At 59.7% G+C, this 242,060-nt stretch overlaps 12 protein-coding genes, 2 long non-coding RNA genes and 1 pseudogene across 22 annotated transcripts; 12 read left to right on the top strand and 3 right to left on the bottom strand.

The window, feature by feature from the left end:
• The first annotated feature begins 11,778 nt into the window (after positions 1-11,778).
• Positions 11,779-43,869, top strand: LOC112061468 (immunoglobulin superfamily member 1-like). The gene is made up of 9 exons (XM_065570962.1): positions 11,779-12,643; positions 12,818-12,853; positions 13,197-13,490; positions 32,519-32,803; positions 34,034-34,324; positions 36,824-36,952; positions 38,218-38,255; positions 39,203-39,390; positions 43,794-43,869. Exons 1-9 carry the CDS (start codon positions 12,328-12,330, stop codon positions 43,867-43,869), a joined length of 1,653 nt encoding a protein of 550 aa, XP_065427034.1. The 5' UTR covers positions 11,779-12,327.
• LOC135976380 (uncharacterized) lies at positions 18,322-20,395 on the top strand. The gene is made up of 4 exons (XR_010593524.1): positions 18,322-18,349; positions 18,669-18,694; positions 19,012-19,049; positions 19,933-20,395. It is a non-coding gene; the product is annotated as an uncharacterized LOC135976380 (long non-coding RNA).
• LOC135976217 (immunoglobulin superfamily member 1-like) lies at positions 34,734-86,047 on the top strand. Its single transcript, XM_065570961.1, has 11 exons — positions 34,734-36,952; positions 37,526-37,553; positions 37,873-37,898; positions 38,218-38,255; positions 70,358-72,061; positions 72,402-72,752; positions 73,604-73,888; positions 74,833-74,895; positions 76,504-76,623; positions 84,372-84,485; positions 85,905-86,047. The coding sequence occupies exons 5-11, from the start codon at positions 71,569-71,571 to the stop codon at positions 86,045-86,047; spliced, it is 1,569 nt and encodes a 522-aa protein (XP_065427033.1). The 5' UTR covers positions 34,734-36,952; positions 37,526-37,553; positions 37,873-37,898; positions 38,218-38,255; positions 70,358-71,568.
• On the top strand, positions 58,277-63,143 carry LOC135976378 (uncharacterized). The gene is made up of 4 exons (XM_065571713.1): positions 58,277-58,402; positions 58,709-58,752; positions 59,275-59,312; positions 59,630-63,143. Exon 4 carries the CDS (start codon positions 61,539-61,541, stop codon positions 62,817-62,819), a length of 1,281 nt encoding a protein of 426 aa, XP_065427785.1. The 5' UTR covers positions 58,277-58,402; positions 58,709-58,752; positions 59,275-59,312; positions 59,630-61,538; the 3' UTR covers positions 62,820-63,143.
• On the top strand, positions 76,903-84,061 carry LOC135976379 (uncharacterized). Of its 2 annotated transcripts, XR_010593523.1 has the most exons (4): positions 76,903-77,142; positions 77,462-77,487; positions 77,807-77,844; positions 78,779-84,061. It is a non-coding gene; the product is annotated as an uncharacterized LOC135976379 (long non-coding RNA). The 2 variants fall into 2 exon arrangements; XR_010593522.1 differs by having other exon boundaries at positions 76,903-77,487.
• A 10,989-nt stretch (positions 86,048-97,036) lies between the features above and the next one.
• On the top strand, positions 97,037-99,654 carry LOC101940455 (immunoglobulin superfamily member 1-like). Its single transcript, XM_065570960.1, has 5 exons — positions 97,037-97,336; positions 97,511-97,546; positions 97,880-98,170; positions 98,928-99,212; positions 99,503-99,654. Exons 1-5 carry the CDS (start codon positions 97,039-97,041, stop codon positions 99,652-99,654), a joined length of 1,062 nt encoding a protein of 353 aa, XP_065427032.1. The 5' UTR covers positions 97,037-97,038.
• Positions 99,655-99,824: 170 nt separating this feature from the next.
• Positions 99,825-111,089, top strand: LOC135976177 (leukocyte immunoglobulin-like receptor subfamily B member 2). Its single transcript, XM_065570808.1, has 6 exons — positions 99,825-100,538; positions 102,843-102,965; positions 103,548-103,575; positions 103,897-103,922; positions 104,233-104,270; positions 105,226-111,089. Exons 1-6 carry the CDS (start codon positions 100,190-100,192, stop codon positions 105,415-105,417), a joined length of 756 nt encoding a protein of 251 aa, XP_065426880.1. The 5' UTR covers positions 99,825-100,189; the 3' UTR covers positions 105,418-111,089.
• A 5,885-nt stretch (positions 111,090-116,974) lies between these two features.
• LOC101940632 (leukocyte immunoglobulin-like receptor subfamily B member 1) lies at positions 116,975-154,135 on the top strand. The gene is made up of 19 exons (XM_065570959.1): positions 116,975-117,140; positions 117,482-117,772; positions 123,510-123,620; positions 124,083-124,110; positions 124,418-124,461; positions 124,961-124,998; positions 125,316-125,408; positions 140,954-141,062; positions 141,172-141,207; positions 142,277-142,567; positions 145,295-145,588; positions 146,620-146,733; positions 148,031-148,144; positions 150,197-150,262; positions 151,091-151,219; positions 152,047-152,074; positions 152,387-152,412; positions 152,729-152,766; positions 153,676-154,135. The coding sequence occupies exons 1-19, from the start codon at positions 117,038-117,040 to the stop codon at positions 153,820-153,822; spliced, it is 2,100 nt and encodes a 699-aa protein (XP_065427031.1). The 5' UTR covers positions 116,975-117,037; the 3' UTR covers positions 153,823-154,135.
• A 5,032-nt stretch (positions 154,136-159,167) lies between these two features.
• Positions 159,168-165,035, top strand: LOC112060870 (suppressor of cytokine signaling 3-like; annotated as a pseudogene).
• Positions 165,036-167,379: 2,344 nt separating this feature from the next.
• On the bottom strand, positions 167,380-170,782 carry RPS9 (ribosomal protein S9). 2 transcript variants are annotated; one of them, XM_024112930.2, is made up of 5 exons: positions 170,659-170,782; positions 169,646-169,762; positions 169,043-169,165; positions 168,710-168,896; positions 167,380-167,626 (listed from the first exon to the last, which is right to left on the bottom strand). In XM_024112930.2, exons 2-5 carry the CDS (start codon positions 169,740-169,742, stop codon positions 167,449-167,451), a joined length of 585 nt encoding a protein of 194 aa, XP_023968698.1. In that variant the 5' UTR covers positions 169,743-169,762; positions 170,659-170,782; the 3' UTR covers positions 167,380-167,448. The 2 variants fall into 2 exon arrangements, with proteins under 2 accessions (XP_023968698.1, XP_065427942.1); XM_065571870.1 differs by having other exon boundaries at positions 170,664-170,765.
• Positions 170,783-177,684: 6,902 nt separating this feature from the next.
• Positions 177,685-194,302, top strand: LMTK3 (lemur tyrosine kinase 3). Of its 2 annotated transcripts, none has more exons than XM_065571678.1 (15): positions 177,685-178,620; positions 180,934-181,067; positions 181,201-181,351; positions 182,794-182,870; positions 183,340-183,458; positions 184,215-184,299; positions 184,782-184,930; positions 185,259-185,343; positions 185,585-185,706; positions 186,065-186,214; positions 187,301-189,717; positions 190,440-190,762; positions 191,225-191,339; positions 191,686-191,919; positions 192,364-194,302. In XM_065571678.1, the coding sequence occupies exons 1-15, from the start codon at positions 178,533-178,535 to the stop codon at positions 192,378-192,380; spliced, it is 4,266 nt and encodes a 1,421-aa protein (XP_065427750.1). In that variant the 5' UTR covers positions 177,685-178,532; the 3' UTR covers positions 192,381-194,302. The 2 variants fall into 2 exon arrangements, with proteins under 2 accessions (XP_065427750.1, XP_065427749.1); XM_065571677.1 differs by having other exon boundaries at positions 184,212-184,299.
• On the bottom strand, positions 194,159-211,198 carry LOC101944090 (brain-specific angiogenesis inhibitor 1-associated protein 2-like). Of its 5 annotated transcripts, none has more exons than XM_065571681.1 (14): positions 210,917-211,198; positions 207,883-207,958; positions 206,751-206,837; positions 205,595-205,656; positions 205,137-205,208; positions 204,480-204,617; positions 202,876-203,028; positions 202,095-202,307; positions 201,475-201,712; positions 200,372-200,552; positions 199,857-199,928; positions 199,357-199,531; positions 198,761-198,804; positions 194,159-198,542 (listed from the first exon to the last, which is right to left on the bottom strand). In XM_065571681.1, the coding sequence occupies exons 1-14, from the start codon at positions 210,962-210,964 to the stop codon at positions 198,470-198,472; spliced, it is 1,632 nt and encodes a 543-aa protein (XP_065427753.1). In that variant the 5' UTR covers positions 210,965-211,198; the 3' UTR covers positions 194,159-198,469. The 5 variants fall into 5 exon arrangements, with proteins under 5 accessions (XP_065427753.1, XP_065427752.1, XP_005312660.1 ...); XM_065571680.1 differs by having other exon boundaries at positions 200,372-200,555; positions 210,917-211,195; XM_005312603.5 differs by lacking the exon at positions 210,917-211,198 and adding an exon at positions 208,370-208,389 and having other exon boundaries at positions 200,372-200,555.
• Positions 211,199-212,607: 1,409 nt separating this feature from the next.
• Positions 212,608-220,300, top strand: LOC101948658 (toll-like receptor 13). 2 transcript variants are annotated; one of them, XM_065570790.1, is made up of 4 exons: positions 212,608-212,771; positions 213,164-213,288; positions 215,138-218,153; positions 219,056-220,300. In XM_065570790.1, the coding sequence occupies exons 3-4, from the start codon at positions 215,470-215,472 to the stop codon at positions 219,216-219,218; spliced, it is 2,847 nt and encodes a 948-aa protein (XP_065426862.1). In that variant the 5' UTR covers positions 212,608-212,771; positions 213,164-213,288; positions 215,138-215,469; the 3' UTR covers positions 219,219-220,300. The 2 variants fall into 2 exon arrangements, with proteins under 2 accessions (XP_065426862.1, XP_065426861.1); XM_065570789.1 differs by having other exon boundaries at positions 213,161-213,288.
• On the top strand, positions 220,110-229,155 carry LOC101948940 (neuronal pentraxin-1-like). The gene is made up of 5 exons (XM_065570958.1): positions 220,110-220,661; positions 226,293-226,479; positions 228,203-228,450; positions 228,650-228,829; positions 228,946-229,155. The coding sequence occupies exons 1-5, from the start codon at positions 220,110-220,112 to the stop codon at positions 229,153-229,155; spliced, it is 1,377 nt and encodes a 458-aa protein (XP_065427030.1).
• Positions 229,156-231,178: 2,023 nt separating this feature from the next.
• LOC135976170 (cytohesin-2-like) lies at positions 231,179-241,477 on the bottom strand. The gene is made up of 11 exons (XM_065570788.1): positions 241,061-241,477; positions 240,844-240,910; positions 240,473-240,591; positions 240,095-240,175; positions 237,273-237,385; positions 236,946-237,094; positions 236,613-236,724; positions 234,349-234,425; positions 233,940-234,011; positions 233,118-233,272; positions 231,179-232,802 (listed from the first exon to the last, which is right to left on the bottom strand). Exons 1-11 carry the CDS (start codon positions 241,096-241,098, stop codon positions 232,715-232,717), a joined length of 1,071 nt encoding a protein of 356 aa, XP_065426860.1. The 5' UTR covers positions 241,099-241,477; the 3' UTR covers positions 231,179-232,714.
• Positions 241,478-242,060: the final 583 nt, after the last annotated feature.

The following is a 242,060-nucleotide window of genomic DNA, read 5'->3' as shown; positions in this document are numbered from 1 at the left end:
GTGTAGATACCATTCTCATAGGTGACACTAGCGGTAGAATGGCTGTGCCTAATCGGGTTAAGAAAGTGAGCGAAGCCGAACAGCAAAAATTAAGATGTTTGTACACTAATGTGAGGAGCCTAGGTAACAAAATGGAGGAACTAGAGCTATTGGTGCAGGAAGTGAAACCAGATATTATAGGGATAACGGAAACATGGTGGAATAGTAGTCATGACTGGAGTATAGGTATTGAAGGCTATGTGCTGTTTAGGAAAGACAGAAATAAAGGCAAAGGTGGTGGAGTAGCATTGTATATCAATGATGAGGTAGACTGTAAAGAAATAAGAAGGGATGGAATGGATAAGACAGAGTCTGTCTGGGCAAAAATCACATTGGGGGAGAAAGCTACTAGAGACTCCCCTGGGATAGTGCTTGGGTTGTACTATAGACCACCGGGATCCGATTTGGATATGGATAGAGACCTCTTTAATGTTTTTAATGAAGTAAACACTAATGGGAATTGTGTGATCATGGGAGACTTTAACTTCCCAGATATAGACTGGAGGACAAGTGCTAGTAATAATAATAGGCCTCAGATTTTCCTAGATGCGATAGCTGATGGATTCCTTCACCAAGTAGTTGCTGAACCAACAAGAGGGGATGCCATTTTAGATTTGGTTTTGGTGAGTAGTGAGGACCTCATAGAAGAAATGGCTGTGGGGGACAACCTTGGTTCGAGTGATCATGAGCCAATACAGTTTAAACTTAATGGAAGGATAAACAAAAATAGATCCGCAAAAAGAAGAACAGGAGTACTTGTGGCACCTTAGAGACTAACAAATTTATTAGAGCATAAGCTTTCGTGGACTACAGCCCACTTAGAAGTGCTTATGCTCTAATAAATTTGTTAGTCTCTAAGGTGCCACAAGTACTCCTGTTCTTCTTTTTGCGGATACAGACTAACACGGCTGCTACTCTGAAACCTGTCAAAAATAGATCCGTGACTAGGGTTTTTGATTTCAAAAGAGCTACGTTTAAAGAATTAAGGAAATTAGTTAGGGAAGTGGATTGGACTGAAGAACTTGGGGATCTAAAGGTGGAGGAGGCCTGGAATGACTTCAAGTCAAAGTTGCAGAAACTATCAGAAGCCTGCATCCCAAGAAAAGGGGGGGGAATCATAGGCAGGAGTTGTAGACCAAGCTGGATGAGCAAGCATCTCAGAGAGGTGATTAAGAAAAAGCAGAAAGCCTGCAAGGTGTGGAAGATGTGAGGGATCAGCAAGGAAAGCTACCTTACTGAGGTCAGAACATGTAGGGATAAAGTGAGAAAGGCCAAAAGCCATGTAGAGTTGGACCTTGCAAAGGGAATTAAAACCAATAGTAAAAGGTTCTATAGCCATATAAATGAGAAGAAAACAAAGAAAGAAGAAGTGGGACCGTTAAACACTGAGGATGGAGTGGAGGTTAAGGATAATCTAGGCCCAATATCTAAACAAATACTTTGCCTCAGTCTTTAATGAGACTAATGAGGAGCTTAGGGATAATGGTAGAATGACAAATGGGAATGAGGATATGGAGGTAGATATTACTACATCCAAGGTAGAAGCCAAACTCGAACAGCTTAATGGGACTAAATCAGGGGACCAAGATAATCTTCATCTAAGAATATTAAAGGGACTGGCACATGAAATTTGAAGCCCATTAGCAAGAATTTTTAATTAATCTGTAAACTCAGGGTTTGTACCATATGACTGGGGAATTGCTAACATAATTCCTATCTTTAAGAAAGGGAAAAAAAGTGACCTGGGCACCTACAGGGCTGTTAGTTTGATATCTCTAGTATGCAAGGTCTTGGAAAAAAAATTGAAAGAATAAATAGTTAACGCCATTGAGGTCAATGGTAATTGGGACAAATTACAACATGGTTTTACAAAAGGTAGATCGTGCCAAACCAACCTGATCTCCTCCTTTGAGAAGATAACAGATTTTTAGACAAAGGAAACGCAGTGGATCTAATTTACCTCGATTTCAGTAAGGCATTCAATACGGTTCCACATGGGGAATTATTAGCTAAATTAGAAAAGATGGGAATCAATATGAAAATTGAAAGGTGGATAAGGAACTGGTTAAAGGAGAGACTACAACGGGTCATACTGAAATGCGAACTTTCAGGCTGTAGGGAGGTTACTAGTGGAGTTCCTCAGGGATCGGTTTGGGGACCAATCTTATTTAATCTTTTTATTACTGACCTTGGCACAAAAAGTGGGAATGTGCTAATAAAGTTTGCAGATGACACACAGCTAGGAGGTATTGCCAATACAGAGAAGGACCGGGATATCATACAGGAAAATCTGGATGACTTTGTAAACTGGAGTAATAGTAATAGGATGAAATTTAATAGTGAAAAGTGCAAGGTCTTGCATTGAGGGATTAATAACAAGAATTATTGTTATAAGCTGGGGATACATCAGTTGGAAGTAACAGAGGAGGGAAAGGACCTTGGAGTATTGGTTGATCACAGGATGACTATGAGCTGCCAATGTGATATGGCCGTGAAAAAAAGCTAATGCGGTCTTGGGATGCATCAGGCGAGGTATTTCCAGTAGAGATAAGGAGGTGTTAGTACTGTTATACAAGGCACTGGTGAGACCTCATCTGGAATATTGTGTGCAGTTCTGGTCTCCCATGTTTAAGAAGGATGAATTCAAACTGGAACAGATACAGAGAAGGGCTACTAGGATGATCCGAGGAATGGAAAACCTGTCTCATGAAAGGAGACTCAAAGAGCTTTGCTTGTTTAGCCTAACCAAAAAAAGGCTGAGGAGAGATATGATTGCTCTCTACAAATATATCAGAAGAATAAAAACTGTTAGGGGGCTTCTTCCTTCACCCTCTCACTTCCCTGGTCCTTCTCGCATGAACAGAGAGCAACAATACCAGAAGTCCAAAGGCGCAAACAATTCGATGTTTATTGGTGTGAACTTCCAGCAAGCATGATTCCAGTTTCCTTCCTCAGTGTCCCCCTTCCCAGCTCTGACACCACAGAGCCATCCCTGTTCCCATTCCCTGTTCCCATTCCCCCCTTAGCAAAACATGATTCCAATTTCCCCACCCCCATTCCCTGTTCCCATTCCCCCCCTTACTTCCTGATTGACTACGGACTATATAGTAAAACTTGAGTTCTGCTTAGCTATACCTTAACCAATCATTTTACTGAAATTTAACTAACCAATCCTAACATACTGTAACATGGTTATTTAACCAATTATATCCCACCACCTTAATTGGTTTACACCCAGCAAAATTAACTATACGGCAGACAGAAACAATCACAGAACCAGACAGAGACTATGCAAATAAACATACAAAACAATACAGAAGTCAGGATTTCACAACTACATCTATACAGACATAAGGGTTTTCCAGCTTTGTCTATTGATAAGTGAGTTCTTATCAGACAGAAAACTATCAAACTTAATTTCCTTTTACATCTTCTAGGCTCTTTCCTTTCTCTGGAGGTGATAGGAATATCAGGACAGGATTGTATTCCTAACAGCCCCTTAGCACCTTATTGCCATGTGACCAGTTTGGAATGTGAGGATGCGACCATTCACTTCTCAGCCCATGGCTGCCTCTGCTGCTTTGCCAAAGGCCTTACTTAGCCTAAGATCAGAGCCTCAGATTGTCCCTTACACAGCCAGAGAGTGATTTTGATTCTTTCTTTTATACCTCTATAACTAGCTACGTGATAAGAATATACCTACATTCTTAAAGTCTAGGCCTTTACAGACAGGCCTGAATATCTATATCCTAACAAATACCAGGGAGGGAGAGAAATTATTTAAGCTCAGTACCAATGTGGACACAAGAACAAATGGATATAAACTGGCCATCAGGAAGTTTAGTATTGAAATTAGATGAAGGTTTCTAACCATCAGAGGAGTGAAGTTCTGGAACAGCCTTCCAAGGGGAGCAGTGGGGGCAAAAGACATATCTGGCTTCAAGACTAAGCTTGAGAAGTTTATGGAGGGGATGGTATGATGAGATTGGTCTTTGACTATTAGCGGTAAATGTGCCCAATGGCCTGTGATGGGATGTTAGATGGGGGGGATCTGAGTTACTGCAGAGAATTCTTTCCTGGTGTCTGGCTGGTGAGTCTTGCCCACATGCTCAGGGTTTAGCTGATCACCATATTTGGGGTCAGGAAGGAATTTTTCTCCAGGGCAGATTGGCAGAGACCTTTGGGGGGGGGGGTTCGCCTTCCTCTGCAGCGTGGGGCACGGGTCACTTGCTGGAAGATTCTCTGCATCTTGAAGTCTTTAAAGCATGTTTTGAGGACTTCAGTGGCTGAGACCCAGGTTTGTTACAGGAGTGGGTGGGTGAGATTCTGTGGCCTGCGTTGTGCAGGAGGTCAGACTAGATGATCATAATGGTCCCTTCTGACCATAAAGTCTATGAATCTATTATTCTAACTCCGAGGAGCCACAGGGTGGTTCCGGCTGCTACTGGGAGCGGCGCGGGGCAGGAGCAGACAGGGAGCCTGCCTGAGCCCCACTGCACCGACGACCAGGAGCCACTTGAAGTAAGCACCGCCAGGCCAGAGTCAGCACTCCTCACTCCCTCCTGCACCCCAACCCCCTGCCCCAGGCTGGTGAAAGTGAGAGAGGGTGGGGGAGAGCAAGCAACGGAGGGAGGGGGGATGGAGTGAGCAGGGCAGCGCCTCAGATAAGGGGCGGGGCCTTGGGGAAGGGGCAGGGTAAAGGTGTTTGGATTTGTGTGATTAGACAGGTGGCAACCCTATCTGGGGGAAGCTGGACCAATCAGTGGCCATGGCGGGAGGGGGGGGCTCTGAAGCTCCCAGCCCACCCACGGGGATAGCTAATTAGCAGCTCCACAAAGGCCCTGGAGATCCTTTTCCCTTCCCTAGTTGGGTTATTTTCTGCCCCACTGTCTCATTCCTCCTCTCCTAGCTCACTCTCCTGGCTTGCCATCGGATGCTGCAGTCGGGTGTGTGGCACCCACCCCACCTGCCCTGCCTAAGGAGAACGGACCCAATGCGGGGCCGGCCCTGCCCGGATTGTAACTGCCCAGGATCTGAGCCTCAGAGGTCGGGGTCACCTCACAGCCAACGCAACCGTTGGTCACTAATCCGCTTCCCGCTCCCACTACCATCCCCAGAAGCTGCATTTCACCCCCATTTCCATACTGTCTCTTCCCCACCTTCTGTCTGTCCATTTGCTCATGTGAGGGGAGTGTTGGCCCCTCACTGACACTTAGTGGGGTTTTTGGTTGGCCAGATCCCAGTGCCAAAGAATGGTACTGAGCTGAGATTTCCCAAGGACTTCAACCAAAACACACTGTTTTAGGTCAAATATAAAACAGGTTTATTAACTGCAGGAGAGATTTGAAGTGGTTATCAGAAGCAGGCGCAGAGATCAGAGTTGGTTACTTAAGAAACAAAAATATATTTGCAGTCTAAGTTCTACAAATGAAACAGGATTTGAATCAGGCCGTGTCTCCCCCTGAGAGATGGTACAAGCAGGTTACAGATCCTCAATACCCAGACTGGACTCCATCCCAGCCTGGGACCACCCTTCCCCAATTCAAAGTCTTTGTCCTCCACATGTTCCTCCAGGTGTTGAGTTGTGGGGAAGAGAAGCCCAGAGATTATGTCCCTTCCTCTCTTTTATATTTTCTTCCAGTTTGCTGGAAAGATCTTTTCTGTGACGCGGGGATCAGGGATGCCCCATTGGTCCAGCAATCTCCATTGTACACAGTCTCTGGGATAGTGGATTCTTTCCTTGATGGGTGTTGATGAGCGATTAACAGTGTCTGCCTGATCCTCTGTTGCAGTTGAAGGGTTAGCTGTGGGCATCTGCCAACCTCGCAACATATTTCACTAGCACACAGAGCGATGCTTCATAACGTCCCACACAATGATAGCACATACAATGCAACAGGACATGTATGTCCAAGGAGGGGAGGGATAGCTCAGTGGTTTGAGCATTGGCCTGTTAAACCCAAGGTTATGAGTTCAATCCTTGAGGGAGCCACTTAGGGATGTGGGGCAAAATCAGTAGTTGGTCCTGCTACTGAAGGCAGGGGGCTGGACTCGATGACCTTTCAGGATCCCTTCCAGTTCTATGACATAGGTATAGCTCCATATATATATCAAGACTTTAAAATGATGCCACACAAGGCAACTTTGTACCCAACCGATCATAATTCTATCATAGAGGTCAATAGCAGGGCTCCATGGTGCTACTTTGAGGTACAGATTGTCACTCTGTGATATCAGCCTGGTGTGACCAGGGCCTGGGAAAGAGACCTGGAACACATGAGAAACAGACTGTGAACTTCTTTTCCCGTGCAGAGGCGGCTGTTTGTGGTGTCCCCGTGCCCACAGGATGGGTGACTTGTTTCCTGTAACCTTCCCCATTTTTACTTATTTTTTTATAAACAGTTGCTGTTTAATAAATTGTATGTGCTCTGAACTCTATGTACTGATCAGTGAACCAGGGAAGCAGCTGGTGCAAAGAGAGTGCCCCGGAGTGGGGAACCCTCACCCCTGTCCTAAGTGACCATGGCAAGACTGGGGATCAAGCCTGCAGGGATCCGGGGCCCAGCCTTGTGGGGGGTTAGGAGGACTCTGCTGCATGGGAGAGAGGAAGGGGAGCCCTCGAGGTCAGGCAGGCCTCTGGGTAAAGGGAGTGGGAGTGAGGACTCAGATACTTTCACTAGCCAATCCCACCGGGGCGTGTATAAGAAAGGAAAGTTCCCCACAATAGCAGGACCATTCCCCCGCTTACACTAGGAGCGGGGACAGCGGCTGGCCTGCCCGTCCGTCCGGAGAGTGAAATGAACCGGTTCCTCCCCAAAGCCTGGCTGGTCTGGAAACAAGCGGCTCTGCTCCGGTGACTCCCGAAGGAGCGAGACTTGGAGCCAATTTGACTCCGGCTGTTGGCCGCAGTTGCTCAGCCCCCGTTTCAATAGACAGGCTGGGTTTGATTCCTTGTCCGTGGGGTTAACCCGAAAGCTTTGCCTTTGAACGGCTGCTGCTGGGGGTTTGCCCAGGAGCCGAGTTGAACCAGGGACTCGGTTTGAAATGAGCCCCTGCCCTAGGCCTGTGTAACGCTGGGGAAGGAGAGAGTTTCCAACCCCCCTGAGCCCTCTGGGCCTGTGAGATGCTCTGGAAAGAGTAGGGTGACCAAATGTCCCAATTTTGGGAGGGGGGGGTTGTCTTATATAGGTGCCTATTACCCCCCACCCTCTGTCCCGATTTTTCACACTTGCTGTCTGGTCATCCTAGCAAAGAGCAGCAGGGCTACGGGAGTTTGCGGGGGCAGGCCAAGGTCGGGGCGGGGGAGGGATTAGATGGGAGACGGGCTGAGATTGGGAAGGAAGTGCAGAAAGGAATTTGAGGGGAGACAGAAAGGGGGTGGGTGGGTGGGTGCTGGAGGGGCGACAGGACGGCTGTTTGAGGGGAGACGGGAGAGGGGGAGGAGGTGGAAGAGGAATGGGGTTGAGCAGGATGGGGGAATGGGGATTGGCTCCCCCCTCACAGAGTTTGGGTCGGTGGATGGGGTGTGTGGAGGGATTTGTTTTTCACCCAAAACTCCAGCTGTGGCATCTCTGGCCAGCTTGGGGGAGGTGGGGAGCCAGGGGCAACCGATGCCCCCCCAGTGTCCCCCACAGCGATGGGGAAGATTCACCCTTAAATTCTCACGGGGGGGAACCCAGGCACCCCTCAACCGTGGAGGGCAACTTCCATTGTCCCTGTTTCCCCACCATTACCCTGCCCCCCAGCTCCTACCCCTCATCCCCCACCCCCCAATTTTCCCCCACATTCTCCCTCACCCCATATTCCACTGCCTGGCGCCAAGCCCACTGGGGACAATGCAAGAGCTCCTGTTGGGGTGGGAAGCTGAGAAGCTAAGTCAGCCTGACAGGGATTTGGGTCCTGGGAGTCAAGGCCATTTCCAACCTGAATCTTCGCTTCACTGAGCCACGCCTCTGGTGAATCCTGCAGCTAAGTTTGGCTACAGACACAAGTCCTGCCTCTCTGGCCCAGGACATGGCCTCAGAGCCGATGAGCACACAGCACCAACTAAAAAACACAGGCTCCTTTTGGGCAGGTGCCGCTGTGATTTCGAGAATTCCATGTGCCGCGAGGAGTGGGACGTACACGTCTCTGAGCGCTACTCTCTGCAGAAGAGCCACCCTCGTTTCATTAGTTCTCAGCTGATTTTCAGCAGCCCAGTTACCCAGTTTCACCCCAACCCCCCAGTGACTCACACAGTGAGGGCAGCTTCACTTGCCCTCCGGTGCTTTCTCCAGCTCAGGATCCAGGCAGACGAGGTGATAGGCACGAGGACAAGTGTCCCACAGGATAATCTCCCCTCCCTGCTGGCAGACTTTGCCGTAATCCTGGTGGTCGGTTTCATATCCATCCCCTTCTTCAGCTAAGAACAAGGGACACACGGGACAGACAGAGAAGCAGCAGCCACCACCTACAGTCCTCAGCTTAAACCTCTCCAACGCTTCATCAGTGATCTACAACCCCTCGTGGACAATGATCCCTCGCTTTCACAGACCTTGGGAGGCAGGCCAGTCCTCGCCCACGGACAACCTGCCAACCTGAAGCATATTCTCACCAGCAACCACACACCGCACCATAACAACTCTAACTCAGGAACCAACCCATGCAACAAACCTCGATGCCAACTCCGCCCACATATCTACACCAGCAACACCATCACAGGACCTAACCAGATCAGCTACAACATCACCGGTTCATTCACCTGCACGTCCACCAATGTGATATATGCCATCATGTGCCAGCAATGCCCCTCTGCTATGTACATTGGCCAAAGTGGACAGTCACTACGTAAAAGAATAAATGGACACAAGTCAGATATCAGGAATGGCAATATACAAAAACCTGTAGGAGAACACTTCAACCTCCCTGGCCACACAATAGCAGATGTAAAGGTGGCCATCTTACAGCAAAAAAACTTCAGGACCAGACTTCAAAGAGAAACTACTCAGCTTCAGATCATTTGCAAATTTGACACCATCAGATCAGGATTAAACAAAGACTGAATGGCTAGCCAACTACAGAAGCAGTTTCTCCTCCCTTGGTGTTCACACCTCAACTGCTAGCAGAGGACCTCACCCTCCCTGATTGAACTAACTTCGTTATCTCCAGACTGATTCTTGCCTGCATATTTATACCTGCCCCTGGAAATTTCCATTACATGCGTCTGACAAAGTGGGTATTCACCCACAAAAGCTTATGCTCCAATACATCTGTTAGTCTTAAAGGTGCCACAGGACACTCTGTTGCTTTTTACAGATCCAGACTAACACGGCTACCACTCTGATACATAGCCATCACATGCTTTCCCAGGAGGAAACGAGACAATTTCTCTTGTAAAAGGATTAATTATATTTAAGGAAACAAAGAGAACATTCCACCTTAGTCCCCGTCGATTACATTCCCCTGCCTCTCTGTCCCTCAGCATCAGTTTATCTGGGTCTTTGCACCCAGCATCCTCTCACTTCTGTCTCTCTTTCTCTCTCCACACTGTATCCTCCTTTGGCTTCCTTTAGGCTCTCAATGGAGAATGCCAGAACCTGGAGAGATTGCAAAGGAGATCAGAACCCGGCCCTGCCCCCAGTGCAGTCAGGGCTGACTACGGATTGACCCCGGGGGGGGCTGAGATCAGAACCCGGCCCTGCCCCCAGTGCAGTCAGGGCTGACTACGGATTGACCCCGGGGGGGGCTGAGATCAGAACCCGGCCCTGCCCCCAGTGCAGTCAGGGCTAGGGTTATCATACATCCGGATTTTCCCGGACATATCCGGCTTTTTGGGCCTCAAATCCCCGTCTGGGGGAAATCCCAAAAAGCCGGACATGTCCGGGAAAATAGGGAGCTAGGGCCCGGCGGTGCGGGGCCAGCGCGGTGCTCGGCAGGGGCTGGGGCCGGGGGCACGGGGCCGTTACGGTGCTGGGCCGCCTCGGGAGCTGGGCCGGGGACGCGGGCACTTGGCCGGGGCCGGGGCCGGGACCGGGGTCGGCGCAGTGCTCGGCCGGGGCTGGGGCCGGGAGCGCGGGGCCGGCGCGGTGCTGGGCTGGGGCCGGCTGGGGGCCGGCGCGGGCACTTGGCCGGGGGCCGGGGCTGGGACGGTGCTTGGCCGGGGCTGGGGCCGGGGGCGCGGGGTCGGCATGGTACTGGGCCGGGGGCCGGCGCGGTGCTGGGCTGGGCCGGGAGCGTGGGCACTTGGCAGGGGGCCGGCGCGGTGCTCGCCTGGGGGCTGGCATGGTGCTCGGCCAGGGGTGTGGGCACTTGGCCGGGGGCCGGGGCCCCAGCCAGGCGGGAGACGCCGAGTCCAGAGCCTCTTGGAGAGAGCCGCTCGGCCAGGGGGGCCGGACTGAGCCGCGCCACGCCGCTCCCCGCCCCAGCTTACCTGCTGCCTCCCTGTTTCAGGGGAGGGGGGAGGAGCAGTGGGCGGAGCGTTCATGGGGAGGGGGCGGAGTTGGGGAGGGGCTGGGGGCGGGGCGGATTTGGGGCGGGGCCGGGGCCCCATGGAGTGTCCTCCTTTTTAAAAATTAAAATATGGTAACCCTAAATAATAATAAAGCCAATACAGAACAATTCTGTGTTAAACAAAGTTCTATAAAATTAAGGGAAAGTTTAAAAACAGATTTGGCAAGGGAAGGAAACTGTTTCTGTGCTTGTGTCATTTAAATGAAGATTGTTCAAAGGAGAATTTTAATTCAGGCAAAGTCAGCAATAGTTCCCAGTGTGACCCTGCACAGCAGTTCCTGCTAAACCAGCAAACTCTGATTCTCCTTCCCCACCTGATGGAGATAAAACGCAATTGGCCTCTAGGTCCGGTCGGCTTCTCCTTGCCCTGGCCCAGACACCCCCCCATGGGCTCCTTGCAGATGGATCCGCGCCGTTCCCCTGCTGAGGGGTGGGGGGGCCCCGTGTCTCTTGTGTCACTAGCCCAGCTCTCTCAATCTTGGATTTAGGGGAAAAGCATCCAGGACACTTTCCCTGCAGGCCCCTGTATCAGTCTTGTCACTGGGGCCGGGCTGTGTGGACAGGGCGCAGTGACCAGCCTGTCTCCTTCTGCCTGCAGAGCCCAAACCCAGCATCTCCCTGTACCCCAGTGTGGAGGTCGCCCTGGGGAGAGCCGTGACCGTCTGGTGTGAGTGTCGGTGTCTCGGAGCGAGGGTCCTTCTGAGTAAAGTTGGAGACCCGGCTGCACGGCGCTCGATGGACTTAACGTGGGGGACGTGGCTGAGTTTCCCATCCTCAACATGAGCTAGAGAGACACAGGGATCTACAGCTGCCAATATAGCACCAAGTGGGACCCGCCCGTCCCCGCTCCCAGCCCCACACCCAGCTGGGCCTTCAGGGGCTCCTGGCCCCAGTGGGACGCTCAGAGCCAGGCTCTGCCCTGAGCCCTGGGCCCAGCAGAGGGGAAGCCTGCAAGGGGACCGGGAAGGGTCACTGGAGGTTCCCCAGCCAAGGGAGAGCAGCAGCCGCTGGAGGTTCTGGGCTGAGGGCGGGGGGAACTTGGCTCAGCCATCGACCCCTGTGAGCTCTGCCCTGGGCTCTGAGCTGTGCAGAACCACTGCCCCGGGGATGGGCTGGGGAAGAGACACGGGGCCTTTCACCTCTAGGGGGCTGGCTCTAATCTGTGTCCTTTTCTCTAACCACTAGACTCCACCCCTGGTGCCCCAATCAGAGCTAGGAGAGAACCCAGGAGTCCTAGCTCCAGGGCCCCCCCCCCCAACAATACCTCCGAGAACTGGGGTATATAAACAGGGTAGATGCCGGGCATCAGGTTTACAGAGTTTCACTGGCAGTAGCAGAAACAGGAAGTGAGCGCCGGCTCTGGGCAGACTTCCTCTTTCGCGGATTTTACGGCTGTTCCTTTAACAACTCAGGATCTACATTTACCCATTTCTCGCACCCTCACGGGGGCCAGAAACCACCACTCTCCCAGGCCCCAGTCCTGTCTCTGTGCCACGTCACTTGGCTAAAAATAGATTCTGCAGCAACACTACCTGGGAAGGAGATTGGCCAGGTCCCTCCACCCTCATGCTCCAGGGCAGGCGCTGGGCCCAACCGGGTCAGGAAGGAATCTCTGTCCCACTTCATGGGAGAGGGATGCTACTTTAGGGAGCGGGGAGGAGAGAGAGCCCTCCTCTACTCTGAGCTGCTGCTCCAGGGAGGCTAGACGGGCCTTTTGGAAAAAGTCAGGGCAGCTGGGCACCTCTTGAGGCCTCCTGAGATTGCCTCATTCCCAGCTAGTCCCCGGACTGGGCAGCTCCCATGTGGGGCTCGGAGGTGATGGGGAGCGGGCTGGGCAGCTGCAGGAGGGGATGTGGTTTGCTGTGCATTGCAGGGAGCTGGCTTTGCTCTGACCACAGTAGATTTGGCCTGGAGATTGCAGAGAAACCATCTGATGGGGCGGAAAGGGGCCGAGTGCATCACGGGCTTCCTGGGGTTGCAGCCCCCAGCGCAGTTCCTCATTCCGCTTGCACTCGGGCCTCAGGCTGGGTGGAGCTCGGCACTGGGGTGTTAGTGGCAGCGCTGAGGGGCCCCCACTGCCCCATCATGGCGTCTGCTCTCACCGTCCTCCTCCTCGGTGAGTATCGGAGACAGCCAGGGCGTGTGCCCATAAGGTGGGATCTGAGACCAGGACGTGTGTCCATAAGGTGGGATCTGAGACCAGGGCTTGTGTCCATTGGGGGGATGTGGGACCAGGGTGTAGGATCCAGGTGCTCTGGGATCTGGTCCTTAACACCAATTTCCTTTTCAGGCTGCTCTCTGGCCGGGCAGAGCTGGGTGTTGGGAGGTGAGTATCAGTCTGTGGGGAGGATATTAACATCAGGAAGGGGCCGGGATCCGGTGGAGGAAGAGAAACTGAGCCCTGAACCTTCCCCAAAACTCAACCCAAACTCCCCCTGTGAGCTCAGACCCGGCCCCGTTCTTTTGTGCCCCCCCCCATCCCCCACGCATGGAGTAACTAGGAGTCGAATCTGGCTCCCGGGGTCTGACGAAGCAGAGAGGAACCGTCCCCTGGTTCAATGTCCTGGTTCAATGAGCCCCCCCAAGGCCAAATGACGGATGGACTGAATTGAGGTGGGGGAAGTGAGGGGCTGTGTCTCCCTTGTTTAACTCCTGTCTCTTGTTCAAAGCAGGGCGAGAATTTCCCAAACCCCCCATCTCGGTGAGCCCCAGCAGGGTGGTGGCGCTCGCGGGAAACGTCACCATCCGCTGTGAGGGTTTGTACCCGGGCATGGAGTTCTTTCTGCATAAAGCTGGACACCCGAACCCGCAGGTGCGGACGGTGCCTGATGGGACCGTGGCTGAATTTCCCATCGCCAGTGTCAGCCGGGAAGATGGAGGGAGCTACACCTGCGACTATCGCTCCAAAACGGATCAGAGTCGCTCATCGCATCCCAGTGACTCCATTGAGATCATTGTAGGAGGTGAGGGAGGGGCCCGGCTCAGTGCCCGGCTCCCAGTCCCCCACCTAGCCAGCCCCACATGGGGTCTCTGCACCAATGGGATGCTCAGAGCCAGGCTCTGCCCTGAGCCCTGACCCCGCAGAGGGGATGCCCGGCCGGGGAGCAGGGACGGAGTCACTGGGGGGTTCTCCAGCCAGTGGGGAGAAGCAGCAACTGGAGACTCAGGGCTGAGGGAGGGGGGATCCCTGCCCCCAGGGGGAGCTGCAGAGTGGGGGGGCCTTTCTCAAGTAACACATCAGTTACGGGGTGATGGGCGGAGCTGAAACTTATAAACCTCAGTGTATAGTAGAGACTTGCACAGTCCCCTACAAGTCAGGGGTGGTGCTCTGCATAGAACCCAGGAGTCCTGGCCCCCATCCCCCTGCTCTCCCCACTAGACCTCACTCCCCTCCCAGAGCCAGGGAGAGAACCCAGGAATCCTGGCCCCAAGCCAGCCCCTCCGCTGCTCTAACCACTACCTCCCACTCCCCCCCAGAGCCAGGGACAGAACCCAGGAGTCCTGGCTCCCAGCCCCCTCCCAGCAGAGAAGCCAGGGAGTGAAGGGACCCTGGAGACTGTCCTGGCCTGTCACCCACGAGGGAGCAGAGTTCTGGGCCCCCAGGGGCTGGGGTTGCTCCGTGTCTCATGCTGTTAGCCCAGGGCTCAGAGGAAACTCTGGCCCCTGTGGAAAGGCATCCAGGAGCCCGTCCCCAGGGCCGCCGGGTCTGACCCACCCCTGAGGCCACGTGGTGAGGACGGGCCCCAGGACTGAGTGATGGGGCCTGCGTCTCACGGCCTGTCTGCTTCCCACTGCAGAGCCCAGCTTCCCCAAACCCAGCATCTACCTAAGACCCAGCGGGGGGGTCTCCCTGGGGGGAAACGTGAGCGTCTGGTGTCGGGGGCAGCGCCGGGGCATGCGGTTCGTGCTGAATAAAGAGCGACGCCATTTCCCACCTGTGGATACGGACGAGTTTGAGGTTGTGTTTCCCATCAGCAACGTGAGCTGGGAGCACGGCGGGAGCTACAGCTGCTCCTATCACAGCAGATCTAAGCTGTTCAACGTGTCGTACCCCAGCGACCCCGTGGAGCTGGTGGTGAGAGGTGAGGGGCCCGGCTCGGCGTCCCCATTCCCAGCCCCACCCCCAGCCAGACCCTCACGGGGGCTCGGGGCCAATGAGATACTCAGAGCCAGGCTCTGCCCTGAGCCCTGATCCAGCAGAGGGGACGCCCGGCCAGGGAGCGGGGAGAGAGTTACTGGAGGGTTCCCCAGCCACGGGGGAGCAGCAGCCCCTGGAGACTCGGGGCAGGGAGGCGACTTTAACGCTGCCCCTTGTGCGTAGGAACCGAGAGTCACTATTTAATCCCGCGATCCCATCCCCCCCCCATTCTCCAGGCCCTGCCCCAGGCCGGAGCTGAATGAGGCAGGGGCTGCAGGAGAAGCGGTGGCTTGGTGGACACGGTGCTGGTCTGGGACCCAGGAGATCTGGCCCAGCTCCTGGCGCAGCCACAGACAGTGTGTGATGGGAGCACGTCGCAGTTTTCAAAAGTGTCCTTCATAGTGGGGGCCTCAATCTTGGGGGATCTCAGGTCGAGCGCCCACAAACCCAGATGCCCACAGTTAGTGGAGAGCTCTGCAAACGCTGGCCTCAATAGCACTGGATCCCTTGTGTTGCGGGTGCATGTAGGGCCCCCGCCATGATCAGGGCCCTGTTGTGCCAGGCGCTGCATAAACACAGAGTGAAGAGACAGTCCCTGCCCCTGGGAGCTCACTGAGGAAAGTGACTATGTCTGTGCCTCAGTTTCCCTCTGTGTAGAATGGGGATAAAGACCCCTGTCTGCCTCCCAGGGGGCTGACTCCCTTCCTGTGTGGAGCTCGGGCCCTGCGGTGCCGGGAGCCAGAGACAAGCCCGTGACTCGGGCATATGAGGATCCCTAGAACTAGGGAGCTGCGGCTCGGTGTCTGTGGGGCTGGGAGCCCAGCTCGCAGGGCCGGGATTCTGGGTGGGGGAAACTCTGGGATCTGGGAGAGAATCCCTGCCCGGGGCCCCTGGATCTGTGCATGACTGCAGCCGGCCGGGGAGGAGGGGTCTGGGTGGGTGTCCGCCCGGGACTGACTCTCACAGCCTGTCTCCTGTGCGCAGATCCCAACTTACCCAGACCCTCCATCTCTCTGAGCCCCACTGGGGTCACTGCCCCAGGGGCAGACGCCACCATCCGGTGTCAGGGGCAGCGCCGGGACGTGACGTTCTTCCTGCACAAGGCTGGAGACCTGAACCCGCCGCGATACATGGACCCTGCTGGGGATGGGGCCGAGTTCCGCATCCCCACCGTGGGCCGGCAGCACGGAGGGAACTACAGCTGCAGCTACCGGAACCGATCAGAGCCCTTCGTCTCCTCAGAGCCCAGCGACCCCTTGCAGCTGGTGGTAGCAGGTGAGGGGCCCGGCTCCACGTCCCCGCTCCCAACCCCACACCCAGCCGGACCCTCGCGGGGGGCTCCATGCTGATGGGATGCTCAGAGCCAGGCTGTGTCCTGAGCTCTGGGCCCAGCAGAGGGACGCCCGGCTGCGGAGCGGAGACGGCACAGGTGACCGGTATAATATGGAGCTGCTGCTGAGAGACGCTGGGCTGGTGTCGGGGGCTGGGGGCTGCTCAGGCCTAGCACAGGGCTGGGGTCGCTCGGCATAGCATGGCTGGGGCTCAGGTCAGTTGGCTAATGGGGCTGACCCGGGACTGGGTCCGGACTGGGGTTGCTCTGGTGGCAGGGGTTGGGCTCGGGGTTCTAGCTGGCCTGGGGGCAGGGAAGGGGGCCCCCTCAGCCAGTTAAACAGGCTCATTCTGCTCAAGGAGCCGCTTCCATGGGGAGACACAAAGGGCTGGGGCTGGGTGGGGAGAATGGCTGGTGTTACTAGGGGTATGTGGGGCCCAGACACCGGGAGAGAGACACCAGCAGCCAGCGAGGTAGAAACCTGCACCAGCAATGCAGGGATCCTGCGAGCGGGAGCCAGTGGAAAGGGACCCGGTGGCCTAGTTGTGTCATCGAAGGGGCCAGGCAGAGAACGGCAGGGAGAAAGTCCCGCTGAGAAGGGACAGAGATGGCAGGAACAGGAGGAGGCAGACAGAGGACAGACAGAGGCATGAGGGGGAAAGTTAGAGGAAGAACCAGGCTGTGAAACACAAAGAAAAAAGAGTCTCTAAGTTACAAAGCAATTGTTAGAAAACCGCAGGAGAAGTAAAGCGCGAATGAAATGTGACAGAAACCAGCTGTGAGCAAAGAGAAACGGGCTGAAGAAATGAGGAGGAAGTGAGCTGTAGTGAAAGTAAAACTAATAGTGCGGACAAAACGTCTGCCCAGCACCTCAGGGGCAGCGACAGGAGGAAAGAAATTGTCCGAGAGCAAAGGGGCTGTAAAAAAAGCAGTGGAGGGACAGTAGTTCAGTTGAGAAGCCGACCCATTGCCTGGAGAAATAGCTGCAGGTATCTGAGCTGGAACTCAGAGCAGCAAACAGAGACGGCGCAAGGGGATGGCTCAAGACACAACAAACCAGCCTAAGAACAGAGAAGCCGCGAAGGGACCGTAGAGCGGTGGGTTCTGGCCTAGTGCCTTGGACGTTCTAACGCCAGATCCTGGTGCTCCAGGAATGTAAATTGTTGCCCAGGAAGTGGGTTGAATTCAGCCAATGTCAGTTACTGGCCAGGCGAGCTCAGCAATAGTTCCCAGCGTGACCCTACCCAGCAGTTCCTGCTACACCAGCGAACTCTGATTCACTTGTGATCATTCCCCACTCAACTGATTTCTCCTTCCCCAGCTGATGGAGATAAAACGCAATTGGCCTCTAGGTCCCCTCGGCCTCTCCTTGCCCTGTCCCAGCCACCCCTCCATGGGCTCCTTGCAGATGGATCCGCGCCATTGCCCTGCTGAGGGGTGGGGGACCCCGTGTCTCTTGTGTCACTAGCCCAGCTCTCTCGGTCTTGGATTCGAGGGAAAAGCATCCAGGAGACTCTCCCTGCAGGCCCCTGTATCGGCCTCATCACTGGGGCCGGGCTGTGGGGACGGGGCGCAGTGACCGTGCCAGGGTCTGTGTTCTCCCAGTGTTCATGGCCTGGTGCTGCTTCCCAGGTGGACCTGTATCAAACGCAGCATCGGTTCTGACCTGCAGCATCATCGCTGGGGTGAGCGCGGCGGCTGTCGGCCTCCTCCTCCTCCTGGCCTTTATCTGCTACAGAAGAACCCGAGGAAGTGAGTGCCCCGCCCAGCGAGGGAAGGGTTAAACCCACCACTGGGAGGGGTCATGGCTTGGATGGGAGACAGGGAAGGAAACCCAGGGGGTGGGGCAGGGGCCCAGCAGGGGGCGCTCTTCCCTGGCAGTGAGAGCTGGTCCCAAAGCCCCTGGGCAGCACTAGAGGGCGCTGGGCTGCAAAGGGTATGGGCTCAGCAGGGGGCACGGTGCTGCAGGGGGTGGGGCAGAGGGCTCACTAGGGGGCACGGTGCTGCAGGGGGTGGGGCAGAGGGCTCACTAGGGGGCACTGTGGTGCAGGGGGTGGGGCAGAGGGCTCACTAGGGGGTGCTGTGCTGCAGGGGGTGGGGCAGAGGGCTCACTAGGGGGCGCTGTGGTGCAGGGCGCTGGGCTCAGTCTGTCTCTAGGGTATCCAGGTTCAGCAGCTGGAGGGTGAGGTGCTCCCCAGGCAGAGCGGCGCGGGGGGGGGGCTCTCTCCTGGGACCCCCATCCCAGATGCCCTGTAGGGCTGAGGGGCAGGACTGGTACACGGGATCTGGGTCGACTCATGGACGATTCTGCTTTGTGTCTTCACAGGGAAAGGACCAGCCCCGAGACAGAGCAGGTGAGACCCCAGCTCCGCTCCCCACCCCCGATCTACCTGCCCCAGGACACAGGACTCCTGGGTTCTCTCCCCGGCTCAGAGAAGCGACTAGGATCTAATGGTTAGATCAAGAGGTCTGGGAGGCAGAACTCCTGGGTTCTCTCCCTAGCTCTGGGAAGGGAGTGGGGTCTAATGGTTAGATTGGAATCGGCTGGGAGCCAGGACTCCTGGGTTCTCTCTCTGGCTCTGGGAGGGGAGTGAGGCCTAATGGATAGATGAGGGGGGCTGGGAGCCAGGACTCCTGGGTTCTGTGACTATCTCTCTCTCTTTCTCCCCATAGGGAGTCCGAGGCTGCAGCCACAGTCTGTAAGTCACACATGAGGGGGCAGCCATGGAGCAGGGGGGAGGGGCGGGTGCCCCTGGCAGGGGCCACATCCTGTGGGGGGGGCATGCTGATGTGGGGTGCAGCCTTGATTCACTGTGTGCCTTTGGGGGTGCCCCTGCCCCCCTTTGTGCCTCAGTTTCCCCCGCTGCACCATGGGGCTTGTGACCCTGCCCCACCCCAGTATGCCGGGGGGCAGGCAGGCCAGTCTGCAAACGGCTCAGATGTGGGATGGGGGCCTGGGCCCGGGGCCCTGATCTGGGCCCAGCCGCTCACTGATCTGGGTGTCTCTATTCCACAGACGCCCTTGTGGCTGAAGGGAAGCAGATGGATGTCCTGGTAAGTGCCCCCCACTCCTCCACCACCCCCAGCACCAGTACAGCATCCAGCCTCCCCCACACACACACCATCCAGCCCTGCACAGGTCCCACTAGAGCCATGTTCAGACGCCGGCCCCCCCGACTCTGCCTGCCCCCCCCGTTCCCCCTCAGGGCAGACACCGGATCTGGGGATCAACAACGGGCTCCCCCCTGAGAGGGGCGGGAGACCCAGAGCACAGAGAATAAGAGCCTGACCCTGCACCCCCCAAACTCACCTTGACCCCCTCAAAACATCCTCCAAACGTTTGCATTTGGCTGAGATTTGGGGAGGGTCGGCGGAATTCCATGGGGGGCAGGTGCCGGGGGAGAGGAGGGGGAATTTCCCTGATCTCTGCCCCATGGGGCTTTGTGGGCTGGAGTCGGGGGGGGGAAGGGGGTGTTGCTGGATTCTCTGCTGGGGGGAAGAGCAGCTCTCCGGAGCTGGACAGGACAGAGCGTGTCAGAGCAACTGTGCATGGGGTGGGGTTTGGGGGGCACTGCCAGGGCCGGCTCTGGCTTTTTTGCCGCCCTAGGCAAAAAAGCCACCCGCCCCCCCCCAGCCCCCACCCCCAGCGTGGCAGGGGAGGGTGCTGAGCCCGGCCGTGGGCCCACAATCCCCGACCGGCCGGAACACCGGGGGGGCACTGAGCCCAGTCACGGCCCCACTCTCGGACCGGAGCGCCCCGCTGCGCCGCCCCCCTCCAGGCGCTGCCCCAAGCACATGCTTGGTGGGCTGGTGCCTGGAGCCAGCCCGGGGCATCGCTGCCCCCTGGTGTCTGGGATCAGAACTGTCTGGTGTGTGTGTTGGCGCGCACACACACACACACACACACACACACTCCGGTGTCTCTCTCCCCTCCCAGCCCCAGGAGACCGACCCCGGCGCCGAGGGACTCACCTACGCCAAGCTGGATGGCCAGGTGCTGCAGGCCAAGCGGGGGGGCCCGGCCCCTGCCCCCGAGCCCGTCCTGTATGCCACCATCAACGTGAGCAAGGGCCTGACGGGTACACCCCCCAGGGTGCAGAAGCGCCCCCCACCCACCCCCATGGCGTGAACCCAGGGGCAGGGCCGGCTTTAGGAAGTGCGGGGCCCAATTCGAACAGTTTCGACGGGGCCCCAGCAGGGATGACTAAAAAAAAAGCCACTTAAAAAGAACCCTTTCATTTCTTCCATGTATTATTTACTCTCCATGACTATATAAATAATAACAAAATTATTTATTAATTAGCTGATTTTCACTTTCATATTAGGAAAATAATTCACGTTTTGATAGTTGTACAAACTGATTTTCTTCAATAATGTTTATTTTATTAAAATTTATAAAATATTTCCTTAATATAAAATTGTGCCCTCCCCCCCACACACACCCCAGCGCCTCCCAGCCCACGGAAACAAACTCTGCTTCCTCAGTGCCGCCCCGCCGAAACAGCTGTGGGCCAAAAAAGAAGAAAAGGAAGGTTTGGGGAGGGGGGTGACATAGGGTGACCAGATCACAGCAGTAAAATAGGACCCGACCCCTCCCCGCTCGGCCCCACCATCACACCCCTCTTCACCCCCTAGCCCCCCGCTGGCTTGCTGTGTCCCTCCTAGTCAGTCGCCCACCCACCACTTGCCTCCTTTCACCTTCTCCCTCCCCTGCCAGAAACCCCCATGCCCGCCCCTAGAACCCCTGCTGGCTCACTGCTTGCCTCTTTGCCCACCTGCCGCTTGCCCACCCGCTCGCGGCTCGCCCCCCCCAAGTATAAAGCCTCATTCAAAGACCCAGGGGTCACTATATTACTGCACCAGTGCACTTGAAGATAAATCTCTGCATTATGCATTGTTGTATAACTTTTCTATGACTTTGTATTGAACTTGGTAATGTTATAGCTGGCCCCTAAGGTAGTATAATTAAGGTAAAAGAAAAATGTCTTTTTGCTAGAAGTAGAATAAGTTCTTCCCCCACTTTGTAATCAATTGCCCTGTTGAATGAATGAGGTGTGAATGAGGAAGGTGTGGAAGGCAGGCACTTCCAGACAGCTGCAATCCTTGGAGAGGGGCTGGGAGCCAGCCAAGGAGAGCTTTGCCCAGGGCTGAGTGGGACAGAGTTTGGGTGCAGGCTCCAGGCTGGGGAACAGTGTGGGGTGCAGGATGGGTGGAGGGGTGCAGGCTCTGGGAGGGAGTGCGGAGGGGTGGGTTCAGGCTCCGGGCTGGGGCACAGTGTGGGGTGCAGGATGGGTGGAGGGGTGCAGGCTCTGGGAGGGAGTGCGGAGGGGTGGGTTCAGGCTCCGGGCTGGGGCACAGTGTGGGGTGCAGGATGGGTGGAGGGGTGCAGGCTCTGGGAGGGAGTGTGGAGGGGTGGGTGCAGGCTCCGGGCTGGGGCACGGTGTGGGGTGCAGGATAGGTGGAGGGGTGCAGGCTCTGGGAGGGAGTGCGGAGGGGTGGGTGCAGGCTCTGGGACAGAGTTTGGGGGCCGGAGAGGGGGTGGTGGGTGCTGGGGGGGGAGGGGACTGCCATCACATGTGGCTTCCATCCTCCCCTGCTGCCCCTCATCATAGCCTCGGTGGGGGATGGGGCTGCCCCTTGCCCAGTGTTTGCAGGAGTGGTGGCTGGGGGGAAACCCAGTCAAACTCTGGTTTTACTCTTTCATTGATGGGTCACTTTAACCCCTTACAAGCCCCTTCCTGCCTCTCACCCCCCTTTTCTACTGGGCTTGTTTGATCTTTTCGGTGGAGCCAGATGAAAACCACAAACCCCAGCGAGAGCAACAGGCTGGAAGACTAGACTGAACCCACCACCCACCCAGTCTAGTCCATCCCAGAGCCCAGGACTGAGGGCAAATGTCCCCCCACCCCCGGGCCACCTGCTTCCACTCCTGGCCTCTCCTAGTGCCGCCAGAGATTCTGTGTGGCTGAATCGGATGGGATTTCAACCGGACACACACCCCCCCTCGCTAAATTCACCCCTGTTTTGCGATCGCTCTGCACCAAGAGCACCTTCCTTCCCTGCCCTAGAGCTGCTGGATGGCTAGAAAGCTGAGCTGCGTGTTTGATCGATCCGGAATATTATCGTGCCCCCCCTCCAAAAAAAAACCTTCATGTCCACACAGCTTTGGGGGGGGGATATTCCTCCCCCCAAGCCGGTCTATTTTATTGTTGCAGGGCAAACAAAGGAGCCAGAGTTTAATGGAAATATTCAGCCCCTACAGTGGTCTTGCAGCAGGGGAAGCAGAGTTGATGGAAAGGGAACTGGTTTGGATAGGAGCCCCCCGTCCCCCTCCTTTGCAAAATAATTTGGGGAGGGGAATCAGATCACTCCGTGCCTCAGTTTCCCCTCTCTCGGGGGAGAAGGGAGAGATAAAAGTCTCCGCCTGCCGTGTTGCAGACCTTTCGCATTCTCCCCTCTTGATGTATTTGATTTCCTCCTCCAAACCTCCCTGTCTCTCTCACCTGGAATTCACAGCACTAAGTACCGGCTCGGGGCTTTCTTCCTGGGTTACATGATCCCGAGTTTAGTTTTGAAACAGACGCAGGCAGGCACAACTCACCCTCAAACAGCAACACCACCGAAAACCACAAAACCAACCCAATATTACACACCTAGGGGGAGTCACGGGGTCAAACTCTCACCGACTGAAGCCCCAGCAGCTGCTAAGGTGAGTGAGGTCCACACTGCAGAGATTCCTGTCTCCCACCGGACCGGAAGCCCCCTAGGGGTCTTCTCCAGGTGAGTGCTGGGGGGAGGGGAGGGGAAGGCTGCAAAGCACACCTGCCTTCTCCTCCCCTCCCCCCTCCTGACCTGCAACAGTCCCCATTGCCTCTGCCTCAGCTCCCCCCCCCCCACGGCCAGCGTCTCTCGTTGCCTAGCAGCAACAGCTGCTGCTTCCCGGAGAGCCCCAGAGCTTTGCTTTAGGCAGGGACGCTGCGCGGGGCCCTCTTAGGGCCGGGGCCCAATTCAGGGGAATCGGTGGAATCGGCCTAAAGCCGGCCCTGCTCCAGAGTCCATACATGGTCCCTGAGGGCCAGGAGCTCCTTGCACCGAATGCACACATACGCCCCCCGCCCACGGGACAGGTAATCATACATGCTACACTCAGTGCAATAAACTGGATACCCCCCCTCTGCAGCTGGGCTTCTGCCTGCATTTTCTCCTAGTTCATGAAGAAGACCAGACCCCGTGGTCGCCTGGCTCTCAGCCAGATGCACGTTCCTCAAGGCTGCAGGGTAGGTTTAGGGTGACAAGCTGTGAGCTGTATGATGCTTCGCAAGGTTGACAGTCCCTGGGTTTCTTTCATTTTGCAAAGCCCTCTGCTTACTTTGACCGCACTAGATTTCACCTGCAGATTAGAGACAACGTGTGATGGATATTACAGGGTTGCTGCCGGGGAATCAGGTTTACGCTGAGTTTCACTGGCAGGAGCAGAATCAGCAAGCGAGCACCTGTTCTGCTCACACTTCCCCTTTTCATGCATTTTTCGGCTGCTGCTTTAGCAACTTAGGATCTAAATTTATCCCTCCCCATCCCATTATGGGGGACCAGAAACCACAACTCCCCCACCCCTCTGTCCCGTCTCTGTCTCACACCACTGCGCTAAGAATAGCGTCTGCAGCGACGCTACCTGCGAAGGAGGTTGGCCAGGCCCCTCCACCCTGTTCCCTATCAGCTCTGTGTTCTTGGGGAACCAGGGCGCAGTACCCAGCCTGTCTGACTCACCAAAGACCCCGCCCGCCCCCCGCAGCCTCTGCTTGCACCAAAGCCGATCAGACGACAGACTTACAAACACCAATGGAAAGGCCGTGGGAGACCCACCAAAACCCCTGGGACAAGGGAGACAGGATAAGGAAACTCCCCTGGCCTCATCTGCATGGGAGATGGGACAAGGAGGCATCTCCATCAGCTACAGACTGGAGACCAGAGATTCCAAGGCAAGAACCGCAGGGAACTCTGGGACCAGCGAAGCAGGGAAGCAGTGCATGATGGGGGATCTCTTCTCCAGATGTTAATGAGCCCACGCCTGCCCACCCGCAGCTCAGCAGTTATCAGACCAATTCTAGTAATAAATCCTTGATTGGTATCCAAAATACTAAAGCTCCCTAATTGCACTGTGAGCTCCCTCCAAGGAGCACCGTCCATGGCCAGGAATGACCAGCTCCTGTTGTGTAGCCTGAACAAAACAACTTTGGTCTTTTCCCTTGAGCCATCAATTTACCCACAAACACACCTAGTGTCTCCCCTGAACCATTGTTCTTGCCCTACAAAAACCCCTTCCCACACTCAAGTCAGTGCTCTGATGCCTGGACCCAAAATCTCCATCAGTTCCATTGGGACGTCATCTTCTCCTGACTGATCGTGCTGGGGGCTCTGTCTGTCTCCAGCACTCCGGACCCTCAGCTACCACCACCACCTGGGACCCCCGATCGAGTCAAGCTTCACGGAGTGGTGAGAACCCATCTCTCTCTCTCTCTCTCTCTAGGTGTAGCCTTCTGACCCTGACGTGTGTGATCAGTTCTAGTTTTCTAAACCTTTTATAATCAACTTGAAGTTAGATTTAATATTATAACTGTTTTGTTTGTTTGGCTCCCCTATGGTGATGTGAGGAAGTGGGGAATTTTCTTGTGTTTTCCTTGTTTTTCCAGATCGGAGAGGGAACTTGGGACCCCAGCCAAAGGCCTGGATGATGGATACCCCAGCGACTGGAGACCTGACGCCTGACGACCCAGCTCAGGAATCGCAGCCGGTTCTGGACGGTGGGAGGACAATAGGCTGCGACAAGAGGACCCCAGTGATCTAACCAGGTGGTTCCAGCCAGAGAGGCCAGAGGAGGGCGGAGAGGAGAGGCGGCCCAGATGACCTTGTTTACGACCCTGTTTACCTGGAGAGAAGACGTGGACAGAGGCGGGACTTGGGACCAGTGATATCAGATGTCCATCTGGGAAGCAGGGGGGCTCTGGGCTGGAGAGGGGGAGCAGGCAGAGCCCACTTGGATGCAGAGAGCCTGGGGTGTGCTGGGCTGAGGGAGGCCAGGCCTGAGGCCCTGAGAGTTTCCTGTGCTGGGTTCAACTCTCAATAACCCTCCTGTTTTACACTGGCTGAGAGTGGCACCGGTCTAGAGAACAGGGTTGCATTATTCCCTCTGGGAGTGGAGGCCTGGGAGATCCAGAGCGAGGGGACTCCCTGAGGGGGCCCACTGCAAGAGACAGACGTGCTAAGGCTCAGAGAGGTGCCATCCCAGGAGGTGGAGGGGCTTAACCCCCGCGAGAGAGTGGACCCCCGAGAAGGGCTGTCTCACTGAAGGGGGTTTCCCCATGGACCGTACGGGGCCAAGAGTGGGCGCGATCTGTGAGTCCATGACAGGTTATTATCTGGTGTAGTAAGTAAAGGCCCTGAGGCTTGAACTAAAGTAATGGTCAAGACTTTGCTAGCATAAAAGCAAAGTTAAGCTGTGAGCAAGAGGCAGGCCCTGCTCACAGAAGCTGGCAAGGAAAGGGCTGATGTTGCATAGTTACAGTATAAACATGGTACCAAGACACACTATACTGGAACAGGCCGACCCATCCCAATGACAGGGGCAAAAGGGTAAAATGATGGATAGAGTTGTTTTGATCGAACCAACAGGTACAAGGTGCGAGGCGGCACCTTACTGCATAGAGGGGTTGTACCTTGCTACGTAGAGGGGTTGCACCTCAATACGTCAGGAGTGATGTGTAACTTGTTTGTACCTGTGTATGAAAATGTATCCCTGGGGTGGTGTCTTTGTCCGGCTGAGGGGGCAGTGGAAAGTCCCGCCACTGAGCTGAGTCCATTGCCAAGCGGCACTTTCTAGCAGTATGCCCGGTAGACTAAGTAATCTACGGGGAACTGAAATTGTGTCAGGGTCGCAATAAACCTGGCCGAGGTGCCTTTGTACCTTCCTAGACTCTGTGGTTATTGGGGGTTCTCGTCGGGTTTGCTGTGTCAGCTATCTGCAGAGCTGGGGCAGCACACAGAGGGAACACACGCACGCAGCTGAGTGATATCAACAGGAGAAAGCAGAAGCACCACACCGGTAGCCTCTCACAACATCTGGCAATAAATAACTTTTGTGGTTAAGCTGGTTGCTTCTCTCTCTCTCTCTCTCCCCGTTGAGGGTGTTTTTTGGCTTCCCCATTAGCTCTGCAGCAACACTCCTCATACCTAAGCTACAGATCCCGGCAGCGCCCAAAACTCCTGTGGGGTTTGCTCATCACTTGGGTTACTACCAGAAAAACTGTAACGGGAAAGTGGGGACAGGGACGTGCTGAACCTGGGACATAAGTGTGGCAGTTTGGAAGTGTTGTTTGACCCAGTCTGCTGAGTCCTGCAGTTCCTCATTCCCCTCACACTCGGGCCTCAGGCGGGTGGAGCTGGGTTCTAGGGCATTGGTGGCAGCGGTGAGGGGTCCCCACTGCCCCGTCATGGCATCTGCTCTCACCATCCTCCTCCTCAGTGAGTATCGGAGACAGCCAAGGCATGTGCTCATAATGGGGGATCTGAGACCAGGGTGTGTGCCCATGGGGGGGGGGGGTCTGGCTGATCTGATACCAGGGTGTAGGACCCAGTCATTCTAGGATCTGGTCCGTAACAATCCGTCTCCTTTCCAAACTTCTGGCTGGCCGGGTGGAGCGGAGTGTGAGTAAAGGATGGGGGTTGGAGAAGGGACGGGAGAGAGGAAAAGAGGAGCTGAGCCCTGAGCCTTCACCCGAAAACTCAGTTCAACCTCCTTGCTTTGACCCCGGGGGGCTGAGATCAGAACCCGGCACTGCCCCCAGTGCAGTCAGGGCTGACTCCGGATTGACCCCATGGGGCTGAGATCAGAACACAGCCCATAGGTTTCTTGTAGATGCAGTGAGGTGCCTGCAGGGTCTATTTATACTCAGGGCTCTGCTTTAGGGCCGGGGCTGTTTCTCACTGCATGTTTGTGCAGCACCAAGCACCTCTGATCCCAACCCCCACCCCCTGCTCTAATCACTAGGCCCCACTCTCCTCCCGGAGCCAGGGAGAGAACCCAGGAGTCCTGGTGTCCAGCATCCCCTTCTGTAACCTACTAGACCCCACTCCCCTAGTTCTGGCTCCCAGCCCCCTTCATTCTAACCCACAAGACCCCACTCTCCTCCTGGAGCTGGGGATATTACTCCAGATCTCAGTCCTTTGCTGTAGCCACTAGCCGGCCAATTCTCTAAGGCCCTGAGCCAGGCTGACACTGCCTGGGTGGCCGTGTGGCCTAGTGGGGAGAGCGCTGGGACTGGGACTCAGGACAGCTGGCTGCCATTCCTGGTATGGTTGTCATTTCCTGGGGGACCTTGGCCGAGTCCCTGCCCGCCTCTTTGCCTCAGTTTCCCCCCCTGTAAAATGGGGCTGATGCCCTGCCCCCCTCTGCGAAGTGCTGTGAGATCTGCGGGTGCGAGGCGCTGGGGAGGAGCTGGGCATTGTACCAGACACAATCTGGCCCAATCCGGTGCCGCCAGCCTGAGAGCGGTGGGTTTCCAGCCCCTGCCAGAGACGCAGGAGCTACTGGTGGCTGCTGGGTACAAGACAGCGGCTGTGAGGGCCTGTGGGTCTGATCTGGGGGGTGGGGGGACGATACTGGCTGGATGGGACCATGGATCTGATCCCATGGGGCAGGGATGAGGAGGGGGACACCGGGCTGGGGGACCCATTAAGTAGATAGACGGGTACAGAGGGGTGCTCTGGATTTAGGTTCTTGGAAGTTTTGGGCGTAGCTCCCAGGAATCTCGAGGATCTCGGAGAGGTTCCTCTGGCTGGTTTTCTCCCAGGGACCCCGTCTCTGGGACCGTGCGGAGAGGACGGGACGCAGTGACTGTGCCGGGGTCTGTCTCACGGCCTGTCTCCTTCTCACTGCTGAGCTCAGCTCCCCCAAACCCTCCATCTCCCTGAGTCCCAGCAGGTGGGTGACCCTGGGGGAGCTGTGACCATCCGGTGTCCGGGTCGGCACCAGAACATGAGGTTCCTTCTGTACAAAGATGGGAACCCGAATGTGCTGGAGGACACGGACCCCGCTGGGGACGTCGCTGAGTTTCCCATCTGCAATGTGAACCAGAGAACCTGAGGAAGCTCCCGCTGCCAATACAGCACCCAATTGGACCCGCCCATCTGGTCGCATCCCAGTGACTCTGTGGAGCTGGTGGTAGCAGGCGAGCGGCCCGGCTTGGTGTCCCCGCTCCCAGCCCCACCCCCAGTCAGTCTCTGCACTGATGGTACGTTCAGCGCCAGGCTCTGCCCTGAGCCCTGGGACTCAGCAGAGGGGACGCCCAGCCTGTGACTGGGGACGGAGTCACTGAGGGTTCCCCGCCTGGGGGAGCAGCAGCCGCTGGAGATTCGGGGCCGAGGGAGGGGGGAATCCCTGCTCCCAGGGGAGCTGCAAAGCAGGGGCCTTTCCACGGGGGATGCTCCCCCAGTTGCCCCAGGTCTGGTGACACACAGAGGAGTCGGGGCCCAGGGGCTGCCCAGCCGGCCCCGCCCCCAGCCTGTGACTGCATTCCAGGGCTGGCTGTGTGATGCCCACCGGGGCTGGGGGCTGTCGGGTTAAAGAGCAGTGGGAGCTGCACATGTTGGCTGCTCAGAAACAGCCTGGGAACAACAGCTGTGGGGAGAACCCCAAGGATTCCCGGGCAGCGGCAGTGTGGGGAGCTCGAGCCCGGGATGGTATTTTTTTTTCTGGTAGGAGAAAGAAAACAGCAGGGGACAGCAGCTCCCCTTCCCCCACCCCTTCCTCCTCCACGTCCCCGCGCACCCCGGACCCTCCTGGCAGAAATGTCTGATAGAGTTTGGAGGGAGGCTGCCCAGTGCTGCAAGAGACACACCAGCAGCCAGCGAGGTAACAACCAGCACCAGAAATGCAGGGCCCCAGCGAGTGGGAGCCAGTGGAAAGGGACCTGGTGGCTGAGTTGTGTCATCGAAGGGGCCAGGCACGGAGCTGTCAGGGAGAAAGTCCCCTTCAGAAGGGACAGAGATGGCAGGATCAGGAGGAGGCAGACAGAGGAAAGACAGAGGCATGAGGGGGAAAGTTAAAGGAAGAACCGGGCAGTGAAACACGAAGAAAAAAGAGTCTCTAAGTACCTAAGCCATTGTTAGAAAACTGCAAGAGAAGTAAAACACGAAAGAAACATGACAGAAACCAGCTGTGAGCAAAGAGAAACGGGCTGGAGAAATGAGGAGGAAGTGAGCTGGAGCGAAAGTAAAGCAAATAGTGCGGACAAAACGTCCGCAGGACCGCACAGCACCTTGAGGTGCAGCAACAGAAATATCGGGACTGTCCCTATAAAAGCGGGACATCTGGTCACTCTGCTCAGAACAGCAAACAAAGATGCCACAAGAGGATGGCTCAAGACAGAATGAACCATCCTAAGAAATTTGCCTGCAAAGTCAGGACGTACAGAAGCTGAAAACAGAGAAACCGCGAAGGGAACCTAGAGCAGTGGGGTTCTGGTCTAGTTCACTTTACTTTCTAACTCTACATTCTGCGATTGCATGAACGTAAAACTGACTTGATAGGGAACAATTAATTCTGATGATGGTACAGTGGAAGCTCAGAGTTACTAACTGACCGGTAACCACACACCTCATCTGGAACCGGAAGTGCACAATCAGGCAACAGAAGAGACCAAAATAATAATAATAATAATAAAGCCAATACAGGACAATTCTGTGTTAAACAAAGTTCTACAAAATCAAGGGAAAGTTTAAAAACAGCTTTGGCAAGGGAAGGAAACTGTTTCTGTGCTTGTTTCATTTAAATGAAGATTGTTCAAAGCAGCATTTTAATTCAGGCTAGGTCAGCAATAGTTCCCAGTGTGACCCTGCACAGCAGTTCCTGCTAAACCAACAAACTCTGATTCTCCTTCCCCACCTGATGGAGATTAAATGCAATTGGCCTCTAGGTCCCCTCGGCCTCTCCTTGCCCTGCCCCAGCCACCCCTCCATGGGCTCCTTGCAGATGGATCTGCGCCGTTGCCCTGCTGAGGGGTGGGGGACCCCGTGTCTCTTGTGTCGCTAGCCCAGCTCTCTCGATCTTGGATTCAGGGGGAAAAGCATCCAGGAGGCTCTCTCCCTGCAGGCCCCTGTATCAGCCTTGTCACTGGGGCTGGGCTGTGTGGACGGGACGCAGTGACCAGCCTGTCTCCTTCTGCCTGCAGAGCCCAAACCCAGCATCTCCCTGCACCCAGTGGGAGAGCCGTGACCGTCCAGTGTGAGTGTCAGTGTCACGGAGCGAGGGTCCTTCTGAGTAAAGTTGGAGACCCGGCTGCACGGCGCTCGATGGACTTAACGTGGGGGATGTGGCTGAGTTTCCCATCCTCAACATGAGCTGGAGAGACACAGGGATCTACAGCTGCCAATATAGCACCAAGTGGGACCCGCCCGTCCCCGCTCCCAGCCCCACACCCAGCTAGGCCCTCAGGGGGTCCTGGCCCCAGTGGGACACTCAGAGCCAGGCTCTGCCCTGAGCCCTGGGCCCAGCAGAGGGGAAGCCTGCAAAGGGACCGGGAAGGAGTCACTGGAGGTTCCCCAGCCAAGGGAGAGCAGCAGCCGCTGGAGGTTCTGGGCTGAGGGAGGGGGGAACTTGGCTCAGCCATCGACCCCTGTGAGCTCTGCCCCGGGCCCTGAGCTGCGCAGTCCCACGGCCCCGGCGATGGGATGGGGAAGGGACACGGGGCCTTTCACCACTAGGGGGCTGGCTCTAAACTGTGTCCTTTTCTCTAACCACTAGACCCCACCCCCCGGGGCCCCAATCAGAGCTAGGAGAGAACCCAGGAGTCCTGGCTCCAGGCCCCCGCCCAACAATCAGTAGACCCCATTCCCCTCTGAGAACTGGGGTATATAAACAGGGTAGGTGCCGGGCATCAGGTTTACAGAGTTTCACTGGCAGTAGCAGAAACAGGAAGTGAGCGCCGGCTCTGGGCAGACTTCCTCTTTCGTGGATTTTACGGCTGTTCCTTTAACAACTCAGGATCTAAATTTACCCATTTCTCGCACCCTCACGGGGGCCAGAAACCACCACTCTCCCAGGCCCCAGTCCTGTCCCTGTGCCACGTCACTTGGCTAAAAATAGATTCTGCAGCAACACTACCTGGGAAGGAGGTTGGCCAGGTCCCTCCACCCTCATGCTCCACGGCCGGCACTGGGCCCAACCGGGTCAGGAAGGAATCTCTGTCCCACTTCATGGGAGAGGGATGCTACTTTAGGGAGCGGGGAGGAGAGAGAGCCCTCCTCTACTCTGAGCTGCTGCTCCAGGGAGGCTAGACGGGCCTGTTGGAAAAGGTCAGGGCAGCTGGGCACCTCTTGAGGCCTCCTGAGATTGCGTCATTCCCAGCTAGTCCCCGGACTGGGCAGCTCCCATGTGGGGCTCGGAGGTGATGGGGAGGGGGCTGGGCAGCTGCAGGAGGGGATGTGGTTTGCTGGGCTCTGCAGGGAGCTGGCTTTGCTCTGACCACAGTAGATTTGGGCTGGAGATTGCAGATAAACCATCTGATGGGGCGGAAAGGGGCCGAGTGCATCACGGGCTTCCTGGGGCTGCAGCCCCCGGTGCAGTTCCTCATTCCGCTCACATTCGGGCCTCAGGCTGGGTGGAGCTCGGCACTGGGGTGTTAGTGGCAGCCCTGAGGGGTCCCCACTGTCCCATCATGGCATCTGCTCTCAGCGTCCTCCTCCTCGGTGAGTATCGGAGATAGCCAGGGCGTGTGCCCATAAGGTGGGATCTGAGACCAGGGCTTGTGTCCATGCGGGGGATGTGGGACCAGGATGTAGGATCCAGGTGCTCTGGGATCTGGTCCCTAACACCAATTTCCTTTTCAGGCTGCTCTCTGGCCGGGCACAGCTGGGTGTTGGGAGGTGAGTATCAGTCTGTGGGGAGGATATTAACATCAGAAAGGGTCCGGGATCCGGTGGAGGAAGAGAAACTGAGCCCTGAACCTTCCCAAAAACTCCACCCAAACTCCCCCTGTGAGCTACAAGTCAGGGGTGGTGCTGTGCACAGAACACAGCAGTCCTGGCCCCATCCTCCCTGCTCTCCCCACTAGACCTCACTCCCCTCCCAGAGCCAGGGACAGAACCCAGGAATCCTGGCCCCAAGCCAGCCCCTCCCCTGCTCTAACCACTACCTCCCACTCCCCCCCAGAGCCAGGGACAGAACCCAGGAGTCCTGGCTCCCAGCCCCCTCCCAGCAGAGGAGCCAGGGAGTGAAGGGACCCTGGAGACTGTCCTGGCCTGTCACCCACGAGGGAGCAGAGCTCTGGGCCACCAGGGGCTGGGGTTGCTCCGTGTCTCATGCTGTTAGCCCAGGGCTCAGAGGAAACTCTGGCCCCTGTGGAAAGGCATCCAGGAGCCCGTCCCAAGGCCGCCGGGTCTGACCCACCACTGAGGCCGCGTGGTGAAGACAGGCCCCAGGACTGAGTGACGGGGCCTGCGTCTCACGGCCTGTCTGCTTCCCACTGCAGAGCCCAGCTACCCCAAACCCAGCATCTACCTGAGACCCAGCGGGGGGGTCTCCCTGGGGGGAGTCGTGAGCGTCTGGTGTCGGGGGCAGCACCGGGGCATGCGGTTCGTGCTGAATAAAGAGCGACGCCATTTCCCACCTGTGGATACGGACGAGTTTGAGGTTGTGTTTCCCATCAGCAACGTGAGCCGGGAGGACGGCGGGAGCTACAGCTGCTCCTATCACAGCAGATCGGAGCCGTTCAACGTGTCGTACCCCAGCGACCCGGTGGAGCTGGTGGTGAGAGGCCCGGCTCGGCGTCCCCGTTCCCAGCCCCACCCCCAGCCAGACCCTCCCGGGGGCTCAGTGCCAATGGGACGCTCAGAGCCAGGCTCTGCCCTGAGCCCTGATCCAGCAGAGGGGACACCTGGCCGGGGAGATATCCCATCTCCTAGAACTGGAAGGGACCTTGAAAGGTCATCGAGTCCAGCCCCCTGCCTTCAGGACCAAGTACTGATTTTGCCCCAGATCCCCAAGTGGCCCCCTCAAGGATTGAACTAACAACCCTGGGTTTAGCAGGCCAATGCTCAAACCATTGAGCTATCCCTCCCCCCCCGGGGAGCGGGGATGGAGTCACTGGGGGGTTCCCCAGCCAGGGGGGAGCAGCAGCCCCTGGAGACTTGGGGCAGGGAGCTGACTTTAACGCTGCCCCTTGTGCGTAGGAACCGTGAGTCGCTATTTAATCCCGTGATCCCCTCCCCTCTGTGCTCCAGGCCCCGCCCCAGGCAGTGCTCCAGCCAGGGCTGAATGAGTCTTGGGCTGCAGGAGAAGCGGTGCCTTGGTGGACACAGCGCTGGGCTGGGACCCAGGAGATCTGGCCTAGCTCCTGGCGCAGCCACAGAGTCTGTGTAATGGGAGCACATCGCAGTTTTCAAAAGTGTCCTTCCTCGTGGGGGGGCCTCAATATTTGTGGGGGATCTCAGATCGAGTGCCCACAAACACAGATGCCCACAGTTATCGGAGATCTCTGCAAACGCTAGCCTCAATAGCGCTGGATCCCTTGTGTTGGGGGAGCATTTAGGGCCCCCGCCATGATCAGGGCCCCGTTGTGCCAGGCGCTGCATAAACACAGAGTGAAGAGACAATCCCTGCCCCCAGGAGCTCACTAAGGAAAGTGAATCTGTCTGTGCCTCAGTTTCCCTCTGTGTAGAATGGGGATAAAGACCCCTGTCTGCCTCCCAGGGGGCTGACTCCCTTCCTGTGTGGAGCTCGGGCACTGCGGTGCCGGGGGCCAGAGACAAGCCCGTGACTCGGGCATATGAGGATCCCAAGAACTAGGGAGCATCGGCTCGGTGTCTGTGGGGCTGGGAGCCCAGCTCGCAGGGCCGGGATTCTGGGTGGGGGAAACTCTGGGATCTGGGAGAGAATCCCTGCCCGGGGCCCTTGGATCTGTCCATGACTGCAGCCGGCCAGGGAGGAGGGGTCTGGGTGGGTGTCCGCCCGGGACTGGCTCTCACAGCCTGTCTCCTGTGCGCAGATCCCAACTTACCCAGACCCTCCATCTCTCTGAGCCCCACTGGGGTCACCGCCCCAGGGGCAAACGTCACCATCCGGTGTCAGGGGCAGTGCCAGGACGTGACGTTCTTCCTGCACAAGGCTGGAGACCTGAACCCGCCGCGACACATGGACCCTGCTGGGGACGGGGCTGAGTTCCGCATCCCCACCGTGGGCCGGCAGCACGCAGGGAGCTACAGCTGCAGCTACCGGAACCGATCAGAGCCCTTCATCTCCTCGCAGCCCAGCGACCCCGTGCAGCTGGTGGTAGCAGGTAAGGGGCTCGGCTCGGTGTCCCCGCTCCCAGCCCCACACCCAGCCGGACCCTCGCAGGGGCTCCATGCTGATGGGATGCTCAGAGCCAGGCTGTGTCCTGAGCTCTGGGCCCAGCAGAGGGACGCCCGGCTGCGGAGCGGAGACGGCACAGGTGACCGGTATAATATGGAGCTGCTGCTGAGGGATGCTGGGCTGGTGTCGGGGGCTGGGGGCTGCTCAGGCCTAGCACAGGGCTGGGGTCACTCGGCATAGCATGGCTGGGGCCTGGTCAGTTGGCTGGTGGGGCTGACCCGGGACTGGGGCCGGACTGGGGTTGCTCTGGTGGCAGGGGTTGGGCTCGGGGTTCTAGCTGGCCTGGGGGCAGGGAAGGGGGCCTCCTCGGCCAGTTAAACATTCTGCTCAAGGAGCCGCTTCCATGGGAGAGCCACAAAGGGCTGGGGCTGGGTGGGGAGAATGGCTGGTGTTACTAGGGGTATGTGGGGCCCAGACACCGGGAGAGAGACACCAGCAGCCAGCGAGGTAGAAACCTGCACCAGCAATGCAGGGATCCTGCGAGTGGGGAGCCAGTGGAAAGGGACCAGGTGGCCTAGTTGTGTCATCGAAGGGGCCAGGCAGAGAGCTGTCAGGGAGAAAGTCCCGTTGAGAAGGGACAGAGATGGCAGGAACAGGAGGAGGCAGACAGAGGACAGACAGAGGTGTGAGGGGGAAAGTTAGAGGAAGAACCAGGCTGTGAAACACAAAGAAAAAAGAGTCTCTAAGTTACAAAGCAATTGTTAGAAAACCGCAGGAGAAGTAAAGCACGAATGAAACGTGACAGAAACTAGCTGTGAGCAAAGAGAAACGGGCTGAAGAAATGAGGAGGAAGTGAGCTGTAGTGAAAGTAAAACTAATAGTACAGATAAAACGTCCCCCCAGCACCTTCAGGGGAAGCGACATGAGGAAAGAAATTGTCCGAGAGCAAAGGGACTCTAGAAAAAGCAGCGGAGGGACAGTTGTTCGATTGAGAAGCCGACCCATCGCCTGGAGAAATAGCTGCAGGTATCTGAGCTGGAACTCAGAGCAGCAAACAGAGACGGCGCAAGGGGATGGCTCAAGACACAACAAACCAGCCTAAGGACAGAGAAGCCGCGAAGGGACCGTAGAGCGGTGGGTTCTGGCCTAGTGCCTTGGACGTTCTAACGCCAGATCCTGGTGCTCCAGGAATGTAAATTGTTGCCCAGGAAGTGGGTTGAATTCAGCCAATGGCAGTTACTGTCCAGGCGAGCTCAGCAATAGTTCCCAGTGTGACCCTACCCAGCAGTTCCTGCTACACCAGCCAACTCTGATTCACTTGTGATCATTCCCCTCTCAACTGATTTCTCCTTCCCCAGCTGATGGAGATAAAACGCAATTGGCCTCTAGGTCCCCTCGGCGTCTCCTTGCCCTGCCCCAGCCACCCCTCCACAGGATCCTGGCAGATGGATCCGCGCCATTGCCCTGCTGAGGGGTGGGGGACCCCATGTCTCTTGTGTCGCTATCCCAGCTCTCTCGGTCTTGGATTTGGGGGAAAAGCATCCAGGAGACTCTCCCTGCAGGCCCCTGTATCAGCCTCATCACTGGGGCCGGGCTGTGGGGACGGGGCGCAGTGACCGTGCCAGGGTCTGTGTCTCACAGCCTGTCTCCGCCTGCCCCTTGGAGCTGGTGATAGCAGGTGAGGGGCCTGGCTCAGCATCCCTGCTCCCAGCCCCACACCCAGCCAGACCACAAACCGGGATGCTGTGCTGCTCACTGGCACCACAAAGCCACCTGTGTGGGGCACAGCTCAGTGTGTATTCCCCTGGGAGAACGGCGCTGGGGCCAGAGAGCCATGGATAATGATCCCGTGTATCCCATCTGTCTGCCTGAGTCTGCAGACAGACTGGGTGAATGGCTCAGAAGCAGGGCTCCCCCTTCGCTGGGGTGCTGCCCAGTGCGGCATTAACTCTGGAACCTCTCAATCCAGATAGACATGGTGTTAACACTTGAACCCACCGATCCAGAGTGACATGTTGACTCTGGAACCTAATGATGGTTGTTGCAATGACAGCACTGTTACTTCACTTCAGCAGGGCATGGCTCTAGCAATGATCTCAAAGCACCCTCCCTGCCAGAAGCCCTCTCCACTGCCATCCCCCACCCATATGATTCCTACGCAGAAGTGAGATGAAGCTGCTGAGAAATTCCCAGGACAGGGGTAGGACCCAAGTGGGGGTTTGCTGCGGGATCTGGGCCCAGCTGGCTTCCCAGGGGCCTGAGGTACAGCCCCCACACACACCCTGCCCCCACCCCAGTACAGCCCTCTGCTATTGGGAGTGACCCCCCCATATCACCATTGCCCAGAATCCCCTCTGCTCCTGCCCCCCCACTAGCCCCATAGAATGTTCTGCTGTGGGTCCCTGGGTCCTCGAGGGGGAGGGGCTGAGGTAACAGGTAACGAACCAGCCACTCCCAGTGTTCACGGCCTGGTGCTGCTTCCCAGGTGGACCTGTATCAAACGCAGCATCGGTTCTGACCTGCAGCATCATTGCCGGGGTGAGCGCGGCGGCTGTCGGCCTCCTCCTCCTCCTCCTCCTCCTGGCCTTTGTCTGCTACAGAAGAACCCGAGGAAGTGAGTGCCCTGCCCAGCGAGGGAAGGGTTAAACCCACCACTGGGAGGGGTCATGGCTTGGATGGGAGACAGGGAAGGAAACCCAGGGGGTGGGGCAGGGGCCCAGCAGGAGGTGCTCTCCCCTGGCAGTGAGAGCTGGCCCCAAAGCCCCTGGGCAGCACTAGGGGGCGCTGGGCTGCAAAGGGTATAGGCTCACTAGGGGACACGATGCTGCAGGGGGTGGGGCAGCGGGCTCACTAGGGGGTGCTGTGCTGCAGGGGGTGGGGCAGCGGGCTCACTAGGGGACACGGTGCTGCAGGGGGTGGGGCAGAGGGCTCACTAGGGGGTGCTGTGCTGCAGGGGGTGGGGCAGAGGGCTCACTACTGGGCGCTGTGGTCCAGGGAGCTGGGCTCAGTCTGTCTCTAGGGTATCCAGGTTCAGCAGCTGGAGGGTGAGGTGCTCCCCAGGCAGAGCAGCGGGGGGGGGGCTCTCTCCTGAACCCCCCCATCCCAGATGCCCTGTAGGGCTGAGGGGCAGGGCTGGTACACGGGATCTGGGTCGACTCATGGACGATTCTGCTTTGTGTCTCCGCAGAGAAAGGACCAGCCCCGAGACAGAGCAGGTGAGACCCCAGCTCCGCTCCCCACCCCCGATCTACCTGCCCCAGGACACAGGACTCCTGGGTTCTCTCCCCGGCTCAGAGTGACGACTAGGATCTAATGGTTAGATCAAGAGGTCTGGGAGGCAGAACTCCTGGGTTGTCTCCCTAGCTCTGGGAAGGGAGTGGGGTCTAATGGTTAGATTGGAGTCGGCTGGGAGCCAGGACTCCTGGGTTCTCTCTCTGGCTCTGGGAGGGGAGTGAGGCCTAATGGATAGATGAGGGGGGCTGGGAGCCAGGACTCCTGGGTTCTGTTACTATCTCTCTCTCTTTCTCCCCGTAGGGAGTCCGAGGCTGCAGCCACAGTCTGTAAGTCACACATGAGGGGGCAGCCATGGAGCAGGGGGGAGGGGCGGGTGCCCCTGGCAGGGGCCACATCCTGTGTGGGGGGGGCATGCTGATGTGGGGTGCAGCCTTGATTCACTGTGCTCCTTTGGGGGCGCCCCTGCCCCCCTTTGTGCCTCAGTTTCCCCCACTGCACCATGGGGCTTGTGACCCTGCCCCACCCCAGTATGCCGGGGGGCAGGCAGGCCAGTCTGCGAACGGCTCAGAGGTGGGGTGGGGGCCTGGGCCCGGGGCCCTGATCTGGGCCCAGCCGCTCACTGATCTGGGTGTCTCTATTCCACAGACGCCCTTGTGGCTGAAGGGAAGCAGATGGATGTCCTGGTAAGTGCCCCCCACTCCTCCACCACCCCCAGCACCAATGCAGCATCCAGCCTCCCCCCCCACACACACCATCCAGCCCTGCACAGGTCTCACTAGAGCCATGTTCAGACGCCGGCCCCCCCGACTCTGCCTGCCCCCCCCCGTTCCCCCTCAGGGCAGACACCGGAGCTGGGGATCAACAACGGGCTCCCCCCTGAGAGGGGCGGGAGACCCAGAGCACAGAGAATAAGAGCCTGACCCTGCACCCCCAAAACACACCTTGACCCCCTCAAACCTTCCTCCAAACGTTTGCATTTGTCTGAGATTTGGGGAGGGTCAGTGGAATTCCATGGAGGGTAGGTGCCGGGGGAGGGGAGGGGGAATTTCCCTGATCTCTGCCCCATGGGGCTTTGTGGGCTGGAGTTGGGGGGGGAAGGGGGTGTTGCTGGATTCCCTGCTGGGGGGAAGAGCAGCTCTCCGGAGCTGGACAGGACAGCGTGTCAGAGCAACTGTGCATGGGGTGGGGTTTGGGGGGCACTGCCAGGGCTGGCTCTGGCTTTTTTGCCGCCCTAGGCGAAAAAGCCATCCGCCGCCCCCCCTCTCCCGCCCTCCACAGCGCGGCAGGGGAAGGTGCCGAGCCCGGCCGTGGGCCTGCAATCCCCGACCGGCCGGAACACCGGGGGGAGGGCAGCGAGCCCGGACGGGGCCCCGCTCTCCCGGACCGGAGCGCTGCGGGGAGGGCGGCGAGCCCAGTCACGGTCCCATTCTCGGGCCGGAGCGCCCCGCTGCGCCGCCCCCCTCCAGGCGCTGCCCCAAGCACATGCTTGGTGGGCTGGTGCCTGGAGCCAGCCCTGGGCATCGCTGCCCCCTGGTGTCTGGGATCAGAACTGTCTGGTGTGTGTGTTGGCGCATGCACACACACACACACACACACACACACACACTCCGGTGTCTCTCTCCCCTCCCAGCCCCAGGAGACCGACCCCGGCGCCGAGGGACTCACCTACGCCGAGCTGGACGGCCAGGTGCTGCAGGCCAAGCGGGGGGGCCCGGCCCCTGCCCCCGAGCCCGTCCTGTATGCCACCATCAACATGAGCAAGGGCCTGACGGGTAGAGCCCCCAGGGTGCAGAAGCGCCCCCCACCCACCCCCATGGCGTGAACCCAGGGGCAGGGCCGGCATTAGGAAGTGCGGGGCCCAATTCGAACAGTTTCGACGGGGCCCCAGCAGGGATGACTAAAAAAAAAGCCACTTAAAAAGAACCCTTTCATTTCTTCCATGTATTATTTACTTTCCATGACTATATAAATAATAACAAAATTATTTATTAATTAGCTGATTTTCACTTTCATATTAGGAAAATAATTCATGTTTTGATAGTTGTACAAACTGATTTTCTTCAATAATGTTTATTTTATTAAAATTTATAAAATATTTCCTTAATATAAAATTGTGCCCTCCTCCCCTCCCCCCAGCGCCTCCCGGCCCACGGAAACAAACTCTGCTTCCCCAGCGCCGCCCCGCCGAAACAGCTGTGGGCCCAAAAGGAAGAAAAGGAAGGTTTGGGGAGGGGGGTGACATAGGGTGACCAGATCACAGCAGTAAAATAGGACCCGACCCCTCCCCGCTCGGCCCCACCATCACACCCCTCTTCACCCCCTAGCCCCCCGCTGGCTTGCTGTGTCCCTCCTAGTCAGTCGCCCACCCACCACTTGCCTCCTTTCACCTTCTCCCTCCCCTGCCAGAAACCCCCATGCCCGCCCCTAGAACCCCTGCTGGCTCACTGCTTGCCTCTTTGCCCACCGGCCGCTTGCCCACCCGCTCGCAGCTCGCCCCCCCCAAGTATAAAGCCTCATTCAAAGACCCAGGGGTCACTATCTTACTGCACACAGCAGTCAATCAGTGCAGTTGTAGATAAATCTCTGCATTATGCATTGTTGTATAACTTTTATATGACTTTGTATTGAACTTGGTAATGTTATAGCTGGCCCCTAAGGTAGTATAATTAAGGTAAAAGAAAAATGTCTTTTTGCTAGAAGTAGACTAAGTTCTTCCCCAACTTTGTAATCAATTGTCCTGTTGAATGAATGAGGTGTGAATGAGGAAGGTGTGGAAGGCAGGCACTTCCAGACAGCTGCAATCCTTGGAGAGGGGCTGGGAGCCAGCCAAGGAGAGCTTTGCCCAGGGCTGAGTGGGACAGAGTTTGGGTGCAGGCTCCGGGCTGGGGCACGGTGTGGGGTGCAGGATGGGTGGAGGGGTGCAGGCTCTGGGAAGGAGTGTGGAGGGGTGGGTGCAGGCTCCGGGCTGGGGCACAGTGTGGGGTGCAGGATGGGTGGAGGGGTGCAGGCTCTGGGAGGGAGTGCGGAGGGGTGGGTGCAGGCTCTGGGACAGAGTTTGGGGGCCGGAGAGGGGGTGGTGGGTGCTGGGGGGGAGGGGACTGCCATCACATGTGGCTTCCTTCCTCCCCTGCTGCCCCTCACCATAGCCTCGGTGGGGGTTGGGGCTGCCCCTTGCCCAGTGTTTGCAAGAGTGGTGGGTGGGGGGAAACCCAGTCAAACTCTGGTTTTACTCTTTCATTGATGGGTCACTTTAACCCCTTACAAGCCCCTTCCCGCCTCTCACCCCCCTTTTCTACTGGGCTTGTTTGAACTTTTCGGTGGAGCCAGATGAAAACCACAAACCCCAGCGAGAGCAACAGGCTGGAAGACTAGACTGAACCCACCACCCACCCAGTCTAGTCCATCCCAGAGCCCAGGACTGAGGGCAAATGTCCCCCCACCCCATGGCCACCTGCTTGCACTCCTGGCCTCTTCTAGCGCCGCCAGAGATTCTGTGTGGCTGCATCAGGTGGGATTTCAACTGGACCCCTCCCCGCTAAATTCACCCCTGTTTTGCGATCGCTCTGCACCAAGAGCACCTTCCTTCCCTGCCCTAGAGCTGCTGGACGGCTAGAAAGCTGAGCTGGGTGTTTGATCGATCCGGAATATTATCGTGCCCCCCCCTCCAAAAAAAAAACTTACTGTCCACACAGCTTTGGGGGGGGAATATTCCTCCCCCCAAGCCGGTCTATTTTATTGTTGCAGGGCAAACAAAGGAGCCAGAGTTTAATGGAAATATTCAGCCCCTACAGTGGTCTTGCAGCAGGGGAAGCAGAGCTGATGGGAAGGGAACTGGTTTGGATAGGAGCCCCCCGTCCCCCTCCTTTGCAAAATGATTTGGGGAGGGGAATCAGATCACTCCGTGCCTCAGTTTCCCCTCTCTCGGGGGAGAAGGGAGAGATAAAAGTCTCCGCCTGCCGTGTTGCAGACCTTTCGCATTCTCCCCTCTTGATGTATTTGATTTCCTCCTCCAAACCCCCCTCTCTCTCTCACCTGGAATTCACAGCACTAAGTACCGGCTCGGGGCTTTCTTCCTGGGTTACATGATCCCGAGTTTAGTTTTGAAACAGACACAGGCACAAACTCACCCTCAAACAGCAACACCACCGAAAACCACAAAACCAAACCAATATTACACACCTAGAGGGAATCACAGGGTCAAACTCTCACCGACCGAAGCCCCAGCAGCTGCTCAGGTGAGTGAGGTCCACATTGCAGAGATTCCTGTCTCCCACCCGGACCGGAAGCCCCCTAGGGGTCTCCCCCAGGTGAGTGCCGGGGGGAGGGGAGGGGAAGGCTGCAAAGCACATGTGCCTTCTCCCCCCTCCCCCCTCCTGACCTGCAACAGTCCCCATTGCCTCTGCCTCAGCTCCCCCCCCCCCACGGCCAGCGTCTCTCGTTGCCTAGCAGCAACAGCTGCTGCTTCCCGGAGAGCCCCAGAGCTTTGCTTTAGGCAGGGACGCTGCGCGGGGCCCTCTTAGGGCCGGGGCCCAATTCAGGGGAATCGGTGGAATCCGCCTAAAGCCGGCTCTCCTCCAGAGTCCATACGTGGTCCCTGAGGGCCAGGAGCTCCTTGCACCGAATGCACACATACGCCCCCCGCCCACGGGACAGGTAATCATACATGCTACACTCAGTGCAATAAACTGGATACCCCCACTCTGCAGCTGGGCTTCTGCCTGCATTTTCTCCTAGTTCATGAAGAAGACCAGACCCCGTGGTCGCCTGGCTCTCAGCCAGATGCACGTTCCTCAAGGCTGCAGGGTAGGTTTAGGGTGACAAGCTGTGAGCTGTATGATGCTTCGCAAGGTTGACAGTCCCTGGGTTTCTTTCATTTTGCAAAGCCCTCTGCTTACTTTGACCGCACTAGATTTCACCTGCAGATTAGAGACAACGTGTGATGGATATTACAGGGTCGCTGCCAGGGAATCAGGTTTACGCTGAGTTTCACTGGCAGGAGCAGAATCAGCAAGCGAGCACCTGCTCTGCTCACACTTCCCCTTTTCATGCATTTTTCGGGTGCTGCTTTAGCAACTTAGGATCTAAATTTATCCCTCCCCATCCCATTATGGGGGACCAGAAACCACAACCCCCCCACCCCTCTGTCCCGTCTCTGTCTCACACCACTGCGCTAAGAATAGCGTCTGCAGTGACGCTACCTGCGAAGGAGGTTGGCCAGGTCCCTCCACCCTGTTCCCTATCAGCTCTGTGTTCTTGGGGAACCAGGGCGCAGTACCCAGCCTGTCTGGCTCACGAAAGACCTCGACCTCCCCACCCCCAGCCTCTGCTTGCACCAAAGCCGATCAGACGACAGACTTACAAACACCAATGGAAAGGCCGTGGGAGACCCACCGAAACCCCTGGGACAAGGGTGACAGGATTAAGGAACCTCCCCTGGCCTCATTTGCATGGGAGATGAGACAAGGAGGCATCTCCATCAGCTACAGAGTGGAGACCAGAGATTCCACGGCAAGAACCGCAGGGAACTCTGGGACCAGTGAAGCAGGGAAGCACGGCATGATGGGGGATCTCTGCTCCAGATGTTAATGAGCCCATCCCTGCCCACCCCCAGCTCAGCAGTTATCAGACCAATTCTAGTAATAAATCCTTTATTGGTATCCAAAATACTAAAGTTCCCTAATTGCATTCTGAACTCCCTCCAAGGAACACCGTCCATGGCCAGGAATGATCAGCTCCTATTGTCTAGCCTGAACAAAACAACTTTGGTCTTCTCCCTTGAGCCATCAGTTTACTCACAAACACACCTAGTGTTCTCCCTCGAACCATTGTTCTTGCCCTAAAAAAATCCCTTCCCATGCTCAAGTCAGTGCTCTGATGCCTGGATCCAAAACCTGCATCAGTTCCATTGGGACGTTATCTTCTCCTGACCGATCGTGCTGGGGGCTCTGCCTGTCTCCAGCACTCCGGATCCTCAGCTACCACCACCACCTGGACCCCCAATCGATTCAAGCTTCACGGAGTGGTGAGAACCCAGCTCTCTCTCTATCTCTCTCTCTAGGTGTAGCCTTCTGACCCTGATGTGTGTGATCAGTTCTAGTTTTCTAAACCTTTTATAATCAAATTTAAGTTAGATTTACTATTATAGCTGTTTTGTTTGTTTGGCTCCCCTATGGTGATGTGACGAAGTGGGGGATTTTCTTGTGTTTTCCTTGTTTTTCCAGATCGGAGAGCGAACTTGGGACCCCAGCCAATGGCCTGGATTACGGATACCCCAGCGACTGGAGACCTGACGCCTGACGATCCAGCTCAGGAGTCGCAGCCGGTTCTGGACAGAGGGAGGACAATGGGCTGTGAAGAGAGGACCCCAGTGATCTAACCAGCTGGTTCCAGCCAGAGAGGCCAGAGGGGGACGGAGAGGAGAGGCGGCCCAGGTGACCCTGTTTACGACCCTGTTTACCTGGAGAGAAGACATGGACAGAGGCAGGGCCTGGAGCCGGTGATATCAGCTGTCCAGCTGGGAAGCAGGGGGGCTCTGGGCTAGAGAGGGGGAGCAGGCAGATCCCACTTGGATGCAGAGAGACTGGGGTGTGCTGGGCTGAGGGAGGCCAGGCCTGAGGCCCTGAGAGTTTCCTGTGCTGGGTTCAACACTCAATAAACCCTCCTGTTTTACGCTGGCTGAGAGTCGCTCCGGTCTAGAGAACAGGGTTGCATCATCCCCTTCGGGAGTGGAGGCCTGGGATATCCAGAGCGAGGGGACTCCCTGAGGGGACCCACGGCAAGAGACAGGCGTGCTAAGGCTTAGAGAGGTGCAGTGCCAGGAGGTGGAGGGACTTAACCCCCGCGAGAGAGTGGACCCCCAAGAAGGGCTGTCGCACTGAAAGGGGCACCCCCCACAGACCGCACGGGGCCAAGAGTGGGCACGATCTGTGAGTCCATGAGAGGTTATTATCTGGCAATAAATAACTTTTGTGGTTAAGCTGGTTGCATCTCTCTCTCTCTCTCTCTCTCCCCGTTGAGGGTGTTTTTTGGCTTCCCCATTAGCTCTGCAGCAACGCTCCTCATACCTAAGCTAAAGATCCCTGCAGTGCCCAAAAATCCTGTGGGGTTTGCTCATCACGTGGGTTACTACCAGAACAACTGTAACGGGAAAGTGGGGATAGGGACGTGCTGAACCTAGGACATAAGGTGTGACGAACTGGGACTGTTCTTACTGTGGTCTGTGAATGCTGAGAGGGGAGTGTGGCTAGGATGGTCTGCATTGGAGGATGGGAGACTGACCAACGGAGAATACCTGAGCATGTAACATGAGAACCCAGGAAGGGGTTGGAGGCCAGGTGACACCTTTGTCCGAGAAACTGAACAAAGGCTGTGGGAGGGGTCGCTGAAGGGAGATTTGGAGGAGCTGGCTGAGAGGCAGACGAGGCTCTGATCTCCCAAGGGGGGCTGGGATGCCCTGGAACCCCAAGATGTACCCAACTGTGGGGGGTCCTGTTGTCTGTGCCTGCAAGACCTGTCTTGGACTGTGTTCCTGTCGTCTAAATAAACCTTCTGCTTTACTGGCTGGCTGAGAGTCATGGTGAATCGCAGGACGCCGGGGGTGCAGGGCCCTGACTCCCCCACACTCCGTGACATAAGTGTGGCAGCTTGGAAGTACTGTTTGACCCAGCCTGCTGAGTCCTGCAGTTCCTCATTCTGCTCACACTTGGGCCTCAGGCGGGTGGAGCTCGGCACTAGGGCATTGGTGGCCGCGGTGAGGGGCCCCCACTGCCCCGTCATGGCATCTGCTCTCATCGTCCTCCTCCTTGGTGAGTATCGGAGACAGTCAGGGTGTTTGCCCATAATGGGGGACCTGAGACCAGGGTGTGTGCCCATGGGGGGCGGGGGGTCTGGCTGATCTGATACCAGGGTGTAGGACCCAGTCATTCTAGGATCTGGTCCGTAACAATCCGTCTCCTTTCCAAACTTCTGGCTGGCCGGGTGGAGCGGGGTGTTGGGATGTGAGTAAAGGACAGGGGTTGGAGAGGGGACGGGGGAGAGGAAAAGAGCTGAGCCCTGAACCTTCACCCCAAAACTCAGTTCAACCTCCTTGCTTTGACCCCAGCAGGATGAGATCAGCACTCCGCCCTGCCCCCAGTGCAGTCAGGGGTGACTCCGGATTGACCCTGGAGGCTGAGATCAGAACCCGGCCCACAGGTTTCCTGTGTAGCTGCAGTGAGGTGCCTGCAGGGTCTATTTATACTCAGGGCTCTGCTTTAGGGCGTTTCTCACTGCATGTTTGTGCAGCACCAAGCACCTCTGATCCCAACCCCCACCCCCTGCTCTAATCACTAGGCCCCACTCTCCTCCCAGAGCCAGGGAGAGAACCCAGGAGTCCTGGTGTCCAGCATCCCCTGCTGTAACCTACTAGACCCCACTCCCCTAGTCCTGTCTCCAAGCCCCCTTCTTTATAACCCACAGGACCCCACTCTCCTCCCGGAGCTGGGGATATTACCCCAGATCTCAGTCCTTTGCTGTAGCCACTAGCCGGCCAATCCTCTAAGGCCCTGAGCCAGGCTGACACTGCCTGAGTGGCCGTGTGGCGTAGTGGGGAGAGCGCTGGGACTGGGACTCAGGAGAGCTGACTGCCATTCCTGGTACAGCTGTCATTTCCAGGGGGACCTTGGCCGAGTCCCTGCCTCCCTCTTTGCCTCAGTTTCCCCCCTGTAAAATGGGGCTGATGCCCTTCCCCCTTCTGCGAAGCTCTGTGAGATCTGTGGGTGCGAAGTGCTGGGGAGGAGCTGGGCATTGTACCAGACACAATCTGGCCCAATCCGGTGCCGCCAGCCTGAGAGCGGTGGGTTTCCAGCCCCTGCCAGAGACGCAGCTACTGGCGGCCGCTGGGTACAAGACAGCGGCTGTGAGGGCCTGTGGGTCTGATCTGGGGGGTGGGGGGACAATACTGGCTGGATGGGACCATGGGTCTGATCCCATGGGGCAGGGATGAGGAGGGGGACACCGGGCTGGGGGACCCATTAAGTAGATAGACGGGTACAGAGGGGTGCTCTGGATTTAGGTTCTTGGAAGTTTTGGGCGTAGCTCCCAGGAATCTCGAGGATCTCGGAGAGGTTCCTCTGGCTGGTTTTCTCCCAGGGACCCCGTCTCTGGGACCGTGCGGAGAGGACGGGACGCAGTGACTGTGCCGGGGTCTGTCTCACGGCCTGTCTCCTTCTCACTGCTGAGCTCAGCTCCCCCAAACCCTCCATCTCCCTGAGTCCCAGCAGGTGGGTGACCCTGGGGGAGCTGTGACCATCCGGTGTCCGGGTCGGCACCAGAACATGAGGTTCCTTCTGTACAAAGATGGGAACCCGAATGTGCTGGAGGACACGGACCCCACTGGGGACGTCGCTGAGTTTCCCATCTGCAATGTGAACCAGAGAACCTGAGGAAGCTCCCACTGCCAATACAGCACCCAATTGGACCCGCCCATCTGGTCGCATCCCAGTGACTCCGTGGAGCTGGTGGTAGCAGGCGAGCGGCCCGGCTTGGTGTCCCCGCTCCCAGCCCCACCCCCAGTCAGTCTCTGCACTGATGGTACGTTCAGCGCCAGGCTCTGCCCTGAGCCCTGGGACTCAGCAGAGGGGACGCCCAGCCTGTGACTGGGGACGGAGTGACTGAGGGTTCCCCGCCTGGGGGAGCAGCAGCCGCTGGAGATTCGGGGCCGAGGGAGGGGGGAATCCCTGCTCCCAGGGGAGCTGCAAAGCAGGGGCTTTTCCACGGGGGATGCTCCCCCAGTTGCCCCAGGTCTGGTGACATACAGAGGAGTCGGGGCCCAGGGGCTGCCCAGCCAGCCCCGCCCCCAGCCTGTGACTGCATTCCAGGGCTGGCTGTGTGATGCCCACCGGGGCTGGGGGCTGTCGGGTTCAAGAGCAGTGGGAGCTGCACATGTTGGCTGCTCAGAAACAGCCTGGGAACAACAGCTGTGGGGAGACCCCCAAGGATTCCCGGGCAGCGGCAGTGTGGGGAGCTCGAGCCCGGGATGGTATTTTTTTTTCTGGTAGGAGAAAGAAAACAGCAGGGGACAGCAGCTCCCCTTCCCCCACCCCTTCCTCCTCCACGTCCCCGCGCACCCCGGACCCTCCTGGCAGAAATGTCTGATAGAGTTTGGAGGGAGGCTGCCCAGTGCTGCAAGAGACACACCAGCAGCCAGCGAGGTAACAACCAGCACCAGAAATGCAGGGCCCCAGCGAGTGGGAGCCAGTGGAAAGGGACCTGGTGGCCGAGCTGTGTCATCGAAGGGGCCAGGCACGGAGCTGTCAGGGAGAAAGTCCCCTTCAGAAGGGACAGAGATGACAGGAACAGGGGAAGGCAGACAGAGGAAAGACAGAGGCATGAGGGGGAAAGTTAAAGGAAGAACCGGGCAGTGAAACATGAAGAAAAAAGAGTCTCTAAGTACCTAAGCCATTGTTAGAAAACTGCAAGAGAAGTAAAACACGAAAGAAACATGACAGAAACCAGCTGTGAGCAAAGAGAAACGGGCTGGAGAAATGAGGAGGAAGTGAGCTGGAGCGAAAGTAAAGCAAATAGTGCAGACAAAACATCCGCAGGACTGCACAGCACCTTGAGGTGCAGCAACAGAAATATCGGGACTGTCCCTATAAAAGCGGGACATCTGGTCACTCTGCTCAGAACAGCAAACAAAGATGCCACAAAAGGATGGCTCAAGACAGAATGAACCAGCTTAAGAAATTTGCCTGCAAAGTCGGCACGTACAGAGGCTGAAAACAGAGAAACCGCGAAGGGAACCTAGAGCAGTGGGGTTCTGGTCTAGTTCACTTTACTTTCTAACTCTACATTCTGCGATTGCATGAACGTAAAACTGACTTGATGGGGAACAATTAATTCTGATGATGGTACAGTAGAAGCTCAGAGTTACTAACTGACCGGTAACCACACACCTTATCTGGAACCGGAAGTGCACAATCAGGCAACAGAAGAGACCAAAATAATAATAATAATAATAAAGCCAATACAGGACAATTCTGTGTTAAACAAAGTTCTACAAAATCAAGGGAAAGTTTAAAAACAGCTTTGGCAAGGGAAGGAAACTGTTTCTGTGCTTGTGTCATTTAAATGAAGATTGTTCAAAACAGCATTTTAATTCAGGCGAGGTCAGCAATAGTTCCCAGTGTGACCCTGCACAGCAGTTCCTGCTAAACCAGCAAACTCTGATTCTCCTTCCCCACCTGATGGAGATAAAATGCAATTGGCCTCTAGGTCCCCTCGGCCTCTCCTTGCCCTGCCCCAGCCACCCCTCCATGGGCTCCTTGCAGATGGATCTGCACCATTGCCCTTTTGAGGGGTGGGGGGCCCCAGTGTCTCTTGTGTCACTAGCCCAGCTCTCTCAGTCTTGGATTCGGGGGAAAAGCATCCAGGAGACTCTCCCTGCAGGCCCCTGTATCGGCCTTGTCACTGGAGCCGGGCTGTGGGGACGGGGCGCAGTGACCAGCCTGTCTCCTCCTGCCTGCAGAGCCCAAACCCAGCATCTCCCTGCACCCCAGTGGGAGAGCCGTGACCATCCGGTGTGAGTGTCGGTGTCTCGGAGTGAGGGTCCTTCTGAGTAAAGTTGGAGACTCGGCTGCACGGCGCTCGATGGACCTAACACAGGGGACGTGGCTGAGTTTCCCATCCTCAACATGAGCTAGAGAGACACAGGGATCTACAGCTGCCAATATAGCACCAAGTGGGACCCGCCCATCCCCACTTCCAGCCCCACACCCAGCTGGGCCCTCAGGGGGTCCTGGCCCCAGTGGGATGCTCAGAGCCAGGCTCTGCCCTGAGCCCTGGGCCCAGCAGAGGGGAAGCCTGCAAGGGGACCGGGAAGGAGTCACTGGAGGTTCCCCAGCCACGGGAGAGCAGCAGCCGCTGGAGGTTCTGGGCTGAGGGAGGGGGGAACTTGGCTCAGCCATCGACCCCTGTGATCTCTGCCCCGGGCCCTGAGCTGCGCAGACCCATGGCCCCGGGCATGGGCTGGGGAAGGCACACGGGGCCTTTCACCTCTAGGGGGCTGGCTCTAATCTGTGTCCTTTTCTCTAACCACTAGACCCCACCCCCGGGGCCCCAATCAGAGCTAGGAGAGAACCCAGGAGTCCTGGCTCCAGGCCCCCCCCCCAACAATCAGTAGACCCCATTCCCCTCCCAGAACTGGGGTATATAAACAGGGTAGATTCCGGGCATCAGGTTTACAGAGTTTCACTGGCAGTAGCAGAAACAGGAAGTGAGCGCTGGCTCTGGGCAGACTTCCCCTTTTGCGGATTACACGGCTGTTCCTTTAACAACTCAGGATCTAAATTTACCCATTTCTCGCACCCTCATGGGGGCCAGAAACCACCACTCTCCCAGGCCCCAGTCCTGTCTCTGTGCCACGTCACTTGGCTAAAAATAGATTGTGCAGCAACACTACCTGGGAAGGAGGTTGGCCAGGTCCCTCTCTGTCCCACTTCATAGAATATCAGAGTTGGAAGGGACCTCAAGAGGTCATCTAGTCTATGGGAGAGGGATGCTACTTTAGGGAGCGGGGAGGAGAAAGAGCCCTCCTCTACTCTGAGCTGCTGCTCCAGGGAGGCTAGACGGGACTGTTGGAAAAGGTCAGGGCAGCTGGGCACCTCTTGAGGCCTCCTGAGATTGCCTCATTCCCAGCTAGTCCCTGGACTGGGCAGCTCCCGTGTGGGGCTCGGAGGTGATGGGGAGGGGGCTGGGCAGCTGCAGGAGGGGATGTGGTTTGCTGGGTGTTGCAGGGATCTGGCTTTGCTCTGACCACAGTAGATTTTGCTGGAGATTGCAGAGAAACCATCTGATGGCGCGGAAAGGGGCCGAGTGCATCACGTGCTTCCTGGGGCTGCAGCCCCCGGTGCAGTTCTTCATTCCGCTCGCACTCGGGCCTCAGGCTGGGTGGAGCTGGGCACCGGGGTGTTAGTGGCAGCCCTGAGGGGTCCCCACTGCACCATCATGGCGTCTGCTCTCACCGTCCTCCTCCTCGGTGAGTATCGGAGACAGCCAGGGCGTGTGCCCATAAGGTGGGATCTGAGACCAGGGCTGGTGTCCATGGGGGGGATGTGGGACCAGGGTGTAGGATCCAGGTGCTCTGGGATCTGGTCCCTAACACCAATTTCCTTTTCAGGCTGCTCTCTGCCCGTGCACAGCTGGGTGTTGGGAGGTGAGTATCAGTCTGTGGGGAGGATATTAACATCAGGAAGGGGCCGGGATCAGGGGGAGGAAGAGAAACTGAGCCCTGAACCTTCCCCGGAACTCAACCCAAACTCCCCCTGTGAGCTCAGACCCGGCCCCGTTCTTTTGTGCCCCCCCAACCCCCCCGCATGGAGTAACTTGGAGTCGAATCTGGCTCCCGGGGTCTGAAAAAGCAGAGAGGAACTGTCCCCTGGTTCAATGTCCTGGTTCAATGAGCCCCCGCAAGGCCAAATGATGGATGGACTGAATTAGGGTGACGGGAGGCGGGGGCTGTGTCTCCCCTGTTTAACTCGTGTCTGTTTTTGGAAGCAGGGCATGAATTTCTCAAACCCACCATCTGGGTGAGCCCCAGCAGGGTGGTGGCTGTCGGGGGAAACGTCACCATCCGCTGTGAGGGTCGGTACCCGGGCATGGAGTTCTTTCTGCGTAAAGCTGGACACCCGAACCTGCAGAGGCAGATGGTGCCTGATGGGACCGTGGCTGAATTTCCCATCCCCAGTGTCAGCCGGGAAGATGGAGGGAGCTACACCTGCGACTATCGCTCCATAATGGATCAGAGTCGCTGGTCGTATCTCAGTGACCCCGTCAGGATCATTGTAGGAGGTGAGGGGCCCAGCTCAGGGGCCCGGCTCCCAGCCCCACACCCAGCCAGACCCACAGGGGGTCTCTGCACAAATGGGAGGCTCAGAGCCAGGCTCTGCCCTGAGCCCTGGGCCCAGCAGTGGGGACGCCCGGCCGGGAAGTGGGGACGGAGTCACTGGGGGGTTCTCCAGCCAGTGGGGAGAAGCAGCAACTGGAGACTCAGGGCTGAGGGAGGGGGGATCCCTGCCTCCAGGGGGAGCTGCAGAGTGGGGGGGCCTTTCCCAAGCAACACATCAGTTACGGGGTGATGGGCGGAGCTGAAACTTATAAACCTCAGTGTATAGTAGAGACTTGCACAGTCCCCTACAAGTCAGGGGTGGTGCTGTGCACAGAACCCAGCAGTCCTGGCCCCCATTCTCCCTGCTCGCCCCACTAGACCCCACACCCCTCCCAGAGCCAGGGACAGAACCCAGGAATCCTGGCCCCAAGCCAGCCCCTCCCCTGCTCTAACCACTACCTCCCACTCCCCCCCAGAGCCAGGGATAGAACCCAGGAGTCCTGGCTCCCAGCCCCCTCCCAGCAGAGAAGCCAGGGAGTGAATGGACCCTGGAGTCTGGACTGGCCTGTCACCCGCTAGGGAGCAGAGCTCTGGGCTCCCAGGGGCTGGGGTTGCTCCGTGTCTCATGCTATTAGCCCAGGGCTCAGAGGAAACTCTGGCCCCTGTGGAAAGGCATCCAGGAGCCTGTCCCCAGGGCCGCCGGGTCTGACCCGCCACTGACGCCGTGTGGTGAGGTTGGGCCCCAGGACTGAGTGACGGGGCCCGCGTCTCACGGCCTGTCTGCTTCCCACTGCAGAGCCCAGCTACCCCAAACCCAGCATCTCCCTGAGCCCCAGCGGGGGGGTCTCCCTGGGGGGAGTCGTGAGGGTCTGGTGTCGGGGGCAGCGCCGGGGCATGCGGTTCGTGCTGAATAAAGAGCGACGCCATTTCCCACCTGTGGATTCGGACGGGTTTGAGGTTGTGTTTCCCATCAGCAATGTGAGCCGGGAGGAAAACGGGAGCTACAGCTGCTCCTATCACAGCAGATCGGAGCCGTTCAACGTGTCGTACCCCAGCGATCCCGTGGAGCTGGTGGTGAGAGGTGAGGGGCCCGGCTCGGCGTCCCCGTTCCCAGCACCACCCCCAGCCAGACCCTCACAGGGGCTCGGTGCCAATGGGATACTCAGAGCCAGGCTCTGCCCTGAACCCTGACCCCGCAGAGGGGACTCCTGGCCGGGGAGCGGGACGGAGTCACTGGGCGGTTCCCCAGCCAGGGGGGAGCAGCAGCCCCTGGAGACTCAGGGGAGGGAGGCGACTTTAACGCTGCCCCTTGTGCGTAGGAACCGTGAGTCGCTATTTAATCCCGTGATCCCATCCCCTCTGTTCTCCAGGACCCGCCCCAGGCAGAGATGAATGAGGCAGGGGCTGCAGGAGAAGCGGTGGCTTGGTGGACACAGTGCTGGGCTGGGACCCAGGAGATCTGGCCCAGCTCCTGGCGTGGCCACAGACTCTGTGTGGTGGGAGCACGTCGCAGTTTTCAAAAGTGTCCTTCATAGTGGGGGCCTCAATATTTGTGGGGATCTCAGGCCGAGCTCCCACAAACCGAGACGCCCACAGTTAGTGGAGAACTCTGCAAACACTGGCCTCAATAGCGCTGGATCCCTTGTGTTGCAGGTTCATGTAGGGGGTCTGGGTGGGTGCCCGGGTCTGGCTCTCACAGCCTGTCTCCTGTGCCCAGATCCCAACTTACCCAGACCCTCCATCTCTCTGAGCCCCACTGGGGTCACCGCCCCAGGGGCAGATGCCACCATCCGGTGTCAGGGGCAGCGCCGGGACGTGAGGTTCTTCCTGCACAAGGCTGGAGACCTGAACCCGCCGCGACACATGGACCCTGCTGGGGACGGGGCCGAGTTCCGCATCCCCACCGTGGGCCGGCAGCACAGAGGGAACTACAGCTGCAGCTACCGGCTCCAATCAGAGCCCTTCGTCTCCTCGCAGCCCAGCGACCCCGTGCAGCTGGTGGTAGCAGGTGAGGGGCCCGGCTCGATGTCCCCGCTCCCAGCCCCATCCCCAGCCGGACCCTCGCGGGGGCTCCATGCTGATGGGATGCTCAGAGCCAGGCTGTGTCCTGAGCTCTGGGCCCAGCAGAGGGACGCCCGGCTGCAGAGCGGAGACGGCACAGGTGACCGGTATAATATGGAGCTGCTGCCGAGAGACGCTGGGCTGGTGTCGGGGGCTGGGGGCTGCTCAGGCCTAGCACAGGGCTGGGGTCACTCGGCATAGCATGGCTGGGACTCAGGTCAGTTGGCTGGTGGGGCTGACCCGGGACTGGGGTTGCTCCGGTGTCAGGGGTGGGGCTCGGGGTTCTAGCTGGCCCGGGGGCAGGGGAGGGGGCCCCATTGGCCAGTTAAACAGGCTCATTCTGCCCAAGGAGCCGCTTCAATGGGGGAGCCACAAAGGGCTGGGGCTGGGTGGGGAGAATGGCTGGTGTTATAGGGGTATGTGGGGCCCAGACACCGGGAGAGAGACACCAGCAGCCAGCGAGGTAGAAACCTGCACCAGCAATGCAGGGACCCAGCGAGTGGGGAGCCAGTGGAAAGGGACCCGGTGGCCGAGCTGTGTCATCGAAGGGGCCAGGCAGAGAGCTGGCAGGGAGAAAGTCCCATTAAGAAGGGACAGAGATGACAGGAACAGGAAGAAGCAGACAGAGGAAAGACAGAGGCATGAGGGGGAAAGTTAGAGGAAGAACCGGGCAGTGAAACACAAAGGAAAAAGAGTCTCTACGTTACAAAGCAATTGTTAGAAAACTGCAGGAGAAGTAAAGCGCGAATGAAACGTGACAGAAACCAGCTGTGAGCAAAGAGAAACGGGCTTAAGAAATGAGGAGGAAGTGAGCTGTAGCGAATAGTACGGACAAAACGTCCACACAGCACCTTCAGGTGCAGCGACAGGAGGAAAGAAATTGCCCGAGAGCAAAGGGACTCTAGAAAAAGCAGCGGAGGGACAGTTGTTCGATGGAGAAGCCGACCCATCGCCTGGAGAAATAGCTGCAGGTATCTGAGCTGGAACTCAGAGCAGCAAACAGAGACGGCGCAAGGGGATGGCTCCAGACACAACAAAGCAGCCTAAGGACAGAGAAGCCGCGAAGGGACCGTAGAGCGGTGGGTTCTGGCCTAGTGCCTTGGACGTTCTAACGCCAGATCCTGGTGCTCCAGGAATGTAAATTGTTGCCCAGGAAGTGGGTTGAATTCAGCCAATGGCAGTTACTGTCCAGGCGAGCTCGGCAATAGTTCCCAGTGTGACCCTACCCAGCAGTTCCTGCTACACCAGCCAACTCTGATTCACTTGTGATCATTCCCCACTCAACTGATTTCTCCTTCCCCAGCTGATGGAGATAAAACACAATTGGCCTCTAGGTCCCCTCGGCCTCTCCTTGCCCTGCCCCAGCCACCCCTCCATGGGCTCCGTGCAGATGGATCTGCGCCGTTGCCCTGCTGAGGGGTGGGGGACCCCGTGTCTCTTGTGTCACTAGCCCAGCTCTCTCGGTCTTGGATTCCGGGGAAAAGCATCCAGGAGACTCTCCCTGCAGGCCCCTGTATCAGCCTCATCACTGGGGCCGGGCTGTGGGGACGGGGCGCAGTGACCGTGCCGGGGTCTGTGTCTTACGGCCTGTCTCCGCCTGCCCTGTGGAGCTGATGATAGCAGGTGAGGGGCCTGACTCAGCATCCCTGCTCCCAGCCCCACACCCAGCCGGACCACAAACCGGGGTGCTGTGCTGCTCACTGGCACCACAAAGCCACCTGTGTGGGGCACAGCTCAGTGTGTATTCCCCTGGGAGAACGGTGCTGGGGCCGGAGAGCCATGGATAATGATCCCGTGTATCCCATCTGTCTGCCTGAGTCTGCAGACAGACTGGGTGAATGGCTCAGAAGCAGGGCTCCCCCTTCGCTGGGGTGCTGCCCAGTGCGGCATTAACTCTGGAACTTCTCAATCCAGATAGACATGGTGTTAACACTTGAACCCACCGATCCAGAGTGACATGTTGTTGACTCTGGAACCTAATGATGGTTGTTGCAATGACAGCACTGTTACTTCACTTCAGCAGGGCATGGCTCTCGCAATGATCTCAAAGCCCCCTCCCCGCCAGAATCCCACTCCACTGCCATCCCCCCACCCATATGATTCCTACGCAGATGTGAAATGAAGCTGCTGAGAAATTCCCAGGACAGGGGCAGGACCCGAGGGTGGGGGTGCTGCGGGATCTGGGCCCAGCTGGCTTCACAGGGGCCTGAGGTACATCCCCCCACACACACCCTGCCCCCACCCCAGTACAGCCCTCTGCTATTGGAAGTGAGCCCCCTGACCACTATTACCCAGAATCCCCTCTGCTTTTGTCCCCCCACTAGCCCCATAGAATGTTCTGCTGTGGGTCCCTGGGTCCTCGAGGGGGAGGGGCTGGGGCAGCAGGTAACGAACCAGCCACTCCCAGTGTTCACGGCCTGGTGCTGCTTCCCAGGTGGATCGGTACCAAGCGCAGAACCGGTTCTGACCTGCACCATCATCGCCGGGGTGAGCACGGTGGCCGCCGTCCTCCTCCTCCTCCTTCTGGCCTTTGTCTGCTACAGAAGAACCCGAGGAAGTGAGTGCCCTGCCCAGCGAGGGAAGGGTTAAACCCACCACTGGGAGGGGTCATGGCTTGGATGGGAGACAGGGATGGAAACCCAGGGGGTGGGGCAGGGGCCCAGCAGGGGGCGCTCTTCCCTGGCAGTGAGAGCTGGCCCCAAAGCCCCTGGGCAGCAGTAGGGGGCGCTGTGCTGCAAAGGGTATAGGCTCAGCAGGGGGCACGGTGCTGCAGGGGGTGGGGCAGAGGGCTCACTAGGGGGCGCTGTGGTGCAGGGGGTGGGGCAGAGGGCTCACTAGGGGGCGCTATGGTGCAGGGAGCCGGGCTCAGTCTGTCTCTAGGGTATCCAGGTTCAGCAGCTGGAGGGTGAGGTGCTCCCCAGGCAGAGCGGTGGGGGGCGGGGGCTCTCTCCTGGGCCCCCCATCCCAGATGCCCTGTAGGGCTGAGGGGCAGGGCTGGTACACGGGATCCGGGTTGACTCATGGACGATTCTGCTTTGTGTCTCCGCAGGGAAAGGACCAGCCCCGAGACAGAGCAGGTGAGACCCCAGCTCCGCTCCCCACCCCCGATCTACCTGCCCCAGGACACAGGACTCCTGGGTTCTCTCCCCGGCTCAGAGAAGCGACTAGGATCTAATGGTTAGATCAAGAGGTCTGGGAGGCAGAACTCCTGGGTTCTCTCCCTAGCTCTGGGAAGGGAGTGTGATCTAATGGTTAAATTGGAGTCGGCTGGGAGCCAGGACTCCTGGGTTCTCTCTCTGGCTCTGGGAGGGGAGTGAGGCTTAATGGATAGATGAGGGGGGCTGGGAGCCAGGACTCCTGGGTTCTGTTACTATCTCTCTCTCTCTTTCTCCCCGTAGGGAGTCCGAGGCTGCAGCCACAGTCTGTAAGTCACACATGAGGGGGCAGCTATGGAGCAGGGGGGAGGGGCGGCTGAAAAAAGAGTCTCTACATTACCTAAGCAATTGTTAGAAAACCACAAGAGAAGTAAAACACGAATGAAACGTGACAGAAACCAGCTGTGAGCAAAGAGAAACGGGCTGGAGAAATGAGGAGGAAGTGAGCTGGAGTGAAAGTAAAACCAGTCGTACGGCCAAAACGTCCACCCAGCACCTTCAGGGGCAGCGACAGGAAGGGGAAAATAGCCAGAGATCAAAGGGACTCTAGAAAAAGCAGCGGAGGGACAGTTGTTCGATTGAGAAGCCGACCCATCGCCTGGAGAAATAGCTGCAGGTATCTGAGCTGGAACTCAGAGCAGCAAACAGAGACGGCGCAAGGGGATGGCTCCAGACACAACAAACCAGCCTAAGAACAGAGAAGCCGCGAAGGGACCGTAGAGCGGTGGGTTCTGGCCTAGTGCCTTGGACGTTCTAACGCCAGATCCTGGTGCTCCAGGAATGTAAATTGTTGCCCAGGAAGTGGGTTGAATTCAGCCAATGGTAGTTACTGTCCAGGCGAGCTCAGCAATAGTTCCCAGTGTGACCCTACCCAGCAGTTCCTGCTACACCAGCGAACTCTGATTCACTTGTGATCATTCCCCACTCAACTGATTTCTCCTTCCCCAGCTGATGGAGATAAAACGCAATTGGCCTCTAGGTCCCCTCGGCCTCTCCTTGCCCTGCCCCTGCCACCCCCCCATGGGCTCCTTGCAGATGGATCTGAGCCGTTGCCCTGGTAAGGGGTGGGGGACCCTATTTCTCTTGTGTCACTAGCCCAGCTCTCTCGGTCTTGGATTCGGGGGCTCAACAGTGACCGTGTCAGGGTCTGTGTCTCACGGCCTGTCTCCGCCTGCCCCATGGAGCTGGTGATAGCAAGTGAAGGGCCTGGCTCAGCAACCCTGCTTCCAGCCCCACACCCAGCTGGGCGCTCAGGGGGTTTCAGAGCAAGTCTGGGATGTCAGGAATTTACCCCCCCCCCACCCCCGGTTTGATTCAGCCCCGTTTGGCAGACAAGCTCCCCTGTAGCTCTATAGACACAGGGACGTTCCTCCCCCGAAATAGGGACAGCCGCGCCCAGACCTGCTCCGCAGTGACTCCAGGTGTGAATGGCACCTGGCTGGGGCAGGGACCGTCTCTGTGCCATGTGTCTGTACAGCTCCAAGCACACAGCGGGGCTGGCCCACAACAAGGGCTCTTGGTAATTAGTACTAGTCAGGAATGATTTTGGTTCCAGTTTCCATGAAGCCAGGCAGGGGCTGTATCTGCGCTCAGTGTTTCGCTGGGCCGATCCTCCCCGTTCTGGGATCCCGGGGGCGCTGAGCCAGCCCGAATCCCTGGGTCCCACCTTCTCCCCAGTGACACCGGTTGACTCATGGACGATTCTACTTCATGTCTCTGCAGGTAAAGGAGCAGCCCCAAGACAGAGCAGGTGAGACCCCAACTCCACTCCCCACCCCCGATCTACCTGACACAGGACACAGGACTCCTGGGTTCTCTCCCTCCCTCTGGGAGGCGAGTGGGGTCTAGTGGTTAGAGCAGGGGGGCTGGGAGCCAGGACACCTGGGTTGCTCCCTGGTCTGGGAGGGAAGTGGGGTCTAGTGGTTGTGGTGGGGGGGGTTAGGGAACAGGGTTCAGTGTGAGGCACAATGGGAGGATCTCTGGGTGTGCTGTGGAATCTCCCTGTGGGTGGGGGTCTATGACATTTATAAAGGGATTTTCTCTCTTTTAATGCCAGCCCTTTGGGGGTGTTGAAGGCACCGGCTCAGGAAGACCCTGTCTGTGAGTAACACACACAAGGGGTACTGGGATGGGGCAGAACCCCTGGGGAAGAGAGAGGCTTTTGGGGGCTCCCCTCCCCCTCTAGTTCAGGGACTCTCTCTGTGGGCCCCCCATGCTCCCCTCCCAGTCCTGGGGCTTTTGTGTCCCCCTTCACTTCTCCATCAGACCTTCCCAGCCAGTGACCTGCAGGGAATCCCCATCCACTCCTGGCCCCCAGCCCCCTGCTCTAACCACTAGACCCCATTCCCCTCCCAGAGCCAGGGTGAGAACCCAGGAGTCCTGGGTCCGAGCCCCCCCCCCCCTCGCCCTGCCGTAACCCCTTAGACTCTGCTGCCGTCTCTGTGCCTCTGTTTTCCTCTCTGTAACACGGAGCTAATGACCCTGACCCATGCTCTGGGGTGGGGGAGGGGTGGCTGTGCCAGGCTCTGAGTCCCCTGACTGGACAGAGGGGTCGGAGCTGGGTGTGGGGTTCTGCTCTGGGCCGGCCGGGGGTGCAGCTCAGCGGGTGTCTCTGTTCCGCAGACACCTCCATTAACGAAGGGAAAGAGCCGCAGACCCTGGTAAGTGTCCCCTGTTCCCCCATAGGGCCGGACCCCAACCTTGACCTGCATGGGCCCAGCAGCCCCCTCATAGCCCCCCCCCCAGCCTTTCCTGACACACTCAGTGGTTTGGGGTGGGGGTCGGGCTATTGGGAGAGGGGTGGGCTTATGGGATCTCCAGATGGGATTGCAGGGTGTATGTGTGTGTCCCTGTCGCCCCCTGCTGGAGGGGATGGGCCCTGCTCTGTGTGTGGGGGGGATGTTTGGTGCATGTGCACGCGCAGGCACACACACACACACACACACACACAAGTGACTCTCTCCCCTCCCACCCCAAGGAGCCTGACCCCGGAACCTACGCCAAGCTGGACCGCAAGATGCTGCAGCCCAGCATGTATGCCGTGATCAACGTGAGCCAGGAAGTCCCTCAGTGAGAGCCGCCTGCAGCCATGGGGCGCCATCCCCCGGGGGGCAACAGACTCACCCCCTACAGCACCAGACCCAGAGAAATCTGCTTCCAGGGAAATTTTAGGGGAGACACTGCCCTCTCCCCGCTGCAGCCCCATCTCATCAAGCTGCTGTCCCCCTGCCCCGCCCAGACCCACATATGGGGGTATAGGGGACTCAGCACCAGGAGGGGGAGAGGAAGGGGGAGGGGACACATAAAGGCAGCTTTGATGTTATTTTGCATATTGTTAACCTCCAGATTTTTAATAAACACAGAACCACAAACCCGCCCGCCTGGGCAGCCCTCACCCCCCTCTCCTGGCGCCAGGAGAGTGTGTCGCACCTGGGGGAGATGGGATTGCTGTGGGGAGGGGAGGGGTGCATAGGTGCTGTCAGGGTTCTCTCCCCACTCTGAACTCTGGGGTACAGATGTGGGGACCCACAGGAAAGACCCCCTAAGTTTATTTCTACCAGTTTAAGATTAAAACTTTACCAAGGCACATATTCCTTTCCTTGTCCTTGGACAGTATTGCTGCCACCACCAAGTGATTTAAACAAACATTCAGGGAGGGGCCACTTGGAGCCCTATCCCCCCAAAATATCCCCACAATCCCCTTCACCCCCTTTCCTGTTGGGGGAGACTTGAGAATAATATACAAACGGATAGGTTAACAAAGTGAGCACAGACCAGATCCTTGGGTTTTTAAGACACTAAAAACCAATCGGGTTCTTAAAAGAACTTTATTATAAAGAAAAATAAAATAAAAAGTAAAAGAAGCACCTCTGTAAAATCAAGATGGAAGGTAATTCTACAGGGTAGTAAAAAGATATAAAACACAGAGGATTCCCCTCTAGGCTCAACTTCAAAGTTACAAAACAGGAATAAACCTCCCTCTTGGCATAGAGAAAATTCAGGAGCTAAAACAAAAGATAATCTAATGCATTTCCTTGCCTTTACTTACAATTTCTGTAATTTTAGATGCATCATTGTGACGAACTGGGACTGTTCTTGCTGGGGTGTGTGAATGCTGACAGGGGAGTGTGACTAGGATGGTCTGCATCGGGGGATGGGAGCCGGCCCAAGGGAACATACCTGAGCTTGTAACATGAGAACCCAGGAGGGGGTTGGAGGTCAGATGACTCCGGGGCCCGGGAAACTGAACAAAGGCTGTGGGAGGGGTCGCTGAAGGCAGAGTGCTGGAAGCAGGCTGGAAGGAGGCGGGAGAGATGGCTGGGAGGCAGAGATGGCTCTGACCCCCCAAAGGGGGGGGGCTGGGATGCCCTGGGACCCCAAGCTGGACCTAACTGAGGGGGGCCCTGTTGTCTGTGCCTGCAAGACCTGTCTTGGACTGTGTTCCTGTCATCCAAATAAACCTTCTGCTTTACTGGCTGGCTGAGAGTCATGGTGAATCGCAGGAAGCCGGGGGTGCAGGCCCCTGAGTTCCCCAATACTCCGTGACAACTGGTGGCAGAGGTGGGATCTACTGCACCCCGTGGACGGCGCTTCCTGCAGTAAGTGACTGGGGAGCAGTAAAACGAAGGGGGATTGACGGGGACCAGGCCTGCTGAAGAGTGGGAGAGAGACGGTTATTACCCCTGGGAGTGTGTGACCAGCGAGAAGGACTTTTGCAGTAACAGGGTCCCCCGTGGGATCACAGCGAGTGGTCCCAGGGGCGGAGGAGTCTGCAGCTCGACCCTGGCAGAGAGGTGGTGACCTCGAGAAGGGCTGGCACACTAGGGGGCCCCCTGCAAACTGTGGGGAGCTGTGAGCACACAGGCCGGTGAGTGGCCAGCAGGAAGATGTATGCCAAGCGGCTTAAGAGCGACCTGGTGGAGCTGTGCAAGCAGAGGCGGCTGCGCATTGGGAGGCTCACCAAAGAACAGCTCATCGCCCAGCTGGAGGCGGAAGATCGCGCGAATGAACTGATCCCTGTGTCTCAGGGAAGCAGCCTGGCAAATGCAGCGCAGGCACCAGTGTCTGTCCCAGCTGGGAGTGGTCAGCCGGCTGCTGAGGGCTTCCCGAGACCCCTCCTTCCTATGCCTAGGGGAAGGGTGGGGAGGAGCCCAGCAAATACCGAAGGCGCCGTGATCCCCCCGGCCAGCAGGGGATCCTCCCGGCGACGTTCGGCATCCGGGGAGCGGAATTGGCTGGAATGGGAGAAAGAGCTAAAACTGAGAGAGCTGGAGGATCGTGAACAACAGAGACAGCATGAAGAGAGACAGCATCAGCGTGAAGAGAGACAGAGACAGCATGAACGGGAGGAGAATGAGAGACAGCGTCAGCATGACCTGGAACTGGCGAGATTGAAGGGCAGCGAACCCCCGGCTGCGGTGAGTGAGGGGGGACCCAGGACTGCACGGAGCTTTGATAAGTGCATCATGGCCCCATACAAGGAGGGGGAGGACATGGATGACTTCCTGGAGGCCTTTGAGACGGCCTGCGAGCTGCACCGGGTTGATCCCGCGGACAGACTCCGGGTCCTTACCCCCTTACTGGACCCCAAATCCGTGGCATTGTACCGCCAACTGGGAGAGGCAGAGAAAGGGGACTACGAACTATTCAAAAAGGCCCTGCTACGTGAGTTTGGGCTGACTCCTGAGATGTACCGGGGAAGGTTCCGGAGTCAAGATAAAACCCCTGAGATCTCATATCTGCAACTAGCCGTCCGCATGGAAAGATACGCCAGCAAGTGGGCTGGTGGGGCCCAGACGAAGGAGGACCTGATTAAACTGCTGGTACTGGAGCAACTGTATGAGCGGTGCCCATCCGACCTGAGGCTGTGGTTGGTGGACAGAAAGCCAGAGAACCCGCGACACGCCGGGCAGCTGGCTGATGAGTTTGTAAAGAGCCGGTCAGGGGGTGGCAGGGAGGAGCCCCAAAGGAACAGGCCCGCCGTGATGCAGAGAGAGAGTCACCCTGGGACCTCCCAAAGAGGGAATATGGGGAATCCCCTCCCACGGGGAATGCCCAGCGTCAGGGACAACCGACCAGCTCGAGGGGACCCACAGGACATGAGCTGCTATTACTGCGGCCGAAGAGGCCACGTTCGGGCCCAGTGCCCAAGCTCAAGGACAGACTGAGCAGACCGAACCCGCATAGGGTTAACTTGGTAGAGGCCCAGACGGACGAGGGGCAGGCTTCTCACGCAAGAGGGGCTGGCAGCTTATCAACTGCTCAAGAGAGAGAAGGGCCCCAGGCCAGCTCCTCTAGGGGGCTGGATGCCCCAGACTCAGGGTTTTTGGTTTATACGGTGGGCGCGGGGCTGTCCCTCCGGAGAGAGTACCTTGTTCCCCTGGAGGTGGATGGGAGGAAGGTCAATGGATACTGGGATACGGGCGCAGAGGTGACGCTGGCCCGGCCCGAGGTGGTGGCCCCAGATCAGGTGGTGCCCAACTCCTACCTGACCCTGACGGGGGTGGGCGGAACACCAGTCAAAGTGCCCGTGGCAAGGGTACACCTGAAGTGGGGGGCCAAGGAGGGCCCCAAGGATGTGGGGGTACACCCGTATCTGCCCACTCAGGTATTGATGGGGGGGGACCTGGAGAACTGGCCAAGCAACCCCCAAAAGGCACTGGTTGTGACCCGCAGTCAGAGCCGGCGAGGGGCCCTGCGCCCTGGCCTTGGGGGGGGTGCCTTGCCTGAGGCGCAGGACCCTAACCTGGTGGGGAGGGAACGCCCAGGGACGCGGCTCAGGGAGGCTGCAGCTTCGGACCCAGCGGGCGAGAAAGAGCAGGTGGCCATCCCTGTCCCAGCTGCTGAGTTCCAGGCCGAGTTACAGAGAGACCCCTCCTTGCGGAAGATAAGGTACCTGGCTGACCTCAATGCGGTACAGACCATGGAACGAGGTGGCCGGAAAAGGTTCCTGTGGGAGAAGGGGTTCCTGTACCGAGAATGGGCTCCCCCAGGGAAAATGGAGTCAGGGGGGATCAGGAGGCAGCTGGTGGTACCCCAGAAGTATCGCCGCCAGCTGCTGTGCCGGGCCCATGACATTCCCCTCTCAGGGCACCAGGGAACCTGGCGTACCCAGCAGAGGCTGCTACGGAGCTTTTACTGGCCTGGGGTCTTTGTTACTGTCCGACAGTACTGCGGATCCTGTGACCCCTGTCAGAGGGGGAGGAAGGCCTGGGACAAGGGGAAAAGAGCTTTAGGACCCTTGCCCAGCATAAAGGATCCTTTCCAGAGGGTGGCCAAGGTTAAAAGGGCGGCTCTAAACCAAGAGAGCCCAAAGCACAGACCTCCAGACTGGAGCGCTGGGAGAAGACCACAGCCCAGTTGGAACCCCAGAGGTATGGGGGTGGGAAAAGGGCACAGGCCGCATAAACCTTCCCACATGCGAACTGCGAGTGCCATCAAGCACCCCCGACCTAAGGGGGGGCGTGGAACGGAAGGGGCCTGGTGTAATTCTCACCAAGGAACTGGAGGGATGCGGGGGCATCCATGGGAACGGGGGTAGGTTCGAACTTCCCCGGGTCACTGGCTAAAGTGACCCTGCTCAGTTCGGTCTCGAAGGGGGGAGAGATGTGACGAACTGGGACTGTTCTTGCTGGGGTGTGTGAATGCTGACAGGGGAATGTGACTAGGATGGTCTGCATCGGGGGATGGGAGCCGGCCCAAGGGAACATACCTGAGCTTGTAACATGAGAACCCAGGAGGGGGTTGGAGGTCAGATGACTCCGGGGCCCGGGAAACTGAACAAAGGCTGTGGGAGGGGTCGCTGAAGGCAGAGTGCTGGAAGCAGGCTGGAAGGAGGCGGGAGAGATGGCTGGGAGGCAGAGATGGCTCTGACCCCCCAAAGGGGGGGGCTGGGATGCCCTGGGACCCCAAGCTGGACCTAACTGAGGGGGGCCCTGTTGTCTGTGCCTGCAAGACCTGTCTTGGACTGTGTTCCTGTCATCCAAATAAACCTTCTGCTTTACTGGCTGGCTGAGAGTCATGGTGAATCGCAGGAAGCCGGGGGTGCAGGGCCCTGAGTTCCCCAATACTCCGTGACAATCATTTCAGTAGGAGCTGGGTTGTCTGCTTGGTCCCGCTCTTTGTCTCAAGAGCGAACACACACACAAGAGGACAAACAAGTACATCATGGGCTTCCTGGGGCTGCAGCCCCTGGCACAGTTCCGCATTCTGCTCGCACTCAGGCCCCAGGCTCGGTGGAGCTCAGCACCGGGGTGTTTTACCTCCAGGGGTGCTGTGATGAAGTGAGGAGAGTTCTTTTTTTTCTTGTTTTTTTTAATGGTTTGCATGCAGAGGGAATGGGACTCAGTTTCCCTGTTTGTGACTAGTTTAACGAGGTGGTTAGTATTGGTTAGTTAAATTTCAGCAAAATGATTGGTTAAGGTACAGCTGAGAATATCACTATATAAACTGGGGTCAAACAGGAAGTAGGAAGCGAAACTGGAATCATGTTTGCTAATGGAAAAGGGGGTGGAATGGGAACAGAATATAGGGAATGGGGTACAGGGACGCAGGCAAGGCTCTGCGGCGTCAGAGCTGGGAAGGGGGACGCAGGGTAAACGCTCTGCGGCGTCAGAGCCGGGAAGGGGACACTGGGGAACAGACTCTATCGGCATATAGAGATAAGCTCGACTGGTGTGAAGGGCTTCAGAATATGCTTGCTTGGAAACTAACCCCACTAAACATCACATTGGCTGCGCTTTGGACGTCTGGTGTTTTGCTGCTCGCTGTCTGCGTGACAAGAACCAGGGAAGTGGGAGGGTTGGGAGGGTTGAGGGTTCTAACAGATACCCCAGTGACTGGTGACCCGGAGGCCGAGTGGGAGGACAATGGGCTGCAGAGAGAGGACGCTGGTGACCTGACCAGCCGGTTCCAGCCAGTGGGGGCCAGAGGACAGAAGAGAGGAGAGGAGACCCAGGCGACCTGTTTACCTGGGACAGAAGACAATGGACAGGGGAGGAGCTGTTGGGACCGGTGATATCGGATGCCCAGCTGGGAGGAGGGGTTCTGGCTGGCAGGGGAGAGCAGGCAGAGCCCACCTGGATACAGGGAGATTTAGATGTCCTGTGCTGAGGACGTGCTGAAGGCTCAGAGAGGTGCGGTTTCAGGTGGCGGAGGAGCCTATGGCTTAACCCCTAGGAGAGAGTGGACCCCAGAGAAGGGCTGTCGCTCTGAAGGGGGTTCCTCCCAGGGACCGTACGGAGCTGAGAGAGAGCACGAGTCCTGTGAGTCTGTGACAACCCCCAGTGCCCCATCATGGCATCTGCTCTCACCGTCCTCTTCCTTGGTGAGTATCGGATACAGCCTGTGCCCAGGGGCAGGGGGATCTGAGCCCAGGGCGTAGGATCCAGTTGCTTTGGGATCTGGTCCCTAAAGATCCATCTGCTTTCCAGGCTGCTGGCTGGCTGGGCGGAGCGGGGTGTTGGGATGTGAGAATCTGTGGGGAATGGGGGCAGCTGGGGGAATATCTACAGTAAGGACGAGGGACATGGGTAGGGGGTGATCCCCCAAAGGGATGATCCTATCAAACCCCTGCTCCCTCCCACACCCAGAGGTGGGGACTGAGATCTTGCCCCACTCATTAGAGGGATGAGCACCACACAGGGTGAATTCACCTGCACTCAAAGCAGGAAATACAGAGTGAAGGCACCAGCCACCCCACAGCGCCCCTGAACTGTGCCTGGGGAGCTGGCAGGAGCCCGGGGAGCGGGTCAGGCAGAGCAGAGCTGTAAGACGTGGACACGCAGAGGGACTGGAGCAAGGCACCGTTGTGTCTCACCCTCGGCTTCCTGCACTCATGCGTGTCACTGTTTTGCTCGTGTGTCCGGCTCAGCCCGACCAGGCATTTGTAATGTCCTCTGAACAGCTTTGGAAATATCCCATCCCCAGAGGGGCCGCCAGCGCCGTGCAAAGCGGAGTTTCTTGGGGGGCCTGTCCAGGGAGCCGCCTGCTCAAAAGACTCAGATTTGTCCCACAAACCCCTCCAGGGTAGATCCCAATTCACCTCCAACTGCAGTGGGGCCAGGGCTGGGTTCTAATCTCAGCCCCCAGGATCAATCTGGAGTCACCCTTGACTGCAACAGGGTCAGGGATGAATTGATGCTGAAGAACTGAAGGAATCCGAGATTGGAAATCCCCCTTTTCCCCCTGCTGTGTCTCTCCCCGGCTGTGATCTGCGGGGCCGGGCTTGCACCCCAGGGATGGGAGGGGGGTAAAACGGTGGAGCGACAGATGGGCAGAGGATTGAATGAGACGGACGTGGTTTGTGTCACCCCCACTTACTGCCTGTTAGTTTGTGAATCCAGAGGGGTCCTACCCCAAACCCTCCATCTCCGTCAGCCCCGGTGGGGTGATCCCCGTGGGGGGAAATGTCACCATCCGGTGTCGGAATCAGCACCAGGGCCTCAGGTTCCTTCTCTACAAGGCTGGAGATGGGAACTATCTGACTTACACAGACCCTGCTGGCTCTGAGGCTGAATTTCCCATCACCAGCACTAGATGTCAAGTATAAGGGGGTAGCCGTGTTAGTCTGTATCTACAAAAACAACAAGGAGTCTGGTGGCACCTTAAAGACTAACAGATTTATTTGGGCATAAGCTTTCGTGAGTAAAAACGGGAACACAGTGGCAGCTACACCTGTCGTTATAGCAACAGAACAGACCCAGCTACCTACTCGGAGCCCAGCGACCCTGTGCAGATCATTGTAGCAGGTGAGGGGCTCAGCCCGGCACCTCAGCTCCCAGCCCCATGCCCAGCCAGACCCCAGGGAGTCTCCGCAACCTCTGGTGCTCAGTAGATGGGACGTCCAGCCAGTGAAGGTTGCGTGTGTGGAAGAGATCTCAGCCCCCTGGTGGTGGGAGCACAGATGGGGGAGATCTTCAATGGTGCCCTGGATCCCTGACCCTGTCTCTGCCCCGTCACAGTGCCGGTAACTGTGGCCAATGGGAACTGTGGAGCCAGCAGTCTGGGCAGGGGCAGCGGCCATTCCCAACCTGAATCTTAGCTTCACTGAGCCACCCCTCTGGTGAATCCTGCAGCTAAGTTTGGCTACAGACACAAGTCCTGCCTCTCTGGCCCAGGACATGGCCTCAGAGCCGATGAGCACACGGCACCAACTAAAAAACACAGGCTCCTTTTGGGCAGGTGCCGCGGTGATTTCGAGAATTCCATGTGCCGCGAGGAGTGGGACGTACGCGTCTCTGAGCGCTACTCTCTGCAGAAGAGCCACCCTCGTTTCATTAGTTCTCAGCTGATTTTCAGCAGCCCAGTTACCCCTTTTCAAATCAACCCCCCAGTGACTCACACAGTGAGGGCAGCTTCACTTGCCCTCCGGTGCTTTCTCCAGCTCAGGAACCAGGCAGATGAGGTGATAGACGCAAGGACAAGTGTCTAGGGTTACCATATTTTGAATAGGGTTATCATATTTAAAAAATACAAAAAGAGGAGGACACTCCACGGGGCCCTGGCCCCGCCCCTTTCCCAACCCTGGCCCCGCCACTACTCCGCCCATTCCCCAAAGTCCCTGCCCTAACTCCCCCTCCTCCCTCCCAGCCACGCGAAAAGGGCTGCCCAAGCGCTACCAGCTTCACAATTTGCCGGGCAGCCTCCAGACCCTGCGCCCCCGGCCGGCGCTTCCCCAGCGCAGCTGGAGCCCGGGAGGGGAAGCGCCCAGCTGGGGGCGCAGGGTCTGGAGGCTGCCCGGCAAACCCGTGAAGCCGGTAGCGCTCGGGCTTTGGGCAGCCCCTATGCCTCCGGACCCTGCGCCCCCGGCCAGGCACTTTCCCTCCCAGGCTCCAGCTGCTCTGCTCCTCCCCTGAATCTTCGGCTCTGTTTAAGAGCCAAGTTGCCCGAGCCAGCGCTACCGGCTTCGGACAGCCCCCTTGCCTCCGGACCCCGAGCCGCCGGAGCAGAGCAGCTGGAGCCTGGGAGGGGAAGTGCCCGGCCGGCGGCTCGGGGTCCGGAGGCAAGGGGCTGCCCGAAGCCGGTAGCGCTCGGGCAGCTTGGCTCTTAAACAGAGCCGAAGTCTGAGTCAGGGGACGAGCAGAGCAGCCGCGGGAGGGGAAGTGCCCGTCCGTATTTTTCCCAGATATGTTCGGCTTTTTGGCAATTCCCCCTGGATGGGGATTTGGGGACCAAAAAGCCGGACATGTCCGGGGAAATCCGGACGTATGGTAACCCTAACCTGAGCCCTGGGACTCAGCAGAGGGGACACCCAGCCTGTGACTGGGGACGGAGTCACTGAGGGTTCCCAGCCTGGGGGAGCAGCAGCTGCTGGAGATTCGGGGCCGAGGGAGGGGGGATCCCTGCCCCCAGGAGAGCTGCAAAGCAGGGGCCTTTCCACGGGGGATGCTCCCCCAGTTGCCCCAGGTCTGGTGACACACGGAGAAGTCGGGGTCCAGGGGCTGCCCAGCCGGCCCCGCCCCCAGCCTGTGCCTGCATTCCAGGGCTGGCTGTGTGATGCCCACCGGGGCTGGGGGCTGTCGGGTTAAAGAGCAGTGGGAGCTGCACACGTTGGCTGCTCAGAAGCAGCCTGGAAACAACAGCTGTGGGGAGACCCCCAGGATTCCCGGGCAGCGGCAGTGGGGGGAGCTCGAGCCCAGGATGGTATATTTACTAGTTACTAACTGACCGGTAACCACACACCTCATCGGGAACCAGAAGTGCACAATCAGGCAACAGAAGAGACCAAAATAATAATAATAATAATAAAGCCAATACAGAACAGTTCTGTGTTAAACAAAGTTCTATAAAATCAAGGGAAAGTTTGAAAACAGCTTTGGCAAGGGAAGGAAACTGTTTCTGTGCTTGTGTCATTTAAATGAAGATTGTTCAAAGGAGAATTTTAATTCAGGCAAAGTCAGCAATAGTTCCCAGTGTGACCCTGCACAGCAGTTCCTGCTAAACCAGCAAACTCTGATTTCTCCTTCCCCAGCTGATGGAGATAAAACGCAATTGGCCTCTAGGTCCCCTCGGCCTCTCCTTGCCCTGGCCCAGCCACCCCTCCATGGGCTCCTTGCAGATGGATCCGCGCCGTTGCCCAGCTGAGAGGTGGGGGCAGGGCCGTGTCTCTTGTGTCACTAGCCCAGCTCTCTCGGTCTTGGATTCAGGGGAAAAGCATCCAGGAGACTCTCCCTTGTCGGAGAAAAACAGAGTTCTCACTATTTGTTTAGGTATAGCAAGTCAGATGCTTTATTAACTCTCACAATTGCGCAGAGGGAGAGAGCTAAGCAGGTCTCTCTGCAGGTAAACAATTACAGCAAGCATTTATACCTTTTGTTACAGACAATAATGAGCAACAGTTGCATTTTGTTTATACATAGGCCATCTTGTTATCTCATTTCCTCACTTGTTTTGACTCTTGCCAACATACAATATTTTCTATACCTTATCTACACAAGGTCTTCTACACCTTATCTATACCAGGTCATAATGACTTCTTACACAGTTCTTTCTCACCCGCCTCACACATTCCTCGCTTCTACAAATCTCGTGTTATCAGGGTTACAGTTAGCCTGACTCTTGCTAACGAACTGTCATGTATTGCAATCCCCTTCCTGTCAGTTCTTTCTCTGCTTCCACACCCTGCAGGCCCCTGTATCGGCCTTGTCACTCGGGCCGGGCTGTGTGGACAGTGCGCAGTGACCTGCCTGTCTCCTTCTGCCTGTAGAGCCCAAACCCAACATCTCCCTGTTCCCAGTGTGGAGGTCACCCTGGGGAGAGCCGTGACCGTCCGGTGTGAGTGTCGGTGTCTCGGAGCGAGGGTCCTTCTGAGTAAAGCTGGAGACCTGGCTGCACGGCACTCGATGGACCTAACGCAGGGGACGTGGCTGAGTTTCCCATCCTCAACATGAGCTGGAGAGACACAGGGATCTACAGCTGCCAATATAGCACCAAGTGGGACCCGCCCGTCCCCGCTCCCAGCCCCACACCCTGCTGGGCCCTCAGGGTGTCCTGGCCCCAGTGGGACGTTCAGAGCCAGGCTCTGCCCTCAGCCCTGGGCCCAGCAGAGGGGAAGCCTGCAAGGGGACCGGGAAGGAGTCACTGGAGGTTCCCCAGCCAAGAGAGCAGCAGCCGCTGGAGGTTCTGGGCTGAGGGAGGGGGGAACTTGGCTCAGCCATCGACCCCTGTGAGCTCTGCCCCGGGCCCTGAGCTGCGCAGACCCACTGCCCCGGGGATGGGCTGGGGAAGGGACACGGGGCCTTTCACCTCTAGGGGGCTGGCTCTAATCTGTGTCCTTTTCTCTAACCACTAGACCCCACCCCCGGGGCCCCAATCAGAGCTAGGAGAGAACCCAGGAGTCCTGGCTCCCAGCCCCCCCCAACAATCAGTAGACCCCCTTCCCCTCCCAGAACTGGGGTATATAAACAGGGTAGATGCCGGGCATCAGGTTTACAGAGTTTCACTGGCAGTAGCAGAAACAGGAAGTGAGCGCCGGCTCTGGGCAGACTTCCCCTTTCGTGGATTTTACGGCTGTTCCTTTAACAACTCAGGATCTAAATTTACCCATTTCTCGCACCCTCATGGGGGCCAGAAACCACCACTCTCCCAGGCCCCAGTCCTGTCTCTGTGCCACGTCACTTGGCTAAAAATAGATTCTGCAGCAACACTACCTGGGAAGGAGGTTGGCCAGGTCCCTCCACCCTCATGCTCCAGGGCAGGCACTGGGCCCAACCGAGTCAGGAAGGAATCTCTGTCCCACTTCATGGGAGAGGGATGCTACTTTAGGGAGCGGGGAGGAGAGAGAGCCCTCCTCTACTCTGAGCTGCTGCTCCAGGGAGGCTAGACGGGCCTGTTGGAAAAGGGCAGGGCAGCTGGACACCTCTTGAGGCCTCCTGAGATTGCCTCATTCCCAGCTAGTCCCCGGACTGGGCAGCTCCCATGTGGGGCTCGGAGGTGATGGGGAGGGGGCTGGGCAGCTGCAGGAGGGGATGTGGTTTGCAGGGCGTTGCAGGGAGCTGGCTTTGCTCTGACCACAGTAGATTTGGCCTGGAGATTGCAGAGAAACCATCTGATGGGGCGGAAAGGGGCCGAGTGCATCACAGGCTTCCTGGGGCTGCAGCCCCCAGTACAGTTCCTCATTCCGCTCGCACTCGGGCCTCAGGCTGGGTGGAGCTCGGCACTGGGGTGTTAGTGGCAGTGCTGAGGGGCCCCCACTGTCCCATCATGGCATCTGCTCTCACCGTCCTCCTCCTCGGTGAGTATCGGAGACAGCCAGGGCGTGTGCCCATAAGGTGGGATCTGAGACCAGGGCTTGTGTCCATGGGGGGGATGTGGGACCAGGGTGTAGGATCCAGGTGCTCTGGGATCTGGTCCCTAACACCAATTTCCTTTTCAGGCTGCTCTCTGGCCGGGCACAGCTGGGTGTTGGGAGGTGAGTATCAGTCTGTGGGGAGGATATTAACATCAGGAAGGGGCCGGGATCGGGGGGAGGAAGAGAAACTGAGCCCTGAACCTTCCCCAAAACTCAACCAAAACTCCCCCTGTGAGCTCAGACCTGGCCTCATTCTTCTGTGCCCACCCCCCACACCATGGAGTAACTAGGAGCCGAATCTGGCTCCCGGGGTCTGACGAAGCAGAGAGGAACCGTCCCCTGGTTCAATGTCCTGGTTCAATGAGCCCCCCAAGGCCAAATGATGGATGGACTTAATTGAGGTGGGGGGAAGCGGGGGCTGTGTCTCCCCTGTTTAACTCCTGTCTCTTGTTGAAAGCAGGGCGAGAATTTCCCAAACCCACCATTTGGGTGAGCCCCAGCAGGGTGGTGGCACTTGGGAGAAACGTCACCATCCGCTGTGAGGGTTTGTACCGATCCATGGAGTTCTTCCTGCATAAAGCTGGACACCCGAACCTGCAGGTGCGGACGGTGCCTGATGGGACCGTGGCTGAATTTCCCATCCCCAGTGTCGGCCGGGAAGATGGAGGGAGCTACACCTGCGACTATCGCTCCATAGTGGATCAGAATCGCTCGTCGTATCTCAGCGACCCCGTCGAGATCATTGTAGCAGGTGAGGGAGGGGCCCGGCTCAGGGGCCCAGCTCTCAGTCCCCCACCTAGCCAGACCCACAGTGGGTCTCTGCACCGTTGGGACGCTCAGAGCCAGGCTCTGCCCTGAGCCCTGGGCCCAGCAGAGGGGACGCCCGGCCGGGGAGCGGGGACGGAGTCACTGGGGGGTTCTCCAGCCAGTGGGGAGAAGCAGCAACTGGAGACTCAGGGCTGAGGAAGGGGGGATCCCTGCCCCCAGGGGGAGCTGCAGAGCAGGGGGGCCTTTCCCAAGCAACACATCAGTTACGGGGTGATGGGCGGAGCTGAAACTTATAAACCTCAGTGTATAGTAGAGACTTGCACAGTCCCCTACAAGTCAGTGGTGGTGCTGTGCACAGAACCCAGGAGTCCTGGCCCCCAATCCTCCCTGCTCGCCCCACTAGACCCCACACCCCCGCAGAGCCAGGGACAGAACCCAGGAGTCCTGGCTCCCATCCACCCTGCTGTCCCCACTAGACCTCACTCCCCTCCCAGAGCCAAAGACAGAACCCAGGAATCCTGGCCCCAAGCCAGGCCCTCCCCTGCTCTAACCACTACCTCCCACTCCCCCCCAGAGCCAGGGACAGAACCCAGGAGTCCTGGCTCCCAGCCCCCTCCCAGCAGAGAAGCCAGGGAGTGAATGGACCCTGGAGACTGTCCTGGCCTGTCACCCACGAGGGAGCAGAGCTCTGGGCCCCCAGGGGCTGGGGTTGCTCCGTGTCTCATGCTGTTAGCCCAGGGCTCAGAGGAAACTCTGGCCCCTGTGGAAAGGCATCCAGGAGCCCGTCCCCAGGTCTGCCAGGTCTGACCCACCACTGACGCCGTGTGGTGAGGACGGGCCCCAGGACTGAGTGACGGGGCCTGCGTCTCACGGCCTGACTGCTTCCCACTGCAGAGCCCAGCTACCCCAAACCCAGCATCTCCCTGAGCCCCAGCGGGGGGGTCTCCCTGGGGGGAGTCGTGAGCGTCTGGTGTCGGGGGCAGCGCCGGGGCATGCGGTTCGTGCTGAATAAAGAGCGACGCCATTTCCCACCTGTGGATTCGGACGAGTTTGAGGTTGTGTTTCCCATCAGCAATGTGCGCTGGGAGGACGGCGGGAGCTACAGCTGCTCCTATCACAGCGGATCGGAGCCGTTCACCGTGTCATACCCCAGTGACCCCGTGGAGCTGGTGATGAGAGGTGAGGGGCCCGGCTCGGCGTCCCCGTTCCCAGCCCCACCCCCAGCCAGACCCTCACTGGGGCTCGGTGCCAATGGGATGCTCAGAGCCAGGCTCTGCCCTGAGCCCTGACCTCGCAGAGGGGACTCCTGGCCGGGGAGCGGGGACGGAGTCACTGGGGGGTTCCCCAGCCAGCGGGGAGCAGCAGCCCCTGGAGACTCGGGGCAGGGAGGCGACTTTAACGCTGCCCCTTGTGCATAGGAACTGTGAGTCGCTATTTAATCCCATGATCCCATCCCCTCTGTTCTCCAGGCCCCGCCCCAGGCAGTGACCCGGCCCGGGCTGAATGAGGCAGGGGCTGCAGGAGAAGCGGTGGCTCGGTGGACATGGCGCTGGGCTGGGACCCAGGAGATCTGGCCCAGCTCCTGGCACAGCCACAGACTCTGTGTGGTGGGAGCACGTCGCAGTTTTCAAGTGTCCTTCCTTGTGGGGGGGGCCTCAATCTTGGGGGATCTCAGGCCGAGCGCCCACAAACCGAGACGCCCACAGTTAGTGGAGACCTCTGCAAACGCTGGCCTCAATAGCGCTGGATCCCTTGTGTTGCGGGTGCATGTAGGGGGTCTGGGTGGGTGCCGTGGAATGACTCTCACAGCCTGTCTCCTGTGCGCAGATCCCAACTTACCCAGACCCTCCATCTCTCTGAGCCCCACTGGGGTCACTGCCCCAGGGGCAGACGTCACCATCCGGTGTCAGGGGCAGCGCCGGGAAGTGAGGTTCTTCCTGCACAAGACTGGAGACCTGAACCCGCAGCGACACATGGACCCTGCTGGGGACAGGGCCGAGTTCCGCACCCCCACCGAGGGCCGGCAGCACAGAGGGAACTACAGCTGCAGCTACCGGAACCGATCAGAGCCCTTCGTCTCCTCAGAGCCCAGCGACTCCGTGCAGCTGGTGGTAGCAGGTGAGGGGCCCGGCTCGACGTCCCCGCTCCCAGCCCCACCCCCAGCCTGACCCTCACGGGGGCTCCATGCTGATGGGATGCTCAGAGCCAGGCTGTGTCCTGAGCTCTGGGCCCAGCAGAGGGACGCCCGGCTGCGGAGCGGAGATGGCACAGGTGACCGGTATAATATGGAGCTGCTGCCGAGAGACGCTGGGCTGGTGTCAGGGGCTGGGGGTTGCTCAGGCCTAGCACAGGGCTGGGGTCGCTCAGCATAGCATGGCTGGGACTCAGGTCAGTTGGCTGGTGGGGCTGACCCCGGACTGGGGTTGCTCCGGTGGCAGGGGTGGGGCTCGGGGTTCTAGCTGGCCCGGGGGCATGAGTGGGCCCCCTCGGCCAGTTAAACAGGCTCATTCTGCTCAAGGAGCCGCTTCCATGGGGAGACACAAAGGGCTGGGGCTGGGTGGGGAGAATGGCAGGTGTTACTATGGGTATGTGGGGCCCAGACGCCGGGAGAGAGACACCAGCAGCCAGCGAGGTAGAAACCTGCACCAGCAATGCAGGGACCCTGCGAGCGGGAGCCAGTGGAAAGGGACCTGGTGGCCTAGTTGTGTCATCGAAGGGACCAGGCAGAGAGCTGTCCGGGAGAAAGTCCCGTTGAGAGGGGACAGAGATGGCAGGAACAGGGGGAGGCAGACAGAGGAAAGACAGAGGCATGAGGGGGGAAGTTAGAGGAAGAACCTGGCAGTGAAACACAAAGAAAAAAGAGTCTCTAAGTCACCTAAGCAATTGTTAGAAAACCGCAGGAGAAGTAAAGCACGAATGAAACGTGACAGAAACCAGCTGTGAGCAAAGAGAAACGGGCTGGAGAAATGAGGAGGAAGTGAGCTGTAGCGAAAGTAAAACCAATAGTGCGGACAAAACATCCGCCCAGAACCTTCAGGGGAAGCGACAGGAGGAAAGAAATTGCCCGAGAGCAAAGGGACTCTAGATAAAGCAGCGGAGGGACAGTTGTTCGATGGAGAAGCCGACCCATCGCCTGGAGAAATAGCTGCAGGTATCTGAGCTGGAACTCAGAGCAGCAAACAGAGACGGCGCAAGGGGATGGCTCAAGATACAACAAACCAGCCTAAGAACAGAGAAGCCGCGAAGGGACCGTAGAGCGGTGGGTTCTGGCCTAGTGCCTTGGACGTTCTAACGCCAGATCCTGGTGCTCCAGGAATGTAAATTGTTGCCCAGGAAGTGGGTTGAATTCAGCCAATGGCAGTTACTGTCCGGGCGAGCTCAGCAATAGTTCCCAGTGTGACCCTACCCAGCAGTTCCTGCTACACCAGCGAACTCTGATTCACTTGTGATCATTCCCCACTGAACTGATTTCTCCTTCCCCAGCTGATGGAGATAAAACGCAATTGGCCTCTAGGTCCCCTCGGCCTCTCCTTGCCCTGCCCCAGCCACCCCTCCATGGGCTCCTTGCAGATGGATCCGCGCCATTGCCCTGCTGAGGGGTGGGGGACCCCGTGTCTCTTGTGTCGCTAGCCCAGCTCTCTCCGTCTTGGATTCGGGGGAAAAGCATCCAGGAGACTCTCCCTGCAGGCCCCTGTATCGGCCTCATCACTGGGGCCGGGCTGTGGGGACGGGGCGCAGTGACCGTGCCGGGGTCTGTGTTCTCCCAGTGTTCACGGCCTGGTGCTGCTTCCCAGGTGGACCTGTATCAAGCGCAGCACCGGTTCTGACCTGCAGCATCATCGCTGGGGTGAGCGCGGCGGCTGTCGGCCTCCTCCTCCTCCTGGCCTTTATCTGCTACAGAAGAACCCGAGGAAGTGAGTGCCCCGCCCAGCGAGGGAAGGGTTAAACCCACCACTGGGAGGGGTCATGGCTTGGATGGGAGACAGGGAAGGAAACCCAGGGGGTGGGGCAGGGGCCCAGCAGGGGGCGCTCTCCCCTGGCAGTGAGAGCTGGCCCCAAAGCCCCTGGGCAGCACTAGGGGGCGCTGGGCTGCAAAGGGTATAGGCTCAGCAGGGGGCACGGTGCTGCAGGGGGTGGGGCAGAGGGCCCACTAGGGGACACGGTGCTGCAGGGGGTGGGGCAGAGGGCTCACTAGGGGGCGCTGTGGTGCAGGGAGCTGGGCTCAGTCTGTCTCTAGGGTATCCAGGTTCAGCAGCTGGAGGGTGAGGTGCTCCCCAGGCAGAGCGGTGGGGGGGGGGGCTCTCTCCTGGGCCCCCCATCCCAGATGCCCTGTAGGGCTGAGGGGCAGGGCTGGTACACGGGATCTGGGTCGACTCATGGACGATTCTGCTTTGTGTCTCCGCAGGGAAAGGACCAGCCCCGAGACAGAGCAGGTGAGACCCCAGCTCCGCTCCCCACCCCCGATCTACCTGACACAGGACACAGGACTCCTGGGTTCTCTCCCCGGCTCAGAGAAGCGACTAGGATCTAATGGTTAGATCAAGAGGTCTGGGAGGCAGAACTCCTGGGTTGTCTCCCTAGCTCTGGGAAGGGAGTGGGGTCTAATGGTTAGATTGGAGTCGGCTGGGAGCCAGGACTCCTGGGTTCTCTCTCTGGCTCTGGGAGGGGAGTGAGGCCTAATGGATAGATGAGGGGGGCTGGGAGCCAGGACTCCTGGGTTCTGTGACTATCTCTCTCTCTTTCTCCCCGTAGGGAGTCCGAGGCTGCAGCCACAGTCTGTAAGTCACACATGAGGGGGCAGCCATGGAGCAGGGGGGAGGGGCGGGTGCCCCTGGCAGGGGCCACATCCTGTGTGGGGGGGGCATGCTGATGTGGGGTGCAGCCTTGATTCACTGTGCTCCTTTGGGGGCGCCCCTGCCCCCCTTTGTGCCTCAGTTTCCCCCACTGCACCATGGGGCTTGTGACCCTGCCCCACCCCAGTATGCCGGGGGGCAGGCAGGCCAGTCTGCGAACGGCTCAGATGTGGGGTGGGGGCCTGGGCCCGGGGCCCTGATCTGGGCCCAGCCGCTCACTGATCTGGGTGTCTCTATTCCACAGACGCCCTTGTGGCTGAAGGGAAGCAGATGGATGTCCTGGTAAGTGCCCCCCACTCCTCCACCACCCCCAGCACCAATGCAGCATCCAGCCTCCCCCCCCCACACACCATCCAGCCCTGCACAGGTCCCACTAGAGCCATGTTCAGACGCCGGCCCCCCCGACTCTGCCTGCCCCCCCCCGTTCCCCCTCAGGGCAGACACCGGAGCTGGGGATCAACAACGGGCTCCCCCCTGAGAGGGGCGGGAGACCCAGAGCACAGAGAATAAGAGCCTGACCCTGCACCCCCAAAACACACCTTGACCCCCTCAAACCTTCCTCCAAACGTTTGCATTTGGCTGAGATTTGGGGAGGGTCAGTGGAATTCCATGGAGGGTAGGTGCCGGGGGAGGGGAGGGGGAATTTCCCTGATCTCTGCCCCATGGGGCTTTGTGGGCTGGAGTGGGGGGGGGAAGGGGGTGTTGCTGGATTCCCTGCTGGGGGGAAGAGCAGCTCTCCGGAGCTGGACAGGACAGCGTGTCAGAGCAACTGTGCATGGGGTGGGGTTTGGGGGGCACTGCCAGGGCCGGCTCTGGCTTTTTTGCCGCCCTAGGCGAAAAAGCCATCCGCCGCCCCCCCTCTCCCGCCCTCCACAGCGCGGCAGGGGAAGGTGCCGAGCCCGGCCGTGGGCCTGCAATCCCCGACCGGCCGGAACACCGGAGGGAGGGCAGCGAGCCCGGACGGGGCCCCGCTCTCCCGGACCGGAGCGCTGCGGGGAGGGCGGCGAGCCCAGTCACGGTCCCATTCTCGGGCCGGAGCGCCCCGCTGCGCCGCCCCCCTCCAGGCGCTGCCCCAAGCACATGCTTGGTGGGCTGGTGCCTGGAGCCACCCCTGGGCATCGCTGCCCCCTGGTGTCTGGGATCAGAACTGTCTGGTGTGTGTGTTGGCGCATGCACACACACACACACACACTCCGGTGTCTCTCTCCCCTCCCAGCCCCAGGAGACCGACCCCGGCGCCGAGGGACTCACCTACGCCGAGCTGGACGGCCAGGTGCTGCAGGCCAAGCGGGGGGGCCCGGCCCCTGCCCCCGAGCCCGTCCTGTATGCCACCATCAACATGAGCAAGGGCCTGACGGGTAGAGCCCCCAGGGTGCAGAAGCGCCCCCCACCCACCCCCATGGCGTGAACCCAGGGGCAGGGCCGGCATTAGGAAGTGCGGGGCCCAATTCGAACAGTTTCGACGGGGCCCCAGCAGGGAGGACTAAAAAAAAAGCCACTTAAAAAGAACCCTTTCATTTCTTCCATGTATTATTTACTTTCCATGACTATATAAATAATAACAAAATTATTTATTAATTAGCTGATTTTCACTTTCATATTAGGAAAATAATTCATGTTTTGATAGTTGTACAACTGATTTTCTTCAATAATGTTTATTTTATTAAAATTTATAAAATATTTCCTTATTAATATAAAATTGTGCCCTCCTCCCCTCCCCCCAGCGCCTCCCGGCCCACGGAAACAAACTCTGCTTCCCCAGCGCCGCCCCGCCGAAACAGCTGTGGGCCCAAAAGGAAGAAAAGGAAGGTTTGGGGGAGGGGGGTGACATAGGGTGACCAGATCACAGCAGTAAAATAGGACCCGACCCCTCCCCGCTCGGCCCCACCATCACACCCCTCTTCACCCCCTAGCCCCCCGCTGGCTTGCTGTGTCCCTCCTAGTCAGTCGCCCACCCACCACTTGCCTCCTTTCACCTTCTCCCTCCCCTGCCAGAAACCCCCATACCCGCCCCTAGAACCCCTGCTGGCTCACTGCGTGCCTCTTTGCCCACCCGCCGCTTGCCCACCCGCTCGCGGCTCGCCCCCCCCAAGTATAAAGCCTCATTCAAAGACCCAGGGGTCACTATATTACTGCACACAGCAGTCAATCAGTGCAGTTGTAGATAAATCTCTGCATTATACATTGTTGTATAACTTTTCTATGACTTTGTATTGAACCTTGGTAATGTTATAGCTGGCCCCTAAGGCAGTATAATTAAGGTAAAAGAAAAATGTCTTTTTGCTAGAAGTAGACTAAGTTCTTCCCCAACTTTGTAATCAATTGTCCTGTTGAATGAATGAGGTGTGAATGAGGAAGGTGTGGAAGGCAGGCACTTCCAGACAGCTGCAATCCTTGGAGAGGGGCTGGGAGCCAGCCAAGGAGAGCTTTGCCCAGGGCTGAGTGGGACAGAGTTTGGGTGCAGGCTCCGGGCTGGGGCACGGTGTGGGGTGCAGGATGGGTGGAGGGGTGCAGGCTCAGGGAGGGAGTGCGGAGGGGTGGGTTCAGGCTCCGGGCTGGGGCACGGTGTGGGGTGCAGGATGGGTGGAGGGGTGCAGGCTCTGGGAGGGAGTGTGGAGGGGTGGGTTCAGGCTCTGGGACAGAGTTTGGGGGCCGGAGAGGGGGTGGTGGGTGCTGGGGGGGAGGGGACTGCCATCACATGTGGCTTCCTTCCTCCCCTGCTGCCCCTCACCATAGCCTCGGGGGGGGTTGGGGCTGCCCCTTGCCCAGTGTTTGCAGGAGTGGTGGCTGGGGGGAAACCCAGTCAAACTCTGGTTTTACTCTTTCATTGATGGGTCACTTTAACCCCTTACAAACCCCTTCCCGCCTCTCTCACCCCCCTTTTCTACTGGGCTTGTTTGATCTTTTCGGTGGAGCCAGATGAAAACCACAAACCCCAGCGAGAGCAACAGGCTGGAAGACTAGACTGAACCCACCACCCACCCAGCCTAGTCCATCCCAGAGCCCAGGACTGAGGGCAAATGTCCCCCCACCCCCGGGCCACCTGCTTCCACTCCTGGCCTCTCCTAGCGCCGCCAGAGATTCTGTGTGGCTGCATCAGGTGGGATTTCAACCGGACCCCTCCCCGCTAAATTCACTCCTGTTTTGCGATCGCTCTGCACCAAGAGCACCTTCCTTCCATGCCCTAGAGCTGCTGGATGGCTAGAAAGCTGAGCTGGGTGTTTGATCGATCCGGAATATTATCGTGCCCCCCTCCAAAAAAAACCCTTAATGTCCCCACAGCTTTGGGGGGGGATATTCCTCCCCCCCCAAGCCGGTCTATTTTATTGTTGAAGGGCAAACAAAGGAGCCAGAGTTTAATGGAAATATTCAGCCCCTACAGTGGTCTTGCAGCAGGGGAAGCAGAGTTGATGGGAAGGGAACTGGTTTGGATAGGAGCCCCCCGTCCCCCTCCTTTGCAAAATAATTTGGGGAGGGGAATCAGATCACTCCGTGCCTCAGTTTCCCCTCTCTCGGGGGAGAAGGGAGAGATAAAAGTCTCAGCCTGCCATGTTGCAGACCTTTCGCATTCTCCCCTCCTGATGTATTTGATTTCCTCCTCCAAACCTCCCTCTCTCTCTCACCTGGAATTCACAGCACTAAGTACCGGCTCGGGGCTTCCTTCCTGGGTTACATGATCCCGAGTTTAGTTTTGAAACAGACACAGGCACAAACTCACCCTCAAACAGCAACACCACCGAAAACCACAAAACCAACCCAATATTACAAATCTATGGGGCGTCACGGGGTCAAACTCTCACCGACCGAAGCCCCAGCAGCTGCTCAGGTGAGTGAGGTCCACATTGCAGAGATTCCTGTCTCCCACCGGACCGGAAGCCCCCTAGGGGTCTCCCCCAGGTGAGTGCCGGGGGGAGGGGAGGGGAAGGTTGCAAAGCACATGTGCCTTCTCCCCCCTGCCCCCTCCTGACCTGCAACAGTCCCCATTGCCTCTGCCTCAGCTCCCCCCCCCCCCCCCGCCCCACGGCCAGCGTCTCTCGTTGCCTAGCAGCAACAGCTGCTGCTTCCCGGAGAGCCCCAGAGCTTTGCTTTAGGCAGGGACCCTGCGCGGGGCCCTCTTAGGGCCGGGGCCCAATTCAGGGGAATCGGTGGAATCGGCCTAAAGCCGGCCCTGCTCCAGAGTCCATACGTGGTCCCTGAGGGCCAGGAGCTCCTTGCACCGAATGCACACATACGCCCCCCGCCCACGGGGCAGGTAATCATACATGCTACACTCAGTGCAATAAACTGGATACCCCCACTCTGCAGCTGGGCTTCTGCCTGCATTTTCTCCTAGTTCATGAAGAAGACCAGACCCCGTGGTCGCCTGGCTCTCAGCCAGATGCACGTTCCTCAAGGCTGCAGGGTAGGTTTAGGGTGACAAGCTGGGAGCTGTATGATGCTTCGCAAGGTTGACAGTCCCTGGGTTTCTTTCATTTTGCAAAGCCGTCTGCTTACTTTGACTGCACTAGATTTCACCTGCAGATTAGAGACAGGGTGTGATGGATATTACAGGGTCACTGCCGGGGAATCAGGTTTACGCTGAGTTTCACTGGCAGTAGCAGAAACAGGAAGCGAGCGCCTGCTCTGCTCACACTTCCCCTTCTCATGCATTTTTTGGGTGCTGCTTTAGCAACTTAGGATCTAAATTTATCCCTCCCCATCCCATTATGGGGGACCAGAAACCACACCCCCCCCACCCCTCTGTCCCGTCTCTGTCTCACACCACTGCGCTAAGAATAGCATCTGCAATGACGCTACCTGCGAAGGAGGTTGGCCAGGCCCCTCCATCCTGTTCCCTATCAGCTCTGTGTTCTCAGGGAACCAGGGCGCAGTATTCAGCCTGTCTGGCTCACGAAAGACCTTCACCCCCCCCCCCCAGCCTCTGCTTGCACCAAAACCGATCAGACGACAGACTTACAAACACCAATGGAAAGGCCGTGGGAGACCCACCGAAACTCGTGGGACAAGGGTGACAAGATAAGGAAACTCCCCAGGCCTCATCTGCATGGGAGATGGGACAAGGAGGCATCTCCATCAGCTACAGACTGAAGACCAGAGATTCCAAGGCAAGAACCGCAGGGAACTCTGGGACGAAGCGAAGCAGTGCATGATGGGGGATCTCTGCTCCAGATGTTAATGAGCCCACACCTGCCCACCCCCAGCTCAGCAGTTATCAGACCAATTCTAGTAATAAATCCTTGATTGGTATCCAAAATACTAAAGCTGCCTAATTGCATTCTGAACTCCCTCCAAGGAGCACCGTCCATGGCCAGGAATGATCAGCTCCTATTGTCTAGCCTGAACAAAACAACTTTGGTCTTCTCCTTTGAGCCATCAATTTACCCATAAATAAATCTAGTGTCTCCCTTGAACCATTGTTCTTGCCCTAAAAAAACCCCTTCCCATGCTCAAGTCAGTGCTCTGATGCCTGGATCCAAAACCTGCATCAGTTCCATTGGGACGTCATCTTCTCCTGACTGATCGTGCTGGGGGCTCTGCCTGTCTCCAGCACTCCGGACCCTCAACTACCACCACCACCTGGGACCCCCGATCGAGTCAAGCTTCACGGAGTGGTGAGAACCCTGCTCTCTCTCTCTCTCTCTCTCTAGGTGAAGCCTTCTGACCCTGACGTGTGTGATCAGTTCTAGTTTTCTAAACCTTTTATAATCAACTTGAAGTTAGATTTAATATTATAACTGTTTTGTTTGTTTAGCTCCCCTATGGTGATGTGAGGAAGTGGGGGATTTTCTTGTGTTTTCCTTGTTTTTCCAGATCGGAGAGGGAACTTGGGACCCCAGCCAATGGCCTGGAGGACGGATACCCCAGCGACTGGAGACCTGACGCCTGACGACCCAGCTCAGGAGTCGCAGCCGGTTCTGGACAGTGGGAGGACAATAGGCTGCGACAAGAGGACCCCAGTGATCTAACCAGCTGGTTCCAGCCAGAGAGGCCAGAGGAGGGCGGAGAGGAGAGGCGGCCCAGATGACCCTGTTTACGACCCTGTTTACCTGGAGAGAAGACGTGGACAGAGGCGGGACTTGGGACCAGTGATATCAGATGCCCAGCTGGGAAGCAGGGGGGCTCTGGGCTAGAGAGGGGGAGCAGGAAGAGCCCACTTGGATGCAGAGAGACCGGGGTATGCTGGGCTGAGGGAGGCCAGGCCTGAGGCCCTGAGAGTTTCCTGTGCTGGGTTCAACACTCAATAAACCCTCCTGTTTTACACTGGCTGAGAGTCGCTCCGGTCTAGAGAACAGGGGGGCATTATTCCCTCTGGGAGTGGAGGCCTGGGAGATCCAGAACGAGGGGACTCCCTGAGGGGGCCCACGGCAAGAGACAGGCATGCTAAGGCTTAGAGAGGTGCAGTGCCAGGAGGTGGAGGGGCTTAACCCCTGAGAAGGGCTGTTGCACTGAAAGGGGCACCCCCCACGGACCACACGGGGCCAAGAGTGGGCACGATCTGTGAGTCCGTGACAGATTATTATCTGGCAATAAATAACTTTTGTGGTTAAGCTGGTTGCTTCTCTCTCTCTCTCTCTCCCCGTTGAGGGTGTTTTTTGGCTTCCCCATTAGCTCTGCAGCAACACTCCTCATACCTAACCTAAAGATCCCGGCAGTGCCCAAAACTCCTGTGGGGTTTGCTCATCACTTGGGTTACTACCAGGACAATTGTGACGGGAAAGTGGGGACAGGGACGTGCTGAACCTGGGACATAAGGGTGGCAGCTTGGAAGTGCTGTTTGACCCAGTCTGCTGAGTCCTGCAGTTCCTCAGTCCCCTCGCACTCGGGCCTCAGGCGGGTGGAGCTGGGCATTGGGGTGTTGGTGGCAGCGGTGAGGGGCCCCCACTGCCCCGTCATGGCGTCTGCTCTCACCATCCTCCTCCTCGGTGAGTATCGGAGCCAGCCAAGGCATGTGCCCATAATGGGGGATCTGAGACCAGAGTGTGTGCCCATGGGGGGCGGGGGGTCTGGCTGATCTGATACCAGGGTGTAGGACCCAGTCATTCTGGGATCTGGTCCATAACAACCCACCTCCTTTCCAAACTTCTGGCTGGCCGGGTGGAGCGGGGTGTTGGGATGTGAGTAAAGGACGGGGGTTGGAGAAGGGACGGGAGAGAGGAAAAGAGGAGCTGAGCCCTGAACCTTCACCCCAAAACTCAGTTCAACCTCCTTGCATTGACCCCGGGGGGCTGAGATCAGAACCCGGCCCTGCCCCCAGTGCAGTCAGGGCTGACTCCGGATTGACCCCATGGGGCTGAGATCAGAACCCAGTTTCTTGTAGATGCAGTGAGGTGCCTGCAGGGTCTGTTTATACTCAGGGCTCTGCTTTAGGGCGGGGGCTGTTTCTCACTGCATGTTTGTGCAGCACCCAGCACCTCTGATCCCAACCCCCAACCCCTGCTCTAATCACTAGGCCCCACTTTCCTCCCAGAGCCAGGGAAAGAACCCAGGAGTCCTGGTGTCCAGCATCCCCTGCTGTAACCTACTAGACCCCACTCCCCTAGTCCTGGCTCCCAGCCCCCTTCATTCTAACCCACAGGACCCCACTCTCCTCCTGGAGCTGGGGATATATTACCCCAGATCTCAGTCCTTTGCTGTAGCCACTAGCCGGCCAATTCTCTAAGGCCCTGAGCCTGGCTGACACTGCCTGAGTGGCCGTGTGGCCTAGTGGGGAGAGCGCTGGGACTGGGACCCAGGAGAGCTGACTGCCATTCCTGGTATGGCTGTCATTTCCTGGGGGACCTTGGCCGAGTCCCTGCCCCCCTCTTTGCCTCAGTTTCCCCCCTGTAAAATGGGGCTGATGCCCTTCCCTCTTCTGTGAAGCGCTGTGAGTTCTGCGGGTGCGAAGTGCTGGGGAGGAGCTGGGCATTGTACCAGACACAATCTGGCCCAATCCGGTGCTGCCAGCCTGAGAGCGGCGGGTTTCCAGCCCCTGCCAGAGACGCAGGAGCTACTGGTGGCTGCTGGGTACGAGACAGCGGCTGTGAGGGCCTGTGGGTCTGATCTGGGGGGTGGGGGGACGATACTGGCTGGATGGGTCCATGGGTCTGATCCCATGGGGCAGGGATGGGGAGGGGGGACACCGGGCTGGGGGACCCATTAAGTAGATAGATGGGTACAGAGGGGTGCTCTGGATTTAGGTTCTTGGAAGTTTCGGGCGTAGCTCCCAGGAATCTCTGGGATCTCGGAGAGATTCCTCTGGCTGGTTTTCTCCCAAGGACCCCGTCTCTGGGACCGTGCGGTGAGGACAGGGCGCAGTGACTGTGCCGGAGTCTGTCTCACGGCCTGTCTCCTTCTCACTGCAGAGCTCAGCTTCCCCAAACCCTCCATCTCCCTGCGTCCCAGCAGGTGGGTGACCCTGGGGGGAGCTGTGACCATCCGGTGTCGGGGTCGGCACCAGAACATGAGGTTTCTTCTGTACAAAGATGGGAACCCGAATGTGCTGTAGGAGACGGACCCCGCTGGGGACGTCGCTGAGTTTCCCATCTGCAATGCGAGCCAGAGAACCTGAGGAATCTCCCGCTGCCAATACAGCACCCAATTGGACCCGCCCGTCTGGTCGCATCCCAGCGACTCCGTGGAGCTGGTGGTAGGAGGTGAGGGACCCGGCTCGGTGTCCCCGTTCCCAACCCCTCCCCCAGTCAGTCTCTGCACTGATGGTACATTCAGCGCCAGGCTCTGCCCTGAGCCCTGGGACTCAGCAGAGGGGACGCCCAGCCTGTGACTGGGGACGGAGTCACTGAGGGTTCCCAGCCTGGGGGAGCAGCAGCCGCTGGAGATTCGGGGCTGAGAGAGGGGGGATCCCTGCCCCCAGGGGAGCTGCAAAGCAGGGGCCTTTCCACGGGGGATGCTCCCCCAGTTGCCCCAAGTCTGGTGACACACAGAGGAGTCAGGGTCCAGGGGCTGCCCAGCCGGCCCCGCCCCCAGCCTGTGCCTGCATTCCAGGGCTGGCTGTGTGATGCCCACCGGGGCTGGGGGCTATCGGGTTCAAGAGCAGTGGGAGCTGCACACGTTGGCTGATCAGAAGCAGCCTGGAAACAACAGCGGTGGGGAGACCCCCAAGGATTCCCGGGCAGCGGAAGTGGGGGGAGCTCGAGCCTGGGGTGGGATTTTTTTTTCTGGTAGGAGAAAGAAAACAGCAGGGGACAGCAGCTCCCCTTCCCCCCACCTCTTCCTCCACGTCCCCGCGCACCCCGGACCCTCCCGGTGGAAATGTCTGATACAGTTTGGAGGGAGGCTGCCCAGCGCTGCAAGAGAGACACCAGCAGCCAGAGAGGTAGGAACATGCACCAAAAATGCAGGGACCCAGCGAGCGGGAGCCAGTAGATAAGGACCCAGTGGCCGAGCTGTGTCATCGAAGGGCACCAGTAGGGTTACCATATTTTGTGCCTCCAAATGGAGGACACTCCACGGGGCCCTGGCCCCGCCCCCAGCCCCGCCCATGCCCACGCCCCAACTCTGCCTCTTCGCCAAAGTCTCCGCCCCCTCCCCTGCTTCCCGCGAACATTTGATTCACGGGAAGCCTGAAGCAGGTAAGGGGTGTGTGTGGGGGGAGGAGGCACGGCCCAGGCTGGCCCCCCCGGCGGCTCCAGACTGGGTCGGCTCGGGACCTGGGGTGCCGACCCCCAGCCGACCACCCCCGGCCCGCCCAGCACTGCCGGCCCCCGGAGCCCGGGCCGAGCACCCCCGGCCCGCCCAGCACCCCCGGTCCCCGGCCCGCCCAGCAGCCCCGGTCCCCGGTGGCCCAGCACCGCCGGTGCACCCCCCGGCGGCCCAGCACCGCCGGCCCCTGGCGGCCCGGCGCACCGCCCGGCACTGCCGGTCCCTGGCGGCCCGGCGCACCGCCCGGCACTGCCGGCCCGGCGCACCCCCCGGCCGCCCGGCACCGCCGGCCCGGCGCACCCCCTGGCGGCCCAGCACCGCCGGCCCCCGGCGCACCGCCCGGCACTGCCGGTCCCTGGCAGCCCGGCGCACTGTTGTACTTAAAGTACTGCACAGGATCTTTTTAGGGGGAATAAGACAAAACGCCACATTTATTAGCAATACATGTATTCATTAACACTGTATTATATGCATATAATATATTACACTTACACTCACACACACACACAAACACACTCCGTCTTGTTGTTACCAATTAGTTGCTCCCCTTAACTTCACTGGCCAGGTGAGTTAGATGGGGGAGGGGGTGGAGCCGGGCTTCTGCCGATCCGGATCGATGCTCCCATGTTGACAAGACGAGACCCGGGGTCCTCTGCAAGACACCTCACTTTTATAGCAGCTTTTCTCTTATGCAAATCTAGACCAGATTCAAACTCTGTGTCTGTGTCCATTGGTCCTTTGTGCTGCTTTCTTTTGAGTGTTGTCCCAATGCTGCAAAAAGGGTGTTTCCAAAAGAAGGTGCTTGCTTCTAACCCCCAGGCGTCGGTATGTCTGCTTGTTTTTAATGAGCCCACTTGACACGTTTTATTGTCCTTGGGTCTGGCTCCCAGCCCCTCTCCAACAGTTGAGGCTGTCTGGAGGTGCTGCCTTTCATGCCTTGCTCATCCACACCTCATTCATTCAACAGGGCAATTGATTAAGAGTGGGGGAAGGGGAGAGCTCTTGTTCTAGCTAGCAAAAAGAAATTATTCTTCTATCTTATTCTATCCTTAGGGGCTATAATATTATACCAAGGGCAATGCAAAGTTTCTAAATGAGGCTTTGATACAAAGTCCCATGAAAACAGAGGTCACACGTGGGTAGAACCACCACAAGGTTATATAAAGAGGCACAATGTCAAGTCATATGAAAATTATCAGAAATTTATCTACAGCACCCCCCCGCCCGCCCGGCACCACCGGTCCCCGGCGGCCCGGCGCACCCCCCGCCCGCCCAGCACTGCCGGCCCAGGGCCCAGCGGCGCCGGATTTTCCCGGACATGTTCGGCTTTTTGGGATTTCCCCCCTGTGACGGAGCAGGGAGCAGGGCAGATTTGACCTGGGAATGTTGCAGGGGGATTGCAGTGAGGAGGGGGAACTTCCCTTGAATGAAGCTACCTGAGCTGTAACGTGAGCCAGGAACGGGGGTGGGGAGAATTAACACCTTCTGCCCGGGAGACTGAACAAAGGAGAGGAGCAGCGGGAGGAGTTTTGAGTTTAGTTTCAGTTTGGGCTGGGTGGTGCAACGCAGGGAACCCCAAGCTGGGGTCTAAGCTCCCTGAACCTCCCAGAGGGACCTAACTGAGGGGGTCTGGTCGTACCTACACGCTCTGCTTGAGACTGTGTTCCTGTCCTTAAATAAACCTTCTGCTTTACTGGCTGGTTGAGAGTCGCAGTGAATCTTGGGAAGAGGGGTGCAGGGCCCTGACTCCCCCACACTCCGCAACAACTGGTGGCAGCGGCGGGATCTACTGCACCCCGTGGACGGCGCTTCCTGCAGTAAGTGACTGGGGAGCAGTAAAACGAAGGGGGATTGACGGGGACCAGGCGTGCTGAAGAGTGAGAGAGAGACGGTTATTACCCCTGGGAGTGTGTGACCAGCGAGAAGGACTTTTGCAGTAACAGGGTCCCCCGGGGGGATCGCAGCGAGTGGTCCCAGGGGCGGAGGAGTCTGCAGCTCGACCCTGGCAGAGAGGTGGTGACCTCGAGAAGGGCTGGCACACTAGGGGGCCCCCTGGGAACTGTGGGGAGCTGTGAGCACACAGGCCGGTGAGTGGCCAGCAGGAAGATGTATGCCAAGCGGCTTAAGAGTGACCTGGTGGAGCTGTGCAAGCAGAGGGGGCTGTGCATTGGGAGGCTCACCAAAGCACAGCTCATTGCCCGGCTGGAGGCAGAAGATCGCGCGAATGAACTGATCCCTGTGTCTCAGGGAAGCAGCCTGGCAAATGCAGCGCAGGCACCAGTGTCTGTCCCAGCTGGGAGTGGTCAGCCGGCTGCTGAGGGCTTCCCGAGACCCCTCCTTCCTATGCCTAGGGGAAGGGTGGGGAGGAGCCCAGCAAATACCGAAGGCGCCGTGACCATCCCAGCCAGCAGGGGATCCTCCCGGCGACGTTCGGCATCCGTGGAGCGGAATTGGCTGGAATGGGAGAAAGAGCTAAAACTGAGAGAGCTGGAGGATCGTGAACAACAGAGACAGCATGAAGAGAGACAGCGTCAGCATGAACGGGAGGAGAAAGAGAGACAGCATCAGCGTGAATGGGAGGAGAAAGAGAGACAGAGACAGGAGAATGAGAGACAGCGTCAGCATGAACTGGAACTGGCGAGATTGAAGGGCAGCGAACCCCCGGCTGCGGTGAGTGAGGGGGGACCCAGGACTGCACGGAGCTTTGATAAGTGCATCCTGGCCCCACGCAAGGAGGGGGAGGACATGGATGACTTCCTGGAGGCCTTTGAGACGGCCTGCGAGCTGCACCGGGTTGATCCCGCGGACAGACTCCGGGTCCTTACCGCCTTACTGGACCCCAAAGCCGTGGCATTGTACCGCCAACTGGGAGAGGCAGAGAAAGGGGACTACGAACTATTCAAAAAGGCCCTGCTACGTGAGTTTGGGCTGACTCCTGAGATGTACCGGGAAAGGTTCCGGAGTCAAGATAAAACCCCTGAGATCTCATATCTGCAACTAGCCGTCCGCATGGAAAGATACGCCAGCAAGTGGGCTGGTGGGGCCCAGACGAAGGAGGACCTGATTAAACTGCTGGTACTGGAGCAACTGTATGAGCGGTGCCCATCCGACCTGAGGCTGTGGTTGGTGGACAGAAAGCCGGAGAACCCGCGACTCGCAGGGCAGCTGGCCGATGAGTTTGTAAAGAGCCGGTCAGGGGGTGGCAGGGAGGAGCCCCAAAGGAACAGGCCCGCCGCGATGCAGAGAGAGAGTCACCCTGGGACCTCCCAAAGGGGGAATATGGGGAATCCCCTCCCACGGGGAATGCCCAGCATCAGGGACAACCGACCGGCTCGAGGGGACCCACGGGACATGAGCTGCTATTACTGTGGCCGAAGAGGCCACGTTCGGGCCCAGTGCCCCAAGCTCAAGGACAGACTGAGCAGACCGAACCCGCACCGGGTTAACTGGGTAGAGGCCCAGATGGACGAGGGGCAGGCTTCTCACGCAAGAGGGGCTGGCAGCTTATCAACTGCTCAAGAGAGAGAAGGGCCCCAGGCCAGCTTCTCTGGGGGGCCAGATGCTCCGGATTCAAAGTTCTCCGTTTACAGGGTTGGCGCGGGGCTGTCCCTGCGGAGCGAGTGCCTTGTTCCCCTGGAGGTGGATGGGAAGAAAGTTTATGGATACTGGGACACGGGCGCAGAGGTGACACTGGCCCGGCCCGAGGTGGTGGCCCCAGATCGGGTGGTGCCCAACACCTTCCTGACCCTGACCGGGGTGGGCGGGACCCCATTCAAGGTTCCCGTAGCGAGGGTACACCTGAAATGGGGGGCCAAGGAGGGCCCCAAGGACGTGGGAGTGCACCACCATTTGCCCACTGAGGTGTTGATGGGGGGGGGACCTAGAGGACTGGCCAAGCAGCCCCCAGACTGCCTTAGTCGTGACCCGTAGCCAGAGCCGGCGAGGGGCACTACGCCCTGACCTTGGGAAGGATGTCCCACTGGAGGCACCGAACCCTTCCCGAGTGGGAAGGGAACACCCAAGGACAGGCCTCGGGGTGGCTGGGGCTTCCGACCCAGCCGACGAGAGGGAGCAGGTCCCCATCCCTTCCCCAGCCGCCGAGTTCCAGGCCGAGTTGCAGAAGGACCCCTCCCTGCGGAAGCTAAGGGGCCTGGCTGACCTCAGTGTGGTACAGACCATGAGGAGAGGATGCAAGGAGAGGTTCCTGTGGGAGAAGGGGTTCCTGTACTGAGAGTGGGCTCCCCCAGGGGAAGTGGAGTCGTGGGGGATCAGGAGGCAGCTGGTGGTTCCCCAGAAGTTTCGCCACAAGCTACTGTACCTGGCCCATGACATCCCTCTCGCAGGGCACCAGGGGATCTGGCGCACCAGGCAGAGGCTGCTACAGAACTTTTACTGGCCCGGGGTCTTCACCAACGTCCGGCAGTACTGCCGATCCTGTGACCCCTGCCAGAGGGTGGGGAAAGCCCGGGACAAGGGGAAGGCAGCATTGAGACCTTTGCCCATCATAGAGGAGCCTTTCCAGAAGGTGGCCATGGACATAGTGGGACCTCTCAGCAAGACGACCCGGTCTGGGAAGAAATACATCCTGGTGGTGGTAGATTTCGCCACCCGCTACCCCGAGGCAGTGCCCTTATCGTCCATCGAAGCAGACACTGTGGCGGATGCGCTGCTGACCATTTTCAGCCGAGTGGGGTTCCCCAAGGAAGTCTTGACGGACCAAGGGTCCAACTTCATGTCGGCCCTACTCCGGTGCTTGTGGGAGAGATGTGGGGTCCGGCACAACTGGGCCTCAGCATATCACCCCCAATCCAACGGGCTGGTGGAGAGGTTCAATGGGACGCTAAAAATGATGCTGAAAACATTTATGAATCAGCACCCGCAGGACTGGGACAAGTACTTACCTCACCTGCTGTTTGCGTACAGGGAGGTACCCCAGGAGTCTACCGGGTTTTCGCCTTTCGAACTGCTATATGGAAGGCGGGTAAGGGGGCCCCTGGACCTGATGAGAGACGAATGGGAGGGGAAGGCCACTCCTGATGGAGAGTCGGTGGTGGAGTATGTCCTGACCTTCCGGGAACGACTTGCCGAGCTCATGGGCCTGGCCAGGGAGAATCTGGCCAGAGCCCAGAGGAAGCAGAAGGTCTGGGATGACCGCACAGCACGGGCCCGCGCCTTCGCCACTGGGGATCAGGTGATGGTCCTCATCCCCGTGAGGAAAAACAAACTCCAGGCCGCTTGGGAAGGGCCCTTCAGGGTTGTCAAGCAACTAAACGAGGTAAACTATGTGGTGGAGCTGTCGAACCGGGCACACCACCACCGGGTGTACCATGTGAATATGATGAAGCCATATTATGACAGGGGGAATATGGTGTTGGCCGTGTGTGGACATTGGGAGGGGCAGGGAGATGACCCTTTAGTAGATCTATTCCCTGGGACAAGAGTTGGCTTCCCCCGGGAAGCAATTCCCCTCTCTGATCGGCTAACCCCTGCCCAGCGAGCTGAGATCGGAGGGGTGCTGCATCTGTACCAACAGCTGTTTTCCAACCAGCCTGGACGCACTAATCTGACTGTCCACCGGGTGCAGACAGGATCGCACCCGCCTATAAAATGCTCCCCCTTCCGAGCCACAGGGAAAACTGCTCAGGACCTGGAAAGAGAGGTCAATGACATGCTGGCTTTGGGGGTGATCCAGCCGTCTTCCAGCCCTTGGGCCTCGCCGGTGGTGCTGGTCCCCAAAAAAGACGGGTCGATCCGGTTCTGTGTGGACTATCGGAAGCTCAATGCCATCCTTGTAGCCGATGCCTACCCCATGCCCAGGCCGGACGAGCTCCTAGACAAGCTGGGAGGTGCTCGGTACCTTACCACCATGGATCTTACAAAGGGCTATTGGCAAGTGCCGCTGGATGCAGATGCCAGGCTGAAATCGGCCTTTGTCACCCCTCTGGGGCTCTATGAGTTCCTGACCCTGCCCTTCGGCCTCAAGGGAGCGCCGGCCACCTTCCAGCGCCTGGTGGATCAGCTACTGAGGGGGATGGAGAGTTTTGCCGTGGCGTATATCGATGACATCTGTGTCTTTAGCCAGACCTGGGAGGACCACATATCCCAGGTTAGACAAGTGCTGGACCAACTCCAGAAGGCTGGGCTGACCGTAAAACCGGAGAAGTGCAAGGTGGGGATGGCTGAGGTATCCTACCTAGGCCACCGGGTGGGAAGCGGCTGCCTAAAGCCGGAACCAGCCAAAGTGGAGGTGATCAGAGACTGGCCCGCTCCTCAAACCAAAAAGCAGGTCCAAGCCTTTATTGGGATGGCGGGGTACTATCGGAGGTTCGTGCCCCACTTTAGCGCCATAGCCGCCCCCATCACTGAGCTGTGCAAGAAGGGGAAGCCAGACAAAGTGGTCTGGACCGAGGAGTGCCAGGAGGCTCTCCGGGCGCTGAAGGAGGCTCTGGTCAGTGGCCCAGTTCTGGCAAACCCAGACTTTGACAAGCCCTTTATGGTGTTCACCGACGCCTCAGACACAGGACTGGGGGTGGTGTTAATGCAGGAGGATGAAAAGGGGGAGAGACACCCCATCGTGTACCTGAGCAAGAAGTTGCTACCCCGGGAGCAGAACTACGCGGCCATCGAGAAGGAATGCCTGGCCATGGTGTGGGCCCTCAAGAAACTAGAGCCATATCTCTTTGGGCGTCACTTCACCGTGCACACCGACCACTCTCCCCTGACCTGGCTGCACCAGATGAAAGGAGCCAACGCCAAGCTCCTGAGATGGAGCCTGCTCCTGCAGGATTATGACATGGACGTGGTCCATGTGAAGGGACGTGACAACCTGATAGCGGACGCATTGTCCCGGAGAGGGAGCCCTGAACTTCCCCAGGTCACTGGTCAGAGTGACCCCGCTCAGTTCAGTCTCGAAGGGGGGAGAGATGTGACGGAGCAGGGAGCAGGGCAGATTTGACCTGGGAATGTTGCAGGGGGATTGCAGTGAGGAGGGGGAACTTCCCTTGAAGGAAGCTACCTGAGCTGTAACCTGAGCCAGGAACGGGGGTGGGGAGAATTAACACCTTCTGCCCGGGAGACTGAACAAAGGAGAGGAGCAGCGGGAGGAGTTTTGAGTTTAGTTTCAGTTTGGGCTGGGTGGTGCAACGCAGGGAACCCCAAGCTGGGGTCTAAGCTCCCTGAACCTCCCAGAGGGACCTAACTGAGGGGGTCTGGTCGTACCTACACGCTCTGCTTGAGACTGTGTTCCTGTCCTTAAATAAACCTTCTGCTTTACTGGCTGGTTGAGAGTCGCAGTGAATCTTGGGAAGAGGGGTGCAGGGCCCTGACTCCCCCACACTCCGCAACACCCCCGGACGGGGATTTGAGTCCCAAAAAGCTGGACATCTCCGGGAAAATCCGGACGTATGGTAACCCTAGGCACCAGGCAGAGAGCTGGCAGGGAGACAGTCCAGTTGAGAAGGGACAGAGATGACAGGAACAGGAGGAGGCAGACAGAGGAAAGACAGAGGCATGAGGGGGAAAGTTACAGGAAGAACCAGGCAGTGAAACACGAAGAAAAAAGAGTCTCTACGTTACCTAAGCAATTGTTAGAAAGCTGCAGGAGAAGTAAAGCACGAATGAAACGTGACAGAAACCAGCTGTGAGCAAAGAGAAACAGGCTGGAGAAATGAGGAGGAAGTGAGCTGTAGTGAAAGTGAAGAAAATAGTGCGGACAAAACGTCTGCAGGACCGCACAGCACTTTCAGGTGCAGCAACAGAAATATCGGGACATCTGGTCACTATAAAATCGGGATATCTGGTCACTCTGCTCAGAACAGCAAACAAAGATGTCACAGAATGAACCATCCTAAGAAATTTGCCTGCAAAGTTGGGACGTACAGAGGCTGAAAACAGAGAAACCGCGAAGGGAACGTAGAGCAGTGGGGTTCTGGTCTAGTTCACTTTACTTTCTAACTCTACATTCTGGGATTGCATGAACGTAAAACTGACTTGACAGGGAACAATTAATTCTGATGATGGTTCAGTAGAAGCTCAGAGTTACTAACTGACCGGTAACCACACACCTCATCTGGAACCGGAAGTGCACAATCAGGCAACAGAAGAGACCAAAATAATAATAATAATAAAGCCAATACAGAACAATTCTGTGTTAAACAAAGTTCTATAAAATCAAGGGAAAGTTTGAAAACAGCTTTGGCAAGGGAAGGAAACTGTTTCTGTGCTTGTGTCATTTAAATGAAGATTGTTCAAAGGAGAATTTTAATTCAGGCAAAGTCAGCAATAGTTTCCAGTGTGACCCTGCACAGCAGTTCCTGCTAAACCAGCAAACTCTGATTCTCCTTCCCCAGCTGATGGAGATAAAACGCAATTGGCCTCTAGGTCCCCTCGGCCTCTCCTTGTCCTGCCCCAGCCACCCCTCCACGGGCTCCTTGCAGATGGATCCGCACCATTGCCCTGCTGAGGGGTGGGGGACCCCGTGTCTCTTGTGTCAGTAGCCCAGCTCTCTCGGTCTTGGATTCAGGGGAAAAGCATCCAGGAGACTCTCCCTGCAGGCCCCTGTATCAGACTCGTCACTGGGGCCGGGCTGTGTGGATGGGACGCAGTGACCAGCCTGTCTCCTTCTGCCTGCAGAGCCCAAACCCAGCATCTCCCTGCACCCAGTGGGAGAGCCGTGACCGTCCGGTGTGAGTGTCGGTGTCACGGAGCGAGGGTCCTTCTGAGTAAAGTTGGAGACCCGGCTGCACGGCGCTCGATGGACTTAACGTGGGGGACGTGGCTGAGTTTCCCATCCTCAACATGAGCTAGAGAGACACAGGGATCTACAGCTGCCAATATAGCACCAAGTGGGACCCGCCCGTTCCCGCTCCCAGCCCCACACCCAGCTGGGCCCTCAGTGGGTCCTGGCCCCAGTGGGACGCTCAGAGCCAGGCTCTGCCCTCAGCCCTGGGCCCAGCAGAGGGGAAGCCTGCAAGGGGACCGGGAAGGAGTCACTAGAGGTTCCCCAACCATGGCAGAGCAGCAGCCGCTGGAGGTTCTGGGCTTAGGGAGGGGGGAACTTGGCTCAGCCGTTGACCCCTGTGAGCTCTGTCCCGGGCCCTGTGCTGCGCAAACCCGATGGGCTGGGGAAGGGACATGGGGCCTTTCACCTCTAGGGGGCTGGTTCTAATCTGTGTCCTTTTCTCTAACCACTAGACCCCACCCCCGGGGCCCCAATCAGAGCTAGGAGAGAACCCAGGCGTCCTGGCTCCCAGCCCCACCCAACAATCAGTAGACCCCCTTCCCCTCCCAGAACTGGGGTATATAAACAGGGTAGATGCCGGGCATCAGGTTTACAGAGTTTCACTGGCAGTAGCAGAAACAGGAAGTGAGCGCCGGCTTTGGGCAGACTTCCCCTTTCGCGGATTTTACGGCTGTTCCTTTAACAACTCAGGATCTAAATTTACCCATTTCTCGCACCCTCATGGGGGCCAGAAACCACCACTCTCCCAGGCCCCAGTCCTGTCTCTGTGCCACGTCACTTGGCTAAAAATAGATTCTGCAGCAACACTACCTGGGAAGGAGGTTGGCCAGGTCCCTCCACCCTCATGCTCCAGGGCATGCACTGGGCCCAACCGGGTCAGGAAGGAATCTCTGTCCCACTTCATGGGAGAGTGATGCTACCTTAGAGAGCGGGGAGGAGAAAGAGCCCTCCTGTACTCTGAGCTGCTGCTCCAGGGAGGCTAGACCGGCCTGTTGGAAAAAGTCAGGGCAGCTGGGCACCTCTTGAGGCCTCCTGAGATTGTCTCATTCCCAGCTAGTCCCTGGACTGGGCAGCTCCCGTGTAAGGGCTCGGAGGTGATGGGGAGGGGGCTGGGCAGCTGCAGGAGGGGATGTGGTTTGCTGGGCGTTGCAGGGAGCTGGCTTTGCTCTGACCACAGTAGATTTGGCCTGGAGATTGCAGAGAAACCATCTGATGGGGCGGAAAGGGGCCGAGTGCATCACGGGCTTCCTGGGGCTGCAGCCCCCGGTGCAGTTCCTCATTCCGCTCGCACTCGGGCCTCAGGCTGGGTGGAGCTCGGCACCGGGGTGTTAGTGGCAGCCCTGAGGGGTCCCCACTGCCCCATCATGGCATCTGCTCTCACCGTCCTCCTCCTCGGTGAGTATCGGAGACAGCCAGGGTGTGTGCCCATAAGGTGGGATCTGAGACCAGGACGTGTGTCCATAAGGTGGGATCTGAGACCAGGGCTGGTGTCCATGGGGGGGATGTGGGACCAGGGTGTAGGATCCAGGTGCTCTGGGATCTGGTCCCTAACACCAATTTCCTTTTCAGGCTGCTCTCTGGCCGGGCACAGCTGGGTGTTGGGAGGTGAGTATCAGTCTGTGGGGAGGATATTAACATCAGAAAGGGGCCGGGATCGGGGCGAGGAAGAGAAACTGAGCCCTGAACCTTCCCCAAAACTCCCCCTGTGAGCTCAGACCCGGCCCCGTTCTTTTGTGCCCCCCCAACCCCCCCGCATGGAGTAACTAGGAGTCGAATCTGGCTCCCGGGGTCTGACGAAGCAGAGAGGAACCGTCCCCTGGTTCAACGTCCTGGTTCAATGAGCCCCCCCAAGGCCAAATGACGGATGGACTGAATTGGGGTGGCGGGAGGCAGGGGCTGTGTCTCCCCTGTTTAACTCCTGTCTCTTGTTGAAAGCAGGGCAAGAATTTCCCAAACCCACCATCTGGGTGAGCCCCAGCAGGGCGGTGGCGCTCGGGGGAAACGTCACCATCCGCTGTGCGGGTTTGTACCCGGGCATGGAGTTCTTTCTGCGTAAAGCTGGAGACCCAAATCCACAGGTGCGGACGGTGCCTGATGGGACCGTGGCTGAATTTCCCATCGCCAATGTCAGCCGGGAAGATCGAGGGAGCTACACCTGCGACTATCACTCCATAGTGGAACAGAATCGCACATCGCATCCCAGTGACTCCATTGAGGTCATTGTAGGAGGTGAGGGAGGGGCCCGGCTCAGTGTCCCGGCTCCCAGCCCCACACCCAGCCAGACCCACAGGGGGTCTCTGCACAATGGGATGCTCAGAGCCAGGCTCTGCCCTGAGCCCTGGGCCCAGCAGAGGGGACGCCCGGCCGGGGAGCAGGGACGGAGTCACTGGGGGGTTCTCCAGCCAGTGGGGAGAAGCAGCAACTGGAGACTCAGGGCTGAGGAAGGGGGGATCCCTGCTCCCAGGGGGAGCTGCAGTGCAGGGGGGGCCTTTCCCAAGCAACACATCAGTTAGGGGGTGATGGGCGGAGCTGAAGGTTATAAACCTCAGTGTATAGTAGAGACTTGCACAGTCCCCTACAAGTCAGGGGTGGTGCTGTGCACAGAACCCAGCAGTCCTGGCCCCCATCCTCCCTGCTCTCCCCACTAGACCTCAGTCCCCTCCCAGAGCCAGGGACAGAACCCAGGAGTCCTGGCTCCCAGCCCCTTCCCAGCAGAGAAGCCAGGGAGTGAAGGGACCCTGGAGACTGTCCTGGCCTGTCACCCACGAGCGAGCAGAGCTCTGGGCCCCCAGGGGCTGGGGTTGCTCCGTGTCTCATGCTGTTAGCCCAGGGCTCAGAGGAAACTCTGGCCCCTGTGGAAAGGCATCCAGGAACCCGTCCCCAGGGCCGCCGGGACTGACCCATCACTGAGGCCGCGTGGTGAGGTCGGGCCCCAGGACTGAGTGACGGGGCCTGTGTCCCACGGCCTGTCTGCTTCCCACTGCAGAGCCCAGCTACCCCAAACCCAGCATCTACCTGAGACCCAGCAGGGCGCTCTCCCTGGGGGGAGTCGTGACCGTCTGGTGTCGGGGGCAGCACCGGGGCGTGCGGTTCGTGCTGAATAAAGAGCGACACCATTTCCCACCTGTGGATTCGGACGACAATGAGGCTGTGTTTCCCATCAGCAACGTGCGCCGGGAGGACGGCAGGAGCTACAGCTGCTCCTATCACAGCAGATCGGAGCCGTTCAACGTGTCGTACCCCAGCGACCCCGTGGAGCTGGTGGTGAGAGGTGAGGGGCCCGGCTCGGCGTCCCCGTTCCCAGCCCCACCCCCAGCCAGACCCTCACGGGGGCTCGGTGCCAATGGGACGCTCAGAGCGAGGCTCTGCCCTGAGCCCTGACCCCGCAGAGGGGACCTCCAGCTTGGGAGCGGGGTCGGAGTCACTGGGGGGTTCCCCAGCCAGGGGGGAGCAGCAGTGACTGGAGACTCGGGGCAGGGAGGCGACTTTAACGCTGCCCCTTGTGCGTAGGAACCGTGAGTCGCTATTTAATCCCGTGATCCCTTCCCCTCTGTTCTCCAGGCCCCGCCCCAGACAGAGATGAATGGGGCCGGGGCTGCAGGAGAAGCGGTGGCTTGGTGGACATGGCGCTGGGCTGGGACCCAGGAGATCTGGTCCAGCTCCTGGCGTGGCCACAGACTCTGTGTGATGGGAGCACGTCGCAGTTTTCATAAGTGTCCTTCCTTGTGAAGGAGCCTCAATCTTGGGGGATCTCAGGCCGAGCGCCCACAAACCAAGACGCTCACAGTTAGTGGAGACCTCTGCAAATGCTGACCTCAATAGTGCTGGATCCCTTGTGTTGGGGGAGCATGTAGGGCCCCCGCCATGATCAGGGCCCTGTTGTGCCAGGCGCTGCATAAACACAGAGTGAAGAGACAGTCCTGGCCCCTGGGAGCTCACTAAGGAAAGTGAATCTGTCTGTGCCTCAGTTTCCCTCTGTGTAGAATGGGGATAAAGACCCCTCTCTGCCTCCCAGGGGTCTGACTCCCTTCCTGTGTGGAGCTCGGGCCCTGTGGTGCCGGGCGCCAGAGACAAGCCTGTGACTCGGGCATATGAGGATCCCAAGAACTAGGGAGCTGCGGCTCGGTGTCTGTGGGGCTGGGAGCCCAGCTCGCAGGGCCGGGATTCTGGGTGGGGGGACTCTGGGATCTGGGAGAGAATCTCTGCCCGGGGGCCCCTGGATCTGTCCATGGCTGCGGCTGGCCGGGGATGCCGGGGCTGGGGGGGTGTCCAGGACTGACTCTCACAGCCTGTCTCCTGTGCGCAGATCCCAGCTTACCCAGACCCTCCATCTCTCTGAGCCCCACTGGGGTCACCGCCCCAGGGGCAGACGTCACCATCCGGTGTCAGGGGCAGCGCCGTGACGTGACGTTCTTCCTGCACAAGGCTGGAGACCTGAACCCACCGCGACAGATGGACCCTGCTGAAGCCGGGGCCGAGTTCCTCATCCCCACCGTGGGCCGGCAGCACGGAGGGAACTACAGGTGCAGCTACCGGCTCCAATCAGAGCCCTTCGTCTCCTCGCAGCCCAGTGACCCCGTGCAGCTGGTGGTAGCAGGTGAGGGGCCCGGCTTGACGTCCCCGCTCCCAGCCCCATCCCCAGCCAGACCCTCGTGGGGGCTCCATGCTGATGGGATGCTCAGAGCCAGGCTGTGTCCTGAGCTCTGGGCCCAGCAGAGGGACGCCCGGCTGCGGAGCGGAGACGGCACAGGTGACCGGTATAATATGGAGCTGCTGCCGAGGGACGCTGGGCTGGTGTCGGGGGCTGGGGGCTGCTCAGGCCTAGCACAGTGCTGGGGTCACTCGGCATAGCATGGCTGGGGCTCAGGTCAGTTGGCTGGTGGGGCTGACCCAGGACTGGGGCCAGACTGGGATTGCTCTGGTGGCAGGGATGGGGCTCGGGGTTCTAGCTGGCCCGGGGGCAGGGAAGGGGGCCCCCTCGGCCAGTTAAACAGGCTCATTCTGCCCAAGGAGCCGCTTCCATGGGGGAGCCACAAAGGGCTGGGGCTGGGTGGGGAGAATGGCTGGTGTTACTAGGGGTATGTGGGGCCCAGACGCCGGGAGAGAGAGACCAGCAGCCAGCGAGGTAGAAACCTGCACCAGCAATGCAGGGATCCTGCGAGTGGGGAGCCAGTGGAAAGGGACCTGGTGGCCTAGTTGTGTCATCGAAGGAGCCAGGCAGAGAGCTGGCAGGGAGAAAGTCCCGTTGAGAAGGGACAGAGATGGCAGGAACAGGAGGAGGCAGACAGAGGAAAGACAGAGGCATGAGGGGGAAAGTTAAAGGAAGAACCGGGCAGTGAAACACAAAGAAAAAAGAGTCTCTAAGTTACAAAGCAATTGTTAGAAAACCACAAGAGAAGTAAAGCACGAATGAAACGTGACAGAAACCAGCTGTGAGCAAAGAGAAACGGGCTGGAGAAATGAGGAGGAAGTGAGCTGTAGCGAAAGTAAAACTAATAGTACGGACAAAACGTCCACTCAGCACCTTCAGGGGCAGCGACAGGAAGGGAAAAATTGCCAGAGAGCGAAGGGACTCTAGAAAAAGCAGCGGAGGGACAGTTGTTCGATTGAGAAGCCGACCCATCGCCTGGAGAAATAGCTGCAGGTATCTGAGCTGGAACTCAGAGCAGCAAACAGAGACGGCGCCAGGGGATGGCTCCAGACACAACAAACCAGCCTAAGGACAGAGAAGCCGCGAAGGGACCGTAGAGCGGTGGGTTCTGGCCTAGTGCCTTGGACGTTCTAACGCCAGATCCTGGTGCTCCAGGAATGTAACTTGTTGCCCAGGAAGTGGGTTGAATTCAGCCAATGGCAGTTACTGTCCAGGCGAGCTCAGCAATAGTTCCCAGTGTGACCCTACCCAGCAGTTCCTGCTACACCAGCGAACTCTGATTCACTTGTGATCATTCCCCACTCAACTGATTTCTCCTTCCCCAGCTGATGGAGATAAAACGCAATTGGCCTCTAGGTCCCCTCGGCCTCTTCTTGCCCTGCCCCAGCCACCTCTCCACGGGCTCCTTGCAGATGGATCCGCGTGTTGCCCCGCTGAGGGGTGGGGGACCCCGTGTCTCTTGTGTCACTAGCCCAGCTCTCTCGGTCTTGGATTTGGGGGAAAAGCATCCAGGAGACTCTCCCAGCAGGCCCCTGTATCAGCCTCATCACTGGGGCCGGGCTGTGGGGACGGGGCGCAGTGACCGTGCCGGGGTCTGTGTCTCACAGCCTGTCTCCGCCTGCCCCGTGGAACTGGTGATAGCAGGTGAGGGGCCTGACTCAGCATCCCTGCTCCCAGCCCCACACCCAGCCAGACCACAAACCGGGGTGCTGTGCTGCTCACTGGCACCACAAAGCCACCTGTGTGGGGCACAGCTCAGTGTGTATTCCCCTGGGAGAACAGCACTGGGGCCAGAGAGCCATGGATAATGATCCCGTGTATCCCATCTGTCTGCCTGAGTCTGCAGACAGACTGGGTGAATGGCTCAGAAGCAGGGCTCCCCCTTCGCTGGGGTGCTGCCCAGTACGGCATTAACTCTGGAACCTCTCAATCCAGATAGACATGGTGTTAACACTTGAACCCACCGATCCAGAGTGACATGTTGTTGACTCTGGAACCTAATGATGGTTGTTGCGATGACAGCACTGTTACGTCTTCCACACACACCCTGCCCCCACCCCAGTACAGCCCTCTGCTATTGGGAGTGAAGCCCCCTGACCACTATTGCCCAGAATCCCCTCTGCTTCTGCCCCCCCACTAGCCCCATAGAAAGTTCTGCTGTGGGTCCCTGGGTCCTTGTGGGGGAGGGGCTGGGGCAGGAGGTAATGAACCAGCCGCTCACAGTGTTCACGGCCTGGTGCTGCTTCCCAGGTGGATCGGAACCAAGCGTACCACCATTTCTGACTTGCACCATCATCGCCGGGGTGAGCACGGCAGCCGCCGTCCTCCTCCTCCTCCTCCTGGCCTTTGTCTGCTACAGAAGAACCCGAGGAAGTGAGTGTCCCGGCCAGCGAGGGAAGGGTTAAACCCGCTGCTAAGCCGGGCTGGGAAGGGATCATGGCTTGGATGGGAGACAGGGATGGAAACCCAGGGGGTGGGGCAGGGGCCCAGCAGGGGGCGCTCTCCCCTGGCAGTGAGAGCTGGCCCCAAAGCCCCTGGGCAGCACTAGGGGGCGCTGGGCTGCAAAGGGTATAGGCTCAGCAGGGGGCGCTGTGGTGCAGGGGGTGGGGCAGAGGGCTCACTAGGGGGCGCTGTGGTGCAGGGGGTGGGGCAGAGGGCTCACTAGGGGGCGCTGTGGTGCAGGGGGTGGGGCAGAGGGCTCAATAGGGGGTGCTGTGCTGCAGGGGGTGGGGCAGAGGGCTCACTAGGGGGCGCTGTGGTGCAGGGAGCTGGGCTCAGTCTGTCTCTAGGGTATCCAGGTTCAGCAGCTGGAGGGTGAGGTGCTCCCCAGGCAGAGCGGTGGGGGGGGGCTTTCTCCTGGGCCCCCCATCCCAGATGCCCTGTAGGGCTGAGGGGCAGGGCTGGTACACGGGATCTGGGTCGACTCATGGACGATTCTGCTTCGTGTCTCCGCAGGGAAAGGACCAGCCCCGAGACAGAGCAGGTGAGACCCCAGCTCCGCTCCCCACCCCCGATCTACCTGCCCCAGGACACAGGACTCCTGGGTTCTCTCCCCGGCTCAGAGAAGTGACTAGGATCTAATGGTTAGATCAAGAGGTCTGGGAGGCAGAACTCCTGGGTTCTCTCCCTAGCTCTGGGAAGGGAGTGTGATCTAATGGTTAGATTGGAATCGGCTGGGAGCCAGGACTCCTGGGTTCTCTCTCTGGCTCTGGGAGGGGAGTGAGGCTTAATGGATAGATGAGCGGAGCTGGGAGCCAGGACTCCTGGGTTCTGTGACTATCTCTCTCTCTCTTTCTCCCCATAGGGAGTCCGAGGCTGCAGCCACAGTCTGTAAGTCACACATGAGGGGGCAGCCATGGAGCAGGGGGGAGGGGCGGGTGCCCCTGGCAGGGGCCACATCCTGTGGGGGGGGGCATGCTGATGTGGGGTGCAGCCTTGATTAACTGTGCGCCTTTGGGGGCGCCCCTGCCCCCCTCAGTTTCCCCCGCTGCACCATGGGGCTTGTGAACCTGCCCCACCCCAGTATGCCGGGGGGCAGGCAGGCCAGTCTGCGAACGGCTCAGATGTGGGGTGGGGGCCTGGGCCCAGGGCCCTGATCTGGGCCCAGCCGCTCACTGATCTGGGTGTCTCTATTCCACAGACGCCCTTGTGGCTGAAGGGAAGCAGATGGATGTCCTGGTAAGTGCCCCCCACTCCTCCACCACCCCCAGCACCAGTTCACCATCCAGCCTCCCCCCCCACACACACCATCCAGCCCTGCACAGGTCCCACTAGAGCCATGTTCAGACGCCGGCCCCCCTGACTCTGCCTGCCCCCCCCCGTTCCCCCTCAGGGCAGACACCGGATCTGGAGATCAACAACGGGCTCCCCCCTGAGAGGGGCGGGAGACCCAGAGCACAGAGAATAAGAGCCTGACCCTGCACCCCCAAAACACACCTTGACCCCCTCAAACCTTCCTCCAAACGTTTGCATTTGGCTGAGATTTGGGGAGGGTCAGTGGAATTCCATGGGGGGCAGGTGCCAGGGGAGGGGAGGGGGAATTTCCCTGATCTCTGCCCCATGGGGCTTTGTGGGCTGGAGTGTATGGGGGGGAAGGGGGTGTTGCTGGATTCCCTGCTGGGGGGAAGAGCAGCTCTCCGGAGCTGGACAGGACAGAGCGTGTCAGAGCAACTGTGCATGGGGTGGGGTTTGGGGGGCACTGCCAGGGCCGGCTCTGGCTTTTTTGCCACCCTAGGCAAAAAAGCCACCCGCCGCCCGCCCTCTCCCACCCCCCCCAGCGCGGCAGGGGAGGGTGCCGAGCCCGGCCGCGGGCCCGCAATCCCCGACCAACCGGAACACCGGGGGGAGGGCAGCGAGCCCGGACGGGGCCCCGCTCTCCCTGACCGGAGCGCTGCGGGGAGGGCGGCGAGCCCAGTCACGGCCCCACTCTCGGACCGGAGCGCCCCGCTGCGCCGCCCCCCTCCAGGCGCTGCCCCAAGCACATGCTTGGTGGGCTGGTGCCTGGAGCCAGCCCTGGGCATCGCTGCCCCCTGGTGTCTGGGATCAGAACTGTCTGGTGTGTGTGTTGGCGCGCGCACACACACACACACACACACACACACACACACACTCCGGTGTCTCTCTCCCCTCCCAGCCCCAGGAGACCGACCCCGGCGCCGAGGGACTCACCTACGCCAAGCTGGACGGCCAGGTGCTGCAGGCCAAGCGGGGGGACCCAGCCCCTGCCCCCGAGCCCGTCCTGTATGCCACCATCAACGTGAGCAAGGGCCTGACGGGTACAGCCCCCAGGGTGCAGAAGCGCCCCCCACCCACCCCCATGGCGTGAACCCAGGGGCAGGGCTTGCTTTAGGAAGTGCGGGGCCCAATTCGAACAGTTTCGACGGGGCCCCAGCAGGGATGACTAAAAAAAAAAGCCACTTAAAAAGAACCCTTTCATTTCTTCCATGTATTATTTACTTTCCATGACTATATAAATAATAACAAAATTATTTATTAATTAGCTGATTTTCACTTTCATATTAGGAAAATAATTCATGTTTTGATAGTTGTACAACTGATTTTCTTCAATAATGTTTATTTTATTAAAATTTATAAAATATTTCCTTATTAATATAAAATTGTGCCCTCCACCCCCCAGCGCCTCCCGGCCCACGGAAACAAACTCTGCTTCCCCAGCGCCGCCCCGCCGAAACAGCTGTGGGCCCAAAAGGAAGAAAAGGAAGGTTTGTGGGAGGGGGGTGACATAGGGTGACCAGATCACAGCAGTAAAATAGGACCCGACCCCTCCCCGCTCGGCCCCACCATCACACCCCTCTTCACCCCCTAGCCCCCCGCTGGCTTGCTGTGTCCCTCCTAGTCAGTCGCCCACCCACCACTTGCCTCCTTTCACCTTCTCCCTCCCCTGCCAGAAACCCCCATACCCGCCCCTAGAACCCCTGCTGGCTCACTGCGTGCCTCTTTGCCCACCGGCCGCTTGCCCACCCGCTCGCAGCTCGCCCCCCCCAAGTATAAAGCCTCATTCAAAGACCCAGGGGTCACTATATTACTGCACACAGCAGTCAATCAGTGCAGTTGTAGATAAATCTCTGCATTATGCATTGTTGTATAACTTTTCTATGACTTTGTATTGAACCTTGGTAATGTTATAGCTGGCCCCTAAGGCAGTATAATTAAGGTAAAAGAAAAATGTCTTTTTGCTAGAAGTTGAATAAGATCTTCCCCCACTTTGTAATCAATTGACCTGTTGAATGAATGAGGTGTGAATGAGGAAGGTGTGGAAGGCAGGCACTTCCAGACAGCTGCAATCCTTGGAGAGGGGCTGGGAGCCAGCCAAGGGGAGCTTTGCCCAGGGCTGAGTGGGACAGAGTTTGGGTGCAGGCTCCGGGCTGGGGCACGGTGTGGGGTGCAGGATGGGTGGAGGGGTGCAGGCTCTGGGAGGGAGTGCGGAGGGGTGGGTTCAGGCTCCGGGCTGGGGCACAGTGTGGGGTGCAGGATGGGTGGAGGGGTGCAGGCTCTGGGAGGGAGTGCGGAGGGGTGGGTGCAGGCTCTGGGACAGAGTTTGGGGGCCGGAGAGGGGGTGGTGGGTGCTGGGGGGGAGGGGACTGCCATCACATGTGGCTTCCTTCCTCCCCTGCTGCCCCTCACCATAGCCTCGGTGGGGGTTGGGGCTGCCCCTTGCCCAGTGTTTGCAGGAGGGGTGGCTGGGGGGAAACCCAGTCAAACTCTGGTTTTACTCTTTCATTGATGGGTCACTTTAACCCCTTACAAGCCCCTTCCCGCCTCTCTCATCCCCCTTTTCTACTGAGCTTGTTTGATCTTTTCGGTGGAGCCAGATGAAAACCACAAACCCCAGAGAGAGCAACAGACTGAAAGACTAGACTGAACCCACCACCCACCCAGCCTAGTCCATCCCAGAGCCCAGGACTGAGGGCAAATGTCCCCCCACCCCCGGGCCACCTGCTTCCACTCCTGGCCTCTCCCAGCGCCGCCAGCGATTCTGTGTGGCTGCATCGGGTGGGATTTCAACTGGACCCCCCCTCACTAAATTCACCCCTGTTTTGCGATCGCTCTGCACCAAGAGCACCTTCCTTCCCTTCCCTAGAGCTGCTGGATGGCTAGAAAGCTGAGCTGGGTGTTTGATCGATCCGGAATATTATCGTGCCCCCCCTCCAAAAAAAAACCTTAATGTCCACACAGCTTTGGGGGGGGATATTCCTCCCCCCCAAGCCGGTCTATTTTATTGTTGCAGGGCAAACAAAGGAGCCAGAGTTTAATGGGAATATTCAGCCCCTACAGTGGTCTTGCAGCAGGGGAAGCAGAGCTGATGGGAAGGGAACTGGTTTGGATAGGAGCCCCCCGTCCCCCTCCTTTGCAAAATAATTTGGGGAGGGGAATCAGATCACTCCGTGCCTCAGTTTCCCCTCTCTCGGGGGAGAAGGGAGAGATAAAAGTCTCCACCTGCCGTGTTGCAGACCTTTCGCATTCTCCCCTCTTGATGTATTTGATTTCCTCCTCCAAACCTCCCTCTCTCTCTCATCTGGAGTTCACAGCACTAAGTACTGGCTCGGGGCTTTCTTCCTGGGTTACATGATCCCGAGTTTAGTTTTGAAACAGACACAGGCACAAACTCACCCTCAAACAGCAACACCACCGAAAACCACAAAACCAACCCAATATTACAAATCTATGGGGAGTCACGGGGTCAAACTCTCACTGACCGAAGCCCCAGCAGCTGCTCAGGTGAGTGAGGTCCACTGCCGAGATTCCTGTCTCCCACCGGACCAGAATCCCCCTAGGGGTCTCCTCCAGGTGAGTGCTGGGGGGAGGGGAGGGGAAGGCTGCAAAGCACATGTGCCTTCTCCCCCCTGCCCCCTCCTGACCTGCAACAGTCCCCATTGCCTCTGCCTCAGCTCCCCCCCCCCCCCCGCCCCACGGCCAGCGTCTCTCGTTGCCTAGCAGCAACAGCTGCTGCTTCCCGGAGAGCCCCAGAGCTTTGCTTTAGGCAGGGACGCTGCGCGGGGCCCTCTTAGGGCCGGGGCCCAATTCAGGGGAATCGGTGGAATCGGCCTAAAGCCGGCCCTGCTCCAGAGTCCATACGTGGTCCCTGAGGGCCAGGAGCTCCTTGCACCGAATGCACACATACGCCCCCCGCCCACGGGACAGGTAATCATACATGCTACACTCAGTGCAATAAACTGGATACCCCCACTCTGCAGCTGGGCTTCTGCCTGCATTTTCTCCTAGTTCATGAAGAAGACCAGACCCCGTGGTCGCCTGGCTCTCAGCCAGATGCACGTTCCTCAAGGCTGCAGGGTAGGTTTAGGGTGACAAGCTGTGAGCTGTATGATGCTTCGCAAGGTTGACAGTCCCTGGGTTTCTTTCATTTTGCAAAGCCCTCTGCTTACTTTGACCGCACTAGATTTCACCTGCAGATTAGAGACAACGTGTGATGGATATTACAGGGTCACTGCCGGGGAATCAGGTTTACGCTGAGTTTCACTGGCAGGAGCAGAATCAGCAAGCGAGCACCTGCTCTGCTCACACTTCCCCTTTTCATGCATTTTTCGGGTGCTGCTTTAGCAACTTAGGATCTAAATTTATCCCTCCCCCGTCCCATTGTGGGGGACCAGAAACCACAACCCCCCCACCCCTCTGTCCCGTCTCTGTCTCACACCACTGCGCTAAGAATAGCGTCTGCAGTGACGCTACCTGCGAAGGAGGTTGGCCAGGTCCCTCCACCCTGTTCCCTATCAGCTCTGTGTTCTCAGGGAACCAGGGCGCAGTACCCAGCCTGTCTGACTCACAAAAGACCTCCCCCCGGCAGCCTCTGCTTGCACCAAAGCCGATCAGACAACAGACTTACAAACACCAATGGAAAGTCCGTGGGAGACCCACCAAAACGCCTGGGACAAGGGTGACAAGATTAAGGAAACTCCCCAGGCCTCATTTGCATGGGAGATGAGACAAGGAGGCATCTCCATCAGCTACAGACTGAAGACCATAGATTCCAAGGCAAGAACCGCACTGAACTCTGGGACCAGCGAAGCAGGGAAGCAGTGCATGATGGGGGATCTCTTCTCCAGATGTTAATGAGCCCATGCCTGCACACCCCCAGCTCAGCAGTTATCAGACCAATTCTAGTAATAAATCCTTGATTGGTATCCAAAATACTGAAGCTCCCTAATTGCATTGTGAGCTCCCTCCAAGGAGCACCGTCCATGGCCAGGAATGATCAGCTCCTGTTGTCTAGCCTGAACAAAACAACTTTGGTCTTCTCCCTTGAGCCATCAGTTTACCCATAAACCAATCTAGTGTCTCCCTCGAACCATTGTTCTTGCCCCTACACAAACCCCTTCCCACGCTCAAGTAAGTGTTCTGATGCCTGGATCCAAACTCTGCATCAGTTCCATTGGGACGACATCTTCTCCTGACTGATTGTGCTGGGGGCTCTGCCTGTCTCCAGCACTCCGGTCCCTCAGCTACCACCACCACCTGGGACCCCCGATCGATTCAAGCTTCACGGAGTGGTGAGAACCCATCTCTCTCTCTCTCTCTCTCTCTCTCTCTCTCTCTCTAGGTGTAGCCTTCTGACCCTGACTTGTGTGATCAGTTCTAGTTTTCTAAACCTTTTATAATCAATATTATAACTGTTTTGTTTGTTTGGCTCCCCTATGGTGATGTGAGGAAGTGGGGGATTTTCTTGTGTTTTCCTTGTTTTTCCAGATCGGAGAGAGAACTTGGGACCCCAGCCAAAGGCCTGGATGATGGATACCCCAGCGACTGGAGACCTGACGCCTGACGACCCAGCTCAGGAGTCGCAGCCGGTTCTGGCCAGTGGGAGGACAATAGGCTGCGACAAGAGGACCCCAGTGACCTAACCAGCTGGTTCCAGCCAGAGAGGCCAGAGGAGGGCAGAGAGGAGAGGCGGCCCAGATGACCTTGTTTACGACCCTGTTTACCTGGAGAGAAGACGTGGACAGAGGCGGGACTTGGGACCAGTGATATCAGATGTCCATCTGGGAAGCAGGGGGGCTCTGGGCTGGAGTGGGGGAGCAGGCAGAGCCCACTTGGATGCAGAGAGCCTGGGGTGTGCTGGGCTGAGGGAGGCCAGGCCTGAGGCACTGAGAGTTTCCTGTGCTGGGTTCAACTCTCAATAACCCTCCTGTTTTACACTGGCTGAGAGTCACTCTGGTCTAGAGAACAGGGTTGCATTATTCCCTCTGGGAGTGGAGGCCTGGGAGATCCAGAGCGAGCGGACTCCCTGAGGGGGCCCACTCAAGAGACAGACGTGCTAAGGCTCAGAGAGGTGCCATCCCAGGAGGTGGAGGGGCTTAACCCCCGCAAGAGAGTGGACCCCCAAGAACGGCTGTCGCACTGAAAGGGGCACCCCCCACGGACCGCACGGGGCCAAGAGTGGGCACAATCTGTGAGTCCATGACAGGTTATTATCTGGTGTAGTAAGTAAAGGCCCTGAGGCTTGAACTAAAGTAATGGTCAAGACTTTGCTAGCATAAAAGCAAAGTTAAGCTGTGAGCAAGAGGCAGGCCCTGCTCACAGAAGCTGGCAAGGAAAGGGCTGATGTTGCATAGTTACAGTATAAACATGGTACCAAGACACACTATACCGGAACAGGCCGACCCATCCCAATGATAGGGGCAAAAGGGTAAAATGATGGATAGAGATGTTTTGATCGAACCAACAGGTACAAGGTGCGAGGCGGCACCTTACTGCATAGAGGGGTTGTACCTTGCTACGTAGAGGGGTTGCACCTCAATACGTCAGGAGTGATGTGTAACTTGTTTGTACCTGTGTATGAAAATGTATCCCTGGGGTGGTGTCTTTGTCCGGCTGAGGGGGCAGTGGAAAGTCCCGCCACTGAGCTGAGTCCATTGCCAAGCGGCACTTTCTAGCAGTATGCCCGGTAGACTAAGTAATCTACGGGGAACTGAAATTGTGTCAGGGTCGCAATAAACCTGGCCGAGGGGCCTTTGTACCTTCCTAGACTCTGTGGTTATTGGGGGTTCTCGTCGGGTTTGCTGTGTCAGCTATCTGCAGAGCTGGGGCAGCACACAGAGGGAACACATGCACGCAGCTGAGTGATATCAACAGGAGAAAGCAGAAGCACCACACCGGTAGCCTCTCACAACATCTGGCAATAAATAACTTTTGTGGTTAAGCTGGTTGCTTCTCTCTCTCTCTCTCTCCCCGTTGAGGGTGTTTTTTGGCTTCCCCATTAGCTCTGCAGCAACACTCCTCATACCTAAGCTACAGATCCCGGCAGCGCCCAAAACTCCTGTGGGGTTTGCTCATCACGTGGGTTACTACCAGAACAACTGTAACGGGAAAGTGGGGATAGGGATGTGCTGAACCTGGGACATAAGTGTGGCAGTTTGGAAGTGTTGTTTGACCCAGTCTGCTGAGTCCTGCAGTTCCTCATTCCCCTCGCACTCGGGCCTCAGGCGGGTGGAGCTGGGTTCTAGGGCATTGGTGGCAGCGGTGAGGGGTCCCCACTGCCCCGTCATGGCGTCTGCTCTCACCATCCTCCTCCTCAGTGAGTATCGGAGACAGCCAAGGCATGTGCTCATAATGGGGGATCTGAGACCAGGGTGTGTGCCCATGGCGGGGGTGTCTGGCTGATCTGATACCAGGGTGTAGGACCCAGTCATTCTAGGATCTGGTCCGTAACAATCCATCTCCTTTCCAAACTTCTGGCTGGCCGGGTGGAGCGGAGTGTGAGTAAAGGATGGGGGTTGGAGAAGGGACGGGAGAGAGGAAAAGAGGAGCTGAGCCCTGAGCCTTCACCCGAAAACTCAGTTCAACCTCCTTGCTTTGACCCCGGGGGGGCTGAGATCAGAACCCGGCACTGCCCCCAGTGCAGTCAGAGCTGACTCCGGATTAACCCCCATGGGGCTGAGATCAGAACCCGGACCTGCCCCCAGTGCAGTCAGGGCTGACTCCGGATTGACCCCATGGGGCTGAGATCAGAACACAGCCCATAGGTTTCTTGTAGATGCAGTGAGGTGCCTGCAGGGTCTATTTATACTCAGGGCTCTGCTTTAGGGCCGGGGCTGTTTCTCACTGCATGTTTGTGCAGCACCAAGCACCTCTGATCCCAACCCCCACCCCCTGCTCTAATCACTAGGCCCCACTCTCCTCCCGGAGCCAGGGAGAGAACCCAGGAGTCCTGGTGTCCAGCATCCCCTTCTGTAACCTACTAGACCCCACTCCCCTAGTTCTGGCTCCCAGCCCCCTTCATTCTAACCCACAAGACCCCACTCTCCTCCTGGAGCTGGGGATATTACTCCAGATCTCAGTCCTTTGCTGTAGCCACTAGACGGCCAATTCTCTAAGGCCCTGAGCCAGGCTGACACTGCCTGGGTGGCCGTGTGGCCTAGTGGGGAGAGCGCTGGGACTGGGACTCAGGACAGCTGGCTGCCATTCCTGGTATGGTTGTCATTTCCTGGGGGACCTTGGCCGAGTCCCTGCCCGCCTCTTTGCCTCAGTTTCCCCCCTGTAAAATGGGGCTGATGCCCTTCCCCCTTCTGTGAAACGCTGTGAGATCTGTGGGTGCGAAGTGCTGGGGAGGAGCTGGGCATTGTACCAGACACAATCTGGCCCAATCCGGTGCCGCCAGCCTGAGAGCGGTGGGTTTCCAGCCCCTGCCAGAGACGCAGGAGCTACTGGTGGCTGCTGGGTACAAGACAGCGGCTGTGAGGGCCTGTGGGTCTGATCTGGGGGGTGGGGGGACGATACTGGCTGGATGGGACCATGGATCTGATCCCATGGGGCAGGGATGAGGAGGGGGACACCGGGCTGGGGGACCCATTAAGTAGATAGACGGGTACAGAGGGGTGCTCTGGATTTAGGTTCTTGGAAGTTTTGGGCGTAGCTCCCAGGAATCTTGAGGATCTCGGAGAGGTTCCTCTGGCTGGTTTTCTCCCAGGGACCCCGTCTCTGGGACCGTGCGGAGAGGACGGGACGCAGTGACTGTGCCGGGGTCTGTCTCACGGCCTGTCTCCTTCTCACTACAGAGCTCAGCTCCCCCAAACCCTCCATCTCCCTGAGTCCCAGCAGGTGGGTGACCCTGGGGGAGCTGTGACTATCCGGTGTCCGGGTCGGCACCAGAACATGAGGTTCCTTCTGTACAAAGATGGGAACCCGAATGTGCTGGAGGACACGGACCCCGCTGGGGACGTCGCTGAGTTTCCCATCTGCAATGTGAACCAGAGAACCTGAGGAAGCTACCGCTGCCAATACAGCACCCAATTGGACCCGCCCATCTGGTCGCATCCCAGTGACTCCGTGGAGCTGGTGGTAGCAGGCGAGCGGCCCGGCTTGGTGTCCCCGCTCCCAGCCCCACCCCCAGTCAGTCTCTGCACTGATGGTACGTTCAGCGCCAGGCTCTGCCCTGAGCCCTGGGACTCAGCAGAGGGGACGCCCAGCCTGTGACTGGGGACGGAGTCACTGAGGGTTCCCCGCCTGGGGGAGCAGCAGCCGCTGGAGATTCGGGGCCGAGGGAGGGGGGAATCCCTGCTCCCAGGGGAGCTGCAAAGCAGGGGCCTTTCCACGGGGGATGCTCCCCCAGTTGCCCCAGGTCTGGTGACACACAGAGGAGTCGGGGCCCAGGGGCTGCCCAGCCGGCCCCGCCCCCCGCCTGTGACTGCATTCCAGGGCTGGCTGTGTGATGCCCACCGGGGCTGGGGGCTGTCGGGTTCAAGAGCAGTGGGAGCTGCACATGTTGGCTGCTCAGAAACAGCCTGGGAACAACAGCTGTGGGGAGACCCCCAAGGATTCCCGGGCAGCGGCAGTGTGGGGAGCTCGAGCCCGGGATGGTATTTTTTTTTCTGGTAGGAGAAAGAAAACAGCAGGGGACAGCAGCTCCCCTTCCCCCACCCCTTCCTCCTCCACGTCCCCGCGCACCCCGGACCCTCCTGGCAGAAATGTCTGATAGAGTTTGGAGGGAGGCTGCCCAGTGCTGCAAGAGACACACCAGCAGCCAGCGAGGTAACAACCAGCACCAGAAATGCAGGGCCCCAGCGAGTGGGAGCCAGTGGAAAGGGACCCGGTGGCTGAACTGTGTCATCGAAGGGGCCAGGCACGGAGCTGTCAGGGAGAAAGTCCCCTTCAGAAGGGACAGAGATGGCAGGATCAGGAGGAGGCAGACAGAGGAAAGACAGAGGCCTGAGGGGGAAAGTTAAAGGAAGAACCGGGCAGTGAAACACGAAGAAAAAAGAGTCTCTAAGTACCTAAGCCATTGTTAGAAAACTGCAAGAGAAGTAAAACACGAAAGAAACATGACAGAAACCAGCTGTGAGCAAAGAGAAACGGGCTGGAGAAATGAGGAGGAAGTGAGCTGGAGCGAAAGTAAAGCAAATAGTGCGGACAAAACGTCCGCAGGACCGCACAGCACCTTGAGGTGCAGCAACAGAAATATCGGGACTGTCCCTATAAAATCAGGACATCTGGTCACTCTGCTCAGAACAGCAAACAAAGATGCCACAAGAGGATGGCTCAAGACAGAATGAACCAGCTTAAGAAATTTGCCTGCAAAGTCAGGACGTACAGAGGCTGAAAACAGAGAAACCGCGAAGGGAACCTAGAGCAGTGGGGTTCTGGTCTAGTTCACTTTACTTTCTAACTCTACATTCTGCGATTGCATGAACGTAAAACTGACTTGATAGGGAACAATTAATTCTGATGATGGTACAGTAGAAGCTCAGAGTTACTAACTGACCGGTAACCACACACCTCATCTGGAACTGGAAGTGCACAATCAGGCAACAGAAGAGACCAAAATAATAATAATAATAATAATAAAGCCAATACAGGACAATTCTGTGTTAAACAAAGTTCTACAAAATCAAGGGAAAGTTTAAAAACAGCTTTGGCAAGGGAAGGAAACTGTTTCTGTGCTTGTGTCATTTAAATGAAGATTGTTCAAAGCAGCATTTTAATTCAGGCAAAGTCAGCAACAGTTCCCAGTGTGACCCTACACAGCAGTTCCTGCTAAACCAGCAAACTCTGATTCTCCTTCCCCACCTGATGGAGATAAAATGCAATTGGCCTCTAGGTCCCCTCGGCCTCTCCTTGCCCTGCCCCAGCCACCCCTCCATGGGCTCCTTGCAGGTGGATCTGCACCATTGCCCTTTTGAGGGGTGGGGGGCCCCAGTGTCTCTTGTGTCACTAGCCCAGCTCTCTCGGTCTTGGATTCAGGGGAAAAGCATCCAGGAGACTCTCCCTGCAGCCCCCTGTATCGGCCTTGTCACTGGGGCCGGGCTGTGGGGACGGGGCGCAGTGACCAGCCTGTCTCCTCCTGCCTGCAGAGCCCAAACACAGCATCTCCCTGCACCCAGTGGGAGAGCCGTGACCGTCCGGTGTGAGTGTCGGTGTCTCGGAGCGAGGGTCCTTCTGAGTAAAGTTGGAGACCCGGCTGCACGGCGCTCGATGGACCTAACGCAGGGGACGTGGCTGAGTTTCCCATCCTCAACATGAGCTAGAGAGACACAGGGATCTACAGCTGCCAATATAGCACCAAGTGGGACCCGCCCGTCCCCGCTCCCAGCCCCACACCCTGCTGGACCCTCAGGCTGTCCTGGCCCCAGTGGGACGCTCAGAGCCAGGCTCTGCCCTCAGCCCTGGGCCCAGCAGAGGGGAAGCCTGCAAGGGGACCGGGAAGGAGTCACTGGAGGTTCCCCAGCCAAGGGAGAGCAGCAGCCGCTGGAGGTTCTGGGCTGAGGGAGGGCGGAACTTGGCTCAGCCATCGACCCCTGTGAGCTCTGCCCCAGACCCTGAGCTGCGCAGACCCACTGCCCCGGGGATGGGCTGGGGAAGGGACACGGGGCCTTTCACCTCTAGGGGGCTGGCTCTAAACTGTGTCCTTTTCTCTAACCACTAGACCCCACCCCCGGGGCCCCAATCAGAGCTAGGAGAGAACCCAGGAGTCCTGGCTCCAGGCCCCCCCCCAACAATCAATAAACCCCATTCCCCTCCGAGAACTGGGGTATATAAACAGGGTAGATTCCGGGCATCAGGTTTACAGAGTTTCACTGGCAGTAGCAGAAACAGGAAGTGAGCGCCGGCTCTGGGCAGACTTCCCCTTTCCTGGATTTTACGGTTGTTCCTTTAACAACTCAGGATCTAAATTTACCCATTTCTCGCACCCTCACGGGGGCCAGAAACCACCACTCTCCCAGGCCCCAGTCCTGTCTCTGTGCCATGTCACTTGGCTAAAAATAGATTCTGCAGCAACACTACCTGGGAAGGAGGTTGGCCAGGTCCCTCCACCCTCATGCTCCAGGGCAGGCACTGGGCCCAACCGTGTCAGGAAGGAATCTCTGTCCCACTTCATGGGAGAGGGATGATACTTTAGGGAGCGGGGAGGAGAGAGAGCCCTCCTCTACTCTGAGCTGCTGCTCCAGGGAGGCTAGACGGGCCTGTTGGAAAAGGTCAGGGCAGCCTGGGCACCTCTTGAGGCCTCCTGAGATTGCCTCATTCCCAGCTAGTCCCCGGACTGGGCAGCTCCCATGTGGGGCTTGGAGGTGATGGGGAGGGGGCTGGGCAGCTGCAGGAGGGGATGTGGTTTGCTGGGCGTTGCAGGGAGCTGGCTTTCCTCTGACCACAGTAGATTTGGCCTGGAGATTTCAGAGAAACCATCTGATGGGGCGGAAAGGGGCCGAGTGCATCACGGGCTTCCTGGGGCTGCAGCCCCCAGCGCAGTTCCTCATTCCGCTCGCACTCGGGCCTCAGACTGGGTGGAGCTGGGCACCGGGGTGTTAGTGGCAGCCCTGAGGGGTCCCCACTGCCCCATCATGGCATCTGCTCTCACCGTCCTCCTCCTCGGTGAGTATCGGAGACAGCCAGGGCGTGTGTCCATAAGGTGGGATCTGAGACCAGGACGTGTGTCCATAAGGTGGGATCTGAGACCAGGGCTTGTGTCCATTGGGGGGATGTGGGACCAGGGTGTAGGATCCAGGTGCTCTGGGATCTGGTCCCTAACACCAATTTCCTTTTCAGGCTGCTTTCTGGCCGGGCACAGCTGGGTGTTGGGAGGTGAGTATCAGTCTGTGGGGAGGATATTAACATCAGGAAGGGGCCGGGATCAGGGGGAGGAAGAGAAACTGAGCCCTGAACCTTCCCCAAAACTCAACCAAAACTCCCCCTGTGAGCTCAAACCCGGCCCCGTTCTTCTGTGCCCACCCCCCACACCATGGAGTAATTAGGAGCCGAATCTGGCTCCCGTGGTCTGACGAAGCAGCCAGGAACTGTACCCTGGTTCAATGTCCTGATTCAATGAGCCCCCCCAAGGCCGAATGACGGATGGACTGAATTGAGGTGGGGGGAGGTGGGGGCTGTGTCTCCCCTGTTTAAGTCCTGTCTCTTGTTGAAAGCAGGGCGAGAATTTCCCAAACCCACCATCTGGGTGAGCCCCAGCAGGGTGGTGGCGCTCGGGGGAAGCGTCACCATCCGCTGTGAGGGTCGGTACCCGGGCATGGAGTTCTTTCTGCGTAAAGCTGAACACCCGAACCGGCAGGTGTGGATGGTGCCTGATGGGACCGTGGCTGAATTTCCCATCGCCAGTGTCGGCTGGGAAGATGGAGGGAGCTACACCTGCGGCTATCGCTCCATAACGGATCAGAGTCGCTGGTCGTATCCCAGTGACCCCGTCGAGATCATTGTAGGAGGTGAGGGAGGGGCCTGGCTCAGTGTCCCGGCTCCCAGCCCGACACCCAGCCAGCCCCACAGAGGGTCTGCATGATGGGACCTCAGAGCCAGGCTCTGCCCTGAGCCCTGGGCCCAGCAGAGGGGATGCTGGGCCGGGGAGTGGGGACAGAGTCACTGGGGGATCCCCAACCAGGGGATTTGGGACAGAGGAAGGGGGGATCCCTGCCCCCAGGGGGAGCTGCAGAGCAGGGGGGGCCTTTCCCAGACAACACATCAGTTACGGGGTGATGGGCGGAGCTGAAGGTTATAAACCTCAGTGTATAGTAGAGACTTGCACAGTCCCCTTCAAGTCAGTGGTGGTGCTGTGCACAGAACCCAGGAGTCCTGGCCCCAATCCTCCCTGCTCCCCCCTCAGAGTCGGGGATAGGACCCAGGTGTCTTGGCTCCCAGCCCTCCCAGCAGAGAAGCCAGGGAGTGAAGGGACCCTGGAGACTGGACTGGCCTGTCACCCACTAGTGAGCAGAGCTCTGGGCCCCCAGGGGCTGGGGTTGCTCCGTGTCTCATGCTGTTAGCTAGGGTTACCATTCGTCCAGATTTACCCGGACATGTCCTCCTTTTTGTGCTAAAAATAGCGTCCGGGGGGAATTTGTAAAGCACTCACAATGTCCGGGATTTCCCCCCTCCCCTGGCAGAGCAGAGCGAGCGGCTGGGAGGGCTGCAGGAAAGTCCCGGGCTGGACTCCGGAGCAGCTGTAGAGGAGCCGGATCCGCCCTGCATTCTGAGCAAGTGTCTCAGCACAAAGTGCAGCCCTCCCCTTTTGCAACTGGGAGCGGTTTCTGCCATGCAGCGTAGCAAAACGGGAGCGAGAGCACTTTGTGCTGATACAAGGGCAGCTCTCCCCTGCAGCCCGCTCCGGCAGCACGGTGCAGGGCCAGGGACCGGGTTTTGCTGTGCTGGGGAGCGCAGCCACGTGTCCGGCTCGCACAGAGCCCAACACCCTGTTCTGAGCAGCAGGGTAAGGGGGCCAGGGGGCAGGAGAAGGGGCAGGGAGGTTCTGGAGGGGGCAGTCAAGAAACGGGGGGGGGCTTTTTGGGGGGAGTGGAGAAAGTTTTGGGCAGTCAGGGTACAGGTAGGGGGTAGGGTCCTGGTGGGCAGTTGGGGGGGTCTTAGGAGGGGGCAGTTAGGGGACAAGGAACAGGGAGTCTTAGGTAGGGGGTGGGGTTCTGGAGGGCAGTTAGGAGCAGGGGTCCCAGGAGGGGGCAGTCAGGGGACAAGGAGCGGGGGGGTGGGGGGCTGGGAGTTCTGGGGGGGCTGTCAGGGGGCAGGAGTGGGGAGAGGGATCGGAGCAGTCAGGGGACAGGGAGCAGAGGGGTTTAGATGGGTTGGGAGTTCTGGGGGGGGCTGTCAGGGGGCAGGAGTGCGGAGAGGGATCGGAGCAGTCAGGGGACAGGGAGCAGAGGGGTTTAGATGGGTTGGGAGTTCTGGGGGGGCTGTCAGGGGGTGGGGAGTGGTTGGATGGGACGTGGGAGTCCCAGGGGTCTGTCTGGGGGTGGAGGTGTGGATAAGGGTTGGGGCAGTCAGGGGACAAGAGGCAGGGAGGCTTAGATAGGGAGTGGAGTCCTGGGGGGCAGTTAGGGGCAGGGGTCCAAGGAGGGGGCAGTCAGGGGACAAGGAACGGGGGGAGGGTTGGGGGTTCTGGGGGGGCGGGAAGTGGGAGGGGCAGGGGCAGGGCTAGGGCGGGGCTCCTCCCGTCCTCTTTTTTGCTTGCTGAAATATGGTAACCCTACCAGGGACAGAACCCAGGTGCCCTGGCTCCCAGCCCCCTCCCAGCAGAGAAGCCAGGGAGTGAATGGACCCTGGAGACTGGACTGTGTCACTGGCCTGTCACCCGCTATGGAGCAGAGCTCTGGGCCCCCAGGGGCTGGGGTTGCTCCGTGTCTCGTGCTGTGGAGCTTGTGGTAGCAGGTGAGGGGCCCGGCTTGGTGTCCCCGCTCCCAGCCCCACCCCCAGACAGACCCTCGCGGGGGCTCCATGCTGATGGGATGCTCAGAGCCAGGCTCTGTCCTGAGCTCTGAGCCCAGCAGAGGGACGCCCGGCTGCGGAGCGGAGACGGCACAGGTGACCGGTATAATATGGAGCTGCTGCCGAGAGACGCTGGGCTGGTGTCGGGGGCTGGGGGTTGCTCAGGCCTAGCACAGGGCTGGGGTCGCTCGGCATAGCATGGCTGGGGCCTGGTCAGTTGGCTGGTGGGGCTGACCCGGGACTGGGGCCGGATTGGGGTTGCTCTGGTGGCAGGGGTGGGGCTCAGGGTTCTAGCTGGCCTGGGGGCAGGGAAGGGGGCCCCCTCAGCCAGTTAAACAGGCTCATTCTGCTCAAGGAGCTGCTTCCATGGGGGAGACACAAAGGGCTGGGGCTGGGTAGGGAGAATGGCTGGTGTTACTAGGGGTATGTGGGGCCCAGACACCGGGAGAGAGACACCAGCAGCCAGCGAGGTAGAAACCTGCACCAGCAATGCAGGGACCCAGCGAGTGGGGAGCCAGTGGAAAGGGACCCGGTGGCCGAGCTGTGTCATCGAAGGGGCCAGGCAGAGAGCTGGCAGGGAGAAAGTCCCGCTGAGAAGGGACAGAGATGGCAGGAACAGGAGGAGGCAGACAGAGGAAAGACAGAGGCATGTGGGGGAAAGTTAAAGGAAGAACCAGGCAGTGAAACACAAAGAAAAAGAGTTTCTACGTTACCAAAGCAATTGTTAGAAAACCGCTGGAGAAGTAAAGCACGAATGAAAAGTGACAGAAACCAGCTGTGAGCAAAGAGAAACGGGCTGGAGAAATGAGGAGGAAGTGAGCTGTAGCGAAAGTAAAGCAAATAGTACGGACAAAACATCCGCCCAGAACCTTCAGGGGCAGCGAGAGGAAGGGAAAAGTTGTCCGAGAGCAAAGGGACTCTAGATAAAGCAGCGGAGGGACAGTTGTTCGATTGAGAAGCCGACCCATCGCCTGGAGAAATAGCTGCAGGTATCTGAGCTGGAACTCAGAGCAGCAAACAGAGACGGCGCAAGGGGATGGCTCCAGACACAACAAACCAGCCTAAGAACAGAGAAGCCGCGAAGGGACCGTAGAGCGGTGGGTTCTGGCCTAGTGCCTTGGACGTTCTAACGCCAGATCCTGGTGCTCCAGGAATGTAAATTGTTGCCATGAAGTGGGTTGAATTCAGCCAATGGCAGTTACTGTCCAGGCGAGCTCAGCAATAGTTCCCAGTGTGACCCTACCCAGCAGTTCCTGCTACACCAGCGAACTCTGATTCACTTGTGATCATTTCCCACTGAACTGATTTCTCCTTCCCCAGCTGATGGAGATAAAATGCAATTGGCCTCTAGGTCCCCTCGGCCTCTCCTTGCCCTGTCCCAGCCACCCCTCCAGGGGTTCCTTGCAGATGGATCCGCGCCGTTGCCCTGCTGAGGGGTGGGGGGCCCTGTGCCTCATGTGTCACTAGCCCAGCCCTCTTGTTCTTGGATTTGGGGGCTCAACAGTGACTCTGCTGGGGTCTGTGTCTCACGGCCTGTCTCCGCCTGCCCCATGGAGCTGGTATAGCAAGTGAGGGGTGTCACGGACTCACAGATCGTGCCCACTCTTGGCCCCGTGCAGTCCGTGGTGGGTTCCCCTTTCAGTGCGATAGCCCTTCTCGGGGGTCCAGTCTCTCTCGGGGTCATGCCCCTCCACCTCCTGGAGCCGCACCTCTCTGAGCCTTAGCACGTCTGTCTCTGCCATGGGCCCCCTCAGGGAGTCCACTCGCTCTGGACACCCGGGGCCTCCACCCCCGAAGGGGTTGATGCAACCCTGTTCTCTAGACCGGAGTGACTCTCAGCCAGCATAAAACAGGAGGATTTATTGAGAGTTGAACACAGCACAGGAAACTCTCAGGGCCTCAGGCCTGGCCTCCCTCAGCCCAGCACATCCCAGTCTCCCTGCACCCAGGTGGGCTCTGCCTGCTCCCCCTCTCCAGCCCCGAGCCCCCCTGCTTCCCAGCTGGGCATCTGATATCACTGGCTCCAGGTCCCGCCTCTGTCCATTGTCTTCTCTCCAGGTAAACAGGGTTGTAAACCGGGGCCTCCTCTCCTCGCTTCTGTCCTCTGGTTGGAACCGGCTGGTTAGGTCACTGGGTCCTCACTCTGCAACCCATTGTCCGCCCACTGGCCAGAATCATCTGCATCTCCTCAGCTGGGCCTCCGGGTCACCAGGTTGCCAGGTCACTGGTTGCTGGGGTGTCCATCCTCCTGGCCATTGGCTGCATCCCCAAGTCCTCTCTCCGGTCCTCTGCAAAACACACTCCCTCTCCCCTCACCTCGTTAAACCAGTGACACCCAGGGAAACTGAGTCCCACCCCCTCCGCATACAAACCATTGAAAACTCCACAGAAAACAAGAAAACCCCCCACTTCATCACATCGGGCCTGGCTCAGCATCCCTGGTCCCAGCCCCACACCCAGCTGGGCACTCAGGGGGTCTCAGAGTGAGTCTGGGCTGTCGGTATTAGCACCCCCTGGTTTGATACAGCCCCGGTTGGCAGACAAGCTCCCCTGTAGCTCTATAGACACACGGACCTTCCTCCCCCAAAATAGGGACAGCCGCACCCAGACCTGCTCCGCAGTGACTCCAGGTGTGAATGGCACCTGGCTGGGGCAGGGACCGTCTCTGTGTCATGTGTCTGTACAGCTCCGAGCACACGGTGGAGATGGCCCAGGACAGGGGCTCCTGTTAATTACTACTAGTTAGGAATGATTTTGGTTCTGGTTTCTGTGGAGCCAGACAGGGGCTGTATCTGCGCTCAGGGTCTCGCTGGGCCGATCCTCCCCGTTCTGGGATCCCGGGGGCGCTGAGCCGGCCCGAATCCCTTGGTCCTGTCTTCTCCCCAGGGACGCCGGCTCAGCCCGGGGAAGAGCCACCATTGCCGGTTGGGGGAGGAGACGTTCCCTGTGTAACTAACCACAGACACCAGGATACCAGCTTTCCCACCCCCATTCCCCCCGACTGACGCTGGTTCTATTCCCAACTCAGTCAGGAATGACGCCGACTTCCACACATCCCAGGCAGCACGAGGCCAGGTACCGGGGCTGGCCGGGGGGAATGACCATCAAACCAGCCTTGGAAACAGCCCCACCACAGGGGCCCCACAAACTGGGTTGCTTTGCTGTCCACCGGCACCACAAAGCCACCCTTGTGGGGCACAGTTTGGTGCATATCTCCCTGGGAGAACGGCGCTGGGGATAATGACCACGTGTATCCTGAGTTTACAGCCAGCTCAGCAGAACGGCTCAGAAGCAGAGCTCCCCTTTCGCTGGGGTGTGCCCAGTGTGGCATTAACCCTGGAACCTCTCAGTCCAGATAGACATGGTGTTAACACTTGAACCCACTGATTCAGAGTGACATGTCATTGACTCTGGAACCTAATGACATCTGTTGCAATTACAGCACCATTACATCTTCTGCTGCTGATCACTTCAGCAGGGCTTGGTTCTCCCAATGATCTCAAAGCGCCCTCCCCAGACACAAGTTCCCTCCCAAGTGCCCACCCCAGTACAGCCCTCTGCCATTGGGAGTGAACCCCCTGACCACTAATACTCAGAATCCCCTCTGATCCTGCCCCACCACTAGCCCCATAGAATGTTCTGCTGAGGGTCCCTGGGTCCTCGTGGGGGAGGGGCTGGGGCAGCAGGTAACGAACCAGCCACTCACGGTGCTCACCACCTGGTGCTGCTTCCCAGGGACATTGGAACCAAGTTCAGCACCGGATGTGACCCGTGCCATCATCGCCGGGGTGAGTGTAGCGGCCGTCGGCCTCCTTCCCCTCCTCCTCATCTTCCTCTGCTACAGAAGTGAGTGCCCTGCCCAGCAAGGAAAGTGTTAAACCCGCTGCTAAGCCGGGCTGGGAAGGGGTCAAGGTTTGGATGGGAGATGGGGAAGGAAACCCAGGGGGTGGGGCAGGGGACCAGCAGGGGGTGCTCTCCCCTGGCAGTGAGAGCTGGCCCCAAAACCCCTGGGCAGATCTAAGGGGCGCTATGGTTCAGGGAGAAGGGTAGGGGGCTGAGCAGAGAGCACTGGGCTGCAGTGGGTGGGGCAGGGACTCACTAGGGGGTGCTGGGCTGCAGGGGCCTTGGACCTGTCTCTAGGGTATCCACTCTCAGCAGCTGGAGGGGTCAGGGCTCCCCCCAGCAGAGCGGGGGGGTGGGAAATCTGTACTGGGCCTCCCATCCCGGCTGCCCTATAGGGCTGAGGGGCAGGGCTGGTACATGGGATCAAGGTCGACTCAGGGACGATTCTGCTTCATGTCTCTGCAGGGAAAGGACCAGCCCCGAGACAGAGCAGGTGAGACCCCAGCTCCGCTCCCCACCACTGATCTACCTGACACAGGACACAGGACTCCTGGGTTCTCTCCCTGCTCAGGGAGGCAAGTGGGATCTAATGGTTAGATCAGGGAGGCTGGGAGCCAGGACACCTGGGTTGCTCCCTGGTCTGGGAGGGAAGTGGCGTCTAGTGGTTGTGGTGGGGGGCGGGTTAGGGAACAGGATTCAGTGTGAGGCACAATGGGGGGCTCTCTGGGTGTGTTGTGGAATCTCCCTGCGGGTGGGGGGCTATGACATTTACAAAGGGATTTTCTCTCTTTTAATGCCAGCCGTTTTGGGGTGTTAAAGATCCCGGCTCATGAAGACCCCGTCTGTGAGTAACACACACAAAGGGTACTGGGGTGGAGCAAGACAGCTGGGGAAGGGAGGGGCTTTTGGGGGCTCCCCTCCCCCTCTGGTTCAGGGACTCTCCCATCCCAGGCCTGGTGCTTTGGTGTCCCCCCTTCACTTCTCCATCAGACCTTCCCAGCCAGTGACCTGCAAGGAATCCCCATCCACTCCTGGCCCCCAGCCTCCTGCTCTAACCACTAGACCCCACTCCCTCCCACAGCCGGCGTGAGAACCCAGGAGTCCTGGCTTCGAGTGCCCCCCCTCGCCCTGCCGTAACCCCCTAGACTCTGCCGCCGTCTCTGTGCCTCTGTTTTCCTCTTTGTAACACGGAGCTAATGACCCTGGCCCATGCTCTGGGGTGGGGGATGGGTGGCTGTGCCAGGCTCTGAGCCCCCTTGCTGGACAGAGGGGTCGGAGCTGGGTGTGGGGTTCTGCTCTGGGCCGGCCGGGGGTGCACCTCAGTGGGTGTCTCTGTTCCGCAGACGCCTCCAATAACGAAGGGAAAGAGCCGCAGACCCTGGTAAGTCTTCCCTGTTCCCCCATAGGGCCTGACCCCAACCTTGACCTGCATGGACCCCAGCAGCCCCCTCATAGCTCCCTCCCCCAGAGCCTTTCCTGGCACACTCAGTGGTTTGGGGTGGAGGTCGGGCTATTGGGAGAGGGGTGGGCTTATGGGATTGCCAGATGGGGTTGCAGGGTGTATGTGTATGTTCCTGTCACCCCCTGCTGGAGGGGATGGTCCCTGCTCTGTGTCTGTGTGTGGGGGCGATGTTTGGTGCATGTGCGTGCATGCACACACACACACACACGAGTGACTCTCTCCCCTCCCACCCTAAGGAGCCTGACCCCGGCACCTACGCCGAGCTGGACCTCCAGACGCTGCAGCCCAGTGTGTACGCCGTGATCAACGTGAGCCAGGGAGTCCCGCAGTGAGAGCCCCCCACAGCCATGGGGCGCCATCCCCCCGGGGGCAATAGACTCACCCCCTACAGCACCTGCCCCAGAGAACTCTGCTTCTAGGGAAGATTTAGGGGGGACACTGCCCTCCCCCTGCTGCAGCCCCATCTCATCAAGCTGCTGTCCCCCTGCCCCACCCAGATGCACATATGCGGGTAGGGGGGACTCAGCACCGGGAGGGGGAGGGGAAGGGGACACAGCAAGGCAGCTTTGATGTTATTTTGCATATTGTTAACCTCCAGATTTGTAATAAACACAGAACCACAAACCAGCACCCCTGGGCAGCCCCCACCCCCCTGTCCTGATGCCAGGAGAGTGTGTCGCACCTGGGGGAGATGGGATTGCTGTGGGGAGGGGAGGGGTGCATAGGTGCTGTCAGGGTTCTCTCCCCACTCTGAACTCTGGGGTACAGATGTGGGGACCCACATGAAAGACCCCCTAAGATTATTTCTACCAATTTAGGATTAAAACTTCCCCAAGGCACAAATTCCTTTCCTTGTCCTTGGACAGTATTGCTGCCACCACCAAGTGATTTAAACAAACATTCAGGGAGGGGCCACTTGAAGCCCTATCCCCCCCCCAAAAATATCCCCACAATCCCCTTCACCCCCTTTCCTGGGGGGGGAGGCTTGAGAATAATATACAAACGGATAGGTTAACAAAGTGAGCACAGACCAGATCCTTGGGTTTTTGGGACACTAAAAACCAATCGGGTTCTTAAAAGAACTTTATTATAAAGAAAAATAAAATAAAAAGTAAAAGAAGCACCTCTGTAAAATCAGGATGGAAGGTAATTTTACAGGGTACTAAAAAGATATAAAACACAGAGGATTCCCCTCTAGGCTCAACTTCAAAGTTACAAAACAGGAATAAACCTCCCTCTTGGCATAGGGAAAATTCACAAGCTAAAACAAAAGATAATCTAATGCATTTCCTCGCCTTTACTTACAATTTCTGTAATTTTAGATGTACCATTTCAGTAGGAGCTGGGTTACCTGCTTGGTCCCACTCTTTGTCTCAAGAGCGAACACACACACAAGAGAACAAACAAAGTTTCCCCTCCCCCCCACCCCATTTGAAAGTATCTTCCTTCCCTATCCGTCCTTCTGGTCAGGTGCCGACTAGATTAATTGAACTAATTAACCCCTTACAGGTAAGTGATTCTGTACCCCAAGAGGGATCTTGTATTACTGCATACATAAAGGCTGTTACCCTTCCCTTTATATTTATGACAGGCGCCTTCTCCATGGGGAAAAATTAGTGGGTGCTCTGCACCCACCGGCAGCCAAGCTCCCAGCCCCACCCCAGCTCCTCATCCTCCCCCCCTTCCCTGAGCGCGCCGCATCCCAGCTCCTGTGCCTACTTCCCAGCGCTTGCCACCGCCAAACAGCTGTAGCAAGCTCTGGGAGGGAGGGGGGAGGAGCGGGAATGTGGCATGCTCAGGGGAGGAGGCGGGGAAGAGGTGGGGCCGGGGCAGGGATTTCGGGAAGGAGTCAGAATAGGGGCAGAGAGGGGACGGAGTTAGTGCAGGGACTTTGGGGAAGCGGTTGAAATGGGGGTGGGGTAGGGGTGGAGTCGGGGTTGTTGTACTTAAAGTACTGCACAGGATCTTTTCAGGAAGAATAAGGCAGAACGCCACATTTATTAGTAATACATGTATTCATTAACACTGTATTATATGCATATAATATATTACACTTACACTCACACACACACACAAACACACTCCGTCTTGTTGTTACCAATTAGTTGCTTCCCTTAACTTTACTGACCAGGTGAGTTAGATGGGGGAGGGGGTGGAGCCGGGCTTCTGCCGATCCGGATCGATGCTCCCATGTTGACAAGACGAGACCCGGGGTCCTCTGCAAGACACCTCACTTTTATAGCAGCTTTCCTCTTATGCAAATTTATACAAGATTCAAACTTTGTGTCTGTGTCCATTGGTCCTTTGTGCTGCTTTCTTTTGAGTGTTGTCCCAATACTGCAAAGAGGGTGTTTCCAAAAGAAGGTGCTTGCTTTTAACCCCCGAGGCCGTCGGTATGTCTGCTTGTCTTTAATGAGCCCACTTGACACGTTTTATTGTCCTTGGGTCTGGCTCCCAGCCCCTCTCCAACAGTTGAGGCTGTCTGGAGGTGCTGCCTTCCATGCCTTGCTCATCCACACCTTATTCATTTAACAGGGCAATTGATTAAGAGTGGGGGGGGGGGAGAGCTCTTGTTCTACTGCTAGCAAAAAGAATTTTTTTTTCTATCTTATTCTATCCTTAGGGGCTATAATATTATACCAAGGGCAATGCAAAGTTTCTAAATGAGGCTTTGATACAAAGTCCCAGGATACAGAGGTCACACGTGGGTAGACCCACCACAAGGTTATATGAAGAGGCACAATGTAAAGTTATATGAAAATTATCAGAGATTGATCTACATTGTCCCCCTTTTGACCTCTCAAGAACAATTCTTGAGTGGTCACCATATAAATCTTTTGTATTTGTTGCAAACAAACCAAACAATTATAACCAGGTGAATATAACTAAAACTATTAGAATTGACTAAACACCAGATATAACATAAACACAAATGCGAACCATTATAATTATAATAATTGGAAATACAAAAAAAAACATTACCATTACAATAATTGGGTACATTGACAAACAAAATGAGGCCCAAGTTTGATTCTGCAATAGCCATCAAACAATAAAAGTCACTGAGGTCAGGACCTTCTTAAGCACACACAACAAATAAGATTTTGTAGGAGTACCACAGTTGTTATGCAAGGTTAAGCTGATTTGGACTTAAACTAACATTTAGTTGCTAAAATGTTGTAGAATTTCCTATTTTTAACAGTTGTTCTCAGAGGTTTCTGGGGACCTGAAAGATGGGGCCATACAATTATGGGCCAAGGTTTTACAGGTTATGGGGGCTCAAGAACTACCCTTCAGGGCTTGGGGAAATAGAACCAGAGTGCATAGAGGAAAGTGTGGAATTAATAATAATACAAGCAAATGTAACTAACAATACAAATGTATCAAGAACAAAAATTAACAACAAAATGATTTTAGAGAACCTAACAAAACAAAACAAAATAACCCTGATGCACTGGGGACCCAAGTCTTTTGGACACAAGGGGTGATTGATAAGTTGGATGGAGATGGGGGAAGTAGAGAGAGGAAAAGACATTTACCATGTCTAGTGTAGTATTCCCTCTTTTTCTGGACCCAATGCTAGCACAGGACACCACTAGAGACAGACACAGAACATGCAACACAGAACACTGAACACAGACTTTGTCATGACACTATAACCATGGTATTTTATAACTCTTTAGCTGGTACCAGCTCTCCTGATGTTCCGGTTCAGAGCCTGAAAGATAGAAGCTTGGAAACAAATTAGCACAGTGCTTTTACCCTGGCAGAACCTGCTTGGTCTCTGCCACAGTGTGTTTGGTACTTGGGGCTGCACAAATGCTAATTAAGTGGTGCATTTTTTGTGAGTGTAAATTCTCCCTTTCTCTCAGTAAAAGGGCGTTAACACTCCATCTAGAAAAAAATGTCTGTTTTAAAATCTCCAGCCATTTTGCCATGGCCTGGAGATCTGAGGCAGAAGCAGGCACTGTTGTTAACTGTTTCAATGGCATTTCGGCCCTGGGAGGAGGAATTTACTCAAATATTCCAAATATCCCCCTTCCCAATCTCCAGAGGGGTCCCAAAGGTCTGCCCCCTTCTGGAGTCTCAAATGTTTCTTCTCTTGATGTTACTGCTGCTGTAAGATTTGAGAGTGCTGTATTAACTCTTTGTACCCAACCTGTTTTTTAGTTTTGTTTATCTGTTGCTTGCCTGGGCCCAATTCTGCTTTTTTCAATAAACAGTTTCTTTTCATGGGCACAAGCCTTGTTCCACTACCAATTTAGCAAGGAGGGTGGGCTTTTCAACTAGCCCCCACCCTTCCTGGTCCCGTTCCTTAAACATTTTCTTCAAAATTGTGAAATTACCACAATATTACTTACAAAAAACAAAACAAAACAAAAAAACAAACAAACATAAACCACACTACACTGCCCAAACTCCTATATCCTTCAGAGTTTGGCTTAACAGAACAAGATCTGTATCTTATGTTTTTAACCCACTCTGGGCCAGAGGGAGAGACACTAAGCCTCCCTCTGTATTACTCGGTCTGCTACCACCGAAGGTTCATACACCAATTATACAAATCCTTCCCCGGATTAGATCCTTCCCCGGATCAGAGTGAGAAACACTAAGTTTTCCTCTTTAGCTCCGCCTTGCTACGGCTGAGGGTGTATGTACCTCTATAACACAATTTAAACCTAAACTCCTATATCCTTCAGAGTTTGGTTAATTCTTCCCCGGATCAGAGTGAGAAACACTAAGTTTTCCTCTTTAGCTCAGTCATGAACACAATTTAAACCTAAACTCCTATATCCTTCACAGTTTGGTTAATTAACTGAAAGTTTACACTCTTTTTCCTCTAGTGCCAGGCTTGCTAAAACTGGCGGTGTGCACACCAGTTTTATAATAACTGTGGATTCTATGCTTGCTCCCCCTTTCGCATTCTCCACCAAAATGTTGTACTTAAAGTACTGCACAGGATCTTTTCAGGGGGAATAAGGCAGAATGCCACATTTATTAGCAATACATGTATTCATTAACACTGTATTATATGCATATAATATATTACACTTACACTCACACACACACACAAACACACTCCGTCTTGTTGTTACCAATTAGTTGCTCCCCTTAACTTCACTGGCCAGGTGAGTTAGATGGGGGAGGGGGTGGAGCCGGGCTTCTGCCGATCTGGATCGATGCTCCCATGTTGACAAGACGAGACCCGGGGTCCTCTGCAAGACACCTCACTTTTATAGCAGCTTTCCTCTTATGCAAATCTAGACCAGATTCAAACTCTGTGTCTGTGTCCATTGGTCCTTTGTGCTGCTTTCTTTTGAGTGTTGTCCCAATACTGCAAAGAGGGTGTTTCCAAAAGAAGGTGCTTGCTTTTAACCCCCGAGGCCATCGGTATGTCTGCTTGTTTTTAATGAGCCCACTTGACACGTTTTATTGTCTTTGGGTCTGGCTCCCAGCCCCTCTCCAACAGTTGAGGCTGTCTGGAGGTGCTGCCTTCCATGCCTTGCTCATCCACACCTTATTCATTTAACAGGGCAATTGATTAAGAGTGGGGGGGGGAGAGCTCTTGTTCTACTGCTAGCAAAAAGATTTTTTTTTTCTATCTTATTCTATCCTTAGGGGCTATAATATTATACCAAGGGCAATGCAAAGTTTCTAAATGAGGCTTTAATACAAAGTCCCAGGATACAGAGGTCACACGTGGGTAGACCCACCACAAGGTTATATGAAGAGGCACAATGTAAAGTTATATGAAAATTATCAGAGATTGATCTACAGGGTGGGGCCATGGGCAGACAGGGGTCGAGCACCCAACGGCACCAGTAGAAGTCAGCGCCTATGGTGGGAGGGGCCCTCCTGCTCTAACCACTAGACCCCACTCCCGTCCCAAAACCAGGGTATATTACACAGTCACTGATGTGGCTTCAGGTTTACGCTGAGTTTCACTGGCAGTAGCAGAAACAGGAAGCGGGCGCCGGCTCTGGACACACTTCCCCTTTTCATGGATTTTTTGGCTGCTGCTTTAGCAACTTAGGATCTAAATTTATCCCTCCCCTGTCCGATTACGGGGGCCGGAAACCACAACCTCCCACCCCTCTGTTCAGTCTCTGTCTCACGGTACTTGGCTACGAACAGCATCTACAGCGACACTACCTGAGAAGGAGGTTGGCCAGGTCCCTCCACCCTCATGCTCCAAGATGAGTGCTGGGCCCAGCCGGGTCTGGAAGGAATCTCTGCCCCGCTCCCTGGGAGAGGGTTGCTCTGTGGTGGGCACTGTGTGTGGGGGGGAGCCCTCCTCTGCTCTGAGCTGCTAAACGGAGGCTAGACGGGCCTGTTGGGAAAGGTCAGGGCAGCCTGGACACCTCTTGACACCTCCTGAGATTCCCCCATTCCCAGCTGGTCCCTGGACCGGGCAGCTCCCATGTGGGGCTGGGAGGTGATGGGAGGGGGGCTGAGCAGCTGCAGGAGGGGATGTGGTTTGCTGGGCATTGCAGGGATCTGGCTTTGCTCTGACCATGGTAGATTTGGCTCGAGATTGCAGAGAAACCATCTGATGGGAAGAAAGGGGCCGAGCGCATCATGGGCCTCCTGGGGCTGCAGCCCCCGGCACAGTTCCTCATTCGGCTCGCACTCAGGCCCCAGGCTCGGTGGAGCTCGGCACTGGGGTGTTTTACCTCCAGGGGGTGCTGTGATGAAGTGAGGAGAGTTCTTTTTTTTTTCTTGTTTTTTTCAATGGTTTGCATGCAGAGGGGATGGGACTCAGTTTCCCTGGGTGTTACTGGTTTAATGAGGTGGTTAGTATTGGTCAGTTAAATTTCAGTAAAATGATTGGTTAAGGTATAGCTGAGAATATTACTATATAAACTGGGGTCAAACAGGAAGTAGGAAGCGAAACTGGAATCATGTTTGCTAATGGGAAAGGGGGTGGAATGGGAACAGAATATAGGGAACGGGGTACAGGGACACAGGCACGGCTCTGCGGCGTCAGAGCTGGGAAGGGGGACGCAGGGTAAATGCTCTGCGGTGTCAGAGCCGGGAAGGGGACATTGGGGAACAGACTCTATCGACGTATAGAGATAAGCTCGACTGGTGTGAAGGGCTTCAGAATATCCTTGCTTGGAAACTAACCCCACTAAACATCACATTGGCTGCGCTTCGGACGTCTGGTCTTTTGCTGCTCACTGTCTGCGTGACAAGAACCAGGGAAGTGGGAGGGTTGAGGGTTCTAACAGATACCCCAGTGACGGGTGACCCGGAGGCCGAGTGGGAGGACAATGGGCTGTGAAGAGAGGACGCCGGTGACCTGACCAGCCGGTTCCAGCCAGAGGGGGCCAGAGGACAGAATAGAGGAGAGGAGTCCCAGGCGACCTGTTTACCTGGGACAGAAGACAAAGGACAGGGGAGGAGCTGTTGGGACCGGTGATATCGGATGCCCAGCTGGGAGGAGGGGTTCTGGCTGGCAGGGGAGAGCAGGCAGAGCCCACCTGGATACAGGGAGATTTAGATGTACTGTGCTGAGGACGTGCTGAAGGCTCAGAGAGGTGCGGTTCCAGGCGACGGAGGAGTCTATGGCTTAACCCCAGGAGAGAGTGGACCCCAGAGAAGGACTCTCGCACTGAAGGGGGTTCCTCCCAGGGACCGTACGGAGCCGAGAGAGGGCACGAGTCCTGTTAGGCCTTGGCTACACTGGTAATTCACAGCGCAGCACTTGCTGCGCTCAGGGGTGTGAAAAAACACCCCCCTGAGCGCAGCGAATGCAGCGCTGTAAAGCACCAGTGTAATCAGCGCCTGCAGCGCTGAACGCTCGCTCGCATGCTTGTGGGGAGTTTGTTTTGCTGTGGGTGGTTTGTTCTGGTTTGGTTTGCGTTTCCCAGATGTACAGGATTTAGGTGGGAAGCCTATGACAGATACAGAGGCAGCAGTGGTAGTGACCCAAGCAGTGGAAGACACAATGAACATGACTGGATGTGGAAGCTGCGGCATGTACATGATCCTGGAGGGGGTACCTGAGAAGAGTTTCGTCTGCATGAAGTGCCGCCTGATAGAGCTGATGGAAGAAAAGATCCGAGGATTGGAGATGGAGGTGGAAACTCTGGTCGAGTTTAGAAGGGGCTTCGAGCAGATGATGGAGCAAAGCCATGAGGAGGCTGAAGGGAAAAGCTCAGATTTGCAGATGGAAGCAGGACCAAAGGACTCTGAGGGGAGACTGCTGGTGAGGAAAGTGGACGGTGGAAGCATGTGACTAAGAGAACCAGGCAGAGGAAAAGACGGGCTAGTGAAGGAGAAATAGAGCTCAGGAACAGGTTTGCGGAGTTGGAAAATGAAGAAGGGGCACAGCAGGTGGTCGCTGAAGGTGAGAGGGTGAAGAAGAAGAGAAGAGCAGCCAGTCCTATAGGAAGAGGGGAAGAGTCAATGGAGATAACACCAAACATGAGCCCCAGGAGGATACAGGATGGGTTGCGGAGGATTGCAAGGGAGAATAGGAATCAAGAGGACTTGCAGCCAGAGGGAACAGGGAAGAGACTGGAGAATCGCACCGTCACCAGGAAAAGGCAGATCTACGTGATTGGGGATTCCTTACTGAGAAGAATAGACAGGCATGTAACCAGAGCTGATGCAGAGAACAGAAGGGTGTGCTGTCTGCCGGGTGCTAAGATACGGGATGTGGACCTGAGGCTGAAGAGAATCCTAACGGGAGCAGAAAAGAATCCCCTGATTGTCCTTCATGTGGGAACGAATGATACTGCTAGATTCTCGCTGGAACGTATCAAGGGAGACTATGCCAGGCTGGGGAGATGCTTAAGGAAATCGAGGCTCAGGTGATCTTCAGTGGGATTCTGCCTGTTCCTAGAGAAGGGCAACAAAGGTGTGACAAGATTATGACGATCAACATATGGCTCAGACAGTGGTGCTATAAGGAGGGCTTTGGGAGGTATGGCTGCTCGGAGGCATTCATGGACAGAGGACTGTTCTCTCGGGATGGACTTCACCTGAGTAGGGAGGGAAATAGATTTCTAGGATGGAGGCTGGCACAACTGATTAAGAGAGCTTTAAACTAGGAATTGTGGGGAGATGGTTGGGAGATGTCCAGGTAATCTCCACGCTGGATTTTAACATTGAGAGGGAAGAAAACAAAGAAAGAAAGGATACGGCCGTGGGTAGGAGAATGGACATACAGAGGAAGGGTAGTGTAGATACCATTCTCATAGGTGATAGTGGTGGTAGAATGTCTGGGCCTAATCGGGTTAAGAATGTGAGCAAAGCCAAACAGCAAGAATTAAGATGTTTGTACACCAATGAGAGGAGCCTAGGTAACAAAATGGAGGTTTGTTACAGGAGTGGGTGGGTGAGATTCTGTGGCCTGCGTTGTGCAGAAGGTCAGACTAGATGATCATAATGGTCCCTTCTGACCTTAAAGTCTAACTGGAGTTACTGGTGCAGGAAATGAAACTGGATCTTATAGGGATAACAGAAACATGGTGGAATAGTAGTCATGACTGGAGTACAGGTATTGAAGGCTATGTGCTGTTTATGACAGACAGAAATAAAGGCAAAGGTGGTGGAGTAGCATTGTATATCAATGATGAGGTAGACTGTAAAGAAATAAGAAGGGATGGAATGGATAAAACAGAGTCTGTCTGGGCAAAAATCACATTGGGGAAGAAAGCTACTAGAGTCTCCACTGGGATAGCGCTTGGGGTGTGCTACAGACCGCCGGGATCCAATTTGGATATGGATAGAAATCTCTTTAATGTTTTTAATGAAGTAAATACTAATGGGAATTGTGTGATCATGGGGAGACTTTAACTTCCCAGATATAGACTGGAGGACAAGTGCTAGTAATAATAATAGGGCTCAGATTTTCCTAGATGCGATAGCTGATGGATTCCTTCACCCAATAATTGCTAAACCAACAAGAGGGGATGCCATTTTAGATTTGGTTTGGTGAGTAGTGAGGACCTCATAGAAGAAATGGTTGTAGGGGACAACCTTGGTTCGAGTGATCATGAGCTAATTCAGTTTAAACTAAATGGAAGGATAAACAAAAATAGATCCGTGACTAGGGTTTTTTATTTCAAAAGAGCTAAGTTTAAAGAATTAAGGAAATTAGTTAGGGAAGTGGATTGGACTGAAGAACTTGGGGATCTGAAGGTGGAGGAGGCCTGGAATGACTTCAAGTCAAAGTTGCAGAAACTATCAGAAGCCTGCATCCCAAGAAAGGGGGGAAGACTCATAGGCAGGAGTTGTAGACCAAGCTGGATGAGCAAGCATCTCAGAGAGGTGATTAAGAAAAAGCAGAAAGCCTGCAAGTTGTGGAAGATGGAAGGGATCAGCAAGGAAAGCTACCTTATTGTGGTCAGAACATGTAGGGATAAAGTGAGAAAGGCCAAAAGCCATGTAGAGTTGGACCTTGCAAGGGGAATTAAAACCAATAATAAAAGGTTCTATAGCCATATAAATAAGAAGAAAACAAAGAAAGAAGAAGTGGGACCGTTAAACACTGAGGATGGAGTGGAGGTTAAGGATAATCTAGGCATGGCCCAATATCTAAACAAATACTTTGCCTCAGTCTTTAATGAGGCTAATGAGGAGCTTATGGATAATGGTAGAATGACAAATGGGAATGAGGATATGGAGGTAGATATTACTACATCCGAGGTAGAAGCCAAACTCGAACAGCTTAATGGGACTAAATCAGGGGACCAAGATAATCTTCATGCAAGAATATTAAAAGAACTGGCACATGAAATTGCAAGCCCATTAGCAAGAATTTTTAATGAATCTGTAAACTCAGGGGTTGTACCATATGACTGGAGAATTGCTAACATAGTTCCTATCTTTAAGAAAGCGGGAAAAAGTGATCCAGGCAACTACAGACCTATTAAAAGCAACAGAGGGTCCTGTGGCACCTTTGAGACTAACAGAAGTATTGGGAACATAAGCTTCCGTGGGTAAGAACTTCACTTCTTCAGATGCAAGACCTGTTCGTTTGATATCTTTAGTATGTAAGGTCTTGGGAAAAATTTTGAAGGAGGAAGTAGTTAAGGACATTGAGGTCAATGGTAATTGGGACAAATTACAACATGGTTTTACAAAAGGTAGATCGTGCCAAACCAACCTGATCTCCTCCTTTGAGAAGGTAACAGATTTTTTAGACAAAGGAAACGCAGTGGATCTAATTTACCTCGATTTCAGTAAGGCCTTCGATATGGTTCCACATGGGGAATTATTAGCTAAGTTGGAAAAGATGGGGATCAGTATGAAAATTGAAAGGTGGATAAGGAACTGGTTAAAGGGGAGACTACAACGGGTCGTACCGAAATGTGAACTGTCAGGCTGGAGGGAGGTTACTAGTGGAGTTCCTCAGGGATCGGTTTTGGGACCAATCTTATTTAATCTTTTTATTACTGACCTTGGCACAAAAAGTGGGGGTTTTGGTTGGCCAGCTCCCAGTGCCAAAGAAAGGTACTGAGCTGAGTTTTCCCAAGGACTTCAACCAAAACATACCATTTTAGGTCAAATATAAAACAGATTTATTAACTGCAGAAGGAGAGATTTGAAGTGGTTATAAGGAGCAGGCGCAGAGATCAGAGTTGGCTACTTAAGAAACAAAAATATATTCGCAGTCTAAGTTCTACAAATGAAATAGGATTTGAATCAGGCAGTGTCTCCCCCTGACAGATGGGATAAACAGGTTACAGATCCTTAGTACACAGACTGGACTTGATTCCAGCCTGGGGCCACCCTTCCCCAGTGCAAAGTCCTTGTCCTCCAGATGTTCCTCCAGGTGTTGTGTTGTGGGGAAGAGAAGCCCAGGGATTATGTCCCTTCCCCTCTTTTATATTTTCTGCCAGTTTGCTGGAAAGATCTTTGCTGTGACCCGGGGATCAGCCAGTCCCCATTGGTCAAGCAATCTCCATTGTACACAGTCTCTGGGATAGTGGATTCTTTCCTTGATGGGTGTTGAAGAGCCATTAACAGTGTCTGCCTGATCCTCTGTTGCAGTTGAAAGGTTGCTGTGGGCATCTCCCAAGCTCAAAACATATTTCAGTAGCACACAGAGCAATGCTTCAGAACGTCCCACACAAGGACAGCAGATACAATACAACAGGACATGAATGTTCAAGATATCAAGACTTTAAAATGATGCCTCACAAGGCAACTTTGTACCCAACCTATCATAATTCTATCGTGGTGGTGAATACAGGGGCTCCACGGTGCTACTTTGAGATATAGATTGTCACTCTGTGGTATCACCCTGCTGTGACTAGGGCCTGGGAAAGAGATGTAGAACATTTGAAGAACAGACTGTGAACTTCCTTTCCCATGCAGAGACTTCTGTTTGTGGTGTCCCTGTGCCCAGAGGGTGGGTGACTTGTTTCCTTTAACCTTCCCCATTCTTACTTGTTTTTTATGAGTTGCTGTTTAATAAATTGTATGTGCTCTGAACTCAACGTAATGATCAGTCAGGGAAGCAGCCAGTGCAAAGAGAGTGCCCAGAGTGAGGACACCCTCGCCCCTTTCCTAAATGACCATGACAAGACTGGGGGTGGAGCACCAGGGATCCGGGCCCAGCCTTGACGGGGTTACAAGGACTCTGCCTGATGGGAGGGAGGAAGGGGAGCCCTCGAGGTCAGGCAGGCCTCTGGGTAAAGGGAGTGGGAGCAAGGACTCAGATCCTTTCACTAGCCAATCCCACCGGGGCGGGTATAACCCAGGAAAGTTCCCCACAATAGCGGGATCATTCCCCCGCTTACACTAGGAGCGGGGTCAGCAGCCGCCCTGCCCGTCCGTCCGGCGAGTGAAATGAACAAGTTCCTCCCCCCAAAGCCCGGCTGTTCTGGAAACAAGCGGCTCTGCTCCGGTGACTCCCGAAGGAGCGAGACTTGGAGCTGGTCTGACTCCGGCTGTTGGCCGCGGTCGCTCAGCCCCCATTTCAATAGACAGGCCGGTTTTGATTCCTTGTCCAGGGGTTTAACCCGAAAGCTTTGCCTTTGAATGGCTGCTGCTGGGGGTTTGCCCAGGAGCCGAGTAGAACTAGGGGCTCGGTTTGAAACGAGCCCCGGCCTATGTAACGCTGGCGACGGAGAGAGTTTCTAACCCCCCTGAGCCCTCTGGGCCTGTGAGACCCTCTGCAAAGAGCAGCAGGGAATGGGAGTTTGGGGGGACAGGCCGAAGTTGGGGGATGTAGGGATTAGGGAGAGACGGACTGAGATCAGGGAGGGAGTGGGGAAAGGAATTTGAGGGGAGACAGAGAGGGGGTGGGTGGGTGGGTGCCAGAAGTGTGACAGGTTGGGCATTTGAGGGGAAACAGGAGATGGGGAGGAGGTGGAAAGGGAATGGTGGTGAGCGGGATGGGGGGATGGGGATGGGCTCCCCCCTCACAGAGTCGTGGTCGGCGGATGGGGTGTGTGTGGAGGGATTTGTTTTTCGGCCAAAACTCCAGCTGAGCTGGGGCACCTCTGGCCGGCTGGGGGAAGGTGGAGAGCCAGAGGCAGGCGATGACATCCTCCCGCCCCATGCTCCCCATGGCCATGGGGAAGATTCACTCTGAAATGCTCACAAGCGGGGAACCCAGGCACCCCCCAACCGTAGGGGGCAACTTTAGGGTTACCATATTTGAACTTTCAAAAAAGAGGACACTCCATGTGGGGGGGGTAGTCCCGCCCCCTATCAACTCCCTCCCACTTCCTGCCTCCTGACTGCCCCCCACAGACCCCCAACCCATCCAACCCCCCCGCTGCTTGTCCCCTGATTGCCCCCTCCAGGACCCCTGCCCCTAACTGCTCCCCCCCAGATCCCACCCCCTATCTAAGCTTCCTTTCTCCTTGTCCCTGACTGCCCCCTCCTGAGACCCTCCCACCCTAACTGCCCCCCCTAGGATTCCACCCCCACCTGTCCCCTGACTGCCCTGACTCCTATCCACACCCCCGCCCCCTGACAGGCCCCCCCAGAACCCCAACCCCTCCTTCTTCCTGTCCCCTGACTGCCCCCCGGAACCCCCTGCCCGTTCTCCAACCCCCCCAGCCCCCTAACCGTGCCGCTCAGACCACACGGAGCCAGACATGCTGCCGCACTCTCCCGCGGAGCGCACAGCCCCGCCCCCCCCCCCCCGAGTGCTGCCGGCGCGGGGCGCTGAGGCTGCAGGGGAGGGGGGTGAAGCAAGGGAGGGGCTCTCGCTGCCAGAGCCCCATGCGAGCGGCTCAATCCGGCCTGGCTTTAGATTTTTACAAAGTCCTCCTGGACGGCTATTTAAAACCCCAAAATCCGGACATGTCCGGGATAATCCAGACGTATGGTAACCCTAGGCAACTTCCATTGTCCCCCCTTCCCCGCCACTGCCCTGCCCCCCATAGCTCCTACCCCTCAGCCCCCACCCCCAATGTTCCCCCACATTCTGCCACCCCCCATATTCTCCTGCCCCCCTCCCAGTCACAGGTAGGTGCCATTTTCCATAGGGCAGCCTGGCTCCAAGTCCACTGGGGACACTGGGAGATGGCGGCCATCTGAACTGGAGGGGGGGATGGGCATTTGAGGGGAAATAGGGCATGGGACGGGGGTGTGAGGAGGGAGGGGCCATGGGGGGGCAGGGTGTGCGGGGAGCAGGATAGAGGGGGATTCGAAGGGGGATAGGCCAGGGCGGGGGCAGGATGGGAGATAGGGGGGCAGGCAGAGTTTGAGGGGTGTTAGCTGTGGGCGAATCTGTTGCTCATCCCCCTCCTGCTCCGTGGGACCAAGAACTGAGGCTTCCAGGTGGTTGAGGGGCAGCTGGTGAGCAGGGGGGTGGCGGAGTTAAGGCCCAATGGGACCATCCAGCCGGGCTCCTGCAGCACCTTTAACGCTGCCCCCGGCGTTACCCAGCGCTGGGTGAGAACGGACGGGCGACGGCGCAACCATCACACCTGGGTCCTGTCTCCCAGCTCCCCTGCTCTAACCACTAGACCCCACTCCCCTCCTGGAGCTGGGAATGGAGCCCCCTGACCCCCAGCTTTCTGCTGCCCTCTAGCCAATGGCATATAAACAAAGCCTGTGTCACGTGTCTCTCTAGGGGCCTGGCCACATGACCACTGACAGTGTCTCCTCCAGCTCGGGGGCAGGGTCTCTGCGGGGGCATTAGAAGGTCCCTGGGTCTCTCCCGGCTGGTGACCCGTTGGGGGCCCGGGATGGAATTTCTCTTCACGTTTTCTTTTGAACCTGGTTTATTTAATTCACACACTGAGAAAAGCCCCTTAGAACCAGTCATTACAGTGTAAAGCCGCCGTCACCGCTCAGCTATGGCACAAGGGGCAGCAAACCCAGGCGTCCCACATCGCGCCCGCTCCTCACACGGTGCCACGGCTCGTGTCGCAGGTGGGCAGGTTTGCAGGCTGAGAGGGAAGACTGCAGAGTCAAACCCTCCAGCACCAGGAAATACCCCAGTTATGGCATTCTGAACGACCTTAACTCTCCCCCTCATGCAGGACCATTACAACGCCAGCCTTTAATTGCATAATCACTTATTAAAGTTACCGACATGGGTCATCAGGCAGGCTTGAACCCAGAATGAAAAGGGGATGGATTTTTCATGGAAATTGTGGTCAGTGGAAGGTCGAAGACCAGACCCCCGTGGTCACCTGCTCTCAGCCTGATGCACCTTCCTCAAGGCTGCAGGGTACGTTGAGGTGACCTGTCCCCCCTCTCCACAGAGACACAGACAAGCTGGGAGCTGCATGACGCTTGGCCAGGCTGACGATCACCGGGTTTCTTTCGTTTTGCAAAGACCTCTGCTTACTTTGACCGCATTAGATTTCACCTGCAGATTTGAGAGAATGTATGATGGACACAGGAAGAGACGAGACATCGTCAACTTCCTGTAGAGGCAGCCAGCAGTTGAGTTCCTTATTTGCGGCTCGGTGGAGCTGGAGACCGGGGTGTTGGTGGCAGCGGTGAGGGGTCCCTCCCTGACCCCGTCATGGCGTCTGCTCTCACCGTCCTCTTCCTCGGTGAGTATCGGAGACAGCCAGGGCATGTGTCCATGGGGGGGATCTGAGACCAGGGTGTAGGATCCAGTTGCTCTGGTATCTGGTCCTTAACGGCCCTTCTCCTTTCCAGGCTGCTGGTTTGCCGGGCAGAGCGGGCTGTCGGGAGGTGAGTATTTGTGGGGAATGGGGCAGCTGAGGGAATTTCCACATAAAGGATCAGGGACATGGGTAGGGGGAGAAGGCGCAGATCCCCCAAAGGGATGATCCTATCAGATCTCTGCTCTCTCCCACACCCAGAGGTGGGGACTGAGATCTCGCTCCACTCATTACAGGGATGGGCACCACACAGGGTGAATTCACCTGCACTCAAAGCTCTGCCCCCAGAAAATACAGAGTGAAGGCACCAGCCACCCCACAGCGCCCCCGAACTATGCCTGAGGAGCTGGCAGGAGTCCCAGGGAATGGGTCAGTCAGAGCAGGGCTGTAAGACATGGACATGCAGGGGAACTGAAGCAAGGCACCGTTGTGTCTCACCCTCGGCTTGCTGCACACACGCATGTCACTGCTTTGCTTGTGGGTCCGGCTCAGCCCGGCCCGGCGTTCGGAACGTCCCCTGAACAGCTTTGGGAATATCCCGTCCCCAGAGGGGCCCCCGGCACCGTGCAGAGCGGAGCTCAATCCCCAGTGGCTGGGAGCAGTTTGGGGTGTCGGAGCAGAGCCAGAGTTTGAGCCCCAGGGGTGGGCAGGAAATGTCAGAACAACCGGGGGATTTTGCTCAAAGGACTCAGATTTGTCCCACGAACTCCCCCCCCCCCCGCCGCCGCACTCCTGTGCATACAGCACATTGCCGGACAATTGCAATAAATGTGGTTTTTAGAATATTTTAAACAATAATCCATGTTCAACCCAACTACAGCAGAACGGCAGCTCTGCTACAGCGTTAGAAAAACAGAAGGAGGGTGACTCTGATCTCAGCCCCCCAGAGTCAATCCAGAGTCACTCCTGACTGCAGCGGGGGCAGGGCTGAATTGACCCTGGAGAACTGAAGGAATCTGAGACTGGAAATCTCCTTTCCCCCTCCTGTGTCTCTCCCCGGCTGTGAGCCGCGGGGCCAGGCCTGCACCCCAGGGAGGGGCGGGGGGTAAAACACTGAAGTGACAGATGGGCAGAGGATTGAACCAGACAGACACGATTTGTGTCACCCCCACTTACTGCCTGTTTGTTTGTGCATCCAGAGGGGTCCTACCCCAAACCCTCCATCTCCGTCAGCCCCAGTGGGGTGATCCCCATGGGGGGAAATGTCACCATCCAGTGTTGGCATCAGCGCCTGGGCATGAGGATCCTCCTCTACAAGGCTGGAAATGAGACCCAGCTGACTTACACAGACCCTGCTGGCTCTGAGGCTGAATTTCCCATCACCAGCGCCAGACGGGAACACGGTGGCAGCTACAGCTGTCGTTATAGCAACAGAACAGGACCAGCTGCCTACTCGGAGCCCAGCGACCCTGTGCAGATCATTGTAGCAGGTGAGGGGCCCAGCCCAGCATCTCCTGCCCCACACCCAGCTAGATCCCTGGGGGGCTCGCACTGATGGGCCACTCAGAGCCAGGCTCTGCCCTGGGCCCAGCAGAGGGGACGCCCGGCTGGGCAGCGGGGACAGTAACTGGGGGGATCCCAGCCAGTGGGAGCAGCCTTCTACCCTGCACATGGTCTGATGCTGCCCTGGTCACTGCGGTGTCGGGCGCTTGCCAGTCGAGCATTAAGCGACGTGGCCCCGTCTGTCACGGGCGGGTCGTTCTCTCTCGTCCTCTCCCCAGGGGAGGTCTGTGCCCACCGCGGAGGGTCTTGGAGCCGGAGATGGGGAGGTCGGGGGGCCCTTGGCTGCTGGGGGAGCTCATTCTGCAGCCTGGGCCCAGCCCCGGAGGAAGTTCTGTCCCCTGCCCAGAAGAGCGTGACGCTGATGGTGGCCGGGCCGGAGGCAGGGAGCCATCACCGGGTGGTCACCCCAGAGCTGTGGGCTGTTATCGGGTGTCTGCCCTGCAGCTGGGGGCTGGCGGGAGGCACCCCGGCTAGCTCTGATGGAGCTGAAAATAGCAATGGAGCCATGGCCGAGGAGGACTAGCCACTCGCGTGTGCACCCAGCACCCTGGGCAGCTTGTCCTCGAGCAACCAGTCTGGGCCCACGCACCCGGCACTCGCAGCACCCTGCAGCCGGAGCCGGGAATACACTGGGCTCAGCCCTCGGGCACCTCGGAGATCAGAGCAGAGACCTCGCACTTGACTCCGTCTGCGGGAAACCGATGCAGGGGTCAGCTCCAGCTGTGCACTGCGCCAGAGAACAGCCCCATCACTCTGTGTCCAGGACAGGCCGGACGCAGTGAACGAGGCAGGGGCCACACACGGGCATATGAGGACCCAAGAACTAGGGAGCGGCGGCTCAGTGTCTGTGGGGCTGGGAGCCCAGCTCGCAGGGCGGGATTCTGGGTGGGGGGGACTCTGGGATCTGGGAGAGAATCTCTGCCTGCAGTCCCCTGGATCTGCCCATGGCTGGGGCAGGCTGGGGAGGCCGGGGCTGGGTGGGTGCCCGGGTCTGGCTCTCACAGCCTGTCTCCTGTGCGCAGATCCCAGCTTACCCAGACCCTCCATCTCTCTGAGCCCCACTGGGGTCACCGCCCCAGGGGCAGATGTCACCGCCCCAGGGGCAGACGCCACCATCTGGTGTCAGGGGCAGCGCCAGGACATGAGTCACTGAGGGGTTCCTCAGCCATGGGGGAGCAGCAGCCGCTGAAGATTCGGGGCTGAGGCTGTGCAGATCTCTGCCCCTAAATTCCCTCTAAGCTGCCGCGGTCAGGGAGAGGAACTTCTCCCCTGGCCCTGGGCTGTTGCAGTGAGAGAGGGCTGAGGGAAGTCCTCACTCCCTGCCACAGCTCTGGGGCAGCCTGCAACCCAAATCCCTCATCCCCAGACCCACCCCAGAGCCCCCACCCCCAGCCGGAGCCCTCACTCCCCCCACACCCCAACCCTCTGCCCCAGCCCTGAGCCCCCTCCCGCACTTCGAACCCCTCGGCCCCACCCCCGCCACACATCACCTCTCTGTGCACATAACAAAACTGATTCCGCACATGGATGTAAAAAATTAGTGGGAACACGGCCCTGCCCCCCAGGGGGAGCTGCAGAGCAGGGGGTTTTCCCAGGAGATGCTCCCCCGGCTGCCCCAGGTCTGGGGACACACAGAGGAGTCGGGGCCCAGGTGCTGCCCAGCCGGCCCCGCCCCCAGCCTGTGACTGCATTCCCTCGCTGGCTGTGTGAGGCCCACCTAGGGTGACCAGATGTCCCGATTTTATAGGGACAGTCCCGATATTTGGGGCTTTTTCTTATATAGGCTCCTATTACCTAGGGTTACCATATCTCATAAATAAAAAAAGAGGACCCTCCACGGGCCATGGCCCCGCCCCTAGCCCCGCCCCAACTCCGCCCCCTCCCCACCCTAACTCCGCCCCCTCCTCCCTCCCACTCCCAGCCAGGGGGAAAGGGCTGCCCCAGTGCTACCAGCTCCATGGTTTGCCGGGCAGCCCCCAGACCCTGTGCCCCCGGCCGGCGCTTCCCCAGCGCAGCTGGAGCCCGGGAGGGGAAGCACCCAGCCGGGGGCGCAGGGTCTGGAGGCTGCCCAGCAAACCCGTGAAGCCAGTAGCGCTCGGGCTTTGGGCAGCCCCTATGCCTCCGGACCCTGCGCCCCCAGCCGGGCACTTCCCCTCCGGGGCTCCGGCGGCTCTGCGTAACTTACACTGTATAAGTTACACAGAGCCGAAGAGGAGCAGAGCCTCCGCAGCTGGAGGCTCTGCTCCTCTTAGGCTCTGTTTAAGAGCTGGGCTGCCCCAGCGCTACCGGCTTCGGGCAGCCCCCCTGCCTCCAGACCCTGCGCCCCCAGCCGGGCACTTCCCCTCCCCGGTTCCCGCGGCGCAGGGTCTGGAGGCATGGGGCTGCCCGAAGCCGGTAACGTTCAGGCAGCCCGGCTCTTAAACAGAGCCGCCATTTTCCCGGACATGTTCCGCTTTTTGGCAATTCCCCCCGGACGGGGGTTTGATTGCCGAAAAGCCGGACATGTCCGGGAAAAAGAGGACGTATGGTAACCCTACTATTACCCCCCACCCCCGTCCCGATTTTTCACGCTTGCTGTCTGATCACCCTAGGCCCCCACCAGTGCGGTGACTCTGCCAGGATCTGTCTCACAGCCTGTCCCCTTCTCACTGCAGAGCTCAGCTACCCCAAACCCTCCATCTCCCTGCGCCCCAGCGGGGGGGTCGCCCCAGGGGGAGCTGTGACCATCCGATGTCGGGGTTCACAGCAGAATGTGAGGTTCCATCTGGGCAAATATGGGAACCCGACCACGCTGCAGGACGCGAAGCCTGCTGCTGGGAACGTGGCTGAGTTTCTCATTTGCAACGTGAGCCAGGGAGATGGAGGGAGCTACAGCTGCTATTATCAGCACAAATCGGACCCAGCCACCTGGTCACATCCCAGCGACCCTGTGGAGCTGGTGGTAGCAGGTGAGTTGCCCGGCTCAGGATCCCCACTCCCAGCCAGATCCTCAGGGGCAGGGCCATGTGCAAGGGGGGCAAGCAGTGCAGGGCCCCCCGAATCAGTGGGGCCGGAGCACAGAACTCCTCCGGGGAGCAGAGCCAGCTCCTCTGGCTGCGGGGGGCACACAAAGTGCCCCTCCAAAAGCGGCCACATTTTTATTCCTGTTCTCGCCCCTGATCAGGGGGTCTCTGCACCAATGGGACGCTCAGAGCCAGGCTCTGCCCTGAACCCTGGGCCCAGCAGAGGGGACGCCCGGCTTGGGGGCAAGGACAGAATCACTGGGGGTTTCCCCAGCAAGGGGAGAGCAGCAGCTGCTGGAGGTTTGAGGCAGAAGGAGGGGGGATCCCGGCCCCAGGGGGAGCTGCAGAGCAAGGGGCTTTCCGAGGGGGATGCTCCCCTGGCTGCCCCGGCTCTGGGGATGCACAGAGGAGTTGGGGCCCAGGGGCTGCCCAGGGAGTCTCGGAGCGAGTCTGGGCTGTCGGTTTGATTCAGCCCCGGTTGGCAGACAAGCTCTCCTTCAGCTCTGTAGACACAGGGATGTTCCTCCTCCCAAATAGGGAGAGCCGCACCCAGACCTGTTCCGCAGTGACTCCAGGTGTGAATGGCACCTGGCTGGAGCAGGGATTGTCTGTGCGTCGTGTGTCTGTACAGCTCCGAGCACACAGCGGGGCTGGCCCACGACAGGGGCTCCTGGTAATTAATACGAGTCAGTAATGATTTTGGTTCCGGTTTCCGTGGAGCCAGGCAGGGGCTGTATCTGCGCTCAGGGTCTCGCTGGGCCGATCCTCCCCACTCTGGGATCCCGGGGGCGCTGAGCCGGCCCGAATCCCTGGGTCCCGTCCTCTCCCCAGGGACACTGGCTCAGCCCGGGGAAGAGCCGCCATTGCTGGTTGTGGGTGGGGGTGTGTGTCCCTGTATAACTAACCACACACACCAGGGCTCCAGCTTTCTCACCCCCACACCCCACCCCTGACAGATGCTGGTTCTATTCCCGCAGTGGGAAACGACCAGACTCAGCCGGCAAAGACACTGGCTCCCACCTGCCCAGGCAGCACGGGGCCAGGTACCAGGGCTGGGAGCACGAAATCACCATCAACCCCCACAGAAACAGGTTTGTGCTGCCCAAGGAGCTGCCCCCGGGGGGGAGCCACGAAGGGCTGGGTGGGTGGGATGGGGACAGATCCCCAGCGAATGCCCCATCTGAACACACCCCAGACTCATTCCATATGCGGGGGGGGGGGGAGGGGCGGTCACTGGACAGATGCCAGATTGGCTTGGTGGGGACAGGGCCTGGGAGAGCTTCCCCCCAAGGCACAGCCCCACCCCGGGGGTCCCACAGACTGGGGAGATGCAGGGAGCTACAGCTGCCAATATAGCACCAAGTGAGACCTGCCTGTCTGGTCGGAGCCCAACGACCTCGTGGAGCTGGTGGTAGCAGGTGAGGGGCCTGACTTGGTGTCCCCGTTCCCAGCCCCACCCAGAGCTGGACCCTCAGGGGGTCTTGGCCCCAATGGGACACTCAGTGCCAGGCTCTGCCCTGACCCCTGGGCCCAGTAGAGGGGACGCCCAAACGGGGAGCGGGGATGGAGTCACTGGGGGGTTCCCCAGCCAGGGGGCATCAGTATCCGCTGGAGTTTCAGGGCCGATGGCTGGGTGCCCAGTTCCCTCCCTCCCCCATCCCAGCCGATGCTCATTTTCATCCCATTGAGGGAACCGACCCACCTGGGTCCCAGCAGACAGAACTGATGGATTCAATTCTTCTATCGAGAGGGTGATGGATAGATCCATGGGGATGGCTGGCCATGGGTCAGTGGGAATGTGGGTCCTTGGGAACGTAGGGCAGTGGACAGATGGGAGCACGTCTGGTGACAGATACGAAGATGGACTAAGACTTTGTCTATATGAAAACGACCCGAAACGACGAATCCCGTGTGGTTTCCAACCCCCACTGGTGATCTCAGAGCGAGTCGGGGCTGTCGGTATTAGCGCCCCCTGGTTTGATACAGCCCCGTTTGGCAGACAAGCTCCCCTGTAGCTCTAGAGACACAGGGACGTTCCTCCCCCGAAATAGGGACAGCCGCACCCAGACCTGCTCCGCAGTGACTCCAGGTGTGAATGGCACCTGTCTGGGGCAGGGACCATCTCCGTGTCGTGTGTCTGTACAGCTCCGAGCACACGGGGGAACTGGCCCCAGTAATTAATACGAGTCAGTAATGATTTTGGTTCTGGTAACTGTGGAGCCAGGCAGGGGCTGTATCTGCGCTCAGGGTCTTGCTGTGCCGGGGAAGAGCCGCCATTGCCGGTTGGTGGGAGGAGAGGTTCCCTGTGTAACTAACCACAGACACCAGGGCTCCAGTTTTCTCACCCCTGCGCCCCACCCCTGACAGACACTGGTTCTATTCCCACAGGGGGAACCGACCCGACTCAGATGGGAACGACACCAGCTTCCACCCACCCAAGCAGCCCAGGACCAGATACCAGTACGGGGGGCAGGAACTCGCCATCAACGACCCGAGACACAGGTTTGTGCCGCCCCCCGGGGGAGCCACGAAGGGCTGGCTGGGTGGGACAGGGGCAGATCCCCACAGCGAATGCCCTGTCTGAACCCCCCCCCCCCCAGATTCATTTCATATGCTGTGTGGGTGTCACTGGAAAGATGCCAGATTGGCTTGGTGGGGACAGGGCCTGGGAGAGCTTCCCCCCAACGCACAGCCCCACCACGGGGGTCCCACAGACCGGGGAAATGGAGGGAGCTACAGCTGCCAATATAGCACCAAGCAGGACCCGCCGTCTGGTCGAAGGCCAGTGACCTCGTGCAGCTGGTGGTAGCAGGTGAGGGGCCTGGCTCGGCGTCCCCGCTCCCAACACCACACCCAGCTGGGCCCTCAGGGGGTCTTGGCCCCAGTGGGATGCTCAGAGCCAGGCTCTGCCCTGAGCTCTGGGCCCAGCAGAGGGGACACACAAACGGGGAGCGGGGACGGAGTCACTGGGGTGTTCCCCAGCCAGGGGGCAGCAGCAGCCACTGGAGTTTCAGGGACGATGTCTAGGTGCTTGGCTCCCTCCCTCCCCCATCCCAGCCGATGCTCATTTTCATCCTATTGAGGGAACTGACACAGGTGGGCCCAAGCAGCCCCCCCAGCCCACCCCATCCCCCGACACAGCCGGCAGGAGAAGGTGAGTGGGAGAAATGGAACAATTCATCCCCCAGGGAACCGGGCTCCCCGCTCAGACGCCCACGGGGCCATTTGGGCCGTTTGAAGGGGGATGTCCCTGCAGACACAACTGATGGGTTCAGTTCTTCTAGCTAGAGGGTGATGGACAGATCCATGGGAACGGACGGCCATGGGGCGATGGGAATATGGGGCGGTGGACAGATGGGAGCATGTCTGGTGACAGATAGAAAGATGGACTAAGACCTTGTCTACATGAAAACTGGACCTGAAATGATGAATCCCGTGTGGTTCCCAACTAGGGTGACCAGATAGCAAGTGTGAAAAATCGGGATGGGGGTGGTGGGTAATAGAAGCCCATATAAAAAAAAGCCCCAAATATCAGGACTGTCCCTATAAAATCGGGACATCTGGTCACCCTATTCCCAACCCCCACTGGTGATCTCAGAGCCAGTCTGGGCTGTCGGAATTAGCGCCCCCTGGTTTGATACAGCCCCGTTTGGCAGACAAGCTCCCCTGTAGCTCTATAGACACAGGGACGTTCCTCCCCCGAAATAGGGGCAGCCGCACCCAGACCTGCTCCGCAGTGACTCCAGGTGTGAATGGCACCTGGCTGGGGCAGGGACCGTCTCTGTGTCGTGTGTCTGTACAGCTCCAAGCACACGGGGGAGCTGGCCCAGGACAGGGGCTCCTGGTAATTAATACTAATCAGTAATGATTTTATCTCCGGTTTCCGTGGAGCCAGGCAGGGGCTGTATCTGCGCTCAGGGTCTCGCTGGGTCGATCCTCCCCGTTCTGGGATCCCAGGGGCGCTGAGCCGGCCCGAATCCCTGGGTCCCGTCTTCTCCCCAGGGACACCGGCTCAGCCCGGGGAAGATACGCCATTGCCGGTTGGGGGGAGGAGAGATTCCCTGTATAACTAACCACAGACACCAGGTATCAGAGGGGTAGCCGTGTTAGTCTGAATCTGTAAAAAGCAGCAGAGGGTCCTGTGGCACCATTAAGACTAACAGAAGTATTGGGAGCATAAGCTTTCGTGGGTAAGAACCTCACTTCTTCAGATGCAAGTAATGGAAATCTCCAGAGGCAGGTATAAATCAGTGTGGAGATAACGAGGTTAGTTCAATCAGGGAGGGTGAGGTGCTCTGCTAGCAGTTGAGGTGTGAACACCAAGGGAGGAGAAACTGCTTCTTGTAGTTGGCTAGCCATTCACAGTCTTTGTTTAATCCTGATCTGATGGTGTCAAATTTGCAAATGAACTGGAGCTCAGCGGTGTCTCTTATGCTCCCAATACTTCTGTTAGTCTTAATGGTGCCACAGGACCCTCTGTTGCTTTTCACAGACACCAGGGCTCCAGCTTCCTCACCCCCGCGCCCCTGACATATGCTGGTTCTATTCCCGCAGGGAGAACTGACACAACTCAGTCAGGAACAACACCGGCTTCCACCCGCCCAGGCAGCGCGAGGCCAGGTACCAGGGCTCGCGGGGGGGGGGAAATCACCATCAAACCAGCCCTGGAAACAGCCCCACCCTGGGGACCCCACAAACCGGGGTGCTGTGCTGCCCACTGGCACCACAACGCCACCCATGTGGGGCACAGTTCGGTGCTTTTCCCCTTAAGAGAACGGCACCAGGGATAATGATCCTGTGTATCCCGTCTGCCTGAGTTTACAGACAGCCCAGCGGAACGGCTCGGAAGCAGGGCTCCCCCTTCGCTGGGGTGCTGCCCAGTGTGGCATTAACCCTGGAACCTCTCAATCCAGATAGACATGGTGTAACACTTGAACCCACCGATCCAGAGTGACATGTTGTTGACTCTGGAACCTAATGATGGATGTTGCGATGACAGCACCGTTACCTCTTCCGCTGCTGATCACTTCAGCAGGGCATGGTTCTCCCAATGATCTCAAGGCCCCCACCCTGGCCAGAAGCCCCCTCCACTGCCATCCCCCCACCCATATGATTCCTACGCAGAAGTGAGCTGAAGCTGCTGAGAAATTCCCAGGACAGGGGTAGGACCCAATTCGGGGGTTGCTGCAGGATCTGGGCCCAGCTGGCTTCCCAGGGGCCAGAGGTACATCCCCACACACACACCCTGCCCCCACCCCAGTACAGCCCTCTGCCATTGGGAATGATCCCCCTGACCACCATTGCCCAGAATCCCCTCTGCTTCTGCCCCCCCACTAGCCCTATAGAATGTTCTGCTGTGGGTCCCTGGGTCCTCGCGGTGGGAGGGGCTGGGGCAGCAGGTAAGGAACCAGCCACTCACGGTGCTCACGGCCTGGTGCTGCTTCCCAGGGGGATCGGAAGCAAGCGCAGCACCGGTTCTGACCCGCACCATCATCGCCGGGGTGAGCGCGGCAGCCGCCGTCCTCCTCCTCCTGCTCCTCCTCCTGGCCTTCGTCTGCTACAGAAGAACCCGAGGAAGTGAGTGCCCTGCCAGCGAGGGAAGGGTTAAACCCGCTGCGAAGCCGGGCTGGGAAGGGGTCATGGCTGGGACGGGAGACAGGGAAGGAAACCCAGGGGGTGGGGCAGGGGCCCAGCAGGGGGCGCTCTCCCCTGGCAGTCAGAGCCGGCCCCAAAGCCCCTGGGCAGCACAAGGGGGCGCTGGGCTGCAAAGGGTATAGGCTCAGCAGGGGGCACGGTGCTGCAGGGGGTGGGGCAGAGGGCTCACTAGGGGGCGCTGTGGTGCAGGGGGTGGGGCAGAGGGCTCACTAGGGGGCGCTGTGGTGCAGGGGGTGGGGCAGAGGGCTCACTAGGGGGCGCTGTGGTGCAGGGGGTGGGGCAGAGGGCTCACTAGGGGGCGCTGTGGTGCAGGGGGTGGGGCAGAGGGCTCACTAGCGGGCGCTGTGCTGCAGGGGGTGGGGCAGAGGGCTCACTAGGGGGTGCTGTGCTGCAGGGGGTGGGGCAGAGGGCTCACTAGGGGGTGCTGTGGTGCAGGGGGTGGGGCAGAGGGCTCACTAGGGGGCACTGTGGTGCAGGGGGTGGGGCAGAGGGCTCACTAGGGGGTGCTGTGCTGCAGGGGGTGGGGCAGAGGGCTCACTAGGGGGCGCTGTGGTGCAGGGCGCTGGGCTCAATCTGTCTCTAGGGTATCCAGGTTCAGCAGCTAGAGGGTGAGGTGCTCCCCAGGCAGAGCGGCGGGGGGGGGCTCTCTCCTGGGCCCCCCATCCCAGATGCCCTGTAGAGCTGAGGGGCAGGGTTGGTACACGGGATCTGGGTCGACTCATGGACGATTCTGCTTCGTGTCTCCGCAGGGAAAGGACCAGCCCCGAGACAGAGCAGGTGAGACCCCAGCTCCGCTCCCCACCCCCCATCTACCTGACACAGGACTCCTGGGTTCTCTCCCCGGCTCAGAGTGGCGACTAGGATCTAATGGTTAGATCAAGAGGTCTGGGAGGCAGAACTCCTGGGTTCTCTCCCTAGCTCTGGGAAGGGAGTGGGGTCTAATAGTTAGATTGGAGTCGGCTGGGAGCCAGGACTCCTGGGATCTCTTCCTGGCTCTGGGAGGGGAGTGAGGCCTAATGGATAGATGAGGGGGGCTGGGAGCCAGGACTCCTGGGTTCTGTTACTATCTCTCTCTCTTTCTCCCCGTAGGGAGTCCGAGGCTGCAGCCACAGTCTGTAAGTCACACATGAGGGGGCAGCCATGGAGCAGGGGGGAGCGGCGGGTGCCCCTGGCAGGGGCCACATCCTGTGTGGGGGGGCATGCTGATGTGGGGTGCAGCCTTGATTCACTGTGTGCCTTTGGAGGTGCCCCTGCCCCCCTTTGTGCCTCAGTTTCCCTCACTGCACCATGGGGCTTGTGACCCTGCCCCACCCCAGTATGCCATGGGGCAGGCGAGCCAGTCTGCGACCGGCTCAGATGTGGGGTGGGGGCCTGGGCCCGGGGCCCTGATCTGGGCCCAGCCGCTCACTGGTGGGTGTCTCTATTCCACAGACGCCCTCATGGCTGAAGGGAAGCAGATGGATGTCCTGGTAAGTGCCCCCCACTCCTCCACCACCCCCAGCACCAGTGCAGCATCCAACCTCTACACCCACCCCCGCCATCCGGCCCTGCACAGGTCCCACTAGAGCCATGTTCTGACACTGGCCCCCCCCGACTCTGCCTGCCCCCCCCCCATTCCCTCTCAGGGCAGACACCGGAGCTGGGGATCAGCAACGAGGCTTCCCCCTGAGAGGGGCGGGAGACCCAGAGCACAGAGAATAAGAGCCTGACCCTGCACCCCCCAAACACACCTTGACCCCCCAAACCATCCTCCAAACGCTTGCATTTGTCCGAGATTTGAGGAGGGTCAGTGGAATTCCATGGGGGGCAGGTGCCAGGGGAGAGGAGGGGGAATTTCCCTGATCTCTGCCCCACGGGGCTTTGTGGGCTGGAGTGTGTGTGGGGGGGGAAGGGGGTGTTGCTGGATTCCCTGCTGGGGGGAAGAGCAGCTCTCCGGAGCTGGACAGGACAGAGCGTGTCAGAGCAACTGTGCATGGGGTGGGGTTTGGGGGTGGGGTTTGGGGGGCACTGCCAGGGCCGGCTCTGGCTTTTTTGCCGCCCTAGGCAAAAAAGCCATCCACCGCCCCCCCTCTCCCGCCCCCCACAGCGCGGCAGGGGAGGGTGCCGATCCCGGCCGTGGGCCCGCAATCCCCGACCATCCGGAGCGCTGTGGGGAGGGCGGCGAGCCCAGTCGCGGCCCCGCTCTCGGGCCGGAGCGCCCCGCTGCACTGCCCCTCTCCAGGCGCCACGCCAAGCACATGCTTGGTGGGCTGGTGCCTGGAGCCAGCCCTGGGCATCGCTGCCCCCTGGTGTCTGGGATCAGAACTGTCTGGTGTGTGTGTTGGTGTTGGCGTATGGACACACACACATACACGCACGGTGTCTCTCTCCCCTCCCAGCCCCAGGAGACCGACCCCGGTGCCGAGGGACTCACCTACGCCAAGCTGGACGGCCAGGTGCTGCAGGCCAAGCGGGGGGGCCCAGCCCCTGCCCCCGAGCCCGTCCTGTACGCCACCATCAACGTGAGCCAGGGGCCTGACGGGTAGAGCCCCCAGGGTGCAGGGGCCCCCACACCCACCCCCATGGCGTGAACCCAGGGGGAGTCATCAGAGCGACGGTGCAGGGAGCGTCGGCCACAAGGAGGTGACAGCATGATTCCCCCTCCCTCCCCCGCAGAGAACGGGCTCGACTTATAGCGCCCCATAGCCCTCCCTCCAGCTGGTGCTGCCCCACCCAGCCCCACGGGTGAGGGCCAGGGGGGCTCAGCACCAGGAGAGGGAGGGGACACGCCGAGGCGGCTGTTTGTGTTATTTTGCATCCTGCTAATCTCCAGATTTGTAATAAACACAGAACCACAAACCAGCCCCCCCGGGCACCCCGCAGTCCCCCTGTACCCGCGCCGGGACTGTGTGTTACACCTGGGGGAGATGGGATCGCTCTGGGCTGGGGCGCCGGGGCTGGTATCCAGGGACCCCTCACCCGGCACTGGGATGTGACCCCTCTGGGGAGGGGTGCGTCAGCTGTTCCACCCAGAGAGTCGATGGCCGCGAGCCGGGCAGGCCCGGGGACAGAGCTGGCCGAGCGGCACGGGCTGGAGAGAAGAGAACAACCGCCCCGGAAGCAGTGTAACCTGGCGCTCCAGCCTCCCCTCCCGCCTGGCGCTTCCCCGCCGGGGCCCCAGGCCATGCCGCTGGGCCGACCGGGGGATCCCCGCTAGCTGGGAGCAGTGTGGGGGCTACGACACAGAGCGGGGCAGTCCTGGTTCCCTCCAGTAGGGGGCGTCTGGGACACACACACACACACACACACACACATGCCCCACACTGACATCCCCCCTGGCAGTCCCTCTCCACACTTTGGCCCTTGCAGGGGCGGGGATGGCAATGGGGGGGCTTAGGGGAGCAACCGGCAGCCCCCCCCCCCGCCCTCCCCCCTCTCGGCGCACGGCCTTTGTTGTGATTGCTGTTTAGCATTCTGCCGGGCGCCTCTGCTAACGGCTGCTAGGAAGCCGGCGGCCTTACCGGCATCTCGCCTCTGCCAGGAACCAGCCGCTCGTAAACACCGGGCCGGCCAGAAACCCCGGGGGAGGGCTCCCCCCCCCCACGACTCTGTGTGTGCCAGGGGGGGGAAGTGGGCCTGGAGAGCCCCTCCCCCCCACACACAGCATGTACACACAGCAACATACACAGCCCCACCCTCCACCAATGCACCCCTGCAAGGGGCAGAAGGGGCCTCTGGGGCTGGGCCTCTTTCTTGGCGTGGAAGGGGGGATGGGTGGCACCGGGGCTGTCATGCCCGCGGAGGGCGGGGACGCCTGGGAGTCGTCCTGAGACCCAGTGTGAAGGCCACAGAACGGGAACAACACTGCTGGATGGGAGCCGGCACCCCCTAGAGGGGAAAGGCCCCATGCCCCATTCCCCGCCCCCCTGAGCCAGCCAGTCCCTGTCCAGGGCCGGATGGGAGCTGGCGCCCCCTAGAGGGGAAAGGCCCCGCGCCCCATTCCCCACCCCCTGAGCCAGCGAGTCCCTGCCCAGGGTCGGATGGGAGCTGGTGCTCCCTAGAGGAGACAGGCCCTGTGCCCCATTCCACACCCCCTGAGCCAGCCAGTCCCTGCCCAGGGTCGGATGGGAGCCGGTGCCCCCTAGAGGAGACAGGCCCCGTGCCCCATTCCCCGCCCCCCTGAGCCAGCCAGTCCCTGCCCAGGGTCGGATGGGAGCCGGTGCCCCCTAGAGGAGATAGGCCCCGTGCCCCATTCCCCGCCCCCCTGAGCCAGCCAGTCCCCGCCCAGGGTCGGATGGGAGCCGGTGCCCCCTAGAGGAGACAGGCCCCGTGCCCCATTCCCCGCCCCCCTGAGCCAGCCAGTCCCCGCCCAGGGCTGGATGGGGCGTCCCTCTCACACGCTGTCCTCAGGGGCCCTGAGTGTGTCTCTGAGGCTGGGAAATGAAATGAGAATGAGCTCACTGCCAACCAGCTGCAGCCAAGGGGAACCTGCCGCAGGGGGTGAGGGTGGGCAGGGTTCCTGCCCACGGTGTGGGGAAGGGAGCGGGGCTAGGAGAGAAAGGGGGAAAAGAGAAGCGGATGGGGACGGGGGCTGGTAACCAGGACTCCTGGGTTCTCTCCCCAGCTCTGGGAGGTGAGTGGGGTCTAGTGGTTTGAGTGAGGTATAGTGGTTGTTGGGGGGGCAGGACTCCTGGGTTCTCAGCCCAGTTCTGCTACAGCTGTGGACAAATCCATTCTCAGTGCCTCAGTTTCCCCATCTGCCCCATGGGGTGAGGGCTCCCGGCTGGCCTCAGGGGAGGGTTACGAGGGCTGGTGAATTCCCAGCGAAGGGCCATGGGCTGTGTTCAGGCATCCAGCCCGCATCTGGGGGCCGGCTATGGAGGGGACCCAGCGAGGGCTCAGGACCCTTGGGACCTGGCTCTGAGAACGGGCAGTAGGGAGAACTGAGCACCCAGCCAGGTGCAACTGAGACTTGTCAACCATCCATCACTCCCCCTACTCCACTATAGGGCCCTGACACCCCCATGGCCACTCCCCAATACCCAGGGGTGGCCACTGAAACCTGAGTGGGGGGGATAGCAGGGATTCTCCCCCCGGACTCCTGGGTTCTGCAGAGGTTCCCCCAGACTCTGTCTCTGGGGGGCAGGGGCCACTATGCCTGCTGCTCTATTGGAGGTGGGGGGATAGTGGCTGGTATTTGGGGGGTGTCCTCCCCCAGCGGGGGCGGGCACTAGCAGGTACCCAGATTTTAAATGGTTTTTCATTATATCCCTCGTTCAGCTCCCATCCGGCTGCAGTCCAGGGACTGGCTGGCTCAGGGGGGCAGGCAATGGGGCAGGAGGTCTCTCCCCTCCAGGGGGTGCTGGCTCAAATCCAGCCCCAGGGCGTGGACTCGCTGGCTCAGAGGGTGGGGAATGGGGCCCGGGGCCTGTCCCCTCTGGGGGGCGCCAGGTCTGATCCAGCCCCAGGTCGTGGACTCGCTGGCTCAGAGGGTGGGGAATGGGGCCTGTCCCCTCCGGGGGGCGCCGGCTCTGATCCAGTCCTAGATCAGTAGATACCAAAAGTCCTTCCTCTTGGGTGGCTCATGTGCGTAATGAGTTTGTTGGGTCTCAGCCCCATTCCTGGGCACCCACAATGCACAGCCCTCTCCTCTGCCAGGTGATCTAACGGAGCCCTGGATGGGCCAGGGAGACTGGCCCCTTTTCCCCGCACTGCCTGTGTGGGCGGGGGGCTTCAGAGATGAGATAGACAAAAATGCGAAGCAGCGGAAGGAAAGAAAGAAAGAAGGAGAGGGAAGGACAGGAAGGGGGGAAAGCACAGATGAAGCAGGGGGATGGGGAGGGGGAAGGAGGTGGGAGAGGGGAGCGGGGCCCGGAGGATGCAGGATGGGGAGGGCAGTGGGGGGGAAGGGGCAGATGGAGGAGCTGGGAGAGGGGAGCAGGGGAGGGCAGGGGGGAAGCAGCAGACAAAGGAGGAGGGGGAAGGAGCTGGGAGAGGGGAGCGGGTCAGGGGGGACTCAGGGTAGGAGGAAAGTGGGGGATAAGGAGCAAATGAAGGAGTGGGAGGGGGAGGAGCTGGGAGAGGGTAAGGGGGACGCAGGAGGGGGAGGGCAGTGGGGGGAAGGAGCAGACGAAGGAGGAAGGGGAAGAAGGGGGAAGGAGGTAGGAGAGGGGAGTGGGGCAGGGGGGGCTCGGAGGGAGGACAGTGGCGGGGAATGGGCAGACGGAGGAGGAGGAGGGGGAAGGAGGTGGGAAAGGAGAGCGGGGCAGAGGGGAGGGCACTGGGGGGAAGGGACAGATGAAGGAGGAGGGGGAAGGAAGTAGGAGAGGGGAGCGGGGCAGGAGGGATGCGGAAGGGAGGGCAGTGGAGGGGAAGGAGCAGATGAAGGCGGTGGGGGAAGGAGCCGGGAGAGGGGAGCTCAGGGGAGGGCAGTGGGGGGAAGAAGCGGAGGGAGGAGGGGGAAGGAGGTGGGAGAGGGGAGCTGGGCAGGGGGAACATGGGGGGGAAGGGGCAAATGGAGGAGCAGAGGGAAAGGAGGTGGGAGAGGGGCAGAGGGGACGTGGGGGGAAGGGGCAGACGGAGGAGGGGGAAGGAGCTGGGAGAGGGGAGCTCGGGGGGAGGGCAGTGGGGGGAAGAAGCAGAGGGAGGAGGGGAAGGAAGTGAGAGAGGGGAGCGGGGCAGTGGGGATGGGGGGGGAAGGGGCAGATGGAGGAGGAGGAGGGGGAAGGAGGGAGGAGAGGAGAGTGGGGCAGGGGGACGCGGGGGGGAAGGGGCAGATGGAGAAGGAGAGGGGAGCTGGGGAGGGGGAACGTGGGGGGAGGGCAGTGTGTGTGGGGGAAATGGGCAGACGAAGGAGGTGGGAGAGGGGAGTGGACAGGGGGACACGGGGGGAAGGGGCAGATGGAGGAGGAGGGGGAAGGAGGTGGGACGGGAGCGGACAGGGGGACACGGGGGGAAGGGGCAGATGGAGGAGGAGGGGGAAGGAGGTGGGAGGGGAGCGGACAGGGGGACACGGGGGGGAAAGGGCAGACGGAGGAGGAGGGAGAAGGAGGTGGGAGAGGGGAGTGGGGCAGGGGGGACGTGGGGGGGAGGGCAGTGGGGGGGAGGAACAGACAAAGGAGGAGGGGGAAGGAGGTGGGAGAGGGGAGGAGCGGGGCGGGGAGACGCGGGGGGGGAGGACAGTTGGAGGGGTCGGCAGACGAAGGAGGGGGAAGAAGGTGGGAGAGGGGAGCGGGGCAGGGGGGACGCGGGGGGGAGGACAGACGGAGGAGGAGGGGGAAGGAGGTGGGAGGGGGCAGAGGGGACGCAGTGGGGAGGGCAGTGTGTTTAGGGGAGATGGGCAGACGAAGGAGGTGGGAGAGGGGAGCGGGGCAGGGGGGACGCGGGGGGGAGGACAGACGGAGGAGGAGGGGGAAGGAGGTGGGAGGGGGCAGAGGGGACGCAGTGGGGAGGGCAGTGTGTGTAGGGGAAATGGGCAGACGAAGGAGGTGGGAGAGGGGAGCGGACAGGGGGACACGGGGGGAAAGGGCAGACGGAGGAGGAGGGGGAAGGAGGTGGGAGAGGGGAGCGGGGCAGGGGGGACGCGGGGGGGGGAGGACAGTTTGGGGGGGGGTCGGCAGACGAAGGAGGGGGGTGAGCTCCGCTCCCAGCCTTTGGGAAGGTCTGTGACTGTCCCCTGTGCTGGCGCTGAAGGGTTAACAGCTGGGTTGTGTGTTCCTTGGCGGGGGCGGGGGGGTTTACGGGACTCCCCCCAGGAGGGAAAGGGGCGGGAAGCCAGCCCTGCCCTCCCCCCGGGTGTCCCTAGCCCCGTGCAGGCAGCGAGGGGGAGGGACCACGGAGAACATCGCCTCCCTTTTACCAACAGTGCCCTGCACACTTCCAGGAATCACCCTGAGCCGGGGGGGCGGGGGCGGGGGGGAGAGGGTTTACCCAGCCCCGCCTGCCAATCAGCGCCCAGCCAGCCGGCCCCCAGCACCCCCTGTGGCCAATGGGATGGGGATGGGGCCCATTCACAAAAATAAATATGAGACCCCCTCCACCCCCCAGGATACACCCCCCACCCTCCCCAGTCCGGCCAGGAGAGGATCTGGCCGGGTGTCAATTTCAGCCTGAGCTGGGGGGGGGGGGGGGAATTGACGAGATTAGGGGCCGGGCTGGGGGGGAGCCCTCTCCTGTGCCGCCCCCCCCCTCCCGCCCCACAACTCCCAATGCATCCAAGCCTCCCGCTTGTGCAAAAGGGAAAGTGGTTTTTCCTCCTTCCCTCTGCGGTGCCTACAGCAGCTTCCCGGCAGCTGCCCGCTCCAGGGGCCCTGCTTCCCCCCCCTCCCCGGAGATTGGGGGGCCGGCTGCCTGGCCAGGATGTACCCCCCAAGGGGGAGGCTTTCCTGTGACTTGGGGGAGGGGAGTTGATTTGCTTTGTCTCCCTCCCCCCGCTGCCCTGCGAGGACTCCAGGAGTAACATTCCCAGCACGCCAGAGTAAGTCTACACGGGCTGCTAGCAAAATCGCATCAATCCGGACTGGTTTGGGGTCAGAAAGGGGTGAGTTAAAACGGGAGATTATTTTACGGCGGGGGGAGCTACCATGGGGAGACAGCCACAAAAACTACAACCAGGGGAGTTTGCAAATAGATTGGGGGGGGGGGGGGCTGGACCTAGGTCACCCCTGGCTCAACTGTCTCCAAATTTGCCCCCCCCGGTCACCCATGCACAGCAGTTCGCAAGACAATGGGACTTCAGAGCACTTTTAGCAACACCCAAATCCTGCTCCAAGAGTGGGGGGCTGTTAATGAGGGTAACAACAATCATCATTAAGAAGTGCCTGTGAGAAATCGGGCTGATGGATTTTAGCGAAGATCTTTATACTGACTGGTTTAAAGGGATTCTCTTAATTTTTTTCACCAGATGTTTTTAAGTGTCATTTGTGTGTGTCCTCCCCCCCCCCCCCCCCTCCTCCTTTGGACCATCATGATTTTTAATTTCTCTCTTTGCCACATTTTGAATTCTGCCACTCGTTTAATTGTTAATATCCTACTGATTTAGGGTCAGTTTACAGCTTGGGGTTTGTTTTTTAGCATTGGTTTTTGGTTAGTTATTTGGGGTTAGTTTCCAGGTTGGTTTGGGGGTGGGGGGGTTTAACATTGGTTTTAGGTTAGTTATTTGGGGTCAGTTTCCGGGTTGGTTTGGGGTTTTTTTTAACATCGGTTTTAGATTAGTTATTTGGAGTCAGTTTCTGGTTGGTTTTGGGGGGTGGGGGGTAACATTGGTTTTAGGTTAGTTATTTGGGGTTAGTTTCCAGGTTGGTTTGGGGGTGGGGGGGTTAACATTGGTTTTAGGTTAGTTATTTGGGGTTAGTTTCCAGGTTGGTTTGGGGGTGGGGGGTAACATTGGTTTTAGGTTAGTTATTTGAGGTTAGTTTCCAGGTTGGTTTGGGGGTGGGGGGGTTAACATTGGTTTTAGGTTAGTTATTTGGGGTTAGTTTCCAGGTTGGTTTGGGGGTGGGGGGGTTAACATTGGTTTTAGGTTAGTTATTTGGGGTTAGTTTCCAGGTTGGTTTGGGGGTGGGGGGGTTTAACATTGGTTTTAGGTTAGTTATTTGGGGTTAGTTTCCAGGTTGGTTTGGGTTTTTTTTTTAACATTGGTTTTAGATTAGTTATTTGGGGTTAGTTTCCAGGTTGGTTTGGGGGTGGGGGGGGTTAACATTGGTTTTAGGTTAGTTATTTGGGGTTAGTTTCCAGGTTGGGTTTGGGGTTGTTGTTTTTTAACATTGGTTTTAGGTTAGTTATTTGGGGTCAGTTTCCAGGTTGGTTTGGGGGTTTTTTTAACATTGGTTTTAGGTTAGTTATCTGGGGCTATGGGGGACTGGATGTCTCGATTTTATAAGGACCGTGCTGATATTTAGGGCTTTGTCTAATATCCCCACCTATTACTTTCCACCCCGTCCCGGTTTGTCACACTTGCTAGTTGGGGTTGGTTGACGGGTTGGGTTTTTGGATATTTAGTGCAGTTACTTGGGCTCAAAGTGGGATGCCCGGGCCGCGGGGGCAGGTCACACTGGCTCTGGGCCCTGGTACTTCCAAAGAAGTGACGCGCGAGTGCGTTTCGCTGCAACCAATGGGACAAATCCAAGCGGGTGCGGAAATCCGTGCCAGGCTCGGGGCCTTGAGGGTTTGCGTGAGCCTTAGCACAAGGGTTCCCAGAACTGGGCTCAGATTTCACGTAGCACAATGCAGACCAGGCCCTTCGTTACTTTAATAGGTTCAGGTTTTTTATAAGAGCTTGGTTTAAAAAAATATCTCGGCTGGATTTCTTGTCTTTTAGGCCCAACAAGAAGAGTTCCTGTTCCCCGGGAGCTGGAGGTTTGTTCCAGCCTTGGGGTTTCCTGGAGGAAGTTGGAGCAGGGAGTGAATTTGGCACAGCCTTAAAATGTTTGTTCCCCTTTCCCCCCCCCCGCCCCCCTCCCACACACACAGATAAAGCGGGATTCACTCCCTGTTCTCTAGGGCGCCTGGGCTGGGGCAGGGGCAGACCGAGAGCAGAAGAGTTTGTGGTGTGTGTGTGTATGTGTGTGTACATTTTGTGTGGGGAGGACTCTGTGTGTGTACATCTTATGAGGGGAGGAGTACGTGTGTGTACATCTTGTTTGGGGAGGAGTGTGTGTGTGTTGTGTATACATCTTGTGTGGGGAGGATTGTGTGTGCGTATATTGTGTGTACATTGTGTGTGAGGAGGATCATGTGCATGTGTGTGGTGTGTGTACATCTTGTGTGGGCAGGATCGAGTGTGTGTGTGTGTGTGTACAATTTTGTGAGAGGAGGATCGTGTGCGTGTGTGTGCATGTGTACATCTTGTGTGGGGAGGATTGTGTGTGTGTGTACATCTTGTGGGGGGGAGTGTGTGTGTGATGCACATTTTGTGTGGGGAGGCTTGTGTGTGGGGGTGTATTGTGTGTACATGTTGTGTGGGGAGGCTTGTGTGTGTGAGTGTATTGTGTGTACATGTTGTGTGGGGAGGATTGTATGTGTGTATATTGTGTGTACATTGTATGTGAGGAGGATCATGTGCATGTGTGTGCATGTGTACATCTTATGTGGGGAGGGGAGGATTGTGTGTGTACATGTTGTGTGGGGAGGATTGAGCGTGTGTGTGTACATTTTGTGTGTGTATATGTTATGAATAAGTTTGCATATTTTGTTGGTGTGAATGTATACATGTTTTGTCTGTGGGTGTGTTCCACACACACTCTCTCTCTGTGTATATTGTGTGTGTGTGTGTGTTTATGCCTCTTATTCTTTGTGTGTAGCGTACACAGAGGTAAATCAGACACACAGGAGATATATATGTGTCTTTGTGTTTACCATATCTGTGTGCATTGTGTGTTATATGTGTGTGAGGATGCATGTGTATGGGTTGTTGTGAATGCTTGTGTTTATGTGGAAAAAGAAGAACAGGAGGACTTGTGGCACCTTAGAGACTAACAAATTTATTAGAGCATAAGCTTTCGTGGACTATAGCCCACTTCTTCGGATGCATATAGAATGGAACATATATTGAGGAGATATATATACACACATACAGAGAGCATAAACAGGTGGGAGTTGTCTTACCACCTCTGAGAGGCCAATTAATTAAGAGAAAAAAACTTTTGAAGTGATAATCAAGCTAGCCCAGCACAGACAGACAGTTAGATAACAAGTGTGAGAATACTTACAAGGGGAGATAGATTTCAATGTTTGTAATGGCCCAACCATTCCCAGTCCTTATTTAAACCGGAGTTGATTGTGTCTAGTTTGCATATCAATTCTAGCTCAGCAGTTTCTCGTTGGAGTCTGTTTTTGAAGTTTTTCTGTTGTAATATAGCCACCCGCAGGTCTGTCATGTATGTGGATGTGGGGATGGTATGTTTTTGTGCGTATATTTTGTGGGTGTTGTATGGTGTATATACAAACACACACAGCGCAGGACTCATCCCCTCCAGCATGGGGTGGCAGGGACACACACACACACACACACCATAGATTTTTAAGTATGTTCTCCTGTGGGGTGTGATTAAGTGTGTGTATCCACATAATTTAGTGTGTCTATCACTGGTATGCAGAGGTGTTTCTGGGAGTGTGTGTTTGTAATTATGTGTGTGGGTGTGTGTATAACTGTATGGGTTGCAGTTTGCTGTGTGTTACTGACTGGCTGCAGTGTGACGTTTGGGTGGGTGGGTTGGTGGGTCTTGTAGGTGACTCTAAGGGTACGTGACTGTGTGTATGTGTGTGTGTCTGAGCCTGCTTGTGTGCACCTGTGTTGCTCTGTGTGTGTGTGTGTGTGTGTCAGTGATTTGTGTGTGTGAGAGGCTGTATCTCCAGCACTCAGTGTGTGTGTCTGTGTGTTCTGCACAGAAATCCCAGCATGCAAGTAAGTGTCCACACAGCCCTCTACACCTGGAGGTGATTCTAATACTAGAGTTGTCAGAGCACGGGCTGGGAGCCAGGACTCCTGGGTTCTCTCCCCGGCTCTGGGAGGGGAGTGGGGTCTTGCGGTTAGAGCGGGGGGTGGGGGGGCTGGGAGCCAGGACTCCTGGGTTCTCTCCCTGGCTCTGGGAGGAGAGAGGGGTCTAGCGGTTAGAGCGGGAGAGGGTTGGGAGCCAGGACTCCTGGGTTCTCTCCCTGGCTCTGGAAGGGGAGTGGGGTCTAGTAGCTAGAGCAGGGGGGTTTGGAGCCAGGACTCCTGGGTTCTCTCCCCAGCCCCAGGGCCATTAGGTCGTGAAGAGCATTAATAGCGGGTGTTGCATTCTGTGTGAGAACTTCCAGGTATCAGAATCAATCAGTCACCTGCTCTGAGCTGCCCCTCACTCCCGACCCACAGCCCCAGGCTCCCCCCACGCCCGTTTTCATTGACCCCCCCTTCTCTCCACAGATGATCCCGCGGGAGGGACCCCGGTGACCAGGACGACTCAGCAGGGAGCCGGGGGAGGAGAATCCGGCCTGGGCAGCGCGATGGTCCCGCTGTGCTGGCCCTGCCTCCACTGCTGCCCATACCCCCCGGCAGCCATGAGCGGGCCCCCCGCCCCGCAGCCCCCCGCCCTCTCCTACCACTACCGCAGCTTCTGCGGGGACTTCGAGCGCGTGGAGACGGCGCTGGAGCGGCTGGAGGCCAGCGGCTTCTACTGGGGCAGCCTGTCGGGGGCGGAGGCCAAGCGACTGCTAAGCCCCCACCCGCCGGGGGCTTTCCTCGTCCGCGACTCCTCCGACCACCGGCACCTCTTCACCCTCAGCCTCCGCACCGGGGCCGGCATCACCAACTTGCGCATCCAGCAGCAGGGAGCCGCCTTCCACCTGGAGACCCAGCCGGGGGCCCCCTGCCCGCCCGCCTTCACCTGCGTGGTGCAGCTGGTGGAGCACTACCTGGGGCGGGCCGGGCACCCGGGGGCCCCCTGCTACGTGGAGGCCCAGGGCAGCCGCCCCGAGCCCCTGGCGCTCGCCCCGCCCGCTGCGCTGCAAGGTGGCCTCGCTGCAGGAGCTGTGCCGGCGGGCCGTGCGGGCCAGCGTCCGGGCAGGGACCGGGGGGGCCCGATCTGGAGGGGCTGCCCGTGCCCCGGGCCCTACGCAACTCCCTGCGCTGCTAAGGGGGCCCTGCCCAGGCCCTACAGAACTGTCTGCACAGATGGAGGGGAGAGGAGCGAGGGGGGACCCCCGGCCTGCGCTCAGTATCCCCCCAATGCTCATGGGAGGCAGTTGGGGTACAGGGAGGCCCTCCCATAACTCAGGCCTTCTCAGCACAGCTGGGGGAGGGGAGGAAACTGGAGAGCGGGACCCCCTCTAGGACACCCCAGGGTTTTCCAGCACAGTGGGAGGAAGACCGGGGAAGCGGTCTGTACCCCACGCCCTATGGAAAACCCAGCACCGCAGGACGGGGAGAGATGGGGGGGAGCAGATTGGCACCAACCCCATGGCCGCTCCAGAGTGTGGGGGAGATGGGACTGGAGGGGGAGAAAGGCCTGGAGTGGATGGGAGAGGGGGCTCTTCAGACCAGGGCTGGGACGCAGGGTAAGAACTGGGAGGGAGACTCAGGAATTGGTGGGGGCTGGGAGCCAGGACTCCTGGGTTCTCTCCCTATCTCTGGGAAGGGAGTGGGGTCTAGTGATCAGAGCAGGGGGGGCTGGGAGCCAGGCCTCCTGGGTTCTTTCCGCAGCTCTGGGAAGGGCATGGGGTCTAGATCCCCTCTATTCCCGGAGGAGCCAGATTGGACCATGGCCCCACGGTGGGGCTCCCACCTCATCCCACCAGGGGCGCTCGGGCCCCCGTTACCACCAGCCGGGCCGGGCCGTGGGCCAGGCTGCACGGGGGCCTTGTACCGCTGCATCGGGATGGAATAAACCTGTCTGCTGCATCCTGCCTCCCGCCACTGCTTTGGGGGCTGCCTGGGGCCTGGGGGATGCAGGGGCAGCCCCTCAAATCAAAGCCAGTGCTCCCTAAGGGGGAAAAGCCCCATTCCCCCTGAGCCAGGCAAGACCCAGGCCTGGGACCAGAGGGGAAAAGGCCCGGTGCCTCATTCCCTGCAGCTCATTGCTGGTTGAGGGATCCTCTGTAAACAACCCCCCCCCGCCCCACCCCAGAAGCTGCTGCATCTAGGAGTGACCCCGGCCTGACCCCCTTCCGCGCCCGGCCGTTCCCGTAAGGCTCTTGGCACCACGACCGCTGACTCAGGGGAGCAAAGTTACTGAAAACGGCCTCAGCGGTTCAGAAAAAAACCCAGCTGCTTCCGCCGCTCTGGCTTTCGCTTCCCCCCGCGGCCGGGTTGAGGGGCAAGATCGGGGGTGAGGGGAACCGGCAGCACTGTGCCATTACAGCCCCGGGCTGGCCCCCCGGCTCAGTTCCGGCCTTTCACCTTCCTTTCCCAGCAGAGGCCGGCCCCGGACCCGCCTCCCTCTGGTGGGTGGGGCGCCCCCAGCCAATACAGCACCAGGGATATCAGTGCCAGGCGCTGTGGGCACAGGGCAGGTCTCTCATCCCCATCACCAGCCCCCCCATAAAGCCACTGTCCTGCCAGTTGCTAGAGCCCCCTTCTCAGCCTGGCAGGATTGGGGGGTGAGCTAAGAACAGCCCAACCCAGCTAGAACAAAGGTTCATTAGCCCAGGCTCCTGCCTGGTGCCCCAGGGGGAATGAAGAGAACAGGTAATTGCCCCACAATCCATCCCTGGTGCCCACTGCCAGCTTCGGGCAGGGAGGGGAGCAGGGTGTAGATCAGGGCAGCCTGGCATCCCCATGAGGCAGGAACCAGAAGAGGCCCAGCCTGGCAAGGAGGGCGGGGGGGTCCCACCTCAGAGAAGGGGCCCTTTCCCTCCCCACAGCCCCCAAGCCATAGCACCCACCCCAACCCATATGCCCAGCCCCCAGCTGATAAGAGCAAGCCGTGAACAAAATCCCCCTCGCCCAAGACTTGGCTGAGCCAGCATCAGGGCAGAGAGCAGCAGGGGTGGGGGGGGGCTAGGATCCAGGGGACCATTCAGGGGGGTGGAGAGGAGTATCCCGCCCTAATGCCCCCCTCTAACCGCAGAACCACCCCCAAAGCACAGCCAGCAAGTGGAGAACCCAGCCCCCTTGGCCCGATTCCAGCCCAGGGTAAACAAGCCCAGCTCCTCCCCGACCACCTGCCTGTTGAGCTAGGGGACAGTTTTCTAGAGCTCCCACCACTGTTTCCATGGGGAGGAGGGATGGGGAAAACTGAGCTTTGTGACAGCCCCCAGCTTCTTCCCCTTCCTACCCCTGCCCCCAGGAGTCACCTCCATCCCCCTTGTGGAAACAGACAACAGGTCCACCGCGGTTTTATTTCCAAGGGCTGGTGCAGCTCCAGGCTGGGGGAAGGGCAAGTCGCAGGCAGGACAGGGCTCATTTCCAGACACAGCGAGCTGGGGAACTACCTGCTGCAGGGTGCATGGCCCAGGAGACAGTTGCAAAGGGCCTCCCTCTCACAGCCCAGAGCACCCCCCTCTGGTGAGGCACAAGACTGAGCATTTGCTGTCAGGCCAGGGTACAGCAGCCCTGATACGCCAATGGTAGGACCCCACTAACAGGCCAATCCCCCAGGGGCGCCCAGTTCAGTTCCAGTACAAGCTCCACTCCAAACTGGTTTATTGAGAGATACAGCAGTGCAGGCTGCCCAGCAGGGGGGGCTGCCAGGCCTTTAATCCTCCTCTTCCTCATCCGCCCCGCCGGCACCGCCCTGCCCCTTCTTGGCGTTCTTCCTCTTGACGCGGCCAGGTCGGCCGCCCCCGTAGGGCGAGCGCAGCGAGAAGTCGATGTGCTTCTGCGAGTCCAGGCGCACAATGAAGGACGGGATGTTCACGACCTGCTTCCGCACACTGGGGAAGGGGAGAGGGGTGAGGGCAGGCACGGGAAACCACCTACCCACAGTGCTCTGGGGCAACAGGACCCCAATCAGGATTTAACATGCAACCCCCGGGGCAGATGCCCCACCCCTTTCCCATCTTGTAGCTCCTCCCACAGACACTCCCCAGAGCCAGCTGCACCTCAGCTGCTCCTAGATACCAGGGTCCCCTCCAAGCCAGCTCCTGCTGGTACCAGGTGTGAATCCAGAGTCACCCAAAGAAAAGGGGTGACCTCTGGATTGATGCTAGGGCAGCAGAGATCAAAACCCAGCCCTGCCCCCATTGCAAAAGAGGAGCGACTCCAGATTGACACCAGGGGAGCCGAGATCAGAACCAGGTCCCACTGAACCAAGCTCCATTACCAGGCAGCCCTGGGATCCAATCCCCGTTCGCAGGCCCCTCCCAGCGTGGGGCACAGAGCCGCCGGTGGCTCGTTACCTGTGCAGCAGCCCCGAGCGCAGGGGGCTGGTGGAACGGCCTTGGCCCTTCGCAAGGTGTACGGCTCTGCCGCAGTGAACCTTGCCGAGACGGGCAGCCCTATCGCCCGCTAGCCGGAGCGCAGGCTTAGACCGACTGGGGGGCTCCCCAGGCCCACTGGGCAGGGGGCTCCACGCGCCTCACAGGCTCATCCAGGAGGGCTACACAACACAGCAAGAGCAAAGCTTTAGGCAGGGGGAGGGTAGGAGCAACGGCCAAACTCCCCACGTCCTTGGGATCAGCTTTGCCCTGTGTCTTCGGCGGGGTCAGTCACCGAGAACGGGGCCACTGACCTGCCTGCCACACGGCCCCTGCCCACGAACTCACCACCCGGGGGGAGCTGCAGCCTCAGCGACCCAGCACATACAGGGGACAGAGCCAATCACTGAACCCAGGAGTCCTGGCTCCCAGCCCCAACCCCTGCTGTAATCCACTAGACCACCCCCCACCCCCCTGAGGCAGGGAGAGAAACAAGAAATCCTGACTCCCAGATCCCACCCCGTGTAACCCCACTAGACCCTCCTCCCCTCCCCGAGCCAGGGAGAGAACCCAGGAGTCCTGACACACACACAGCCTTACCGGATGTGTCTCTGGCGGATCAGCACCCGGGCGTGGTGGATGGACTTGGCCAGGCCCAGCTTGAAGACCTGGGTCTGGAGGCGCCGCTCCAGAAAATCCTCGATCTTGAGGCCCAGGATATAATCCAACTTCATCTTGCCCTCGTCCAGCACCCCGATGCGCACCAGCCGTCGCAGCAGGGCGTTGCCTGGGGGGAGGGCGGGGTCGGTGAGACGGGGGGTTAGACCCAGGGACCCTGCCTCTTCCCCTCCCAAGAACTTCAGACAGCTGCTGGGACCAGCTCCCAGCACCCCCCACCATGCCACCCCCACCCCCCACATCCTGCCCCCTTACCTTCAAAGAGGCGCTTAGGGTCTTTCTCATCCAGCGTGAGGAGCTCACGGGCCGCCTTGCGGATCTTGGCCAGGGTGAACTTCACCCGCCAAACCTCACGTTTGTTCCGCAGCCCGTACTCGCCTGGGGAGGAGCAGGGCTGTTACCAACAGGGACAACAGGCAGCCACCTCTGAGGTGGGGCACAGGGGCTGGTTATATAGGTACCCCTCACCAGGCATTGAGATGCGGCCCCTCTGGGGTGGGGCGCAGCAGCTGGTTATATAAGGACCCCTCGCCCCATGCTGGGACGCGGTTCAGGACTGTATCCCACTGACTAGAGAGACAGCAGGTTGAACATTGCCTGGACTAATGGAGTTAAATCTCCTAAAGATCAGAAAATAATTCTTGGGCCATTAATGCTGTGTCTAACAAAGCCAGCTACATATGGTGGCACAGCGCCCCCTAGTGCCAGCCCTGACTGCCAGGGAGAGTGCACCCTAGTGCCCCCTAATGCTGCCCTAGGGCCAGCCCTGACTGCCAGGGGAGAGCACCCTGCCCCCCCCCCCCCACTGAGCCCCAGGCAGGCACCAGCCTGAGCCCCCGCCCTGCCCCTCAAACTCACCAATGAGCTTCAGCTCCTGGTCGAGACGGGATTTCTCGAAGGGGCGCCGGGGGGTGACATAGGTCTTCCGGCACACCCAGCTCCTGGCAACGGGCATCCTGGCCGAGGCTGTGGGCTCTGGGGGGAGAGACAGAGGGAATGAGCTAGGGAGAGACAGGACAATTCTGCCCCATCCCCACCCGTCCCCAACCAAAGCACATGGGGCCTTGATCCTCCAGCAGCCACCCCACAAACCCAGGGCGCAGCTTACCCCGGGGGGGTGGGGGGGGGGCCGGGCTGTGAACTTCTGTCTTCCCTGCCTAAGCCCCCAGGATCACACCCCCTGCCAGGAGCCCCTGGTGGGTGCAGTGGGATCAGCCCACACAAGCTATGAGTCACTAGCACTCAGAGGGGCCCGTCTTTGCGGTGGGTCTGTACAGCACCGAGCGCAGCAGTTACACAACCAACCCACTGCGCGGTGCCACCGACCCAGAGCGGCCTGAGCCGCGTGACAGGCCCCCGGGGCGAGGGCCCGGGCCCGTGCAGGCAGCAGAGTTCAGCGCCCCAGCCAGGCCAGAACCGACAGGGGCACTGGGGTGGGGGGGTATTGGTGTAGGGCGGGTGCTGGGTGCAGGAAGGGGGGCGGGGGCGCAGCTCTCCGGGCGCTTTGCAGACGGGGAAACTGAGGCACAGCGGGGGGGGGGGCGCACTTGCCCGACGCCCGGCCCTGCTGCAGCAGGCGGGAGACGAACCCCACCTCCCAATACACGGGGCTGGGGGGGCGGCTCCCGGGCCACGTGCTGTGCCCCCCCCGCAGCAGCGGCGCGCGCGCCAGGCCCAGGGGCCGCACGCGCCACAGGCCCTAGCGCGCCGCCCGCCTCTGCGCATGCGCGCGCCCGCGGGAAGCCGCCTAGCCCCATAGCCCCGCGCCCGAGCCGGCCCCGCGCGCCCTGCCTCTGCCGCGCGCTCGCCCATCAGCCCCGCCCTCCTCCGCGGCCGTTCGATCCCCGGCCCGCGCCCGGCTCTGCCCTCACCTCACCCTAACTGCCCCAGCGATGGCGGTTGAAAAAAAGAGAGCGAGGGACTCTGGGGCCGCCTTATATACGGCACAGGAAAGGCTCCGCCCTCGGAAGCTTCAGCCAATGGCAGGGCGCCGCCGGGTCCCGCTGGCCAATGGAAGGGAGGCGCCTCGCGCCGCCCGCTGGCCAATGACTGAACGCTCCCGGGGTCATCGAGAGAGACGCCTAGAGCGTCGGACGCGCGTGGCAGAGTGGCTGGGGGCGGCCATCGCTGTGTGGGGGTGAATCCCCTTCCCGTCCCAGTGGGGGAGTGGCGGCCATTGCTGTGTGGGGGTGAACCCCCTTCCCATCCCAGTGGGGAAGCACCATTATATTGGCACAGGGGCCGTGGCCATCAACAGTGGGGATAACTCAACCCCCCCACCACACACACACACACACACACACACTGACATCTGTCCCCTTTTGCTGCCCAGCGTCCATTGCTGTAGGTCAATATAAATAAATAAATTAATTGAGATATCCCATCTCCTAGAACTGGAAGGGACCTTGAAAGGTCATCCAGTCCAGCCCCCTGCCTTCACTAGCAGGACCAAGTACTGATTTTTGCCCCAGATCCCTAAGTGGCCCCCTCAAGGATTGAACTCACAACCCTGGGTTTAGCAGACCAATGCTCAAACCACTGAGCTATCCCTCCCCAACATGCCCAGTCTCGGTGTCTCTGCTGTTTGCTTGCCTCCTAACTTCAGTCTCCAGGTGCCGTTTCCACTGGGGCTGGCTCCAGTGTGTCGTTCCTCCGGGTCCGATCCAGGCTTCGCAGGGCTGTTATTGCTAATATTTCTGTGTCAGTGACAAAGCCCGCGCGGTGCTAGGTCCTTTCCGGACAGTCGAGGAGAGACGGGAAGTCACAGTCAAAGGACACACAGACAGACAGACAGACAGGTAGTTGAGGGTGAAGGGGGATACAATGTGGATCTTGTACAAGTCAGTACAGCGGAAAAGGCATTGCAGTAATACTGCTTGTTACTATTATGTGTGTTATAGCGGCGTCAGGCGCTGCACAGATGAAGATGTAGACAGTCCTTGCCCAGGCTGAGATCAGGGCCCTGTCGTGTCAGGCGCTGCACAGACCCAGTGAGAGACAGGCCCTGCCCAGCGGAGATCAGGGGCCAATTGTGCCAGGCGCTGGCATAGACACAGCGAGAGACAGGCCCTGTCCAGCTGAGATCCCTGCCCTGTTGTGCCGGGGGAAACAGAGGCAAGAGCAGGGAATAGATCCCATGACTCCTATCCCAAGCCAGTTCCCTGGCCAGCGGAGCAGCGCTTCCCCGACTTTTCACTGAGGCAACCCATCTAGAATCTCCCTGCGACCCGCCCTTGTTTGGGAAACGATTCCCTAGATAATGCAGCCTCTGTATGGCCCATGCGTCTCTCCCCAGACTGGAGCTAGTCCTGCTTCCCATGAAACCCACAGGAGTTTTGCTCTTGAATTCAGTGGGAGCAGGGTGAGACCTCGCAAACCAGAGCGCGACCAGGTCCCCGGCTGGGGTAAATCGGCCTAGCTCCAGAGAAGTCACCAGCTGGAGAACTGACCCATCAATGGGCGTTTACCCGCTGATTTCGGTGGGCATTGCATGGGGACCTTGGTTGAATTAATTGGTGCTCGGCGCACGCGGGGCAGTCTGATCCCTGCAGGAAGTGAAGTGGAGTCGATGGAGCAGTACCAGGGATGGGATGAGTCCGGGCTGGTTTATTTTAATTGCCACTGACCATGGGCTGTAGATCGTAGACGTGCTCCATCCACTACAAGCCGCAGCCGGTGGGAGGCCAGGGCGCCTGGCATCACGTGCGAGATGCCCAGTGTGTGGTGGGGACCCTGGCACGGCCACCCTTGGGGTGGGATTGAGATCAACTTCCAAAGAAAACGTTGGAAGCCATTGAGTGTATGATAAAAGGCAGAGAGGGGTTGCAAACACCGGATCCCTCCCACCCCCCCATCTCACGCCAAACCTTTCGCAGGGTTTGTGTCTGTCTTAGAGAAGTTTAGGAGGAAAAAAAAGCAGGAGGAAAAAGGCAGCAGAAAGGTGGAGAGAGAGGGACCATCTCAATGGAAATGGACAGCGGAACCGGAGTGGAGAGAATAATGTTAACGAATCCTCCGCCCCAGGCCTGAGTCTGATTGCGTGGACTTTATACTGGTCTAGCTGAGATCAGAACCCAGCCCTGCCCCCATTGAAATGAGGGGTGACTCTGGATTGACCCCAGGGGGCTGAGTTCAGAACCCAGCCCTGCCCCCAGTGCAGTCAGGGGTGACTAGTCTGAAAGGCCATGCGTCTGTGGCCCTTTGAGGTCTGGCCTGTTCCCCTTGGCCTGCTCCCCCATCCCAGACACAGCCCATGGCTGGCAGTCCAGGCTGAGCCGGTAGCCAGTAAATCTCCCTTTTCATTGGACACTTTCACAGGGGAAGCCGTAAAGTGCCCAGCCGCCGCAAATGGCGGAGAATTAAGCTGTTGATTTATTGGGTGTTTTTCTCCTAACCTGGTGTTTGTGTGAGATGCCGACTGTGCTGAACTCCCAGCCTCCCCGCTCTAACCACTAGACACCCCTCCCCTCCCAGAGCCAGGGAGAGAACCCATGAGTCCTGGCTCCAAGCACCCTGCTCTAACCACTAGACCCCACTCCCCTCCCAGAGCTGGGGAGAGAACCCAGGAATCCTGGCTCCCAGCTCCCCTGCTCTAACCACTAGACCCCACTCCCCTCCCAGAGCCAGGAGTGGAGTGAGATGCAGACAGGCAGTAGCAGGTGGTATTTGTCTGTGGGCAGTCAGTGTGGAGGAGTGTCTATGTATGTTGGGGGATGTTTGTTTGTGGCAGCTGTTTTCTTCATGTGCACCTGGGGTGAGGGGGGGGGGGTTGTGTGTCTCCTACATGTGTGGGAATGTTTGTGGCTCTGTGTGTGGGCATCTCTGTGACTGTGTGCGCTCGGGTCTGCGGGGTGCATCTGTGTGTGTTTGGGTGTGTCTCTGGGTGTGTATTTGGGGTGTAGGTCCATGCATACACGTGTGTGTGTGTGTTTTGGTTGTGCATGTGTACATGAGTATGTGGGGTTGTGTGTGTCTGGGTGTTTGGGATTATGAGTTGGTGTGTGTGTGTTTGGGATTGTATGTGTGTGTGAATGTGTCTGTGTGGGGTTGTATCTGTATCTTTGTGTTTGGGGTTGTATGTGTCTGTGTTTGGGGTTGTTTCTATATTTCTGTGTGTTTGGGGTTATATCTGTGTGTTTGGGCTTGTCTGTGTGTCTGTGTGTTTGGGGTTGTGTGTCTGTGTAGTTGGTTGGGGATGTGTGTGTGGTTGGGGTGGGTGTCTGTGTGGTTGGGGTTGTGTGTCTCTTTGTGGTTGGGGATGTGTGTGTCTAGACTGTGTGTGTGCGCGAGTCTGTCTGTGACAATGATGACATCACATTCCTCTCATCTCCCTCCCCCCCACCCCCGCCGCTCCCCATCTCTCCAATTCAGCTCCCCGGGGTGTCTCAGCTCAGCGATCCCCTGGGGTGGCACCCTGAGGGGCTGAGCAGTGGGGCTGCAGGTTCTGTGCTACCCTCGCAACATCATGGGGGGGGGGGCTGTGATAGGGGCCAGGGGGGCAAAGTGGGACCCTAGCAGAGGGGAGCTGTGGAGGGGAGGAGGGCTGTGGGGTGGAGGGGGATCCCAGCGGGGGGGAGGGGGCTGGGAGGGGAGGATCCCGTCAGGGAAGGCTGTGGGATGGAGGGGTGGGTGGATCCCAGCGGGGGGGGGGGGGCTGTAAGGGGATCAGGATCCCAGCGTGGGGGGGGACTGTGGGGTGAGGGGGGATCCCAGCATAGGGGTGCTGGTGGACGAGAGGTTTCTGCTCAAATTCGGCGCTGGTTCCCTGTGTGGGGTGGGAGGGGGTTTCCACTGCATCCGACACAACCTGCGCCCCCCACCACAGTGACTACTGGCCTGGGACTCCGCCCTTGCCTGGTTCAGATTAAATAAAGTCCCCCCCTTCACCGTCTTTTTGTTGCACTAAGCCGCCGCTGTCCGGCCGCCCAGCTCTGAAGGCAGCGCAGAAGTAAGGGTGGCAATACCGCGACCCCCAACCTTGTGATCCCCCCATGACCCCTTTTTGACTCAGGCCCCGCAGTTGGAGAAATGTTGGTCTCCCCCATGAAATCTGTATAGCATAGGGCAATATACAGATTTCACGGGGGAGACCAGAGTTCACGGTCCGTGCCACGTTTTTCACGGTGGTGAATTTGGTAGGGCCCTATCGATTGAGCACTGTCCTCCTTGCGGTCCAGCCGCGGTCGCACCAAGGCCAAACCTAGAGGTGAAATAAACTCTTTGAGATCTGGCCTTACCCCTTTGGGCCGTAGTGCCCGTGTGGTCAGCTGATTCTCCAACACGACCCCAGATCTTTTCCGGACGCCACGTCCTGGCACCGAGCCCCCACCCAGCCCAAAAGCACGGGCCTTGGTTCCTTGCTCCTGGGTGGAGGACTTTGCCCCCAGCGAGCCTGGTCGCTCTGTCTCAATTTACCGCAGCCCCCATCAGCGGGTCGTTAGTGTTATCGGCGCGGGGTGCTCTGTTTGCTCCCGGGTCATTGATAATAAAAATGGCCAAGAACCCGAACCTGGTGCCCCCAACCCCCATCCCAGAAACACACCCGCTTGAGAAGGGTGCCTGTTTTCAGGGGCATTTGGAGGCCTCTCCGTTAGCTAGTGTGATATACTGTGTGTGTGTTTGTGGGTATGACACTGTGTGTGACACTGTGTGTGTGTGTGTGTGTGTGTGTGTGTGTGTGTGTGTGTGTGTGTGTGTGTTAGACTGGGTGTGTGTGAGAAAGCGAGACTGTGTGTCTGGGTATGTGAAACTTCACGTGTGTGTGTGTGAGAGAGAGACTGGGTATGTGAAACTGCGTGTGTGTGATTAATTATGTTTGTGTGACACTGCACATGTGATTCGGTGCGTGTGTGTGTGTGTTAGACTGGGTGTGTGTGTGAAAGAGAGAGAGACTATATCTGGGTATGTGAAACTTTGCGTGTGTGTGTAACTGTGTGTGTGAGAGAGAGAGAGAGAGAGATTGTGTCTGGGTATGTGAAACTGTGTGTGTGTGACACTATGACAGTGTGACTGTGTGTGACTGATTATGTTTGTGTGACACTGTGTGCACATGTGACTGTGTGTGTGTGTGTGAAGGAGAGAGAGACTGTGTCTGGGTATGTGTGACAATACCTGTGTGTGTCTATGTATGACACTGTGTGCATGACTGTGTGTGTGTGTGTGTGTGAGAGAGAGAGAGAGTGTCCAGGTATGTGAAACTCTGTGACTGCATGTGACGCTGTGTGTGTGCATGAGGAACTGTGAGTCTGGATTTGTGAGATTCTGTGTGTGACTGTGTGTGTGACAGTGCCTTTGTGTGTGTGTCCATGTGTGACATTGTGTGTGTAACTGTGTTTGTGTGACACTGTGTGCGCCTGGGTATGTGAGACTGTGTCTTTGTGTGAGTGTGTATGTGTTGTGTGTGTGACTGTGTGTCCGTGTGTGACAATGTGTGTGTGTCCAGGTACGCGATACTGTGTGTGGCTGTGTTTGCATGATATTGTGTGTCTGGGTACATGCTACTGTGTATGAAACTGTGTGTGTGGGAAACTGAGGATGTCTGTGACACTGTGTGTGTCTGTGCACATGGCATTGTGTATAATTGTGTACTTAGGTTGTAATTTCTTTAGGGCACATGCCGGCATTTCGGTCTATGGAGCTATACAGCACCCCGCACGATGGGGTCTGGTCCCTGCCTGGGGCCGCTGGACAAGACTGCAACAAAAACAATAAATATGTGTTTTTGTGACGTACACACACACCTCACTGTATTCCTGTGTGTGAGACGTGTGTATGTGATACACTGTGTGTGAGACCTCACGGGCACATGTGGCAGCATGGGTTTGTGTGGGAGCCATTGTGAGTGTGTAGGAGACACGGTGTTGTGACATTCTGTGTGCAGGAGACAGTCTTTGTGTGTGATGCTCTGTGTGTATAGGAGACATCACATGGACATGTCTACGTGTGAGAGTGTCAGTGTGTGTATGAGCTGCGTATGTGACACTCTGTGTATGTATGAGCCAAGTGTGCGTAACACTCAGTTAGTGTATGAGCCGTGTATGTGACACTGTCAGGGTGTGTATGAGCTGTGTGTGTGACACTCTCATTGTATGAGCTGTGTGTGTATGTGACACTGTCGGGATGTGTACAAGCCGGGTGTGTGACACTGTCAGTGTGTGTATGAGCTGCGTGTGTATGTGTGACAGTCAGTATATGTGCAAGCTTTGTGTGTGTGTGACACTGTCAGTGTGTGTGTGAGCCGCATATGTGTGACAGTCAGTATGTGTGCAAGTCGTGTGTGTGTGTGTGTGTGTGTGACAGGGTATGTATGAGCTGTGTGTGTGCCAGCCATGTGTGTGTGACACTGTCAGTGTATGTGCAAGCCGTGTGTGTGTGTATGAAACTGTCAGTGTGTGTATGAGCCATGTGTGTACCTGACACTGTCAGGGTGTGTGTGAGCCATGTGGGTATGTGACAGTCTGTATGTGTGTGAGCTGTGTGTGTGACAGTGTGTGTGCAAGCCATGTGTGTATCTGACACTGTCAGGGTGTGTGCGAGCCATGTGGGTATGTGACAGTCAGTGTGCGTATGAGCTGTGTGTGTGACAGTGTGTGTGCGAGCTGTGTGTTTATGTGACACCGTCAGGGTGTGTGCAAGCTGTGTGTGTGATAGTCAGGATGTATGCGAGCCGTGTGTGTATGTGACACTGTCAGGGTGTGTGCGAGCCGTTTGTGTGTGTGTGTGTGTCCCATTGTGTATGTGACACTGTGCGTGTTTGCGCATGACACCTCTACCCAGCCCTTTTTCCCCACCTTGGCTTGGGGAATCCCCTGGCAGCTCCCCCCACACCCTGCACCCCCAAACTCCACCCTCTCCCCAAAATCCCCACACACACACACACACCCTCCCTCCCCATCCCTCTCCCACAGTGCCCTACTGCTGTTGAGGCTGGTACCAGGGAGAAGGTAACCATGGAGACGCTCCCCCCCTCCATCTCCTGCATCTCTCCGCCCTCCCCCTCTCCCTTCCTCTCTCCTTTCTTTGGGCTTCTGGCCCTGACGGACAGCTCCCGGGCCCAATTGGCGAGCCCGGCGGCAGGGCGGGGGGGTGTCTGTCCGAGGGGGTGGGTCTTGTCTCCATCAATTCCAGCAGCCGAGCTCCCCAGCCAGGCGGATGCCGAAACCAGCCAGCCTCCCATTGGATTTGATCCTCCTTTTCTTCTCCCCTTCCCCCCCTTCCACTTCCCCGCCCCCCCCCACCCCTGGCAAAGTGGGGGGGAAACCCAGACGTCTGCCCGGATCTCCCCCCCCAGTCTTCCTTTCCACCCTGCATCCCACCCTCCCCAATTCTCCTCCTCCCCCCGTCTATTGTTGGCATGGGCATAACCCGCGTCTGATCCGTTCTCCTGCTTGGCCCCTGCCAGCCCTCTGCTGGGCGGATTGGCCCCTTCCCTCCTTCCCCTTGGGGCCCTGAGGCGGAGGAAGGAAGGAAGATGCTTCGGGATGAAAAGCAGGTAGCAGCCGAGGCCAGGCCGGCCCATCTTCCCGGCGATGCGAAGCCGGGGTGCCCTCCGGCCCGGGTCCCCCTCGCCCCTTCGGATGCGTGAAAGCCACCGGGTGTGCCCCCCCTGTCCCGCGCACCTGCCCCGTTTCAGGTGGCGTGGCCCGTGCCTGGCTTCCCTCCCCCGGGTCCCCCCTGCTCCCCCCCCGGACCTAGGCCGTCTCCCCGCCGGTGGCCCCCGCCGATCGATGCCCGTCGAGCCCCGACAATGCTAAGGCAGGGGCCCGTCGTCCTGCTGGCCGCCTCGATGTCGTATTTCAACCCGGACAGAGCGTTAGCAGCGCCGCTGGAGAACGGTGAGCACCCGGGCCTGGACGGCCTCTCTGGAGTCTGGGCACGTGGAGGGGACAGGTCCCCTGGCGGATCCCCCCCTCCGATCCTTCCACCTCTCCATCCCTCCTCTGCTTCCTTCATCCCTTCCGTCACTGTAACCGGCTTACCGTTCCTCCACAATCCCTTCCTTCGCTCTAACCTGCTTTTCATTCCTCTTTCATCTCTTCCTTCGCTCCCTCTCTCAGCCATCCCCTTCTTTCTCCATCCCTGACCGTCCCTTTCCTCCATCCTCTGTCCCCTTCCTCCTTCATCCCTCTCTCCGCTGTCCCCTTCTTCCTTCATCCCTTCCTTCGCTCCCTCCCTCCGCTGTCCCCTTCTTCCTTCATCCCTTCCTTCGCTCCCTATCTCCACCGTCCCCTTCCTCCTTCATCCCTTCCTTCGCTCTCTCCTCTCTTCGCTGTCCCCTTCTTCCTTCATCCCTTCCTTTGCTCCCTCCATCCGCTGTCCCCTTCCTCCTCCATCCCTTCCTTCGCTCCCTTCATCCGCCATACTTCCTCCATCCCTTCCTTCATTCCCTCCCTCCACCATCCCCTTCCTCCTTCATCCCTTCCTTCGCTTCCTCCCTCCACCGTCCCCTTCTTCCTTCATCCCTTCCTTCACTCCCTATCTCCGCCGTCCCCTTCCTCCTCCATCCCTTCCTTCGCTCCCTCCATCCGCCATACTTCCTCCATCCCTTCCTTCATTCCCTCCCTCCACTGTCCCCTTCCTCCTTCATCCCTTCCTTCGCTCCCTCCCTCCGCCGTCCCCTTCCTCCTTCATCCCTTCCTTCGCTCCCTCCATCCGCCGTACTTCCTTCATCCCTTCCTTCGTTCCCTCCCTCCACTGTCCCCTTCCTCCTTCATCCCTTCCTTCGCTCCCTCCCTCCGCCGTCCCCTTCCTCCTTCATCCCTTCCTTCGCTCCCTCCCTCCGCCGTCCCCTTCCTCCTTCATCCCTTCCTTCGCTCCCTCCATCCGCCGTACTTCCTTCATCCCTTCCTTCGTTCCCTCCCTCCACTGTCCCCTTCCTCTTTCATCCCTTCCTTCGCTCCCTCCCTCCGCCGTCCCCTTCCTCCTTCATCCCTTCCTTCGCTCCCTTCCTCTGCCGTCCCCTTCCTCCTCCATCCCTTCCTTCATTCCCTCCATCCACCGTCCCCTTCCTCCTTCATCCCTTCCTTCGCTCCCTTCCTCCGCCATCCCCTTCCTCCTTCATCCCTTCCTTCGCTCCCTCCCTCCGCCATCCCCTTACTCCTTCATCCCTTCCTTCACTCCCTCCGCCGTCCCCTTCCTCCTCCATCCCTTCCTTCATTTCATCCCTCCGCCGTCCCCTTCCTCCTTCATCCCTTCCTTTGCTCCCTCCCTCCGCCGTCCCCTTCTTCCTCCATCCCTTCCTTCGCTCCCTCCATGCTGTGTCCCATTTCTCCTTCCTTAGCTCTATTCCACCTGCTTTCCACCCCTCCATGGGGCACCACCTGTTTGTGCGCCCTTCCCTTCTGCCGAAACCAACCCCGTCACTTCGAGTGTCGTTTGGGTAGTTGGGTTGGGATGGGGGTTTTCCTCCCCCACAGCTGGGTTGTAAGTTTCTCTCCTTAGGTGGCCGGGCCCATCCCCTCCACACAGCGGATTAGTCAGTCCCGGGCTAGTGACATGTGTTGTGTGACTGCAGGAGGGTGGGGGATGGGGTGTTGGGGCGCTGGGGAGGGGCGCTATGGTTTTAGGGGGAGGGAAGAGGTCCACGTTTCTGGTGGCTGGGCCTGTTGGACCACTGATCCATGGAGCCCTGGGATGACTAGAGTTTGTGGGGCTTGGGTCTGGTTCCCAGCAAGTTGGTTGAGGGGACGGTGTGGGTCCAGTCCTCGGAGCAGATGTTTGGGGGCGGTTCTGGGCCAAGTTTCAGGAGAGGTAATGGGGTGCAACAGCTGTCGGCTTGATGCCCGGTGGGTGAGTTGCAGGCAGTCTCTCGGCCTGGTTACTAGTGGGGCAGTTGGGGGTCAAAGCTCAATTCCTACTCAGTGATTTGGGGAGGGGTCTTGGCCCAGTTCCTGATGGGTGAATTCAGAGGAGTCCCCAAATCGTGCATTTGCCACGAATTACCATTTCAATTGGGGCTGGGCGTTATTTGCCCTATAATGCCCAGAACTGGTCGCTGTTCCGATGGGGTTTTCCTCACAGAGCTCAATCAAGACAGTCATCTCAGCACCACACAAGGGATCCCTATATAACCAACCCCCATGCCCTGCCCCAGAGAGGCTGCATCTCCGTGCTGGGCGGGTTCTTACTCTCATTTCTCTCTCCCCTAGATGGTCTGTCCCAAGGCCGGTTCCCTCTTGCCCCCCCGTATGCCGTGGTCTTGATCTCCTGTTCGGGTCTCCTGGCCTTCATCTTCCTCCTCCTCACCTGCCTGTGCTGTAAACGGGGCGATGTCGGCTTCAAGGTGAGAGGCGGCTGGGGAGGAGCACAGCTGGGTGTTTGGATTTGTGGTTCCCAGGCCATATGCCTAGAGAGACATAGACCCTAGAATGGATATCCCAGGTCCTCATGCATCCCTGTCCGTCTGCGCCCTGCAGGAGTTCGAGAACCCAGATGGGGAGGAGTATTCAGGGGAATACACGCCACCTGCCGAGGAGACCTCATCGTCCCAGTCCATCCCAGATGTCTACATCCTGCCACTCTCTGAGGTCTCGCTCCCGACTCCCAACCAGCAGATGCCCAAGACAGGTAGGGGACATGCTTGTCTCCCAACTGGGTGTGACACATTCCCGGACTGTGGGGATCGGGTGGATTGGAAAATCAGATTCTAGGTTATCCAGTGGGAATGGGCTATGTTAGCTTGGTTCTAGGCTAGTCAATGGGGACTGGGTGGCTCTGGTTCTTGGTTAGTCAACGGACAAGGGGAAGTCCTGGTTCTAGACTAGTCTATGTAGGCAGGGAGGCTCTGGTTCTAGGCTAGTCAGTGGGATTGGTGGTACTGGTTCTAAACTAGTCCATGGGGAGGCACTGGTTCTAGACTACTCAACTGGGATGTGGTGACTCTTGTTTTAGGTAGTTGACAGGGATGAGAAAGCTCTGGTTCTAGGCTAATCAACATGGAAGAAGTGATTCTGGTCAATGGAGATGGACGGACTCTGTTTCCAGGCTAGCCAGTGGGGATGGCGTGACTCTGGAAATAGGGTTATAAGCTACCCAGTGAGAGTCGAGAGACTATTTGTAGACCCACCACTGTGGATAAAATTACTCTAGAAATCAGGATCTAGATCAGCCACTGATGATTTATTAGGTCAAAACTAGACCAGACAAAAGAGCTGAAATGGCTGCACCCTTGAACTAGCATCTGAGACACAATGACATTAGATACCACACTCAGGATCAGCAGATAGGGCAAAAGACCACAGAACCATGTTCTAGACTACCCAATGAGAATGCAGAGATTCTGGTAACCACATTCAACACTAACCAATGAAGATTCAGAGACTGGAGGTTGGGATCTAGAGTAGCCAGTGTAGATGCAGCAAATCAAGAAATCGGGTTCTAGACTAACCAATGAGGCAGCAGTGACACTATAAAGCAGGCTTAGACTAACCAGATGCTGGAAAGAGGGTCTAGACTAATGATGTTCTAGCTTAGTTATCCTGGATGCAGACACTCTGGAAATCTCTTAATACACAAGTAATATTCTAGACTAACTAGTGTGGACAAAGCAGCTCTGGACACAGTGTTCTAGATTAGTCTATGACACTAGGGTTTCATTAGAAAAAAATGTTCTGAGGCGCAATGACTCTTGCAACCCAATTCTAAACCATTGAGGTTCTAGAGGAGCAAATGCAGATGACGCCACTCTAGAATGCACATTCTAGACTAGCAGTTGAGGTGCCTGTTCCATTAGAAGCCATGTTCTAGATGACCCAATGAGGATGCAGTTACTCTGGGAACATGGTTCTAGATTAGCTAGTGATTCTGGAAGCTGCATTGTGAATGAGCTGATGGCCCAGCTTCCTGGGGGGGCCTGAAGGAGTATCGCGACCTCCTGGTCCCAACCCTTTCCTGCTGGGAGGAGGGATAGGATGAAGGTGGGTAGGGAGCCCTCACGGGAGCTCCCTTCTCCCTGGTGGAGCCGCTGGCAGAGTTCAACCCCCTCCTCACCCTCCTGTGTCCCCTTCCAGACCTAGTGAAGCATCTGGGCTTGAGCCGGCAGCACCTCAGCTACCTGCAGGAGATCGGGAACGGCTGGTTTGGGAAGGTGAGTGCGTCTCCCCTGCCACTTCACTATCTGCCGCCCCGGCCTCTACAGATGTCACATCCAGGGAGTGCCTGCTCCCACCCGTCCCCAGAGCAGGGACTGGCTGGCTCAGGGAGGTGGGGAATGGGTCACGGGCCTTTCTCCTCTAGGAGGCGCCGGCTCCCATCCAGCCCCAGGGCAGGGACTGGCTGGCTCAGGGGGGTGGGGAATGCGGCAAAGGGCCTTTCCCCTCTAGTGACAGGGAGCTGTTCTCATCTGACACCCCAATTTGTGGCCCCCATGTGAAACAAGTTTGCTGGGTCTCTGCAGCCCCCGTTCCAGAGAGGTCGAGGGCTGGAGGGGCTTCAGAGACTGCACTCCAATCTGCCCTCTGACGGGGGGGTCCCCAGCACAGGTGGAGGCATGGGGGGAGGATGGGGACCCATTGAGGCACAGACCCTGCAGTATGGCTGTCAGCTCTGTCTCCTAGGTGATCCTGGGGGAGGTCTTCTCAGACTTCACCCCAGCCCAGGTGGTGGTGAAGGAGCTCCGGGTCAGCGCCGGACCCCTGGAGCAGAGGAAGTTCCTGTCGGAGGCTCAGCCCTATCGGTAATTAGGGGATGGGGGCACCCCAGAAGTGACTGCATCTCAGCACTGGGTGAGGGGTCCCTGTATACCCAGCCCCCATGCCCCACCCCAGAGGTGGCTGCATCTGAGCACCGGGCAAGGAGTTCCCGCATACCCAGCCCTCATGCCCCACCCCAGAATCAGCCACATCTCAGCATCCTTAAAGCACAAAGATAAGAGGAGGAAACGCAGTGGCGTGAAAGCAGCCCACGGTGGTCCTGCTTGGACCCAGATGTACTGAGATTGCGGGCGGGGCTTGCCACACCCGTGTTTAAAGCCACAGGGTCGAGATAAAAGTCCCACAGCTAAAAATCACCCTCCCCCGCCTGACCCCTCCTTCCCCAGCCCGGCAGTACGGGAAGATCTGGGAAGGGACTGAGGCCGGACGGGATTTGGGGGATCTAGTCACTGGGATCGTCCCCCGCTCCCCTCCGCTGAGGATCCCACAGTATCTTTCAGCCGTTCGGGAAAGTTCCTGCCCCTTGCGGAAAGGGCAGGAGCCTCCCCCCCAACGTTGCGGAGGGGGAAATCGAGGCACACAGGGGTGGGGCTTGCCCAGACCAAGTCATTTTCAGAGCTGCCGAGAGAACCCAGGAGTCCTGGCTCCCAGCCCCCTCCCCACTCTAACCACCACATAGAATGCTGGGATAGAACCCAGGCGTCCGGGTGCTGCTGTGGCCATGAGGAATGACAGTGCTTTCTCTCTCTCTCCTTCCCCCGCCCCCCGCTTTGAAGAAGCCTTCAGCACCCCAACATCCTGCAGTGTCTGGGGCTGTGCACGGAGACCATCCCCTTCTTGCTCATCATGGAGTTCTGCCAGCTGGTGAGCGCGGGCGGGGGCTGCCGTGGGGATGGGGGGGAGCGCTGCCCCCTAGTGGCTGGGCTCAGAACTGCTCTGTGTGTGTGTGTCCCGCTGCTCCCTGGTGGCTGGGTTTAGAACTGCCGTGTGTGTGTGCGTGTGTGTGTGTGTGTGTGTGTGTGTGTGTGTGTGTGTGTGAGTGTGAGTGTCCTGCTGCCCCCTGATGGCTGGGATCAGAATTCCCCACTGTGTGTGTGTCCGAGAAGGGGAGTGTGCCCTCTCCTGAGAGCAGCGCACACTGCCGACCTGTGTGTCATAGCCCCACAATGCCGGAAGCTGGGTGGGGAGTCTCCACCAGCTGCCGTGGCTGGTGCTAACGAAGCTGGGGGCTCCGACGTTGCTCCCGATTGCTGGAGGGGTACAGTGGCCCCTGCGGGGTCCCCGGTGCCCCCATCCGTGCCCCGGCCTGCCTGACCTCCCCCCCCATCCCTCCCCCGTCGCCCCAGGGCGACTTGAAGCGCTACCTGCGAGCCCAGTGCCAGGCAGACGGGCTGACCCCCGACCTGCTGACCCGCGACCTCGGCACGCTGCAGCGCATGGCCTATGAGCTCACCCTCGGGCTGCTGCACCTGCACAAGAACAACTACATCCACAGGTGAGTGCCCGGACGCCTGGGTTCTCTCCCGGCCGCGGGAGGGGAGGGGATTTGGGAGGTTAGAGCCAGGAGGGGGGCCTGGGCGCCAGGACTCCTGGGTTCTATCCCACCTCCGCTAGGGGAGGCGGATCTAGTGGTTAGAGCAGGGAGGACTGGGGGCCAGGACTCCTGGGTTCTTGCCCACCTTTGGAAGGGGAGGGGGGTGGCGGGGTTAGAGCGGGGGGTGTCTGGGAGGCAGAGCTCTCCCCAGGGCAGGTGGGACACAGACGGGGTGTCCCATGGGGATGCTGCCTGCGGCTGACTGGGGTCTCCCCACGTTCCCCCACAGCGACCTGGCCCTGCGGAATTGTCTGCTGACCTCCGACCTCACCGTCCGTGTCGGTGACTATGGCCTCTCGCACAACAACTACAAGGTGAGAGCCCTGGGGTGGGGATGGGGCATGGGGCCTTTCCCCTCTAGGGGGCGTCGGCTCCCACCCGGACCCAGGGCAGGGACTGGCTGGCTCAGGGGTGTGGGGCTGGGGCACGGGGCCTGTCCCCTCTAGGGGGCACTGGCTCCCATCCGGCCCCAGGGCAGGGACTGGCTGGCACTGGGGACTCGGGGGCGGGGTGGGGGGGTTTCCTGCCCAGTGCTGACCCCTCCCCACCACGCAGGAGGATTATTACATCACCCCCGACCGGCTGTGGATACCGCTGCGCTGGGTGGCGCCGGAGCTGCTGGACGAAGTTCACGGGACGCTCGTGGTGGTGGATCAGAGCAAGGAGAGCAACGTCTGGTGAGTCCCGCACTGTGTCCTGGCGCCTTCTGCACCCTGCTAAGCCCCCGGGCAGCCGGGACCGCCCCCAGCCTCAGGGGCAAAGGGTCAGTGAGGGGGAAGCTTTGGGGGGATCGCTGTCCCAGAGCTACCTGTTCTACATGGCTGTTAACCAGCCCCCGCACCCACGCCAGATGGGCCGCGTCCCAGCATCGGGCGAGGAGTCCCCGTATACCCAGCCCCACCCCAGAGGTGGCTGCATCTCAGTGCCGGGTGAGGGGTCCCCATATACCCAGCCCCCGCGCCCCACCCCAGAGCTGCTGCATCTCAGGGCCGGGCAAGGGTCCCTGCACTCACCCCGTAACCCTGCTCTGCCCAGGTCCCTGGGGGTGACGATGTGGGAGCTGTTTGAATTCGGCAGCCAGCCCTACCGGCACCTGTCGGACGAGGAGGTTCTCGCCTTCGTCATCAAAGAGCAGCAGATGAAGCTGGCCAAGCCGCGCCTGAAGCTGCCTTACTCTGACTACTGGTGAGTGCTGGGTCCCTGTCCCACAGCTGTCCCACAGCTGCCCCACCTCCCCGGCAGGTCCCAGTGGGGAGCTGGCTGGCCACGACCCTAGCCTGGTAGGGCTGAGGACCACCGGACTCGGTGTGCGCCTGACGGGCTCTTCCATCGCTGACAGCGGCAGGTGGTTCCTGGCTGGGTTGTCACTGGGGCCCGTCACTGGTCCTTTTCTCCCATTCGTCTTGTCCTGCTTTGCTCTGTGTCTCCGGCTGTTCTCTTCTGACCGTTCTTCTTTCTCTCTGACTGTTGTTTTCCAACTGGTCCTCTGCCTCCCTCTCTCTGAGTGTTTTTTTCTGACTGTTCTTCCATTTCCGACTGTTTTTCTGTCTCTACAGATGTTATTTTCTACTTTTCTTGGGGTTTTTTTCTGGCTGTTCTTCTGTCTCTGGCTGTTTTTTCCCCTCTTGCTCTTTCTGACTTCTGTTTCTCCAGCTGATGCTTCTGACTGTTCTTCTCTGTCTCTTTGGCTGTTATTTTCGGACTGTTTTTTTCTGTCTCTCTTGATTTTTTCTGTCTTCTGTCACCAACTGGTCTTCTGTCTCTACAGCTGTTATTTTCTTACTGTTCTTCTGCCTCTCTCTCCAGCTGTTCTCTCTGGCTGTTATTTCCTGACTGTTTTCTCTCTCTCCAGCAGTTCTTCTCTCTCTCTCTGACAGGCTGTTTTTTTCCCCCTGACTGTTCGTCTGTCTCTCTCTGATTTTTTTTCTGGATGTTCTTCTGCCTCTTTCTGACAGTTCTTCTGTATCTTTGGCTGTTACTTTCTGACTGTTCTGTCTGTTTACCGATTGTTCTGTCTCTTTCTGGCAGTTGTTTTCAGACTGTTCTTTCACCTCTCTCCAGCTGTTTCTCTGTCTCTCCGGCTGTTGTTTTCTGCTGGTCCTTCTGTGTCTCTCTGGCTGTTCTTCAGTCTCTACAGCTGCCTTATTCCCGACTCTTGTCTCTATCTCTCCGGTGGTTATTCCACTTCTCCAGCTGTTCTTTTTCCGACTGTTGTTCTCTGACTGTTCTGTCCCTCCCTGCCCTGACCGCCCCCTCTCCCTCCCATTGCAGGTACGAGGTGATGCAGTCATGCTGGCTGCCGGCGCCACAGCGCCCCACACTGGAGGAGCTGCACCTGCAGCTGACCTACCTGCTGACGGAGCGCTGCCACGCGCAGGCGGAGGAAAGTTTTGAGTGGCGCTGGAACGCCCTGAAGCCCAAGCGCTCGCCGGCCGCCTCCCCCCCACACCGGCGCCGCTCGGAGGAGATCTCGGCTTACCCGCTGCTGGATGGCTTCCAGGGGGCCGATCTGGACGACGTCCTCACTGTCACCGAGAGCAGCCGGGGGCTCAACTTCGAGTACATGTGGGAGAAGGCCCGGCTGGGGCGCTGGAAGGCCGGCCCGGCCCCCGGGGCCACCCCCTCCAGCAACGGCGGCCTGGCCGTGCCTGGCGCCAACCCCTTCTACGAGGCGCCAGCACGGCAGAGCCTGGAGACGCCCAGCGTGGTCCCAGTGATTAGCGCCCGCAGCCCCTCGGTCAGCAGCGAGTACTACATCCGGCTGGAGGAGCACGGCGAGGGGGAAGGGCCCGAGGGCACCGTCGGCACCCCAAGCCCCGTCTACGAGCGCCAATACGGGGTGCCCGGCTCCCCGCCAGAGCCCCTCTTCCCTTCCGACTGGGACCCCATCGAAGAGATCCGGGGCAGCCCCCCGCCCCCGGCCCACCACCACCTCCCCCACCTCCTGCCGGAGGGGCCGGCCAGCTGGGCCCCTGGTGCCACCAACCCCTTCATCTCGGTGTCTCGGGAGCCAGCCCGGCGCAGCGCCAACCCCTTCCGGGCTGAGATCCAGGAGACCTCGCTGACGGATCCGGCGCCGGGGGGCATCTTCCTGGGGGAGTCCCTGCTCCACGTGTACCAGGAGCTGGAGGAACAGCAGCGTGGCTGGGACTGCGAGGGGCTGGAGGAGCGGGGGGCCGGGGAGACGCTGGCGGGGGACCCCTCGGAGTTCCGCCCCTCGCCCCCCTGGGACCGGGAGCCCTCCCTGATGGAGGAGCAGAGCTCGGCCGGCAGCACGGACGGGGAGGACGCCAGCAGCGGCGGGGACGGGCGCCGCAACCCCCTGCTCTGCCCGCTCTGCAGCCGGGGCGGGCGCTGCCGCTGCGCCCCGGGCCGGGGGGAGGTTGTGAGTGGCTGGAGCAACCACGCCCCCATCCCCCGGCCCCACCGCGACAGCTATGGCACCGAGGACGACTCCTCCCTCAAGGTGGAGCGGGGTTCCCTGTCCGACTGCCCCATCCTGTTGGGAGAGGGCCCCGCCGGGGCCGGAGAGGGCGGGGCCGGGCCGCTCGCCCCACCCCCTTTGGCCGGGGTGCCGCCCCCTCCCTCGGCGTTCTACGACCCACTGATGGGCACGGCCGTGGTGAGCTACGAACTCCAGGACTACCCCAAGCGGGGGGCGGCCGGGCGGCCGCCGGGCTCGCCCTTCCCCGGCCTGACCGCCACCTGCTGCAGCGTCATTGTGCCGGTGGAGATCCCGCCCCTGGCCACGCTGGCGGAGAGCGCCGACGAGGAGACCATCGCCATCGTGCCCGAGGCCGCAGACGGCTTCGCGGCCAGGCTGGAGATTGGCCCAGCCCCAGTGGGCCGGCGGAGGGGCCCGCTGGACTCCGGGGACTCGCTGGATCTCCCCTCCAACACCAGCTCCTCCGAGGGCTGCAGCCCAGCCTCCCGCTTCTCCTCGCCGGGCCAGAAGTTCCCCGACAGCGGCTACGAGACGGAGAGCACCTTCTCCCCGGAGCTCCTCGTCCGGGAGCCCGAGGAGGAAGAGGACGGGGAGCCGCCCGGGCAAGGAGATGCCGCCCAGCTGCCCCCCACGCCCATCTCGGAGTCCACCAGCGACCTGACACTGTCGGAGGAGACGCCGGGGGCCGAGGAGGAAGCGGGCACAGGGCGGGGGTTGGCCACGACCCACCGGGACTCGGCCTATTTTTCGGACGGCGAGGCGGAGGGGGGCCGGGGGGAGGAGGAGGAGCCGGCGGCGGGGCAAGGCGGGGGGCAGCCGGCGCCGGCCAAGTTGGAGGCCGGCTTCGTGGTGCAGGTGTCCAAGGAGCAGCTGCTGGTGTCGCTGCGGGAGAACATCACCCGCAACCTGCTCTGCAACCACCGGGACCTGGGGACCCTGGCGTCCGGGGCCCCAGCTGCCAAGGAGGAGGCCGTGATCCGGCTCTGGGCCCTGGAGCCCGAGGGGGCCCGGGGCTCTGGAGACGAGCAGGAAGGGGGCGGCGGGGAGGTGGCAGATGGGCCGCCCCAGGAAGAGGAGGAGGGGGCAGAGAGCGAGGAAGGGCAGCTGGACGGCCAGGGGGTGCCGGAGCCGAGCGGGGAGGCCCCTGTCCCCAGCCCCGAGGGGGCCAACCCAGCCTCTGAGCAGCCGCAGCCCCACCTGGACTTCAGCACGGCAGGGAGCCCAGGCAGTGAGGACATCAAAGGTAGGGAGATGCCAGGGGTCGGGGGTGCCATCGGAGGGAGGGGGCAGGGACCATCTGGGGGCAGGGGGAGCCGTCTGGGGGAAGGATTGGGGACCAACTGGGAGGAGGGGGAGCCATCTGGGGAAGAGTTGGGGACCATCTGGGGAGAGGAGGGGCTGTCGGAAGGACAGGAGAGGGATCGTCCAGGGAGAGGGGTATCCTCTGCGGACAGAGGAAGGGACATGTGGGGGGATGGACAGAGGGATGGATGGAGGACTGGGGGTGGATGGACTGAGGATGGGGGGGCAGTGGGGACAGTGGCAGGGATGGATGGAGGATGGGGGTGGGGACAGATGGAGGCCAGGAGGTGTGGGGGATGGATGGAGGGATGGATGGAGACCGGGAGGTATGTGTGTGTGGGGGGTGAACGGAGGGATGGATGGAGGACTGGGGATGTGCGGGGATGGACAGAGGACTGGGGGTGGATGGACAGAGGATAGGGGAGCGGTGGGGACAGTGGCAGGGATGGATGGAGCATGTGGGTGATGATGATGGAGGCCGGGAGATGGGGGGGATGGATGGACAGAGGATGTGGGGGAGACGGGGACGGCGGCAGGGATGGGGGACAGGGGTGCTCACCCCCTCTGACCCTTGAACTTTCACCTCCACCCTTCTCTCCCTTTGCCTCTCTACCCTGACCTTTGCCCCCTCATTCTCTCCCCCTGTCCCGTCTCCGCCTGCAGCCAAGGTCTCGCGCCTGTCGCTGGCGCTGCCCCCGCTGAGCCTGCAGCCCTTCGCCGGCTCGGGGGGGCGGAAGGGCTGTGGGGGGCTGGCGCCGGAGGAGGAGGGGGCCGGGCGGGGGGCGCCGGGGCCGGGCGAGGAGGAGGAGGATGAGGAGGCACCGGGTGTCGGGGGCGTCCCCATTGTGGTCAGCGACTCGGATGATGGGCGCAACCTGCGCGGGCTGCTCAAGTCCCCGCGCTCGGCCGAGGAGGCTGCCGAGCTGGACCGGAAACGCAAGATGGTGTCCTTCTTCGACGACGTTACCGTCTACCTCTTCGACCAGGTGAGGGCGGGGCCTGGGGCGGGGCCTGTGGGATGGGGGCGGGGCCTGTGGGATGGGGGCGGGGCCTGAGGGATGGGTCAAGGCCCAGGAACGGGGAATGGAAACGTAAGATGGTGACCTTCTTCAACGACGTTACCGTCTACCACTTCGACCAGGTGAGGGCGGGGCCTGGGGCATGGGGCGGGCACCAGGGGACAGGGGGTGGACCAGAACCGCAAGGTCGTGTCCTTGTTTGATTGCGTCACCGTCTACCTCTTTGAACAGGTGAGGGTGGGGACTGGGGGACAAGGGCGGGGCCTGGGGGATGGAGGGCGGGGCCAAGAGAGCAGGGGGTGGAGTCTGGTGTAGGAAGGCGGGGACAAAGAATAGGGAGGAACCCAGGGTGTGGGGGTGATGGGAAGGGGGTGGGGCCAGGCCAGGGGGGCGGGGCCAACACACTAATTCTCCCCCATCTGCTCCTAGGAGACGCCCACCAACGAGCTGAGCTCGCAGAGCGGCCCAGAGGGCGAGGGCGGCACCACCCAGGGCCCCGCGGGGCAGCCTGCCCTCGAGGCCTTCCCACCCGCCGACGGATTCAGTGAGCCCCACGCCACGGGGGGTGGGAGTGGCTACCGGGGGGTGGGCAGGGCCAAGCCATCACCAATTATTTCATGGGCTCGTTTTGCATATTTTAAAATGCTCGTTTGCATACACCATAAACAGCAGCTGCTGGTCGACGCCCCCTTGCCATGGTGCCCCAAGGTGGGGGGAGGAGGGAGCTGAGCCAGAGGGAGGTGGGGGCTCAAGAGGAGATGGGAGGGGCTAGATACAAGCCAGATATCCCCAAGGGAAGGGGGCGTTGGCTGTGCCGACCAGTGGGGGAAGGGGCATTGGCAGTGGGGTGGGGCTGGCCACGCCCCCTCTCACCCTCCCCCTGCCCCCAGGTGGCAGCTTCGAATGGGACGACGACTTCCCACTGATGGCCCAGAACCCGTCCTTCGTCTCAATGGTGACGGACCCCAGCTCGGGGGCCCCCCCAACGCCACCCCCCGCGCTACTCCCGGCCAAGGGGGCGGAGCCCAGCCTGATGGACGCCCTGCGCTTCTCCCGCTTCACCGTCTCCCCTGCCCTCGAGCCCCACCTGGCCCCCCGCGAGACCGAGCTGGTGCCCACAGCCAGTGAGTGAGACGGGAGACCTGGGTGATGGGCCCTGATCCGGGGGCAGGGAGGAGGCAGGATACCAGGGTAGATGGGCCCATGGGGGTGATCTGGGGGCAGGGAGGAGGCAGGATACCAGGGTAGATGGGCCCATGGAGCTGATCCGGGGGCAGGGAGGAGGCAGGATACCAGGGTAGATGGGTCCATGGGGTTGATCTGGGGGCAGGGAGGAGGCAGGATACCAGGGTAGATGGGTCCATGGGGTTGATCTGGGGGCAGGGAGGAGGCAGGATACCAGGGTAGATGGGCCCATGGGGGTGATCTGGGGGCAGGGAGGAGGCAGGACACCAGGGTAGATGGGCCCATGGGGGTGATCTGGGGGCAGGGAACTGGGGTGATGGGTCCATGGGGCTGATCCAGGTCTTTTTGCTCTGTCCTTCTGCTCCTCTCTCCTTCTCTTCCAGACCCCATTGAGAACTGAGGCGGGGACCTGCCCCCAGCAATCAGGAACTCCATGGGATGGCGCTGGGCCATTGCCCCCCCCCCGCACCCTCACCCCCTGGCCTGACTGGGAGACGCATGCGCCAGGCATGTTCTGGGGGACACAGAGACTCCTTTTTGGCGCCCGGCCGGAGGGGGGCGGCATGACCAGCGTTTTGGGGATCCCTCCCCCCCCGAGCGTCCCCACAAGGACTCGCTTCTCTGGACAATTTTTTTACAGTGACTCAGCTGATGGGGGCAGCCAGGCTGCTGAATGTACCCGCCCCCCCCCCCGTGCCCCTCTCTGCCCCCTTCCCCCCACGCGGGAGTTTGCTGTCAAAACTGTCTTGTGCCAAATCCAACCTCAAGGGGCAGCGAGCTATGTATCGGGATGGGGGGCTCAGACTGCCCCCCCCAGAGCAGGGGGGGCTGGGATTGGTCCCCCTACCGGTTTAACTCTGTGTCTCAAACAAAGGGGGGGAAAGCCCCATAACTCATCAGCAATGGGGCCCCCCCCCCGCTGTGGAATGTAGGCCCCAAAGCTGCCACCCGCTTCCCCCTCTTGGCACCAGACGCCGCCTGACGGATGGACAGATGGAGAAGGGGGGGGCGTTATACAGACACCTTTGTGCCCCCCCCAGGATGTGCACTGAGGATGGAGCCCCCACCACCTGCAGCTGGCGATCAGCTGGGGCCCCGGGATTCAGCAGGGAGGGGGAATGAAGGTGGGCGGGGGACAGGAAGAAGGTTTGTCTAAAAGGTCTGACGCTCACTGGTTGGTACTGGGGGCTGAGCGGAGACCCTGGGCTGGTGCAGGCGGCTGCTGGGTTATTACCGGCACTGGAGGGGGGGCATCACTAGTTTATACTGGGAACCTGATGGAGTCGGGGGGGGGGGGGGGTTACAGAGCCTGTTGCAGGGGAGGGTCACTGGGTGTATTTTCTAGTCCTGGGGGCCCACCCCCTGCCTTTGGCCCATTGGGGTTACATGGGGTTAAGCAAGGGGCCTTTCCCCTCTAGGGACTACCAGCTCCCATCTGGGCCCAGGATGAGGGACTGGCTCACTCAGTGGGGCAGGGAATGGAACATAGGGGGCCCATCTACCCAGTATCCTGCCCCCTCCCTCCCAGATCAGACCTATGGGTCCCTCTACCCCAGTGTCCAGCCCCCCTCCCTGCCCACCTGGATCAGATCCATGGGTCCCTCTACCCCGGTGTCCCGCCCCCTTGCCCAGCCCTATCTAGCCTGTGTCAGAAGTGGGCCTGGATTTCACCGGCATCCTCCAGCACACGTTTCTGGATCAGTTTGTCATTGGGGGGGGGGGAAATCCACCTGCCCCCCCAAGAACCAAGCCCCTCCCCCCAAGGCAGCTGCCAAACAAGGCCAGGTCTGTAAATACGTGGGCACGGGGAGACGTCTGGCGTCTCGCCCGGCGCCGCCTTCGGCCTGCTCCTGATTTGCCAAAATGAACAAAGAGATTAAAAAAGAGTGAATATTAAAACGCAAGTGTCTTCTACCCGCGAGCCAGCGAGTCATGGGGGAGGCTGGACACATGGATGGCGGTGGGGTTTGGGGGAGCGAGGTGTGTGAGGGGGGAGGATGTGGGGCGACAGATGGAGGGGTCGAGTGCTGTGTTGTATGGGCTAGCGGGATGGAGCGGGTACGTGGGGGGAGGTGTGGGGTACATGGGGGGGATGGCTGGAAGGATGCATGCAGCGACAAACAGAGCGGGTAGAAGGGACGAGACAGGCTCCCCCCGTATTCAGTGAGGCCTCAGGGAGGGATTTAAATTAAACTTTATTAATATTGGGGTCAGAGGCAGCATTGTCCAAGCTACAGAAGGGCTTGCCCCATCACCCCCTGTACCCACCCAGAACGCAGGGCCCGTCCCTCCAGCAGGGGGCGCCAGGGACATATACAGAACGCAGGGCCCGGCCCCTCCAGCAGGGGGTGCCAGGGACACACACACACAGCGCAGGGCCCGGCCCCTCCAGCAGGGGGCGCCAGGGACACACACAGAGGACAGGGCCCGGCTCCTCCAGCAGGGGGCGCCAGGGACACACACAGAGCGCAGGGCCCGGCCCCTCCAGCAGGGGGCGCCAGGGACACACACACAGAGCGCAGGGCCCGGCCCCTCCAGCAGGGGGCGCCAGGGGGACACACACAGCGCAGGGCCCGGCCCCTCCAGCAGGGGGCGCCAGGGGGACACACACAGCGCAGGGCCCGGCCCCTCCAGCAGGGGGCGCCAGGGGGACACACACAGCGCAGGGCCCGGCCCCTCCAGCAGGGGGCGCCAGGGGGACACACACAGCGCAGGGCCCGGCCCCTCCAGCAGGGGGCGCCAGAGACACACACACAGTGCAGGGCCCGGCCCCTCCAGCAGGGGGCGCCAGGGACACACAGAGCGCAGGGCCCGGCCCCTCCAGCAGGGGGCGCCAGGGACACACACACAGCGCGGGGCACGGCCCCTCCAGCAGGGGGCGCCAGGGACACACACAGAGCGCAGGGCCCGGCCCCTCCAGCAGGGGGCGCCAGGGGGACACACACACAGAGCGCGGGGCCCGGCCCCTCCAGCAGGGGGCGCCAGGGACACACACACAGCGCAGGGCCCGGCCCCTCCAGCAGGGGGCGCCAGGGACACACACACACAGCGCAGGGCCCGGCCCCTCCAGCAGGGGGCGCCAGGGACACACACACAGAGCGCAGGGCCCAGCCCCTCCAGCAGGGGGCGCCAGGGACACACAGCGCAGGGCCCGGCCCCTCCAGCAGGGGGCGCCAGGGACACACACAGAGCGCAGGGCCCGGCCCCTCCAGCAGGGGGCGCCACAGACAGCTGCACACACACACACACACACACACAGTTTAGTATCAGTCTAGGTGTAATTCCCACCGTCACACCAAGGCTGTAACAGAGCCCTCCCCCCCCCCCAGCTCACAGCCTGGTGCTGCCCCCCCCCATGTGCCCAGCAGGGGGTGCTGCACTCCCCTGGGGGGGGCATCCATGGTTCTATTTGATGCAGTTCTGAATACAGCGTCCTCCAGCCATAGTCTGGCGGGGTGGGGGAGAGAAGAGGGGTCATAGAGTTCAGCGCACCCCCGGCAGGTAGCCCAGCTGTGGGGCTGGGGACAGACAAGGCACTTTTCAGGGTGTCCGGGGTTGTTCCCATCCCAGGCAACTTGTGTCAGCAGGAGAGGGCCGGACATAGAGCAAAGGTGGACACATAATGGACAGAGCTATGGGTGGTGGACAGACAGACAGCTGTTCGGGGTGTGCTGGGAGGGATGGATAGAGGGGGGTGTGGAAGAAGGAATGGATAGATACAGAGGTTGGGGGATGGATGGGGGTAAGATGGATAGAGGGGGTGTGGAAGAAGGGATGGATGGATAGTTAGATACAGGGGTTGGGGGATGGCTGGTTAAATATATACAGGTGGTGTGGGGGAAGATGGATGGATGGAGAGAGGGGCAGGGGATGAACAGATAGATAGACAGAGGGGTTGGGGGATGGATAGAGGGGGTACGGGGGGAAGATGGATGGATAGATACAGGGCTTGGGGGATGGATGGAGGGGGTATGGGGGGGAAGATGGATGGATAGATACAGGGCTTGGGGGATGGATGGAGGGGGTACGGGGGGAAGATGGATGGATAGATACAGGGCTTGGGGGATGGATGGAGGGGGTACGGGGGGAAGATGGATGGATAGATACAAGGGTTGGGGGCTGGATGGATGGATAGAGGGGATGTGGAGGGATGGATGGACGCATACCTAAAATCGTATTGATGGATGGCATGAGGAAGTGGAAATTTGCTGTAATATTTTTGAGGCCCATGTTTGCCTCAGTTTCCCTCTGTGATTTGCGCGGCTCCCCCGTGGGGGCTGAAGGGTTACAAAGCTGCTCTCGGGACAGAGCTGGTGCCATGGGGGTGGGGCCATGGACCGCGGGGGGTGGGATGAACAGGGTGTTAAAGGGGCAGCTGGAAGCGACCCTGATTGACGGAGGAACCACACAGCCAACGGGCCCCTGAGGACCAGGGAAGAACAGTCGCGCTGGGGCCAACCAAGGGTCCCGCCGGCCCAGTGGCTTGTCGCCGCCAGTGGCCAGGACCCACTGCGTCATGGAGAATGAACAGAACAGGGCGACTGTCGCATGAGCGCCCCCATCGGCCGCTCTCGGCTTTGGGCAGGCAGAGGTTTAGGGACACCCAGAGCCTGGGTTGCCCCCGTGACCACCAGTGCTGGACCCACTCTCGAACCCCGTTCGACTTTCGCCCTTCCCAGCATCCCCCGGCAGGGAGTTCCTCAGGTTGACGGTGCTGCCGTCGGTTTGTTTTCATTTCATCGGCTGAGCCCTGGTTCTCACCTCACGTGAAGGGGTAACTAGCACTTCCCCGTTCCCCGTCTCCATCCCCGTCCCGATTTCACAGCCCTCTCTCACATCCCCCTTCACCGTCTCTGAACGGTGTCCGTCCTTTTCGTCTCTCCTCAGCAGAAGCTGTTCCACCCCCGCATCATTTCTCTGACCTTCTCCACACCTTTCCCAACGCCAACAGCTCTGTTTGGAGCTGGGGCGACCCGAACCGCCCGCCGTACTCAAGGGGTGGGCGCGCCCTGGGTTGATAGAGCGGCACTAGGGTGTTGTCTGTCCGATTCTTCCCCCGTTTCCTCACGGTTCCTAACCTCCTGTTACCTGCCGTTTGCAGCGAACGATCCCGACTCCGCCATCTCGGTCTCGGGTGGTACCTGCTCATCTAGATCCCTTCCTGGCGTAGGTCCGTCTGGGATGACGGTTTCCAGTGTCATGTTTCTCAACCCCACGTTTCATGGCCCAGTGCCCCTGTTCGAGGAGATCTTTTGGGGGCACTTCGCCGGGTGCTTTGGACTTAACGAGCCGGAGTCAGTTTGTCTCGTCTGCAAGTGTTTGCTCAGCGTTCGCCCCGTTTGCCTTTCTGAGTACGCTGCCCAGCCCAGACCCTAGGGGCCCCCCCATCTACCGCTCTCCGGTCTGAAAACTGCCCCTTTCCGCTTTGTCCCCTGTCTTTTAACCACCCCCTTCCCCCTGGACCCGTCCGGCTTTGCTTCAGAGCCTTGTTCAAGGACGCTAGACCCACCCACCCCCTTGGCCACACGTCGGTTGTCCCCTCGGATTCCAGCCGCTGGGCGAGACAGGGATTTCCCTTCCCCACCGACCCGCCTTCACCCACCTCTGGACGCCTTCTGCTCTGCCCTCGACTTTCACCCCGTTGGCCTGGCACGGAAGCCGGGCTTAAAAACCGGCCTCCTGTTAGCCACCTGCCCCCGGTTACATGCCACCTGCCGCGGGGCAATTCACCTCCCTGAGGAGGGACGCTCCGGCCGGGAACCCTGCAGGGACAATGGCCCGAGGCAGTGGTGGATGGCGAACCTCTGGGCTCCCCACATCCGGGCAGCGCTACCGGGGGGCCCTGCAGGGGGTGAGGGGCTCCCCCAGGCGGCTGGCTCTGGCGGGTCGGCTGGGCAGAGCTCCCAGGTGGAAGCAGGGGGGCTGGAGCCCAGGGGGGAAGGGCAGGGCCTCGGGCTCCTCCGAAGGCCTGGTGAAATGCTAGGGCGTAGCAGCCCCCCTGGGGGAGCTGGGACCGATGGGTAGAGGGGTGGGCAGGGGAACGGATGTGTGCACAGGACAGACGGATAGAGGGGGGCCTGGGGGCAGACAGAGGAGTGCAGAGGGGATGGATGTGTGTAGGGAGATGACAGAGGGGTGCAAGGGGGGACGGACAGATACACACGTAACCCATAGCAGAGCCCTCAGGAGGCATTTCTATCTCGGGGGTCAGCCTCTCCCCCTCCCTTCCCCCACCCTGTGGCTCCCCGGGGCCCAGCTCCATTCCCGCTCCCCCCACTCCAGGCATCGCCGGCAGGATTCGAACCCCGAACCCTCCCGCTGCGTGATACGGCCCGAGCCCGGCTGTTGAGATGCTCTTCTGCAAAGCAGCCACTAGACGGAGCTGCGGGCTGCATAGGGGGGAGGCCCCCCGCCAGTTCCCCAGTCCTTCCCGAGCGGGGGGCTCCTGGCATCTCTCCCCCAGGGGGCGATCGGCGGGTGCCCGGGGCCTCACTGGATCAGCGGGGCCGAGCGGTCGTTGGTCACCGTCCTCTTCAGCCTGACGTGAGCGAAGGGGTTAGACCTGGGGGGGGGAGAGAGAGGGCACGGGTCATGGAGCCTCAGTGGGAGCTGAAGGGGGGGGGGGACATAAATCTGGGTGCTAGTGCCCGGGGGGGAGGTTATCCTGATAGGTGGAGGGTTGGGGGGGGTGAATGTGGCACTAGGGCCATTGAGGGGGGAGAATCCTAGGTTTAGAGCCCCGGGGTGGGGGCCCCAGGGCGCGGACCTCGCTGCTCTCACCTGGATGGGGAGGAGTTCGGGGGGCTCCCAAATTCGTTCGCTAACTGGGAAGAGGAAGGAGAGAATCACATTAGCCGGAGGGTGAGATGGGGCGGGGGGCACAGGGGGTGGGGCACGTGGCAATCACCAGGCTGGCCCTGCAATGCTCACACTTGCCCCCAGGTGGCAGCTGGTGGTGGGGATTGCAGGAGGACGGGGTGGGGGGTTCCTCAGTGGGGCCCCCTTGGTGGTAATTTGGGGGCACTGGACAACCGACCAATTCGCTCCCTGTCTCCGTGCCATGCTGCTGGCCCCTGTGCCCCCGGCCAGCCTGGCACCCCGGGGGTGGGCAGGCAAAGCGCCACCAACGGAGGGTCATCGACGTGAAGTGCCCGGCCACTGCAATGGAACTGCTCCCGAGGCTACGGGCCCCCCGGCTGGGCTAGCACCCTGGAGGCGTGGCTGGGTGCTGGGGGGTGGGTGGGGAGTCTCGAGGGTCGGGGCGCGCCCAGGGCTGGGCAGCAGGCTCCAGGCCTCAGGAGGAGAGATGGTGGGGGGAGGAGCTGTGCCCAGAGAAGTGGGGAGGCGCTCGCCTGGAAGCTCCTCCCCCAACTCACCTGTGACAGGTCGGGGTTCATCATGCTATAGGGGCGCTGGCGGAAGGTGCTGGAGCGGGGGGAGGGGGCGTAGCGCAAGGTGGCCCCCCCGTGACCCCCCTCCGGGCTGGGGGCCACGCACCCCACTTTGTCCAGGGTCCCCGTGCTGCTGCTGTTGAGTTTGCTCAGGGGAAAACTGGGGTGGGGGGGGAGAGATGGGGTTAAAACGAGGCCCTGGAGCTACACAGTGCCCCCCCATACTCCCCCCACCCTGGCCCCAATCTCCCCCTCTCTGTGCCCCACATCTTGCCACCAGCTCAGCACCCCCCATCCCGCTCTGCTCCCCTCCCTCTACCTTGCCCCATTCCCCCACCCCTTCCCCGCAACTCAGTACCACTGCCTGGCCCCCCCATCCTCTCCCAGCCCCCTGCCTCCCCCAGTCCCAGCCCCGCCTCCTCCATCTGTCACCCCTATTCCTCCTCCCCCCTCCCACCATGTGGCACGCCCAGCCCCCAGCTCACCTGCCGTGGGGTTTCTCGGCGGTCTCGGCAGGGGGGACGGGCCGGGTGTACGAGAAGGGGAACCAGCCTTTCCTGGGGGTGGGGGGAGCAGAGGTCAGGCAGGATGGAGACACGCACAGACCCTCCCCCCAGGGGGCAGCTGAGTTCACAGATCTGGACCGGGGACTTGGAACCCAGGAGCCCGGATCCATCATGCCCGGCTCTGAGAGAGGAGGGGGGGTCTAGTGGGGGAGGAGGGCTGGGAGCCAGGACTCCTGGGTTCTCTCCCTGGCTGTGGGAGAGGAGGGGAGGAGGGGCTGAGAGCCAGGATTCCTGGGTTCTCTCCCCTGCTGGGGGAGGAAAGGAGAGGGGGGACGGGAGTCAGGACTCCTGGGTTCTCTCCCCGGCTGTGGAAGGGGTGGAGAGGAGAGGAGAGGAGGGGAGAGGAGAGGGGGTGGGAGCCAGGACTCCTGGGTTCTCTCCCAGCTGTGGGAGAGGGGGGGGGCTAGTCGTTAGCACAAGCAGGAGGGGCTCACATGCACGTGGCCTCATTCTCCCCGTAGTGCCAGCCGTCCCGGGCCTCGGCCACCAGCAGCGCGATGACGTCGCCCTCCTGGAAGTTGAGCAAGGTGCTGCTCTCGCCGGCGGCGTGGGAGAACACGGCCTGGACCCGGCGCCGCTCGGCCAGCGCCCCGACCCGCGGCAGGGTCCTGTTCTCTGCTGGGGGGTGGGGGAAGAGAAGGGAGAGTCAGGCTGGGGATTGCCCCCCCTCCCTGCCCCTGGAGAGGGGCCAAGAGACTGAGAAAGGGGCACACGGGGGATATGTGGGGGGGGATCTTAGAGGAGGGCATCGGGGGGGGGGCTTGGGGTGTCCCGGGGGTACACATGAGAGGGCCTGCGGGAGCTCAGAGGAGGGGAACCAGCGGTAGAGATGAAAGCTGGATTGGGGGGGGAGAGGAGATCTCGGGGGGGGGGGGTTCTGTGTGACTGGCCAGGAACTCGCAGAGCCCCCCCCCCTCCCCCAATCCCGTCCCAGCCCCGGCCGGGTCAGTCCAGGATACGAAATTGGAACAAGCCGCTCAGCGCTGGACTCTTAATTGGCTTAGGCTGGGCAAGTCGCCCAGACCTGGAGGGGTGGGGGGGCAGCTTCCCCCCAGAATGGGGTCACACTCCCCCCCAAAATATCCCCCACAGAGCCTGCACCATGTGCCAGGGAGGCTGGAAAGTAGTGAGGGCTGGGACGCCCCCATCTGGGGTCACACATGGGACGAGCCAGCCAGGCTCAGCTCCAGCAGTAAACATGTCGGAGCTGGCCAGCACAGACCAGGGCTGGGCTAGCAGGGGCTGCAGGTCGGGAGTGAGGGGCACCAGCAGGGCTGGGGGGAGCCCAGGGCTGGGCTAGCAGGGGCTGCGGGTCGGGAGTGAGGGGCACCGGTAGGGCTGGGGGGAGCCCAGGGCTGGGCTAGCAGGGGCTGCGGGTCGGGAGTCAGGGGCACCGGTAGGGCTGGGGGAAGCCCAGGGCTGGGCTAGCAGGGGCTGCGGGTCGGGAGTGAGGGGCACCGGCAGGGCTGGGGGGAGCCCAGAGCCTGGGCTAGCAGGGGCTGCGGGTCGGGAGTGAGGGGCACCGGCGGGCACTTACTGAGCGTGGCGAGGCGGGTCTCCGCGGAGGCTTTGCGGGGGATGGGCAGGGTACAGGAGTAGCCGTCGCTGGCCCTGGGCGGAGGGGGGGTCTGCGTGGCTGGTGCGGGCTGCAGGGCCGGCAGGCCTAGCGGGACGGTGAGGAGCTCGCTGGCGGGCGGGTGCCCCAGGTCACGGGAGCCCCGGGTGCGGTGAGAGTCGCCGTTGGGGAGCGGAGTCGCTTCCTGCAGTGAGACGCGCTGCGGAGGGAGAGACGGGGGGAGGGGCTCTGCTCACTGGGGATCAGCGTCACCCTCCCAGTTGGGTTTGGGGACCCAGGTGTCCAGGTCACCCTCCCAGGGGCTCTGCCCTTGGAAAACGGACCCAGGTGTCCGGGTGACCCTCCCAGGGGCTCTGCCCTTGGAAAATGGACCCAGGTGTCTGAGTCGCCGTTTCAGGGGCTCTGCCCTTTGGGACTGGACCCAGGAGTCCGGGTCAGTGCCAGGGGGACCCTACCCCTCTCCCGTAGTGCCCAAGTCACCATCCCTGTTGGGAAGGGGACCCAGGAGTCCGGGTCTTTCCCGAGGGGCCCCACCCTCTGCCAATGGCGCCCCTCTCCATCCCCCGTGGGCAGAGACATACGTGGTTGAGGGCCAGCCCGCCGCCCCCCAGCAGGGGTGCCAGCTCGGGGGGCACCTCCAGGGGCTGGGGGGCGGGCAGCGGGTCGGAGATGACGGGCGCGGCAGGGTTGTTGGCCGTCTGCTTCACCAGGGCCAGAGCGCGGTCAGGCAGGCGGGTGGGCTGGACGCAGGACTGCTGCCAGCCGGGCAGCTTGGCCCCCAGCAGCTCCTTCACCTGCGGGGCAGGGGGCAGAGATGGGTGAGGGGGGGCACTAGACTGCGCCACATGCCCAGCCAGGGGAGCCCCCACCCTCCACGGGGCTCCCACTCCCCCCGCACCCAGTCCACAGCGCGACCCCCAACCAGGGCCCCATAGGAACTACACCACTCCCCCACATCCCCCTAACATGGGGCCTGTGCTGCCCTCTGGGGACTCATCCGCACTGCCCCCCACCAGGTACCCCCCCACTCTGGTGGGGCCCACAAGATGGAAGGATGCAGGTGACGTCCCACTAGGGGGCTCTTTGTGGGGGCGGAGGGATACAGGATGGAAGGATACGGGAAGTGCGTGACCTCTACCCAGCAGGCGGAGGGATATGGGGTGTAAGGATATGGGGTGGAAGGATATGGGGTTTGCAGCCCCTTCCCCAATGGATGGAAGGCTACGGGACGGAGGGATGTGGGGTGGAAGGATACGGGGCGTGTGGCCCCCTCCCCAGCAGGTGGAAGGATTCAGGGCAGAGGGATACGGGTGTGCGTGCCCCCTCCCCAGGGGATGGAGGGATATGGGGCGGGCAGTTCACCTTGGCATAGTAGGCACTGAAGTGCTTGGACACAGCGCACTGGCGATCCACCAGGAATGAGTACCGCCGGCGCTCCTCGGTCAGAGCAGCCTTGTATCCCTCCGCCACAAAACGGTCCAGCTCGCTCTGCTTGGCACTCATCACCTCTACGTACTGGGGGGGGGGGGGAAAGAGTCCCAAGGGGGCATCAGAGCATGGGGGGGGGAATCACCCCAATATCAGACCTCACCACTTCAGAGCTGGGCCTAGATACCAACCCTGCATCTGACCACAGATAATCCCCCCATATTGGCCTGACACCCCATATCAAACCCCAAATAGCCCCCCACATCAGACCCTGACACGCCCCATTGGACCCCAACACCCCCACATCAGACCCTGACATTCCACATTGGATTTGGCGGGGGAAGGGTTAACACCCCCCCACACACTCCCCTTCCCCCCTCCCCATAGCAGGCCCTGGTGGGGGGGAAAGGGTTACCACCACCACCCCTTGCCAACCCCACTTCCCCCCTTCCCCCTGGCAGCCTGTAGAATGGGGGCCGTGACCCCGAAGTAATGGTTCCCCAGGCAATGGGTGCCGACAAAGGGGGGCCTTCCAGAGCCAAGGCGGGGAGCGGGCGGGGGGGAGGGGAAGGAGCAGGCGCCTGACATGCTAATGAGGGGGGAGGGGAGGCAGTGCGGGGGGGGGGGGGAGACCCTTGAGCAGAGGCGGGGGGCAGAGAACTACGTGGGGAGGGGCAGGAGACACCTGCCAGAAACTATTCCACTCCGCATCCCCCAATTGTGTCTCCCCCTGCACCCCATGTGGGTGCCCCCCAGCGTATGTCCCCGCCCCCCCCCAATCCATCCATCCAAAGCCCCTTATGGAGATTAGGGTCCCAGGCACCAGCTGGCCAAAGAATGTTAAAACCCTTCAGAGCCGCGAGCCCCTCGGGGCCCCGATCCCGCCCGCGCCCCGAGCCACCATTCCCAAGACAGCAACGCCCGCCTCTACCCGCCGGGGGCGCCACAGGGAGTGGGGCGGGGGAGCTCCCAAGCTGCCCCGGCCTCCCCCCGCCTCCGGCGCTGACATCCTGCTGCGGTTTCCGGCCGGACGTGACGGCCCGGTGTCTCCTGCGGGAGCCTGGCCGATCCCATTGTTTTCCCAAGCTCTGCCCCTCGCTGCCAGGGGCCCCTTGGGGGGGCTGAGGAGACGGGGGGTTGTGGCCTGGGGTCCTTTCTGCCCCCCTCTCCCCCCGGTCGGCCAGCCCTGGAGGTATAGAGGCTTTTCCCAGTGCCTGTGTGCTCACGCATGTGCCTGGGTGTGGGTGTCTGTCACATATGTACTGCGCATTGGCGTGTACATTACACGCCTACCTCATTCCAACCCAGGAACACCGTGTGCGCCATGCGTGTTAGCGTTTCCCCGTGTTTTAGCGTGTTGGGCTCATGTGCGGGCATGTTCGGGGCGGCTCTATTCCAGACCCTGCTCCCAGATTAAGTGCCCCCCACCAGATTTACCCTCCCCAGCACCTCCTAGTCCCCACCCCGCGGGAGACCCTCCCCCTGCAGCCCCCCCGTCCCCTGCACCTCATGCCCCCCCCAGCCCCACTCCCCCTCACCTGCACCTCGCGGTCCCCGTATTTCTGGGGGTTCTTGCTGTTCTGACATTTCTTGCGCAGTTTCTTCAGCTCGGCCTGGCACTTCTCAATGGCCTCCGCCTTGGCCCGGTGCTCACTCTGGTACTTCTTCAGGGTGGCCTGCGGGGGCGCCGGAGAGCGGTGGGGGGGGGGGTCAGCTCGCCCCGGGGACGGGGCTGGGGGGAGAGAGAACGGGACTCCCCAGGACCCTAAGCAGGACCAGCTCGGTCTGTGCAGCGTCCAGTACGACAGGGACCCCCGCCCCAGATCTCAGTCAGAGGGGGTTCTATGCAGCGTGACGGGGACCCCCCCACATCTCAGTCACGGGTGTGTGTGTGTGTGTGTGCGCACGCAACACCCAGTGTGACAGGGACCTCAATCTGTGTCTGAATTTATGAATGGTGCTATTGGAGAAACTGAGGCAGGGAGCTGGCAAACCCGTTTCACAGCCACAATGGGCCAAAGACTTTGGTGGGGGCGGGAAATTGGAAAGGGGAAAATGGGGGGTCCATGGGGGGTCTGGAGGAGAGTCAGGGGCGCTGGGTTGGGTGCAGGGGCGCTGGTGGGTGCAGGGGGGCAGCAGGCACCGGACCGGGGCCCCCCCACAGGGCTGGAGGGAACCGCACGGGGGCCTCTCACCAGCAGGTACTTCACATCCAGCTCCAATTTCTGCTCCAGCTGGGCCAGCAGCTCCGAGTGGAAAAGCTTCAGCTACGGGGGGGGGGGGAACAGAGTAGGGGGGCGAGAGGGGGACAGTGAACAAGGGATCCCCTCCCCCCCCAGTACATCTCCCCCATGATATCCCCCCCTCATGTCACCCCAACCTCCCGGTATCCCCTCTCCCCTTGTGCCCCCCATGGTATCCCATCCCGCCCCCCTGCTAAGAACCCAGGGTCCCCCCCCCCAACTGTTCTCCGTGAATGAGCAGTTCTGGGTGTGTGTGTGGGGGGGTCCTGTGGGGGGGGCTGAGAAGGCAGCGAGGGCGGGTGGGAGGCGCCCCAGGGCTTTGGGGAGGTGGGGAGCTAGCTGGGGGCTGGGGAGGGTAACCCGGGGGGGGGAGGGATAACGTGATGCCGGGGGGGGGGGGAGATACTCACCGTTTCCTCCAGCTGCACCTGGATCTGGCGATGCACCTCGGCCATCTGGAACAGGGTGTCCCCTGGGGGACGGGGAAACGACAGGTGTGTGTGTGGGGGGGGCGTTAATCTATCCCATAATCCCCTGGTCCCATCTGCCCCCCTCACCCGGGGCCAGGCTCACCTTTCCCACACGCGTGTGAGCAGGGCCCCCCACCCGTTAACACACATCGCCCGCACACGCCCGGCACTATCACGTTAGCCTTGGCGAGCGGGGCCGGCTCCCCCCCACAGCCGGTCACACAATGTGGGGGCTCCCCGCGGTCACCCCCACACTGCCCTACAACTCGCACTCTGCCCGTCTGCGCACACCCACCTTCCGGTTCCCACCATCTGCACACCCCCCACACACACACCCCTCCCACAACCTGCACACACCTGCCACAATTTGCACACCCACAATCCCCTCTCCAAATTCCCAGACACCCACCACCTGCTACACTCCCCCACCCCGGTTCATCACCCCTGCATGCACCGCCCCACATGCACACAACCCCAATGTGCACCATGGCCCCCTCCCCCAGAGGCAGAGGGACACAATCCCCCCTTCAGCCCCCCTCACTCCACCCTCACCGCCTCTTTGAGCCCCCCCAGCCTCTCAACTCCCCCTTCCCACCCCCCAGGCAGGTCACACCCTGGGGGAGGGGACATTTAGGCCCTGGCAGCAGAGTGTGGGGGGGGAGCTGGCCCCCCAGGCCGTGAAGGGTTAAAGCTGGAACCTGGGGGTGGGGGTTGCTAGGCAAGGCGAAGGGGGACGGCTGGGCCTTGAGCTATGGTAGTGGCGGGGTGGGGGGGAGGGGGGAATTCTCAGGACACGGATACACTCCCCTGCCCCCACACAGTCCAAGGCCGGCCCAGCCCCGGATGGGGGAGTGGAGATGGGAGGAAATCCTGGCTTCCAGCAGGAAAACAACATCTTCCTGCAGCAGGAACCCCCCAGCACGGAGATCTGGGGGGTGGGGTGGGGGGTGGGATGCCAGGGGCCCTGGGCCCATAGCTCTGATCCGGGGGCAGGGAGGAGGCAGGATACCGGGGTAGATGGGCCCGTGGATCTGCCCTCGAGCAGACGGCCCAGCCCCCTCCCCGCACCCAGCCCTCTGTCCCAGGCATCACCTACCCAGTTCCTTGGACCCTTGGCTGTCGCTGGCCAATTCCCCCAGCTTCACCAGGGCGTCGAAATAACCCTTGGCCGCTACGGTCACCCCTGCCGGGAGAGAGAGCACAGGAGGGAGTGATTGACACAGGGCCTTTCCCCTCTAGGGGGCGCCGGCTCCCATCCGGCCCCAGGGCAGGGACTGGCTGGCTCAGGGGGGCAGGGAATGGGACATGGGGCCTTTCCCCTCTAGGGGGCGCCGGCTCCCATCCGGCCCCAGGGCAGGGACTGGCTGGCTCAGGGGGGCAGGGAATGGGACATGGGGCCTTTCCCCTCTAGGGGGCGCCGGCTCCCATCCGGCCCCAGGGCAGGGACTGGCTGGCTCAGGGGGGTGGGAAATGGGGCACGGGGCTGAGACGCAAGTGGGACTGTTCTTAATGTTTCCTCTGAATACTGTGTGGGTGCCTCAGTTTCCCCTATGCATTTCTTAAGTCTCCAGTGTGCATAAATGGCCGACACTCTGTATCGTGGCAACAAATGGCTGGGGCCCTTCCCCCCTGCAAGGGAATAGCTAAAGGTGAACAAAGAGAGCCGGTGACCTCCTGGCCTGGGACAGGAACTCAGCAGAGAAGGAGGGGCTGGAAGTGGTGTCAGTTTGGAGCTGGCTGGGGACTAGGAGTGAGTGCAGACGTGGGTGTCTGGCTCGCTGGGCCCCAGAATGGACCCGGCCGAGGGGTCCCGTTCGCCGCTGTACCTACAAACTCTGTTTTAGACCATGTCCCTGTCATCTAATAAACCTCTGTGTTACTGGCTGGCTGAGAGTCACGTCTGACTGCGAAGTGGGGGTGCAGGACCCTCTGGCTTCCCCAGGACCCCACCTGGGCGGACTCGCTGTGGGAAGCACACGGAGGGGCATATGCTGAATGCTCCGGGAGAGACCCAGGAGGGTGAAGCCGTGTGAGCTTCTTGCCCTGAAGACAGTCTGCTCCGAGGGAGAGGAGGCTCCCCAAAGTCCTGACTGGCTTTGTGGGGAGCAGTTCCAGAGCATCGCCCGGGGACTCCGTGACAGGGGCCTTTCCCCTCTAGGGGGCGCTGGCTCCCATCCGGCCCCAGGGCTGGGATGGGCTGGGGGGTCCGTGGGGAAATCACGGTTTACCTGAGAGTGCTCGTTGGTAACTCTTCCCCATCGTGACAAAACTCCTCAGGCCGGGGTTGAACTGGTCCAGAATCACCTGCACCAAACAGGGGGGTGATCACAGCTCCACAGTGCTCGTGCTGTCACCCGGCGCTGGGACGGGGCCCCAACCCCCCTGGGACAGGGGGGACAGGATACCATGGGGGGGCACAAGGGGAGGGCGGATACCAGGAGGGTTGGGGCAGGGGGCTGGTTATCCAGTGACCCCTCGCCTAGCACTGGGACGAAGCCCCTCTGGGGTGGGGCGCAGGGTATATCCCTCGCCCCATGCTGGGACCCGGCCCCTCTGGGGTGGGGCGGGGGGCTGGGTATACGGGGACCCCTCGCCCGGCACTGGGACATGGCCCCTCTTGGGTGGGGTGCAGGGGCTGGGTATACGGGGACCCCTTGCCCCGTGCTGGGACATGGCCCCTCTGGGGTGGGGCACGGGGGTTGGATATACACGAACCCATTGGCTGGTGCCGGGATGCAGTCCCTCTAGGGTGGGGTGCGTGGGCTGGGTTTACAGGGACCCCTCACCCGACACCAGGATGCGACCCCTCTGTGGTGGGGCACAGGGGCTGGGTATCCTGGGTTGGGGGTGGCAGGATTTACATCGCATTTGCATTTGAAGAAGTGGGTTTTTCACACACGAAAGCTTCTGCCCAAATAAATCGGTTAGTCTTTAAGGTGCCACCAGACTCCTTGTTTTTGAAGATTTACATTGTAGGACACCAAGACATTTTATTCCTAAGCAAAGTGACACTTGGAGGGGTGACTGGGGTGCTAGAAGGGGGAGCGAGGGACGGATCCAGGGAGTGTGTGGAGCAGGATGGATGGGAATGGGGATGGACGGACGGATGGATGGAGCACATATGGGGATGGTCAGACAGAGCAGTGGGTGGAGGGGATGAGTATGGGGATGGACAGACAGGTGGATGGACGGAGAGAGGGAGAAATGAGGAGGTGTGCGGGGATGGATGGCTAGAGGGGTGGGGGGTGGACGTACGGATGGACAGAGGGGTGGGGGGACGGACGGACAGATGGGGGTGTGTGAAGATGGATGGACAGCTGATGGGGGGTGGGGGGGAGGGATGGACGGACAGCTGGATAGAGGGGTGGGGGGTGGACGTATGGATGGACAGAGGGGTGGGGGGACAGACGGACAGAGGGGTGGGGGGTGTGAAGATGGACGGACAGCTGGATAGAGGGGTGGGGGGTGGACGTACGGATGGACAGAGGGGCAGGGGGACGGATGGACAGAGGGGTGGGGGGTGTGAAGATGGATGGACAGATGATGGTGGGTGGGGGGGAGGGAGGGACGGAGAGGGGAAGGACAGACACTATACTGAGCCCCGGGGCTCTGGCGCCCCTAATCCCCAGCAGGTGGCAGACGGGGCCGGCTGAGGGCATATCAGTGCCAGGCCCGGCCTGGCTGCCCCAGCAGGAGGGCGCCTGGCTGGAGCGGAGGCCCTGGGCGCTGGGCTGCGGCCGGCTGCCAGCCCTTCCCCGCCCGACACACGGGAGCCCAGCGCCGGCTCAGCCCGGATCAGTCGGCTCAGCCCGATGGCTTTGGGGACAGCGGGTCGGGCGCAAAGACTGTCCCCGTGGGGGAGGGGGAGCCAGGACTCCTGGGTTTTCTCCCTGGCTCTGGGAGGGGAAGGGAGTCTAGTGATTGGGGGGGCTGGGAGCCAGGACTCCTGGGTTCCCAAGCAACCCTACAATGGCAAAGCAGCCTACGTAGGCCCTACAATAACAAACGAGGACATGTAGCTATCGCTAGACATGTAGACGGAGGGATGAGGACAGACAGATGGACTGATCCGCCTCATGGAAACACTGGAGCCAGAGGGGGTGTAGCGGGGGGGCCCTGAGCAGGGGCTGTTTCCTGGCCCCCAGGCTGGGGGGGGGGGGGAGCGGATCCAAGAGGCGTCTGGAGCCCAGCCCGATTTCTCTCAGCTCCCACAGGCCGTTTCCCCGGGAACGAATTAGCCTTTTGAAAGAATCTGATCCAGCCAGAAATTGCAGCGCCCCCCCCCCCATCTAATCCCCCAGGCTCCTGGTCAGCTGGGACAGGAGCCACACAAGGTGCAGCCCCTCCCACAGTGCTCAGCACACCAGCCCTTTGGGCATCAGATCCCATCCTGGGGGCTGCATGGAGGGGGAGGCAAGGAGGGGTCCCAGGGCCAGAGCCGTGGCTGGCATAACTGGGGGGAGGACGGAGCGATTAGATTGGGGATGGAGGGGTGCAGCTGGGGATGGAAGGGTGTGTGGGAGGATGGCTGGATGGATAGAAGGGAGCCGAGACCCCAGCGCCTGATGCTCCCCGTGGACACCAAATAAACCAGCCAGTGACATGGGCAGGAAACCACCCCCCCGACCCTCTCCCTCGCCCCAGCGTTTGTGGGTTCGTTTTCCCCTTTCCTTCCCTGCCGAACAGGAACGGGTCAAAACCCCAGGGGGAATCCTGATCTCCACAGTGAAAAGCCTTGGGATGGAGCTGGGGGGCTGAGGTCAGAACCTGACCCCGCTGTAATCAGGGGTGACTCCGGATTGACCCCGGGGGGGGCTGAGGTCAGAACCTGGCCCCGCTGCAATCAGGGGTGACTCCGGATTGACCCCGGGGGGCGCTGAGATCAGAACCCAGCCCCCCATATGCACCCTCCACCGTCACCCCCCCTCCCCAAAACACTTCCCCAAACTCTTCCCTGCCAGGCTAACAAAGGGGCTCCGGACTCCAGCGGGGGAAACCGAGAAAAGCTCCGGGCGAGAGAGATGGAGGGAGCGGGGGGGGGGGGGGGCGGGAAGCGCGGCCGGGGCCAACTGCGCAGGCAAGGGGGGTCGGAGGGGGGGCATAGAAGGAGGCGGGGGGGGGGCAAGGAAGGGACCGGCGGGGGGTGGGAGCCGGCCGGGGGGGTAGGGAAGGGACCGGCGCGGGGGAGCCGGAGGGGGGAACAGGGAAGAGACCGGCGGGGGGGGGGAGAATGGCGGGGGGGGGGGAGCCGGCGGGGCTCACCCTATAGACACTCTCCGTGAGCCGGTTGACCTCGTCGGAGCGGGACATGCTGGCGCCGGGGACCGGCCGGAGCTGGGACGCAGCGAGCCCCGAGGCAGGGACCGGAGGGCTGGGGGGGGAGGGAAGGGGCGGAGGGCGGGGTCGGCAGCACCAGCGGGTGGGAGGGCGGAGTTGGGGGGGCAGGAAGGGAGGGGGCAGGGGAGCGGGGTTGGGGGAGCTGGGGAAAGAGGGGGTGGGTGGGGGTTGGGGGTCAGAGCTTATGGGGAGGGATGTGGGGGCGCAGAAAGCGGGGGGATTCCAGGAGGGGGAGAAGGAGCTGCGGAGGGGGGGGGTTCTGGGGGCGGGGTGCTGCGAGGGAGGGGTTATGGGAGGTTCGGGGAGGGGTGCGCTGGGGGGGCGGGGTGCGGGGGGGGGGGGGAAGGAAGGACCCAGTGAAAGAGACAGACACAAAAAGGTCCTGCCAAAACTCCAGCCTGAAAAGAAACTTTCCAGCCAATCAGGAGTCGCCCGCGACCGCCCCGCCCCTCCCAATCTGGGTCAGTTTAGCGTGAAATGGGCGTGGCCTCTTTGGCTCATTTACATATTTAAAGAGAGAGACTAACCCCCCCCCCCCCGACGGAACGTGTTGTCTCAGCTGGAACCAGCCCGATGAATGGACCCGGGGACTGGTCTTACAGGGGCGCCCTCCCCTGGCTGTCAGGGCTCGGCAGGGGGCGCTAGAGGGCGCTGGGCTGCGGGGCTCGGCAGGGGGCGCCGGGCTGGGGGAAGCGGGGTGGGGGCCCGGCGGGGGGTGCTGGGCTGCGGGGAGCGGGGCGGCGGGGGGTGCTGGGCTGCGGGGTGGGGGGCACTCTCCCTTCTAAGTACTAAGGTCAGTAGCCAAATATGAACAGTCATTGTAATATAACAGTCTTAGATGTGCAATGGGGACTGCGAGTCGGGAGTGAGGGGCACGGGCAGGGCTGGGGGGGGGGCAAAGCTGGGCTAGCAGGGGCTGCGGGTCGGGAGTGAGGGGCACCGGCAGAGCTGGGGGCAGAGCTGGGCTAGCAGGGGCTGCGGGTCGGGAGTGAGGGGCACCGGCAGGGCTGGGGGGGCAGGGCTGGGCTAGCAGGGGCTGCGGGTCGGGAGTGAGGGGCACCGGCAGGGCTGGGGGGGGGCAGAGCTGGGCTAGCAGGGGCTGCGGGTCGGGAGTGAGGGGCACCGGCAGGGCTGGGGGGGGGCAGAGCTGGGCTAGCAGGGGCTGCGGGTCGGGAGTGAGGGGCACCGGCAGAGCTGGGGGCAGAGCTGGGCTAGCAGGGGCTGCGGGTCGGGAGTGAGGGGTACCGGCAGGGCTGGGGGGGCAGGGGCTGCGGGTCGGGAGTGAGGGGCACGGGCAGGGCTGGGGGGGGGCAGAGCTGGGCTAGCAGGGGCTGTGGGTCGGGAGTGAGGGGCACGGGCAGGGCTGGGGGGGCAGGGGCTGCGGGTCGGGAGTGAGGGGCACCGGCAGGGCTGGGGGGGCAGAGCTGGGCTAGCAGGGGCTGCGGGTCGGGAGTGAGGGGCACGGGCAGGGCTGGGGGGGGCAGAGCTGGGCTAGCAGGGGCTGCGGGTCGGGAGTGAGGGGCACGGGCAGGGCTGGGGGGGGCAGAGCTGGGCTAGCAGGGGCTGCGGGTCGGGAGTGAGGGGCACCGGCAGGGCTGGGGGGGCAGAGCTGGGCTAGCAGGGGCTGCGGGTCGGGAGTGAGGGGCACGGGCAGGGCTCTGCCCTCACCCTCTCTTCCCCCATCTCCACTCTCTGGGTTCCCAGACCCGGTTCCAGACGCAAAGACGTGTCTACTGCAGCCTCCACTTCCCCGGATTCCTGGCGCCCGCCCCACCCCCAGGTCTGCGTGACCCCTTCTCCCCCCCCCCCCCGGGGCGTTAGCCGCAGCTCCCCCCCAGGGCTGGCTGGGCTCCCAGGCACGTCCATGGTGCTCTGGGCTCCCTGTTCACATGGGACCGCGGCCAGCGTCTCCCCCGCCCCAGCAATCTCACAGCCCGGGGTTGGATCTTCTCCGGCTCAGCCTGGGGTCACACTGCCCCCTGCTGCCCGCCCCCTGCCACTGCAGCTCCCCAGCAGGCAGGGCTGCCCCAATGCCCCAGCGCGCCGCTAGGGGGCGCTGGGCTGTGGGGGGCTCGGCGGGGGGCTCAGTGGGGGTCAATGACCCCTGTGGGGGAGGGCGCCCCCTGGTGCACACCCTGCGCATTGACCCGGGTGCTGTAATTTCCGCAGCAGGTTTCCGACGGCGTCGCCGTGTTGCACAATGAGGAAGTGGCGCCAGTAACGCCCAGGGGACAAGTTTTGACTCATCCCAGGAGATGGGGACGGATGGTGCCAAAGTCTGAGCTCTGAGGTAGCAGGTGAGAGCGAGCGCTGGGCTAACGGGGGCTGTGGGTCGGGAGTGAGGGGCACGGGCAGGGCTGGGAGGGGCCCAGGGCTGGGCTAGCAGGGGGCTGCGGGTCGGGAGTGAGGGGCACCGGCAGAGCTGGGGGGGGCCCAGGGCTGGGCTAGCAGGGGGCTGCGGGTCGGGAGTGAGGGGCACCGGCAGAGCTGGGGGGCCCCAGGGCTGGGCTAGCAGGGGGCTGCGGGTCGGGAGTGAGGGGCACTGGCAGAGCTGGAGGGGGCAGGGCTGGGCTAGCAGGGGGCTGTGGGTCGGGAGTGAGGGGCACCGGCAGAGCTGGAGGGGGCAGGGCTGGGCTAGCAGGGGGCTGTGGGTCGGGAGTGAGGGGCACCGGCAGGGCTGTGGGGAGCCCAGGGCTGGGCTAGCAGGGGGCTGCGGGTCGGGAGTGAGGGGCATTGGCAGGGATGGGGGGCCCAGGGCTGGGCTACCAGGGGGCTGCGGGTCGGGAGTGAGGGGCATTGGCAGGGATGGGGGGGCCAGGGCTGGGCTAGGAGGGGGCTGCGGGTGGGGAGTGAGGGGCACCGGCAGGGCTGGGGGGAGCCCAGGGCTGGGCTGGCAGGGGCTGCGGGTCGGGAGTGAGGGGCACCGGCAGGGCTGTGGGGAGCCCAGGGCTGGGCTAGCAGGGGGCTGCGGGTCGGGAGTGAGGGGCACCAGCCAAGTTGGGGGTCTGGTCACATAGACATACCCCTGCCCCCATGCACTTGCTGCAGGCCCCCAGCTGCCCCCAATCGCCTCCCCCCTCCGCCGTGGGCAAGGATGGGACAGCTCCAAACCAGACCATGAAGGTCCCTGGGGAGCCCATCCCTCAGCTGAGAGCCCCCCCGAGACTCACTGTCCCCTGGGGTGCTGGCGGGGGGGTCCCACTTCCCGGAGATGGTTTCATTCGCTCTACCACAAGAAAGGTGGAGCAAAGAGTGGGGGGGAGGGGGGAGGCAGAAGCTGCAATTTCCTGCCACTAGGGGCCACAACTGCATCCAAAGACAGCCCCCCCTCCAAGAGACAGCTATTATCTACCCCGCCCCCCCCATAGACCCCTTCCCCCCAGTCCATAGCTCCCCCTAGTCCTTCCCCAGGGGCACAAGGGGCTCTGTATCAAAGGCCCATGCGGACCTTGGCCTCTCTCCCGGTGGGGGTGTGTGTGTGTGTGTGTGTGTGTGGGGGGGGGGAATCATGCCCTAGGGGCACCTGGGAGCAGGGCTGAGGCCCAACAAACTCGGCATGCATAGAAACGATGTAGGGCACCTGCTGCCAGGTGGGACCCGGCGCCCCCTAGAGGGGAGAGGCCCCGGGCCCCATTCCCTGCCCCCCTGAGCCAGCCAGTCCCTGCTCTGGGGCCTGGTGGGAGCCGGCACCCCCTAGAGGGGAGAGGCCCCGGGCCCCATTCCCCACCCTTGAGCCAGCCAGTCCCTGCCCTGGGGCTGGGTGGGAGCCGGTGCCCCCTAGAGGGGAGAGGCCCCGGGCCCCATTCCCCACCCTTGAGCCAGCCAGTCCCTGCCCTGGGGCCGGTGCCAACACTGCCCCTGCTTAGCCCGGATTTAAGCCCTTTCCGATCATTAGCTCTGATTCCACAGACCTCCGGGCTGCAGAGGAAACTTCCTTAGCCCGGCTTTGCCGAAGGGGAAGTGAAGCAGAGAAATGAGGTCTGGCCCCGGGAGGTCACCGACAGTTGCTGTTAGCTGTCCAGCCCCCCTCTAACCACTAGCCCCACTGCTCTCCCAGAGCTGGGGAGAGAACCCAGGAGTCCGGGCTCCCCGCCCCCCCAGCTCTAACCACTAGTGACCGGAGTGCAATTTACATTCTCGTTGCAGTGTCTCTGTGCCGGGCCGCTCAGCTCAGCTCAGCCCCAGCCGGGAGCGGGAAACTGAGGCTCTTTTAAGGCACCTGCCATCGGATTGGGGAGTGGGCGAGCTGTCAATCACGGTGAGAGGGCGGGATGTAGCTAGACGCCCCGCCCCAGGTCACTCATTGCCGGGAGTGGGTGGAGGTCACTGCGTGCAGGGGTCAGTGGGTGGGGTAGGGGATGTAAGCAGGGCGTGTTCTGAGCTGTGCCAGCAGGGGGCAGTGCCAGACCCACACGCACACACACAACTAGCAGGGAACAGCACACACACAGACCAGCACACCCACACACCCCCCCGCCATGCCCCTGGCCCTGCCCCTCTGGCTCCTTGCAGCCGCCACCTGTGCCCGCTATGCCGGCGCCTTCGGCTTCACCTGGTGCCTGCTGCCGAACGAGCTGCCAGGCTACGCCAGTTGCGCTGGGCGCGGCATCACCCAGCTGGGCCCGGCCATCGCCCCGCTGCCCAACTCCACCCTCTGGCTCAACGCCTCCCAGAACGCCCTGCAGGGCCTGGCGCCCGCCACCTTCGCCCACCTGCCCCGCCTGCGGGAGCTGCGGCTCGACCGCAACCGCATCCGCGCCCTGCAGACCGGCGCCTTCCGGGGCCTGCGGGAGCTGGAGCTGCTGGACCTCAGTCAGAACCGGCTGGCGGCCCTGGGCCCCACGGCGCTGGCGGAGCTGACGGGCCTGCGGGTGCTGCTTCTGGGGGGCAACGCCCTGGCCGCCCTCCACCCCACCGCCCTGGCGGCCCAGCCCGGCCTGCAGGAGCTCCACCTGCCCCACAACCAGCTCTCCCGGCTCCAGGAGGTGGCCACGGCCGCCGGGAAATTGGCCAACCTCTCCATCCTCGACCTGGACTCCAACCGGATCTCCGCCCCGTGCCCTGGCCCCGGCCTGCTCTCCATGCCTTTCCTGCGGGACCTCAACCTGCGGAACAACAGCATCGCCTGGCTGGATCTCGCCCGCTGCTCCCTGCCCGGCCTGCGCTCGCTCAACCTGACCCGCAACAACATGAGCCGGCTGGCGGCCGGTTCCTTCCGCGCCGCGCCCGGCCTGGAGAAGCTGAGTTTGGACGAAAACCCCCTCAACATCTCCCATCTTCTGGGCCTGCCATTGCCCAACCTTACAGCCCTGCACTGGTCCAGCATGCGCCCGGCGCTGGACTCGGACCTGGGGCTGGCCTGCCAGGTCCTGGAGAGCTTGCCGGCGCTGACCAGCCTGGACATCAAACACTCCAAGGTCCCGCCGTCCCGGCTGGCCCAACTGGGCGCCTGCACCAACCTAACCTGGCTGGACCTGTCCACCACCCCGCTGAGCCGGCTCCAGGGGGGCGTCTTCCGCTTGTTCCCCCACCTGGAGTCCCTCTCGCTGGACAAGTGCAAGGTCCAGGAGCTGAAGCAGAGCGCCTGGGGCGGGTCGCTGCCCCGGCTCCGGGTCCTCGTCCTGCGGCGCAACCACCTCACCAAGCTGGAAGACGGCGTCTTCCGGCCCCTCAGCGCCTTGACCCACCTGGACCTGTCCAGGAACCGCCTGACCTACCTCTACAAGGGGACCTTTCTGGGCATGGCCTCCCTGAGGACCCTACTGCTGCAGGGCTGCCAGTTGGCATCTGTCACCCGTGACACCTTGGTCTACGCCCGCAAGGTGGAGACCCTGGACCTGAGCGACAACAACCTCCGGTACATCAAGACGTCCGCCTTCCAGAGCCTCCACCATCTCCACACCTTGCTGCTCTCCAGCAACCGCATCCTCACCCTCCAGAAATGGGCCTTCAAGGGGCTCACCTCCCTCCGCCACCTCTCGCTGGCCCAGAACGGTCTCTACAAACTCTCCCAGGGCTCCTTCTTGGGCCTGAAGGCCCTGGAGACCCTGGACCTCAGCCGCAACCGCCTCCTGGCCTACAGCAAGTACGACTCGCCCGCCCCCTTCGCCGGCCTGCCGGCCCTGCGGTGCCTGGATCTCAGCTCGCAGGAGGCCCGGCCCCCCGTCCGGCTGCCCTCCCAACTCTTCCAAGGGCTGGGGAACCTCCAGGAGCTCTACCTGAGGGACAACCCTGGCGGCATCTTCCTCAACCTCTCGCTGGCTCCCTTGGCTGGCCTCCTCTACCTGGATCTCTCCGACATTTACCCCAGCCGGGAAGGGCCCTTCAGCCTCCGCCCGGGGCTCTTCCAAGGCCTGGGCAGCCTCCGGCGGCTCGGGCTGGATGGCAGCTCCCTCCGGGACCTGCCCGGCGAGGTCTTCTCCAGCCTGGCCTCCCTGGAGTCGCTCTCGCTGCGGGAGAACGGGCTGCGCAACGTGAGCTGGGCCCCGCTGGCTGGCCTGCCCGCGCTGCGCTTCCTGGACGTGGCCGGGAACCCCTTGGCCTGCTCCTGCGAGAACGCCTGGTTCCAGAACTGGTCGGCGGCGGAGCCGGGGGTCCAGGTGGCCCTGCTGGGCTCCTACCTCTGCCTGGGGCCTGGCGTGAGCGAGGGGCTCTTCCAAGCCCACGATCTCTCCTTCTGCTGGGTGGACCTGGGCGTCGTCTTCTTCGCGTGGTCGTTCACCGCCACCTTCCTGATGCTGGCGGGGTCCCTGGCCGGGGCCAAGCTGGGCTGGACCCTGCGCTACGGCTATTACCTGGTGCGGGCCTGGGGCCGGGGCCGGCTGCGGCGGGACCGGCGGGGCTACCAGTACGACGCCTACGTCTCCTGCTGCGCCGAGGACGAGGCCTGGGTGGTGCGGACGCTGCTGGCCAAGCTGGAGGAGGAAGGGCAGCCCCGGTTCCGGCTCTGCTTTGGGCCCCGCGACTTCGCCCCCGGGGCCTATTACCTGGACAACGTGCAGCGCGGGGTGAGCAGCAGCCGTAAGGCCCTGTGCCTGCTGAGCGCCCGCGCCCTGGAGAGCGAGTGGTGCTCGCTGGAGATCCAGCTGGCCTGCGCCCGCACCTACTACCAGGGCCACGACCCGCTGGTCGTCGTCTTCCTCCAGGACATCCCCAGCTACCGGTGAGGTGGGGGTAGCGGGGCGGGGGGTCACTGCCTCAGGGGGGAGATCCCGGGGGTGCTGTGGGGGGAGCTCCCGGGGGTGCTGTGGGGAGCAGGGGATGGTGCTGGCTGTGGGGGGCGCTGCGAGGAGCAGGGGATGGTGCTGGCTGTGAGGGGCACTCCCGGGGGCGCTGCGGGGAGCAGGGGGTGGTGCTGGCTGTGGGAGGCGCTGTGAGGAGCAGGGGGTGGTGCTGGCTGTGGGGGGCGCTCCCGGGGGCGCTGTGGGGAGCAGGGGGTGGTGCTGGTTGTGGGGGGTGCTCCCGGGAGTGGTGCTGGCTGTGGGAGGCGCTCCCGGGGGTGCTGTGGGGAGCAGGGGGTGGTGCTGGTTTTGGGGGCGCTCCCACGGGCGCTGTGGGGAGCAGGGGATGGTGCTGGCTGTGGGGGGCGCTGCGAGGAGCAGGGGATGGTGCTGGCTGTGGGGGGCACTCCCAGGGGCGCTGCGAGGAGCAGGGGATGGTGCTGGCTGTGGGGGGCGCTCCCGGGGGTGCTGTGGGGAGCAGGGGGTGGTGCTGGTTGTGGGGGGTGCTCCCGGGAGTGGTGCTGGCTGTGGGAGGCGCTCCCGGGGGTGCTGTGGGGAGCAGGGGGTGGTGCTGGTTTTGGGGGCACTCCCACGGGAGCAGGGGGGCACTGGCTGTGGGGGAGCTCCCGGGGCACTGTGGGGAGTGTGTGTGGGGGGGGGTTCTGGCTGTGGGGCGAGCTCCTGGGGGTGCTGTGGGGAGCAGGGGGTGGCCCTGGCTCTGGGGGGCACTCCTGGGGGTGCTGTGGGGAGCAGGGGGTGGTGCTGGCTCTGGGGGAGCTTGTGGGGCGCGGTTGCCCTGTGCCGTGGGTACTGGGGCTCAGATCTTGGCCTCTCCCCCCCGCAGCCTCTCCCCCTACCACCGCCTGCGGAAGCTGGTGAAACAGCGTAGCTACCTGCACTGGCCGGAGCAGCCCGAGGCCCAGGACGTGTTCTGGACCCAGCTGCGGGAGGCCCTGGGGGACGGCCGGGAAGCCGCGGGGATGGTTCAGTTCAACGTGGTCGAGTAACCCCAGCCTGGGGCTGCAGGGAGAGAACCACACCCCAGCCTCTTCAGACTCCCCCTCCGCCTGGTGCGGTACGAGGACTATGACACAGCGGTGAGCGGGGCTTATTCAGCCAGCAGGGGGCAGTGACACCTGCCGCCGTGTATATAGGCGCTCTACAGAATAAAGCTGGATTGTTTACTGTGTTATATCCAACAGCCCATGGCTCGGGTGGGGGGGCTTAACTGTAAACTCCATGGCCCCCCTGGTGCAAATCTGGATTCACTCCCATGCCATCAGGGGTGACTCCAGATTGACCCTGGGATAGCAGAGATCAGAACCTGGCCCTGTCCCCACTGCAGGCAGGGGTGACTCCGGATTGACCCCAGGAGCTTAGATCAGAACCCGGCCCTGTCCCAACTGCAGGGAGGGGTGACTCCGGATTGACCCAGGGAAGATGTCTGGCTCTGGGCGCACCCCCCCCCCCCGTGCCGTGCGGGGGGCTCATTCCCGGTGGCTGTGGAAAGCCCCCCGGTGTCCCGGTGTGTCATTTCCCCTCCCTAAATCCCTCCCAGTTCCTTAGAATCCTTTCATCTGCCAAACGCCCCTGATCCCTGCCAGCTTGGTTGTAGGACGCCTGGGTCCCGTTGCCAGGGGTGGGTGGGGGAGCTTTGCCACGACTCCTTAAGCCCATTAACCTGCCCGTCTAATTCTCCCGTCTCCTGGGAGACGGGCGCCCTCCGCCCATCACCAGGGGATTTGGGAAATCGAGCCGGACGGGATGGTGCCGGGGGGCGGCGAGAAACAGAAAAGTCCCAGCTGCTCACCGAGCCAACCGGCCGCTGGCACAAATCAGCCGGGCGCCTCCGTGGGAGGAAGGCTGGGGCGGTGGCGAGGGGTCCGGCGGGTGCCGGGATGTGGCTGGCCTGGGCTCTCCTCTGGGCCCTCTGCTGGGTGCCCGGCAGCAGGGGGGAGTATGCCCTGCCCAAGTTCGTCTGCAGCCCCATGCCCCTGGAGCTGGAGACGGGCTGCCAGCAGGCCCCGCAGCCGCGGGCCGGGGGGCACTGGGCGGGCACACTGGAGGAGGCCAAAGAGACCATCCTGCACCTGCGGGAGACAGTGGTGCACCAGAAGGAGACCATCCTGGACCAGCGGGAGACGGTGCGGGAGCTGACAGCCAAGCTGAGCCGGTGCGAGGGGCGGGCGGGCGGGGAGCACGGGCCGGGCGGGCACGAGGACAACCTGAGCCACGGGCACCGGGAGGGGGTCGGTCGGGAGAACGAGTACCCCCACTTCGGGCACCGCGAGCACCCCGAGCCCCCGGGCGGCGCCGGGCACGAGGCCGCCTTCCGCAAGGCCAGCGCCGCCCCCAACACCATGGAGGACCCGCCCCGGGAGGCACCCGCCGGCGCCCCCCAACTGGAGCGCATGCTGGAATCGCTCAAGGAGAGGCTGGAGCACCTCCAGGTAAGGGGGGGCTTGTTCCACCCAGCTATCGACCCCACCCTCCTCACTGACCCCCAGCCCTCCCAACCCCCCTCCTCACTGACCCCCCCAGCCATTGATTCCCCCTCCTCACTGACCCCCCCCAGCCATCAACTCCCCCTTTCTCACTGACCCACAGCCCTCCCAACCCCCCTCCTCACTGACCCCCCCAGCCATTGACTCCCCCTCCTCACTGACCCCCCCAGCCATCAACTCCCCCTTTCTCACTGACCCACAGCCCCCCCTTGCCATCAACCCCCCTCCTCCCTGACCCTCCCCCAGCCATCGACTCCCCCTCCTCACTGACCCACAGCCCTCCCATCAACCTCCCTCCTCACTGACCCACACCCCCCCTTGCCATCAACCCCCCCCCCACTGACCCACCGCCCCCCTGGCCATACATCCCTCCCATCGACCCCCTCCTCACTGACCTCCCCAGCTTCCCCCCCACCCCGACCATTGACCCCCTCCCCAGGGACCCCATGCCCTGCCTATTAACCTCTCCCCCTTGCCCACTGACCCCCATCACCCGCCCCCCACCAGTGCCCCCCTTCCTCACGCTGGAGTCATTCTAGGAGGGGCTGGAGCATCAACAGATGCTGTGGGGCCCCATTCACCCCCCCAGCCGCCCCCTCCCTAAATGCTGAGATGGCTCAAGGAGCAGCCCCTTATAGGCCCCATCCCCTCAACACCCCGTCCCCCCACACCCCGTCCCCCCACACCCCATCCGATCAGTCCGCAACTGTCACTCCCATAACCTCCCTTCTCACCCTGGGGCAGGATCACCCCCCCTCCCCCTATGCTAGGATCAGGTCAGCTCCCCACGGCCCCCCCTACCCCATCCCCCTGCATCCTTTGCCATTGCTTGCCCCCTAACACCACCAGCCCCGCCCCCATTACCTCAGTTTACCCCCTCCCCCTTCCTCCATCATCTCAACCTCTCTCATCACTCACCCAGTTAGGAACCTCATGGCCTGCTTCCCCCCCCCCCAAACCATTACACCCCACTCCCCTCCCAGAGCCAGGGATAGAACCCAGGAGTCCAGATTCCCAGCCCCCTGCCTCCGGCTTTAACTAATTAAGTAGAAACAGCCCCCAGATCCCAGCCCGGAGGAATTACTGATTGATCCTATTTCAAGACCATCTGCCAAGACCCCAGTTAAGACCCCTTTGCCCTTGAATTACTGGGATGGTTCTGGAAGATGAACGTTTCCCAGGGTCCTGGGACACAGCCAGCCAGTCTCCGTCCTGGGGCTGAATGGGAGTCGGCGCCTCCTAGAGGGGACTGGCCCCAGGCCCCATTCCCTGCCCCCCTGAGCCAGCCAGTCCTTGCCCTGGGGCAGATCAGAGCTGGCACCTCCTAGAGGGCAAAGGCCCCGTGCCCCATGCCTCAAAGCACACTCGACGGGAGTGGGGTCTAGTGGTTAGAGTCACAGATCCAAGACCAGCAGGGACTGTGGTGGTCAGGCGATCTGAGCTCCTGGACAGCACAGGCCCGGGGACGGCCCCCAGCTGTTCCCAGGGCCGAGCGTTCAGAGAACGAGCCCCACGCTGCCGGTGAGGGAGAATCCACCGTGCGCCGGGCCCGTTGTTCCGCTGGTTAATTGCTCTCCCATGAGAAATGTTCACGCTGTTTCCCGCGGGAATGTGTCTCGCTTCAACTTCCAGCCCTGGGATCAGGCTCGACCGTCCTCTGCTACAGTGGAGAGTCCGTTACTGAGTATTTGTTCCCTGCGTAGAGGAAGAGCAGCTGAGAGTCAGGACTCCTGAGTTGTCTCTGGCTCTGGGAAGGGAGTGGGGGCTAGTGGTTAGAGCAGGGAGCTGGGAGCCAGGACTCCTGGGCAGGAGAGAGATCACTTGATCATTGCCTGTTAGGTTCACTCCCTCTGGGAGTATCTGGCATTGGCCACTGTCGGCAGACAGGATACTGGGCTGGATGGACCTTTGGTCTGACCCAATATGGCTGTTCTTATGGGTTCTGTCCCTTGTTCTGGGAGGGGAGTGGGGGCTAGTGGCTAGAGCAGGGGGCTGGGAGCCAGGACTCCTGGGTTCTCTCCCCAGCTCTGGGAGGGGAGTGGGGGCTAGTAGTTAGAGCAAGGGGGCTAGGAGCCAGGACTCCTGGGTTCTCTCCCAGCTCTGGGAGGGGAGTGGGGTCTAGTGGTTAGAGCAAGGGGCTGGGAGCCAGGACTCCTGGGTTCTCTCCCAGCTCTGGGAGGGGAGTGTGGGCTAGTGGAGGATCAGGCTGCCCTCCAGCACCATACAAAGGCTGCTCCATTGGCATCAGTGGGTTTGTGGCACCGCCGCTAATTGGCGCTGGCGGCTCTGTGGGAGGAGGGGGATGGATTAGCGGGAGCAGCTCGGGTCCTGGCCGGAGCATTCAGCTAAATATAAACCCCCTTGGCCTCTTCCTTCCTGTTTGTCCCTTCTCAGCATGTCTGGGAAACCTGAACCGCCTGGCCGGGGGGGGCGGGGTCAGATTCCCCCCCCCCCCATGGGGCAGGGGTATGAGGGGAGGAGATCAGGGCCTCAGTAGGGCGCTGGGCCTAAATACCAGGCCAGACAGGCCCAGGGGTCTCAGGAAATGTTGCGTCCGGCTGTGTTAGATCTTGGCTTGATGGCTCCGGCCGACCTGTCCCCAGAACGTGATGGGAGGGGAGTGGGGCGAGTGGAGGAGCAGGCTGAGGGCTTCTCCTAAAATCAGGATTCTGAGGGGAAAAAATGAATCAAGGAAGCAAAGGATGTGAGGGGAGGAAAAGCCTCGCGTTGCCTGTACAGCAAAGCTCGGCCCCTGGGCAACAACCAAGAGGCTTTGGACTTGCTTGCGGGTGATTCAGCTGGTATCACTGAAACCTGGTGGGCGAAAGGGAAATCCACGCCACAAATGGCACGCCCTGTTTCCGCGTCACGGACGACACGGACGAAAATGCTCTACGCTTTGGGATCAATGGCCTAACAGATAAAGAACAAGAAGGGTTATTAGTTGGAGTCCGCTACAGCCCCTTCGAAGCACACTAGGGACCAGAGTGAACAACAATGTATGCCCCCTGTAACGTATAGGAACAAAAGCGGCGTGATCCCTGGGGCTTCAATTTGAATAATGTACGCTGGAGGCCATGTGCTGCCAACACTAAATCATTCTGGGAATTTCTAAATGTGCTAGTTGACGAGTTCCTGTCTCAAACGCTGTAGCCACCGACACGGGGGAATTCTACTCATCCTAACAGAATGAGGAACTGAGCACGGAGCTAGAAATTAATGGTGGCTCTGGTACAAGGGACCACGCCTTGATGGTATTCATAATGTGCAAAGAGAGTAAAGTCCAGAGTGATGAGATTATTTCCTTGGTGCTTTAAAAGGGCCAGTTTCACAAAGATGAAAACAATGATAAGCCAAATCAGCCGGAAGGAAGAATTTAATCAGAAAAATGTGAATGATCATTGGAAATTGCCTAAGAACGCTATACCAGACACCCGAAAACCACAGCTGAGGGAAAAGGCTGCGCTGGTTAACAACACAACCTTAGAGAGGAAGTGAAGGCAGATAACGAGGTATAACAACTAGAAGATAGGGGAAGCTCATAGTAATGAATATAAATCAGAAGCAATGGGGAAGTTGATAGTAATGAATATAAATCAGAAACAAAGGGGAAGTTGATAGCTTCTGATTTATATTCATTACTATGATTTGTAGAAAATTGATATGGGAAGCAAAGGGTCAGCAGAGGGTCTATGTCCAGCAGAGCTAGGTACAATAAGAAGGAGGTTTTTTTTAAGTATATTAAAAATAAAAAGAATCCTGACAATGGTATTGGTCCATTGCTAGATGGAAATGGTAGAATTATGAACAATAAAGCAGAAAAGGTAGAATTGTTCAACAAATATTTCTGTTGTGTATTTGGGGGAAAATAGATGATGGCCTATCATACGATACCACACTTTCCATTCCCCTAGTGTCTCAGGAGGATGGTAAACAGCAGCAACTACAGTTAGACTTTTAAAATCAGCAGGTCCAGATAACTTGCAACCAAGAGTTTTAAAAGAGCTGGCTGAGACGCTCACTGGCCCATTAATGTTGATTTCCAATAAGTCTTGGAGCACTGGAAGAGAGCTAATGTGCCACTATTTACAAAGAATAAAGCATATGACCCGGGGCAGTTCCAGGCCTGTCGGTCTGACATCAATCCCTAGCAAGTTAATGGAGTGACTGATACAGGACTCAATAAAGACTTGGAGGAGGGCAATGTACTTAATGCCAATCAGCAGGGGTTTATGGGAAATAGATCCCGTCAAACTAACTTGATCTCGCTTTTGGCTGAGATGACAAGTTTGGTTGCTAACGCTAAGCGAGTTGATGTAATAAACTGACACTTCTGGGCGGCGTTTCACGTGGTAGCACACGGCATTTCGACCGTTATAAACCAGCACGGCCCACGCGGAAGTTTTTAACTGGCCGACGCCAGGTCTCAAACTGTAACTGCAAACGGGGCGTCGCCGCTGAGCACGCGTGTTTCTCCTGGGGTCCCGCAGGGCTTGGCCCTGGTCCCGAGGCGATGTAACGTTTTCGACCTGGAAGAAAACGGGAAATCGTCACCGGTGATGTTTACAGAGGACACGACAATTGAGGGTGGGGGTAAATAACACAGAGGCCAGGGCATGGCTACGGAGCTAGCTGGATCGCTTGGTAAACTGGACACAAGCATTGTGGGTTTTCATGCGGCTAAATGTACCTGTATCCATCTAGGAACAAATGCTGGCTGGACTCCTAGGATGGGGCAGGGGGGCTCTCTCCTGGGAAGCAGCAACTCTGAAAAAGATTTTTTTTTGGAGGGGGGGGTCGTAGTGGCCAATCAGTTGAACCCTGAGCTACCCTGTGCGATGCGAAGGTCAAAAGGGCTAACGGGAACCTGGGAAGCGTCACCAGGGGAATCTCGAGTAGGAGCAGAGAGGTGATTTGGCCCTGGGGCAACAATGTGGGGCTCCTGCATCCAGTTCTGGTGCCCCCCATCCAAGGAGGACGTTGCCCGATTGGCGAGGGGGCAGAGAAGAGCCACAGGGGTGATTAGAGGATTAGAAAACCTGCGTTAGAGCGAGAGACGCCAGGAGCGCCAGCTATTTAGCTCAACAACGAGAAGGTGAAGGCGGGACTTGATCCCAGTACGTAGGGGGAACGAATATTTAATCACGGGCTCTTCCATCTCGCTGAGGAAGGTGGAACCCGAGCTGACAGACTGGAAATAAGATGTAGGTTTGTGACGGTGAGCGTCATTAACCACTGGCACCGTTTACCCAGCAGCGTGGTGGTTTCGCCGTCGCTGACGCTTTCTCAGCCTGGCCTGTGTAATACAGGAGGTCAGACTAGGTGAGCACACTGGACCTTCCTGGCCTTGGGATTGATGACTCTATGATCCAGGGACAGGGGGTAGGATGCTGGGCTAGAGGGGCCTATGGGTCTAATCCAGGGTGGTACAAATGAGGCAGGATACCAGGGTAGATGGGCCCATGGGACGATCCAGGGTAGCAGGGACAGGGCGGGATACCAGGGTAGATGGGCACCGAGAGAATGATAAGGTCTCGCTCACAGTCCCCTCCTCCCACCCCCACCCCCACCCCCCAGCACAGCCACAACAGTTCCCTGTTCTCCATCTCCCTGCGTGACGCCCTGCAGAAGAAAATCAGCATCTTGGAGCATCAGATCCAAGAGAAATTCAACACCACCGAACACCACGGCCACGAGGAGCCGCACCACGGCCACGAGGAGCTGCACTGGCACAAGAACAGGGTCCACGGGCCTCATGAGAAGGGTGAGGGGCAGGGGTGCGGGGGTATCGGCAGATGGATAGTTGGTGGGTGTGGGCATCGAAGGATCCAGACTAGAGCTGTGGCTGGATGAATAGGACTCACTGCAGGGATGGACAGGGGGATAACAGAATAGATGGATGGGTGGCATTGTAGCTACAAAGCTAGGTAGTTGCATGGATGGACTTATGTATGGCTGAATTGATAATTGAATGAATGGATGGAATCACTGATGGGCGAAGCTATGGATGGAACGTTGAATGGATGGATGAAATGGTACATGGATGGATGGATGGAGGAAAGGGATGGACCTATGGATGAAATGGTACATGGATGGATGGATGGAGGAAAGGGATGGACCTATGGATGAAATGGTACATGGATGGATGGATCTATGGATGGATCATTGAATGGATGGATGAAATAGTACCTGGATAGAAGAATGGATGGAGCGTTGAATGGATGGATGAAATGGTACCTGGATAGAAGAATGGATGGAGCGTTCAATGGATGGATGAAATGGTACATGGATAGAAGAATGGATGGAGCGTTGAATGGATGGATGAAATGGTACCTGGATAGAAGAATGGATGGAGCGTTCAATGGATGGATGAAATGGTACATGGATGGATGGAGCATTGAATGGATGGATGAAATGGTACCCAGATTGATGGAGGAAAGGGATGGATCTATGGATGAAATGGTACATGGATGGATGGATCATTGAATGGATGGATGAAATGGTACTTGGATAGAAGAATGGATGGAGCGTCAATGGATGGATGAAATGGTATATGGATAGAAGAATGGATGGACCGTTCAATGGATGGATGAAATGGTACATGGATAGAAGAATGGATGGAGCGTTGAATGGATGGATGAAATGGTACCTGGATAGAAGAATGGATGGAGCGTTGAATGGATGGATGAAATGGTACCTGGATAGAAGAATGGATGGAGCGTTGAATGGATGGATGAAATGGTACATGGATAGAAGAATGGATGGATGAAATGGTACCCGGATTGATGGAGGAAAGGGATGGATCTATGGATGAAATGGTACATGGATGGATGGATCATTGAATGGATGGATGAAATGGTACTTGGATAGAAGAATGGATGGAGCGTTCAATGGATGGATGAAATGGTACATGGATAGAAGAATGGATGGAGCGTTGAATGGATGGATGAAATGGTACCTGGATAGAAGAATGGATGGAGCGTTGAATGGATGGATGAAATGGTACCTGGATAGAAGAATGGATGGAGTGTTGAATGGATGGATGAAATGGTACATGGATGGATGGAGCATTGAATGGATGGATGAAATGGTACCCGGATTGATGGAGGAAAGGGATGGATCTATGGATGAAATGGTACATGGATGGATGGATCTATGGATGGATGAAATGGTACCTGGATGCATGGATGGAGCATTGGATGGGTGGATGAAATGGTACGTGGCTAGAAGGATGGATGAGGAGATGATGGATGGATCTATGGATGGATGAAATGATACCTGAGGGATGGCTGGCTGAAATGAGGGATGGCTGGCTGGCTGGCTGAAATGAGGGATGGCTAGTTGAATGAACAGCTGGATGCAATGATGGTTTGATGGCCGTATCAGTGCATGTGGAGATGGCTGACTGGCTACTGGCCAGAATCACATCCCCTTTCCCCTGGGGCTGGTTGTGTCTGGCCGCCCCAGGACTGACCTTGTCCCTCTAGGGCACAAAGTGGAGAAGCCGGACGAGGTTTTCCGTGTGGGCTTCCCCCTTCGCACCAACTACATGTACGTCAAGGTGAAGCGGACGCTGCATCACGAGATCTTCGCTTTCACTGTCTGCCTCTGGCTCAAGTCCAGCTCAGCGCCTGGCGTTGGCACCCCCTTCTCCTACTCCGTGCCTGGCCAGGCCAACGAGCTGGTGCTCATTGAGTGGGGCAACAACCCCATGGAGCTGCTCATCAACGACAAGGTGCGGGGCTGGGGACTGCCATGGTCAGCAGAGGATGCGATGCTGCAGGGGGCTCTGTGCTGCGGGGAGCGGGGTGGGGGCCCAGCAGGGGGCGCTGGGCTGCGGGGAGGGGGGCTCATCAGGGGGTGCTGGGCTGCGGGGCAGGGGGGCTCCGACCTCGAGCACTGCCCTTAACCCTTTCCCTGCCACGCCCCCCCAGGCTGCCACCTTGCCCCTGGCTATCCACGACGCCAAGTGGCACCACATCTGCGTGACCTGGTCGACGCGGGACGGCATCTGGGAGAGCTACCAGGACGGGGTGCGGCGGGGCAGCGGGGAGAACCTGGCCCCCTGGCACCCCATCAAGCCAGGGGGCGTCTTCATCCTGGGGCAGGAGCAGGTATGAGACCCCCCCCCACGCCCCAGGCTGAGAGCATCCGCTCCAAGGTACCCCCCCCCTTCCGGATGGCTAATGCCCTCCCTGGTCTACCCCTGGCCTCTCTGCTCCCCCCCCAGGACACGCTGGGCGGCCGCTTCGACGCCACGCAGGCCTTCATCGGGGAGCTGGCCGACTTCAACGTGTGGAGCCACGTCCTGGCGCCGGGCGAGGTCTACAGGCTGGCCACCTGCGCCGGCCGCGCCCGCGGGGATCTCGTGGCCTGGGCCGAGGGCGCTGTGGAGCTGCACGGGGGCGTGGCCAAGCTGCCCTTCAACGCCTGCCACTGAGCCCTGCACCACGGGGGGGCTGGAGGCCCGAATACCTGGGTTCTCTCTGGCTGAGGAAGGGGAGCGGGGTCTAGTGGTTAGAGTGTTGTGTGTGTGTGGGGGGGGGGACTGGAAGCCAGGACTCCTGGGTTCTCTCTGGCTCAGGGAGGGGAGCGGGGTCTAGTGGTTAGAGTGTTGTGTGTGTGTGTGTGGGGGGGGGACTGGAAGCCAGGACTCCTGGGTTCTCTCCGGCTCAGGGAGGGGAGCGGGGTCTAGTGGTTAGAGCGGGGGAGCTGGGAGTCAGGACTCCTGGGTTCTCTCCAGCTCAGGGAGGGGAGCGGAGTCTAGTGGTTAGAGCGGGGGGGCTGGGAGTCAGGACTCCTGGGTTCTCTCTGGCTCAGGGAGGGGAGCGGAGTCTAGTGGTTAGAGCGGGGGGGGCTGAGAGTCAGGACTCCTGGGTTCTCTCCGGCTCTGGGAGGGGAGCAGGGTCTAGTGGTTAGAGCAGGGGAGCTGGGAGTCAGGACTCCTGGGTTCTCTCCGGCTCTGGGAGGGGAGTGGGGTCGAGTGGTTAAAGCGGGGGGGTGGGGGGGCTGGGAAACCCCCCCCCTCCTCTCTTGTTGTGTATATAGCTGTGGCTCTTAGCCTAGGGCTGGGGCGGGCTGTACGTACGCTGTGGCCGATGTCCCGTAGCTCGGCGCTGTTTTACGTAGGAGTCGATGCTATTTTTTTCCCTCGGAAAGGACAGAATAAACCTGCCCAGGAAGCAGCAGCAGCAGCCCCGGCGCCACCTGAGTCAGTGCTTTGTCTGAGCGCACCAAATACCCAACGCGCCCCACCCCAGAAGTGGCTGCATCCCATCAGCGGGCAACGGGCCCCGTGTTCCCTCTAATTTTTTACGTCAATGTGCAGAATGAATTACACAACTCACGTGGCAGGGGTGGGGCCGAGGGGTTCGGAGTGCATGTGGGGATGCAGGCTCTGGGGATATGGGGCTGAGGGTGTCGGCTCTGGAGTGGGACCAGAGATGAGGGGTTTGGGGTGCAGGCTCTGGGGTGGGGCCAGGGATGAGGGGCTCAGGGCTGGGGTGTGAGGGCTCCGCTGGGGGTGTGGGGTTTGGGGTGCAGGAGGCAGCTCCAGGCTGGGGCAGGGAGAGTGTGAGGGCTCAGGCTGGGGGTGCAGGCTCTAGGGATGAGGAATTTGGGGTGCAGGCTGCCCCAGGGAGAGAGGACTCCCCTCGGCCCTGTCTCACCACAATAGCTTGGGGCCAGGGGAGAGGTGCCTCCCCCGGCCTGCGAGGCCCTTGAGAGCCTGCTGCCCACCCCCGCAGCCTCCAGGGAACGTAGGTCCCTGGCTAAACAGCCCCAGCACCAGGCTGCCGCCGCTGGCAGGAGGCAGTGGGGACAGATGGACGTCAGCTAAGGGCTCAGCAAGGCCCCAGGCCCCGGGGTGCTCACATCCTGGGCTGCATCAACCAGCCCCCCCGCCCCCGCAGCTCAGTGTAATAGAACCTAAGAGTCCTGGCTCCCAGCCACCCCCCTGCTGTAGCCACAAGACCCCACTCCCCTCCCAGAGCCAGGCTAGAACCGAAGAGTCTCAGCTCCCAGCTCTAACCCCTGGGACCCACTCCCCTCCCAGAGCCGGGGACAGAACCCAGGAGTCCTGCTTCCTAACCCTCTGCTCTAACCACTGGGACCCACTCCCCTCCCCAAGGACAGAACCCAGGAGTCCTGCTTCCTAACCCTCTGCTCTAACCACTGGGACCCAGTCCCCTTCTAGAGCCAGGATATGGGACCCACTCCCCTCCTAGAGCTGGGGACAGAACCCAAGAGTCCTGGCTCCCAGCCCCCCTGCTCTAACCACTGGGACCCACTCCCCTCCCAGAGCCTGGGACAGAACCCAGGAGTCCTGGTTCCCAGCCCCAAACAGGGTTTAAGGTGCTGCTGGTTCCAGACCGGTTTGGTGCCCTCTCCGCTAGCTGTCCTGGGTGTTTAATGCCCTGAGTGGATACCCCCCTGACCCCCCCAGACACCTGGCACCCCCCTGGTTGTACTCAAGACTGTAGTGTTTTAATTCCATTGAAAGTTGCATCCATTAAATCCTTAAATAATAATTACAAAAACCTGAACCCGCCCTGGAGCGGGCACCGGGCTGGCGCCGGTTCCCCTCTGTCCACACCAGCGCCCGGGGTGGGGTGAAATCCCCCTGCGCCGGGAGGAGGCAGCAAGTCCAGGGGTCCCAGGCATGGGAGGAGATGGGTCCCGCTGGCTTGGTCCTGTTGCCACGCGGTTGCTGACGAGCCGGGGGGCTCTCCCAGGCCACCCCGCGATGGCTGAGCCGGAAAGGTGGTGGTGGGGAGGGGGCACAGAGATTGGTCCCGGTGGGGCAGCCCCACATCTGCTCCCGGTGGCGACGGCAGAAGAGTAATCAGAAGGACGAGATTCCACAGCAGGCGAAAGCAAATGGCTTTCGACTTTGGAGGGGGTGCTCCCCATACGCCCCCCGGCTGTAGTGTACGTTCCTGGAGCCCAGGAGGGGTGCATGAAAATGGGGGGGGGGGGGGCCTCTGGATGGATCCCAAGCTCTAGGACCAATAGTGTGTACTTGGAGGGGGGGGTCTACCCCCTGTGGGAAGATTTAAAAATTAGCTGGTGAGGGGCAGGCCAGGGGGCTGGCTAAAATCCCCCCTCCCTGGCTGCCCCGAGGAGGGAAGAACTCCCGTTCTCCCTGCTGGCTGCCAGGGGGCACTGCAGAGGGCCAGCTGGCATTGCCGGGGGGGGGGCAATGCCACCTGGGAATGCCCCCCCCCCATGCCTGGTGCTGCTGGAATTGTGGGGGGGAGGGAGACCCCAAAGGCAGCAGCGCAGCTGCCCCAGTGCACCCTGGGACGCTGCTAGCTCCTGGTGCCCAGCGCCATGGTGGGAGCACAGCATTGTGGGTAAATTCCCAGCCAGCTGGAAGGGGAGGGGAGGGGCGGTTGTCTCAGGGGTTGCCAGGTAAGAGCTTATTGCACCTCGGGGCTGATTAGTGTAGACAGGAGCCTGGTGTCAGCCACTGAAAATCCAGAGACCCGTGAAGGAAAGTGCTGAAGATATGGAGTCAGGGCCTGGGTCAATACGGAGTCACTCCTGTTTGGAATGTGGGGAGGGCCGGATTCTAATCTCAGTTCCCCCAAGGTCGATCCAGAGTCACTCCTGTTTGCAATGTGGGCAGGTTTGGATTCTGATCTCTGCTCCCCCAGGGTCAATCTGGAGTCACTCCTGATCAGAATCTGGTGCAAGGTCCTGAGCCGATGGCATGGCAGAGGCCCCAGGCCGCAGCCCCCACAGGCGGGGAGGGGCTTGCTGGCCCATGGTACCCAATGGCTCCTGGAGAGGGACTGTATCCCAAGTAGTGTGACTGGGAGGATGTCGGAAGACAGATCAGGGTACACACAGATGCTGGGGGAGGGGAAGTCAGTGATGCTCTGTCCATCTGTCTGTCCGTGGCTGGCCCCCCCGGCCCAGGGGGGTGTCAGTTTCAGCGGAGCCGAGGGAGGTGGGTTGGGGGGGGCACAGAAAGGCAGCCTGGCAGCTGGCCTGGCTCACGCCTGCTCCTGTTTCTTCTTGACCGAGATGCGCTTCTTGCGAGCGGCTAGCATCTCGTAGAAGGGGTCCACGCTGACAGCAGCCCTGGGGGGAGCGGGAGGTTAGGGGGGCCAGGGGATCTTGCTGCAGCCAAGAGCCCTGGCCTTGGGGCAGTCACCCCCATGGGGGCCCCACGGCCTGTCCACCATTGCTGGGAATGCCCCTGCCCCCACATGCCCCCCCAATGGGGTGGATCAGACCTTCCCCCCCCCCCCCAGCTCCCTAAATCTGTTCTCTCCTTCCCCATCATGAGCTGGAACCATCCACCCGCAATACCCTGGGAGGGGGCTGGGAGCCAGGACGCCTGGGTTCTATCCCCAGCTCTGGGAGGGGGATGGGGAAGGTGGGGGTGCTCCTCACTTGATGGATTTGATCCACTCGTCCTTCTCCTCCTGCGTGGGGGCCGAGATGCGATAGACCATGTGGTTCCCTTCCACCACCCGCCCGTCGGCCTCCGTCTTGCAGGCCTTGATCAGCTGGCCCTTGTTGTTGGGAATGTAGAGCTCAAAGCAGTTCTGGGGGAGGGGGGAGAGACAGAATCAGCCACGGGCTTAGGCTGCGTCAATTCCCGCCCCCCGCCCCAAGTGACGGGCTCAGGCTCTCAGCAGACTCAGGCTCCGTCGGTCACACCCAGGGCTGATTCCCCCGATCCTGCAGCGATGGGCTCAGGCTCTCGGCAAACTCAGGCAACGTCAAGTCATTTGTGCTCGAAATGAAAGCTCAGAGCTGAGAGCACAATGCTGTGCAGAAGAGTGTAGCCTGAGCTACAAGGGTCAAATGCTGCAGGAATGGATGGAGGAAAGGAGGGGTATGTGGATGGATGCGGGGGGTGCAAGCATGGAGGGAGGGAGGGAGGAATGGGCGTGCGCAGATGGAGGGATAGAGGGAAGGTGCGTGGATGGATGGATGGATGGATGGGTGTGTGTGGATAGATGGAGGAAAGGTGCGTGGATGGATGAATTGATGGAGGGAAGAAAGATGCGTGGATGGATGGATGGAGGGAGGGAGGAAAGGTGCGTGGATGGAGGGAGGGGTGGGGGGTGAGCAGAGGGATAGACAAGAGGAGGAGGAGGAGGAAGGCCATGAAGGAGAGGATAAGGACAGGCTGAAGAAGGACAGACAAGGCCCACGGTGACCGTCGGGGGCGAGAAGGCCCAGAGGGGTAGGGGGTGCTGCCCTCACCGGCTTGCGGGGGTCCTCCACCTCCCGGATGCTCAGGTTCTCCAGTGGGATGATCCCCCGCGGCTCCTTGTCCTGAGTGGGGAACAAAGCCGGAGTCAGGGGAGACGCGGCTCGGCCTGCAGGACTCCCTGCCGCTGGCTACGGGGCTAAGTGGGGAGAGCCAGGGAGCCCCGGGCCCAGGAGGGCGAGCGGCAGGACCCCCTGGGTTCCTGCAGGGGCTGTCTGTGGAGCCCAGCCCGACCCCTGAGTGACTGGGGCAGGGGGCTCACCCAAGGGGCAGGCGATTCCATGACTGACCACTAGGGGGAGCACTTGGGTCCACCTCTGAAGCAGATGGTGCTGGGCAGGCCCAGGGTAGACGGGCCTGGGGGCGGATCCGGGGCTGCTCCGGGGGGCTGGGGGGGCTCACCGTGGTGTACTCGAAGTAGTACAGGCAGTTGTCAGTCAGAATGAACCAGCGTCTTTTCCACGTTTTCACGCGCCCGCCTGCAGGGGAAGCAGAAATTGGGGGCTCAGTGATGGGGGCAGCTATTGACCCTGTTGGGCCGGTCCACCCAGGGGCCGTGTGAGAAGAGGACCAGGCCTGCCCCAGGGCATGCTGGGATAGACACGGCACCCTGGCCCGGGCACATGGGGGGGGGGGTCAATTTCAGGCATAAGACCCCACGCAGCTGCCCTGCCATGGCACTGCCGCAGGGCGGGGGGGTGGGGCCTGACAAACTGGTGTTACTGGCAGAACTCTCCTCCCAGAGCTGGGGAGAGAACCCAGGAGTCCGGGCTCCCTGCCCTAACCACTAGACCCCTATCCCTGGCTCTGGGAGGAGAGTGAACCCAGGAGTCCTGGTTCCCAGCTGCCCCTGCTCTAACCACCAGGTCCCATGGGGGGGGACCCCGTGTGGCACGACTGTCCCTGAGACAATCCCTGATGCGGGACCTTTAAAACTTGTGTGGAGATTCTGGGGTGCTTCCGGCAACACCCCTTCCCTCAAGGGGCCAGGCCTCCCCTCCCCCTCCCCCTCCCCCCCGTGGCCAGCTCCAATGCTCCGGGGGTCTGGTGTCGGGCTCGGGGCAAATCTCTACTGTGTTGATGTGGATGTAATGGGGCGAGGCGCTATTTGGGTCCCCACCCCCCATTCCAGCAGCAGCTTCCCCCTCCGTTACCTACCTCCTGGGGAGGAACGGTGAGACCCGAGCGCAAGTGGCATCAGCGGCGTGGGGGTGGGGGGGGGCCGTGGGGGGCAGGAGTGGGGAGGGAGGGGAGGAAAACGGGGGAGGGAGAGAAAGAAAGAGGGGAGCGGGGGGAAGAGAAGAGAGAAGAGAGAGAAAGAGGAAAAATCAGTTATATCAACGTGAGGAGGAAAAACACGGTCAAATCACACCCCTGCCGCAGGGATCAGCGCGGGGGGGTGGGGAGGGAATCTTGGGGAGGGAATGTCCTTTTTGCTGCGGGGTGGGGTGGGGTGGGGGGTGTCACAGAGGTTTGATACACAGAGCGAGGGATGGGGGTGGCTCTGTCCGGCTTTTCCCTGTGAGCGACCTCACCCATCGTCCTCCATGACCATTCCCTGCCCCGGGGGCTGGGGAGAAGATTAAATAGAACCCAGGAGTCCTGGCACCTGGCATCCACCTCTAATCACTAGCCCCCACTCCTCCCCCCAGAGTCATGATGGAACCCAGGCGTCCTGATTCCCAGCTCCCATCCCGGCTCTTGGGAGCTGATCCCTGCTCACCCCCCGACCCCCAATCTGTGCCTTCCCTAGAGGCAGCAATGGGGTCAGGCCCCAAACAAGGTCAGTACCCACCTCCCTTCCCCATCACCCCCGCACAGATCCCTCCGCCTACCTCCCCCCCCAGCGACTTAGGACCCTCCCAGCCTCCTGAACACCCCCACCCAGCTTTCTCCACCTCCCCCCTACCCACCTGTGACCCCAAACCCCAATCCCCCCAAATCCAGCCTGTGTCTCTGACTGAGCTACCGTGGGGGTCTGCGCGACCCCCATCCTGACCCCTCATGGCCCCGCTAGTCGGGGGCACCTGCCTCGAAACTGGGGGTGCTGCGAAATGCCTTTGGGGTGGGGGCTCATATTGGGGGGGAGGAGCTCCCCCTACAGCTGTGTAACCCCCACCCCAGGACGCTCAACCTTGGGGGGGGGGGGGGAGGGGCAGTGCCCTCAAAGCCCCCGTGGGGAAGGAATCAGAAGCGGACCCAGGTGACTTGGGGGAGGCCCAGAGCGCGGGGCAGGGAGAGACGCAGACAGGGGCCAACTGAAGGCTGGAGGTGGGGGGACGGACCCAGGAGTCCTGGCCGAGGCCGGGGTGTCCCAGGAGCCCTAGCCGGGGTGGAGGGGGGGGCACAGACATGGACCCAGGAGCACTAGCCGAGACCGGGGGGAGGGGGAGGCGGGGGGGGATCCTAGCTGAGGCCAGGGGGTAGGGGGATGGACGGACCCAGGCATCCTAGCCGAGGCCGGGGGCTGGGTTGGGGGTACGGACCCAGGCGTCCTAGCCGGGGCTGGGCAGGGGGGAGTTTTCCTGCAGGTACGGAAGGAAGGTCGGTGCTTTGAGGACACAGTGGGGGTCGGTGGGACACAGAGAGAGGAGAGCGCAGAGGCATGCAGAGATCGCGGGGGTGGGGATTGGGGGGCATGGGGGTTCGGGGGGTCCCGCTCTCACCTAGCTTGAGCAGCCAGCCCTCCCGGTCCGGGTTGAAGAACGTGTGGGTCAGGTCATTCCCGTCATCCTCCGGGATCTTGAACGGCTCGTTCCGGATGCTGTCGTACAGGTTCTGGAGATGAGGGGCGGAGTCACAACGAGGCCACGCCCCACTCAAGGGGTGGGGTCAAAATAAGGCCACGCCCCCAATGACAAGAGTCAGAGACCACAGCCCTTTTCCTGAAGGGTGGAGTCAGACACAAGCCACACCCCCTCCTCACCAGCAGGCCAGACCCATGGGCCCATGGACCCCAGTATCCCGCCCTGCCCCCCAGATCAGACCCCCGCCCTCACCCGCAGCAGCTCCTCGGGCAGGTCGCCTCCGTCGTTGATGCCCCGGTTCATGTTGATGAATCTCTCCACAGTGGGTTTGTCCCGCACGTTGGGGTTGTGGAGACTGGTGTTCAGCATGATGACAGCGAAGGAGAGCACGTAGCAGGTGTCTGGGGGAGGAAGGGAGGGAGGCCGGTAGGAAGAACACCCCCAATAGACGCCACCCCCATCCCAGAGCCGGGAGAGAACCCAGGTGTCCTGGCTCCCAGCCTCCCCTGCTCTAACCACTATGCCCCGCTCCCCTCCCCGAGCCGTGGATAGAATCCAGGCGTCCGGGCCCGGTGGTACCTGTGGACTGGAAGACGCCGGGGTTGCAGAGACAGTAACGCTGGGCAAAGGCCTCCATCATGCGGTCGATCTTCTGGGCCTCCCCGGGCAGGCGGAAGCTCCATAGGAACTGCCTGGGGAGACCGGGGAGGGGCGGGGAGAGTAAGTAGGGGCCCCCTGAGCACCCTCTGCCCCCAAACCTTCCCACCCTCCCCCTCCACATCCCCCTCCCCGAGCCCCCCGATCCCCATCTCTGCCCCCAAACCTTCCCACCCTCCCCCCTCCCCCAGCCCCCCCGATCCCCCTCTGCCCCCCAAACCTTCCCACCCTCCCCCTCCACATCCCCCTCCCCCAGCCCACCAATCCCCCTCTGCCCCCAAACCTTCCCACCCTCCCCCTCCACATCCCCCTCCCCCAGCCCACCAATCCCCCTCTGCCCCCAAACCTTCCCACCCTCCCCCTCCACATCCCCCTCCCCGAGCCCCCCGATCCCCATCTGCCCCCAAACCTTCCCACCCTCCCCCAGCCCCATCTGCCCACAAACCTTCCCACCCTCCCCCTCCACATCCCCTCCCCCAGGCCCCCCCTCTACCCCCAAACCTTCCCACCTTCCCCCTCCACATCCCCCTCCCCCAGCCCCCCCGATCCCCATCTGCCCCCAAACCTTCCCACCCTCCCCCAGCCCCATCTGCCCACAAACCTTCCCACCCTCCCCCTCCACATCCCCCTCCCCCAGCCCACCAATCCCCCTCTGCCCCCAAACCTTCCCACCCTCCACCTCCATATCCCCTCCCCCAGGCCCCCCTCTACCCCCAAACCTTCCCACCTTCCCCCTCCACATCCCCCTCCCCCAGCCCCCCCGATCCCCATCTGCCCCCAAACCTTCCCACCCTCCCCCTCCACATCCCCCTCCCCCAGCCCACCAATCCCCCTCTGCCCCCAAACCTTCCCACCCTCCCCCTCCACATCCCCCTCCCCGAGCCCCCCGATCCCCATCTGCCCCCCAAACCTTCCCACCCTCCCCCAGCCCCATCTGCCCACAAACCTTCCCACCCTCCCCCTCCACATCCCCCTCCCCCAGCCCACCAATCCCCCTCTGCCCCCAAACCTTCCCACCCTCCCCCTCCACATCCCCCTCCCCGAGCCCCCCGATCCCCATCTGCCCCCAAACCTTCCCACCCTCCCCCAGCCCCATCTGCCCACAAACCTTCCCACCCTCCCCCTCCACATCCCCTCCCCCAGGCCCCCCTCTACCCCCAAACCTTCCCACCTTCCCCCTCCACATCCCCCTCCCCCAGCCCCCCCGATCCCCATCTGCCCCCAAACCTTCCCACCCTCCCCCAGCCCCATCTGCCCCCAAACCTTCCCACCCTCCCCCTCCACATCCCCCTCCCCCAGCCCACCAATCCCCCTCTGCCCCCAAACCTTCCCACCCTCCACCTCCATATCCCCTCCCCCAGGCCCCCCTCTACCCCCCAAACCTTCCCACCTTCCCCCTCCACATCCCCCTCCCCCAGCCCCCCCGATCCCCATCTGCCCCCAAACCTTCCCACCCTCCCCCTCCACATCCCCCTCCCCCAGCCCACCAATCCCCCTCTGCCCCCAAACCTTCCCACCCTCCCCCTCCACATCCCCCTCCCCGAGCCCCCCGATCCCCATCTGCCCCCCAAACCTTCCCACCCTCCACCTCCATATCCCCCTCCCCCAGCCCACCGATCCCCCTCTGCCCCCCAAACCTTCCCACCCTCCCCCTCCACATCCCCCTCCCCGAGCCCCCCGATCCCCATCTGCCCCCCAAACCTTCCCACCCTCCACCTCCATATCCCCTCCCCCAGTCCCCCCTCTGCCCCCCAAACCTTCCCACCCTCCCCCAGCCCCATCTGCCCACAAACCTTCCCACCCTCCCCCTCCACATCCCCTTCTCCCAGCCCACCAATCCCCCTCTGCCCCCAAACCTTCCCACCCTCCCCCTCCCCGAGCCCCCCGATCCCCATCTGCCCCCCAAACCTTCCCACCCTCCACCTCCATATCCCCTCCCCCAGTCTCCCCTCTGCCCCCCAAACCTTCCCACCCTCCACCTCCATATCCCCTCCCCCAGTTCCCCCTCTGCCCCCCAAACCTTCCCACCCTCCACCTCCATATCCCCTCCCCCAGGCCCCCCTCTACCCCCAAACCTTCCCACCCTCCCCCTCCACATCCCCCTCCCCCAGCCCACCAATCCCCATCTGCCCCCAAACCTTCCCACCCTCCCCCTCCACATCCCCCTCCTCCAGCCCATCGATCCCCCTCTGCCCCCAAACCTTCCCACCCTCCCCCCTCCCCCAGCCCACCAATCCCCATCTGCCCCCCAAACCTTCCCACCCTCCCCCTCCACATCCCCCTCCTCCAGCCCATCGATCCCCCTCTGCCCCCCAAACCTTCCCACCCTCCCCCTCCACATCCCCCTCCTCCAGCCCATCGATCCCCCTCTGCCCCCAAACCTTCCCACCCTCCCCCTCCACATCCCCCTCCCCCAGCCCACCAATCCCCCTCTGCCCCCCAAACCTTCCCACCCTCCCCCTCCCTGAGCCCCCCGATCCCCATCTGCCCCCCAAACCTTCCCACCCTCCACCTCCATATCCCCTCCCCCAGTCCCCCCCTCTGCCCCCCAAACCTTCCCACCCTCCACCTCCATATCCCCTCCCCCAGGCCCCCCTCTGCCCCCAAACCTTCCCACCCTCCCCTTCCCCCAGCCCCCCCCCACCACCCAAACCTTCCCACCCTCCACATCTCTCAAGCCCCCCCAATTGCCCTGTGCCACCCAAACCTTCCCATCCTCCCCCACCACATCCCTCCCCGCTCACCGCAGCGCCTGCACCAGGTTGAGGTCAGTGAACTCGTGCAGGTCGACGAAGGCGTGCAGCACTGCGATGTTGAAGTCCTCCCTGTGGGGGGTGAGGGGTTGGTGGTGTCAGAGCTGAAATACACCCCCTCCCCATCTGTTTCCCCCCCCCCCCCCCCCCAATCAGACAGAACTTCCAGAGCTCCCCTCCCTGTCAGAGCCCAACGGCCGCGCCCCTCCACACAGGCCCCCCTCCCCTCTCCCCCAGCTCACCCCCGATGGCCCCACCCCTCTCCCCCAGCTAGTCCCAGATGACCCCACCCCCTCCCCCAGGTAGTCCCCGATGGCCCCGTCCCCTCACCTCTCCCCCAGGTAGTCCCCGATGGCCCCGTCCCCTCACCTCTCCCCCAGGTAGTCCCCGATGGCCGTCTTGTTGAGCCCCTCCCCCTTGTAGAGGAACCGGGCGATCTCCTCAGGCGTGTTGTGCAGCAGCTCGTTCTCCACCAGGAACTGGATGCCCTGTGCCGAAGACAGAACGGAGTCAGGCACCCGGGACCCGACCGCACCCCGCTTGGCTCCCAGGCCCCTGCCCCAGGCGTCACCTCCCCCTTCCACCGGGGAAACTGAGGCACACACTGGGACTGGAGATAGAACCCAGGCGTCCTGGCTCCTAGCCCCCCCCCCCCCAACTCTAACCACTCGCCCCCACTCCCCTCCCAGAGCTGGGGAGACAACCCAGGCGTCCTGGCTCCCAGCCCCCTCCCCTCTTACCTTTTTAGGATCCATGTTGAATTTCTTGCGGCCCATCCCTATCTTCCGGTTCCTCTGAAGGGTTTTGCTGCGGGTGGGATGGAGAAAAACCTCAAGATTCAGCACTGGGAACAGCCCCAACAGCATCCAAGCCTATGGTGGGGCAGGGGCTGGGTATACGGGGACCCCTCACCCAGTGCTGGGGAACGGCCCTTCTGGGGATCAGCACGTTCGTTACCTGCCCTCATTTGCCTCCAGACCCTCCACCTCGTTCATGGCCTCGCTCAGCTCATCCCGCAGCCGCTGGATTTCCACCAGCAGCTCTTGTTTCCGCCGCCGGATGTTCTCCAGCTCCAGCCGCTCCTCGGGGGTCAGGTCCGGGGGCACTGGGATGGAGACCAGAGGTTAGCCTGATGCAGGAAACCCCTGCTCCAGGAGCGAGGGAGGAAGTGGGGCGCATGTGAGTGTTTCTTGACTTTTGCGTGACACCTGCAGGGGTAGGTGGGCACAGGGGCTGTTTATACAGGGATCCCCTGCCCAGTGCAGAGACGCAGCTGCCATAGGGGGCAGATGGGGGGCATGGCCAGGGTGCCTTGCACTGTAGCTATGTCCTGCCCCTGCAGGGCCCATAGGGAGCAGTATGGTTAGACCAGCGCAAAAATCTGTGCACGTTCCAGGCCTTAGTCGTGGCATGAAACTGGGAGCTCGGGTTCAGTTGCCTGCCGATGCGACGTCCCAGGGCTTTCCGGCTCCGTCCTATTGTTTATTTGCAGTGCAGGACCACGGCACCAGGGGCTGTACGTGGGTATGTATTATTTGGATCCTGTCGGCCCCTGGGAGACCCAGCCCCGGGTCAGGCCCCACGGCGCCAGGGGCTGTACATGGGGATGTATTATTTGGATCCTGTCGGCCCCTGGGAGACCCAGTCCCGGGTCAGGCCCCACGGCGCCAGGGGCTGTACGTGGGGATGTATTATTTGGATCCTGTCGACATAGTGTACTTAGATTTCCAGAAAGCCTTTGACAAGGTCCCTCACCAAAGGCTCTTACGTAAATTAAGCTGCCATGGGATAAAAGGGAAGGTCCTTTCATGGATTGAGAACTGGTTAAAAGACAGGGAACAAAGGGTAGGAATTAATGGTAAATTCTCAGAATGGAAAGGGGTAACTAGTGATGTTCCCCACAGGTCAGTCCTCGGACCGATCCTATTCAATTTATTCATAAATGATCTGGAGAAAG

Source organism: Chrysemys picta, chromosome 17, assembly GCF_011386835.1.
Source record: "Chrysemys picta bellii isolate R12L10 chromosome 17, ASM1138683v2, whole genome shotgun sequence".
NCBI lineage: Eukaryota > Metazoa > Chordata > Testudines > Emydidae > Chrysemys > Chrysemys picta.
This window is presented reverse-complemented; position numbering and strand designations above follow the sequence as displayed.

Excerpts from the sequence above, each read along its gene's own strand:
- LOC101940632 (XM_065570959.1), top strand. The coding sequence starts at position 117,038 with ATGTGGGACCAGGGTGTAGGATCCAGGTGCTCTGGGATCTGGTCCCTA. Across the intron at positions 123,621-124,082 it reads CATCTTCCTCTGCTACAGAA|GGAAAGGACCAGCCCCGAGA; the intron begins GTGAGTGCCCTG and ends ATGTCTCTGCAG. Across the intron at positions 152,075-152,386 it reads CCAGCCCCGAGACAGAGCAG|GGAGTCCGAGGCTGCAGCCA; the intron begins GTGAGACCCCAG and ends TTCTCCCCGTAG.
- LOC112061468 (XM_065570962.1), top strand. The coding sequence starts at position 12,328 with ATGTGGGGCTCGGAGGTGATGGGGAGCGGGCTGGGCAGCTGCAGGAGG. Across the intron at positions 12,854-13,196 it reads GCAGAGCTGGGTGTTGGGAG|CAGGGCGAGAATTTCCCAAA; the intron begins GTGAGTATCAGT and ends TCTTGTTCAAAG. Across the intron at positions 36,953-38,217 it reads CTACAGAAGAACCCGAGGAA|ACGCCCTTGTGGCTGAAGGG; the intron begins GTGAGTGCCCTG and ends TCTATTCCACAG.
- LOC135976170 (XM_065570788.1), bottom strand. The coding sequence starts at position 241,098 with ATGAACGAGGTGGAGGGTCTGGAGGCAAATGAGGGCAG. Across the intron at positions 240,176-240,472 it reads GGGGACTACCTGGGGGAGAG|GGAGGACTTCAACATCGCAG; the intron begins GTGAGGGGACGG and ends CACCCCCCACAG. Across the intron at positions 237,095-237,272 it reads CGGCGTCTTCCAGTCCACAG|ACACCTGCTACGTGCTCTCC; the intron begins GTACCACCGGGC and ends TTCCTCCCCCAG.
- LOC135976177 (XM_065570808.1), top strand. The coding sequence starts at position 100,190 with ATGCCGGGGCTGGGGGGGTGTCCAGGACTGACTCTCACAGCCTGTCTC. Across the intron at positions 103,576-103,896 it reads CCAGCCCCGAGACAGAGCAG|GGAGTCCGAGGCTGCAGCCA; the intron begins GTGAGACCCCAG and ends TTCTCCCCATAG. Across the intron at positions 103,923-104,232 it reads CGAGGCTGCAGCCACAGTCT|ACGCCCTTGTGGCTGAAGGG; the intron begins GTAAGTCACACA and ends TCTATTCCACAG.
- LMTK3 (XM_065571677.1), top strand. The coding sequence starts at position 178,533 with ATGCTAAGGCAGGGGCCCGTCGTCCTGCTGGCCGCCTCGATGTCGTAT. Across the intron at positions 178,621-180,933 it reads AGCAGCGCCGCTGGAGAACG|ATGGTCTGTCCCAAGGCCGG; the intron begins GTGAGCACCCGG and ends TCTCTCCCCTAG. Across the intron at positions 181,352-182,793 it reads CCAGCAGATGCCCAAGACAG|ACCTAGTGAAGCATCTGGGC; the intron begins GTAGGGGACATG and ends GTCCCCTTCCAG.
- LOC101948940 (XM_065570958.1), top strand. The coding sequence starts at position 220,110 with ATGTGGCTGGCCTGGGCTCTCCTCTGGGCCCTCTGCTGGGTGCCCGGC. Across the intron at positions 226,480-228,202 it reads CCACGGGCCTCATGAGAAGG|GGCACAAAGTGGAGAAGCCG; the intron begins GTGAGGGGCAGG and ends TTGTCCCTCTAG. Across the intron at positions 228,451-228,649 it reads AGCTGCTCATCAACGACAAG|GCTGCCACCTTGCCCCTGGC; the intron begins GTGCGGGGCTGG and ends ACGCCCCCCCAG.
- RPS9 (XM_024112930.2), bottom strand. The coding sequence starts at position 169,742 with ATGCCCGTTGCCAGGAGCTGGGTGTGCCGGAAGACCTATGTCACCCCC. Across the intron at positions 168,897-169,042 it reads CCCTAAGCGCCTCTTTGAAG|GCAACGCCCTGCTGCGACGG; the intron begins GTAAGGGGGCAG and ends CCCTCCCCCCAG. Across the intron at positions 167,627-168,709 it reads ATCCGCCAGAGACACATCCG|TGTGCGGAAGCAGGTCGTGA; the intron begins GTAAGGCTGTGT and ends CCCCTTCCCCAG.
- LOC101940455 (XM_065570960.1), top strand. The coding sequence starts at position 97,039 with ATGGGGAGGGGGCTGGGCAGCTGCAGGAGGGGATGTGGTTTGCTGGGC. Across the intron at positions 97,547-97,879 it reads GCACAGCTGGGTGTTGGGAG|GGCAAGAATTTCCCAAACCC; the intron begins GTGAGTATCAGT and ends TGTTGAAAGCAG. Across the intron at positions 98,171-98,927 it reads CATTGAGGTCATTGTAGGAG|AGCCCAGCTACCCCAAACCC; the intron begins GTGAGGGAGGGG and ends TTCCCACTGCAG.
- LOC135976217 (XM_065570961.1), top strand. The coding sequence starts at position 71,569 with ATGTGGGGCTCGGAGGTGATGGGGAGGGGGCTGGGCAGCTGCAGGAGG. Across the intron at positions 72,062-72,401 it reads GCACAGCTGGGTGTTGGGAG|GGCGAGAATTTCCCAAACCC; the intron begins GTGAGTATCAGT and ends TGTTGAAAGCAG. Across the intron at positions 74,896-76,503 it reads GACCCTCACGGGGGCTCCAT|GTGGACCTGTATCAAGCGCA; the intron begins GCTGATGGGATG and ends GCTGCTTCCCAG.
- LOC135976378 (XM_065571713.1), top strand. The coding sequence starts at position 61,539 with ATGTATGCCAAGCGGCTTAAGAGCGACCTGGTGGAGCTGTGCAAGCAG.
- LOC101948658 (XM_065570790.1), top strand. The coding sequence starts at position 215,470 with ATGCCCCTGGCCCTGCCCCTCTGGCTCCTTGCAGCCGCCACCTGTGCC. Across the intron at positions 218,154-219,055 it reads CAGGACATCCCCAGCTACCG|CCTCTCCCCCTACCACCGCC; the intron begins GTGAGGTGGGGG and ends TCCCCCCCGCAG.
- LOC101944090 (XM_065571680.1), bottom strand. The coding sequence starts at position 210,964 with ATGTCCCGCTCCGACGAGGTCAACCGGCTCACGGAGAGTGTCTATAGG. Across the intron at positions 202,308-202,875 it reads TCAGTGCCTACTATGCCAAG|GTGAAGGAGCTGCTGGGGGC; the intron begins GTGAACTGCCCG and ends CCTGCCCCGCAG. Across the intron at positions 198,543-198,760 it reads CCGAACTCCTCCCCATCCAG|GTCTAACCCCTTCGCTCACG; the intron begins GTGAGAGCAGCG and ends TCCCCCCCCCAG.